General features: G+C 43.7%; 2 protein-coding genes across 2 annotated transcripts; one reads left to right on the plus strand and one right to left on the minus strand.

Annotated features, from left to right (window-relative positions):
* Nucleotides 1-45547: 45547 nt before the first annotated feature.
* PHLPP1 (PH domain and leucine rich repeat protein phosphatase 1) lies at nucleotides 45548-191933 on the plus strand. Its single transcript, XM_086608960.1, has 17 exons — nucleotides 45548-47171; nucleotides 125206-125402; nucleotides 127451-127576; nucleotides 143520-143686; nucleotides 154833-154979; nucleotides 155549-155779; nucleotides 157774-157976; nucleotides 159956-160016; nucleotides 161908-162003; nucleotides 165904-166059; nucleotides 174843-175043; nucleotides 176096-176258; nucleotides 181240-181370; nucleotides 184998-185102; nucleotides 186233-186427; nucleotides 188627-188855; nucleotides 190786-191933. The coding sequence occupies exons 1-17, from the start codon at nucleotides 45548-45550 to the stop codon at nucleotides 191908-191910; spliced, it is 5157 nt and encodes a 1718-aa protein (XP_086465086.1). The 3' UTR covers nucleotides 191911-191933.
* Nucleotides 191934-205254: 13321 nt separating this feature from the next.
* Nucleotides 205255-222767, minus strand: MARVELD3 (MARVEL domain containing 3). The gene is made up of 3 exons (XM_086609227.1): nucleotides 222652-222767; nucleotides 219074-219243; nucleotides 205255-205952 (listed from the first exon to the last, which is right to left on the minus strand). Exons 1-3 carry the CDS (start codon nucleotides 222765-222767, stop codon nucleotides 205255-205257), a joined length of 984 nt encoding a protein of 327 aa, XP_086465353.1.
* Between the last annotated feature and the right edge of the window lie 5853 nt (nucleotides 222768-228620).

The following is a 228620-nucleotide window of genomic DNA, read 5'->3' on the forward strand; positions in this document are numbered from 1 at the left end:
TCTGCTGAAATAGATGGAAAGACAGGAGGAGCTGCTGGGAGTAGAGAAGAAGCTTAGAAATTTGCAGTTTACAGCTGAAGGGTCTGATACGAATTTCGTACTTGAACGTGCTCAGGTAGTGCTGAGAAAGAGAAGGGAATTTTTTACTCTTCCACCTCATTTTTCTGTACAGACAGTGCTTCTGGTTCCTGCTGCCCAGCAGCAGCGTGCCTGCAGGGCTGGGGACCGCAGACTGTCTTAGCTCCTTTTCCCAGCTTGCTCCCCAGAACAACCTGGTTCCTGAGAAACCAGCTAATGTGATGGGAAAAGTTGGCAGTGAACCTCTTCTCATCAGGCAACTGCTGTAATAATGGGGGTTACTGAAACCATGGTGTCCTGCAGACATCACCGTACAGCTTTAATTCCTGCAAATTCCTTAATTCCTGTCCTCCTGGACAAAAGGAAGCGCATACACCTGTCCACGGAATTTGTGAATTAGTGTTACCCCAAAAATGCAATCTGCTGCTCACTGTGCCACCTGAGTCGTTGATACTCTCGTTCACCTTCATGCTGCAAGCAACCCTGACTGGTTGGACCTATCCATTCCAAAATTTTAAAATTCCTACCCTCTGGCAGAGCAAACCGTATAAAACGCCTCGTTCTTCTGATGCTTGTTTTGCTGCAGACCTGACAGTGCTCCTTCCCTAGCTGTCCTCTTCAGCTACACCAACACTGCCTAGGCGATAGGGTCCAGCTACTGCAGCTCCAGAGAGAGATTCTCTCTCCCACCCAGTGGCTTGGAAACAGCCAAATGCCTTAAAGATAAATAGGAAAACGCCACCAGCTGGCTGGCCCGAGCAGCTATCAGGGTTGTCCAGGAGGGACTCCCAAGCACCACGCTGCTCCTGGTTTGCACTGCCTGCTGCTGCGGATGGAAACCTGCTGTTTGTGCAAGCCGTTTGGTTGCTAAAGCTGGAAGAAAAACGAACGATGAGGTGGGCATGGACAGAATTGGAAAGATGAGGGTGTAAGGGAGCACGATGATGCCACGCTGCTTGCTTCTGAGTGAACAGATGGCCTTGTTTTCCCAGCTGGGCAACCTTAGGATGGCAGTGATGGCCTAATGCCTAGATCTTGATTTAGCCGATGCTACTGCAGAAGTGAAGGAACAGAGGGCATGTGTGCTGTGCCAGGGTAGCTGGAAAATAAAAGGTGGAGAAAGGTGCACTAAGAGAGAACTGTGAAACTCAACCAGTGCCAAGCTACTCTAGTTGCACAGTGGTTTGGATTTAGTCTGGGATTTGCCATGAGAAGGATGTTGGTGGCAGGCTGATGTTTACAGTTGTTGCTGAGACATCAAGGGCTTTCCAGCTTGCCATGTTTTGCCAGTGTGCAGGTGCAGGGCAGGCTAGGGGAGCGTGGCCGGGACAAAGGACCCACAACTCCTAGTTTATGATTTCAGCTTAGATTTAGGATTGAGGCCGAAATCAGCCACTGGAATATTCCATTTCATGCAGCGTAATGCCCAGTATACAGATGCAGGTTGGCTGGGATGTTTGGGGTCTCTCTCTCTCTCTCTGGATCTCTTTGGGGCTCTTGCTCTTCCAGGGTTGCGGTTTCAGGATTGCTGGCCAGGCTGGGCGCTGGTCACCAGATGGTGAGGATTTACACTGTACATCACTTGTTTGCATATATTATTATCAATTTTCTATATTATCATATGTTATCATTGGTTTTACTATTATTTCATAATTATTTATTTTAATTTCTTTTAATTTCAATTATTAAATTCTTCTTATATCAACCCACGAGTCTCCTTCCCTTTTCCCCTTTAATCCCCTTCCCCATTCCCTGGGGGCCGGGGAGGGCGAGTGAGCGGCTGTGTGGCATTTCGTGTCTGGCCAGGGCAAACCATGACGGAGAGAGACAGAAGCACCAGTGTGATTTGTCCCAGTTTTGCTGGTGGCTGCCTCTAGAGATGTGCTGGCTTGGGCCTCCGGCAGCTGCTCTCCCAAAATAAGGTTGCCTAAATTCTGCGCACGGAAAAAGGCAGCTGTGGGCACCGGCGCTTCCCGCTCGGGGCAGGTAGCCACGGCTGCTGGAATGAGGCACGTAGCGGGTGTGGGAGCTGCACTTGTCCTTGCGAGGACAAAGAAGAGGTGTCCTGAAGTCCTGAGGTTATTCCAGGGCTCAAGTGCTGTCTCAGTTGCATGGACAGGGTCCAGGTACTGTCGTGCAGACCTGTGCTCCTTCCAAGGGAGGAAGGGAGTGCGCGTCTCGGAGCGTTCCCGCGGGAAGAGCCTCTGCCCCTGCCCGTCCTGCGCCTTGGCTGCCCATGGGGGTAGGAAGCAGGATCTCGTTTGGATCCGGCCTTTGAGCTGATGGCCGAGTCGAGTTCTGTACATCGTCGGAGTAGATTAGAGCTCCAAATGTACAGACAGCTGTGGCTGGACTGTGTCTGCATCCTGTCTCTGCATCCTGTCTCCAGCAAGGATCAGTAGCAGATATTTAGGAAGAAAGTAATGTTAATTAAAAAAAAAAATGGAGAAAGAAAGCGGTAATTCTTGCAAGTGTGTCGCCTAGCAAAGCAGGATGAGTCTCTTAAGTTCATCTTCACAATAGGTGGCAGCAGAACTCTACCAGTGGAAGGTACCGGACCTTCTGAGGCATCTTGAGTTGAATTTGGTTTTAGCATCTTCGTGCCATCCGAGTAAGCTTGCTTGGGGCGTTTCTTTGACTCGTCATTTCGTAACGGTAGCTTCTGTAGAGTTTTCTCATGTTATATATTTTCTCACACGAAGAGCGTACTAATTCTTCTCTCGAAAAAAAATTAACAAGCGTGCTAAATGAATATCTGAAGTATGAACTACCTAGAGCTACAGTAGCCCAGGTCTCATAGGGAAGACTCAGGGAATTGCAGCCAAACGTGGAAGCTGTGTCTTAAGCATCAAGACTGAGCATCAGAAATGGTTCTAGATACTTGTATTCACACAGTGAGGAATGCTTTCTGAAGTCCATGCAGCTTTTTTTTTTGCAAATTAGAATAATTCCTGAGGGAGGCTGGTTATCTTTCAGGATAATTTCTCTTATTTGTCTCTCTGCTTTGTCTAAAGGTCCACAATGTAGTATTTAACATCAGATCAGATATTTATCTGGAATGTCTCATGTTCAGGAAGATGTTTCCCAAGAGACAGAACATAATAAATCCATTATTTTTAGTATTGATACGTGCTCCCCGACTAGCGTAAAGGGTCACTGTTGTCTGAGTGGGTCAATAAAACAATGCACAATAGCACAGGCTGAAAAAAAATTGTTGAACTTGGTAAAAGGATAGAATGGCTATATCTTAACCGTTAGTACATTCATTTTAGACCTCCCCTCTTTGATCTGAAATGACCATTTTTATCAACTTCTGAAGTACGGTTTGTTCCGGAGACAGAGGATGTTGATGGCTGATACAAAGTTAAGAATTAACTCCAACGATGCTGATCGGTGTGACTGATGAAAGATGGGGATTGCTGCTTCAAAAACTTATTTGCCATTTAATTCTGGTTTTTAAAGTACTGGTTAGGGACTCCTTAGAAAAAAAATGTAGTATACATAATAAAATATCATTTACATAATAAAATATTACGCTTACATTATAGTAGTCTTGTTTTACACCATTTGTAGTCTGAAAGTTAAACCATGTTGTTTCCAACAGCTTCAGATTTTTTTTTTGTTTTGATTGAAACTAAGTTTGGATACTGATGATGTGTCTAGGTAGAGTAGTCCATATAACGTATATAGAATCATAGAATCATGGAATGGTTAAGGTTGGAAGGGACCTCAAAGATCATCTAGTTCCAACCCCTCTGCCATGGGCAGGGACACCCTCCACTGCACCAGGTTGCTCAAAGCCTCATCCAACCTGGCCTGGAACACTTAATATTATATATAATATATATATAATATTATATAATTGATTATATATATATTATAATATATATAATCAATTGTGTGGCTATCAAATGGTTCTTTTCCTTTTTTTAAAGTCTTTTTTTACAGGATAGGCACATGCACCAGTAAAAGAGCAGCCAGCTTAGCAGTGGCAAGACTTCTGGATGAAAACATGGGACTGGCTTTAGTTGCTCCTTAAAGACCAGGTCGGCTCCGAGGTCCCTGTCAACAAGGACTTCTAGGTACTGCAAACTGAGTGTGTGATCCAGGAAATCCTGGCCTCTGTCAACGTACAAAATAAGAATCTTGAGTGGAAAGATCAGTAAGTGTAAGGAGGGGAGGGGAGAGCAACAGCCACACCAAAAATAACCAGCAGGCATTTTGGGGTGTGCTCGGGGGGAGAAAATTTTCACACATCGCTCGATTCCGTGTAGCAGCTCAGATCCTTGTTCCAGCAAAGAGCTGCGACTTTGGAGTGGTGTCTCCCTTTGACTTGTTTGCCAGTTTTAATTTATGTGTTTACCTTTTTTTTTCCCCATCTTGCTTTTGCCCTGATTAGCCTTTTAAAGTCTTTTTTACAAGCATGCTGGAGCCGCGCACATGATGCAGCAGGGCCATTGGAAATGCTTTAGTCCGTGGGATGCAGACTCCCAAACAATAATTTTGGAAACTTGCTAATCCAAAATAAAATAACGTGTGCAAGGGGGTAACCATTTCAGTGCCAGCCTGTGCCAGTACCTGCCGTTGCAAAGGCAGCGAAATGGGAGCTGGGGCTTAGCGTTGCACTTCAGAACCACTACATTTTCCTTCCTTTCTGAGGAAGAATCTCTCTTTTCTAGCATGTTCTCAAGCGGAGGAGGCAAAGAATGGGATGTTAATTTAGAGTTGGACAGGAAAACAAATGCACTTGGCTACTCTGCAACAAAGCGTGATGCCCAAGGGCTGTCACATCTCCAGCGCTGCTGGAGAGAGCAGCTACCCTCAGACATGACGTAGCTGTCGCTCCGTCCAAGCCAGACCTGTCTGGCCAAGTTTCTAGAGACTTACGACAGAGCTTTCCTAAATTTTGTTCTTGACCATGGAGGAGAATACTGTAGTGCTTTTGTTGCCATCTGTTGCCAGTGCCTGTATGGGACAAGCGGAGGGACGGTGCCGTCCTTCACCACCTGGTGCAGAGCTGGCAGGTCGGCAGAAGCAGGGCAGTTCTCCCCTGATCAGCACTGTGCCTACCAGCTAAGGACAAGGGGAGCCCACTGCCCCGAGCCTGGCACAGGATTTTAAAGAAAGAGGATGCCCATGTTGGATTTCCAAAGTTTTTTTCGGACACCTGGGTGACCTCTGTTTTCATTTGCACCCACAGCCCCATCCTTTCTGGTAAAGACCACAGAAGCAGGAGGTGTTGAGCGGCTGGAAGACTAGTTGACTTCAGCAGTGACCATCCTGTGGCTTACAGGTTGTACGGCACCCTGGGCTTAGCTGGTGGTCTGCTCTGAACCCCTGCTCTTCCCAAAGCACCTGAGATCCCTCTGGGCAGGGCAGTGTCACCTCTTGGTCAGTGGCAGGTGAATGCACCGCAGCTGGAGAGTTTCAAAGCAGGTTTTGATATCTGCATGGGTGGGAGTGCAGAACGTGCTGCACACGATGGCAGAGGAGCGGGCACTGGGATTGGGAGCCATGGGGCAACCGGCAACGCTCGGTGGTGGGCTGTGTTGCAGAAGCTTCATTTCCAAACTTCAATAGTTTCTGCTTTTTTGTTCAGTTTTAAAAGCAAAAACATTCCTAACCAGTAGTCTTCTGGCAAGCAAGTGCAGCGAGGTTTGGGACAGAGTAGGTCAAGGCAGCCCAACAGTACCGGTGGTGTATATAGCCAGAGCGTGAGCACCTAGAAAGTTTAATCATTATTTGGGATTTTACTTTTTTGGGGTTTTTTTACCAAAAAACCTTATTGACTTATGCGTTACAGTTTCATCTTTCAGCTCTTCAGTGCACATCTTTAGCCAGTTTCAGACAATTTCCATACTCAAAACGCTTCAGGCTTGCTCAGGCAGAGGGAAGGCTGTATGAGCTCTCTCCCATCCCCGCTGTACATCGCCACTCACCCCCAATTTTTCAGCATTTCTTTGTTTGGAAACGTATCTAGTTTCCTTCTGAACTCTTTAAAGCTCCTTACTGCCGTAACAGACGTGGGTAACGTATTCCATATGCTCGCTTCCCTTTGGTCAGTCTTCCCATCTCCTTCTCTGACGGAGGGATGTGCCAAGCTCCTCCTGTTGCCACTTGAAAGCTGGGAAGCGCCCTTGGTTCTTTCATAAAATTAAATAAAATCAATTTTGCTTCGAACGCCCTTTCTCTTGAGCTGCACACAGCGTTGCTTTGCTCTGCTTAGGTGTTTGCATGTTGTGCCGTAACTGTTTCATCCGTGCCAGGATGTTATTTTTACAGCTGGCTGTGCCTTTGATACGAGGAAACGTGAGAGTGTGAAGGCAGGAGAGGGAGGGATGGTGGGGCAGCTGTCTGCGCCGTCCCCAGGTGGGGAGCCGTGCTTCATCGACCTGCCCTGCGGAGCACCAGCGGGGTGTTTTTTCAATAAAGGACGAGGGAAAAAACACACCAAAGCTAATGCAGAAATGAACAGCTGGCACCATCAGGGCCTTGGGAGCACTAATAAGCCCTAATGAGCCTGCCCAGCCTCCCCTGGGGCCTCCACCCTCCCAGCAGCCCCAGTTCAGCTCAGCCAGGAGCTTTGGTGCTTGCTGGAGCCATGCTGCCTGTGTGCCTTGTCCCAGTTAAGTGGTGGATGGGTCTTCCCCAGCGGGGTCTCAGACCCATATTGTAGGTGTCCTCCTCTCCTGCCCAGACCCCTTGGGTGGACCCTGGACCTCTCCTACCACTGGACCTGGTCTAGGGCTATTGATGGACCCGTGCCCAGTTGCCGGCTCTGCTGGGGGGCTGCATGATGGCTGGGGTCACCCTGGGCTGCTGGCTTGCTCTCCTGCAGCTCCCTCCCCGGTGAGCGTGGTCCAGCAAAGCTCATCTCTTCATCTTCTCTGGGTGCCTTCTGCAAAACTCCTTCAAGGTAGGTGATGGCTTTCTTCTTACTGGCTCTGTATCAGCTGTGGGCGAAAGGACAGTGGGTGGCAAATAAGTGAGAAGGAGGTCCACCAGTTTGTAGAAGACACCACTTAAGTGCTTGATAATTGTAGCAAAACCAAAGAGCAAAACGCAGCTGAGGAAAGAGCAGAAATGGAAAGAATCAGGCTAAAATGTAGTTATCAGAGTCACTAACTATTGCTCCTTGAAGGCTGGTTCAGGTTCAAATCCAGTCCCAGGTGCTCTGGAGCTAACTTCTGCCGTGCAACAAACGGAAAGCCAGAACAAGGCGGTGCTGACTGAGCCGCCTGCGTCTCTCCGGTGAAGCAAGCAGGGATTTGCAGTGGTGCTTTTATGCAAGTGTTTTCGCAGCGGCCGTTAAACGGTGTGGTTATGGATTTCGTCACTCATTTGAGACCTATTAAAATAAAGTATTACCCCGTGTGCCCCAGGCAGCAGGGACAGGTGGAAGAGGGCAGGTTTCGCTCCGGACTGCCATTGCCTCATCGGAGAAAGCAAATCGCGTTTCTCTAATGTACAGATGCCATAGGCTCAGCTAGAAACTCGTTGGTCAGCACGCGGGGTCTAAAATGCCCCTTTTCAGTCCCTGAGACAAAGAGCAGCAACAGCCCCGTGGCACTGCCTTACGAATGTGAATGCCAACGTGCTCTGAACGAGGGTTGTTTTAGTGCCAGGGATGTTTCTAGCCTACGGGCTGCTTGTTCCCAGTGTAGTTCCCAAGGACTTTGCCTGCCCTTTGATTTATCCATTAAGAGCAGAAGGGCCCCAGCCGGGCTCTCGCAGGTGGGGTATGTGGGTAGCACCTTGGAGGAGCAGCTTGGGCTCAGCTGGGCACAATTATCCAAATGAAAGATGAGCCCGTTTGTCCCTTCATCTCTCTTTCCATCGCGCTGCTTCTGTTGGGTCTTCCCTCATCTTCTCATTTCTCATCCCAAACCCTACTGTGCTACCACCTCCCGTGTTCTGCCTTGTACCTGTTTGCTTCCAGTGAGGCAATGGGGTCCTGCACAACCCCTGCTTGCAGCTCTGCCACTGGCCGTGTTGGACAGCACTTTCTCTTCTCCAGTTATGCCATTTTCCCGTGGTTTCCCGCTGGTTCATCCCCTTGCGAACGCTGTACTCTGCTGTTTGTCCGCCTCAGTGTGTCCACAAAGACCTTGCTCTATCCTGGTTTTTTTTTGATTTCACTGGCTGTGAGTTATTTGTCAGAGCTATCTTTTCAGTCATTTATGTACTTTTATTCGGTGTTGTTTATTTTAGCATCATGTTACGTTAGGATGATGTCATGTTTTGGCTCAAAGAGCTTTAAAAGTTCAGGAAATGTAATCAGGGATGAGCTCACTCTCCAGATTTGTTTTCTTCTGGACATCAAGCAGATTGGCCTTGGTGAGCATCAGTTACAGTGAGGAGACAAGGCTCGCCTGTATCAAGGGCATGGCATGTTGGACAAGGGCATAGGTGTGGATTCTGTCTCTAGTAGGATTTAAGTGGAAACTCGGGCACAGGTGGGGTCATCACTTCAGCGGTTGATGGAGCTAAGCAATGGGTGACCTCTAGACTGGCACAGCACGAGGTGGAAACGTGTGTGTATTCAGGACACTTCTGCTGCCCCAGAGACCAAACCAGAGCTTAGTCTGAGATGTGGCGTCAGTTGCAGGAGCTTGGCTGGCCAGAAACGGGGCAGAGCCAGCCCTCACTGGGCACAGCCTTTCCAAACCGGGAAACAAATTCAATAGTAATTGGCTTCATGGCTTCATCTCTGTACTGCCCCGTCTGCCTCATGGAGGGGTTTTAATGCTTTTACTTACGTTGGCTGCTCCTGCAAGTCCAGGGTTGGTGATTCCATGAGCAGGAGCCTCGGCTTTCATTTGCTTTTCATCCAGCATCCCTTCGCCAGCGTAACCCCCGGCGCTGCCAGTGCCGCTTCCTTGGCTGCGTGTGGTCCTTTTGCCGAATCCTGACGTTTTTTATTTTTGGTTAACATCAGAACGGAGCTGCGGAATAATTGCTCTTTCACTTTCCCCTTAAATAGGCCACGCTGCTCATCTGCATAAATGTTCTCTTCATGCATCTTGTCACTCTGCCTCGCAGGCTTCCTTGGAGGGGAAAAAATAAAAACAACAACACACTTAATTTTTTTAAAAAGATGCCTTTTCTTCCTTGTGAATCACCCTGACTCTGTGTGATAGCCAGCAATTGGCCCCAAAGGATGAATACTAAGCAGCTCTGCCAAGGTGCAATTCAGCTATAAGATATCCCGTATATCCGGGGCTGTCCTGGAAGACCATGAGGGCAGCGGGATCGCAGCCAGGGAGGAAGGCCCCTTTGGCAGCTCCACCCGGCTCGAGCACTCAACCTAAAGCTGAAGCCAGATTTTAGCCACTGGTGGGCAAATCCTGGTGATGCAGGAGGACGAGCTGTGGATGCAAGTCAGTCTTCTCCAGGATGGAAGCTTTTGCTGTCAAGCTATTCAGAGGGAAACCATCCGGAGGCTGCTCCGGAGGCCAGCGGCGTGCCTCGGCTCGCCTGTGGCTTGCAGGGAGGGAGGGAGGGATGGATGGATGGATGGAGCGAGCTCTGGGGAAAGGGCAGAGAGGAGCAAGGCAGGCTTTGCAAAACTGGCCGCAGCGCCCCCACCCTCCTCCTCCTGCCCAGGGGCAAATGCCACCATCTCAAATGCGCCAGGATTTGGGCAGGGACCGTGCAAAGCTCTGGCTCTACCATGCAGCGCAGCACCGGGGAGTTCTCCCTCCTGGCCAAAGTGCTTGCCTGCAGAGACCACACAACTGATTGTGTCTAATAACGTTTACATGACCTGATTATTTACCAGGATAAAAGCTGGCTCAGCCTGCAGTGCTGCTCAGCTTTTACTGCGACGTTTTCCCAACGCGCAGGGGCCACCCTGAAGGAGATGCATAGGGAAGACCTGACCATGCACCATGCTGGGCTGAAGCCCATGTCATTCTCACAGAGCCAAGGTGGAGTTTGTTACCCCAAAAAAAAAAAAAGGTGTAAGCTGGACCACAGGGGAAAAATAAAGCATGTGGAAGCGGGAGGGTGCATGTAGGAGCAGCGCCCATGGCTGGAGGGGCGAGGGAAGTGGGGTGTGAGAAGGTGCTTGGCTCACCTTGTGTGACTCCGTGCATTCGGAGGGAAAAAGGAGTGGCACAAAATCAGGACCTGAGATCGCTGCCGCAGGCTGTGCCTTTGTCATGGTTTAACCCAGCTGGCAGCTAAGCCACCACGGGGCTGCTGGCTCACTCCTGCCCACTGCCCTGGTGAGGTGGAGAGGAGAAAAATGTGACAAAAGGCCTGAGGGCTGAGAGGAGAACGAGGAGGGATCACCCACTGACCATGGCTCCAGGCAAAACAGACAAATCAATATAATTTGTTAACAGTTCATTCCGAAAGGATAACAAAAAACAAAGCCAGATCTCAAAAACACCTTCCCCCCACTCCTCTTCTTCCTCCTCTGCCTCCTTCCCCCGCAGTGCAGAGGGACAGGGAATGGGGGTTACAGGTCGGTTCATCACACGCTGTCTCTGTTGCTCCTTCCTCCTCAGGGGCAGGACTCCTCACACTCATCCTCTGCTCCAGTGTGGGGTCCCTCCTCACAAGAGAGAGTTCTCCATGAACTTCCCTGATGTGAGTCCTTCCCACAGGATGCAATCCTTGCCCATCAGGCTGCTCCAGTGCAGGGTTTTCCTATGGAGTCACGGCTTCTTAGGGCACAGCCACTCGCTCTGGTGTGGGGTCCTCCACAGGCTGCAGATGCATCTCTGCTTCACTGTTCATCTCCAGCAGCGTGAGGGTTCTTCCCGCAGGAGACAGTCCTCTATGACCTCCTTCAGGCTCAGGCATCTCTCTTCCAGTGTGGGCTTCTCCACGGGCTGTGAGTGGGTATCTGCTCCACTGAGTCTGTCATGGCTGCAGGGGGGCTGCAGGGGGATCCCAGCTCTGGCACATCTCGTCCTGTTCCATCTTCACTGACCTGGTGTCTGTGTAGCCATGTCTCTTAGACCCCAGTCTTCTCTCTGCTGCAGCCTTAAACAGGGCATTGCCAGAAGCACTGACTGGCTCGGCCCTGGCCTGAGGGGAGAGGGGTCCAACCTGGCCCGAGATCAGTCCAACCAGTTTTGGAGCCAGGGAAGCTTCTCACATCTCCTTACACCTCCCCTGCTACTGCAACCCCACCGCACAAACCCAGCACAGCCCTCCTCTGCAGGCATGGAGCTCAGGGCAAGCACAAGCTTTGCATTTTAAACTGGTGGGGAGCAAGGCAGGGCCTTAAGAGACATCCTGAGGCTCCAGTCCAAGACTGCAACCTTTACTGTCACCTGCAGCTCACTGTAGACTTCTGTTCCAGATTGCCCCAGCTCTGTTACAGAGATAATTAGGCTGGATTTTGTCCTGCTTCTCTCGGCAAAAGGTTGTTCCGGAGCCTCCCTGTTCTGATGATTAGAAACCAGATAAGAAGATGGGAGCAGCCACGTGGGGTCAGCTGAAGGATCCTTCTGAGTATCATATGTCTAGCATTAGTCAGTGGCGTATTTAGACATGGAAAGCAAAATCTCTTAAATTAAGGGAAGTTAGAATATAGCCAAACCAAACAAACTATCAGCCTCTCTGGAAGAAAACGCATAGTATTCGTGAGGCCACATCTAAGTGTACCCTGTCCACTTGTAGAGTACTTGGTACAAGAGGAGTACTGACATACTGGAGCAAATCCAATAGAAGGACATGGTGTAGCAGGAGAGGATGAGAGAGCTGGGTTTGTCCAACCTGAAGAAGAGAAGGCTGAAAGGAGACCTTACTGCTGTCCACAACTACCTGGCAGGAATTACAGAGCCAGGGTCATCTTGGAAGTGCACAGTGAAAGGATGAGCAGCATCAACCAGAAGTCGCATACAAGGAAATCCCAGTTAGCCATTAGGAAACAATTTTCACAGGGGTGGTGGTCAAACTCTCTCCCACAGAGATGTGCAAACTTCTCCTGGATAAAGGCTTGCTCTGACTTTGGAGCTGGCTGTGCATTGGGTAGGGACTGGGCCAGACAGCATTTGTGTAGGTTGAAATTGTCAGAGAAGCTCTTTGCACAGCATTCTTTCTCTCAGTATGTCCATCTCTTTCCCTCTGCTGTTCCAGTTTATCTGCTTTAAACAGTTCAAAGAACAAGATTTCTGAAAAAGCATGACCAAGAGCTGGATGGTGGCTTGAAAACCAGGCAGCATCTCCAGCAGACGTGGCTTACAGGGTTATCAAGCGACTGATGCTCCAGCCACAGGGATGACCGAGGCCCACGCTTGAGCTCAGCTGCTTTCTGTACTGGTCCTCTTTTCTGGATGGTGGCACCGACAGCAATGTGCAGGTGTTTCAGAGTACCAGCTGGTGCTAGTGGGAGCCCTGTTCCACCACCTCCAAAACCTGGCCCTAGTCCCCAGAGTTTGGCACCCAGAGGATGCCCATGGCTTGCACGGTGGCTCTGTATCTGCACACCAGGGACAGAGTCCAACCTCTTGATGTCAAGAAGATCAGTCGGGCAATTACAAACTAAGAGGGAACAGCAGGTTCAAAAGGAAGTAGGTCCTTTCCCTCTGCCACCCACGGAAGGCCAAGCGCTCTGAATTCACTGCTCTTTGAACTCGGCTGCACCAGGCTTGGTGAAAACGGCTGCGACCTCCGCGCAGCCCTCTCTGTGTCACTTTAACTACATCAGGTGAAAACCATATTTCAGATGAAGCTGGTGGGACTCCAGGGCATAAGCAAGCCCTCTGGCACAACTGTCCATATTGTTCTTTTTGCAGCCTGTCCTCTAATGCTGCAATGCAGAAGGCAGCACTTAGACAGTCATACCCGAAGGACCATCACTCTCACTAGTGAACCCTTCACGAACTCAGGAGAAAAATCAATAAGGGGTTTAAAAAAAACCCAGCGAAATCATATTTCGTCTCCTCTGTGTCAGCAGATCTGCAGAGCAGGTTTAGGATTGTTTTGCATCTGGGATTTAAAAAAAAAACAACAAAAATTGCAATGTAGGATTCCCTGTAGGGGATTAGGTTTCATTTTAAAACTTTAAACAAACACAGAAATCTTAGCATAAGCTTCTCGAAGATTAAGCATTCTGGTATGAACTTAGGAAGGAAGAGCATAAAGCTGGGATTCGGAAGACTTTAAGATTACTGTCTTCTCTACCACTGTGCAACCTACAGTGTAACCATCTTCTGCTTCATTTAAGCCAGATCTTCCAGGCTAACTTCTGCCTTCTGATTTCAGTGGGAGCTGAGGACTTAAACACCAGTAGAAGACTTGTTTGCTTATTTTTTTCTCTCTTTCATTGCTGCCCGCTTATTTTTGAGGTGTTGCGAGAGCTCCGAGACAAGGACTGGTCCCTACGTGTTTGTAAAACAATGAGCTCTGATCTTTTTGCTCTCTCTGATGGACATTGTAAGGAGTCATGGAACTGCTTGAGAGAGTCCAGCGCAGGGCCACAAAGATGATGAAGGGAGTGGAGCATCTCCCTTGTGAGGAAAGGCTGAGGGAGCTGGGTCTCTTTAGCTTGGAGAGAGGAGACTGAGGGGGGACCTCATTAATGTTTATAAATATGGAAAGGGTGACTGTCATGAGGATGGAGCCAGGCTCTTCTCAGTGGCATCCAATGACAGGACAAGGGGAAATGGATATAAGCTGGAACACAGGAGGTTCTGCTTAAACATGAGGAAGAACTTCTTCCCAGTAAGGGTAACAGAACACTGGAACAGGCTGCCCAGAGAGGTTGTGGAGTCTCCTTCTCTGGAGATGTTCAAAACCTGCCTGGACGCGTTCTTGCGTGATCTGATCTAGGTGGTCCTGCTCCAGCAGGGAGGTTGGACTAGATGATCCTTTGAGGTCCCTTCCAATCCCTGACATTCTGTGATTCTGTGAGTCGAGTTTCCACGTGCTGGTGTCCCTGCTTCGGCTATGTCTGGTATTAGTGACCACAGCTTCAGCTGTGAAGAGTGACATGAGTGTTAATGACCCTGGGTGGGCTACAGGGAGATGCAGCCAAGGGCTGGAGCGAGGCTGAAACACTTTATGTTGTGTGACTGGTGCAGAGCCCTGAGCCTGCTGGGAGCCACCGGCAGCAGCGCCGGATCCCGGCACACACAGCGTCACTCCGTGTATGGCTCTGCATCCTCATGTGCACGTCCACAGCACGCGTGGGAGGACGCACATAAATTAGGTGCCCCTTCTTTTTTTTCCAAAAAAAAAAAAAATAGTATTGAGCTAAGCTTGACTAGAATAAAAAACCCCAACTTACAACATCGGACCACATGTTCCCACTGCCACCGAAGGCCACAGCAAAGTTGCTGCTTGGTCCCACAGCCTGGGGCAGCACTGGTGACCCCCATCTGCTTTTGTGCAGCGGTGCCTGACTCACTCCCTTCTCCAGATGGAGCCAGAGTGGCTCTACCTCTGCTGACCCTGAGTACAAAGGTTGGCCAGCGCACGTGTGTGGGTGGTAGGAGCGGGTTTTCTCCTCCGCTTTGATGTGACATAGATGGGAATGACCCAGGGTTTATGAATCCTGGGTGGGAAAAGTCGGGAGTGGAAAGCAGAGCTGGCCCAGCAGTCGCAGACCCGATGGACGATCCGTATTTGCTTTCGCAAGAGTCGTTCTGGGCACTGGACGCGTGGGGTTTCGGCACTTTGGGGCAAGGGCTGGTCGTCTCTCCTGTCTGTAAAACGGCATCCACCCACGCGGTTTAAACACAAAATCAGCGGTCGCAGACCTACGTCAGCTTCTGACCTCGTTTTCCGCATGTGTTGTGGGAAAAAGAGGCTTGTTCCCTGTTTGCCCAAGCGAGCAAACGGTGTTCGGTGCGTGTGTCTGGACGTGGTGGGGCACGGGGAGGTACGTGTGGCTACAGACGCGCTGCAGCTCCGGGGGCACGGTTGTGTCACGGGCAGAGGTGACACCAAACAACGTTGTGTAACAACAGAAGGTTTTTCCAGAGTTACACAACAGTTGGATCCTGTACAGGAGATCAAGGAACACCAACTAATTGATTTCGGGTAACGAAGCACGCCCTAGACACTGGAAACTTTGTACAGTACATACACCACCACCACCACCCCCCCCACACACCAGCTGCAGAAACTGTCCCAACATAGTCAACACCATTTTAATTTGTTTTGCATCAAGACTAACATGCTTGGCATAATTGAGGGAACAGAGATAACACATCTGAACTAATACTCCGTGTCTATTATCATGGAAAATGCAAGGCATCTGACAGCCTTTCATGCAGTCCCATCTGCGAGCAACAGGGGAAAAAAAGTTGAAGCAGCAACAAATCCTGGCCAAGTGCATCAGCCAATGGTGACATCTCAACAAAGCAAATTTTTATATGTGGTCACAGTGAAGCCTGAATTTTCCACTTGGAATAGCCAGAGGAGAGGAAGCAATCCCTGTCAAACCTGGCTTCCCCAAGATGTATCGGGCACATCCAGGGCTACTCATGCTGCCACAGGAGCACATCTTGGGCAAAAAAGGAGAAAAAAAAAAAAAAAAAGGAGAAAAAACTAAAAAATATTAGCTGCTTCTATTTATTTGGCTTACAGAAAGAGGGACGTTTCAGAAGATGCACCCTGGTGAGCTCTGGCTTTGAATCCTTTTCCCGATGCTTCAAGAAAAGTCCTGCTGTAAATCCCTTGTGGCTGCAGAATCTTGGTTATTTCTGGGAGACAGATGACGTTGTCATCTTCTGACGCGTTCCCAGTAGACTCTCTTCTAGGGCACAACCCTCTCCAGGCAGAGACACCTAGATCCAGCTGGGACCCCCACAAGCCCAGACTGGGAGAACTGAAGACTTTTCTCTGCATAACACCCGTTGCAAGGCTTTTGGCAAACACGCTGGGGCTGCTGTGGGCAGTGTTGGCAGCATCTCCCCTTCCTGCAGGAACGACCCTGCAAGGCAGCACTGGTGATATAGCAAAAAAAAACCCCTCACACACCTGAAAAACAAAGGTAGGGTTATACAGAGACCCAAGTTACTGACTGCTCCAGGAAGATCAGGAAATTATTTCTGCTGTACGTGGGAAGCCAAGGAGAGCTTGGCACTGGAGTCGGGTGGGGAATAATGACCAAGAAAGAGGCCACGCTCCCAACTGAAGCCTTCAGCCACCAAATGCCCTGCTAAGGAGGTGAGGTTCATGAAGATGGGGAAGCCCACTGCTGTGACATGAGGTTTATGTGCCTCTGGAGCTGTAGCGTGAGACCTGTGCAGATATTATTCATTGGAAATGTGTGTCAGGACTTACGTGTTACCGCAGTAAAAAGCGAAGTCAGGAGCTGTCCTCCATCACAACAGAGGGTTCACACAAAGTCGTGAGATTTCACCTCTTGTTTGCAGTCCGTGCACTTTCTATCAGCTCGCTGTGATTAAATCAAGCGTACAGCACGGTTTTATAGGGCAGCCTGAGGTTTTCATAAAATGTCTTGGCAAGAAAGACTTTTTCTCAAGATATACAGTGGAAACAGCAAGGGTTTTTCCACAACCACAAATAATTGTTCTAGATATATTACTGTACCAAACAGAACCTGTTCTCTTTCTGTCTTTTGTTTCTTGGTAAACACAGCGCTCACTGCAACGGGGAACGTTTGAAAGGCAAAATCTTGCGATAGAAGATGTTATCCGAGGTACTTTTGTGTTCACGGGGCACGTTACTGACACTTGCTCTGTGCTCCATGACAAGCTCAGAGAACGACAGATTACCAGGAAAAATGCTCCTATTCCAAAAAACAGTGTTTATGCCCCTCGGTCAGAACCTGGCTGTAATTATTAAAGCTGGTCAAAAGAAAGAGTTTTCTGCATGTTCTGTAAAAGCTTTAAATTGCTTTTACTTCCCTGTGTGGTTTTTTTTTTTTTTTAACTTTTCTTAAAAAGCTTTGCAAAAACCCTTTCCAGATACTGAGATCTCAATTTTATTTTAGAAGAAGCACCAAACGCCAGAGGAGGACATTACCAGGATTTACAAGGTACCAGTCCAAATCTGCGCTCTGCTTCAGGCAGGCCAAACTCCCGTTAGCACTTGAGGTTCAGCCAGCGATACTATTCTTGTTTTCCTTTTTACTCTTTTTTTTTTTTGGAGCTGATTCACCACCTTTGTCATCCCCGGACACCTGGGTCAGCTTAAGGATTGTGGCCAAACAAAAGCAGTAAGTCTCCGAGCTGATACCCAGAGGAACAGATTAGGCTGTTGGGCTGAGAGCAGGAAGCATCACTCCTGCTACAAAAGAAGTTATAGGATTGTGTGTGTCACAACCAGGACAGAGAGGTTAGAAAACCACTTCCAGGCAGTGCCTGTTGAGCGGGTACAGTGTACGTGGAAGAAGGTAAAAAACCCTCGTGTTCTAATATTTTGTCTCCCTCGTTTTCTTCTTCTCAAACCCTAAATGACCGAGATGGAAAGAAAAACGCCCGTGCTTTGCTCACCAGCAATTAGGAAGGAAACAAGTTTAAACTGTGAGTGTTTGTGTGGGGCGAAGGGAGGACTCGTGCTCCCCACTCTGCCCCCGAAATTACTCCTAATGGGTCTAAATAGTGTTTTGCAAGCGATAAGCTGCCGTCAGAAGGCGCGCCGGCATGCTACCACCAAAACACCAGCGCGCTTTCACATGCATCATGCTATTGTTGTTACAATGGAAAATAACTAGCTGTAAACAAATCATATGACTCGATGCAGCCCTTTAATGAGTTTAGCTGCATACCTAGTGGTAGGTAAAAGGTAAAACAACAGCACTAGACAAGTCATTTCTGGACCCATTACAAGTAATTTGCAAGCGCAGGCATCCTGGTTTCGCAACCTCGCTCATCCTCGTTTCCTTCCAACCCTACGTCTTCTTGCCAGCGTCAGTGTGCTCCAGCTTCTTTTTTGAAAAGGTTTGCTCTCTTGCTCTGGCTGTGCTCGTGCAAGTGTTGATAAATGTTTAACTCCATTGGTGCATATAGCCTTGAGTAAAAGAGAAAAGTAAGTCTTCTACAGACAGGGATTAATATTTTCCCCTAAATTTGCCCTTGTAATTATCAAGTGGAGAAATCAGGGTTATGTTTGCCTAAAGGTGCCACTTTTGTTACATGCTTTGCGAATGCCTGAAGTTGATGCTCTAAGTTTCACCAGGCAATTTCAGCAAATCAGAGCACGTTTCTGAGCCTGTGCCCCCCTGCTTGTCCCACTGGCTCATGTTTTCGGTATCTCCCCTACAAGCAACCTGGTGTAGTGGAGGGTGTCTCTGCCCATGGCAGGGGGTCGGAACTAGATGATCTTTGAGGTCCCTTCCAACCTAGACTGTTCTGTGATTCTAAGTAGGGAACTGCCTGGCAGACAGCTGCAGTACACTGGGATCCTGATAAACAGAAGCAAAGGGATGCACTCGGTGGGTACCAGTTGTGCAAAACCCTGTGTGTTTGGGCTGTGGGAGCCAAAAGATGTGCAGGTTCCTGGCAGGCAGCTTGATGAGGGGGATATAGGGGCATGAAGACAAACCATGGGAGCTGCTGGGATCCCCAGCCTTGCTGTAAAGAAAGAGGAATCCATGTTCCAGCAAGCAGTCGTAGAGTAAAGCAGTACACTACACCTAGGATGCTGAGGAAAACGCCTGGCAGTGGACAGGGTACGCTGTGCGGTATAAGGGGTGAGGCAAGACAGTGGGTTTGTCCCAGGTCCTTGTACCTACGGGTTCAGGACAGGCACAGCTCTTCACGTTATAACACAGCCCTGGGTAAGAAGGGACCTGACCCCGTCTGTCATGGGCACGGCGAGGACTCTGGCGCAGAGGCACGGCAAGCCCCGAGCACGCTGCAGCTTGCTGGGGTGGCATGACAAAGGCTGGCGTGGTGCAGCGCTCGCTGGCTTCCCCTCCCTGGGAATCTTAAAGCCTTTTTGAATCCATAGCCAGCTCCCTGGTCTTTACAGGATATTTTGTTTCCTGGTGCTTTGGGGGAAAAAAAAAAACCCAACACAAACCAAACCCTACCAAAGCCAACCCTCCGTCTTAGGAAAATTACGCTGTCTCGGCTGATCTTTCTACCGGGAAACACTGGCTTCTCCCAGAGCGATGTCTGCTACAATAGAGAAAAAATAGAATAAGGAAAGGGTGGAATAAGAAAAGAGGAAGCACACAGACTGTTTTCCAGTAAGAGCTTATGAAGGTTTACCTACAACAGCAGCGCGTGCACCGGCCCACGGCACAGCCAAGGCGAGTGAGGGCTGGCTGACGGGCTTCTGCTTGTGTGCAGCCACGGGCCCTTGGAAATGGGAGTGAAACTCCTTCAGGACCTGGCTGTGCCATCTGGGGATAGATGGGCACCCACGTCGTGCACAGGGTAGGTCAGGGCCACGGGCAGGTCCTGGGGTGCTCTGCAGGGACTCGCGATGGACTAGCCTAGCTGCACAAAGCGCAAATCTATCGAGATCCCGTGCGGCTGGGCTCTGCTCGTATCACTCATTAAATATTTGATGAATGCCAACAGCCTAACCTACTTTACCCCTTTTGCCCGTCGTGGCATTGACTGGCTTCTCCGTTTTTCTCTGTTATTGATGCGTTTCGAGGAAGGCAGTGCCTCATGACAAAACAATGATCTCAGATGTGAGGAATGAAAAAAAAAAAACCAACCACAAAAGGAGATACAGAAAAGGAATGTAAAGCAGAGACGATCCTAACGAGAGGACAGTGATATATGGGCAAAGGAAAACATAAACTGAGTGGCAGGACTCTACCAGCAGCTTACAGTAGAGAGGAAACCAGCAATGTCTGGGGATGAGAGTGTACAGAGAATCACATTAATTTTCTAGCCCTTCCTAAAAAAACTGTAGATTTCACCCTGGGAACTGCACATGCATGGATTTTGTCGATACAAATATATGGAAGCACTGCAGAAAAACTTCGTTTTATATAAAATTGCTCATTGCAAAATTTTATAATTCCATGCTAATTCACAGTATATCTAGTTTTGCCACCATCAATATTCATGAAGCAGAGAGATAAGGGGGTGCAGGCAGGGGTCCTGATGCCAGGAAGGTTTTTATGTGTCAGGCACCTCAGTAAGGTCAGTTGATGCAGTTTGCCTTGTACTGTTGACAGCAGAGATCGCTCAGCCAAGGCACTCTCTGGCCCTGTCAAAATCAGGGAAAATGGATGAGGAGCAATAAGAAATAACCCGCAGTTATATTGGATGAAGCCCCACAACAGCCCTTGCTCCAGTATTTCGGAAGTCAGGGTTCAGTTTAATCAAGCCTACGTCTCCTGAGCGGAGCCGCTCGCGGCACTTCTGGGGACAGGGAGCTGCGGCTCCATCAGCAAAAAGCCATTTCTCTTCGTTATTAGCAAAAAGTGGTTGTTGGGCTTTTTTTTTGTCTGCCAAAGAGAAGAAAGAAATGGTGGGTAGGCAGCAAAGAGCAGCCACCGGCTTTATTTTATTTAAAGCGGCAGGTCCCAGGCCATGATTTGCTCTCTAAAAGATTCACCTTTTATTCTTTGTCGCCTTCCATCCCCAGGACGAGAGGGAAGTGGCCAGGAAGAGGAGACTTGGCAAGTGAACAAAGCACGGCCCCAGCATGCAGGGGCAAGAAAGGGCTGAGGTGTGAGCCAAGATGGGGTTAGCAAAGGACATCAGGAAGGCCAGGTATCGCTCCGTGGGTGCAGAACACACCGCAATAAGAAATCTTTTATGGCTTTCATTTCTGTAGGAGAAGCGTTTAGTGCCTCTTGGTTTCTGCTTCCCCAAAACACCAGTTGCGTGTGGGTGGACAATGCAAATACCAGCAGTGCCAAAGGGTAAGATAAGTGCCTCTAATAAGGAAGGGACAGGGGAAAGAGTTCATGCAGAAGTTAATTATTGGCAAATTGGCAGCTACACTTTGACCTCAGATGCTTGAAGACCTGGCTAATGACACCTCTGGGCCATGAGTAGTTAGTTGTCTGCAAGACTTGATGGAGGATGAGTCAAACTGTGGCAGTTGAGAAGGACAAATAGGGTGGCTGCCTTTAAAACTAGGGGGAAACGAAGACCACTTCATTTCAGTGCCCAGGAAAATATTGGATCAAATAATCAAATAGACTAATTCACACTTGGTATAAAAGGAACGAGCACTAAATGAGCGAAAGCAAATTTATTTCCTTTTCCAGCCAGTCTTACAGAAAGGAGAGAGGCAGTAAATGTCATGTATCTTGTCTTCCGAGTACTTTTGACAGTGTCTCTGATGTCACTTTCATTGTGAGTAAGCTCAAAAGAGAGATTTACGAGAGGGTGACACAAAGCTTGTCGGAAAACCGTAGCAAGAGGGTGAGTGGCAGCGAGTGCGGTGGTGAGATGTACCAGGAACTGTTGCAGCCAAAGTGTTAACAGTAAGGAATGTGTATCAGCGAATATAAAAAGAACACTGTCCTTGAGATAAGAAGGTAGGTTGAAGCTGTGAAAAACACACTGTCCCTGGGAAAAAAACAAGAAGGATGAAACTATGAAAAACAAGATTCTGAGCAAAACATACTAACTGCAAAAATATTAAAATATTGTAACAAATATAGAAATCTGTATCCAATCACCGTGTGTATCATACTCGTGCTTGTCGCGTGAACAGTAGTGTTAGACCAATTAGCTTGCTAAGTACAGCGCATGAAAGCATGCACAGAACCGAGCTATGTTATAAAAAGAGCAGTATCACAGAATAAAGCGGAAGCCTTTTTACTCATCATATTGATGCGTCTTGCTTCCCCGTCTTCGGCCGCAACATCTGGTGACCCCGACGTGATCAAGAGGGTTTTCAGCGACCACAACGCGGACGAGAGAGAGGACGGCCATCCCGGCGCCCAAGAGAGGCGGATAGCCCGAGAGAGGCGGATAGCCCGAGAGAGGCGGATAGCCCGAGAGAGGCGGAATAGCCCGAGAGGCGGACGACCCGAGAGAGGCGGAATCGTAGCGCTACGGACTGACCGGTGAGTCAGGCAGACCGAGGTCTGGATCGGGATGGGGAATGCTGCAATGCAGCCTGGGAATGAGATGATGGAACGGGATGTTGCATTGTCGTTGTTGAAAAGCTTCTTAGAGGAGCGTGGACTAAAACTTAGAAAAAGATATTGGCCCCTGATTGCAGGGGGGTATGCAAAAGAAGTAAGCGACTGAAAAACAAAAAAAAAACCAAAAAAAAAAAAAAAAAAGCAAAAAAAAAAAAAAAAAAAAAAAAAAAAAAAAAAAACCCACAAAAAAACACAAATAAGCAACAACTGCCTCAACAGGAGGAGGTAAGCGACTGGGACAAAGTGCTAGAGAAACCAGCACTACTAACAGTTCTAACTTGATAAAACTCCCGGTACTCCTGGTTTGGGTATCAGCCCATGTACCGGAGGCAAGCTCTTCAAATATATACCTGACAAGGACTTGGGACACTATAGACGTTAAACTTTGCGATGCAGCCACCCGTGGGGATGCTGCCGTGCAGCGACAGCTGACAGCCTGGCGTGCTGTGTTCGAGGCGTTGAAGGGCGCGGAGGGAGAGAGCGAGGGCGAGGGGACATCGGTGTCCATCTCCAGCGGCCCCATCCCCGCCTCCCCCGCGGCCCCACCGGCAGAGGAACTGTGTGGAGCTGCCGGCCTGGAAAAGCCATCATCGAATCTTTTAATCCAGGGCCCCGAACGAAAGACAGACTTATTTCTTTCCCCCTCTTCCAACGAAGTCGGTACACCGGCACCCCCGCGCCGCGCCGCCCACCGCGCCCGGCGGCGCCCCGGGAACGCCGCTGCTGCTGCCGGCCGGGGCCGCGGGCGGCGTTTGCCTCGGCGCTGCCGCTCGTGTGCAGGGACGAACCGCGGCTGGAAAGGACGGAGACGCGCTGCGGGCCCCGCTGCGCCGGTTCGTTCGCGGCTGATGGTCCCCTCGGCGGGAGGGGGCGGCGGCGGTTACGGAGCGCGAGCGGCCGGAGCTGCGGCAACAACAACAAGAGCAACAACAACAAGGGGGGGGGCGGCACAGGGCTGCTGGGTCGTCATCGCCACCCCGCCCGGCTGAGGCGAGGGAGGGCTGACCCCCCTCCCCCCCCCCCCCCCCGCCCGGCCGCTGCCTGTGGCCCAGGTTGTACCGAGAGAGAGCACATCGTAACTTGGATCGTCTCGATCGGCATCGCAGGAAATAACTAATCCTCTTTTGTTCCAGCAATTTCAACAGTTAATATCAGTGTTGCAAAACCGTAAACATGCACATTCCATTGTACATCTGCGAGCGCACACCACGCTTCCAGGGCCTATAGCAGAAGGGAACAGGCGAGCTGAGCCTCTCACGAGTGCAGCTCTAGTACCAAACTCGTTAATACAGGCAAAATCTTGCAGGACTTCTACCATCAGAATGCTAATGCTATTAGGTGACAATTGGTATAACAAGAGAGCAAGCCCGCTCAATTGTACAATTGTGTAGTACCTGTCAAAATACGATCGTGCCACCAGTGAATGGTGTTAATCCTCGTGGTTTACGCTCGCAGGAACTTTGGCATACACTTCTTATCAGACATATGTATTTTTGTCATCATGAGGTATTGAGCATGTTGCTGGTATTTTTTACAATCCTACTGGGCAACCGATCATAGAATACGCACATGGTACTTTGGAGAATATGCTTTTAAAACAAGAATGATGGGGAAATCTCCCAATGAAACAATAGCTAAAGTGTTATAGGTGTTAAATCTCTTAAATCGAGAGCTAAATATTTTGGGATGAATAAAATGTCACTCATGTCAAAATTAGGCACAGGCAGGGTTACAGCAAGTGGCTTTCCAACAGCTGACTGAATTGGCTACGAGAGCATTAAGATGTGTCCCTGATTTTTGGGACAGGGGAGGCTTCCTTTGCTTCCATTCGTCAGGGAGCACAGGAACCTTATAAGCATTTCTTTGATCAGCTACAAATGGCAGTTCAGAGATAAACAGAAAATCCGGCTACTGCAGATGTGTTGGTATTCCAGCTAGCCGTTGAAAATGCTAACACAGACTGCCAACAAGCTCTTGATCTTATCAGAAATCGGGCAAAAATGATTGCAGATTTAGTAAAGGCGTGTCACAATGTGGGCTTGAAACACTATAAAGCAAAATTTTGGGAACCAGCTAAAATCATTGCAGCTTCAATATTTGCACCAGGAGTTGGAGTGGCACAGGTGTTAACTACACTGAATAAGTTGGGTTGTTGGCTTGCAAAACAAATTAATGCTACAGCTTCTGCCTTATCAATGCTCTTAATTGACAGGATGGTTAAAATCTTTAATAAAGCAGACATTATATTGCTAGTAGTTCTTTTATGCATAATAATAATCACCCCCTGCCTATTGTCACGCTCCCAGCAGACGGTACAGAGTACGGTTAATCAAGTAATGATCACAGAAAAACAAAAAAGGGGGGAGTTGTTGTGGCATCATACACACAGCTACAGTTGAGGTTTGACCTTGATGATTTAAGCCTGTGCTCTTTTCTGAAGTTGGGAAACACCGATAAAGAGGATGAGAAAGAAAAGGGAGTGTGAACAGCTGGTGCAGGGAGTGTGAGAAGTTGACATGAGGAGTTTGGGAAGTTGATAAAGAGTGTGTGAGAAAATGATGTTTAGTTTAGCAAGTAAAAAATAGCTCCTTTTTAGGCATAGCCAATAGTAAAATTAAAATAGGTGCGTGCACTATTGTTTGTAATCAATCACAGTTGGGTGAGGGCCGCATAGACACATCGTGGCCAGAGTAATAATCTATAAAAGCTGCGTGTATAACAACAATAAAGGTCACTCTGCTATCACAAAAGAATTTTGGACACAGACAGTCACAGCTGCACAGCCTCCTTTAACAGTAATCATTAATGGGAAAGCTTTTCTAGCCTAGTTGACACAGGGGCTGATGTATCTATAGTGAAAAATCCTGACTGGCCACCCTCTCGGCCTGATACAGGCCCTGGCAGCTGTGATCGGAGTAGGTGGAACACAGATCCCACAGCAGAGTGCACAGACCTTGTTAGTAGTAAGCCCAGGTAACAAACAAGCTGTTTTGAAACCATATGTTTTTGATGTCCCATGTACATTATGAGGTCGGGATTTGTTGAATCACTGGAATGTGAGGCTAACCTCAAATTTTTAGCACGTCACTGATGTCCAGCCCTGACTCAAGCTGGCAAGCCGGTCTGGGTCAATCAGTGGCCACTAAAAGGTGAGCGACTGAACTGAACTCAAAAATTAGTCAATGAACAGCTCAAATTAGGACATATAATTCCCTCCAATATTTGTTACCCCAAAGAAATCAGGAAAATGGAGATTTATGTTAGAAGATTTAAGAGCTATTAATACAATCATTTCACCAATGGGTGCATTACAACCGGGTGTACCAAATCCTACTATGATTCCAGAATGTTAGCATTTGATGGCAATTGATTTAGAAGATTGGGTTATTTCACCTTTTTACTTTTTTATTTATTTGCACCCTAACGATTGTCCTAGATTTGCCTTTTCAGTTCCAGTGCTTAACAATGAACGACCCACGCAACAATATCATTGGATTGTACTGCTTCAAGGAATGATGAATAATCCTACAGTTTGTCAATTGGTAGTTGATGATGCTCTCTGTCAGGTCAGACAGTAAATCAAGCTTAGCAAATTGTACGTGCCTACCCTGACCGTCAATGTATTGTGCCTTCAAATACTCCAGCAGGAGTAAATCCAACAGGTTTATGTGCCGATGAATTATGGCAAACTGATATTACTTATATTCAATTGTCTAATCGATCTAAATATGTGCATGTAACTGTTGATATGTTTTCTGCCTTTGTTATTGTTACTGCTCACACTGAAGAAAACCATGGGAGTACCAAAGAAAATTGGGACAAACAGTGATCCAGTATGGTGCCTTTTTTCAGGATTGGAGAGTGACTCACACTACCAGTATCCCTCATTCACCTATGGGACAAGCTGTTATTGAACAAACTCATTTAACGTTAAAACGAATGTTTGATAAACAAAAAGGGGCAGTCTTCCGTATATTTCCCCGCAAGAATCCTTGGACAAAGCCACATATGTTTTAAATTTTCTTAATTTGTCTGCTTCTAGGCAACATACTATGGCTGTGGATCACAATTTTAAACCCAGTGCCATTTTTGCAGAAAAATCAACAGCATGTTATAAGAAGCTGGACTCAACTCATGGGATGGCCCTGCGCCTCTGCTTACATGGGGAAGAGGGTATGTTTGTATTCTTCTCACAGGTCCATACTGGTTACCAGCAAGAAACGTAAAGCCAACCAGGACTTTTGAAACTACAAATAGAGAAGGGGAGATCCAAGAATTAGCAGAGCAAGCAGAGATCACAGAAACACCGAATGAAGAGAATGGTTCAAATGGACAGACTTGTAAGATTTCATGTTAATATATCAACTGTTCTTATGTTTCTCATTGTTAGGTATATTATGTGTGTGAAAGTTGCTTGTATATATGCTTTGTGTCTTTTCTCCGATCGGAAAGTGTATGGATTCCACCCGTAGCTACTGGAAGGAAAAGAATTAACTGGTACCAAATTAATGACAAAGAATTACTAACTGGACTTAGTTGTAAGCACGTAACTTTGAAAAGAGAAGCTAGGAGGATTGTTATTGAACAACATGTTGCGATTCGCAAAAATCGCTGTTAGCCGGCAGAGCACATACTGGGCAGCCTTGTTGCGCGCACTGGCCACGCGTGCGGCAACGCCGTGTCAGTACCTTTGTCGTAGACTCTGCTAAGGGTGAAAAGAGATGGCTCAGAGCGGAGCGGAGGGAGGCTGCAGAGCACACTGTGTGGATAAACAGGGGACGCCCTGAAGGTGCCGTGCCTGCCTCCCTTCTCCACAACGACCCTGCCGATTGACACCCTCCTGCTCAGCGAAATCTTGGGTATAGTGGAAATAGTAAGGCCCTCGGAAAGGGAAGTAGTATACTAGAAACTGCTTTTGCAAAGCTGTACCAAAACAATATGCTAGTAACTGAAATTGCCAGTCTCCTACACAGAGTTTTATTCGTGCAAGAAAAAAAAAAAAAAGGGGCAACGCTGTCACTGATCGATCACACAAATTTTTTCACCAATCTGCTCGACCTCTTCAGAAAGAGTTTGCACTGTCGCGAGCACAAGCCCGTGCCATCGTCGCTGCAAGGCACCAACCCTCGAGGATTGCAACCAAGAGGAGTGTGGCAAACTGATGTAACTGAGTTTCCCACCTTTGGTCCACTGCGCCATATCCACGTCACCGTGGACACTTGCAGCAGAGCTGTATGGGCGACACCAGCGCCTTCTACCGCCTTCCGATGTGTGAAACAACATTGGCTTTCAGCATTTGCTGCCCTTGGCTTACCACAAGTCATCAAAACAGACAATGCTCCTGCATACGCAGGAACAGCATGTGCTGCATTTTTAGCAGATTGGGGAATTGAACATAGAAAAGGTGTTCCGTACAACAGTACGGGTCAGGCTATTGTTGAACGGTGCCATCAAGATGTAAAGCGACTCGCTGCCATTTTGAAAAAAGAGGGGGAGATGTCCCCCAACGCGCGAACTGAAAGGCGAAGGCAGAGGCAATCCAGGAGTTCCCAAAGACTCGGACCTCTCTGCAGAAGAATAGAAGAAGTGCTAAATCTTCCAAAGAACATATTAGACGACTCTGATCTAGACGAGATAGATTTTGCCTTTATCCGTAGTTTAATACGCACGCGCAAAGTTGCAAAATTATACCCGCTAACGCACTGTAGGTGTAGATGTAGAAGGTTACAGGTTATAACTATAGAGTGTGGAGGTTGTAGTCGCATATGTCATGAATCGCAACGTGACACAGTGCAAGGCTGTGCAGATTGTAGACGCGCTTTAGATATTAACCCATACCAGGCGCTTGCTGCTTGGCTTAGAATAGAGAACGCTTCACGACAAAGGTTAACTGCGTTGTTTGAGAGTGCAGAAGAAGCTATATTAGCACACGCAGCTTTTAGGTTACAAAAACTATTGACTGTTGTAGAAGTAGCACAAAAGACACAAGTGTTGGGTACCAGATATCAGAAGCAGTGTAGACATCATGACAGGGATGGAGGAATTTATTGGTAAGATAATACCTATAGTAACAGGAATCTTAGTGTGGTGCCAAATGGCCTACAGAATCAACTCCATTAGCCCGAGAGACAACATATGGGTAACCATTGCTAACAAAACAAACCAGTCATCAATCTGCCTAGCCCTGGGCGGTATTGGAAACCCATTCCGTACCTGTCTCATAGGAGTACCAACATGGAAAGTGGCAGCCTTTAGAGGGCTAGTAAACACCACTAACCTAACATATAGCAACTTCAATACCACAACGATCTATAGAGCGACCCCTCAACAGTATGACGGAGCAGTACAATGCCGGCTTATTCATGCACTTAATGCTTCCCTCCAGTCTGATCCAGAAGAATTAGACCTGCTTGGTAGCATGCATGCAAACACTACCGCTGGGAAAATAGGAGGATGGTTTTCATTTTTGCCATTAGACCCAAACAACTTGAATAAAAACAGGAAACTATGGGCAACCTTAGATTCTAATCTTGACAGCGTATCGGTAATTCGCTTTCTATACTCGAGCTGCAATGGCAGCAACATTACTGAACCTCGAAGGTTGCCCGAAGGAATTTTCTTAATTTGTAGAGACAGGGCATGGAATGGCATTCCAAAACAACCAGAAGGAAGTCCTTGTTATTTAGGCCAACTAGCCTTATTCCATCCCAATATATCCCTATTAAGAGAATGGAGTGAAAATCACACCAGGAGAAAAAGAAGCCTACATGATCTAGACTGTAGCAGTGTAGGCAATCCCACGTTTTGGAGTGAATTTGGACGAGTAGCTGCCTCCACGCTTTTCCCAGGGTTAGCAGCGGCAAAAGCGCTCACCTTAGCAAAACAACTAGGTTGTTGGGCTCGTGACGAGATAAACTTAACATCCAGCATTCTAGATGAATTAACGAAAGATGTAGAAAGTGTCAATCATGCGGTATTGCAAAACAGAGCAGCGATTGACTATTTGCTTTTAGCCCATGGGCATGGTTATGAAGAGATCGAAGGAATGTGTTGTATGAATTTAACAGGTCCAGGAGAGTCAGTGCATAGAAAACTTAAACAACTAAAGGACAAACTACATGCCTTGAAAGAGGTAGACGGCATCGATGGATGGTTGACTTCCTGGGGAATAGATGGTTGGGTGAGAGATCTCATCAAAACGTGCTTGGGGCCTCTTTTGTTGTTAGGCTTTCTTTTACTTTTTGGACCATGCTTAATGCAATGTGTGACCCAACGCTTGTCAGCTATAGCGCACGCCGTTTTTGAAAAAAGAGGGGGAGATGTTGCAGCCAAAGTGTTAACAGTAAGGAATGTGTATCAGCGAATATAAAAAGAACACTGTCCTTGAGATAAGAAGGTAGGTTGAAGCTGTGAAAAACACACTGTCCCTGGGAAAAAAACAAGAAGGATGAAACTATGAAAAACAAGATTCTGAGCAAAACATACTAACTGCAAAAATATTAAAATATTGTAACAAATATAGAAATCTGTATCCAATCACCGTGTGTATCATACTCGTGCTTGTCGCGTGAACAGTAGTGTTAGACCAATTAGCTTGCTAAGTACAGCGCATGAAAGCATGCACAGAACCGAGCTATGTTATAAAAAGAGCAGTATCACAGAATAAAGCGGAAGCCTTTTTACTCATCATATTGATGCGTCTTGCTTCCCCGTCTTCGGCCGCAACAAGGAACAACAAGGCAGGCTGCTGCCAGGGCTGGCAGCGCTCAGCATCGTCGCCAGTGCCACCGAGGGCAGCAGGGACGCTGTGCTGGTCTGCACCCCCACCCCGTGGGGTGGGATGGGGAGAAACAGAAGGTGCAATTCGGAGCAGGGACAAGTTCATATGGGACGGTGCTATCAGCTGGGAACGGCGGACAAATCCAGCTGGGCAATAGGCTGGCTGGCAGATGGCTGGGCAGGACCCAGCTTGCGAGCTAAAGCCTGGGAGCACCGTGTTTCTGAGACAAAGGCAAACACCATGCTGGGATGTACAAACAAGGATATAGCCTGCAAGTCACGGGCAGAAGCCCTTTTCCTCCACCCTGCCGGAACAGAGCTGGAGGTCAGGCAGTTGGTTTTGGGGTATGGCATCCCAAGAAGGAGCGCACCCTGCTCGGACATGGTGTGGGGGGCAGTCGTAGGGCTGACAGGGGGCCTGGAGTACATCACCGATGAGGAAAGACCCAATGCACTGCAGTTCTTCTGCCTGAAGGAGGAGAGTATTGCAACATGTGGGGCTGCAAAGCGGAAGAGAATGACTCTGCTCTCTGTCTGCGAGGCAGCAAGGAAGTTTCTGATTAGTCACGGGGAAATAATTACAGCTGGTAAGGGCAGCGAGGCAGAGGACAGGCAGCAGTGGAGGTGGCGAAGCCTCCATCGTCGCATGTCTTCAGAGACAATCTGTTGGAAGATGTAGGTGTAGTTTACACGTTATTTACATTATACTATAAGAAATATTTTTGTATGGTGTATATAATACCCTAAGTCAGTAAGAGACAGTAAATGTCCCCGCGGGGTCCTTTCCAGTCTGCGTTCTTTACCGAGCACAGCTCAGGCTGAAATTTCACACGTAACACATAATTTGTAGGAGAAAAAAAAATCACCCACGGAAAGTGCAGCGTGAATGTCAAGTGGGAAGTATCCCCTGCTGCAGCACACTAGCCCGTGCTGTCCAGGCCACGGGACACATCCAGCTTTGGAGTGTCCCTCAGAGGCTCCAGCGAGTCAAGGTCTGTAGAGAGTGAACTGCAACAGGGCGAAATCTGAACCACCCCCAAGTACTAAACCAGCACAGGCCAGAGACCCTGCAGAAAGATTTGCCTACAGATCGGGGAGGTAGCAAAACTGGTATCGTTTTGGGTTCGGAGCGCTTAGGGCAAGCTTTGTACACAATTTCAAACGCATCCCCCTCTCTGAACATGCAAATACGGAGTCTAAGTCTTTACCTAATCACAGGACTCCAGGAGCTGGAGCTTTAAGAGAAGCAAAAAGCAATTTGTGGCTCGTGCCATAGCTGTGGCTGCCAGACGTGTCTCTGCGATTGTCTCTTCTCCTGCCCGCGTGCCCGGGGCAGCCCAAATTTGAAACTTAATTTGGAGGGTGGCCTCAGATGCTCCCGTTCGTTTCTAAGGGGCTGCTGGCGAGAAGAAACAAATTGAAAATCTTTTTAGCTGTGGGTGCATAGCTGGCCTGCGCCGCTCTGATTTGTATGTCACTACAACCACCAAACTTCCTTCGAAGAGTTATGCTTTGGGCCTGAACGTTTCCACCAGCTAATGAAAGGCATTTTGATAATTACGTCAAGCATAAGAGAAACAACTCTATAGTCACTCAGTAACTAAGATACTTTGTCAACACAGAAGTGACAGGGTTCTTATTGCCTAGTTACTCAGAAAAATTGAACTATTTGCAACAGAGGCATTCAATATATTGTATTTGCTTATGCTGCATTTCAGTGGTGCGGCCATGGAGATCGAGGCGCCTTAATAACCTACAATTTGTCGTGTTTGAATCATGGCAGAGCCACTTCAGGAAAAAAAACAACACTTGCAGGCAATGTTTTATCTACGTAAAGTGTGTTTCATTGGATGGAGAATTAAATTGATGCAGTGAATCGGAGGACACCGATATTGTAATGTTACTGATCTTCAGCACCCAATTTATTTCTGAAGACACGCACCGCTGTGCAGGAACCTACACCCCCAGGAGCACTTGAAGGCCCTCGAGTTTATTCAAGGCAGGGTGAAAAAAGACATTTCTCGTAAATAGGGCAGAAGAAAGAGCAAAGGTTGTTCACAGAGGTCACCTTCTGTCTGTGGGTCAGTGAAGTCGCCTCCTCCTAAGCATCAAGAAGAAGAAAGCTGAGCTGTGAGAGAACAGCTATTTAGGGCGATCCTTTTAAACATGGATGCTGGCATACTGCTGGGAGGTTGGCTCTTTTTCACGTTTCCCTACTGCCTTTGGATTTATTGTATGTACCGTTCTCTCTTCCCCCTCTCTTTCAAAATGAAAGAGATTAGCTGTGACGAGCAGTATGGGGGAAGCATGCACGAAAGAGGCGAACCTTTAAAGTCTGAAATAAACCACAGTACTCCATATCCTGCAGTTGGTTTTAATTAGGATAATTAATTGTTGCTCTTTTGCAAGTGGAACGAGGTGTGCGAAGCCACAGGCCAAAGACAAGTGGCTTGATGGGGCTGGAGGGAGGGGGAGGAAGCCACCAGCTCCGCCGCGGGCTGGCCAGGAGAGCTCCCCTCGACGCCGATGGTGGCATAAATCATTGCTGCCTCCCCACAGCTCCCCAAAACCACCTGCTCCGCAGGCCAGCCGGGGCTCAGCACACCTTCCTCCGCCCCAGCGGCCCCCAAATCGTGGGAGCTGCCTCTGGCTGATGGTCCTGGCAGCAGCCGGTCCCTCTTTAGAGGGACGAGGAGGAGCTCCCTTCATTAAAACTCCCTTTAATTGGCAGTAAGCGTGGAGTATTATGCAAACAAGTCTCCCCGAAAAAAGGGGAAAAGAGGAAACCACAGGAAAAGGAATGACAAGATCCCCCACCGCTCTGAAGCAGCTCCCTTGCTCTTTCTAAAGTAGGCTGCATAAATATTGATCTAGCTGGGACATGCCCTACATTCGTTTGCACAGACATTATAAACGTGCTTAAGAACAAGAAATCCATCTCGTTTTCCCGCGTGGTAAACGTGTACGGTCAGGAATGCGGGCGGATAACGCGAATGACGCTCGCCACTTCAACAGCGAGTCGGAAAAGGTGTTCTTGGGCAATGCAGGGGAGAAGGATCTTCTTACCTATTTGTTTATTTTCAGGTATTTCCATTCATCCCTATACAGCCCATTTAAAACACGCTCCCCCTCCAATTCGAGTTGTAATCTATCGTTCCACTAGTTTTCCGTATTTTGCCTGCTGAGTTTGTTTAGGTTATTTTTTCCTAACCTTCTCCAAGTAAGGCAAGGTATAACCTTAGGCATCCCTGTAACGTTATTGCTCCCTCTGCCATTAGCCTTCTGTCTGGTTGGGCGCTGCAACACCGCAGCTGGGAAAATTGCATCATTAGGTTGCAAAAGCAGCAGAGTTCCTGCGCCAGAGAGCCACGGGGTGGCTTCTGAATCAATGGGTGATTAATAATTAATACGTAATTGCTGGATAATCTGTTTAGACAGTCACAGTGCAGGAAATGTATTAGTGTTTTCTCTGGAGAACGCTGCTACTAAAATAATGAAATTTTAACAAGTCCCCTCTCGTTACAATCCTACTGAATTACCTAAATAGTGCAAAGCTGCCTCATCTTTCTATACATTGTGGTGAAATATTCTGCCTTTTTACCAAGCAAAGTGTGTGTGTGTTCATAAAGTAGAAGATGTGGCAGACGTCAGGTGACAGCGATAAGGATTTGTGTGTTTAGCTGGATTTTGAAAGAAAATGATTCAGCTCTTTTTTATGTGTCTGATTTAGCTCTTGTTTGAGCTACCGTTTGGCCAATTCCTCTGCCAGTTTGATTGGCTTGAGTCATTATTTTCAGTTATTTTCAAGTTCATTTACGCATTCTAAATTACACGTCCTCTTCGGCAAGCGTTTAAAATGTTTATGTTGTTGCAAAGAGAAAAAAACTTCAAATTAAAAACGGAGAGTCTCTTTTCATAAACGTAACTCCAGCACAAGGTGATGCAGTAAATGAACAGAGTAGGCTTTAGACGGTGAAAACTGTCTGTTTAATGACTTGGCAAAGGCAGGAAGAAAAAATGAGTCAAATCATCCCAATTTCTTATAATGACTTGCCACGCTGACAGAGCTTATCACTGTTGGCCTTGAAATGAAATAATTGTTATGCTGCATTTCAAAGCTGTGATTCAGGAGCTGTGGGATGGGGATTTCTGTTTCACAACGTTGTTATACGTGGAGATACTCACCTATACTGTGAGGATGCTGAACCTAGCATATTCCTGTGTTACACAAGCGTGGTCTATTTGTACGCTGACCAAAATACGTAGAACTTGATATTTTATCAACTGACTCATGGTGACTAATGATCCTGTGTTAAAACGGGCAGATACCGTTTTGTTCAGCTGTACGTTCAATGTGATTTGTAGCTACGCTGCAGAAGACGTCCAAAAAGATAAATTTTCTTACTGAAGGTAGCTGCCAGGGTCTACTACGTGGAGGAGCAGAAGCACCAGCTTACAGAAAGCAGTGCCTTCCAACAAAACAGTTTCAGCCAAAGAAATGGAGCTTAGAGAATAATGCAATGTTACAGCTGAAGTACCAGGATAATTGAGTCTGTAACATCTGCTCAAATGTAGCGACACCAAATAAGCACTTCTGTCCGTGTTGTTATTCCTTGTTAAAGCAGAGTGTAAACATGTGACACGACCCCAGCACATCAGGGAATTTGGGAACAGAAGCAGCTTGCTATCACAATTACCCTTCCCCTGCCAAAGAAGGAACTTTCCCAGCAAAACTTTAATGAAGACATTGTTTGGGTTGCTTTCCAACAACTTCCAAGAGAAGGAAAAAGGGATTGTGTAATCAATTAGCCCCTTTAATAAGGGATGTTCTTGTGTCTGTTTTACAGCTGAAACAAAGGGTTAGCGTGTTTGCTTGATTTTTGCCTTATAGTAAGAAATTGTATTGAATCCTTTCTGGATGGAAAATAGTGTGTGTGTGTGTGTGTGTGCAAAAATCTTTGGTGTGTTACAAGGACTAACTTTCCTGAGAAATTGTTCAAGGTTTTCCTTCTGTTGCAAATTACTGTTGAGTTTGATTAACCAAACCCCTTAATTTGCTTGTTCTGCTCTGTTGTGATTCCCCCCGGTTTGAAGCAGCGGGAAGCCAGTCCCAGCCCCCGTCCAGTAAATCCCCTCATAAAGACATGCTGCTAGTTTCCCTTCCACAGTATAAACATGAGGGAACATTCAATGAAGTTGAAAAGGGATACATTTAAAACTGATAAAAAGGAAATCAATTTTTTGCACAGCATGCAATTACTCAGCCGAACCCCTTCCTTCCTAGTGTCATCACAACCAAAATCTTAGCCAGAGTCGAAAGAGGACTGATAACACATGCATAAAAAACAACCAAGAGCTTTGGAAGGGATGTACTCTGGTGCTTCTGGGGAGAACCCAGCATCCAACCACCGCAGTTTTGGGGAAAGGCTTCTGAGGTTGGTTGTCCCACACTGTCTACCATCACGCTCCTTGCATCTTTCCAACAAGTGTAGGGTAACAACCACTTTGCAGCAGGACACTATCTAGAAGGACCAGTAGTTTAATCCACTTACATTCCTGCAAAGGTGTAGGTAGGAACTCCTACAAACCATTTCTATATCCCAACCCTCACAAAAACAGAGCCATTGGTTAGGTATCTGACAATCTGTCATTACATTTGTTCGACAGCGACCACGTTGACAACTGTTTTCTTGCCGCCTGACTCAGACTGCTAATTTCAGCCCGTCAAGTCTCACCTCACTCAGGTTTTGTGCATGATGAGGCCCTGGGTGATGTGATCTCACTTTGACGTTCGCCCTGCTCCAAGAAGGATGACCTCCAGAGGAGATGCAGAGGTCATCCACTGTAACACACCTTACCTACCAATACTTCCCCTCTGCAATGAGATATGTTCATTGTAAGTCTTGTATAGAGGCTTCCCCAAATCTTTGGATTCCTCCCATCCATGCATTCCCTCAGGGCTACACATGGGTCATGGAGCAGCATGCCTCGGTACCTGCCTGACCTCTGTCACTCCACGGTGACTCTGGCACAGTGTGACCACTTCCTTCGAGAGCCGGTCCGCACCACCGAGGATGGGAGGAGAGTCAGGAGAGCCTTTCTAGTCACCGCTTTCTACATGCTCCTGCACAGCCTCCCCGAGAGCTCCTGAGCCTGGCTGCTGGTTTTGGAGAGCTACATGGTTCATCTGATTTGGAAGAACGCTCATTCTCAGAGTAAGCGATGAAGAGCAGGCATGCCTGAAGGTCAACGGTCCCTCAAGGCAGCAGAGCTCTGGCTAAAGCACCTGAAAACAAAGCGTCAGGCACTGAGAATGAGGATACTTTTTGCAAGCAATGCCACCATGTGGGGGAACGATGTGGTAAATGGTTTTCCGCCAGTCACCTAAGAAGCCACTGCAGGTTCCTTGTACACCGCGGTATCTGATACGGAGAAAATACAAAAGGGCAACCGAGAGTGGTAGGACACAAAATATTTGGCTATCACACAGAAATTGCATGCAGCCCAGCTGTGCTAAGTCATGATGGCTGTGAGCCCTGCCAGCAGCCCATCTGCAACCGCTGTGGAGAAGAGCTCTACGGCCAGTTCTTATTTGTTATACCACCCGCATGGAGAAAACATCACTGCTGTCGTTTGGTTGTTTTTTTAAATCTGATTGCTCATGGTTACAGGTACCAAGCTAGCTCCCTCCCTCCGCTTCTTCAACTCTGCAAGGAAAACCTTCACCGTGCGCTCTGAGTGACCCCTTTGTCAGAAAACGCGCGCTTGAAACCGTCAAGTCCCGGCAGTACTGGATCCCAAACCCACTACTGGTGCAGGACTGATCTGTTTGGTGTGGCAAAGAAATGTGTCGGGTAAGTGGAAGCTGAAGTTTGTGATACTATGATGAAAACAGCTTGTTGGTATCTGTTGGCAGAAGCAATGTTCCTAAAAATCCAGCTGACTTTCAAAGCACGGCATTTCCCAGCTGCGCGGGGGCCACTGATGGGTTTTCACATGCTCGTCTCCTGTCTTCTCAAGAGGCTGATGAATATTTTAACCACAAGACGTGTCTTGATCTGTGGAATAGGTAGGTCACGAGCTCTAAACATCCTGGAGAGCGTGCTAGCAGTGGCAGTGCCTGGGCATTCACGTGCTTGGGAAAACTAAGACCTTATTCTGCTCTAGCAATGAGAATTCGCATCATTTTGGAGAACCTGGTTTATCCTTGCTCTGACCGGAGAAGGTGGAGTCTTGCAGAGCATTCAGCTCTGTTCTTGGCACTTACAGAACAGCAGAGGACACCTCTGGAAAGCCAAAGCAGGATGATGCTGCCTCTGAATCAGTTTGGATGCCAAACACACACACACGTGACTGTAGTTTGCTGTGTCTCGGCCAACATCTGCAGAGCTAAGGCAGGTTTTCGCCTCAATGACATCTGGATGCTAAAATATTAGCTCTTCCCCTTTTCCCATGGCTTCCCTCCCCCCCACTCCCCGGTCAGCTTCTGCACAACCTGACAGAGAGCATGGAGCAGGGCCCTACAGGGACCTGGGTTGCTGCGTGGGGAGCCACATGATCTACTGGTGAAATGGCAGACTCATTTTCCTAGAAATTTTGTTTAGCCTCACCCATGAATACCGGGCTCATTCCCGTCATTCCAGCCTACTACTAAGAGCTTTCTTAATCTCATGCAAGAGCATGGCACAGCCCTATGGCCATGCAATCATAGCTGAAACGGCCGAGCAAGGGAGGGGTGGAGATGTTAAGCCGAGGGACCTTTGGTTGGCACACTCACGCGCCGCCGGTGGCACGGCACGGCACGGGAGGGCCATTCTGCACACAGGTGTGCAGCTGCCCCCATGGAAGTCAATGGGTGTTTTGTCACCGCAGTAGCTAAAGAAAAAACATCTCTGCTCCCCTAGATTTAACTCCCTCTGGTCCTATTCATCAAACAGAGCTCAGATATGTTCCCTGCTGATTTCCTGAAAGAACTTTTGAGAGGGCTCCTTGGGGAGCTGCAGATGTGACAGTGAGCTGTTTTAGTATTAACTTCTAGGTTGATCTTGCCAATATTTTAATTGTATAAGGCTTTATATCATGAATCTCCTTGGAGGATTTCTATGTTTACTTTTAACACAATACGGCTTCGGTGTTGGAGAAATAAAGTTGAAAAGGTTCCTTCAAAGGGCATAATGTGCATCTTTGTTTATACTTGCAGTAAATTACTGTAGATGCAGCTGTTGATAGCACTCTGTGCTAGGATAAATCACCAGCAATACATATTTTGAGAGTTTAGCTGCCACTACGCTATTCTCACTCCAGTGCTTATGCCATTCACAAATAAATAACATGTATTTACGTGATAGATTCTTATTGTATTAATGCAATACCTGAGATTCTTAAGGACTAATTCATTTTAACATAGAGCATTTCCATTACCCAGCGGGTAGTGCAGCTCCTGTCATACTGGCACACTGGAGCGGGCAATACATCGTGCAGAAGTAGCAAACACAAGTGAGTAGGGGCATGAACTTTCTAAGCCAGCTTTGTTGCCAAACCTGCTACATGGCGGAAAAATATCCTCAGTCTTGCGTGAAAGGCCTTTACGTACAGCCTTTGAACAACAGACAGTACCCTCTAAGATATTTACAAGCGAATTAATGGGAGATGACTAACCTCATGAAAAGCCAATACCAAAACTGTCTGAATCTCCTGGGTCACTTCAAATATGCCACTCATGCTATTTAGGGCTATATATTATGTAAAACCATTGCATTCAAGTCCCTGTGTTGGCTGCAGCTTAATGAACCCACAGTAATCCATCAGTAGTGATGAATACTGTACCTCGAGGAGTGGTGGGGCTCTAAACCAAAAAGGGCTTAAGACACCATGTGAACATGAAAGATAAAAAGAAATAATTACGAGGAAGGATTTATAAAGTTCTGGAAGAGAATCTTTTAGTGTATTAATATCTAACAGGGAATGAAACTCGTTTTTTTTTTTAAAAAAAAAACACAAACAAAACATAGCTTAAAATGGAAGAGCCGGAGATGCAGTAAGAGGATTAGTGTATAGAGGTTGCTGTTGTCTACTGGCAATTACAAGGTCTGGCTTTGCAATTAGTATCAACACAAATTTAAAAAAAAAAAATCTGTAAAATACTGCTTTAATTTTAATACAGTATTTAATATGACACTGGAATATATAACACAGACCTGTAATCAATCCGGGTAACAAAGCTGGTGTTTCTTTTTTATCTAACTTGTCTCCTTGCGTGTGGCTTTCAGCTGTATGGTCAACTCAGTCTCAGCTGCTCATCACCTTGAACAGCATCGGAGAAGGTGTTATTTACTTCTATAAATGTCTGTCTTCGTGCATGACAGGAACAAGAAGTTTGTGCTGGAGAAAAAAATTCCAAAACTTGCTACGGAAGCTGCACCTTTCAGCTGTTCTGCTGCGATGCTAACGTAACAGCCTGCGTGCATCACAACCGAAAATGTTTGTGCCATCGAAGGATCTCCACATCACGCCGCGGGCGATGGCTTAGGAAAACCTCACCTTGCTGAAAGCAGCTCTACAAGAAACTGAAATTCAAGTGGCCACGTCTTGCTAGCGGGTAACACCGCGTGTCAGTCGAACGATGTAACAACAGGATTCTGCACCCAGCTCCAGCCCCTCTGCCCAGAAGAAGCTGGGACAGGACTTTCATGCAGCAAGAAGGGAGCTTCACGGTCCGGTGCTCCACTTTTGGGATGCGGGGACCTCAGCTCTGCCCATTGCCGTGAGTGGGGTTTAATGTGCAGCCAAGAAGGTACTTGCCTCTTTTCTCATCTCTTTGTAATATGGAAATAATTACACTTACCCGCATTCGTAAAGTGCTTTGAGGTGTGCTGCTGAAGAACACATAGTAGTGTCGATGTTACTTGTATGGAAGTGGTTTTGGAATCAGAAATACAGATCAGCCCTTGCTGAAAATTATTCAGGAGGCTGTAGGTACAAATAACCTTCTGGGTAATGCAAGTCCAGTGTTCCTGAATGTATAAACACAAGGGCAACTGTAAGATAATTTACAGCCTAATTCTATTTCAGGCATCAAGTAATGGAAACTTCCCAGTTCAAGAATAGTTCTTAATCATATGCTCAATCTAAGACCACATTTAAACTCAAGGGTTTCCTTGAATAAGGACCATCTTAAATGCTTTACTACACTGAAGGCCTTACACGCCAAGATGAGCACAACTAGAACGGAATATATATTCACTGTTGTGCTTCAGCTCACAGCTGGAGCAGCAATCAACATAAATTTTCAGTTCCGTGTTATCTATATATCCAATTTGCTCCTACAGTTGTGATAATTGCATGTATGGATGAGAGATACAGGTGCATACCTAGCATTTTAAAAAACGAAATTAATCCCTACTGATAAAATTATTATTTTGAGAACAGCTTCCATACGATAACATTCAATTTCTCTTCACAAAAAAAGGGTTTTTTATTATTGTATTGTTTAATTTGAAATGGTCCCTTTGCTCATCTGTCTCCTGGTCTTTGAATTACTTGTACAGTGGCAAATGTTTAGTCTTCTGCTTCAGCATTGTGACATTGAAATAAGCCTCTTGCTTCCTTGTCTGTAGGGATGTTCTCCCTTACTAGAGAAACAGGCTACTAAAGAAGAGAGCTGAGTAAGCTCCCTAGCATTTTACAGAGTTGAAGGACATGAAATTCCTTCTTTCTAAGCTCCCTCCTCTCCTTCACATGTTAACTGGAATCACCGAAGTGATTCATACCTTCTTAAAACACAGATGAACATTTAACAGCACCATCGATGATGACTTACAGCAGGGAAAGCATAAATCTTTCCCACACTAGTATTTCTCAGCACTCCTCAACTTTTGATCCAGAATTGACTTGTCACTTAAGTTTTCGGTAGTCGAGGACTGGAGATTAAGCAATTCCTGTTTAACGAGAGCATTCTATTCTGAAGTGACATCTTTGAAAACAAAACCCAAATTGGGTAATCATTGCATATCTGATATAATTAAAAAATTCTCTTTTGAGCATAGTTCATGGTAAAACTGAGTCTACAAATGCTCTGTGCTGTTTGTACTATCCCATTGTAGCAGACATTTCAGAAAAATTACACAGCACCAGTAAGTCATCACTGAATTGCCCAGCAAAAACCAAGGGACTACATGAAATGAAGTGGTATAATGTTAGAGAACAGGACAGAACTGGCAGAAATATGAACTGAAGCAGGACCCTAGTCCTCGCGTCTACATTCACAACAAAAGAGTGAGGAAAACCACAGACATCAGCTGATGTCCATAATCTGCCCCTTCCCTTGTAGAACCATCTAGTAACTGCACAGTGTATCCCCGAGGGCTTTGCAGGCGTTTGTGTGACTCAGGGGAGGCAGATCTCAGAAGCAGCTGAGCAGAAGTTAACATACTCCAAGCACCACTGCAGTTTATAGTAATTCGCAATAAATTACGTTTTATTCCCTTATGTTTCGTTGACAACTCCTATAATCAGAAAACTCTTCTTCAAGATTGCCAGATTCCGGTCGGAAAACTGCAAATCGCAAACCAACTTGTTTCATTTTACCTGTCTCCCAAACAGCCATCATCAACCAAACTTTAGAAAAAGGGAAATGTGTATTTCACCCTTCCACTTCCTCCTGGCAAACATCAATTTCATAAACTCCGTTCCCATGTCTCACAACAGCAGTTAATCCCTATCAAAATTCTCAATTCCAGGAGAGTTAAGAGTATCTATCAGTTACTGGGAAACGGAGAAGAGTCTAGTTTTCTCATAAGCCTGAGAGTTCAATTTCAATATGCATACACTTACAGATTTCAAGCGTACTTCCCTGCACAAAGCAAAACCAACCAGGCTTGGTACCACTAACATTTGGAGATGCTGGGTCACTACAGAAACTGCCACCTTCATATTCAGGAAACCATGAAGAGCGGTGCCATGGTCCCTTTTCTCCTCATGGCACAACTCAGGGCTCACAGGGTGCTGGGAGCCTCGTTGCAGCCTTCTGCTCCTGAACAAATTTCACAGGGCAGTGATAAATCCAACGATTTTTCCACCCTCAGGACTTCAGTACCGCTACTTTGGTTTTTAATTGCGTAAAGCCCTTCATTAGCAGGGCTGCTGGCAGCAGGGAGTTCGCCTGGCAAGAGGGAGAGCGAGGTCAGCTCGGTCCCTGGCCACTTCTCCGAGTTGTATTGCCGATGGTGGCAGCTGAGAAAGCTGCGGTGTAAATCCAGAGCTGGAGCTATAGCAGTCCACCCCACTGAGGATCTGACCCAAGGCAATTTAAATGACCTTAACTCTGTGTTCCTACACTATATGGACTATCTTACCAGAGGAGACAAGAAGGGCTTGTTTAGTCTAGCAAAGACAGAGAGAACATGAAGTCTGCCAGGGGACACAATCGCTGCCTAGAAGTACCTTGGGGGTAAACACGCAGGACTTAAAAAAAAAAAAAAAAAAGTTATTTGAGTCAAAGGGCAATGCTGCCATCTGAGCAAATGGGTACAGACTGCCTCTGTGTAAACAGAGACGGAAAATTGGAAGGAAGTTCCCAACAGTTGGTTGATGAGAAGCTCCACATGAGCCGGCAATGTGCGCTTCCACCCCAGAAAGCCAACCGTGTCCTGGGCAAAGCAGCGTGGGCAGCAGGTCAAAGGAGGGGATTCTGCCCCTCTGCTCTGCTCTCCTGAGACCCCCCCTGCAGTGCTGCGTTCAGCTCTGGGGTCCCAGCACAAGAAGGACATGGAGCTGCTGGAGCGGGTCCAGAGGAGGGTCACGAACCTTATCAGAGAGCTGGAGCACCTCTCCTCTGAAGACAGACTGAGAGAGTTGGGGTTGTTCAGTCTGGAGAAGAGAAGGCTCTGGGGAGACCTTCTGGCAGCCTTCCAGTACCTAAAGGGGGGCTACAAGAAAGCTGAAGAGGGAATTTTTACAAAGGCGTGTAGTGATAGGACAAGGGGCAATGGATTTAAACTGAAAGAGGGCAGATTTAGATTAGATCTATGGAAGAACTTCTTCACTCTGAGGGTGGTGAGGTACTGGAACAGGTTGCTCAGAGATGCTGTGGCTGCCCCATCCTTGGAAGTGTTCAAGGTTGTGTTGGATGAGGCTTTGAGCAACCTGATCTAGTGGAAGGTGCCCCTGCCCTGGCAGAGGGGTTGGATCTAGACAATCTTTAAGGTCATTTCCAACCCAAACCATTCTATGATTCCATGAACATGAAGGGCAGCGTGGCCCTGGGACAGTCTTCCAGTTATCAGAGTCAAGGACAAATCAGCTCAGCTTTTTTCAAAACAACGCTCAACTTGTCCAACTACTGTGTCAGGAGGGGCCTCACTAACATGCAGCACTGTAGGACGTGGTATCTCCAGCAATAAAGGAGAAAACTGGACGCCTCAGGAGACCTCTCTTTGGTTCCATGTTCCCAAGAAACATTTGAGAATCTCTGTGTTCTGGATTTTTTCTCTTTGTGTGTGCATGAACAGCCAGGTATTTGAACAATCTGAGAAAAGCAGAGCTTCTCTCTCCCTGCTCCTTCCAAAGAAGAGAAGGGCTGGAAAATGTTTTCTAGAAACCCTCTTTTATTTCAAGCATTACTGTTAACAATAATGTCCCTGGAGCTTGCTGTCTCCTTCTTCTGAGTGGTATCCACGTATATGTGTTTGCATGTTGAATATTTCCCTCACACGAGAGACCTCGAGTAACCTTCATGAAGTAGGTGGCTTGAGGGTGGTGCAAAGCAGTAGAAATAAGCCAGAACGTCTGAAGCAGCCAGAACCAGACCTCAGTGTACTCAAGTGCTGCACTTCTGCCGTGCGCTGCAACTGTCAAAGGAGTTTTTGGGCACCAGCTTAAGCCTTTAATGGCCAAGCGCTGCTGTCACCTTCTGTCAATCCGTGCTCTGGACGTGGTCCTGGCTCTCTCACGCAGCAGGAATTCTAAAGACGCTCTTACTGGTGATTGCAACTCCAGATACCGGCCAGCGAACTGCACGGTCAGACCGTAATTAATTTACAGATTGTTCTGTTCGGAAAGCGGGTGGTTTCCATATAAAGGGAAAACACCAGCTTTGTTGTTATAAAGCCTTTTAAAAGGTAGTCACATTTCCACCACGAGTTCCTTGGGGAACATCTTTGTTTTCTGTGATGCGTTTCACCTGCTTGTACAGGGTATGAAGATATTAATGCTGAAGTGTGGAAGAATGTTTTATTAGGAGAAGTAAACTGTAGTTTTATTATGGTTCTGGTTTATTTATGGTTCACATATTATATGTATGCACTAAAAAAGCCCTACCAACTAAAAATACTGTTTCACCGAGAGTTTATCTTGGGGTTCTCAGTGGTGATTTATCTCCCCTAACATTGACGTAACTGGTTAATTGCCCAGAACTCCCACTTTATTGCAGTCTATAGCATTTTTGATGAATATCTGGCAAGATGTTTCGCTGTGCTTTTACAAAATGTATTAAAAAGGAAAGATCTCAGGCAGTTGCAGCCCTATCCAACCGACATTACTCAGCTAACACATCCTCCAGAGCATAAGAGATTTCTCTAAATAAATACCACAGTACAGCATCCTTACAGTATGTAAATTCGCGCTTCCACACCGCTAATTGAATTTATCTGATTGCAATTTTCCTTTTCAGTAATTCATTTCCAATCACATTTGGGGGGAAAGTGTTGCTATTTAATGGCTGCTTCTAGTTCAATTGTTTTCATCCCTGAAATACAGTAGCAGACTAATAGGACTGAAACTTCCTCTGTGAGTCTACTCACAAAGCAGCTTTTTCTTGGTATGTGTGTATGTGTACATATAATTTTCCACGCACGTTTCCATGTCTCTTTCCATCTTGCATCCGAAGAGATCGTCTCCCTCCTTGGATGAGAAGACGGCCCGGGCTCAGCGCTTGGGTTCTGCACTGAGACGCCCAACGGGGCGAACCTCTGACTGCCGCGGCCCGGGTACGGTCACCGAACCTGCGGAATCATTCCAGGGCCGCTGCCAGCCAGTGGATACCGTGAGCACAGCCGTTCCACGCCAGGCACCGAGTAAAGGCGACCGCGGTTTCCCATGTTCCCGTAAAACTTTCTGATAAGGCTTACGGAATACAACCACTGAGGGCAGGACAAAGTCCTGGAATAATGTTACACCGGCTTCAGCCCCGGCGCCGTAAGGAGCGCTGCCTACACCTGCCGGGGCTCAGTGCGGAGAAGCGGCCTGACTTCCACCACATCCCGCGTGGCCGCGGGCAGGCTCTGGCAGCGGCGGCTGCACGGCGGGGGGAAGCGGGGAACGGGAGTTGGCCGCTGGATCACGGGCAGAGCCGTAGCGCACTACGGGCGGCGGAGCACGCACCGCAGGGGCGGGCGACCCCCGCCTGCCTTCTGGCAAGCGGGCTCGGGTAGGGCCGTGCCGCGGCCGGCGGAGGCAACTGAGCCCGGCACCGCCCGCCGCGGCGGGGAGCTAAGCGGCGACACGCAGGCGCTGCCGGGACTTGTAGTCGCCGCCCGGCTCGGGACTACAAATCCCGGCAACCCCCGCGCCGCCCCCAGGCGGGGTCACGTTGTGTTTATCGGCGAGGCCCCGCCCCGCCGCGCGAGCGGTGGCGTCACCCTCGCGAGCCGCCCTCGTCAGCGGCGAGGCGGGGGCTGCTTAATATTCATGAGGCGCGGGGAGCGGGCGGGCGCGCGCGGAGCGGCGGCGGGCTCACTCGCGCGCTGCCTCCCTAATGGCGCTGGCGGCGGGGGAGCGGGGCTGAGCCGGGTGCGCGGCACGAAGGCACCGGCGGAATGCTCGCCGCTGCTACGTAATCCCCTCCGGGACGCGGTGCCGCGCTCCGCTCGGCCCCCCCCGCGCCGGGCCGGGCCGCCGAGCGGCGCTCCCAGCAGGGCGGCGGCGGCGGCGGCATCCCCGGCCCCGCGGGCAATGGAGCCCGCGCAACAGCGAGCGAGAGAAGCCCCGGCGGCGGGCAGCGGGCCGGGGGAGCCGGAGAGCAGCTCCCCGGGCAGGAGGAGCCAGGCAGCGCCCGGCGCGGAGAGCGGCGTGGAGCCGTCGGGCGGCGGTGGGCAGCTGGACGGCAAAGGAGCGAGCGGCCCGCGGCGGAGGCGAGGGGGAGCCGGCGGCTTCGCTCCCTCCGCGGCGCTGGCGGCCAGCGGGACTCCGGCGGCCCCCGGCGGGGCCGGCAACGCCAACTCCCTGCTCCTGCGGCGCGGGAGGCTGAAGAGGAACCTCTCCGCCGCCGCTTCCTCGCTTGCCGCTGCCCCCGCCGCCTCGCTGGGCACCCGCAGCTTGGACAGGAAAGCGCTGCTGCCGAAGCCGCCCCGGCAACTGCAGCCCCTGCAGCCCCCGGAGCGGGACTGGGTGCGGCGGGACCTGCAGCGGGGCTGCGTCCACGTCTACGAGCGCCACATGAATTGCTACCTGCGGCCGGTGCTCTGCACCCTGGAGACGACGGCGGCCGAGGTGGCCACCCGGCTGCAGCAGCTCGGCCACCGGGGCGGCAGCAGCGTGGTGCGGGTGCTGGGCAAGGCGGGCGCGCCGCAGCAGCCCCCGCCGGAGCCGCCGGCGGCCCCCGCCGAGGCGCCGCCAGAGCCCGCGCCGGAGGGGCAGCGGCTGCAGCCGGAGGAGCGGCCGAGGAGCCGCCGAGGGACGCGCAACGGGCTGGCCGGAGAAGACTGCGGGGAAGCGGCGCGGCCCGGCCGCTTGCCGCTGGGCGGCAGCGCCGAGGAGAGTGACTTGGCCGGCGGCCGGCCGAGCCCGGCGCCCTCCGACTTCAGCCCCGGGGCGCCGCCGGCCGAGCTGTACCTGGCGGGGCCGCCGCTCTCCTGCCCCTCCCTCCTGGGGGAGCTGGGGCCGGCCGGCTCCGACACCGAGAGCTTCAGCCCCAGCGCCGAGAGCGTCTCCGACCGGCTGGATCCTTACAGCAGCGGCGGCGGCGGCGGCTCGTCCTCCTCGGAGGAGCTGGAGGTGGAGCCGGTGCCCCCCGACGGGGTGGAAGCAGGTGCGGGGCCGGGCCGGGCCCCCCCCTGCCCAGCAGAGCTGTCCCCGGGGCGGGCGCCGGCGGGCGCGGCCGGCGGGCGGGAGCTGCCGGCGGGGGCCGCGCCGCCGGGGCCGCCCGCCCTGTACGTGCAGCTCCACGGGGAGACCAGCCGGCGGCTGGAGGCCCACGAGAAGCCGCTGCAGATCCAGAACGACTACCTCTCCCAGCTGGGCTTCCGGGACCTGTGGCGGGTGCAGGAGGAGGGCATGGACTCGGAGACCGGCTGCCTCATCCGCTTCTACGCCGGTAAGCGGGGCGCGGGTGTCGGGGGGGCGGCGGGCGCGGCCCCTTTTCCCCTCCACCCGCCCGGCCGTTAGTCGCGGCGGGGTCCGGGGTGAGGGCAGGGCGGCCGGGCGCTGCCCCTCTGCCGGGGCCGGCCCCGGGGCTGTCGGCTCTCCCGGGGAAGGTGGCCCGCGGGTGTCGCCGCGCCGGGGAGATCCCCCGCGGCGGCGGGTAGGGCTGTCCCGAGCCGGCTGCCGGGGGAAGCCGGGGCGTTAGCGGCACCGAGAAGCTCCGGGTTGCCCCGGGACTGACGCCGTGCCGGGGCAGCCTCCCGTCCCTTCCACGCGTGGGTAATGGAGGTCGCTCTTCCCGTTGTTTTCCGTTGCAACTGTGCAGGGCCGATTCCAGAGCTGGGAACGGTGCGTCCCTGCAAACACAGTCTTAGCTTTCCGTGTTGTTAGCGCTGGTGGTCAGTTTTCCCCTTCGTGAAGAGTAGTGGGACTTCAGTAAGCGAGGAAAGTACCCAAGCACAGGACGTAGCCTTCGAAAACAGGGTAGTCAAAACCTTTATAATGAAAAGAGGGAAGCTCTTTAATGCAGCTTGGCTATTGCAACTTACAGTAGAGAATTTGGGGAGTGCTGGGTGGAAAAGTTAGCTCCCACGTTGCAATTATGCAACCTTCTGCAGTTTTAGAAAGGTTTAAAAATACCTTGTGTGTCAGTTGGATTGGTTTGTGTAAAATACTTAGTGTCATCTTGCAGCCCCTTGGGTTTTAACTATCCCATCTGTCTCTCCAAGAAGCAGAAATTGTTTAATGTCCAAGTAAGCGTTCATATAACTAGGAAGTTTTCCTGTGAAACAGGTAAATGTGGTATCCAAAGATAAGGTCATGCTAGCGAAGTAGCAAATGCCATCCATCCCCACGCCGGGTTGGCTGAGCAGAGTGGTCCTTCACTGAACCGTGAGAATTCGGTGCTTTAACTCTGGAAAAATACAGAGATTCTTCTCTCGAGTGAATTCTGCTGAATGTCAGATAGAGGCGGTAATGGCAGGGTGGGAAGGAGAGCAGTACACCAGATAAGTGCCCTGCTTTATTCAGCAGAGGATGTGGGAGTTGTGGCAAGTGGTCAATTCAGCTTTTCTTCAGATTTCTTGGTCGGTTGTATAATGACTCTGGCATAATGAGTGAAAAAGTAGTATTTGTCCAAGGGATTAACAGAGATGGGTGAGAGATGTTGGGGTCGGAAAGGAGCTAAAATACTTTTTTTCAAGTGCTGATGGTGGTCTGCCTGTTTCTCCGCTGCGCTGTTGGGAGTGGAAGTCAGGAGGTGATGCTGGAAGGGATGTTGCTTCTTTTATTTCTAGTCCCACCATTAAATGGGGATGCACAGACTTGTTTGAAAGTGAGACGACCGCGCGGCTCCTTTCCTGACAGAATGTCTTCTAAAGAAAACACCACCAGCAAACGTAGCCAAGTCTGACACACAGTTAAGCCTGTTTGCGTGTAGTTTTTATGCATTAAATGATTAATTCTGTATGTTAAATGCGGATGTTCCAACTCTGTTTTATTTTAGTGTCTCAACTTGATAGCTCACATAGCTTGTGTGTTCTGAACTTCCTTGTACGAAACTACCAAGTAGAAATGTGTTTCTACGAGCACACTTAGGATTAAATTAATGCAGGTTTCTTACACGTTCATATGCTAAGAAGTACACCTCTGTACTTCAAAAGTGCAGTGTTTTTTGAAATCCTTATCTCTTTGAGGGGATCTGTGATCAACATCTAAAACACCTGTGATCAGATACTTGTAGTAGGGTGGTTGCAGCATCTAATGTACCAGACCAGCCAAAAACAGCTAAGAAGACATTACTGACATGTAATCGTACTGATTTTATGTAACCGTCTTGGCAAGCTAACTCTGCTTCCTTATTTTATCCCCTCTGCCCCTGAAGATGAAAGGAAGGGAAGGAGTGACACTTAAAAAGAACACACATAAACCACTCCCTTCCCCAGTTTAATTTTTTGGCCCCAAAGTTAGGGTGTTTTGCTTCAGAGAAGTACCTTTGTTATCAATGATCCTCCAGAATCATACCCCAAGGAATGCTTTAAAACAGTGATTTCCTGTTTGCCTGGGACTTCATTGGTTTAAGCAGCCTGGTTTGTCCCAATGGATAGAGAACCACTAGCATCTCTATCCCTGTAATTTCCTGCGAGCTGTCTCAGTAGGATTTGACGGTCCTGGGCTTGTATTGATGTGAAATGGCATAAACCTAGGCTGGATTTATTGCATTGCTTCTTAAAAGCATTCTTTCACCTAATCCCCTTGGAGTGGGGAGAGAAGAAGAGAGCGCAGTGGTGACTCTTGAGCTTTTTTATTTCTGGGGAGAGACAGTTTTAAGACTGGAAAATTACTACACTGAAACATAACATTACAAATTCCAAATACGATAAGATGATACAGCCGATGATTTTAACGATTACTGTGGGTTGGTAATTCTCTAGTTGTGAAATCTGGAAAATACATATTTAAAAAAAAAATTGCTAGAACTGCAGAGGATCAGGATTTTTCACTCTGACGGAAAAGCTTTCTTAGTAAGTAGCAGTCCACAAACATTCTGTAAATGAAGTACCTGTTCTATAAATGCAGAATTCCAAATTTAAAAGCCCCCAAAACCAAAATGTAGCACTAAGAAGGTGAAAGTGCTTCCTCCACATGGCCTTCGTTCATTTCCAAATGCGGTTAGTGCATCTTTATTTTGGTGTCTCCTCTCCCTTTCATACTCAATGTGAGTGTGGTTGATTTCTTCAGTCTCTTGACTCTGAGCATTAAGCAGATAACGCTGTTCCTAAACAAAATCCCTTACAGCTTTAAGGATCTGATCCTACTCCCGGTAACATCAACTTGAGTAGAATTGGGCATTAGTGACTGGTCATGCATGTCAACTTTTCTCTCTGTTGAAATCTACCTCAACAAAAGTCACTGTCCTCAAAGTTTGAAATACTTAATCTCTACTTAAAAGGACACGGTTAAATAGCTTTCTGCTGAGATATTACATTACTGAGTTATGGAACTGTATAAGAACCCATCGTGCAGTTGCAGTCATGGTATTGTCGCTGGGAGACCGATTAGGTCAGGCTTACTAAACTGTTCCTAAAACCATAAGAGTGGCTGCGATCCAGAAGGCTCCTCGCAAACAAGTTATAGTATTCCTTATTGCCCTGTAAAAATAATTTTTGTAAAACATAAGTTGTCCCAGTGGCCTTGACTTCTCTAGAATTTGCACGTAGAGGGAAAAAGAGACTAATACTCCAATCTCGTCATTTAAAAACTGCGAAACTGCTTATTTATTCTGAGACTAGATGAAAAATAAGCGTGGAATCGAATGCAGTGCTGTGTTCTGGAGCATCTGCATGGCAAGGAGCGTGAGTAACACGATCTTGATCTTGAAGTCTGGTTCAGTACAATGGATGTTTGAGGCTTCTTTGTTTTACTGCTGAAAGGTGATGTTATTTGTGATTCTGGCACTTGGCCACCATTAAAATGGTCTCTGCTCTTTGATGTGACATGAGGCTTCTGCACCTGATGGTATCATCAAATATATATCACTTCAGTAGATGATTGCCTATAGACAAAGTACTAAGAAATGCCAGATGTAATTAGGAGTGTTAATTTTGCAACTGGCTGTCAGATTTTATTTTGCTCGTGTGACCTTTTAGAAAGCTGTGAGGAGGAACGAAGCCAGCTTTGTCTTAAAGTTCATTCATTACAAGAAACGTTGCTCTGTCCAGTATGAAGATAAGGTTGGGAAGATCGAGTGTCAGGATCAATTGCAGGGATCCAAGCAGTTGTTTGTTTGTTTGTTTTTCAAAAGGTACACTTGGTTGTTGGGGTCACACTAAGGCTTCCAGCTGTGAGGATGGAAACATGGTTTTAGGTGCTTACTCTGACACGAAAGCACCGTAGGCCTGGCAGTGCTGAGCTTTGTGGAACGTGACATGTATTGAATCACAAGCTGCTTGTTGTGCTACTTGGTGAATAACTCAGTTCAGCTATTTAACACATTGGGACGCTCAATTTAGGATGACTAAGTGCCATTTAAGGGGGGAAAATGTGCCTGAGACAGACCTGTTTCTTAACTGAGGCTAGGAGAACAGCTGTACCATAAAAGCTTCTGCCTTTGGAGCGCTGACTTAGTTTGAAAATCCAGTATCTTATTTAACATGAAAGAAATTAATTCACGTTGTTGTGAATAGATGTTTTTATACAGATGTGATTGGAAAGGGAGGTCTCTGGACTTGTCTGAAACCAAAAGGAAAAAAACATCCCCTGTCTAGGGCTGCCATGATCTTGATTTTCTTTTTTCTTCTGTCCTGACTCGGATGCACATTCTTTTCCCTTGTAATAATTCGTGTGTTGGCCTCTCCTGCAAAGAGAAGTAATACCTAAAGCTCTACCACCTTGGTTAACTCTCTCATTTCAGTTACCTAGTGTGTTTAAATCCAAGCTTGGTCCTTGGTGGAACCAAAGGTGTGAAATTTCTAGCCCAGTTCCGCAGGAAAGTTTAAAACGGTTGTGGTGCCGTTGGCTTGCTCCACCTGTCCATGTGCATAGCCCTTCCCTCATCTCCTGGCAGTGGGAATAGCCGTGGGTGCGAGGCTGAGGGGGCTCCGAGGGCACCACGGCCTCTCCTCCCGCGCAGGAGGAGCCCTGCAGATAATGCTGGAATGCTGGTGAAACCGCAGCTGAGCTTTGGTATGTGACAGCTGCTGAGTACAATGGGTTTGTGCAACTTTTACATTCTGTTGTGCTCCTGGCCAGCGTCCATAACTTAAGTACGTGTGAAGTACCAACACGGGAGATTTTAGTGTGATGTACATAAGAGTTACTATATATACTAAATATGTAGTACCTAAATTGGTACATCCAGAAGTGAAATTTCCTCACTGCTGCAGCATGGAATGCAGCATTCTCTCTCTTCCCTCTCCCTTTCCCCTTATGTATTTTGATACCATCCCTCTTTCCATATCTCACCAGCTATTTCCTTATTTTTTTTTTTTATGCTGTGCATAAACATCCCCTTGATGATGGAACTGCTGATATACCTAAAAGCCCTCGTGCAATTCAAACATCCATCTGTTCTGTTAGGACCCTGACAGGCTGCGATGCATCTACAGCACCACATGTTCTTGGAAAGATACTACTTAATAGTACAAAAAAAAGAAACGTTCATGCGCAACAATGTTAGCAACTGGTATGTGCTTCCTAACTGCCGAAAACTACTTTGTGGTTTTATAAAACGATATAAAGAGGGATTTCTTTGTTATCCCCGTGGTCCTCTGGAAGAGAAGCAAGTATGAAACACCGTATCCGAGAAGGTCAGTTTGAAAAGTATGTGCATGCAAAATTCCATAGGATAGAAGCTTAGAGATAGAAATCCTGAAAAGTGCTACTTGTTACACTCAGCCTTTTAATTTGGAGAGAACCTGGATGTCCCAGGCTTTCAGCTGTGTTTCCGTCTGCCTTTGAGGGGTGATCCTTTTGAATTAACTGTTCAAGCTATTACTATCTTGATTTAGGGGAGGAAAAAAAAAAAAGAAACCAAAGACTGACTTTCTATTTGCCTTGGACAGTAGAAGCAAAGACGTTTTGACTTAATCTTCAGTGTTTCAGTATTTCACTGCTTGTGGAGTGGGGCACACTGGCATTTTAGGTCAGATGTAGATCTATGCGTGTACTTTTTCAGCTTCCCTTGACTCAGTTTCATTGATCTATTTCAGAACTTTTGCTCAAATGAGAATTTGCACTCTGGGAAGCTGTATGTCTGAAATAACCCTATAATAAATTTATTCTTTGACCCAGCAAACTGAGCGTTGGGTTTACCTTTGAGGGTTTTTTGGTAAGGTCTCTTTTTTTTTTTTTGGTCTGGATTCAAAGGGAATAGACTTTGATGCTTGGAGTCAGTTGCTGTTTGTGTGGGGAAAGTAACTCAAGGAAAAGGAACGGAGTGGGGTGTGCTAAAGTTTTGTTTTGTAAGCTTTGCTGTCTTGGCTGTGTGATTCCAGCTTATTTTCTCCTTCTCCAAGATGTTTAAGAGAAACGCAAAGTTTTAAGACACTTTCATTTTTCAGTGGGTTAAACTTTTTCTAGATTTGTCTCTAAGACGGGAATTCTGAAACACTAAACTCTTCACAAGATATTTCAGAAACTTCATAGGAAGACCATGTCCTCATTTTTAAAATAATCAATAACTTCTTGCTTATGATAAACATCTGTGAGATTGGAAACCTAGGTTAAAATTCCAACTGTGTGGTGATGACAGAGTTGTGTATAGATTTGAGGTAGTTAAGCTCTACAAATTTTATGTCAGAAAGTTTCTGTGAAAATTCTAGTTTTTCAGCTTTGTGCTTTGCTTGAAAGTGCCTCGTTTTATTCGTTGTGTAATTTTTGTCATTCAAATAGCTTTTCTGGACAGTTGAGTTAGCTGCAGCGTTACCTTTTTGGAGAGAATAATTTTTACATTTTTCACTGTAACTTGCATTTGTTGTAGAATAATTTTTTTGTCCAGTTAGGTGGGCATTTGTCCAGTATGCTGTCTTAACACAGATGTTGTTTTCCAAAAATAACTAGTGATAAATTCTAATTGAATGTTTTGCTACTGATTACTGTTAAATACTGAAGCCATCTTAGGTATTGGAGAATTTTAAACGTAAGTCTTTTTATTTATGATATATTTTAATTGACTCTTAATTTACTTTTGTCATATGTGTGCTATATGATAAACTATTACGTGCAAGGAATAGACATCACTTGCCTGTTGGAATGTAGCAGCTGTCCTGATAGCACAGAGAGACGTATGTGGGTTGTAAATGAATAACAATATTGTGTCCTGCTGAAATTCTATTTAGGATTTCAGATAGGCAAAATTAGTAGTAAAACCAGTTTTCTGTAGTGTCCGTGCTGGCACGCCCACTTTGGTGTTTGCTCTTTTTTGGAAAAAAAAAAAAAGCAGCACTGGCAGTAACCATCATTTGAAGTTTTCTTTTTAACATACCACAGGCTGTGGTCACTGCCTCCATACCCTCTGCCACTCTCACATAAAATCTTTTAGTTAGTAAGTTGATAGTCCAAACTCTTTATGCCAGTTGCCACAGTTGGGATTCCTCTTGCTTGCCTGTTTGGCCAGTCTGGACCCTTGGGTTCTGATGGTCGTGACTTTCTGCTCCTGTGGTTGTGGTTAAAACACATGGAAGAATGGGAATTTTGCAGAATCTCATGGTGGGTTTTGTGCCCCCCTTTCTCTCTCTGCTGCCCACCCCCCGAATTATTTAGGGAGCAAAAATTGTTCTTAGAGGAGCATTGCATTTAAAAATGACAACTGTTAAATCAGGAAGAAAGACCTCCTGGAGTGAAGAGTCATTTAATTTCACAACATAGCAAGCTATTCTGTGAAGCTTTTTCTGTCGATGGGGAAGTAAAATTTCTTCCAGCTGGCTTTGACTTATTTGGAGGGATGCTGAAAATACTCATTGCCCAACTAACTGTGTTCCTTGATTTGACAGCTAAGAATAACTATTTACATATTGATGTAAAATACTAAGTTTCATGGGATTTTTCTCTCCGGTTTTATCTAGCTTAGTTCTGATTGTAGAAGGAAAATGAAATTGTGTAAGTGGAGAAGATTTTAAAAGTTTAACTCAACGTTATTCGTGGGCCAGAGGTAAATTTGGCCCTTTGCAGGGTATTAATTGTTCCTGGTCTTGTCCAATGTCAACGGGAATCTTCAGACCAGCTTCACTAAGCTCTGAATTGTATTAATAATTCTCCAAACCCCGTAATAGCGGCGTGAACTGGCTCCTCTCATCTGCAAGCACTCCAAGTGCCATGCCAACTTATTTAAATGGAGACAAAACAGCGGGCCTTGGTCCAAGGGGTAAGGAGGAGCTGGAATGCCTTTGAAGTTCAGGACCCTAGGCTGTAGGTGCGATTTCCATAAACCTCATTATGTAATCTGAATGCAGCTTCTCTTCCTGTTTGTTCGATTTATGAAGCTTTGTGTCCAAGGAGAAAGAGATAGTAAGACCTGTAATTAAGATAAGTAGTAGGCCACTCCTTCCCTGAATTCGTGCTCCGGTGAGGAGAGAATTTTAGGCACAGCATTAAGGGTAGAACAAAACCTGCGATTCAGGCACCTTCACTTGATGAGAATAATACCGACTCCTTTCCTTTGAAAAAGCTGCACGCTTCTTTAAACAATAACTATGCGTAGTTCAACCTATTATTTGCTTTAAAATAAACGGTACAGAAAAGTTTAAAGTTCTTACTAGCAACGATTTTGCTTTTGTATAAGCCATAGATGGTCTTTAACCAGCTCTCATCAGTTTTAAAGCTGCCTTGAGACTAGTGAGTTTCTAAGCGGACAGATGAGTTTTCTGACCAGAACTGCATATAATGACATTTTGTTGTTCTCAGTCACTTTTTCTCCCTGTCTGCTCCTCTCTAACCTTTTTTTAAAGCAGATAATAAGTAGTAGCACTGGGTTTGTGACACGAGTCCTGCAAGCAGCAAAGCTAACTATAGGTGCGATCTACTTGCTCATGAGATGGTTGGTCAGACCTACCAGTGACTTTTTATCACCACTTACTTTAAGATTATTGACTCAAATTGTAAGTGATGGAGGAATGTGTTTTTCCTTCTGCTGTGTGTTGCTCAGTGGGACAGACAAGACCTCTAGGGGACAACAGTCTCCGTTAGCAGTCATTTTGTTTATGAAATTTAATTATGTCTGAGACAACTTCATGTTGTATGTCACTGTTGGCTTTCTGCGTTGACATATATTTGCTTTCATACTATAAATTGCCTGTTGTAAAAAAGTTAATGACAAAATCTGTTATGAATGAAGTGGTGGGACACCTGGAAGAAGGCTAGCGTGTGTAATGTACTGAAGTTAGCAGGGTAGGAGCTCTTGTGTTCTTCTGCAAAGGCTAGGTAGCTCGCAGGTTGCACATGGGATGTTTCTCAAAGTGAAATTAATCATACATGTGTGGGAGATGCAATTTAACATTTCAGAAATACTAACAGGAGCTTGCTGAAAGCTGTGTGATATGTAGTTGTACAAAAGTTGTGTTGTGGTTTTTTTTTTTCCTCATTTCAGTCCTAGAGTTGAGGACTTTCAATGTACTGTCATGGCAAAAGGGTGGAGCTCATAGAGTGGTTGTGTAGACATGAGTTTATATCCTTTCAGAGCAAGCAGTTAACTTGTTTTGTCTTGAGTGTCCAAGCTAATAAAAGAAAGGACTGGCTGAAAATGGGAATCTGAACTCTTTGAAGTGTCCAGGCTATGTGAAGTGGCTGTGGATGTGTCTTATCTTTTTTTTTTTTTGGTGGCATGAAAATCATGTCCCTTGTCTGTATCAACCGAAATAGAATCTGTAGTCTGTATATTCCCGGTGAGTAAACCAAAGATTAATTTGATCCATTTCAGACTATTAAATACAGAAAGTGTTTCCATTTCATAACTTCCAGAAGAATGGTATCATCTGTTTAATTATACTCACTCCCCTTAAGATTAGACTGTAGCACTGAGAACTGCTTGGTTTGTGTCTCTTTAATCTTCTTAATCAAATGACAACTTTAATTCCTGCTAATAAGAGAAGAGTACATTAAATTGTTATACTTCATTTTGCTTTACAGATTCCATCTTGGAAGTGTCTCTTGTAAGAAAAACATTTCTGAATGCTTCTTTTCTGAATCCATGGGATAAAAGATCCTAGTTTATTTGGAACTTCCAGCTTTTTCCTTCATAACTGAAACCTAGAATGAAAATATGTTGATCAGTATCCCTAGATATTGTAGTATAAAGATTAAGAGGCTTTTAGCCTGCAGTGGACTAAGTCATATTCCTTCTGTCAGTGTCAGAACAAGTGTTGCTCTGGAGAAAATGGTCTGCTGGAGCCCGGGGTATACATTATATTTAATTTGCAGCACTGGGTGGGTGTGATGCTTTGTATAGTGCTCCGCTGGAGTGTGAGTAGTTCCAGCTCTTCTCGCTGCTTCAGTTTTGCGTTAGTAGGAGGTGTATTTTGAGTTCCTGGCAAATAACTGATATTACTTCCTTATGCTGCGGAAATGGGGGAATGCAGATTTGTCACCTTAGATGTCAAAAGCACTGTCTTGAGACTGCCAGCAGATCACAAAGCATAGATCAACTGTAGATCCTTTTAGCCTAGAATATGCTTTTTCCGCCCTTGTTGTTTGTTTTCCTTTCCCCCCCTTGTTGGTTTTCTTTTTTCCTTTGCCCCCCCTTGTTGGTTTTTTTTTTTTCCTTCCCCCCCCCTTGTCATTTTTTTTTTTCCTTCCCCCCCTTGTCGTGTTTTTTTTTCCTTCCCCCCCTTGTCGTTTTTTTTTTCCTTTCCCCCCCCTTGTGTTTTTTTTTTTCCTTTCCCCCCCCTTGTGTTTTTTTTTCCTTTCCCCCCCCTTGTGTTTTTTTTTTTCCTTTCCCCCCCCTTGTGTTTTTTTTTTCCTTTCCCCCCCCTTGTGTTTTTTTCCTTTCCCCCCCCTTGTGTTTTTTTCCTTTCCCCCCCCTTGTGTTTTTTTTCCTTTCCCCCCCCTTGTGTTTTTTTTCCTTTCCCCCCCTTGTTTTTTTTTTCCTTTCCCCCCCCTTGTTTTTCTTTCCTTTCCCCCCCCCTTGTTTTTTTTTTCCTTTCCCCCCCCTTGTTTTTTTTTTCCTTTCCCCCCCCTTGTTTTTTTTTTTCCTTTTCCCCCCCTTGTGTGGTTTTTTTTCCTTTTCCCCCCCTTGTGTGTTTTTTTTTCCTTTTCCCTCCCTTGTGTGGTTTTTTTCCTTTTCCCCCCCTTGTGTGGGTTTTTTTCCTTTTCCCCCCCTTGTGTGGTTTTTTTCCTTTTCCCCCCCTTGTGTGGTTTTTTTTCCTTTTCCCCCCCCTTGTGTGGTTATTTTTTTCCTTTTCCCCCTTTGTGTGGTTTTTTTTTCCTTTTCACCCCTGGGGTTTCCTCCACCCTTGTTGTGGTTTTTTTTTCCTTTTTCCCCCCTTGTGGTGTTTTTTTTTCACTTTCCCCCCCCCTTGTGTGGTTTTTTTTCCTTTTCCCCCCCTTGTGTGGTTTTTTTTCCTTTTCCCCCCCTGGGGTGGTTTTTTTTTCCTTTTCCCCCCCTTGTGTGGTTTTTTTTCCTTTCCCCACTTGGGTTTTTTTTTTTTTTTTTTTTTTCTTTTTCCTCCCCCCTTGTGTGGTTTTTTTTTCCTTTTCCCCCCCTTGTGTGGTTTTTTTTTCCTTTCCCCCCCGTGGGGTTTTTTTTTTTCTTTTCCCCCCCTTGTGTGGTTTTTTTTTCCTTTTCCCCCCCCTTGTGTGGTTTTTTTTTCCTTTTCCCCCCCTGTGGTGTTTTTTTCCTTTTCCCCCCCCTTGTGTGGTTTTTTTTTTTCCTTTTCCCCCCCTTGTGTGGTTTTTTTTTTCCTTTTCCCCCCCTTGTGTGTTTTTTTTTTCCTCTTTCACTCCCCCCTGGAGGTTTTTGGGCATTCTTGGCTGCATTTGCCAGCTCACCCCTTTTTTACAGTTTTAGTCTTGTTCTTGAAGATTTTGGGGGTTTTCTCTGGAATGCCTAATGCCCATTTATCAGTATAACTGTGTTTCTTCCACACCCCCATATCTATAAGGCCGTGTATGAAACAGTACCACCATGGTACTTGTGGAGAAGAGCATTCATTCTAGCATGGCTAACACAGGGCTGCAAAAATAAATAAGCAAAATTCTCTCCAGAAAGTCACAGCATATGACTACAACAAACTGCTGTGTATGTTAATGGTGTAGGATCAGGCAACAATGTGGTGAAGAGAGATTAAAAAGAGCAGAGCCTTAAAGGAGTTTAAGGCATATTGTACTTCTATATTACAGAAACAAACATCGTGAAGAGTTTTTGGTTTGCTTTTTGTTTAAATAAAAAAATCCTGTGTCACGTGTATGTTCTTCAGTGCATCTCTTGCAAATCTAGGATTTTAAGAGGCAAAGGTTGTGGCCTGCATAATGATCTTAAAATGCTTGTCTATAAGAAGAATTTGTAAACTGGTTATGAAAGAAAAAAGACTAATCTTGCATAGTAAGAATTATGGCTGACAGTAGAAAAGTTCATGCTGTTGTACCCTTTGAACCTAAAATTGGATGTGCCAAATCTTTAACATTAGACCGACTTGTAAACAGTGGTATTACATGCAGCACATCCGTAAGGCTTATGCTTTTTAGGAATGTGTACAGCAAACGTGGAGGAGATTCAGCTTTTGGCACTGTTCTCTGCTTACTGTCACCAGCTAAGCTGGGCATCAGCTGGGCAAGTTAAAATAAAAATGCAGTTAGTAATCATTGCCCTTTCTGAACTGTGAAGGAAGGTGCTGCTCAGGAGTATGGCACAAGGGCAAGTCTAGTCTCCTCCTGCAGCCCTGAAAAAGGATGGATTCCCAGAAAGCAGGATCTGGGAGCTCAGTGTGCAGACTCCTGTCCAGCACAGGATTGCTGATGTGCACTCGTCGCTGGTAGCTTTGACAGGAGCACATTGTTCTTGTGCTTATACTTGTCCTCCTTCCGTGAGGTTCTTAACCATGTCGCACTTAAAGAATTGGTGAATTGCATTTCCAGATGTCATGTTGTTGTTTTAATTTCAGATGCTGTGCGTATTGGCAAGCCTCCGCCAGAGGTGTTATTTGACACTCTCTTCAGCAGGTCCTTTGGCCATTGTGCCTTGGCACTCTGTGGGTTTTTGGTGGCACTGACTTTCTTCACATTCAGGTTTCACTTTTGCTCAGCTCTCTATTTCTCATATCCACTAATTTTTCTAAACATGTAGGACGTGTACTCATTTGAAAATCCTTTGAGCCTTTCTCTGCAGACATGGCTGTAGTGTTCTGCAGCAAAATGTGTAGCTGTCCAAAGATGATTGGAGACTAATGTCTAACCTTCACACCTGGTATAGATGCTGTCCATATCAACACAAATGCTGTAGCATAAAATTAATACCCACTAACCTTTCATAGCAGAAAGGTCTGAATATAGTGGTGTCTTCATCCATAGTAACAAGAAAATAGTGCAGTATCTTTATTTCTCTGATGGAAGGTTAGGCAACCTTGTCTCACTGTTTATACATAAACATCCCATTTTGCCTTTTTGGATTCTCTTGAGCGTTTGCTTCTCCTCACTGGATTTGCCGTGGCCCTTTTGGCAGCTCGTGCTTGGGAGAGTGTCCCCCCATGGGACTGTCTTCTTTGCTTCGAGTGGGAATTATTTGTTCTCTTCCCGTCTCGTTAGCGAAAAGCGCGGCGGTAGCTGGTCACAGGTCTCGTTAAGCCGTGTTGGCACGGCTGCCAACCTGAGCGTTTCACTGCGGTTTTAGCCGAGGGAGGGCTGGCACCTTTCTGGGGAGGCACAAGGAGGAGGTGCGGGTATGGGTAGAGGTGTTCTGTATTACAGGCTGAGTTTGGGAATCACGAGCAGGGCCAGCTGAACCATAAAAATGCCATAAAAAACCCACACTGTGCTGTGGGTTACTTTAATCTTTGCCACTCTGTGCCATCCTCACCCTATCTGTTTTCTTGCATGGGTGGGAGGCTGTTGAGAGATTTGTCTCAGTAAGAGGAAGCTGCTTTGACTTTTGTTTTCCTAATGGCAAATCGCTGAGCGCGTTCGTTCCTTGCCCGTTGTAGAGAGAGGGAAGACGGCGCGCGATTTGGGAAAAAAGTAGAGGTTTTTGTCATCTCGCTGTTTGCTAGCTGCAGCCACTCTTACTAACGTGTGTGCTTTCATTTCGGCGGAAGGCAGTCGAAGTCAAACGAGGATTTGAACGCTGATGTTGCATCCAGTCAGGGGTTGAAGGTCCGGTGGTAAATACAGTCGTAGCTCGCTTGCACGTGTCACGAGTTTCCTGGTGAACGAAGAGCAAAGGTAAAAAAAAAAACAAACCAGCCTGAGGTGGTGATGAAGCATGGTTTGTCTGCAGACCAGCCAGCAATGACTCTTTCCCGCAGGTAGAGCAGTGCCCTACCTCCACGGCCGGCTGTGCCGGGGGCTGGCAGCAGCGTGGTGGTGACATCAGCCCGGGAGAGGGACAAGGCTGGGTAGAGTCACTGGGGCTGCTTGTTCTGCACAGGCACTCGGGAAAGGGTTTCTTTCGTCTGCCGTCTAATAGATTCAGCCTTTTATTTTATAATATAATTAAATAACCAAGCCTTTGTGAGGCTCCTGAATTCCTTTAATTTAGCGGCAGCACAGAAGCTGAATTCAGAGCATTCATGGGCCTGTACTATCTCCCTGACTACTTGCCAGGTCTATTCATGCTGTTCTGAGTGCAGGAAGTTCTCACATTCATTCAGGGTTGGGGGGGTGGGGGTGGAAGGCGTTGTGTGGTTGGCTTTTTTTTTTCCTCCTCTTTTTTCTTTCTTTTTTCTTTTTTTTTTTTAAGCAAGGGAAATGGTTATAAGAAAATTCTTCAGCGATTCCCTGGGACCAATTTACCAACTGTTAATCTGTGAGTAAATAATGGGAACAGTTTATACACTTGGCAGCTCTTGAGAAAGAGCAAAGAATCATGAGAAGTTCACAGTCCACAGCCCCAAGATAGCTGAATGCTTTGGAATGTTCGGATTTGTCTGAACAGGGATAGACCAGTACTTTTCTGTTAGCACATTTGATCCTATATTCTGAAGCACTGAGTTTGATGAGGAAGACTTTACTCTGGCATGTGGTAGCTGGCTGCTGCATACTCAACTCGCTCAGGTGAAATAATTCTTTCTCTGCTTGAGTTTTAATGCTCTAAGCCAATACATTCGTTGTCTTTTACAGATTGTTACTAATGCTCTCTCGAGGAGGGGATGAAGAAGTGTATTTGCTGCCTGGCGAGGGGGAAGCTGATAACAGTGGCTCTCCTTGGTTCAAGGGAAGGGTAGAGTTGGAGAGGACAAGAAGGTGAAGCAAAACTGAGAAAGCAATGAGTAAATCAAGAGGAGCAGGCAGGAAGTACGAAATGCTTTGCAAACGTAAGCGTTTATTTCGCTTCCCAGGAACTGTCCCACGTCTCTTATCTGTGGTATCTAATCTTTGTAACTAGATACCACAGTGATAGGCTTTATTGTCATGTGTAAAGTGCATAGGAGAAAGGAAAGTGACTTCTCAGTGTGAGTTTTGAGCTTGTATGGCTGAGGTGCTGTGGGAAGTACGCAGCTAGCTAGGGTCAGTATAGCCTGCATCTGGCAAGCTGCATTTTCACCAAAACAAACAGAATTGGGATAGTACAAACTCTCCTGCAGCGTCGGTGTTCACTTGCAAACTTCTGTGCCTGGATCCTCTGTTGCAAAAGGGAAAGAGAAGTGCTTGACAGAACGGTGGGTATGCACCTTTTGGTGACTGTGAATAAGCAGTAAAGTCCACAGCTGAAAACCTTTTCATGTAGACAGGGTGAGCTATGTCTGATGTGTTCCATCTGGAAACTGAATTGAAGGTGGAGAACCCAAAGTTTGTGTCTCTGGCTCACAGGATGCGCTGAAGTACACGTTTTTATGCTGGGGTATAAAACTTGCAAACTGATGTACCTTACAAATAATGTTTTAAACTTAGATTACCTTAAGACTAACTAATTGCCTTTATAAGATTCCACCTTTATTGGGATCCTGGTGTGCATAGGACTTTGTGATTCCCCAGCTATGAGACTTAATTTGCTGCTGCGATGATGTCCTGCAACTTCCTGTTCTCCTGAAAACTGAAATGGGTTTTTGAGTTGTGTTCCTTTCCTTTGTAATTTCCATAAGGAAAAGCATTGCCCTTATACTCTGACAGGGAGTGTTTGGACTCTTTTTGCCCTTCTCTCTTTTCATCCTCTTGCTTGTGAGTTTTAGAGACCAGCCTGACTTCCTTATCATGAGATTAAAAGTATTGTAAATGAAGTCATTGTCTTAAGGTGCCGTAGTTTCTGGAACTGCAGTCTGTTAAGAACATTTACATATGGATTATGGCACATGTTAGCACATGTGCAACTGTGTGAAGGTAATGCCAAATGTCTGGATAGTTCTAGCAAAAACAAGGAATCAAGGAGTGTAAAATTACTGCTATTGGATAGCCTTTTCATATTGCTCGTTTTTTTCATTACTTCAGAACCATGAGTTTTGTATTACCAGTACTGGTGCTGAATATCTGTGGCAGCTTTTTCCTTTTAAAACAGCTTACTATTTTAAGCTGTAAAAGTACTGTGACAGCTTAGCTTTTTACAGATTTATATTAAAAACCTTCTGCTTGCCTATATGTATAAAATCGTGTATTATAGATAAGATTTTACTCTCTTCAGAGTATAGAAGGTCATTACTTAAACTCGTTTTGCGAACCCAGTTTTGTAACAAGACTAAAAAGTGTATGGGAGCACACGTTTTCTTCAAGGTTGGGTTTTCTGGTTTCTTTTCAACAGCTTGTGAAAGTCTTCAGCAAAACAAAGATAAATAGCATCAGCTATTCCACACATTCTTGAGTAGTGGAGGAGGGGAGCATGGGAGGGAAGGTTTACAAGTTAAAACTTCTGTTGCCAGGCAGCCCAAGAAACGAGTTGGCATCACTCGGAAATGAGAGCAAATTATGGGCTGGTGTTGGAGCAGAGCGGACAGTGGAGAAATAAAGAAAGTGAAGAGAAACTTGACTGTTTTTCAATTAGCTTGTTTCTGCTTCCAGAATACAAAATATTAAAGAGAAGGTAACTATCTTTGAAAGTCTGACTGTATTGTAAGTAAGAGGAGAGCTGGGCTATGCTGGAAGTGTATGTAATTCCCTTCCCTTTTTTATAATTGTATCATGTTATGGTGAGTTAATGACTGCTGTTACAAAATGGGGTGTTCAAACATGTGTAATTACACTATTGCTTCTCCTAGCTGGAAGAGTTATGAGTAGATGAATGCTCAAGAGTCACCCTTTCTCTTGTAATGCCAGGTCTTTTTGTTTAGCTTCTGGCTTATATAAGCATTTGCCACAAGATGCTTCACGCAAGATGCTACCACCTGTAAGCACCAGTCTCCATATTGGGTTGTTCCCTCTGCCTTTCTAATCTGATCAAAGGCTGTACAGATGAGTTTTATGCGTAAAAAATGTCTTGGTTTTTAATGAAAGCCACTTCTTACACGTCTCCTTTCCCCACCATCAGTGGTGTAGGATTTGCTCTGTTGAAACATATGCCTCTGTAAGATTAAACCTGTCAGTGTGTGTGTGTTGAGCAGAATGTTTTAAGAGAGTAATTAATGCTGTAGCCATCATGTGAATGGAAAATATTTCTGCAAACATGTCTATATATCTAGATACTTAAGAGGATAAAATTAGGCTTTGGAATTTCCCTCTGGTCCTGTTCAACTTAGTCAGCTCTTAACCATTATCACCGTAATAAAAGTGTGTCTATCTGCTATTGTCTTACTTGTAATGTCAACGTTGCACTGCCCTTTGCAAGAGCTTAATGTGCAAACCAGTAGCAGTTGGTGCAAATCAGGACAGTCGGATGGAGGTTAGGTTGTTATGTTCTGTCGTCTGGCAAGTTTCTGTAATTTCTTCAGTTTTCTTGTGAGTTTAAAAACTGTTGTGGTTGTTGTGTAGCACCTTTCTTGAAAATGTTTCAATATTTCTACTTCAGGCCTTCAAAGTTGGAAAGTACAGTATTGCAGGCGTATATTCATTGACTGGTCTTCAGTGTTTGCGTTTTATAAAAGACACTGGTTCGACTGGGACTCTCACTTCTCTGATTCTTGTATCCATAGAGGATAAAACTTAAGTGTACAATCTTACTGATACAACAATGCTGTGTTCTTGTGATCTATGTGTTTTTGCGGGGACGAAAAACTGCGTAGGCAACTCTAGTGGATGCACCACGTTATCTGCTTTTCTTTATTTTTTTTTTAAATATGTCTGGCTTTTGCTCAAGTATTTTGAGGTGAGAAATTATTTAGGAAAGTTTTGGGCTAGATGGCAAAATTTGTGATGCCTGGTCCTTTCCCCTCCATGTTGCTGAAAATTGTGAGCAACATTGGTTTAGTACTTGCATTTCTTCCATAGTTCTGATCTTAAAACTAGGGAGCAGAAATGGTGAATTTTTTTTTCCTCTTCCCTTTCATTTTGTTGTTGAATCTCTAGCAATAAGCGTTCCTCAAAATAAAAAAAGAGGTATTACTATCTTCTTGAGCAGTTGAGTAGTAGAAAAAAATGAGGTGACAAGGTAGTGTTTTTTGATGGCTGCTTATGAAAGAGGAAACGTGATGGTTTGACAGAGCAGGGGCAGCCACAAGCAAGGTGGATTCTAGACGGCTTTGGTAAAGCACGAGTGCAGCGAGAGAATAGTTTCTCTAGGCTATACACGCTGTTCAACTTTGATTGCTGCAAACAGAAGCACTGAACTCCTTTGTCCCAGGAGCGCTCGAGTGCAAAGTTCATTCTGTACTGAAGCTTTTCACCCAGCGTATCTATGTGTCTTTCTGCATCTGGTACAAGGGTTCCTGCAAGTCAGAGGAATGCTAGCAGAAAGCTAACTTCCTCGCTGCACATAAAAAGGAGGAAAACAGGTAGTAGAAGCAAGTTAGTCCTCAGTTGACTTGCCCTTTGCAAGTGATATTTGCATGGGGTGTGTGTGTCATAGAATCACAGAACGGTTTGGGTTGGAAGGGACCTCAGAGATCATCTAGTTCCAACCCCCCTGCCATGGGCAGGGACACCCTCCACTACACCAGGTTGCTCAATGCCTCATCCAACCTGGCCGGGAACACTTCCAGGGATGGGGCATCCTTTCATCATGTTCAGCGCAGCTCCTGGTGGCATTGCTGCTCCTTGTGCTCTCCCCAACCTTCTCCTGGCTGGAGTGTTCTGTAGCACATTAGAAAACCTCTGAGCTGGAGTCCTTTTGGGACTTCCGTCTTGGAAGTTGGGGGAGCAAACACTTGCCAGGTCGAGATTCTTCTGTTCTTTCCCACCCCTCCTCGCCATGGTGTGACACCAACGTGCTGGGAAGCCACAAGATCAACAGCGTTTTTGTCTCCATGGCGTGCATGTGGGCAGCGCTGCGAGCAACCGCCATCACCTGTCTTCCAACGAGTCCTTCCAACACATTGCCTGGGCACTGTTGCAGTGAAGCGTTCTTCCGTTTTGACTGGCGCTTTGTCCAGAGCCGTGTTCAGGTTGTGAGTATTGACACGGATGTTTGATGCGGCCCTGACGGTGGAAACCATAATAGCTTTGCATTAGCAAGTTACTGGGCTGAATTGTCTCAGACTTCAGTGGCTGCAAATATCTTGTTTTAATAAAACATCCGGTTAGCTTCTAATCTAGCGTGCGGTTAGTTGCAAGAAATTGTTGGAGTGCTTTTCCAGAGGCTTTTAATTTGCTGAGGAGTCAAGTTGTTGCTTGAAAGACTCAGCTGGTCCTTTCCCTTCACTTCTACCTGAAAAAAAAGTTTAGATTTGGGAACTTAGAGTCTAAATGTAAAATTTAGAAGAAACATTGGAGGAGGTGGGAGAGATTTGAGAGGCAGAAATTGCTTCAGGTCTCTAATAAAACATAAAGAAAATAGGTCATTTTTCTTTAACATCTTTAAGCTTTGTTTTTCGCCTAGCTTTCATAACAGGCTAGGTAAACACTGCTGATCAAGTATGTTATTCTAATTTTTGTACACTTTAAACCTTAATCAGACTTCAGAGCGTTGCTTTCAAGCTCAGTGGCAATTATCTAGATTACTGAGATTAAATATTTGTGATTGTTGGAGTTTTACCACAGCTTGTTTTGGCTGTGGGTACTTTTTACTGCAGAAGAAAAAAAATTGCAGTCATAGGCAAGGGCATTGCTGTTGTCGTGGTTTTAGGGGCAGACAAGGGGTGATGCAGAGAGCAAATATGGAACATCCTTGGAGGGGGGGGAGGCGGTGCAGGCTGCTCCACCACCTCCATTGCTCTGTTGCCTGTTAAAAATTAATTTTTTTTTTTTAAATGAAATAAAACAATGGATCATCTTTTTTTTTTTTTAGTAGTGCAGCTTGTTTTACAGCAAGGGAAGGGTTGTTAATCAACTGTTTTTGAGTTTTAATTGTTTCTGAAGAGATCTCGTGTTGCTGTGCTGGACCGCTGCTCCTGGAGGCTCTGAATGAGAATGAAATCTGTTTCCTTTCAAGGGGTTTTCTGTACTGGAGACAGTGCTCTGTTACATTTCTGCTAGCAAACTTCTTGACGCAGCCGCTTTTCCTAAAGGCCTGAGTTTAGGTGGGGCTTTTTTGTGCATCCCTTCGGGATATCTGTTAAAAGGAGAACACGCTCTTGGCAGCTGGGCATGGTTAAGTGAAGCGAATGTGATCTGTGACTTGAAGAATGTTGTTATTGTTTGTTGTTTCAGCCTGTAGAAGTACACAGGAGTGGGATAAGCCTTCCGAAAGAGGGATCTTGCTTTGAGTGGGTGTGCGTGGCGAGGCTGGCTTGCTTTCTGCCGCGGTGGTGGATGTAACAGTTCCATGCTCTGGTAGCACAGTCTTTTTTCCTCCCCGCTGTGGACTAATATGCAGTGTTTTTTTTCTAAGATTGGCCAGTCTTTATAATAGATGATATCAGAATTTCGTATCAAGGAATCTTTTCTGTTTTCTTTTGTCTTTTCTTTATTTCTTATCTCCAGTTGCAGTAACAAGACGTTGCTTTGGAATTATCTAGAAGGGGTGCCTGATGTTGAGCTTGATGTAGTTGATCTTGCGTGGGCCTGATGTTGCTCACTAGGGCATGCCACTTGTAGGGTTGCTTTCCATAGGCAAGTTCTTCCATCCTAACTTCTCTAAGACATTGAGTCTGAAAAGCATGTTTTGGGGATTCAGATATGTAGTGTTCAGCAGGCAGTGCTTCTTACCATCTCCTTTTTGCAGGATTGGTACATAGGGGCTACAGAGAAGTCATAAAGTAAGTTAAATGAGTGTCAGTACCACTGCCTGTGCCTGGGGACATCTTTTGCCTAGCTGAAGGAGGAGTAGTGGTGTCTAACTGTGCCCTCTTGTGTGTATGCATTTTGTTATTAAAAAGGTTTTGTATAACGGAAACTGTAAAATCAGATGGTACTGATGTGACATCATTTTTCAAACATCTTAAAAATCTTGGTGTCGAAGTATTTTAAGTGAGGAGTTTGCCTCTATCTCTAGCAGTCGTTGAATTCTTACAGGCTTCTAACTTAAGCCTTCTTAAGAATAAATATGTAAATATTTACATGATACCTTTTTTCAGTGAGTGTCCTCCCACGTCTCCTGTTGCATACCATCCAAACCACGTATTACAGCCTATAGTTAGTAACATATTGAACCTATGCAGTTATTCTGCATTAAGTATGATAATGTGATTTTAGCACTAATAAATGAAAAACTTTAAACTCCAGGCTCCTTCACCTTTGTTAATTTTGGTGTCTGTATGCTGAAAAAAAGACAAGGTGCATGCAGTTCAGTGACTAGCTCTTGTAGGGATACAAAGGGACAAAGCTAGAACACAAAACTCAGTGTCTTTGCTTCTTGAAGTTTAAGACCCTTCTGTCAGCTAGGCTTTTTTGTATAGGAATCATAAAATGTGTATAAAGGCTGCATGTATAAAACTTCCTTTCTAGAACAAAGGGCATCAGTATGATGGATAAAACAAACTTGTCTTCCTATTTTTAAGAAACTCATCAAGGAGAAAATTGATCTTTTCTTTCCTTCTCCTTCCAGGTGCTGGGTTGTCACCTTGCACCAGAAGGTTTGCTAGTTGTGTAATTAGTGTTTTGAAATATGTGTAATTTTGCAGAAGGCTTTCTTACCGTCAGGTGTTGCGTGATGTCTTACAGCTAAAGCAAACACTTTCAAAATTCTTCAATGACAATTGAAAATGAACTAGCGATGTGGAGGAATTTGAAATAAAGACGACTACACTTCTAAACACAAAAATTGAAGGTTAAGCCTGGATGCCCTAACTTGCATAACTTTTAAAGACTTAAGCTCCAGGCATAAACAAAACAATCCATTCTGTTTTTCTCCAGAGTAGCACTTGGTGCAGATTAGAGAATTGCTCTAGGGTGACTTGCACAGTAGTGGTAGTATCATGTTGACATATCTACTGGCGTCCTCTGGATCCAGAGGTCAGCAGAAAAGACTCAAAGGTAGAAGTTGGTATGATATTAGTAGGCTGATTAAAACTAAGCATTTTGTATTGCTACTGATCCTTGTTCTTTCTTTTTTCTGCTGTGCAGATGGCCAAAATGTTTGGAGGAAGTCCTTTTTCCTTTGTAGCATGTGTTTGTTTTTCCTGGGAGACCTTTTGAGAAAAACGTTTTTCTGGCCTGCCTTGCTGAAAGAGCAAAGCACTAGATAGAAAATTGTTCTGCTGAAGAGAAGTCATCTCTGTTAGATCTTGGGGAGCTCCGTATCTCAGCTGGGTATCTGGGTGGTGTTTGTGGGATAGGGATTTTCTGGTCGTGGATTAAAAGACCCTTATTTTGGTCTGTATTACCTTGCTGAGGCTTACATAAAATTCATCAGCCTGTGTAAATAAACTTGTTACTAAGTGGTGTTGATGTACAAACAATTCTGCAACTCCTTTTGCAGCAGTTTTGTTGACACGCAGATGAGATGCTCGCAGAGTGACTTGACTTCCAGAGTAGCAAGTGTTGGCTGTCAAATGTGACTTTTAAAATACAAATTAAAAGTGAGTTGTTGTTAAGCTAATCAGATGCGCTTGCTCAAATTTAAGGCATATGAGTCCTGAGAGATTTAAGAATGTTTTTCTTCTTTCTCTGTCTGCATTGTAGCAGGAAATACTTCGGGGTGCTTACATGAGCACTGTTGGATTTAGTCTGCTCTGCGTTCTCCCAGAAGCATGGTTAGATAGAGAACAGCCTACTTGGTTAATAGGGCAGCTTGGGCAGGTATTTTAATAGGAGGATTGTGTGTATTCAGATGCAATTTTGAAAGTAGCTGGATTGCTTTGGTTAAAGCTTTGCTCCAGAACTTCATTGCCCTCCCTGAAACTCACCTACAGACTGTGGCCAAAATGAATTGGTGGCTGTTAACTTTCTGTTCTTATGCTAAGAAGGAAAAAATCTTTAAGCATAAAGACTGGGGTGGGGCAGGAGGAGGAAAAAAAAAAAATCAAGTGATGGGTGTGTTAGTTTGTCCCTTTATCCTCTCTCATCTCCATTACAGCTCTATTGCAAAGACTAGAAGGAAACACTGTCCTAAGACAGTATGGGTTAAGGTGTTTATGTATAATAGGGGAAAAGAAATATGCGTTGGACTGGTCCCCTCAAAGTACTGCATATAGTGCTAGTTCTGGGTCCTTCTCCTTGAATGTGAGTGATTATCCTAGAAAAGGAATGCTTCAGGTAATTGAGAAAGGAATTTACAAAGTTGTGGGAGGCAGGTGTACTTTAGATGATAGCAAAACAGAGGTTGGGGAGGATTTCATCTAAACCTAAATTCTTGGGGTTGAATACAGTCCAAAAGTTAGTGCTTTCATCCTGTCTAACACAATGTTGTTTCAGCCATCTGTGAACTGAACTGAAACGTAAGCAAAATAAATGTGATTTGACTCTGATATAAATGAACGTTTGTTAGGAGCATGTCCGTCTCAGATTTTCTCAGCTACTTCTTGTAATGAGATTTTCAAAATTAGCCTGCCTTGGAGGCAAATGAGCTGTGCAGGAGACAAGTGGACGTTAGTTTGAACATGTTACATTCTATGGTAGATGCTAACATCCTGTCTCAGTGCTGTGCTACTTCATAACATTTAAGATCTTTCCCATTGAAAAAGGTGGTTTTCAAGGTTTTTTTGTATTAGAGAGGAAATGAATCTGATGTTACTCTGCTGTCAGTGGGATGAGTTTTACCCCATTAAATGTAGCTTGATGATCAAGTAGGGATTAGCAAACTCTTTATTGGAAAAAAGGCTTTCTTCAGAGGAGGACGTACTTTCTCTGCCAAGCACAGGAGCGAGATACCTCCACACTGAAGACTGAAGTGAAGGTGTTGGGGTATCAGCTACCTCAGCCTTATCTTTGTGCTCCCACTGGATCACCTGCCCTGTTCAGCCGTGGGCCCGTGTTTTCCGTGGTCCGTCTTTTGCGAGTTATGTAGCACTAGAGCTGTACTTGTTGCCTTTGATGTCCCGTGCAACCTCAATTCCAGTTGAGCTTTGGCTTTCCTAAGACCATCCCTACAAGCCTGGGCAGTTCCTGAATTCCTTCTTTGGAGCTTTGTTCAGGATTTCCTTCTTAAACTTTTTTTTTAAGGCCACTTGTTTTCCTGAGTATGGGGATAGACTGCAATGTGCTTGCAGGGTGCTGCTGTTAAAGCCCTGCCAGCTTTCCTGAGCTCCTCAGCCCTTCAGAGCTGCCTGCCACGGGATTGCAGCTACAGCTTCTTGAATAAGCCAAATTCTGCTTTCATGAAGCCCAGGGTCTGTGCTCTGCTGCTCTCCTTCCTCACTCCCTTCAGAATTTTGTTTTATGGTCACTGCAACCACAGTTTCTGTTAATTGCTGTTAAGTCCAGGCAGCTCCTCCTGGGTGAAGAGCAGATCAAGAGGGTAGATGATAGCAATGTGTTTACTGAGCCTCCCCTGAAATGACTGAACCTGGGGAGTCGTATTTTATATCTGAGTTCTTTTGTGGGTGTTTTCTGATGTCCCTGTTTGAAGAAACAGCATTGAACGCGTTTCACGGTTGGATTTCCTTGTAGAATATTTCTCTTCAACTTCTAGCTACTGTCATAGATTTACTCCGTGTGTTTAGTAGTTCACTTCTACTCTGTTTCTTTTTGCCATACCTACAGAAAGTAATTGGTGACTGGTTTCATGTTCTGCTTACTCCTCTCTCCCCTATCCCCCAGTGTAGTTTGCCTCTTGAGTAACTTTTTTTTTGGGGTGTGTGTTGGCGGGGTTATTTTTTTTGTTTTTATTTTCTTTTCAAGCCCATTGATCTCGATTAGCTTGAAGACTTTGTTTTCATTGTGGGTGGTTGGGAGAGGAGGAAGGCCATGTACAAAATGTCTCAACAAGCGAGCATTGTAGGGGCAAGAAGCTCAAGGCCATCTACTGCATTGGTATCAGTAGCAGGGTTTTGGTTTCTTATACAGTGTCTAAGGCCACTGAAGCGTACCAGAACTGTGCTGGGAGGGAGAATTGGATGACTTCTTGAAATTTAGTAATAGGAGGGGAATATATAACACCTTGCCACTGTGTTTAAAAAGAATAGATAATTAAAAATGATGTGTATATATATGTTTATGGAGGAATACGAGTCTAAAACTATGATTCTAAAATCAGGGAATTTGGTTGCTGTACTGATGCTTAGGTCTCTGACCTTTTTGAGGTACCCAGGAATACATAATTCTTCTGTTGCTGCAGAGGCAGCCTTTTATGAGGAGTAAGTTACATAGATAAGGAGGAACTTGGGATACCTTGGACTTTAGACTAGCAGTAAGGGTACCTAGAGCCCTCTTCTTTAGGAAAAGGGAGCCAAGGTTCATTTTCATAAATACTTTTATAGATGTTAATAATACTTTATGTGCTTTCTGTCTTATTTATTCCATGATTTGTCTAGTTTCTTTTATCTAGGTGTCTGCAAACCTATTACCCTCTACGGATAGGGGACATAGACAAATATATTGTCTGCAGATATAGTGTTATTTCTCTTACCAGCAAACGTGAAGGTTCAGCTGTCCCAGGTCCGTGCAGAAGCGAATGGGCTTAATTTAGGGAATGAAGCAGTGCCGGACCAGAATCTTCAGATAATGTGTGGCATCAAACTGATTCAACAAAGCTGGAACTACTTTCTAGACTCAATTTCACTTTCCCTTCTCTCTCCTTTTTCTGTCCTGTGTTTTATGACGAGTCAAGCACTTGACAGCATCAGGGTTTATGTATCCTCATGCAGAATGTTATCTGCCTTTTTCCTTTCAAGCCAGTCAAGGACTGAGTGCTTCTCTCTCCTGGAAGCTTGTTTCTTTTTAACCTGGGTGTTCCAGATACTCGTTGCAGGAATATTCCCTGGCAGAGGCTGTTTGTAAATGTAGAAGACGGTGTGCTGCAAGAAGACAAGACTGGAAATCCAAAAGAAGGCTTTACATAGCAGCACATCTTCCTTGTTCTCATGAGCCAGGTCTGCTTTGTTTTGTGGGCCAACTGTGCCTTTCTGGTCGTTTTTGAACAGAGGTTACATAGGTGCTTTATCATTGTTAGCATTAAAATTGTGTGTTTCATTAGGAGTAAGCAGGCTCTCCTTTTGCTCTTCTGTTTTATTTTAGTTTTGTGTTTTTTTTTTTTTTCCCCTCATCTCAAAGGCTTCATGCAGTGTCAGTCTGGATTTCCATAAGGCTGTGAACATAGTGCCTGAACTTCATGGAACTAAGCTAGGGAAGCCAAACAGGCTTTGAGACTTGGGATTTTCTGGCAAGGATCACCTCTTGCCTTAAAAACCTGCTTGCAGAAAAAATGTTCAGGCCTGTTTCAGTCCTATCGTCCACCCTGAGTCATTGTGGTAGGAGTTTGAATATCTCCTAGAAAGAGAAAATAATCTAAAAGGCTTCTAAGGATCTCTGGATAGTTACAGATATAGTTGCAGCTGGCAGATATATCACACGAAGCTCTTGATTTTTTTGTTCAAAAATGGAATAAAGTGAAATACATTTTACTGTCTTGTTTCTGCAGAATTCATTTGGTGCTTAAAATGTTATCCTTTGTTGCCAGTGTGACAAGGCAGATGCATACTTAAGGTTATCATTTCCGGTGTGGACTCAAAAATGTTTCCAACTGGATTTTAGATTTCTGTTACTTTCATAAAAGACTGTTTTAAGAGGGAGGAAACTAATTGGTGGATGAGTGATGACTTTAGCCAGCTGGAGGGATGTGTTTACTGTGTAGAGGCTGTATGAGAAGCTCAGGAGTTGGAGGGAAGTAAATTGTTTTAATCCAAGGTTATGTAGAAGGGATCCTGCATAGCAAGAGCAAATGGGTATGATATGTGGGTTTTTGACTTACTTCTCAGCTGACTCCTCAACAAGTGAGCTGTGTGTGTATATGGAAGCTGGCTGAATATAGTGCATAAAGAATTGGAGATGGAATTGGGCAGACTGTTTTGAGGCTCTTCCAAGAATAGAAAGCAAGAGGAATACCATTTGTATGTGTTGAGCTGAGGGAAAACAGGATACAGAATTAAATAGATCTAGCTACGAGGTGTCCTACGAGTTCTAAGAAATACTGGCCAGTGGTGGGGCTTCTGTCTTGGTATATACATGTAAGTGCCATCTAATAATAAAAAGAAAACTCTTAACTTAGTTTGTGAAAGCTGTATATTAGAGGGGAAAAATCTCTTTCCAGGTTACTAATGTTTCTGTTGCTGAATTGGAAATTAAGCCTCTTGTGAATTAAATGTTAAGATGCGTTAGCATTTCTGCATAGGAATGTATTTTCTGATCCAAATTAGTATGTATGTGTTTGTGCAAAATTTCTTTCAAGCTGTTTTAAGCAAAACGTTCTGCGTTAGTGGGTTCAATTGATGATTTTAGAATATGGTGTTCTGCCTTTAAAAGAAATTAACCATGTAGGAGTTGAAGAACAAGTATCCCAAAGAGATTTGAAATAACTGTGTGGAACATTGGCAAACCTTGCAAAAGCATTCTGCTGCTTTTGCAGCAGTAATTCTAACTGCAGGGCTCGTTCTCCAGCACACGACTGTTGTGGGTCCTCTCTTACTCTGCAGCTGTTTTATTGAAATAAGGGAGTTGAGAGGTATGCGGTGAGTCATTTGTATATTGAAGTTTACCGTGGCTTTATCCATAGCAGCATCTCCTGTAGAGCTCCGTTTTTGCTACCTAAAAATATACACAGGAGGTAGGTTTTGATAGCAGAAGCTTCAGCTGGAGAATCTAGACAAGTAACTTTGCATTCTCACAGAAAGCACTACATTTGACATGACTGCTCTAGATGACCCTGTTCAGATGCTTTTTAATACACCAGATGAGTAGGGAATTGCCATTTGTTCTGATGACTTTCAATGCTGTGAATAGTGTCCCTGTCAGAAATGGAGGTTAAGTCAGTATGGACTGAAATTATAGTATCTATTTCCTTCTAAGTAGTTAACCTTTGTTTTCACTTGGAAACGTTCTGTCTATTCTTTAAAACAGCTTACACAACTCTTAATAAGGGGTTATTTAATCTTTATAAGGAGCTGTCTAGGATTTATCTTACCTTGGATAGCATGAGTAAGCACTCTCCCCTAAGTGAGCTGTGGTAATTACCGTAGATAAACCTGTTGTGTTTTCATCAGTTTACAAAATTGGATATTCACCGCATTAAAAATGATACTGGCTTTACTTTGATGGTTTTGATAGCAGTGATGTTTAATTTAAATACCAGTGAATTCAGTCTTTATTTAACAAAAAACTAAACCAAACCCAATACTTGAAAATGCATAGCTTGAAGAGCTTGCGTGCCTGATTTCTTTAGCTAAGGAGCTGGCCCAAAAACGCCTGCCTGTGTCTGTTTTCTTGCAGTGCACGACTGACTTCACATCCGTGGGACTGTTAGGAAACACTCCAAGATTGGTGCTCACTGACTTCTGTGACTAAACAAAAATCGATTTTAATTGTGTTCTATGACTAAGTCCAGAAATCTGTCTTTAATTTGGCTTTTAATTTGTCTTCTGAGTAAGGCTAACCTGTATATTCCATTTGAAGAAGTCCAGAAGAGTAACACTGAACAAAAGCCACCTGAATTCCTGCTGCAGTGGTTTGGTTCTATTTGTAGCTATATTCCAAAGTAATGAGACAATATTATAGCAAATGTGGAGCATTAACCTCTAAAATACTGTAAGTCCATTGAATTTACAGTTCTAATGCTCATTTTATACATGTGATTAAAATCTTCCTTTTAAATGGGACTCTAATGTCTGAGATGATCATTGTTTGCTGCTTGAATTTCCTTAATGTCTTAGCAAAGGCTTGGATGTCAGGTTTGTCTGATTCTGCCTTTAACCTAAATTACTCCATCAGAAACTTACTGTAAACTTAAAATAGGGAGTCCCAGCTGCCTGGCCCTAATGGCTTAAAGCTTGAATGCACTTCACTGGTTTGTGAGCTCAGGAATTTCCAGGAAGGGAAGAGATTGAATCGAAGTGGTGTTCTTTACTTAAAAAAGAAGAACAAACAGTATTCTGAAGGTGTCATTGGACAAATTTTAAGCTCTTGAGAGAATACTTGAGCTTGTCTGTTTAGTGGTGAACATAATTGATTCAACTTCTCATTGCGCAGAACATAACTCAATTATGGTAGGAACAGACAGTGTCTCCGGAGACACAAGCTTGAGTGGATGTATGAGATCCTGGCCTCCATCCAGCAAGTGATGCCATGACTTCTTTTACTTCTGTTGCTCAAAATCTTATACTAGAGTCCTTCTCTGGGAATTAATGCCAACAGAGGGGAGGGGGAACCGAAGTGGTATCTGTTCAGTTTTAGCTGCCTCGATAAAATGTTGCTGTCAGTTTAAAATGGAACATGGAGACTTGTTTTTATCTGTGCCCTTTCAGGATGCTTGCTTATCTCTGTTGGGTATGCAGACAGTCAAGGGTGGGGTTTTTCGGTGTTTGTTTTGGTTGTTTTGTTTTGGTTTTATGCATCAACTCTGTTTTGGGACCTTTCCACTGTTGGGTCTTGACTGCAAACCAGACTCAGTCTTTTTTTTTTTTTTTTTTCATTCTTCACAGTCTAAATGTATTTAATATATTTATCAAAACGGGCTTGTTGCAAGAGTCCAATAAAGAGCTTAGTACTATCTCTCAGCACGTCAGCTGCAGGTGTGTGGGGATGAGGTGTTTGGGGGTTTTGTTTGGGATTTTGTTGCTGTTAGTGCCTGCTAGGAACCAAGTTGTGAGATTCTTGAGAACACAATTTTGAGGCTTGTTTCAAAATGATTTGTGAATCTTTTAAGCAGAGCAATTATTGTCCATTTCTACTTCTTTTTCTGTTGTGGCTCTTAGTCCACTTTATCTGCTGAAGCCAGCAAGGTGGCAGAAGTGTGACCTAAAGCAACCTCAGACTGTAACAGACCTTTTGTTTTTATTTATGTATAAAAACAAACAAACAAAGAAGATTATCATGGAAACATGAAGTAATCTAGGTAAGAAGGGACCTCCAGGCATCAACTGGTCCCGCTTCCCACTCAGAGTGAGTCTGGTCCAGTTACATCAGGTTGTTCAAACTTCACTAGCAAAACCTTGGAGTTATTTCCATGGAAATACTACAACCTGCAGTTGAACTTTGCGCCACTGATCACAAGCCTTGAGCCTGGTGGTATTGTCCATTTATTCAATCCATATCTCACCAAACTAACTGAGGATACCATGGGAGACCAAGCAAAAGACTTTGCTAAAAGCATGGTAAACAATATCCATGCTCTCCTTTTGCCTGCACAGACCCTCCTCATGTCCTCAAATACAGTCGTGTTCCTTGGATGCAATCTAGCCTCATGCTGGCTGTTCCCAGTCACATCGTTGTCCTTCACGTGCCCAGAAATGGCTTCCAGTAGAATTGGCTCTGTAGTGACTTGAGTTATGCTGACCAGGAACAGGCTGCCCAGAGAGGTTGTGGAGTCTCCTTCTCTGGAGATGTTCAAAACCCAACTGGACGCGTTCTTGCGTGATCTGATCTAGGTGGTCCTGCTCCGGCAGGGGGATCGGACTAGATGATCCTTTGAGGTCCCTTCCAATCCCTGACATTCTGTGATTCTGTGACCGACCCCAGATCTTGCTTCTTGTAGACGGGCATATTTGAAGTCTCCATCGTCCTCTTCGGACAGCCAGAGCTCTGCCCCAACCAACATGTCTGTGATCTTACATCAGCAGGATGGCCAATGAACGTGGGATTGCCCGTTGTAGTTTATGCCAGAAGAACAACAACTTCTTTCTGAAGAACTGACCTTTCTAGCCTCCAGATCTGAGCATTGTTTCAAATGTGTGATGCCTTGCTCAGACACTTTTTTTTAGGCTTCGTTTTTTTTTTGCTGAGAACTGACTGAAGAGTAAGAGGAATCTTGTCTTGGGCATCTAATTTTAGCAGCATTTTGATTCACTGGGGAGGTAAACTGCGCACAGATTTAGGATGGAGCCATAGTTCTGTTATAAAACTTCTGGGGCTGAATTATTGCTAAGCACTGAAGTAGTTTGTTTTGAATCTGCAATAAAATGTATAGAGAGTGGACTTGATTAAAGATCTTCTATATTTGTATACTGCTGCAAACGCTGGCTTGTCCTAGATACAAGTACAATATGGAAATTGTACCTGTTTTGCAGAAGGTTTTAGTAAGAGCTGTAGCTGCAGGTGGTTTGGCTCTAAGTGTATTTCTTTATAGGAAGAACCAAAATACAGACAATTATCTCCTGAAGCTATGAGTGTTCTCTGGCAGAATGGAGAGAGTAATGAGATCTTGGGATTTTTGCAGGAAGGGAACTCACTGTGGAGGTGTGACTTAAAAACAAAATATATTTTAGTGATGCAGATAAAATGGAATAATTGTCTGATAGTGGTGCAGTTGTTAGTCTGTTGAGAAGTGTGAGCACTGGAAATGAAGGAAGGAAATACAGCTTTTTCTTTTCTGTACCTAAGCTGAAGCTTTTGAGATGGAGAAATTAGCCTTGACTAAAGGTACTTTGATTTTGATTATTCAGGGTTTGTAAACTTGCTTAAACTTGTGTTTATATTTCTGAGTGTTTGGAAAAATTGGTTCTCCGTTGTGAATGTACTTCTGGCTTCAGGGGTCAAAATTTTGAAGTTGAGCGTGAGTAACTCGAACAGTGCTTGTTTAGTCTGTTTGTGCTTTTATGGCTCAGCTTGTAATTACATGTTCAATCCAGTGTGCCCTTCTGGAAAAGTATGTGTTGCTGTTCTGCCAGAGTCCAAACAAGTAATTGTATTCAGCTGATTGCATTCCTTCAGCCAATAGGCAGTCTTTAAAAATAAAAATTAGACACTTAAGTATACTTACTACAGCAGATTAAGTAGAACTGTTAGGCTCCTCATTTGGAGCAGAACATATTTAGAAAAATGCTGTTGGATGTTGCATGTGTTTCTGTAATAGAGGAAAGGGTGAAGTATGTATTGATGCTGTTTGAGTCTCTACCTTTGGGTGGGAGGCTCCCCAGGGATGTGTAGAGTATATATTTCTGAAATCCTGTTGTTTCTGTTGTCCTCTGAAGACGGGACAGAAATCTTTGCAGCATGGGACAGATGCTGGTTTTTAGTATTTCCCATGCAGTATCTCTGTTGTTGAACTGCTGTCCTTCGTGTGTTAGGAGGAGGTTTGTAGAAATGTCATGTATTAGGCATGCAAGTAATGAGGGGACTCACAACAGTTTAACTAGCACTTTTCCATCTTGTTCTTCCCATAAACATTACAGCTTTTAAAATGCTGCATGCTCTTTTAGAAGGTTGAGTCTGATGCTCTCTGAAGTCCTGTCTGGCAATGTTGGATAACAGTTTTCTCAATTTGAACTCTAGTGTAGGTGAATCTGGCGGTGCTTTTAGAATAAAGTGGACATCGGGGCAGGATTTGCGGAAGTGTGTGAAAGTCTGTGATTTAGGAAAGTCTAAATTGGCTCTGCTGTATGATGTGTGGGAGAAAAGGAATCTGAACTTCTCACCTGGGAAGGATGTGGGAAGGTAACACCTTGTGCTTTTTCGAATTTGAGATTAGGCTTCAATTTTGAGGAATTTTTGAGGTACCTGAGCAGAAAAAAGTCATCTTGCGTAAATGCAGACTTTTACATCTTAATTTCTGTTGGTTACGGACTTCCTAGTTCATAATGCTAACTTGTTTCTAACGATAAACAGGTGTGGGCACTCCGCCTCTTCTCCAAGCCTGTGCCTCTGCTGTGTAAGACACAACTTTCCTTACTAGCAGTAGATTTAAATATTTTCTTGCTGCTTATTCCCTGACCAGCTATGCCTAATGCTTCTTAGATGAAACTTGAATAAATGCATGCTCAATAGATAGATTACTGGGTGGTTAAATTGCGAGTTGTGGGCTGAGCCTCAGTCCTGGTGCTTGTGGTTTTTTTTTTCCCCCTGTAATTTCTTGTGGATAGTACTTTGAGTTCTGTCTGGAGCATTTTGGGGCTGTCTGTTCTGCCTGTGATAGGCTTAGATAAATGCTAGATTGTAACACTGATGGTAACAAACAGTTATTGTACTCTGCTCTCCAGAATGAATGTCTGCTGTGTTCTGTAATTACTCTGGGGTAAAAGAGGACACTTCAAGTAAGCCATTTGCTGGTGCTTTCCTAGATAACAGTCATCCAGGCTGTAGAGACCTTGCGTTGTCACTTCGTGCAGAAGAGTATGATACAGGTTTATTCCAGTCTATTCGATTTCTCTAGCAGTGACCTTCACCTAGTTGGACTTCATGCAAATTTGTGTTTAGTTGATTTTGAGGAGTGGAAAGTGCCATGTAACATCCCAGTAAGAAAGCTGTGTTTCAACTCATACCGTGGCCTGGGACTGAGTACATATTCCTGTCTGAGTGGTTCTGTCCCTGTGACTTCCTTATTGATGTGTTGTTTGGTCTGGAAGAGTTCTGCATCGGGACAGTTGAGCATCAAGATTTTGGGCTCCTGATCTTCAAGTGATATTGCGAGTCCCGATTTCTGCAGTAACTGTGCAACAGCATGGTGGATCTGTCTTCCCAGAAGCAGTCAAGCTGTTCAGTACATGCTTTCCTGTGTTACCTTAAATCTTGGGCATTCAGTTGTGCAGTACTGCGAGTTGAAAGATGGCAAGTGTGGTATAGGGGGAGGAGGAGGAGAATGGTTCTCAAGAGCGTTCACAACAGCTACGTAATAGCTGGGAATGTGGGTTTCTCCATTCCAGTGCTATGTTTTTTTCCTTAGCTGTTACTCTGTGTGAGAACTAATGAGCGTCCATATGGCATGACGGATGCCTTACACAGACCAGAAATGAATTTTTCATCACGCCTCCCAAAAGATAATGTGTAGTCTACTAAGCAGCTTTTTACAGCAAGGAGCTCAGCTTCCCAAGAATATCACAGCTTCCAAATGTTTGTCTCTTTGAGAGGAGAGAGGGCTTGGGCTTCAGACTCTGCAGCTGATAACCTGGAGTAATCTAGTTCTTGCTCACCAATCTGGAGGGGTCAAGATAAGCTGTGGATCTGATTCTAAAATGATGCTTGGTTACTGGGGATATGTAACCTTACTGCTTAGGTTTTTGATGGTAGTTTGATGGTAGTTATTCGCAGGCTTTGGCAGTCTAGCAGCTAACTTCGAGGTAAAAGAGATTTGTTGTGATGAGGTGTTGAATGGATTGTTTTGGTGGTTTTTTGTTTGTTTGCTTGCTTTGTTGTTGTTTGGTTTTTGGTGGGTTTTTTGTTTGTTTGTTTTTCTATCCTGAAATGTTCCTGGAAATAAATAATGTCTTCCTTGTCAGACTACTTTGTGTCAGGGTGAAAACACTGAGAGGGCAGTCCCTGATTGTGGTCTCTAATCACAACAGCACTGAAGTCCTGATTAGTTAATCCTGAGAAGTTATTGACCGTAGGGTTGGAAACCCTGTTCCTTGAGGAATGGGTGCAGTTTTATCAAGGAAGACTTAAAAGAATTTCTGGTCTCCACTGGTAGGGAATTTGAAGGCTTATCAAACTAGAATGTTCCGAGGTCATAGACCCTCAAGCCAGTCATCCGCTCCTTCAGAGTATTTTCTTCTGCCTTCCTTCCCAAACAGGGGAAGCACAAGGATTCATAGGGACAGTGGCTCATTTTTCATACAAGGATCCTTGCTTTCTCCAGACATCCAAGTGCAGGGAAGCATCGTTGCTCTCATGAGGGTGCTGGTGGGAACAGGCACTGTAGAGTTCCCTGTCACTGAGCACTGCGAGAGCCACGATGGAGAGTACTGGGGGACGGTGCTGGGACAAGGTCTGTTCCCTTCCCATGGGCTGGCACTGTCGAGGGGTTTGAAGTCCCTTCTGAGAGGAGTCAAAGGTGTCACATTAGGGCAGTTCTGTTCTGATCTGTCTTGTAGAGATCGTGGTACTCGGCTTGTCGTGATCAGGGTTAGAGGCAGCCGAGATGTCTGCAGTGGTACTGGTGTACGAGAGCTGCAACTGCTGTCTCTAAACATGCTTCTGCTTTTATTTTAGGTCGCCAAAGGCTGACCCTCACTTCAGGGTGTATGATTCATAAGTGCTTTTTTTCTGTTTTGATTAATTTCATCCTGTAAGTTAAAAAAAGAAACGGAGAAGGCTTTTTAATAAAACACAGACCATGATGTCTGAGTTTACATCCTCTACAGCAAATAGCTAAGGTGGCAAAGAAAAAATGGGGTCTTTGGAGCAATTAAAGGACTAAAACTTTTCCATTTTGTGGCTTGTACAATATAGTAAAACTGGTAGCAGTCCTGCATTTGTTTGTCAGGCAGCTTTCCACTATAAGAGCGAGGGGTGTGCATTTGCTGGTAAGATGGCCAAACTGTTTGGGCTTATATTTTCCATATGGAGTGTCTGCTTTATTCTAAATTATTTTTGGAAAACTTCAAGAAAAATATTTAAACTACTTTCAGGAAAGATTAAGGAAAGGTTAAGTTTTGTTCCTATGAAAGAGGTAGGGCTGTATGAGTATATGGTGAGGGGAGGAGATTTAACAGCTTTAGCACTTCTATATTCTGAGGAAAGAAAAATTTACCAGACAGTGTGTATTTTACTCTTTCAGTGAAAATCTTCAAACTTCTGTATCGCTTTTCAAGCAACTGAAAATCTTGCTGTACCCGTACTTGGAGGAAGTGTAGTTTGGAAACTGTGTTCTTAGGAGATAGCAGCTGTGTGAAACATTGAGCTTCTGGCCCCCCTGCGATGCTAAGAGGATTTCTTTGACTGCGTATAGGATACAAAAGTGCTGCCTTTGTATAGGATGCAAGTGAAAACAAGGATATCCTCTTCCTTTTTTTTTGTGTGTAAAAAAGGCTTTTCAAAGGCAATATTGGGATTACAAGTTTGACTTGCTTGAAAGGGGAATGAGAAACCATCTCGATATTGCCTCTAAATTAGAGGCTCTTTAGATGTGCATTATATTTCTGTGAGTGGTGTTCCATTGCTGGACTGTTTGGCAGGTTGTAGGTCTTATTTTCCCAAATGTGTATGTCCTACCCCTGTATTTTCATCTTTACTGGAGCGTTCAGCAAAGGTTTTGAGGTTTAACCAGTTCCTTTGGATGAAATGTCTTCAGTGCTGTGTTCTGCCCATATTGGAATCTCATCATTATTTCATGCATATTTTAGGTTTAGGAAATGACTTATGCTTCAGACAGGCTTCAAACAGTATGCCAGTGATAAACTTTCTCGTGCTACAGCTGTTGGACTCCATAGAGTAACGGATATTTCATCCTAAAACAAGAGGAGGAGTTGCTGCATGGTTTCTGGCCAAGTACTTAATGCAGTCTTACAAAATGAGTGAGCTTGACATGTGTTTATTGTGGGAGAGGCTCCCCTGGTATTTATTATTAAAGAGTGGAATTTAAGTCTAGTTTTCTTGACCACAAAAAAAGAAAGTCAGTTGCAGGCTTCAGATGAATGAATTTTTAACAAGATTTTTTCCTAAGTTAAGCTGTTTGAGCAAGACTGTTCTTGGGTTTTTATTGCTGCTGCAGTTTCAGCTCGAGACCTTTCATTTACATCTAAAGAATCTTCTGTAGAGATTTTCTAGACTGTGAAAATATCTTGAGATTTGCAGGGAAGAGCAGGACTTGTCTCGCTGCCTCAAATCTTTCAAACAAATTTACCAATTCAGGCACAGGGTAGTTGATTCCAGCACTCTGTAGTGGCCTGATGAACATATAGTGTGGGTTTTTTTTGTGTTGTTTGTAGTGTAGTACTCAGCAGAAATTCCAGAAGTAATTTTCTTTGTACACAAACTGGAAAAATACTAGTGTCTTAACCACAGAGTGAGTGGATTACACTTCAGAACGTAACTGCACTCTCTGTGACACACAAAACGAAGAGATTATATGATTCTGTTTTTGTTAAATAATTGCGTGGTTCCTCTTCAGATGTAGCTGCTACAATTGAAAAAATGGAATAGGATTACTTCAAGAAATTGAGTCATGAAGTCATGGAAAAGATAGGGAATGCAGGGAAAAATCACTCCTTGCAGCTTCTCTGCAGCTCTTCAGTGAGAAAATAATGGTATTCGATGTGCCTGGGAGTTCTTGCTAATGTGTGTTCTTGCTAAGTTAGTGGTGTACAGAATGATGTGGAATTCTAGTAATTGGTACCTTTCCTATTTAGGCTTGCAAATCCTGATGACAGGTTTTTTAAATTTAATTGCAAACCCACGTCTGAATGTTCTTGAACTTGTTAGTTCCACGAGCTGCTGGGATAGAGGTTTCTCTCGTACAAGATGAAGTTGTGCCAACAATGACGTCTTGACTGCTACGCAGAGTGTCCTCAAGATTGTTTTATGAGGAGGGTGAGAGAAACTTGGATGGGTCTCAGCAAAATCTTTAGCAGGGAGTGGAGAAAATCTGAGAGAACTCCTCCTAATTTGCTCCCTGTTGTTAGATTTAAGATCAATTTTCATTCCATATCAAATAGCTGCTTCAGCTTTTATTATGACATAATCTGAAGACCATATTTTACTGAACTTGCCAACATAACTAAGCTGATATTGGGCAAATTCCTAAGCTGCTGCTTCATTTGTTTTTTGTTACTTGTTGGAGAGACTGCTGATATTGAGAAGACAAAAACTATAGTGAGCTGACCAGAGTTGGAAAGTTGAAAAAAAAAAAAAAACAACCCACCAAACCCAACCTTCTTCAGGCCTGAAAATGTTGTGACTTAAATAGATGCTTATGATTGTAAAGTAGAAGAGGAATATCAAGTATATTTCACTTATAAACAGAAGGGATGATGAAAATATGCCAGGGCTGGTTTGTTCATCTAACCAAACTCCAGTTTTGTCCCCAAAAAAACCATTAAGTTCGCATTTCTAAGACTTTGAATTTCTTCAGTAAGGTGGAGGAACACTATGAAGGTGGAAGATTGTGGTGTTTGCTAGTCCTTTTCCACTTGTACGTGGAGTTTTTCAGATGTGGTGGCTAAAGGCAGCTTCCTGTTGTTCAAGCCATAAAGTTCATACGCCTTGTGCAGTGAAGCTTCTCGCTCCTTTATTTCTTTTTTTAAAAAATTATTATTTATTTTCTATATGCCTCTTCATTCTGTACTCAGCCCAGCCATTATTTGCTGAACTGATGGTTACATCTTGCTGAAGGATTGCTCAAAGCAGGTGACAAGAGGTGAGAGACACCTTTATTTTTGGTCTTGCTTTGAATTATTCAGTAGTGGGTCTCTAGTTGGCATTTCTAATATTAACTTTTAATAGAGGCTTCTGTCATCTGGTAATCCATCTGCATTGCTTGATTGGGCACCAAATTATTACTTTTTTCCACGTAAGTCATGAAATCAGTAGCAAACCTACAGCCTTCTGTAAAAGGCTTCAGTCTGAATGTCACCAACGTGCTCTTAAAGTAATTGCAGCACGTAGATTTTCATAATTATAAAACTGGCCACTAGCCTGTGGCAGGCACACTTGGAATGGTCACCAGCCTTTTACGGGGACAGTATGAAGTAACTACTAGTGATATTTACTAATCTGAGAAGTCTCCTCTTCATCAGCCTGCATTTCTTTTATAACAGTTTTCATGTGGAATCCTGGAGCAGCAAAGCTTCAATTACTTCTACAGAACTCCCTCTTGGTGAGGAGCAGGCTGATTGCCATTACCCCGCTGGCTTTCTGTGCAGGGCTGGCTTGGCTTTTTGGTAAATAGGAGGAAATGTGTTCCTCTGTGTGTTTGTACTCTTGAGTTGAGTGATGTATCATCGTGGAGAAAGCTGAGGGGAAGAAACATCAGACTCCTTAATGATGCCATCAGCCCTCTGGGAAATTGTGGCTGGTAGGCCTACTGTGTCTTGTAGGGCAGTTTTGATGAAGTACAACATTAATAGACTGCCTATAAAGGCACATCAGGATTGGAGCAATGCAGCTGACTTTTTGTGTAGCTTACTTGCTTATAAACATGTATATTTTGACTTCCTCTGTTGCAAATAACAAACTTCTATGTTGGAGAAGTAGCAGAAGTCTCAAGTCAAACTCTGCTATGTAAGACAATTGATGTTCTGTAGTCCACAGGGTGCTGTACTGATAGTAGATGTGGAAAACAAGGGTTGAGAGTGGTAGCTGGAAGACTAGGGTAACTTCTGGTGCTTCTCTCAAAGCTGTTGGGGCTCTAGAAGGCAGGAAAACGGTGATGAAGGGTATGGAAGAGAACACACAGGAAGGATGAAAGGGAAAGCATACGAATTTCTGAGTGTTGCCACCTCTTTTTTTGTTGATTTGATTTTTTTTGTTTTTTTTTCCTTCCTTTTTTCTTTCCCTCTTCTCTAGTTACCCTAAATGTACACAGTTCCCATACGCAGACTGAAAGCAACTGTTACTCTTTCAAGGCAGTATTTATTAATACTGTTTGAATTTAGCTTGTCATTTGTCCCATCTAAGTTGCAAGATTTTGCTTGATGAGGAAGGTAGATAAAGCCTTTCTCTTATTCTGGAGACAATGAAAGCAATTGTTACTTATTTTTGACTCTGGTGCTTCAAGAGAGGAGTAGTCCAGTGTTCACTGCTTTAAATACTGTGTATGATATTCCCTTTAAGCACTTCTTTGGTCGCTGCCAGCAGAACAGTCTGATGCTGATGAGGAAATCCTACCGTGGAGACTGCAGTTTAAAGTGGACCAGCCAAAGTCTGCAGCTGAAGGGACTCTTGCTGTTTCTGTTAGCAGAGACAGAAGTCGTGGTTGCACTGTGTGCTTATAAAGTCTGATGAGCCACATCAAAGCTGTAAATCCGTTGGTAAAAGCTCTAGTGCTACACCAGTACCGCAAGCCTTGTCAGCCCAGTCATATGCAAAGCAATTGCCATCTCAGTGTGTGTTGGAGTTTCATCTTTGAAGAGTTGAAAGCATTTTTTTCAATAATAGCATATTTTACATTTTTAAAAAGAAAACTTCGTTTAAATGTACAATGTTGTCTAGAGCTAGGCTTTGCTGCTTTGTTTTTTAGTCTCCTGTTTCTCTGCTGCAAGTGAATTATAGAGGTGCAAGAACTGCGTAAACAGACTTGCGTGTAAATTGTCACCAGAAAGAAACCTTTGCTGTCACTGAGTCCTGAAATGCCCAAGTTTCATCCAATTATTACGTAAGTTATACTAAAAATAACACCGTTGCAGTCAGCACTTGGAAAACTGAAAAGGAAGTGAATACTAATTTTTTGGGGAGGGTGTGTGCATTGTGATTGTCCACCTTTTGCAGGCGATGTAGAAGACTTTGTGCACAAATCAGGCTTGTAATGTCCAGGGGACAGTTTGTTGAGTTGATGCTTTATTTGTGATAGAAGTTGAGAGATGCAATGACAGCTAAAGCTGGGGCTGCAAGCAAGAGAATGGCTTTTTAGTTAGCTTCATAGGAACAAATTCTTTTATAACCTTATTTTCTATCAAAGCCCTTACTGAGTTACTTAAACCACATTTTTTTTTTTGCAGTTGTTTGTTTCTTTCTTAATTAGATGCACTTTAGCAAGTCAAGATATCAATTCTTAAGACAGTGGGAGTAGTAAAACTTTGCTGTCTGAAGGAAGGAGCTGAGGAATGAGAGATGAGATCCTGCTTCTACCACTGACTCATTGTGGCCTGAGGCAAGGCTGTCTCTCATCTTAACCATCTGCAGAATGATGATGATGATACTTGTCTCATGGTGGTAATTGCTAGCATGTGAGACAGTTAATGTGGTATTGGAGAAATGAAGTGTTCAGGGCATCAGAGGAGTAAATAAGGCAGAGGCTGCTAACTGGGAGAAGATAAAATAATGTTGTCTCATTTCCAGAGCAAGATCCCCTTTTTCTGAGGTTAGTGCTTTACACAAGTAAACTCTCTTTTAGAGATGTGAATGCTCTTTTGCAGAGTGGAGGACTCTTGTGGTGCAGCCTTTCTTTTCTAATCCCTCCCTTGGGTATTTGCATTAAGTTTTAGCTGATAATTTTAAGGACTTTGAAGGCCTGACAAAGCAGCTTCAACATATTAACTACTTCTCTGTATAGCATGTGACTTTTTTAATTTGGGAGTTCATGGCTGTATTTGCAAGTCCGGTGACTTCTGTTGATACCTGGCAAAGCTTGTGAGCAAGCTTGAGCTTGCGAGCTCTCATTGAGCACATGACATAGTAAGATGGGTGAGTAACAGCAGATGATGGCTATAATGCTTGTGAAAGGAAGAAACCGTGTGCTGCATGCGAGGCATGGTGAGAAGGAGCCCTAATCCTAACCTCACTAATAATATTCCTACTTACAATCAACCTACTAGGCCTTCTACCTTACCCATTCATCTATTTCTTCAAGCGTTGAGTCCTTCTGACGTCAGGGTAGTAGGAAACTTTTCCTTGCAGTCTCTTGTAGTATCGTCAGAGTTGATCTAGAACTTTTCTCGAGTGGCTACTGCTTTGGCAATTCTCATTACAATGCTCTGACCAGAAATTACGTCAAATATTTTAAAAACTCTTTCAGGGAAACAAGTAACTGATGACAGACAGTAGTCCACACCAGCTTCACAGTATATTCCTAATATGAGAGGAGACTTTTTACAAGCGTATGTAGTGATAGGACAAGGGGCATTGGCTTTAAACTGAAAGAGGGCAGATTTTGATTGGATGTAAGGAAGAAATTTTTCACTCAGAGGGTGGTGAGGCAGTGGAACAGGTTGCCCAGAGAAGTTGTAGATGCCCCATCCCTGGAAGTGTTCAAGGCCAGGTTGGATGAGGCTTTGGGCAACCTGGTGTAGTGGAGGGTGTCCCTGCCCATGGCAGGGGGTTTGGAACTAGATGATCTTTGAGATCCCCTCCAACCCAAATCATTCTATGATTCTATGAATCTATGAATCCAACTTCCAGATACTAAAAAAGGCAATTCACTTGTTCCAAGACCCTAGCAAATTCAGAAAGTTGTGGTTGTTGGGAAGAAGTCTTGTTTTCTGAGAACACATGAAAAAGCGAACAACGCTTGTGTGTAATGTAGTGAAAAGTGTGAAATGGGATGTGTGTTTCCCTTCTACTCTGGATTTCTCAGAGTCCATTCAGAGTGTGACTGAGATCAGAGAGTATTAGAACAGTAGCTACAAACTAGGTTTGTTTTGTCTGGCAACTAATTTGGTAGTTGTTATATGCAAAGTTACAAGCAGAGTTTCCTACCTTTTCCAGTTTTTAATTCCTACTTCTCTGGGTTCTGCCTGGCCAATTCGTTTTGATGTTTGAAACTCTTCCTCGATGGGCTCATGTGATACTTTCTGTGGTGCTCTCCTTCAACTCTGTTTCTTTCACTGCGTATTTACTGTGCCTTGAATGCTGATTGGAATAGGAAATGTGGTTTCCGGTCATGAGCGAGTGCTCATTTATGGAAGAAGTTTGGGGCAGAAATCATGTAACCTATCGTGGTGAGTTGCTTTCTGAGTTTGTGTGCAGCTGAGAGCTTTTTTTGAGATGCGCAGGTAGCGTAATACAGCTCGGTTGGTTACTGTTTTCAGTGGCGAGGGTGCTAAGGGAGCTGCAGGCAGAGTGCATTGCCTCCAGGAGCTGTGGGGTACTTTTTTTTATGAAACAGGAGACTCTATTTATATTTATATTGTGCTTGGTGACATGATTTAGTGATGGACTTGACAGAGTGAGGTTTATGGTTGGACTCAATGACCTTAAGGGTCTTTTCCAGCCTAAATGATTCTATTATTCTTAGTTTGTCATGTTTTTCACAAGATGATGGAGGCATTTGAGGAAGAGGTGGCCTCAGCAGAAGTAAGTTGTTTGGGACAGGCTTATGTTTTGTGAGTGCATATGTGCCTTGGATTTTTTGGTTTTGTGGGTGTAAGTTTGCTGCCTGTATTTAGATACCACCTAGCATAGTGGGTTCCTGTGCTATGACGCGGATTCCTAGGTGTTACAAAGCTAAAGTAGTGCCTGGAAACAATTGAAGCAGATGGCTTAGATGAGAACTGTTGGGAACAGAGGAGGCATCAGCAATGTGGTGAGAGCACGGTGGATAAGAGGAGTGAAATATCTTTAATCATATCTTGCTAGCGTGTGGCTCTTCCCTTTTTTGCTTCTCTGAAGAGATCAGAAGGGTTCTGACTGGCCTGCAATGACTCAAAGTCACTTAATTCTCTGGGATTCTGCACGTAGAAAGTACATCCTTCTAAACCCTGTGGACTTTCCTTTCACAATTTTCAATTTTCACAATTCACAGTTTTCAAGAATGGCCTGTCCATGTAAAGAAAACAAACAGAGTTTAGTCCCTGTGGTTTCTTAGCTTCACAAAACCCAATGGAAAGCTGTGAGACTTCCCTTGAGATGCTTTGGGTTTCTTTTAGGTTCCTGGCATTCTGGCATGCTCTTAACTTACAACATACTTGATATAAGGAGGGAACACTGAGCATAAGTTCTGTGATAGTAAGGGAAGGCAATACACTAATTTTGAATTAATTGTTACCTGGAATGTTCTGTGATGGCTGATGGCAGCTTCAGAACTCATTGTCTGGCTTACCTGGCTCTTACGCTCTGGTTTTTTGTCTGCTTGCTAAGGCTATTTTTCCTTTTCTAATTCGGATTCTCAAAAAATAAAAGGGAGTCTGTGTGGGACCCTGCTCCCCTACAGTGTCCTTCAGTTGAAAAAAGTGAAGGAAAACACTGCGTTGCTGGTATCTGGAAGGGACTGGGTTTATTCTTGCAGCAGTCCAGTCTGGTATGAAACCAGAGGGGATACTGCTACCTTTTGCTTGCTGGAGCAAGAAACAGAAAGGGCACTGTATGCTGCTTAGATAAGAAGGCTGATAAGGAGATTAAGTCTTTTAAATTCTAACAATGTAACCTCTGTGTATTATCTTATCCATAAAAATTTTCATATGTGTATTTTTTTGAAAACCAAAAGGAGGAAACATTAAAAATTGGTATCAGCTTTTTATTAAAGCAGAGTATTAAGTTCAAATCTGAGTGTAGGGGAAAAATTCTGAAGTGCAAAATTGGAATCAGCCATGCAGGTAGGACAGATACCATAAACTGGTTCCAAATTTCAGAATGACCTCCTAGATTGATGCCTTTCAGTTGCTTTAAGTGATATCTGGCTACTGTTGTCATTACAGTTTCTAATGGTGTAAATTTCCCAAAAAGAAATGTTTACTAGCAAAGCATGTCTGTTTTCTCATACTTCTAAAGTTGTTATAACAACGGGATGCTTTAGTGTTAAGGCGTTACACACCTTGGAGAATGTACACCTCTAGACAGTGAATCTTTTTAGCATCTGTATTAAAAATCATTGTAACAACTTAAACTGTTGCTTTGGTTTATAATGACTTTTAGGTGGTTTGTTGTTTTTTTTTTTTTTGAGACCCCAGCCTTTGAAGATCTGCAGAGCACCCAGACTTGAACACTACGTTCGCTCTAACAAGATTTCACATATTTTTAGCTGCCTGCTGATAAGCAAGGTTCTCTTGCCGTGAGACTGCAACAACAAATGATCAACTGCATGGTAGAAGGAACTTACTATGAGCTAGTGTAGCTTCTTGTTTAAGCTGAACTACTCCTTTACATGAAGTTTTGTTTGGAAAGACTTCTTTTACAAAAGTTTTACCCAATCAAAATTGCAGCATATGTATGTGTGGAAAATGTACTTCTCTCTTCTATAGGATTCTTAGGGGTATTTTGAATAACTTCACCATTAAAAAAGCACATATTTTGCTTTGTCTTGTAGTCTAAATATGCATAGTTTCAACTTCCATCACTGTATATTGTTATATATTTCCCAGACTGGAAGACAGTTCTTGAATTTTTCATCTATGATAAAGGAGACTTGAAGACTGAGTTGCCCCTTTTGCCTTTGAATAGGCTAAATAGATCAAACTGCTCATGAATTTCACTTAAAGGTGCATCTTCTGACTTTTTTATTTTTGCATTTTTTTCTATTCAGACCTCATTTCAGTCTTTGAGCAGTGGATTTCAGACCTGGTCGTAGTATTTCACTAGCAGTTATACCAGTAATACACCACTTTTAATCCTATTTGCTGTTGTCTATTTATATTCTCAAGGATAAAGTCAGCCCCTTTGACCTACAAGTGTGGAGGTTTTCTGATTCAGATGGGAAACCAGACCAGACTCATGTGCCTAAAATTTTTATACAGGGATGTCAAGTCTGACCTGTTGTCAAGACCACCATGTGTGTCTCAGGTTAGCTGCTGAAAGTACATTCTGCATGGGTATTTTTCCCTAGCTGTCTGGAAATAAATCGAGGTCTTTCTGAATTGAATAACTTAAAAATATTTCATGTACTGGCTGATGACTGGCCATCCTGCCTTAGCCAAAAGATATGAATTTCATCTAGGCCTGTTAAGTTTTCTGGAAGTAAGGGTCTGTTACTTTTGCAGAATTATCTTTTTTTCTGCTACTCGTAAACTTACCCTGCTAGAAATAATTATTTTTTTCTTTCCCCTCCATTCATAGCCTCCACCTGATTAGATCTTCCATTGACAGCACATCTGTCTTTGGCTGAACTCTCTTCAGGTCTTTACAGGATCACTTTCCTTATTCCTCTTTGTGGATTTATAGTGATATTTCACTGGAAACACCACCCAGAAGGCTGACAGTCACCAACCGAGGCAGCAGTAGCTGTTGCTGGGGAAGTAATCATGGACAATTTAGCCAGGTGCATTGATTGTCCTTGGTACACCGGGCTCTGATGCCTGTTGAAGGGGTCAGCTGGTTTGTTACTTGAACATGATTGTTTATGGGTTCACGTTTCCCATGTTGGCAGCCATGTGGTTTTGTCCTCTGCAGCTAATCCGTTTGACTCTGTATTGATGACCAGTCCTTTTAGTTTTTTACTACCCTCTCCAACTTCTCCCCTCTTATTCTGGTCACTGAAACAATCCCTCCTTGCCCTCACTGGGCTTGTTCACCATGAGATTTCTGCATCTTTTATGGTCTGCTGACCAGTTGATATGATACTGTCTTATTGCGTGGTTCTTATCAAAAGCCTGCTGGAAGTCCTACTTTAGCCAAGTTGCCATTTTCAACTGTACTTGCAAAAGATGAGTGTTTCTAGAGGGACGAGTTTACCTCTATTTTGGTGCAAAATGTGTTGATTTGGTATGAATGGGCTTGTTTTACTGTCTCTTAAAACGGTATGTTTGGAGACAGTTTCAGCCTAGAGGGCCTTAAATACCTGGTTCGCTTGGGTAAAAGCATGGCTTTCCTCCAGTGCCACAGAGCTTTCCTGATTTTGTTTTTTTTTTCCCTTTCATTTCTATTAATTCAATAGTATTGAAATAAGCAATAGCTGTCAGATGGGAGTGAGGTGGAAGAACCTTCAAAGCGTTAGGCATTGTTCAAAATATTAATTCCTGCCCTTGAGACCTACAGGCAAGAAAAATCCCAAGGTAGTTCAAGCAAGCATGAGCAAGCAGAGCAGTAAATGCAGCGGGGCAGGCGTGTGTGTGAGGCAGCTGCTTTGGTTAAGCGTGGATTAACTTAATGGAGAGAGGTGAAGGCAAGTTGCAGGAGGGCAGGGTGGGCGTAGGGTTGTGGTCTGTTATGGAGGAGCTGGGTTTGGAAAGAGTGGGGGAGCAATGACGTCTGGCACTGAGATCCAAGCCGTAGGCTCTCGGTCCATTGGAGGGACGGGAGCGAGGGTTGGGCTCACTCATGGGGCTGGTGGCTTCCTCGGTCCGAGTTGGCTGCGCTGGAAGATGCACTCCTTCTGTCCTTCGGACTGAGAGCTGTTTCCCCGCTTTGTTCATTCTCCAGTACGAGCTGTGGCAATAAAAATATTTGCAGTAATTAGAAAAACGAATCCTTCATGAGAAGCAGAGGCAGCGATTATACCACTTACAAGTTGTCCTTATGGACTTCCTGGTGTGATGAAACGCAATTGTTTATTCCTGTGGCTCTCCCTCAACCCTTTCTCCATTCCGTCGTTCTTTGACATTTGAAAAATAAATACCTTCTCCCTTGCCTGTTTTATAAATGGCTGCTTAATGGCAAGGATGTTTCTGAAGAACTTGCTTTAACTGAGAGAGGTTGATCAATATGGTGTGTGGAAGGATGAGAAATTGAATTTTCTCTCCCTCCTGGCTCACCACCTAGCTCCCACAGTGAACCTGGAGGTACCAGTGCCAGTGCTCTGTAGGACATGGAGATTCCCCTGGAGCCGCTCTTCTTGTAAGGGGGCCTACATCTGAATCACAGTTGTCCCCGTTGTGGTGGCTGTGAATCATTATTGCCGCCTTAATGGTGGAACACTGGTCTCCTGTGGTTTACTGTAATAAGATGAGTCACTGAAATGTTGTCTGATCACTATTGGAATGTCTTAAGGTAATTTTCTTATTTAACTTATTTATTGTAAAAGTGATGCTAATATTTCTCATCTGTAACGCAATACATCTAGTTCTATAGAATCACTTGCTGTAGGTAAAGGCGGCGTGAACTTGAGAGGAATAGAGCCTGCTTGCTCTGGCTGCATTGGGCTCTAACAACTACAGTCTGTTTTCTTTTGACTAAGAAAGTAACAGTTCAGAATAGTGTCTTTTGCTTCTCTGTAGATTTGTAGGTCAAGCATGATGCTTCTTTCTTTATGTGAGTATGGTAAGCACATGCTTCTGATGGGAGGTGAAATTGGAGTCTTTATAATTCTCAGGGGCAAGATGATGCTTGTAAATTGAGGGTGCCTCAAAGTAAGGAATTCAATATCTTAAAGACAACAGACTTCTTACCACATAGATTCTTGTGACCGTTAATTTCCCCCGAAATGGGAGATTATGGGTGTTACGCTGCTGGTTGCATTTAAAGCAGTATTTGAATTTGGTTCGTACAAGCTACCTTGGATGTGACTGCCGTTCCTTGTTTGGATTTATGCTTGAGAAATGAGGCAAAGAATACATGGGGAGCTTTTTCTAAATTCTGTCAGCCTCTCCTCTTGGTTTGTTGTAATTTTTCTGTGTCCTAGGCTGAGTCCTACTCTCATTCCAAAATTAGTGGGAATGGGGTGAGGTCTGTCCAGGATGGATCTCACTGGTGCTGGAGAGCAAAGGCAATGAATTTGCCTGTAAAGAGGAACTTCCTTCCTAGCTGGTGGAATGATTTTAGTATAGAGGTAGTGATGTAATTAAATATTTCCAGCTGTGAAATGACTGAGAAGTACCTGGTCCATGTTTATTGCTTTTGAGAGAAACGCCGTTTCTCGTTCCACTGCGTAGTGGATCGAGCAGCCACTAGGTGCAACCTTGCAGTCCTGCGTCTCTGTATCTGTATTCTCTGTGTTAGTTGCATCATCTCTCCTTGATCAATGATGGAAGAAGGAAGGCCATTTCAAACACTCTGTGATTGTCCAAAATGTGCTGTAAATGCCGTAGGTAGCAGCTTAGTGCCAAGAAGAAGCAAGGGTCTTAGCTATCAAAGCTGTGAAGCTCAGAGCCTCGGCGGTTTTGTGGTTTTCTTTTATTTCTCGTGCTGGTACCTTAGGGTGGGAGGGCAGGGGGTTTGACCAGTGAACAAATATGTAGTTGCACGAGAGGATTTTTTTTGAGGGATATTGTCTTCAGGGAAAGTACCAAAGTGGGTTCTCCCCCGTCTTGCAGCATAGGAACGTGCTGTGGCTGTGCTAAAGCAGGATTGCTGCAGGGTAGGAAGGGCCTTGGAGCGGATGCTGTAGCCTTCGGCGTGGGAAGGATACCCCAGTCCCTGGCAGGGAAGATGCTAAGCCTGGCGTGGTATTTTTGCTCTTCTTCACTCTGTTTTCTGTAGAAAAGTCTGTGCTCCTTGGGAGGGGCTACAGGAGTATAATTGGCCCAAGACTAACTGCAGCTGCAAAGCCATCTCTGGTGTGTTGTGCTATTGGCACTAGGCTAAATATTCAAAAGCAAGCTTAACCAAGAGTGGGATGTACCACGAGTTCCATCTGACTCTTTGAATTACTTCTAGAGCTCAGAGAAGAAGTGTGAGAGCGAGCAGCCTGGGGGCTCAAACAATACATTGCCAATTGAGAAGTGATATTTTAAGAATTTTGTGAGTGGTGTGGGGTAAGGGAGTCATATGCTTGATGCATGCTAGTATGGATGAAAGCCTAGCTTTTCTGTGGGTAAGTTCTTCTAATGTTTCTTAATTAATTAATTTATTTTTTTAATTAAGATTTTTGGACACCTCGTCATTGAGTCGGGGGACAATTTTAAAATTTTATCTGAATTCAGTGAATTTTTCCCATAATCCTAGCAATTGACAAAGGAGTTAAGTGAAAGAGCAAGACTTCGTTGGATTTTCAAGGACACTTTGTCCGATATCAAGGTTTTGCAGCCTTTATGGAAGAAAGGGAGCACTTGTTCCAGAAATTATAAGATTTAAAAGGGAAAAAAAAAAAAAGCGGTAAACATGATGAATTGGCATAATGCTTGCATTCATCTATTTGTATGTGACATTCAAAGCTCCAAAAACTTTGGAAGCTTACTTGAATCTTTTAAAAGGTTCTGTAAACTGATTGATGCAGAATAGCAGAATATTCTCAATAGGTGGGTATACCAACGGAGGAAGTCCTCAAGGCTTTGTCTGTACTTAATTTCCATGACAACACTTATCACGTAGCCACTCAGATGAGAATAAGGAAACTATTTTGGGGTTACAGGAAAACTAAAGTATTCAGTATTTTTTTCTGTTGTTCTGTTCTTTGTTAGGCTTTCTTTTTCTCTTGTGAGAATCGTGCAGTGTCACACACGCCCAGCATCATGTGTCTCCAGGTTGTGAAAACTGGACTCAAACCCATTCAGCAAACTTGCTACTGTTCCTTCTCTTGAGCCCGGAGCTAAAGCCAATGTTAGTTTGCTAAACAGAATTGCAGACTGTATAGTTTGCCTTTAGATGACTTTAACAAATCAATTCTAAAAACCAAACAAGGCAAAAAAACCCAACCAAACAAAAAAACCCAGTGCCAAACCTACAGTGCAAGGTGTTTGGCATCTTGGGGGCTGCTATGGAAGGAAATTCGACTGCTGCTTTTTTCAGCACTGAGACCAAGAAGCTCTCAACTCTTTGCAAGATATTTGAAATGAAAGCCAACTTGGAGCAAATTTAAAGAGAAACAAATGGACGAGGGAGAGGGAAGGTGCCGCTGCTGACCCCACAGGTGGGATGGAATGTGTCTGTTTACAGGAGCATGAAAATAACCCCACCAGGACGTGCATTGCCTAGGCAGGAATATCCGTGCGACTTTCTCCTCTTACTTCGTATCATTTTTACGCAGACAATACACACCTTATCTGTTAATCCGTGTGCTTATTAATCAATATAAACTGAAGTTTAAATACTGATACTTACGTGAAAGAGCCAAATGGTGTCAGACTGCTGTGAGCTATCTGATGGAGATGCTAAGCTGTTATATTTGACTTCCACGACCTTGCCTTTCAGTGACTTTTGTAGCTGTTGCTGTTTTTTCTCCTAATCAGTTAATACAATAGCACACTTTTTTTGGCACAGCATTTGTCAGGGCACTAAACCTGTGGACAGAGAGCCTGTAAAGCATTCAAAAAAGCAGGGCATGAGCTCCTTTTAGCACGTTCACATAATGCAACTTTCTGCACTGCTGTGCACTTCATCAGAGTGGCCTCTCAGCTCAGCACCCTTTCTACTTCAGAGAATGGTTTGACACGTCCTTAAATCGGAAAACTATGGTGCCGCGTATTAGCTGGGAGGGCTGTTTGTTTGAAAAGAGTAGTATTGAGACTTTTGTTGCTAAGGAATCGAGACCTGCATTGGAATCAAGGTCTGGAATGTGCTAGCTTTAGTTCTGCTACATTCAGTGATGCCTTGTTTAATAGGGAAACATCTTGTTGAACAACTTTTCCCAAATAAATACAACCTATATGATAATTAAGGCTTGTGGTTGCTTTCTTCCTTTTCAAAATACTATCTCATGGAGGTTTCGTGATTGTCTTTTATAGATAAGTCATTTTAATCTGTCTGTTGTGGAAGTGCTTATGAGTTTCTCTAGCTGTAGTTTGGAGGCCAGTGTGTGCCCTCAGTGGTGTTTTAGCATGGGAAAGATTAAGATTTAGCCCATGTGGTTTGAGTACGTTTTATGCAACTGATTGTTACTCTTCACCTGTTTTGAGTTTGTTCCTAGATCTTAGATTACTTCAACTGTAGAGGACTGGGATTTGGATGTTGACATGCAAATGAACATATGAATCATAGAATGGTTTGAGTCGGAAGGGACCTTAAAGATCATCTAGTTCCAAACCCCCTGCCATGGGCAGGGACACCTTCCTCTAGATCAAGTTGCCCAAAGCCTCATCCAACCTGGCCTTGAACACTTCCAGGGATGGGGCATCTACAACTTCTCTGGACAACCTGTTTCACTGCCTCACCACTCTCTGAGTGAAAAATTTCTTCCTTATATCTAATCTAAATCTGCCCTCTTTCAGTTTAAATCCATTGCCCCTTGTCCTGTCACTACACACCCTTGTAAAAAGTCCCTCTCCAGCTTTCCTGTAGGCCCCCTTTAAGTACTGGAAGGCTGCAATAAGATCACCCTGGAGCCTTCTCTTCTTCAGGCTGAACAGCCCCAACTCTCTCAGCCTGTCATCAGCAAACTCGCAGAGGTTGCACTCGATCCCACTGTCCATGTCATTAACAAAGATGTTAAACAGCACCAGCCCCAGTACTGACTCTTGAGGAACACCACTTGTCACTGGTCTCCAGTTGGACATTGAGCCATTGCCTGCAACTCTGAGTGTGACTATCCAGCAGATTCCTTATCCACTGAGTGGTCCATCCATCAAATCCATATCTCTCCAATTTAGAGACAAGGATGTTGTGCAAGACAGTGCCAAATGCTTTGAACAAGTCCAGGTAGATGATGTCAGTTGCTTTTCTCTTATTAATCAATGCTGGAACCCCGTTGTAGGCGGCTACCAAATTTGTCAGGCACATATTTTCCATGTACCTTGGCATAGTTGCCAGAAAGATCTGTTCCATGGTCTTGTTGGGCACAGAGGTGGGACTGACTGACCTGTAGTTCCCTGGGTCTTCCTTTTTTTTTCCTTTTTGAAAATGGGGGCTACGTTGCCCCTTTTACAATAGGTGGGAACTTCACCAGACTTCTCAAATTGATGGACGGTGGCTTAGCAACTTCATCTACTGGTTCCTTCAGGACCTACAGATGCATCTCATCAGGTCCCTTGGGCTTGTGCACCTTCAGATGCCTTAGGTGGTCTTGAACTTGATCTTCTACAGTGGGCAGTTCTTCCTTCTACCAGTCCCTGTCTTTGCCTTCTGCGACCTGTGTGGTGTGGCTGGAGCTCTTGACAGTGAAGACTGATGCAACAAAGTCATGGAGTACCTCAGCCTTCTCCATATCCCAGGTAGCCAGGTCTCCAGTTTACTTCAGAGAGGACCCACATTTTCCCTATTCCTCCTTTTATCACTGACACACCTATAGAAGCTTTTCTTGTTGCCCTTCATGTCCCTGGCCAGATTTAACTCTATCAGGGCTTTAGCTTTCCTTACCTGATCCCTGGTTGCTCAGACAATTTCACTGTATTCCTCTCAGGCTGCCTGTCCTTGCTTCCACCCTCTGTAGACTTCCCTTTTGTATTTGAGTTTATCCAGGAGCTCCTTGTTCATCCATGCAGGCCTCCTGGTGTTCCTGCCTGACTTCCTCTTTGCTGAGATGCACCACTCCTGAACTTGGAGGAGGTGATCCTTGAATATTAACTCGTTTTCTTGGGCCCCTCTTCCCTCCAGAGCTTTTATCCTATGGGACTCTGCCAAGCAGATCCCTGAAGGGCCCAAGTCTGCTCTCCTGAAGGCCAGGTCAGTGAGCTTGCTGTGTGCCCTCCTCGCTGCCCTAAGGATCTTGAACTCCACCATTTCATGGTCACTACAGCCAAAGCTGCCCTTCAGCTTCACATTCCCCACCAGCCCCTTCTTGTTGGTGAGGACAAGGTCCAGCAAAGCACCTCTCCTCATTGGTTGCTCTATCACTTGGAGAAGGAAGTTATCATCCATGCATTCCAGGAACCTCCTGGGTTGCTTCTGCCCTGCTGTGCTGTCCCTCCAACAGATATTGGAGTGATTGAAGTCCTCCATGAGGACCAGGGCTCATGAACATGAGGCAGCTCCTATCTGTCTGTAGAGGGCCTCATCCACTCGGTCTTCCTGGTCAGGTGGCCTGTAGCAGACCCCCACTACTATGTCCACTGTTCCTGCCCTCCCTTTAATCCTGACCCATAAGCCCTCAGTTGGCTCCTCATCCATCCCCAGGCGGAGCTCCATGTACTCTAGCTGGTCATTGACATAAAGGGCAGCACCTCTTCCTTGTGATGACTAATCCCATGTACCTCCAAAACCTCTTGCCTGAGTATTTTCCTGCTACCTGCCTGAATAACGGGAGCTTCTCCCCTGTCTTTTCTTGGTGTTGCAACCTAAACCCACACATTTACCATCGCTTCTGCAGACTGATTGCAGCATTATAATTTTGCGTGGTGGGAGGGATGGAGTAAAAACTTTGTGTACTGATTATGGTTTGTTTGGGGTTTAGATCAAAAGTATTTGGTTCATGAGATTGCCACCTGACCTTTTGTTATGTGTCTGAATTTGTATGCACTGAGGACGTCACCTGCAGACAGTAGGCGTGGAAATTGCAAGGTGAGAAGGAGATGGGCAAGATGTTGGATTGTAAAAGGATTCAATGAACAAAAGAGAAAGCTGTTTCATAGCTGGGTAATTTCATGGTCTGACCAACTGCATGTTCCCACAAACAAGTGTACTGTCATGGCTGTGGGTGGTAGGAAAGGAGCACTGAAAATGAACTGCAGAAACGGGGGTAGAAAGGGTGAGAATGTCTAAAAACGGTCCTGCTGCTGAACTGGACACATGGTGTCATGAAACCATGGTCTGAGGAGGAACCCGAAAAGGAATGCTTGCTCTCTTGTATTCAGAGTGCAGAGGCAGCATGTAAGATGATTGTGTAGGGAGTGAATTGATGGAATGGCTTTTTGTTTGGTTGGGTTTTGTGTGTGCGTGTTTTTTGTTTGTTTGGTTTTTTTTTTTAGTGCTTGTTCTGTTTCAGTATTGCTAACATTAACCTTCCCTTCAGTTTTCTGGTTGTTGGTAAGCAACCTGCAGCTGATGGCTGAGCATTTCATGGAGGGATCAGACATGAGTGAAGAGGAGCAACCACTCAGCAATCCTTTGTGACAGGAGGGAGGGACAGGAGAAGTGTTTTGGAGGTGGGTTTGGGAGATAGCATCCCCGTGGTGAAATGGAAGAGAGCAAGCCAAACCCAAGTCACCTCTCTGCAGAGGCCATGGGACTCTGCTTGCCTGGACATAAGGACAAGTGCCTGCAGCAATTTCCGAAACTCACATCAACATTGTTGATGCTGCTCTGCTGAGACCTAGCTTACGTGCTTTGCTACTGAAATACTATTATAAAATTAATATAAATTCTTCATCGTTGTTGGTAAAACAGCCCCATAGCAGTGACAGAGCAACCTAGACTGCCTAGAGCATGCAACAGCATAAACACGCACTGTTTCTTCCTGGAATATGGGAAGTGTGTTGGACTGAGCAAGTAGCATACTTCGTGCTCTGCCTGCTGTAGCTGATGTTGAACATAGCAAATGCTTATTGCTGCTAGGAGTTTTGAGTGGCTTCTCTGTACATTGCATTAATGTGAAACTACTTAAAATATTAGTTGCCTGCTTCAAAAGTTAAGAGCATGCCAGTTCTTAAAATAACTTCTTCCCTTACATAGGAAGATGGATTAGATTGACAATACTGTAAAAATATCTTAGGATGCTACATTGATAATTCATTATCAGACAGATTTTTTTTTTTTTAATTCTTCCCTGCTCCACCCTCTGCCTTAGTGAAAGTGACTTTCAGTTCAAGTGAGATGGTGTTGTGGTTCGTGCTGCAAGCTGTTGTATGGATGTTGGGAAATGCTGGTATAATCCTAAGCATGTGTGATCTATTGCAGTTTTAATTAGAAAAAATGAGACTCGGGAAAGTTGACAACTCTTGGGAATTAAATGGACAAACTCAATCTACAGAGTACAAAAAGCAGGAAACTTGTTGATTTGGTTTTGTTGGTTTTGTTTGTTTTTTGTTTAGTTGGGTTTTTTTGAGACTTAAAAAGATTAACGATTGCAAGTATCAAAGCAGGACAACTGTTTATTCCAACTTCCAACTAGTGTTAATAAATGTTGAATTTACACCTTATACTTTAGTACTTTATCCTGTAGCTACTTACTGTCTTTTCTGTAAGTTTGCAGTTTATGTGGCAATGCAGAATAATTTTTTTTTGTTTAAACAAGAAATGCAGTATTGCAGTTCTCTTTCTGTTATTCTGAAACCACTGATGAAATAAAATTCAGAATGAGTTTTTTCTCTTCCCATGTAATTTGGCCAACCCTTGCTAAATCTGCTGAAACTCTGATGCTCGTTCATAAAGCATACCTGGCTTTCTCACCTTGTTCACGAAGGGCATCTCACTGGTACTGTTGTTCTGATCTTTGCCTCCACGTAATGTCACTGGTTTGCTGTATGTTGGTGTCACTTCTGTAGAGTTACTTCTGTCTGTGTTCCTCAAGGGGAGTTGCAGAAGAAAAGCAAAGACATCTATGGTCTTCCACGTGGCAGGTGTTTGGTAGGAAGGCTGAGAGGGGAGGAGAGCAGACTTGTGTTTTAAACCCCACTTTAATTTTAGACCAAGCAGTGGACCACATCTGAGATGCGGTTGCAGGGTTTTGTCGTCATGGGTAAATTGGTCCTGCTGTCCTGTACCCCTTTTGTGATGTGACTGTGACCCTCAGTGTCCTTGCATGCAGTAGTCCTTTTGTTGCTTTCATAACAAAGCCTGAGAAAGCTAAGAGATTAAACATCTTCCAGCTGCTCTCTGGTCATGGAGTTTCACTGTTGGATTTAGACTGTGAAAAAGAAACAGTCGATGGGACTTGGGTGGGATTTCATGTCATTTGAAAACAGCATCTAAGTCTTTTCAGTCCATGAAAGCTATATTCTGTTTGTCGTTAAACCCAGTATTAAAGTTAAGCTGAAGTTCGTGTGAAATACCGGAGTCGTTGAGGAAGGATGCCAAAGAAAAACTACATGGGCAGCAGCAACCCAAACCCGACAAAATTTTAGTTGTATTTGCTTCAGAGTAGCCTATTTCCCAGTGTGTAGCATCCAGTTGGGACATAAACAAGGAATGTATGTATTCAAATTTGTGTAATCTCTGGCTGCAGTAGATGTTAATTCCAGAGAGGTTTTTGAGGAGCAGTGTTGTCATGTCTGCTCAGCTGAGAGCTCTGCTGCTGAGTGGGTCAGCTCTTCTGCATGGGCAGTGTTTAGCTGATGCCACGTCTAAGGGTAGCTGTGAAAATGCTGAACATCAGCAGCCTTCAACTTTGTTTTTTTTTTTTTTTAATGCCTTTTAAGGTGGTGAAGTTGATCACCGCTTTGAAGGTGCCAAAATAGTTTTAGAAATTTTAAGTTACAGCTATGACTCATTACGCCTTTTCTGGTTTAAGAATGTGCAGGGATTTGGGGGGCAAAATGATGCTTTATGAATGTTACAGAAGAATGTTGTCTCCAGGAAACCATAGGCAAAGATTTTTATTTGGAACAATTCAAGTTTGCAGGTGGTGCTGTTTTCTTGTGCTTTACTGAATAAGTTTAGTTTTATGTTGGAACTAAAATAACTTTATTTATCTAGTACTTAATAAAATACTGTGCTCCAAACTTTGAGACTGTGCTCTGACATAATCCCTAAACTTGGGGATGGCTGGGCCATCTCCTCCTTTCATCAAAACTGTGAGCATTACGCATAGGCTGTTTTTTGCTAAGGAAACATGATTTAAAAAAAAAAAATAAAATTTTATACAGCTGCTTTGAAGTTCTGTTGCAAGCATACTCCGTGATAAACTTTGAGATAGATTACTTCAGGAAAAGAAACATTTTCTCAGCTGGATTTTCAGTTGCAGAAGTTTTGTCAGCATCAAGGCCCTTCAGAAGACGGGCTTATCTGTCTCTAAGTGACAGATTTGCGTTCTGTTCCTCAAAACCACGAGATGTGCTGTGGAATCTCCTCCATGTTGTCTGAAGCAAAGACATCTTTCATCTGAGCATGGAGCTGTTTAGTGCTTCTGACTTTCACTGGCATTTCCAGAGCAAGTAGAAAAGTAAGTGTGCAAGTAAGAGGCAGGAGCTGTTTCCTCGCGTTTCCTAGTTGGAAAATGAACACGGGCAAACTGACTGTGAGCTTTCTAGCTTCTCATGAATCTGTCTTTTTGTGTAGGCTTTGCAAGAGATGTAGGCAGTCAGCCTCAAGAACTTTTATCTTGAAGCAGGTGACTTATCATTTTCTCACCTACTTGTAAGAGTTTAATACCTCCTTCCATAAGCTTGAAGAACGAAGTAACACATTAGTATGCCACAGAGAGCGGAGCCTGCAAAGAGGTCTTCATCTGGATGCTTTTCTGGTAGCTGAAATCATGGAGGTGTCATTACCTGTTGTTCCTGAGTGCCACTTCTCTCATCACAGCATGCATCTCCCATTGTGCGTGGTGCAGGATTGCTGACTCCTTCACTCCTAAGAAAAAGCTTTGTGCCCTCCTGGTGATCTCTGCAGGACAGCGGCAGCATAATCTTGTACAGCAAAATTTATGCTGAGCAGGAGATGATGGAGTAAGAAGTGGGGAAAAAAAAAAAAAAAGCTCATGTAAACCATATATAAACTTGACAAACACTTTCAAATCTGAAGCAATGTCCTCAAAATAGATCTCCCTTGAGCATCTTAAAGCCCCGCCAGCCATATGGTACTTCACACTGAGGTGACTGACCTTGGAAATTCATGTTAGTGCTAGGAAAATAAAAAAAGGGAAACGGAGGGAGACTATGGTGAGGAAGGGTCTATGGCACTGCAGTTATTTTTTGTGTAATGCTAATTTTTTTTTTTGTCTTGCTATCTTGTGACCTGGCATAGCGTTTGTATTCCAGGTTCTAGGCACTGTCCTGTGGCATGTGGAAAATAGTTTCATGTGGCTGTGAGAATAGAATTTAATAAAAGGAGTGATCCAGAAATAGCTAGGCTCGTCAGAGAATGGTCTGTTGTAGGTCTGTCCCTTTTATTAAAAAAAAAAAAAAAAAAAAAAAAGAAAAGAAAAAGTGTGGGATGTTTTGGTGTTTTGTTTGTTTTGGGTTTTGAAGTGGGTTTTTTGGAGTTTGTTTTTGTTTTGCTTCTTGTGTACAACGACTTGACTGAAGTTACTAAATTGACAGTCTGTGTATGGATGTATTTAAGCTGGGGAATCTTATACTTTAATGGAAGGATGGAAAATTTATGCGAGTTGTGAAACAAAATAGTACTCACCTCTAGTTCCTGAATCACTGTCCAGCAAAATCTGATGCTACCTCTTCTCAGGTCCCTAAGTTCTTAATCCTAAATGAAAAGAACAATCACTGAGTATGGAGTCCTGTTTCTAGTTGTGATACCACAGGCAGGCAATTTCTGAAACTGCATGAGTTGCTTTTTATGGATTTGGTCCTTTTAAGAAAGAATTTCAGGGATGCTAAATGGAGTCATAGAATTGGGGGTAGAACCTTACTTCCAGGTGTTTTTGAGGGCCGGTGACTCCCACCTGTAGGCATCTCTGACCCTGTTGTGTGTATAGGTGATGGTGGAGCAGCACTTGGTGCTTCGAGGGATGGGCACCCCCTAGAAGAGTATTGCTTTGTTCCAAAATTTGATTTACCGTTAGCTATTCACTAGCCTTGTCTCTTGAACAGCATTTTCTTTCTCCCATAAAAACTGAAATGGGGGGAGTTGCTACTGGAACAAGAGTGGAAATAACTCCACCACCACCAGCAGGGATTCTTTGGGGAAAGTACGTCTTTACTGACAGTGCAGAATCCTGTCTGTGTGTTACTGCATCTACCAAAAAAGCATCGTGGTCTCGATATAGGGACTTGGTAGGGATAATTCCTGTGCAACTAAGAGAGTCTGGTTGTGGAAGGGTGTGAGCGAGCCGGTGTGCGGAGCGGGGACGGGCACCGGGGCTCCGCCGTTGTCGTGCAGCTCGTGCTGGTATCACGAATCAGAAATTTCATGACCTCGAAAATACCGTCTGCTTCGCAGATGGGCAAGGATGGGAATGAACTTGTTTATCAGTGTAGTTTGGCCCAGAGCCACACATTTTCTTAACTGGTTGCAGAAACGTATTTTCCTCTTAACTGTATCAGGTAGTGAAACAACTACAAAGCCGGTTTGCCGTTTACTTATTGTGATATATATGTAGTGAGCTATGGGAACCAGCTTTAGGATCCCAGATATGATACTATCACACTATAAACAATAATGGTTTTTTTTTTTTTTCAGTCTTTAAATTCTGTCTGGCCTATGTACTGCACATCCATAACCTGCACAGTTTCTCATGGCAAACAAGTCCGGAGGCTAATTTATTGCTTGTTTTCTGTGGAAAACTTACCATCTTAAATAGGTAAATTGTAAATGATTCTCGACAGAAGAGCTCTGAGAATGTACTCGCCAGCCCAGGGAAGCTGCTTGTTTTCTTCACATCCAAACAAAGAGCAGACAGTGTATGTTTGAAAGCCTTTTTGTCGTGATTCAGATCACTTGTCCTAGTTTCCAAAGGCCGACTCAATAATGTCAGCTCGAGACTTACAATGGGATATGTCAGTATTTATTCTACCTTTTCTCCACTTCATAACATCCTAGTCCCATTATTTCATCCCTGCTCTCTTCCCATTGTTAAATAGCTTGATTCTGTCAGGTTGAATAAATATCTAAGTTCTGTCCACTGGAGAATGGCTGAGTTTCATCAGCAGATATAAATGACCCACAATTTCTAAAAAATGGAGCAGCACATTGTTGCTGCCTTTGTCTGTGGGCTGCCCCCGTGCACAAACCCACTAAAAAAGAGATGAAGTGATGACAACTGCAGCTCTTGGTCTCCATGGGCTCTACTTTTTGTGCTCTAAGTGAGCAGGCAGTTGTGTGAGCCTAGCGCCCGTGGGCTATTCTTTGGCCACCCATGTGTTCATATATCATGGATGATGGCAAACTAAATTGTTTTAACTGCTGATTGCTGCAGACATGCTGAAGTAGCATGTTGCATTTTGTAAATATGATTTGGAGCTAATGAAGCAGATCAGAGAGAAGCAGCCTTTTACATAATGCCATTGCTTCAGCACTAATATGACTAATCTATTTGGACAAGTAACGATGAACTTCTGAATGGCTTATTGCAGGATGCTTGAGTAGCTCAGTTAGAAACAACAACCTTTGTACTGGCATGATAATCTTTTAATATGAACAAGTGGCTAGGTTCTCTTCAGATGCACTATTTTTGTTTCAGAGCAGTGGGATGACTAGTCTTGGGGCAATGCCTTAATAGATTAAAAAAAAGAAGGGAGCAAAAGAAACCCCCAAACTTCATTATAATTGCAGGCTGGAAAACGTTATTTGGATCATCATCTATGGGTACAGAAGAGAGGGAAGAACAGGACTGGGGATGCACAGTGATGCAGGACACATGCTGGGGGTCAGACAAAACTGCTAAGGCCCCCCTGTATGAAGTTTGCACCTTTTGCTTGAAAAAAAAGTTTAGGTATTTCATAATTTCCCATAAACTAAGGAATTAATGAACAAAAAAGGGCCTAAGTTTCAGTGTACTTGGGTTTTCACAGACTCGACATATCTGTGTTAGTTCCAGGTTGAGGGGTCTGGTGCCTGAGTATTTTTTTTGTATTTGGTAGATTCACAGACTCCTTCTACCTCTCTGAGCGTGAACTTTGGGTACTGTTCTTCTAGCACAGCACGTAACGTAGAAGACTGGATCTGTCATTACGCTTAGGCTGGACATACTTTTGTGTCCCTCCACAGATGGAGGTGATGCTGCTGGCTTGGCCGCTTTCACATGTTACTTCTGACGTGCTGTCCTGCAGCGCTGGCTCGCTCTCAAGGAGAGGAGACAATAAATCAAATAGCTTATATGTTATATCAAGTATAAGAGTTGGTCATAATCTGTGTAATTTTAATAACTCAAAGCTGCCTTTTGTCTCTAAGAGTGGTATTGTTGCTTTATGCTTCTATTGGAGCTGGATATGTTTTTTTAAACCTCATAACAAGACAGTATACCAGAGGCAGACATCCTGGTTAGGTGGGAAGCATGCAACAGCGTCGGAGCCTGCAGCATTCCCTGTTTTTCCAGCCTGGTACAGCCTTTGTTTTTTTGTCAGAGACACATCTGCAGCAAGAAGCTATCTATGTCATGCTGGATAAGTCTTGTACTTGATAGCATCTTTTATCTTTCAGTAATAATACCTCAGAGAAACGTGTCTTAAAGGTGTTTTGTTCCTCTTTTGTTTTCATTAAATAATAAGTTTAGTAGTGTCTTGGAGCATTGCTGTCCTTTAGCCTAAGGAGGAAGTTAGAAGAACACACTGAATAATGGCCTTACTCAACAGGTATCTTACTCTTTGCTTAAGAGTTTTGTAGATAAAGCTGAAGGTGACTTGACAAGGAGTCCTGTGCTTTGAAAGGACAGCTTTCCTGAACGGCTTTTTTCATCATTGCAATCTTTTGGCCAAATTTCTCTCTCATACTGCTGCTGTCACATTTTTACCTTTCAGCAGCCTTCCTTTACAGAAGAGTTATAAGCCTGTCTGATGCATCTCTGGGAAGACAATATTTAGTCATGGAGAAACTATCTGTTGCAACTATTTCCAAGAAATATAGGAGTTGTCCTGAGCTACTGTACTAAGGTTATCATTGTGACACCACCTAGTTAGGACTCGGAAGTTTGCAAATAGATTTTGAAGAAAGTCTGACTTCATGTATTGAATTGTATTTGCTTTGCTCCCAAACAGACTTTTCCCCTAATGAGAGTCAGATGAACACAGCTGCTCTGCTTGCAGCTTGCATAGAAAGCTTTAAAAGTAATTTTCTGTGCTTTTTCCTTTTTTTCCTTTTTTTTTTTCCCCCTAAAATGGTAAACAAAGCATAAAATTTAGAGGGCAAGAAAGCTGAGGTTAGAAGTTTGCATTTCAACCCAGTATCCTGAGGCCTAGCATAGTTCTGTCAGATCATTTCCACATTCTCCACAAGCAAACTTTACTGAGGGAACATGAGAATTTCCTTTCCATGTGTTGTTGAATCCTATGTGGTGAAAACTTAATACCACGTGTGGGTTCAGAATGTCTTTTTGCATTAGCTTAAAACATCTTGGAAAAGAGCACCTTCATGTTTGTTACTTAGTAACTGCTTCAAGAAAAAAAAAGAAATTAATCCCTGAACAATTTTTTCAGAAGTGGTCTACATTCTTATTTTAAAATGACTAAGTTATCTAGATTTGACTGTTTCAAATTGAGCTGATGAGACCAATATCTCATTCAGCTAAGACTTTGAAGAAGAAAGTTTTTCAATTAAGAAGCAAAGAAGTTCATCCAAAAAAGTTACGTGTTTCCTCTAATGATCAGGTTCTGGAGGACTGAGTTTATTTTCCAAGGTTGGTCCAAGGATTTTGAAACTACATGAAGTCCTTGGACTCTACTTCATGTTTCAGGAAGACAAAACCTCAGTGACAGCTGCTAACTCATCACCTCCTTGGAGCTCCAAGTCAAAAATTCAGCGAAAGCCCATTTTTTGGAGAAGAGTGGTTGGTTTTGACTCGTAGCAAGTTCTGATTGGCTTACTGTGCGTATTTCAGAGTATTAGCATGTGCTAGCCAGCAAAGGTGTGTTACAAAGTTGAACACCTTTTTTCCAAAGCTTGTGATGACAAGCCTTCCATTGAATATGTCGAATTTGCAAAATCTCTCAAGCCTCCATGACTGGTGATGTGGCACTCTCAGTTCGGTTCCTGGTTGAGCATTGGTCTAATGTGGCTTGTATCATTTTTACCATACATTTAAGGTAGCTTCAGGAAAACAATCCTACCATGTTAAGTAACTGTGATCATGGTTTATGTGATAAGCCTTCCCAACAGGACTTTGGTGTGTTCATGCCATCCTTGGCAAACGCATGAACCACTGCTGAAGTCAGCTTGTGGAGACAGTGGTGAGTTCTGCCCTGGGAGTAACAAAACCTGAGGCAAAGGAATAACGAAAGCTATTCCCAAGAGGGGGGAAAAAAAGGTATTAACTAGCAGTGACTATAGGAAAAAGACTTCATTCTCCTCAAGAACAGAGGCCAAGAAACTCAGAGGAATGATTTTTGTTGAAATGCTAAGTTGTATAAATGTTTGGGTGCAGCTACCATGCTTGCTCAAAGCCTCTCTGTTAATGAACAGTCAAGACAACTGCTCGCTTTTGTGGGAAAAAAGCAAATAGTTAAAGTAAACGCAAACCAAAATGTTTTTAAACTCACCTTGTGGGTTCTTGCGTTATATTAACAATTCTAATGACAAATAGTTCAGTGGAGCAGCAAGAGAAAGTATGTCTAAACAGCTTTTTATAGTATGAGTTAGTATGCAAATTGGATGAGGTAAACTACACAGTTCCTTTCCCTTAATTACATTCCAGGTCACTGGCTTACTTTGCTTCAAAAACCAGCAGGAGGCCACTACAAAAACTCGGATTTATGAGTAGGACTTTGAGCAAGACAAACTGGGGCAATCAGAGGAAGCGTTCCACTTTCCTGCCTTGGAGAGGTGGTTCTCCGTCTCACCCCTACTGCCCCTTAAACCTTTGCAGACGTTCCCCTGGTGTTCATAAACCTTCCTCTCATCAGCTAGGCTCAGTGGTGAAACTGAAATACTGATGGCAGTGTCCCTTGAAGCTGAAAGCAGTTGTTGATGACCATGGTTGCCTCTCTCTGGTGTCACCGAGCAATTGATTCCCCAGGTTCTTAGAGAGGTGCTTCTGCTGGTGTTCTCTACTCAGTGCTCCAGCCAGAGAAAGCCTGCTCTTAGGTCCTTCTCCCCGTACGTGCCCAGCCCTGTATGCCCATGACAATAAGCAGTTCCCAGCTCAGTTCTAGCAGAACGGAGATTTGGTTATTTGGGCAGCGATAGCTGTCTGAGCAGCTGTTCTTGGTTTTCATTGGGGAACTGGCACTGGTACGGGGTGGATTTGGCAAACTTGGCCTATTGCCTGATACCCCGAGATGTGTTCCCTAACACCAATTTAGGTTGTGTGAGCAGAGTAATGGACCCGCTCTGGGGACTTAGGCAAGTCCCCTGTGTCCTGCAGAGTGCTGTGAGTTTCATCAGCTGTCGAACAACAGGCTTAATTTAAATTGCTGCTGATAAAGTAATTGTGCCCGATTCCTGTTCTTGGCAGCATCCTTTCTTGGAGGGCCATCTCCTGCTGCGTGCCTTCACACTTAGCATGCTAGCCAGCGTGTGAGCTTCAGTGTTTTCTTCTCTTCCCGCTTGCTTTTGCTTGAGATTGAAGGGAAGCTGTTTTCAAGCACATATTCTTCGTTTTTAGGTTTGTGCATATGCAGAATATGAATGAAACATAGGAGAAAATAAATCTGATTACTTTCTTCATCTTTTACTATTTTTGGTAAAATCATTCCATTGAATAATTTTATGGTGCTTCATCTTAAGTCTCATGGTCCTTTACATAGCTGAATGTGATCTATCTAGCTATCTAGCAATCTTCTACTGCTTAAAACACCTAGAAATTAGAGTATCTGTTAAATCAGTTAACTTGGCAATACTGTATATGAAACTTCCATAAAAAAAACAAACAAAAACAACAAAACAAACCACAAAAATCTCCATCAGTATGAATACTACTGATCTGAAGTATAATAGAACGACATCAGTTAGGAGATTGGCAATGTTTGGCATTTTGTACCCAACACGCTTCCCTCGTGCGAAGTAAGTAGTTTGGTTTTAATTAAAATTAGTGATTGTTTTGCTCCTAACAATAAATTTCACGGAACAATTTTTTGTTTCTGCAGTTTTTTAAATGAAACTAAAGTGCTGACAATTCACAGAGGATTAAAAAACAGTTTGCAAGTATAATATATTCCATTTCTTGCTGGGGTGGAGATGAAGATACTTGGAACATAAATAGATAGTGTTAAAAAAAAAAAAAAGGAAAAAAGAAATCTTCAGGAGTCTCAGTTCTCCCTCAAAGGAGGCTGAGGGGGTAGAGGAATCAAAAAGATAGTATTTTTGGGAAGGATTCTTTTAAAAATCTATCCAGATGCTTTTAAAACTTAATCCTCCAAATGTTTGTGAATGAGAGAGCATCACAAACTTTTCCTGTGGTTTTTCTGGCGATGGCGCTTCGTGCATGTTTTAGAGAGATCAGCCCTAGCAGTGATATCTAAAGAATGCCTTTCTCTTGTGGACGTATTGCTGTGTCCGGTCATGCAGTAGGTCTCTGGAAAGGGGAGGCAAAGGAGGGGATTCTGACCTACCTTCTCTCATTCCTCCTGCCCTACTCAGTTTAGTAAAGCTCTCGGTGAGATAGCACAGGAGAGGACTTCTTGCAATTAGGCTGTGTGGTCATAAAGTCCAGGCCATTTGCGTTTCTCTGCGTGGAGGTGACTTGTGAAATGGCTTTCAGAAAAACAAGCGTGATGTGATCCCGTTCCTTGGTAAGGACCCAGGCGCTTAGGACAGTTGGTCAGTTAGAGTGGGTGCATCAAAATAGACAGCCTGCTTAAATAAAATGTTGCATATTTTAGGTTTTTCCCTTGATTACAGGGTGGAGGGTTCGATACAGTTTTAATGATATTAAGATGTGCTGAACTTTAAAATGATGTGCGTTGGAGGGGAGTGGGTTTGGCTTTATTGGGATGTCTTTCGCTTGGTTTTAGATGCTAGTGTTGGACATGAATGGAGGGTGGAACCATTTCAGCTGCTCTGCTTTTTTCAAAGTAAACAGTTTAAATGTGATGTCTCTGTAGCCACAGTATTTTTTCTGATGGTAGAGAAAGCGTTCATTTTGATGGCAGGAAAATGAAATACTGTTATGATCTGACCACAATCGATATACTTAGACTTTCTTGTGCTGTGTATTATACTGAACACTGGGCAGCTGGACTGCGCTTCTCTCTTAGTATTGAGAGGTCTTGGATTCAAATGCCAGTAAAGAAGGTGTTTGACTTTCAGGATGGAATCCTCAGATATATGTAGGCACTTCAGACTCTTCTGTCAGTGAAAATACCCTGACGAGTAGCCCCAGCTTCAAGTTGATCCTGCCAGTGTTGTACAAAGTACTCATGGTGAGTATTTACAAATCCCTTTCTAAAATTATCATCAACCAGAGTTAAAGTGGTGCTCCGATGAATTTTCAAGTTCCTGGAGTTGTTTTTAGCACACTTACTTTCCTGTCAAAGCTGAATTTGCAAACTTGTTTTGATTTCTCCTAGATAACTTCCTGACTTAAAAGCGGCTTCAGGAGCTCTAAATCAGACTGTGTACTTGTAAAACTGAACCTTTGTACAGGCTTTTTCTCCTCTTGCTATGGGTGTGGAAATTTTCAACATTTTTCTTATAAGCATGTGTAGCACGAAACAAGAAACCTTAGAGTGCAGTCAGCCTTATGAACTAGCACTTGTGATTGTCCTTTCACAGACCGATGGAGTGCTTTGGACAGAAAACTGATGGCTTTGGGGATGACTCAGATGTGTGAGTTGATTTAATTTAAAAAAGGAATGGAAAAAACCACTCTTCTGTTTTTTTTCCCTCTCCTTTGTAATAAAACTGTATGACGTGCACTCCTAGACAATTCCCATATGCTATCCAGTTACTTTTAGTCTCTGTGGTAGAAAAGAGAAGAAACAGTGTCAAACTCGATATCTGTGGCCACGAGATAAATCTTCTCTGTGTCTGTTTCCAGCGGTAGAAAGGCATTGGGAAAATGTCCTCTTTCATGTTTCTTCATGATACGTATCTCTCACTCGCCACTGCTTCCTTCTTCTCACTTCATAAAACCAGCTTTCCTTCCCTTGTCTGTCTTCTTTCTCAGGAACGTGATCCGAAGTGCAGAGTTCTGATACCAGTTGCCTTTTACTGCCGTGTATTTTCGTGTGCTGGCATACAAGTTTAATGTATGTCAACATCATCCAGCCTTTGCCATGTAAGCTTTAAAAAAAAGGCAACACTTGGATCACAGAAGTCAATCTAGAGCAAATCAAAGGGCGAATGTTCTTCAGCAGCAAAACAAGGTTGTGGGCTGTAAGCAGGCAGAAATCAGGGTAGTGAAGCTTTCCAAGGGGAGCTGCCGATCCCGTCTCTCCTTTCCCATCATCCAGGCTTCTGTGTGATTCTTTTGAATCTGCTCTTGCTGATAAGAGAGGTGAAAAGGAAAGGCTGTTAGGGATGTTGTTAGGAACAGTCTCTAGCTACGGAGTCACGGGAGAGAGGAGGAAAGAGGCAACCAGCGAGTCCTCCTGGCTTGTCGCAGCTCTCGTTTTCAGCTGAAGATGTACCCTGTGCCACTTACTGGAGTCAAAGCTGCAAACCAGAAAGGCTCTTGCTTTGACTAGCTATCTGAAAAAAAGGTTTGTATAAACATACTGCATAAAATCACACGCGTGCACAAATATTAGCTGCTGCTAATGTGAGGAAAGCAGCTAAGGTATAGAGACAAAATACAGGAACTAAGCTTACCTTGCAAGTTATGAGTAGGCTGGCTGATATGATGGAGTAAGATTGGTCTATAGGGACATTGCCCAGGCCAGAACTCCTTCCAGTCATACCATGGGAATCTCATGGTAATGAAGCTGAATTTGAAATGGTTAGCGTTAAAGGCTGACAGATAATTCTCTCTGACTAATGTGCTCATGTTGTTTTTTCTAGGTTTTGTATTTTTCTCTCTTTGTGCAACTTAAAGCAGTCACTCATTTTTTACCTACTAGTTCCTTATTTTTTAATTTTATTTATTAGGTAATGCAGCTTTTGATTGTAGGTGTTGGCAATTCCAAATTCATCATTCTGGCCACCTTCCTACAGTGCTGAACTTCGGAGGGGCTTGACCAGATGACATATACATCTTTAAATATTGTGCTTCATGTCACAATTATTTGGGATTTTTGTAAACTAGACCTAATTGAGATGTGCTAGTAATAGCCTTGCAATACTGTACAGAATTGTTTTGACATAAGCTGCTTACCAGTTGGGTCTGATGATAAAACTTGGGTTTAGATTTTGATCTATGCAATAATGCAGGTACAGTTATCTATTGTAGGAAGTGTCATACTTAAAGTGCTTTACCTTTAAAAGGATTTAGCTTACCACATGCTTTTAGATATGTTGTAGAATACCTGACTTGTTTCTTCTGATGAAAGATCAAGGAGAAAATCATTGTACTTGGAACTCGAATACATTTAATGCATAAAACAGTTTAGTCATCTTGCGATGGGTGGAATTTTAGTCTAGAATACATTGAAAGATGACTTTTTTGTTATACATGAAGTTCATATGAAACAATCCTTGACCTAGTGTGCGTATTGGTTCCTCTGTAGCTTTTTTTAAACGTTTGACTAGCCGCGTCTCCATCCTCAGAACGAGGCAAGTAGATGCAGGGCTGTGTGGGGGTTTGCTCAACTTTTGCTGGTAAGGAGCACAGGTTTCTAACTTTCTGTCATAGTACTAAGACATACAGATGAAGTTCTGCCAGGGGCTGTCATTGTTCCTTCTCAGAGGAGTGTGCGTTCAAGTAGTTATTTCGAGCTTACATTGCTGTTCTTCATGTTGAGCATCTAACGCTGATAAAACCTGAAAGCCGCTGTTAACTTCAGTGGAGTCATCAGTGCAATTTTGCTTTTGAATTCCATCAAGACTCCAGCTTTGCCTAAAACAGTTGGTTAGCTCAGAGCTTTTGCCAATACAGCAATTGCTTTAGACAGGGTAAGTATCCTTTGGGATGCCGAGGATTTTACTGTGCTTGTGGCTTTATTGTGCATGGGGAGTATAACAACTGGAATTCAATTTTGCATGACTTCACAAAAATAAATGTACGTTTCCAGCATTCTGTTGAGCTGTGCTTTAGGAGGCTGAGTTGGGGATAAAGGGCAAAGGTCAGTCCAGCAGTCATTGAGTCCCATCCTATAGAAGCTGTACATGCTCTTATGCAAGTCGTGGTAGTACTGGATTTATAAGTTTGTAAGGCTTAGCTTTTTGTCCTTGTCTGTTCAATTTTCACCTCTTTAATATCAATGCATACAACTGTGAAGCTGTTCAGAATGTTGAGTTTCCTGAGGCCGTCTTAATAAGGGATAATTTGAAATGTGTTGCTAAAATATTTTTTTAAAGAAATACATGTAAGGAGTGTGATCATATACTGGCACGAATCTTCTCAGTATAGGAGTAATTCTGTTTTAAATTTACTTTGAGCAAAAATACTTGGTAGAAGATCTCACTAAAGAACTTCTTCAGTACCTTCCTTAAATGAATCCTAAGTTGAAGATGAGAAAGTTGTTTTAGATAGTACTTCTTGGAAGCTGCTAGACCAACGTGCAGCTTTTTACAACTTTGTTAAAGCACAGGAGGAAGATGACGTTTTTTCTTGATGGTTCCTTCTCAGGATATTTCGGTTATTTTTCCTTGCAGAAGTAGCATGTGGTGCTTTCCTGAAGAAGTTGGTATTGAGTTTTGCTACTGATGAGCAGGTGACTCTCTCCTCTTTATGAGCTTTCTTCAAAATTAAATATATGGATGTAACAACAGAATTCAGCCTGCACCCCATTGTATTTCTAATGCAAACAGAAATGGAGACATCAAGGACGCCTTGAGAGCTTCATTGCTTTGCCAAAATAAAAAGACCTGCTTGCATATAACTTGCTTGAATTTCCTGCAGACAAGCGAGATGGATGGGGATGGGTAGGGCTGAGAGTTTGAATGTGAAGGATCTGTGTTTCGTCTGCAGGGAAGGGTGGGATGAAGCGTTTAAGAACAGGTGGGTTTTCCGTTTCTTTGAGGGAGGTTGGGTTGTGTTTTTGTGGTTTTGCTTATGCATGCTGTGCTTGGCTATAAAACCTGTCAAAATACATTGGAGCAGCTAGATGTGGAATTCTCTCCTTACAGTCGGAACAATTGGATTCCAAGGCTTTGGGTTTGCAGCATCTACACAGTAATCCGGATGAACTTCCACTGTGCTTGCTTGCTTTTGATTGCGAGTAGCATCCTGTTCACCCCTGTATGTCCTGCTTTAGCCTGTTGCCTTTATGAAGTCGTCCTGGTGTAGAAGTTGTGCTGGTTAACAATGACTCTTAAATGAATTCTGCTGGATCACTGTTAGGTTCTTCTTCAGCAGCTTTTGGCTTAGGCAGGTTGGTATTTAGCTTTTGACAGTAAAGCTCTTGCAACCATTTTCCTCTGATAAATATGTAACACTTGACAGAAATGCTTTTCAAAAAAAAGTCACTTTTGTTAGATTTTGCCTATGGTTTTAGGGCTCCTGTGTGGCGAGTCTTGTGAGAACAAGTTACAGGGAATGATCAAGTGAACAAACATTGAACTCTGTGGGGAAAAAGAGAGAGATGTTTTCTACGTTATAAAATTCATACAAACCTTTCCTCCAGTGAGGATTTAATGTAAGTGGAAGGCAGGATTATTGCTATAAAACTAGTAACCATGTTTTATTGTATCATATAGCGATAATGCTTGTGTGTAAGGATCATCTTCCTGTAAAGTAGGAATATGTTTCACAAAGACTAAAGGCCTGTCTGTCTTCTACTCTGCCAGTTTTGTCTCGTAGTGAATGTTCCTTTAAAAAAAAAAGACGAATTAACACAGTTGAGTAAAATCCAGCATTTGTGGTCTGCTTTGGTTTCTCAGGTGAAAAGGCAGCAGCCTTCAAGTAGTAGAGCTTGAACTGCTAATTCCTAAAAGAAACTTAACCACCTCAGAGATTTCCCCAGCCCCCATATTAATACAGAGTGCAGCAAAATGAGGCGTATAATGAGTAAAGTCTATGCTAATAGTTACATGCCCATAAGAACGGCATAATGGTGACTGAGTCCCTCTTCCACAGAGCAGTACGGAATCAATTGCCAGCCTTGTGTTAAATCATAGAGGAATTTTTAAGAGTCTAAGTAGATTTGAGTGAAAAAATTCAACTGCTGGTTTTGGAATGGTTTGCCAGGTCGAATTTTTATAGATATATGAGCATTCTTGGTTGGTTGCTGGTAGAGACTGAGGTGAATCCTTGGTCTTAGCTAAATATAAAACCTGCTAAATCTGTGCCTTTGTTGCGAAATTATGACGGTGTGGACCTTCACAAGGAAAAATACTTCAGTAAGCATGCAACTGTAAGTAGGCTTTCTTCATAAGTTTAAAATAAAAATGAGAGCAGAACAGTAGTTTCAGAGTTTTTACTTGTGCTTTTCTGCTTCCTTTGCTGCCCTCCTTTTTTTTAATCTAACTTGCTGCTTTATTTTTGTACATCTCGTTGCGCTGGGCCTTGCCTGAAGTCATCACCGCTGTCCTTAGTTTGACAAGAACGCAAGGGGAAGCAGCCTTAAATGACTGAGAAGCTTCAAAAACGTTGCAGGCAGTAGCTTGACCTGTATTTAATGAAAAGGTTTGGGCAAAAGTAGAAATCTGCAGAACGATCTGGCAGAAAGGGCTCAGCGACGGCTGTTGTGGCATGATTTCCCAAAGGGTGGGCAAGGACACTCCAGGGCTTTTGGTGTTTTGAGCTAATGGAGGCCTCTTGGTGCTTGAGTTTAGGCAAGGTGGGCATGAAGTGTTCGTGATTTTTGGTTCAGAGGGATGGTGGGGACGGTGCTCCATATGTGAATCAAGAAGCTGCCACCCACGCCGCTGATTTCACCTGGTCAACGAGGAGACAGTCTGGTTTTCCGTAGTGTCTTCAGACCAAAGTCTTCAAAACTGACTGGTGGTTTTCAGATTTTTTTTTCTAATATTTTTTTAAATCTCCAATACGTACAAGACTCTATGTTCACAGAGTGTTAGCATGTGAAATATCTTCCTTCGGAAACGGCTTGCTGGAAGCCGTGGGTGGGTTTAATCACGTCCTCTCCAGCAGCAGCCACCGTGTTATGGCTCTGGCCCCACTGCGTGCCCTTCCTCAGCCTTCCTCCCCGCACTGAGCCCTCTCCACCGAAAAAAGAAACACAAGGAATTGCAGCAGCCCGTTTCGCCTGGAAGGGCTTAGGGACAGCTTGCAGCAGGCAGCTGATGCAGCTGGGTTGATGCAAGGCTGGCCTCGGCAGATGAGGATGACCACCTCTGTGGCTTGCCCAGCTGTAACAGGAAAAGGACATCCCTAAATTAGGCACTTGGAGTCATTCAGTCGCTTCTGAAAAGCCTCAAACTTACGGTGTTATTCCTACTACTGAATAACTAAGCTGCTCTTGCCACTGGCGAGCACCCGGGACGGCTCAGGGCGGACAGTCTTTCCAGCTGGCCGGGCTGGCTGCGCCACGCAAGTCTCGGAGAATTTTCAGTTTTCGTTCCGTCAGACCAATATTAGTCATAAAAATAAGACCCGCTGCACAGAAGTGAACGTGTTTCTTATGTCAACACTTTTCCCCGCTCTTATTTTGGTAGTGTCTTAAATCGTTCTTTAGTGGCAGGCGTTATTGGCTGTACTTTTCAAACAGGGGGGAATAATAAGTACTTGCAACTTAATCAGCCGTATAGCTGCAGAGAGGGTTTTTTTTCCTGAGTACTTTTATGTCCCGTAATGAGCTGGTATTTTATAACTTCTGATGGTAATGTGTTCCATATGCCTTCCATCACTAGGATAAAGAGCTTTACTCCAGAATCCAAAGCGAGTGGCTGTGGGTATTTATTTAATAAGGTTTGAAGTCTTTGCACTGGGCGGGACGTCAGTGTGTTGCATATCCAGAGCTTCCTCAGGCTGCTCATGGTGAGGTCTTAGTTCTTTAACATCATGGAAAGATCACTGGTGTCCCAGCCATGCTTCCCACGAAGCAGGGTAGGGTTCGTGGTTCCAACAACAGTCCTGCTGTTTCAGTCAAATTCCCTGCTTTTTTTCCGTCCTTGTTCTAAATGCCGTTAGTTTTCCTCCAGGACTTGGGACGAGCTAAAACTGAGAGGAAATCAACCATGAATGTCAAGATAGCCAAATGAGTGGTCTGCTCATAATTCCTTGAGGCATCTCCTCTAATGCCTCACATAGAAGAAGAGTCCTGTTGTGGGGATGCTTAGGAGTTGCTGTAGTCTTGGAGTCCTGAGAGGAATGAAAAATAATCTTTTTATGGTTTCTTGCTAAAATACTCAAACTACTCTGGTTGGACTTAGCATTTGAAAAAACATTTTCTGGTATGTGACTCTTCTAGATATTCTGGCATATTCGCCTCCCCTCTGATCGAGGCAACAATAATTATCTTACAAGTTTTTGGCAGGATTCAAATTTGTTTCAAGTCACAGAGGATCATCGTTACCATTTTTATCTGCACGACTGTTGGCTTCAGTATAGTATCGCTCCCTTTGGGTATAGTTAAAACTGAAGAAAAATCTGAATATGAATCTTGTGCTGTCTTCTGAATCTCAAATGGGAGGTCTGCGAGACAGATCGGGGAAGGTAATTTCAGAACTGCTGATGCTTTTACTGAAAACAGTGCTTTCACTGGCACCTCAAAACCAACTGATTTTTGGTGCTGATGCTACTGTTACCCCGTGGTTTGTGGTCTTTGATCCTTAGCTTAAAAGCATCCTGGTGAAGTCTGAATTGCCCCATCCCTCCTGTAAACTTGGAAGAAAAAGGTCGTTTGCCTTCTCATTTGATTATTTTCCAGGCTGTAGAAAAGGCAGGTGTGCTTCCAAGCCCTTCCCTTCTCCTCCGCTCCCCAGCGTGTCAGGGATGAGCCCTCCCGCAGGAGCTGCGCCGTCGGGCGGTGGGAGACGCTGTGCCTGCTGCTTTTCCTCCCTAAATGGAGGAGCAGCCAGCGTTAGGGTCCCTTCACGCTGTTTCCAAGTCCCAGCCTTCCTCTGTTGTGGCGGAGCTCGCTGTCATTTAAACTTTCCCTGCTTTTACGCTCGCCTGGGAGCAAATGTCTGAGCTCTTCAAAGCTGCGGTCTGTCCAAGCTTATCTTTCAGTAGGCGAGACTGCTTCTTGGCACATGGCTTTTGCTCCCAGTTGCCTGTGAAACTTCTGTGGATTTAGGGATCTGCTTCCTCCACGACTGGTTGGCATGTCCTTGAATAGCCTCTGCTTAAAATTGAAATAAGCCAGCGACTTTTGACTCTCTTTTTTCCTTCCCCCGCTTGCATGGTGATGGAACACTGTGATACTATCCAGTCTCAACGATTACAGCCCTTTAGCAGGAAGAAAACTGAATGATATGTGAGCAGATTGCATCTCGGGCAACGACATGTGATCCAATATTAAACACGGGTTTGGCAAGTTATGGAATCATGGAAGAGCCCAGGTTGGAAGGCACCTCGAAAGATCATCTGGTCCAACCAGATGGTTGGTTATGTAGTGAAGGAGACAAGAATAGGAAGAGAGAAACCATTTCCTTTAATGAAACAGTGTTTTATTTCTGTATGTTCTCCTCAGGAACCTTCTAGCTTTCACGTAGCAAAGGGTAGTACTTGCTGGGAAAAAACACCTTAAATCTTTAGAGTTTGAAGGGGCTGGTTTGAATTTTTTTTTTATATTCATAGGAGTAACTGAAGATTCTTACCTTGGTAATTTTCCCATCAAATCTGAAGTTTGAGAGAACATAAAATTCGTACCTAGCATGAATGCCTCTAGTGATAGCTCTGTTCTAGCTTTTCTAGTAAACATTTACTGGTGATCCTAATTGTTACTGTGACTTGCAGCTTACAACCCCTGTGAATTTATATGAAATTTGAAGAACTGCCTTTTAGAGACTTGTGGTTAGTTTTACAGGTCCAGCTGTGCCTAACTTCATGTAGCTAGTCCAAGAGAGTCTGCTCTTAGGAAGCAGGTTTCTCAGGCTTCTGATTTTTTTTTTTTAATTTTTTTTTTCCCCTGTAACCTTTCTGAAGACTTAATTTTTCAGCAGCCTTTGTGAAGTGTGGACACCCAGTGTGGCAGTCGTTTTCCCACTAGCCGAGGTTACTTCTCCATTGCTCCTGAATGCTGTCGTGTTTCCTGCCAAGCCTCTCGGCTGCAGCACGATAGCGGGAGCTCGTCCTCTTTGTTATCCACCGTAATCCCAAAGAACTTGAGGTTTGATGTTTTCCCAGACACAAGTCTGCCCGTATTAAGTGTGGATTATGTCCTTTGTTCCTGGGTGAGTAAATTGCGTTCAGCTGTATTAAAATGCGTGCCATTAATGGCCATTAAAAACCCAGTGAACTTGGCTTCCCGAGGGACTGAGGTGGTGCTTTGCAGTCCTGAGGGGTTCAGTCATTTTTGAGGTGAAACTGCCCTCACCCCAGCAACTATTCCTGATACAACCATACTGTTAACACTTCCCAAGCACTTTTTACTCCGTTACAGAGATGCTACTGTTTCTCTCTGTGGTTAATTCTTTAATCGATGCTTTGTGGCATGGAGTCCATCGCTCTGCATAGGCTAGGTAAATTATCAGTTACTTTAGCAACCACATTTTTCATATTGCAAATGTAAAGTTTGATTCAGCTTTTAAGTTTAATTAAAGTTGAGTTTCTCTATTTTACTCACATGCCCCATCAGTTTTTCTATAGCTTTGCATAGAATGGATGTCCCCTGTTCCCCTCTGTTCTGTTGGACCAAATGTTTATCCACAGCTTCTGTTGTTGGATTTGAATTTGCCTTGGCAGGGAAATTACTGCTTTCTTGGGGCACCTATTTTTGTATTGGATGCCGATACCCTCTGGGCATTAAAGTTTCAGTCTTTTAGCTTCAAGCAACAGTGATGTTCCTGCAGATCCAAACTGGCAGACATGGGTAGCCTAAACACTAGTGTTTATTAGAGCAGAGCAAGGCTTGAGGGTAACTGTGCCAAGTCTTGGCTCATTAAACCGGCAGGAAGATGCAAGAAGGCTGCTTTTAAAAGATAAGGGCAAGAATTGGCACAGAGTAGGCGGGGGTGAGAGAGCAGCAGTGGGTAGGCCATGTGGTAGGTGTCTTCTATCTTTCCATAGATAATTTGAAGGCAAGAGCAAACTCATTGAGACAAATGAGCTGTCATACTAGCAGGAGTAATAGCAAGTTGGAGTAACAGAGTGCTGCACTTGTCACTGCTACCGTTTAATTGGCACTGGTCTGAAATACCAGGGTTGGGAGATAGGATCAACTCTCTGCTTTTCTAGAGTTCTAACTAGGTATTAATTCCTTGATTTTTAAGAATTTTGGCAAAGATTTGTGTAGGAAAAGAAGTAGTTTCCTCATCTTTTATCATGATGGGGAAGCTACTAGGAATTAGTGTAGCCTTTGGCTCTTCTATCCAGGGGAGCTCCCTTCCAAAGTTTCACCAACATTGGTATTCCAAAAATTTCAACTGTTTTAACTTGAACGTGATTACCTTTTGTCTCTGTTTGCAGAAGACTTAGCATATTTGGACGACTCAGATCTGGGCTGGGGTGTTTAAGGTTCATGTGATAACTTGATGTGGAAAAATACTTCAGATGAGAATGAGCAAATTTGCTTCTTCCTGTTTATCACCTAAAAAACGTGATCCTGTAAGAGCAGAGGCAAGAGATGCTTGTCTTGGTGTTGCCATCATTAATGATGGTTTCTATAGAATAGAATTAATAGATTAGATTAGTAGAATCTGAGCCATTTGAAGTCATTTAACAGATTTAGTCTAATTGGTAGTCTTGCTAATAATCTGAATTATTATAAATAGCTAATTCATTGCAGTACAGACAAAAGAACTTCACTCTTTCCAAAGCCCTACTCAGACTGAAGCAGGATCTTTGAGTGGTTTCATCTAGGCTGCATCTGTGCACATTGTGGCTGAGCGTGCTACCTCTGCTGCGGGGTTTGGACTGGAAAGAGTAGGAGCTGTATTCTTTGGGAAGCTATTGAAGTTGTTCAAACCAGGACCTTACGGATGCCGAGAAAAGACATGGCAGTGCAAAGGTGTGGGTCAGCATGCAGTACATCATCCCCTTTTGCAGTTACCAAACAGTCAATGTGTACTTAACAGCAATCGATTACTTACTGTTGAGGAGGAACGTTTGGTTCCCAGGAACCATAGAGAAGACTGGTAGAATCATAGAATGGTTTAGGTTGGAAGAGACCTCAAAGATCATCTAGTTCCAACCCCCCTGCCAAGGGCAGGGACACCCTCCACTACACCAGGTTGCTCAAAGCCTCATCCAACCTGGTCTTGAACACTTCCAGGGATGGGGCAGCCACAGCTTCTCTGGGCAGCCTGTTCCAGTGCCTCACCACCCTCTGAGTGAAAAATTTCTTCCTTATATCCAATCTAAATCTCCCCTCTTTCAGTTTAAATCCATTGCCCCTTGTCCTATCACTACACGCCCTTGTAAAAAGTCCCTCCCCAGCTTTCCTGTAGGCCCCCTTCCAGAGACTGCTATCAGATCACCCCGGAGCCTTCCCTTCTCCAGGCTGAACAGCCCCAACTCTCTCAGCCTGTCTTCATAGCAGAGGTGTTTCAGCCTCGGATCATCTTCCTGGCCCTCCTCTGGACCTGCTCCAACAGCTTCATGTCCTTCTTGTGCTGGGACTCCAGAGGTGAACACAGTATTCCAGGTGGGGTTTCACAAGAGCAGTGGTACCATTGGTGCCATTAATTGGTACTTCTGTGACTATTGCAGGTTACTTAATGTGCTGCAAGACCATGGTCTGCTCTCTGTGATACCAACCTGTCATGTACTTCTGCCTATGAAAGAAGCCTTTACTGAAGCTGATACCAAATTACCTGCCGGCATGGTTTTGAAGCTGTTTGATTTGTCGTGCTGTGGTCTGTAGCTTGAAAACTCGCAGATAAAAATCTCAGGATGGCTTGAATGAAAGAGGCGAAGATTTTCTGTGATTAAGTGGATGCTTTTGTTTCTATTTCAGGAAAGCCCCACAGCATTGGCAGCTCCGAACGGATTCAGCTCTCAGGAATGTACAATGTTCGAAAAGGGAAAATACATTTGCCAGTCAACAGATGGACAAGACGCCAAGCTATCCTTTGTGGAACATGCCTAATTGTCTCATCAGTAAAAGAAAGCCAGACTGGAAAGATGCATGTCCTCCCTTTAATTGGTGGAAAAGTAAGATATTTTATTTTATGTGTTTGCTTGCTTAACCCCTATCTCTTTACGTAGAGAAAATTGCATTTAATTATGATGATTCCTAGCCCCCCAAAAGCTCGTTTCTGTAAATGAGGTTATCAAAGAATATAAATTACTTTTGATTACGGTCAGATCATACTTAACAATTTATGACGTTTGGATTAAAATGCTAAAGAAAAGTGAGGGAAACACGTTCATTTTCCTTTTCCCGTGTGCAGTGTTAAATGTTTTACGGGTGCAATAATATACAGCCAAAGGATACGCGCACCTGTATCATGTATGATCTGTACCATGCTTCTTCATCCAGTTTTATCCATACTGGGTTACGGTAAGATTTGAAAACTAACCAATAAGGGCATGGGCTTATTTTCAACATAGGGGGTTTTTTGAGTGCTCAGCATTGTATGAGTAGTGTTGTAAAGTAAGGTAACAGCAACAAACATTTTTACTTGTGAAAAGCTGAAACTGGACATTTTCCTTGATTTATTACCTCTGAAATGCAAGAGGTCCAGTCTGAACACAAGGAAATGTGGTGGTTTTTTTTTTTTTTTTTATTTCACTGTGAGAGGGAATGACCACGCACTGGCACAGATTGCCCAAACAAGTTGTGGAGTCTTCCTCCTTGGAGATATTCAGAAGCCATTTGGACAGAGTCCTGGTCAAACAGCTGTAGGTGGCCCTGCTTGAGTAGGAGAGTTGGACCAGATGATCTCCAGAGGTCCCTTCCCACCTCAACCATTCTGTGATTTTTGTGAAACTTTAGTGAAGACACTAAGATTACAACATTACTATTTTGGCCTAAACAGTGTTTCAGAACGCTGTTGTTGGCTTGATTAGCCTGGATAATGGGAAGGAGTCATTAGCTTGAGGATGATTTACACCTGAAATAATGCTCTTTTACCTTGCATATTGATAAGTTTCGTTAAGAGTCATCGGGAGAGGAAACAAGCTTCACAATGTTTTACATGCAGCCTAAAGTTGTTTCATTAATATTCTATACTAGCAATGTGGAAAGTAGTCCTGTCTTCTAGGAGCTGTTTTTCCTATCTCCTTTCTTGATTCTTCAACTTTTCCGTGGAGGTGCTGGAGTAGAGACATTTTCCTTTTTCAGCAGCAGTGGGTGAACTCTGACAGTGAATTGTATTCCTGGCTGTATGTAGTACACTCGAGAGGACAGGATTCAGGTCCCATTGGCCTTCTCTTTGAGATTAAAAAGATTATTTTTTTTTTTAAGTTCAAGAAGGAAAGAGATTGTATATCTTTTTTTTTTAAAAATTACTTACATGGAATTTCTAATTTTTTGCACAGAAATGCCTTGTGTAACATCAAACATGCCAACTATGTTAGGCAGAAAGTTGACAACAAATTTCAGAAGAACAGGAGAACCAAGCTGAGAAAAATGTACTGAGGGCTTCTGCTGACAAAGCTTGGGAGGAGGATGCTTGGCACAGAACTAAATGTTTTTTTAAATTATTGCTCAAAAAAATATTCTTCCTCAACCCCATAAATACTGTGCACTTCCTGGTTTGCAAAGGCTTTCCAGAATGCAGTGCTGAGACATTGAGACCAGAAGTTGTGTGGGACTTCTCGTGTATGGTAGCAGAATGATGTATTCTGGGTGTTTTTTAGCAAGTTGAGAAATGCCAAAGAATTTAATTGGGCTGTAAGAGAAGCATTTTGCTAATCCTGTTTTTAATAACCAGGAATTTAAATTGGGCTTCTTTAGGTTGTATAAAGACAGACTTAAACGTATTTCACTGGGAAATCTTTTACGGTGCTCAGTCTCTCTTAAAATGTTGACGTTCTTGGTGTTTTTCTCCTTTGGTTCCTTCGTCCTTCTGTTCTCATTCCTTGCTTGTGTAGATTTCATGAATTTTTGACAGCCAGGATCCAGCTTGAGTGCTTGAGAGGCTTAGTCCAACTCTACTTGAAGAGCTCCTCTTGGGTGCACTTTGACTTTGCCCTGGGGAGTTCTGCAAAGAGACTTTTGATTCTTGTTCACTAACAATTCTGTATCTCTGCTGTAGGTGGAAGAAGTGAAAAAGCACCAGCACTGTTTAGCATTTAGCTCCTCTGGACCTCAAAGCCAGACCTACTACATTTGTTTTGATAACTTCACTGAATATTTGCGATGGCTTCGACAAGCATCAAAGGTGAGAATAGTGCTAGTTTCTGCCTAAATGGGATGTTCGTAGTGTTTCCCCAGTTCTGTCTTCTCCGTGCACCAATATAGTCCCTCTTCTGGGTTCATTGTCATGGACTGCTGCTGCTGATAGCATTACACGAGAAACCTTGGTTTGAGATGTCTTGGTAGCAAGCAATAGGGAAGTGAATTTTTCCGCTGAGGCTTCTTTCTACCACGATCGTGTGAGCAAAGTGCTGTGCTGGACTTTCTCCCTTTTCTCATCTTGATCCATCTGGATGTATGAAGTGAGATCATTAGGACAAACAAGATGACAAAAGTAACCATCAAAATTTCGGTTTAAAAAGCTTCATTTCAGTGTTAATAAGACCTAAAATAGCATCAGATTTTTTTAATTCATTCCTTACACAGAGCCTAAAGATTAAATTGCTAGCATTAAGGATTCTTTTTGCATGTGGAAATGTTGCTGAAACTTTCTTTAGTTTTACACCTTATTTGATTATTTTTTTAATAAGCAATCATTTTATGTCAGTTAAAATGCTAACTAAAGCCTTCGTATACCAGATTTTGTGCTGTGCTTAGAGCACAATTTATTATGGCAATATAGGTCCTGCATGATTTTGTTTGACTCTTCAGTTCCACTTTGTGTTGTTGAAAGGTTGTTTTTACAGTTACCTATTTTACCTCTTAATCCTCACTGCTTTTTTGATAAATCCTCTCTGATTTTTTGTTTTTAACAAGCAATTTTTTTTTCTGTGCTGCTAACGCTCTCTCTTTTTGATTTTCTCGTTGAGCCTAAACCATCCATTTGGTTCATACTTGATAGCGCTGCCTGTTCATGCTCTTTACTATGTTAAAGCAACTTGGTTTTATGTAGTACTACTTAGAGATATTTATGGCACACTAGATCTGTTCTGTCTTTTTAGATTGCAATAATGTATTATCCAGCCTATTGCCAGTGATACAGCCTGGGTTGTGGGGTTTTTTTAAGAGGTTTGATTATTATGTCAAACTTACTTTGAGCAGTAACTATTGCACCTCCCAACACATGCATCATTTAAAATGTCCTTTAGTTTTTTTTTCTAGTAAGTTTTAAAATTCTCTTTAAAGACGCTGTTCTGGCATCCCAGCTCAGGTCTGTTAAGCCTCAAGGTAAAAATCCCCAAGGTGTGTTTTATGAGACGGTGAGGCATGGTCTGTCAGGTTTTTGAGTTCTTGCCGCTTTGTGGCTCTCTCTGGGAGAGTAGTGCCCTTTCATCTCCAGAGGCTTTGACATCAGATAAATGAAAAGCAAATCTAATGAGTGAGAAAAACACTGGAAAACAATGAACTTCAGAAGTAGAGATAAATGGCCAGAAAGCCGCTCTGAATTACTGGCAGTGTAAGCTTGTTCTGTGCCATGCTGTGCTTCTCTCTCTCTCTGGTTCACCCAAATGACTAACAGCGTTGGGACGATAGCCAGCATGAGAACATACCCCCATGCACTCATGATATCCTCCCATTCTCCTTATGTAAGAGTAGAAAGAAAATACATAGTTTGAAGTGTCTTTTCAGGCTGTCAGAACCGAAGAAACTTGCTACGCTCTTCTTTTTGTTGGTAAAACATGCTTTGAAGAAGAAATGATGCTTTGTTTTCCCCAACTCTTCACCCCCCAGCCCCAAAAACTGAGATTTGGTGTTCTGGATTCATGGATTTTGAAACAGTACTTTGCCACTTCGAGTTGCTTTTTTTCATGTTTGGGTTTTCTATCCTTGGACTGAAAAACAGAGGCAAGCATGATTGTGTGCAAGGCAGTTGTGTGGGAAGTACTGTGCAGTAACACAGTTTCTGAAGAACAGAAACAGAGAAACTAGGAATGCTGCAAAAGTACTTCAGACTTCCTCCAGCTGACTTCCTGTCCAAGAGCTTCATTGTAAGGTGCATCGTCCCTGATTTACACGAAAAAATAAATGAGGAAAAGTTTCATCTTCAGCTCTGTAGTTCAGGCCAGCTAGCATTCTCACGCAGAAAAACCCCAGCAGTTATCTAAGGTGCTCTGCCAGACGTGTTTGGAAGCTACTCAAGTTCAGAGAAGCTGAAATATTCGTGCTAACCAGGAAAATACCGTGTAAAGTATTTTATGTCTAAAGGCCAGCAGATTTAGGAAGCGAGATATTATGGCTGTCTGACTTAGAGCTTCTTTCAGCCCAGAAATCCAACAGTACCCTGGGCTGCATCCAAAGCAGCGTGGGCAGCAGGTCGAGGGAGGGGATTCTGCCCCTCTGCTCTGCTCTCCTGAGACCCCACCTGGAACACTGTGTTCAGCTCTGGGGTCCCAGCACAAGAAGGACATGGAGCTGCTGGAGCGGGTCCAGAGGAGGCCACGAAGATGATCGAGGGCTGGAGCACCTCTGCTATGGAGACAGGCTGAGAGAGTTGGCACTGTTCAGCCTGGAGAAGGGAAGGCTCCGGGGTGATCTTATTGCAGCCTTCCAGTACCTAAAGGGGGCCTACAGGAAAGCTGGAGAGGGACTTCTGACAAGGGCGTGTAGTGATAGGACAAGGGACAATGGCTTTAAACTGAAAGAGGGCAGATTTAGATTAGATCTAAGGCAGAAATGTTTCACTCAGAGAGTAGTGAGGCACTGGCACAGTTTGCCCAGAGAAGTTGTAGATGCCCCATCCCTAGAAGTGTTCCAGGCCAGGTTGGATGAGGCTTTGGGCAACCTGGTGTAGTGGAGAGTGTCCCTGCCCATGGCAGGGGGGTTGGAACTAGATGATCTTTGAGGTCCCTTCCAACCCAAACCATTCTATGATTCTAGTTGCTTGTTATGGGTTAGGTTGCGTGATGCTAACAAATTCTTCGTTACTCACAGTGGTGTACATAGTACTTGCACTTATTTGAATTATTATGAATAATATTTCATACTGTATTTTAAATATAGATGTTACTTAATGGCATTTGTTTTGAAACTGACATTCGTGCTAACTTATGTTCAGTGGTAGTTTTTCTGCAGTCCTTCATGCTCGTGATGCATGCCGCTGAAAACTGAGGCTTCTCGTACTTCTAAATGTAATGAAAGCTTTAATTATAAATTTTAGTGCAGAAGGACATCCCTGCTAAAATATTTCATGAAGATTACTCAATTCAGTTTTTAACTATGAAAAAATTTTCATATCTGTCTTCTCTATACTTCAAAAGAGCTAGATGATGATCTTATTTTGACTTCTAAATAACAAGCTTAATCTTGAAAGGAGACTTTGCAAAGAATGCTTGCTCTGCAGTCGTTCTCCCCACAGAATATTGGCAATGTTGGCTTTTTAGTGGTGTTCCGGAATGAGGCAAATCCTAACACATCACTCCTGCAATAAATATTTGTGTGCTAGAGGAGGTTTGAATTCCAGTTTGCAGAGAGTTGGGCTCAATTTAATTAAAAATGAGCATTGCTCCTGCATAATCTGATTCATTTCAAAGGTGAAATCTGTCCGAGCCAAGATAGCTCTCGTGCTCTGCCCCAGTAGATTTTTGGAAGGGGTTTGTGAGTAGGTCTAAGGATTGCTTTTCCTGTATGCTTACGTCCTGAGGTGAACAGAACTCCTGTTTTCAGGACGGACTGGAATTATTGCACAAATACTGACCTAAATATCGAACTTGGTGACATACTTACTCCAAATAGGTCACTTTTAGATATGCTGATTTAGCCTCAAACAGAATATTTTTAAAAGCTGGAAATGTGGTTTGTTCGTTAATATTGATAGTTCTATACCACAGTGCATTTCTTCCCTTTTACTTTCCAAATACTGGAGCCCTAATTAAGGAAGCTCAGAAGGAAAACAGCAACAACAACAAGACTGGTCCTTTGTGATCTAATATGTTCGTTCTCTTGCCAAATGTTGAAAAATAGGCTTATGCAACTGGGAGGGGGAGTGGTGGGGGAAGAAAGGGACATCTTTGTGGCTTTAAAGAATTTTGTCCGCCTAAAGTTGGCATGATGGTTCTGGGACCCGCACAATTACTTGGAGAGAAATTCTGGTGTGCCACTCTTTACTACTTGAATGTCAAATGCAGAAGGACAGGTGAAGAATGTGCAGCTAGCAGTGAAGAGGACATGATGAGGGCTTTCCTCATTTGCCACTTCCAACATGTAAAAAGCTACACCCTTAATGTAGCAGAAGAGAGGGAGGTTTTATGTATAAGGTGTTACTGAGTGGTGGAACTTGCTGTCGTGAAGCTTCTATTTGGGGTGCGGTGAGGAGCTCCTGCTGTTTGGCACTTGTAACAGCTAAACTTAAACGTTTTTCAGCATGCAAAGTGGCTGTGGAAGTGGTGACTGCTGCACAGCTCATGACATGGATGGTTTGGCTGGGGTAAAAAAGGTTATCAGTCCTCTGTGTTCCCAGGCACACAATTAAAACGGGATGTCAACGTCTGCCTCAGAAGCGGAGTATTGCAGAGCTTAAGCAGGGAAGTGTTACAGAATTTTATCTGCTTGGAAAGGGCGTGCATCGCTGGGCATGCCGAGACGGGTTACCTGGCCCCGCAGAACTTCTCCCCTCTTGGCTTTAGAAGAGCAGGAGGTGTGTCGACAGCTTCATGCAACAATCGTTCCCTGCTGTAGTGCTCCGTTCAGCCGGGCAGGTAAAGGAAGAGAGGTGAGAGACAAGGGCTATAAATAATGCACGAGTGCCTGTGCGTGGCCACGCTGTACGTGGAGATCATGGAATAGGTCGACGTGACCACGCTGTATGTGAAGATCATGAAATAGGTTGACGTGGCCATGCTGTACGTGGAGATCGTGGAATAGGTTGACGTGGCCACGCTGTACGTGGAGATCGTGGAATAGGTTGACGTGGCCACGCTGTACGTGGAGATCGTGGAATAGGTTGACGTGGCCACGCTGTACGTGGAGATCGTGGAATAGGTTGACGTGGCCACGCTGTACGTGGAGATCGTGGAATAGGTTGACGTGGCCACGCTGTACGTGGAGATCGTGGAATAGGTTGACGTGGCCACGCTGTACGTGGAGATCGTGGAATAGGTTGACGTGGCCATGCTGTACGTGGGGATCATGGAGTAGGTCGAGATGTACATGGACCATTGACTGCTCCCAGGCTGGGCTGCACAGCTGGGGCTGTTCAGTGGGGAATAAGCTGTTGTGTGGCACTGAGGTGCCAGGATTGGATTCGCACCTATATAAGAGAGATATTGAGCTCCTGGAGCGAGTCCAAAGAAGGGCAACTAAACTGGTCAAGGGGCTGGAAAATAAAACTTATGAGGAGCGGCTGAGGGAGTTGGGGCTGTTTAGCCTGGAGAAGAGGAGGCTGAGGGGAGACCTGATTACGGCCTATAAATACTTGAGAAAAGATGGTTGGGAGTTAGGGGAAGGGCTCTTTACATTAGTGATGGGTGATAGAACAAGAGGAAATGGGCATAAGCTTAGTCAGGGGAGATTCAGGTTGGATGTTAGGAAGTATTTCTTCTCTGAAAGGGTTGTCAGCCACTGGAATAAGCTGCCCAGGGAAGTGGTTGAGTCCCCATCCCTGGATGTGTTTAAGAATAGGGTGGATGAGCTACTTGAGGATATGGTTTAATGGGGATTAGGGATGGTTGGACTCGATGATCTCTAAGGTCTTTTCCAACCTAGAAATCTATGAAATCTATATGCGAAAGAACCCCCCTGTTTAAGATATAAGGAACATCCAAAAACAGATCCTTGATTTAAAAACGATCAAACTTAAGAATTTTCTCCTTCGTGCCTTTGTATTTTGCCTTCCCTGTTTCATTCACCTTTGTCTTCAAGACTGCAGTGGAAACTGGTCGTCTGTGGTGTTCCAGACGATGCTAGCCTGCTGTGAAAATGGAGAGACTAAATTATGATGTCAGTGCACATTATGTTTTAAAAGTGCTAAAAATAGCAAGAATAGCGAATTCAAGGGAGAAGGGCGTGCTGCCAAATTGGTCTTATTCCTTTCATGTCAGTGCAGAATGCTCTCCTCTTCCGTTTATTTGCACCATGAAACTAGCAGGAAATAACAACAGATTTGGATTTAGTTTACACTGTGCAAGTAAGTGATGCAGGAGCCTCTACAGCAGTAGTCTCCATCTTCCCTCAACTTGTGTAGCAACCTACCTGATGCAGCAGTGCAAAATTAATTTTTTTTCTCTAAAGTTACCTAGTTCTGACCAGCTGCCTCAGTCTTCTAGCTATTTTTTTCAGTACAAGTTTGATGACTGTGTTGAGAGACTGTGTTGTGAGGTGTGAGTCTGAACCGTGTGAAAAGGATGAAGCTGATCTGTGACTCCAGTAAGATGAGTTTTATTTCTGCTGAGGAAAAAAGGTCTGAGTTCTGACTGCACACAAGCTTGATGTTACAGACCATGTTTATGTAAATAAATTCTATAGAATTTAAAAATTAATTACTGGACTTGATGACAGTGCTGCAAATATATTTCCACAATAAGAGACCAAGATGATCTCTTGTTGTGGAAATATATTTGATCGTCTTCACCCTGAGGGTGGTGAGGCACTGGCACAGGTTGCCCAGAGAAGCTGGAAGTGTTCAAGGCCAGGTTGGATGAGGCTTTGGGCAACCTGGTGTAGTGGAGGGTGGCCCTGCCCATGGCAGGGGGGTTGGAACTAGATGATCTTTGAGGTCCCTTCCAACCCAAACCATTTTGTTGATTCCATGATCAGCTTGTGCAAGTGTTTCACAGAAACGGTGCTGAGGAAGTGCAGTGAGCAACAATTGAGCATTACTGATTAGAGATGTACCTGCTTTTCAGCTGTGCTTCGTCCGCCTTTGAGCTAGTGAGGGATAATCAACTATGAGACTGCCTTTTCCTTCAGCACAGAAGATTCTGCTTGTTGATGGAAGTGATGGGTAATAAGCCGTGTCCACTTGTGCATATAGCTCCATCTTTATTCCAGATACTGCCAGATGCTAACGTCTCACTTTCTCCTGGTTGACCATGCCTGATATGAGAAAGACTCAAGTGCAGATACCAACTTCAGTGTGGAAAACAGACTTTGCAGAGCTTTTTAATGCAAAATATGTCCTTCAGTCTGTAAAGAAGGTATAAAGACACTAGTCACATGGGTAAATTAACCCTACATTGTACATGCCTTGGCTTGCCCGCTAGCCAATTGACCTGTTTCATATGTGTTTCTAAATACTACGATGAGCTGTAATGCCCTTACAGAGTTCATCTCTGCAGGGATTTTTATTACCAAACCTCAGTTTTCTCTAGAGACATTAACGACAGGCTTTTCTAATGTTTACTGCTCAGAACCAGCTTGGAATACCTTCTTCCAAAGCTTTGACTGCAGAGCAGTGCCAATGATAAGTGTGGGGAAAAATCGTATGCAAGGATAAAATAGTTTATTCTAATTTATTTGGGATGTTGCTTGTTACAGTGCTGCAAATTTATACTTTAGAGTCACACGATACAGAATCTCCTCTCCAGGTGTTTTAGTCTCCTAAGCAATGGATATCCCACTTTTGGAGGAAAACTATAGAGGACTTTACCTTAGTTTTCATAAGATCTGAATTTCTAGATAAGTATTTTTGCTTTTACCTTTGGGTGTTGGTTATTACCTTTGGTAATTCTACAGAGAAGTGTTATGCACAACAAACACACTGTTCGTGTTGCAGTTAGGAGTTTCTGACGTTTTCTTGTAACTTGGTAGGCTTAGTCCGTGTGTTTGAATGTACCATGGTGATTCTGGGCTACCATGTTTATGTGTGTGTTGGGGATAGGTTGGTTGGAGGTTAGGGATGTGCTGGTTGCTGAAAGAGTGACCATGCAGTTGTTGTTTCTTATGCCAGTAGTGCTTGGAAGCTTGAAAATGAGTCTTTATACTGGTATGACTTAAAAATGAGTTTAAAAATGCCAACATCAGTGACATCTTCTGAAAATAGCCTTTAACCAAATCCAAGGCTCTGCAAAAACCGTGTTTTCTTTGAGGATAACTACCCAGGTTTCCTCACATTTGTGAGACTTAAGAAGTGCCATTAGCCTGTTTGCAACTGTTGATCAGCATCTAGTGAAGAAGAACCAACCCTGAAAGATTTTCTCATTTTTCAGTGGGGCTTTTTTTGAGCGGATCCTTGCCTACAGGAAACGTGATGACTCTTAAGTTTAGTATCAGGAAACCATTTTTTCCTCTAATACCATAAAATGACAATATTGAGATAATGCTTTCTCTAAAAATAGATCCCTACAAATAAACCCACAGCTTCCTTTTAGCAGTGATTACAAGTTATTTGAACATAAACCTCTGGTTTCCGTGCGGAACTTGACTTCCTTTTTTGTGTGTATGCGAAACCTTCAATGTTTGGGACCTTGGCTCTGCAGTCATATCTGGTCATTCTTGCAGTGGGTGGCTTCTTGTCATCTCAAGTCTGAGAGCAGAAGATTGGGCAATGCAAACTTGAAGCCAGTTTTGTTTCTCTTTCGATGATAACACTCGAAAGTGTTCTTCCTCCTCTTTCCCCACAAAACCTACTACTTTGCACCTTTTGTTGTTAGAGATTAGTTAATGTTCTGGAAATGAACTTCTGAGTGTGTTTCGTTGTAGTCTCTCTCTTAATGGCTCGAGAGGGAAGCTTGGTGTTTTGGCTCAGCTGGTTAGTTTTCCATGTCAAAATAGTTCGGCTGTTTCCAAAGTGGTGTAATTGGTGACTTCAAGCTTTTCTCTTAATTTCTCTTCAAGCCAAACTGTAACTTCACTGTTTTATTTTTTTCTTTTTCCTTGCTGAAATTTAGGGAGCCTGTGGTCCTTGTTTTGGACTTTCTGCCTTCAGTTAACAATACAGTAGTTATTGAAGTGTTGCAGCCAAGAGTGAGAACGGAAAACCAGGTATCGCCCACACATCTGGAATAGCTTTCAAGTAACGTCTTTTGAAACCTCTAAATCAGGTTCTGATATTATTGAAGCTGAATTTGTGCAGGTCTTGCATAAATACAGGAAAGCATCACTGTGGCTTACAGCTAGAAGCTTGGTAAGATGTCACAGATGTTACCTTCTAAGGTGTGTTCAATCCAGGAGGATCCCAAAGTGGTTTCAGTAATCTCTGGGGTTAGAGGGCTGAGAGTTGAGCAGGGGAATATAACTTTGCTCTTAATGAAGCTCAGGGAAACTAAGTGTTTGTGGTGAGCAGATCCCATGAGGCTGGAGGGGATTGCAGGGACTGACATTGCACAATACTTTGGTGTGTATAAGGTGATAATTGAGCTGGTCTTGAAATGGAATGTCTCTGAACACTGAGACCTTATCCAAGCAAAGTCTAGCAAGGAGGTAAAAAGGAGAGGAATTAATAGCAAAAAACTGATTAGAGGGATTTTTGGTCTCCTTAGGCTGCTTCTGTAGTCAGTGGGGAAGGAGGAAGGTTTCCAGGGAGAAGAGGGAATGAGCGCTGGAGACGAGTTTTAGGCCCTGGGCCAGTAGAGCTGTATTCATGATTGTTTGTATTATAAAACACTTGGGTCAGAAGGCCTTTCTGAGATACTGTGAAATAATGGCATGAAGAGAGAGTTCATCTCACTGTAGAATTAATCCATACGATGCAGCTGTGTGGGAGAACCTAGGGTCAGAAACTGAGGACCTAGCATAAGCTCTTATTTAAAATAAATGAGCAAAACCCCACAACCCTCTCCACGTGGGACCGGGGAGACTCAGAGAGTGAACATCTATTGGAAGTCTTGCTGGCAAGACGCTGAAATGTATAGTAAATGCTGAAAGAAGGTCTTTGCTGGAGGGCTGCTGGTTGGGAAGTCTGCTTGTTGGCAGTACAGCAGCTTGTCTGGATAAAAAACTAAGTCTAACACAAGTTGTAAAAAGAAAAAGGGGTGCTTCTCAATTTTTGTGAGGCTGTCGCCTGCTTTGCAATATTTACAGAGGAACTGTCTTCAGTCAAACTGTTGTAACTGTCCCCGCTCCACCAAATGGAGATTCACATGTTTGAATTATAAGTAACTTAATGCTACAGCTAATTACTGTCCTTTAACTCCAAGTTGCATCTTAAGCTTTGTCCTTGCAGGGATCTTATCAGTGTGAGCATCCCAGCGTGGCCACCACCAAGGTAACAGTGTTGATACCACTCCCTATGTGATATTGATACCAGCACCTGATCTGTAAAAAAAGAGCACTTTTCCTCCTGGAGGAACAAAAATACTCATATTCTGGCAATGACTTCAGATAGTACCAAACATTTCCAAAAGACAGATGATAAGTGTCACTTTTTTTGACAAATTCTCACTTGCAAGATCTCAGTGCTAAACCCGAGACACTGACTTTCACATCTAAGAAATTTCTTCTGGACTCTCATCACGAAGGGTAAAGGAGCACAACAACTGCTTCATTACCACCACGGTGCCCCCTCCCCACGCACGTTTGCTACTCCTGCTTTGCACAAGGGCCAAAAGTAGAAGTGAGCTGTTTCTGCGTGCTACATAAATCTTTGTTCAGAGCTAAGGAAAGGAGAGCAGGGACAAGATAAGTAATCTTGGTGCCCCGAGTCTCCCTGGCATGAGGTGTTTGTACCAGCAGCTGTTGGCTGCATCACCAGCAGAGGAGAGGTGGGACGAGAAGCACGTGCCCTGTGGATGCTCCTGCCCTTCTTCGTCTTAGGAGGCAATTTTGGCTTTTACCTGTGGCATCGCCTCTTGAGTTTGAATCTGAGCAGCGCGCTTTCAAGCCTCTGCTGAGTTTTGTCTTTTCTTTGCAAGGCCCTCACCTTGAATTAGCCTGCACCTAATTCACAGTTTGGAAGGAAACAAAAAGGAGAGGCCAGAAAAGCCGTTCCCTTGTCACCCTTTGGACTGCGCCTGCTTTAGAAGCTGTCATTTAAAAAGGAAAATATATGGCTTTAAAGAAAAACCTTTTTATTTATTTTTTCCACTCTTTCATGAAGGTTTTTGGTGTTAATTTGTTTACCAGTCTGGACATTTCCTCAGCTCTTGACTGTGGCTGAGGGCACTGGTGTTTGCTGGCCGTGGAGTTCAGCTCAGCGGAGGGGGCCTCTCTGCCGAGCGGGGCTTTGATACTCGAGCAGAAAGGAGGATTAGGATTTGGAGCAAGGTTAGTTCCGAGGTGAGGAGAACCTCTTTGCTCTGAGCAGTTAGTTTAGATGTTTCACGCGTGCGTGTCACTGTTTAGTGAAGCCGTATGCAGGTATTGGAGGGATGTGATGGTTATCAAACTGTTTAAAAACAAATCCTAAAGGAGAAAAATTACATGGCCCTTGTGTGAGCATGCCTACAGCAGGTGTAATTAAACATGGTTAACTCAGTGCAAACAGTCTGGGAATTTGGCTGCCTCTACAGTGTGGGCTGTTTAGTTGTTTTCATTGTCTTCTGTAAGTCCTAAATAGTAATTTCTTATCTGAATAGAGCTGTAGGGAATGGGATGAGGGTAAACAGGAAAAAGGCATAATTAGGTTTAAATTTGCACCACAGGTCACACCAAAAGATGTCCTTGTGTAAACAAGGCTCGTGTTTGTCCATCCAGCTGGGTTCAGCTGTGTCCATTGCTGACATCCATTGTCAGCAACAGATCATTTTTGTAGTGTAGCCAAGGCTTTAACACAAAGACCGTAATCAGTCTTGTTGCGTAGCTCGGTGACAGAGGTGGCATTATACTGAGAGACAAAGCAAAGTGGTTTTTTAGCCCTGTGTATCAAGATGAGACAAGAATATTGGTCGATACAAGTATTTTTTCTGTATTTTTGTTGCCAGCTGCTTAAGATTTATAGTGAACCCATACAGTACTTTCACAAGTCTTGAAATGCTGTTTCCTTTTTAAAATGATGATAAAGAAAATTAAAATCGAAATACCTTGGCAAAACCTTTTTTATTTAAGGTACTGCTGGCTTTTGTGGATCGTCGTTTATACATAAAAGTACTATTGTGACACAAGTAACACATGTTTAAAAGTGAGTTTTCATTTTTTTGGAAAACTCCTAGTTCTTTGCCAGATGTGCAGCTCTTAAGTGGGGAGTAGCAGAAGGCGTACTGCCTGAGGTGGGGGGGAGAGCTCTCCAGCAGCGTTATTTGTAGTTCTATTTGCAGAATAAAGCTGCATTTTATTGCTACTGGGGGAAAATTAAAAGCACGATGACAGCTTTTTTGATGTTTCCAGTGGGTAGATCCAGGGCCCTTTGTAGTGCATGTGCTATAGCTGTATACCGCTGTTTTGAAACTGCACTTCAGTATGCCATACTCACATGGAGACTGAAAAAAAAGAACTTAAAGCACTCTAGGCCAGGGCTGCATAACTGAGGTTGCAACAGGAACAGGAAAAAAGTCTTCCGTTGGACTTTGTGGTTTGATGTGCAAAGTGAATTTGGCCTTACCCCATTACTACTCCAGTATTACAATGGGAGATGTTGCAAGACAGTGATTGACCATAAAGTGTTCAAAAATTCTATCCAGGGAATGGAGAAAGCTGCATGTTTCAGCTTGTTTCTTTATATTTTCATTATTCAAAATCCCTACTGAAAAGCGGACTTCAAAAAGTTCAGAATCTTGCTACTCTGCTGTCAAACTGTTGCATGTCTTGCTTGTCTGGCAAAGACAGGCATTGACTCTACAGCTTATGCGTAACTGAGAGGGTGTCATACACCATCTTCCAAGAAGGTCATTGCCCCAGCCATTCCCCCATGTTGTTTGTACTGGAAATGCAACAGGGATTTCATCTGAGAACAAGTGTTAAGGATGTATGCAGTTCAGGATGTGATGAGAAGTCGTATCAGAGGGGTTGGTCTGGACAATGGCTGCTGCTTCTTGTGAACTGTACTGCTCGTGGTTTTATTTGTATGTATGTATGGAAAGCATATAAACCAGTTCTACTTTTTAAGTTTTCCAAAAGAAAACACCAAAGAAGCCCTAATGAGCTTCGGTGCAGGTTCCATATGTATCTAGAAAGCCTTTCCCTCTAGCATTGCTACTACGCTGACTTTCTTCACTATTTTTGTTGCAGCACAGGTCTGTTGAGCCCAGCCCAGGTAACTTGTTGGGGTATTTATTTACAGCAGATATCATGGTTTTATTTCTTTTTTCTTCCAGTGGAAACCCGACTTTCAGCAGATAACGTCCCTTCCTCCAGATGCTTTTTATTCTTTGACTGTAAGAGATATTCTAGTCAGAGTTTTCGTGCCCTTTATCAGCTTCTCTCTGCAGTGATTCCCCACAGTGAGTCGAGGAAACCCAGTGCTTTATTAAAAACTGGATCATCTTTTAGAAAAATGCTTTGCTCTTAATCAACAATAGCACACACACACATGCACGGTCTTACTGCATTTAAGTCAATTGAAGACAGTTGCAAGATTGAAATATCCCTTTATTGTTTGATTTGGGAACAATATTGTTTCAGAATTTCAGTGCTGAACTTCAAAAACAGCTGATGAAAGTTTTCGGTGAACCAAAGAAAGTATTGTTAAGATTATGTTCTCCTTTGTCACTCTTCCTTGTTTTTCATCTAGTTCCTCTATTCTTTGGGAGTTTGTTACAGAACAGTATTGAGCAATGATAAAAGTCTTTATCCCTGGCTATGGGAATAACTGTTTATATGAGTATTCCTTCTAACAACTCAGAAGTTAATTCTTAGAGTACTGTTTTGCTAACAAAAAAGACTTTAATAAAATCAGATGTTACAGAACTAACGCCTTTTAAAATGGGGTTTTAACTTTTACAATTATCCATCTGGTAGAGGCATCGTTCAGTGTATGTCATTTGCATGAAAAGCTTAACTAAATTCTTCGTATCACAAAGTGATTCCTTTTTTAAAAAAAAAAAGCAACCAACAAGCAAACAAAAAATAACCAGAACATATAACTTGTAAAAACAAAGTTATGTTTAACAGGATTTTTTTTTTTTCCCCCCATAGGGCTTGATGATTTTAAGAAAGGATTTGCATCCTTTTTGGAGACGAGAGTAGAATTTGGATTTGACTACTTTATCATAGTTCAGGCTCAGAGTTGCCAGTACTTTAGATATTTTTAGAGTAACATGCCTTGCTAAGCACTGCTGGGTTGCTTATTACTGTTCCTGTCACATTCCAAACAAGTAGTTGGAGCAACAGTGTGTGGAAGCGTTACACCTGAAAATACACATTCTGCTTTTTAATTTAATGGGTGTCAGCACTTCTTCATCTCTCGTGTTTCAGTGTGATGAGAACCATACTGATAAACCACGATAAACAGACTGAATACCTAGCTTTCAGAAATTATTGCTCAGAATAGCCTATGAATAATTTTTGTCTAATAGTACAAAGGGCAGAAAAATAGTAGCTACAGTAACAAAAGGACTGAACTAATTGAGTAACAAAAATTTGAGCTTTTTAATGGATGTGGGAGGACTGGATTATTAATGGTCATATTAGAGAATAACACTGCACCGTCTGTTCCTCTCCAAGCTTATGGCTGTGTGTTTGTAATAGAGACCACTTATCCTGAGGCCTGTGTAGCTTGCATTGGAGAGGAAAAAAAGGAAGAAAAAGCTCCTTGGCCTTCCTTTCAGTGGCAAGCTACTTCATTTATGCCAGCAAAACCTGACATGTCTAAGTTCAGGGCACTTTATGGCAAGGGCTGTATCTCTGCCCAGAGGTTGGGGAACGTCTTCTTCATCAGAGTTAGAAGCCCTTACAGACTGTCACTGGGCATTGATTATGAATTTGTTGGATTTTTTTTTCCGCTTTTTGTTCCTTAGACGTGATGTTTGTACTTCCAGACTCCTAACATGAGGCCAGTAAAAGTGCCAATGATAAAATGAAATGATTGCTTCTCTTGCAGCGAGCAGATGACAGAACACATAACCGTTTGAGCAATGTTTGTGCAGTCCCAGAAGTCTAAAATAGCAGTCAAGTTGTTTGCTTCTCCTCCTTTGATCTAAGCCATGCCTGCTCTAACACCACCTCTCATCCTTCTAGCATTGGACCCCTCCTCCTTGCCCACCATCCTCACTGTCTTGTGCTACTGTGTGGTCGGGCTTTGTCATGTAGCTAGCTCCATGACTCCCCTTTATGAAAGGATATTTTTAATAGTATTGGACAGAAAATATAAGAATTCTACATTGCAGTGGTGTTTTGAGGTTGTTTTTTTTTTTTTTTGTAAATAAAGAATAGTAAATAAGTAAAGCAGCAGGATGTAGTTCACCCAGCTGTATCCTAGAGATTTGGTAAGGGGCAGAGTTGCTTTTACTTGAATTTGTTGCCTCTAGGTCTCTATGGAATGATTGGAATGATGCAAAGGATATGTAGTACTAGATGGTATGATTTCTTCAGCCTCTATGAGACTGTATGTGTTTTACCTTCCCCTTTCTGGAAAACAGTGGTAAATCTCCAAATTTCAGTTTTGTTTTTGTCACATTTTTAACACTCTTTGAGGGTTTTCTAATTAATTGAGAAGAGATGAGTGCTTTGCTGCTGTGATATTTTACTCTGCAGTAAGATATAAGCAGGATCACTCTTTCTTCTGCCATTTAATACCTGCTTTTGACCCTTGAAATCGAGACAGGGTGATATGGGACTGTTGTCCCTTCGCCTCTCCCCACTTGGGTGTACAGACCAGTCATGCAGCAGTGTAGAAGACTTTTCTGCTCTATGTTTTTGCTGCTGCCACTTGCTAACTGAATGACTAAACTGAAGTTTGTGTCAAATCTCTTATCTTTTTCTTCTGGTCGTAGAGTATCACACAACTTCATTGATGAAGATGAGTCATTTTCACTTACTAGTTTGACAAACCTTTGCGCTTTCCCCTTGCTAGCCATGTGTGGACCTGTTTTTTAAGCAGTGAGGCAAAGCAAGAGATCATGGCTTGACTTGCAGCAACGATGCAAACCGTGTTAGATCAGGTGTATGTGCCCACACTGACTTCTGCTGTGCTTAAGAGCAGATTATCTCGAGTTGGAAGGGGGAGAGGATATGTTCTTGTTTTATTGCGATATTAACGTATTGGTGTATCTCTTGACTTCCAGGTTGCATCACAGCGCATAAGCTCAGTGGATCTTTCATGCTGCAGCCTGGAGCACCTGCCTGCCAACCTGTTTTATAGCCAAGACCTCACTCATCTCAATTTAAAGCAGAACTTCCTGAGGCTAAACCCTAGCCCGTCCACAAGTAGAGCGCTTAGTGAATTACAAAGGTAAAGTGATACGGTTCTACTGGTCTTCCTCTGCCCTTGGAGCCAAGCAACCGCTGGTCTGCAGGAACTTTCCTAAAAAATTACTACCTCCTCTTGTGGAGGATTGGCCTGGCTGTAGCGCTTCAGAATTTGGGTAACTCTGTGTGTTAAAAACAGACGAGCTTTCATAAGAAACTTAATGTTTTTGTTGTAAATAGCAGACTCTTTTCAATCCAAAATGCAGTTTTCAGGATGTGTTGTTTTTAACTACATACTGAGGCCAGACTGTAGTTCTTCCATCTTTGACTCACGTGAGTGAGTAGGAGTTGGTGAGCTGCCCATCAAAGGGATGCATTCTAGGTAGGAACACTACTACGTGTGACTTGACTTAGAAGTTTTTTCTTACCCCCAAGCAAAGAAAACCCTTATTTAGTAAATTCAGCCTGATTCTTGTCCTCTTTCTACTCTGCTCAACCGAAATTCTTCTTTTCTAGTATCTGTGACCTTCCAGTTGTTCTTTCCACTGCAGCTCACCCGAGAACGTAACAAATGGGTAGACAGGCGCACGATCGGTGATCTGAATGATTTAGTGTCTGTGCCCTGTGGAATCAGAAGGCTTTCTGTATTCGGACAGATGAACGTTTCCATACCGAATTATATTCAGCTGTGATTTTAATTTCAGTGGTAACTGAATTGCAGAGTACCTCAGGATTATATTTGTGGATGGTCCTGTTCAAACGAAAGGTTTTAAACCACATTTCTAAATCCCTTCCTCTTTGAAAAACAACTGAAAAATACAAGATGGATTATGCGGGCTGTTGTATTTTTATGTAATTCCAATTTTGTTCTGGAAAAACAAAAAATTTGGCATAATGGAAGATGAATGAACCCAGCAGGTCTGCTTCACAAACAAAGCAGGCAGTGATTCCAAGAGCTTGTGAACACAGTCTGGAGAGGAATACTGGATTAAATGTTCTGTGAATGTCAGTATAAGTCTCCAGCTAGCAAGTGGAATTTTAGCCTAAGTTAGGTGATAAACATGGACAAATAATGAAGGTCTTTATTTTAATGATTTTTTTTATCATTTTTTCTTTTTAAATACCAGAAAGTGTAAAGGAGATGCTTGATTATGTTTTGTCCATATGCATACAGCTAATTCTGTTTGGGATTAGAAAGTGTTTATAAATAATGCGATGGTGTGTTCGATGTTGCCTTGGTACTGCAGTTGTAGGAACAGCTGAAGAGTTTTGCTGAAAGTTAATAAACTCTTAAAATACTTCTCGCCAACGTGAGCATGAACGTGCAAGAGTGAAAGAGTTCAGGTGACCAAATAAAACTCTTCTGTTTTCTGGGATTCTGCATCAGGAAAATCCGGAGAAGTGGCATATACCTGAGGTGGCACAAAACTGATTGTCTTGTTCTTCTGAGAGCTGGTCCTGTTCTGTCGGTGACTAGCAGCCTGCTGTGCCTCCGTTGCTTTGAGCGTGTCGAGAAGGCACGGGAACGTCTGTGAACTTCTGGAGAGAAAAAAAAAAAAAATATTAGGAAGGCTACAGGGTAGTGTTTCAGTGGATCAGAGCCAGTGCCTCGCGGACTTGGTGCCGACCTTCCCTTTGCCACTGCTGATGTCCTCCAGCTGTGTCTTCATCCATCACAGGTGGCATCACCCAGGCAGTGAGGAGCAGGAAGCCGCTGTTCCCATTGCTGTGCCAGTGGGAAGGGCTGTGTGAGGTGGTGGCTCCTGCAGAGGGTTGGGAAGAGCAGTGCTACATCCATTCTCTCTTGCCTCCCAACAGCAGCACGAGCCTGGCTCTGGAGTGCTCTCCCAAGCCATGCTTCTTTCAGCCCTAAGAAATGCAGTCCCAGCTTCTCCTCTTTAGGATGGGGAAAACTTGAGTTTTACTTGTGCTGCCAAAAAACTTTGAGCCAGCTCGACTGCTACTGTAAGTCTGCTTTTCTGTAGTGAGTAAATACACAAATGTCTAGCAAGAAGGGAACACTGCATCTTTTTGAAATTATTCGTGAATCTCAGTGTGTGCAAAGGAAGGGAAGCTCAGTCATTCCTGGGAACACAAGTTGTTATTTGTCTGATTTTTTTTTTTTTTTTTTTCTTTTTAATCCAATTTCATAAAACCATTTTCAGATCTTTTGGGGGTTACACGAGGTAAAACTTGACCGGATAAACCGAGAGTCTTTTTTTGTTCCCCTATGTTCTTTCAGACCACTGCAAGGCAAGTACAAAATCTCTGCTGTTTGGATTTGGTGCTGTTGGCTTTTATATGAAATTCTCAGTTGCTAAATTGCAGCCGCACATAGGGCACAGCACCAGTGAGTCAAGCCCAGAAGTATTTAAGGCTCCAAAATAATCCATATGCTTGGATGTTGTGAACAAAACGTGTTGGCATTTATATCTACCCTTCCTGGTACAATTTTTCCATTAAAATCTGGTTAGCATGGCAGTCTTAGGAAGATTTGTCTTGCTATAAGCAGCTCTTGGTGGTAGCTGCTCCTCTTAATGAATCACTTTAGGTAGTAATTTAACAAATGCTCATGAATGCTGGATCTCAGAGCAAGAGGTATGTCAAAGAGAAGAAAATACCAACTTTTCAGCTACCCACTGAGTAGACTTAAAAGCATCTGGGTCATAGTAATGAGATGCTGGCGTATGCACTGACTTGACAGGTACAGTCAGGAACAGACTGGGAAAAAAAAATCAAGAATCCCTACTTTTGTTTTTGCAGTTACTTCTTTCAGTTGTTAAAATAATGTAATTTATTGTATTTCTGAATAAAATATTTAGTCCTGCTCAGTACCTGGCGTAAGTGAAAAATCTTCCATCTCAGGAACTACGTTGCTGGTAGCGTATGAAGGTTTAGAGGTGTAGATGCACTTTTTATCCTGGTAGCTGCACTTTCACTTGCTTTATTGTCCACTCAAAATTTAAGTTCTGTTGCTGTAGATACTCCACAGCTGTGGAGTACAGTACTGTTACTTCTGTAATTGAACTGTCTGAATGTTGAAAGGTGTATACAGCTACCTGTATTTTTTTTTCCTACTTACCAGGAAATACATATTTCATACTACATAGAAAACTAGGCAGTCTGAAAATTCATCTGTGTTGAAAAAAGAGCACAGCAAATTTTGGTACTTGTGATCCCTTACAGTAGCTTTTTTTTTTTTTTTAGATGATAGGAAAGGCTATTTCTCTTTTGGGGGAGAGAGGAAATTCCCCAGTTAAAAGATTGCTCAGCTGTTGCACTATTAGAAGCAGCTGATGTGTCTTGTGATAATATTCCCCTCGAGTCAGAATTTGCCTTAAAGCCCTTGGTGGTTTCGCTCCTGTATACTGCAAATAGAGTGATTGCAGACGTTCTGTTGTCTTAAGTTGTCACGAATTCTATTGCTTACGCTGTTTTAATGTTGGTTGGTGGATTTTATTTTTTTTTCCTAACGATAAAGTGGAGATTCATACGTACACTGTGTTCCCAAACCTCACTATCCTCTTATCTACAATGCAGCTTCACAGCTCTCGTTCTGAAAGGCAAACAAGAGTTGAGGCTTGCTAGTTTTGCAGAGTACTATCGCTCTAGGTTCGAAGCAAATGAATAAACCATAGTCTGTACTGTGGCTCTGCTTCACTGGGCCAAGCACACTTTATGTTTATACCTAATTGTTTCAGTCAGCGCTGGTGGAAAAAACTGTTGGCATCAAGAATACTGTTTGCTTGTTAATATTGAAAAGTAAGTTGTCAGTATGTGGATTTTTAATATAAGCCTGTTGCAGATTAAAAAAAAAAAAACAAAGGAGAAAGAAAGAGGGGATTTAATAAACCACAAAGTTTGTTTTAACGATAAACAAAATTGTGCTTGCCAGTTTTATCTGAAGAACAAGTTGTTATTCTGATTGTGGTTGTTAATTATTAACAGTGATTATATGGATTTTTATCTTAAGATCAGTTGATATCTCTTCTCTCCCAGAGCCTCTTTAGAAATCAACAGTCTCTCTGGCAATTCAGCTGAAACCCTTCTGGACTGGTTCAGCTGAACTCGAAGGTGCATCTATAGGGTATGAGATAGATGAAGTTGCATCTATCTCATACCCTATAGATGAAGGTAGGAGGACTTTGTACCTTCAGTCCTTCATGAGATGAAGGACCCTGAGGTGTTGGTGCAATTGTTTCTGAAATCCCTTGCCAGTTCCAGCTGTTGGACAGCTGTTTCTATCTGAAAGTGCAGAATGTGGGAGGTCCTCAAGCTAAAGCCTCCTTATGAACCCATCATGCAGTAAGTAGGTAATTCGAAATGCTCAGAGAACGCTTAGGTTCCCAGACAGCGAGGGGGGACGGTGCCAGCAACCCGTCTGAACCCAGCAGGCAGGCTTGCTGGAAGTCACAGTGAGGTGTAGTTTGATTCTGGCTTGTTCCTGGAGGTTGAGGAGCAGGGAAGAAAGTCTCCAGCCTGCCACTTGGTTGGTCTCAAAGTGCGGTGAAGTGCTGCTTGACGTTATTGCTTTTAGTGTATGAAACTGAGGTTTGCACAGAAAGTCAGATGGATTAAGGACATGCCAAATATACCTCTACCCCCTTGCCAGGCCCCACAGATCACTTCCGGTAGATGGACTGGAGAAGGACAGCTGAAGTAGCTATTCCCGAGCCTGTACTTCAGGGAAACCAGTGTCTCTGTCTTTGTCCTAATTCCCATGTTACTATGTTTTTTTGATTTCTTCTTTCTTTTTATTTTTTCTTCTTTTTTTTTTTTCCTTTTTCTTTTTTTTTTTTAAGTTGCTCTTCTGGAGAGGAATTTGCTTTTAAATGCACATATTTATTGAAGTTATTTAAATTAATAAAGCTAACATGGGGAGTGCGTTACTGCAAGGAATGGAGTGCCATTGCATGCTCCATGGTTTGGAAAGATACTCAGAGCTTTATTTCACACTCTGATGATCTCAGAGCCAAGGATTCTTCCATTTATGCTTGTTTCTCCTATTTCATTGAAGCTGAAGACCAAAGTGTAGCCATCTAAGCAGTAGGGCAAGAAGGAGAAGCTGGCATGATGTTGACAACCGGAGGTCTACTAGTAACAAACTCCATCCAGTGTTTGTTTTATTCTGGTGCTAAGTTTGTTTTTTCAGCTCTGTAGCCTTGCAATACTTTTTTGCTATTTATAATATGAAAGGAGACACTTGGAATATGTTGTTTATGTAACTTCATTGCTTTTGTTTTATTGAGCTTGTAGACATTGAAGGAAGAGTTTGCTTTTGCTAGACCATCTTTCCAAATGTTCGTGACTGGTTGTGTTCTATACAGCTGCTGTGTACCATTCTGAGCTCAAGAAGGTGCTCCTCCTGAATATTCAGCAAAAATCAGTGACGTTTGATTAAGGAAATAAAAATTGCAAAATTGATTTAACCACTGAAACACATTGAGGTTTTTTGACTGTTTAAATTGGAACAGTGGACTCTCTAATACTGGTTGGAGAAAAATAGATGGCAGGAAGAAATATACTATAAAATAGCATTTTTTAAAATAGTGTAGTCTAAAAGCAGAAATTGCAGTTAATTGGAATCAGTTTAGTGGAACTACTAGGCTAAGTACAACATTAAATCTTCCAAATAATGCTTCAAAAAGTAGTGAACATGTTTATGGAATCCAGTTATTACTTGCTAATTGCTTTCTGATATGGCTTCCAAAGTAAGGTGGGTTTTTTTTGTGTGTGTAAACATATTTCAGTTTGGAAGCCCACCCTTAGCTGATGCTTTTGCATTTCAAATATTAATTTCCAATATAGAGAAGGAGAATATATTTTCTTCTTTTTTCCTAGGAATTTTGTTGTTCCTCTGAGGGTAGTCTTTCCCCCCTAATGAAGCAGTGTGTGCTAGGTATGTGCAGAAGTTGAGAACTGTGAAGTACAGTAATGTAGGTTCAGATTATTTCCACTAACAAAACATATATTTTGTTTGTCTTGTCTTTATGGCCTTCTTACCAACTATGTAGTAGAATAAAAGCTTTATTGTTGTCTTAAGTTTGGAGGTAGTCTGAATTTGGCTTAACACCTGTGATTATTTGTATATTTTGAAAAATAACAGCCTAGATTTAAGGTTATTCCTTTTTGTGCAATGCAGTCTGTTTTCTTCTGGGTTTTTTGGTCTGGGTTTTTTTTTTAGATACCATCTACCAATTAATTTTGGCATATAGATGCAAGTCTGTATGCCAGAATTGTTGTGCCTTTTATAATTTTAAATGTGAGTAGAGGGGAGAAATAATCAGAATAACTGTTCCTGGTGCGTTGGCATAAAGAGCAGTGAAGATACCGAAATTGCAGCTGTTGATCTGCTTTTTTCTTCCTTTCTTTTTCTTTTTCCTGCTATGGGGTTTAAGAAAGGAGGAAGGAGATAAAAACTCAGATAAAACTGTTTTCATTTATTCATTCAGCTAATGGAGAAGTTTGTAATTAATGGGTGAATTTGTTCAAGTTTCTTCTAGCTTGACCAGAATCGATCTTTGCCCTCAAAGTAAGTTACCTTTTTTCCTGAGATGACTTTACTCCATCTGGTTTTGTGTGGTGTGATGTGAACTGCTTGGTGTCTGGATGAACAGGAGTCTTGTCCAGAGAAATGGAGCGGAAAACACCAGCAGAGCTCCTCCTTCCTCCTTTCTATATTATCTCTCAAAAGCTCTTCTGTGCCCAAGCTGGGGAGGGCTGCTATTGACCTCAGTTAGGCACAGCCTTCACCTGCAGCATCCAAGTGGATCTCCTTAGCTGTTGCAGAGAGAGACTGCCTCTATTCAGCTGTCTTGACAAATCTAGCAGGGAAAGAGGGCTGGAATAGTTCATTTTAGTTGTCTGACTATTTTAAGGCTTTTACAACAACACCTTTCTGGGAAGGGAGAAGCTAGGAAAGTATTTCTGGCACTAGGCTAGCTGTTCCCATAGCCAACAAGGCTATGGATGGGTGAATCTGACGCAACTGCAAAAAGGCGGTGAATGGGACCATTCATTTCCAAGGAGGAAATTTGTGCATCAGGTTTATATGGAAATCGGCTTCGTGATTAAGTTAGTGGCCAAAGTGGCAAGTTGTAGCTCAGTTGTGAGACTCGCCACAGTGCTGCTAGGCAGGTGCCATCCATCTGCTCGGAAATGGTGCTGGAGCTGAGGGACAGTTGTGCTGCTGCTTGAAACGGTGATGTTCAGCTGCAGCCGCAGCATAATCACAAGAGCCCAAATACTGGGTATAGTTTTGGGGAAGTTATTGTTTTACTTAAGCTGGGTCCCTTGCTAAGCTACGTATTCTGGTTTGGATGTAGTAAAATACTGCTTTTTGCTTGCTTTTGGTAAGAGTAGGGCAAGACTGGTGTTGTCAGGCGAGGCTTTTGTGGCTGCGTTCCAATGATGGTGTACGGCCACTTCGAATATACTCCCCCCCTCTTCCTCCAGACATAGTGGAACACAAATGCTGTACTGTGTAATGGAAATTCCTTTGCTGTGCACATTGAGTAGATCTGAATTTGAAATTAGCATGTCAGTTCGTTGCTTTGCTGTGATACAAGCTTCTCTTGTTAGCCCCTCTCCTCATTTTGTGTATGTCAAACTAAAGCCACTCCTGAAGTGGCAGCTTCAGGATTAAGTAAGTGGGCATTTTGGGGCTCAATTATGGCAATTAGTGTTCAGTCATATTGCCTGTTTAAACTCAAGGGTTGACATGTTAACATTTTGCTCTAGCTTAAAGCAGGACTGTTTTTGTTCAGAGAAATGAGCGTTCGTATGTTGAGCGTTAGAATAGAAAGCTTAGTAAGCAACTGAACGTAGCGTGTTGAGAGATGCTCTTCTTCAGGTTGACTTTTTTAACCGATAACAAAGTCCTGAACCAGGGAAGGGGGGAGAATAGGAAGGAATGCATATGCATGGACTTGATGCGAGGTTATTAGAGTCATGCTTCAAGCAAGCAGTGTTGTAGCTTGCTTCTTTCCAGCAGTGCCGTGGAGGCAGCATCGCTGTGCACCCCTGCTTCTGGTGGGAGCAAAGATTTGGGTGTGAGAAAACAGCAAAGATGTTCCTCTGTAAAAGCTATTTAAACCCCGACACTGTGCAAACTCAGCAGCAGCAGAAAACTCGAGCCTGTAAAATATTTCTCTCCTACCTTATTGATATTGATGCTACTGAGTGTAAATCTATCTAGATATACGAAGCACTAGAAACAATTCAGCATTTTAAGCGTGCAGCTTGGCAGTGCCCCGTAACAGAAGTGCATGCACCAACCCTTTTGTGATGTGGATAGTGGGAAGTGAGTGGCCAAAGATGAGAGGTAAACTTAGATCTTAACTTTAAACAAATGCCTGCTAGTTTGGCTCAGTAATATTCTGTACTTGACAGTGCTGCGTGAGAAGAGATGTGACTTTAGCCTTTTGTAAATGAACGTGTTTACAAAGGAGGAAGAAAGTATCTCTTTCCTGCCAGTTGTCCTAAATCAATCTCTTAAATTTAGTTAAAGTTACAGCGTCTGTCTTTCAGCTTTTCTTCAAATGTGATTTAACAATGAACTCTCCTTTGTGGATTATTTGACATACACTTACATGTGCATTTTTAGCTTCTGCATGAGATATCCAATACTGGCTGCACTCCTCATCCTCCCTTACATACCATATACACCTGTTAACCAGTTCAGTTCGTGTCCTTAGTAATTAGATTGCTCACAGAGCATCCTTAATAAACACACATTAAAACATACATTAGAGTAGTAGAGATGTAATCCAGATACATGTGGGGGGGGGATTTTTTCCCCCCCCTTCTATGACCTAGGACGATTATACACAAGAATGTGTGCAGAAAACCTTGAAGCTGAACACTGCATTGGAGTTAATGTATATCTTAGCTTCCTTCACAACCACCCCCAGTCCTCTTTCCTCTCTGTATTAACTTGATCTTCTGTAATTTTATCTCAAGATTATATTTAGGGTCTTCTAGTAAGTTGTAGTTTTCACTTGTTTAGTGAGCAGAAGCCCTGAGACTCCTGAGCAGCACAGGTAAAGGCTGGAGCCTCAGTGTTGATTATTAAATGAGTTAATTCTTTTTTTCATGGTTGACTTGAAAATTGGAATGATTGCATTTTGATGTTTCTCCAGCAGCTTAGTTTTTTTGACTTAATCTTCCTGTCTTCACTACTATTTTTGCACTTAACTAAATGCTGAGGAAAAAAAAAAGTAATTCTAAAGGTCCCAGAGTCTGCTACTTTGAGCCCTCTTGTTTGTATTTGCAGTTGACTTTGAGGAAGATGTGGGACAGCTGTTCCACCACAGAATCACCCCAAATTTCAAGGCAGTATATCTGTGGCCTAAATCTACAGTTATCTTCAAGATAAAAAAAAGGATTGTGCATTTCGGTTCTAGGTTCAAGATTTTTAAGTCCTTTCTCTCAAAAGAGAGGAATATGAAGGTATAGTGTTTGAAACATGCATTTTATTTTTTTTTTTTGTCTAGCAGCCCTCATTAACATCAGCTACCTTACCCTAGCATCCTTTTTATTTTACAGTTCTCCCTCTAGAGATACATTAGTCATTGTTTCTGCACAGTAGCATTTTTTCCCTGCAGCAGTAATTTGATTGCAGGATTTCATTTAGTCTCCATCTAACTCTTCCCAACTTCTTCTGCCTCCAGCATGACACACAAGGTGTTCAAAACCTGTGATAAACTCTGGCCATGATTTTTTCCATTTTATTTTCTTCTGCCATCTTTGCTCCAAAGTACCAACAGAGAGCGCAGCATTCCCTCGCTTGCGACACACCTGTGTAAATGTTAAGTGTTTAAAGTTTACATCCTGTTGTTCAGGGTAAAAATCTACATGTCACTGACCACATCCATTGAAATACTACTCAAATTTTGATGTTGAGTTTTAGTCAATGACATGAGTTTGATAAAGGCAATACTAAAGGTCTATGCCAGTTGATTGCAGTAGCTGGTAAGGATTTTTGAGTGTCTTTTGGTGTTAAAACTCTTTAACCTTTTAATGCTTGATTTGTTGTCTGTCTGTCTTTTCTGATCGTGGGAGGACAAAGTGCTTTGAGATAAGAACGCGTTGGCTGATGGCAGAGGCTATGGATATTCTGGCACATGCTGTTGGAGATGACTTTCACTTGGAATAGCACTGTTCATGGGTGAAGTTTTGCTTCCGTCGCCATGTTCTACAAAAGCCTGCTCACACAAATAAAAAACTTGAGCCTTAACGAAGGGAAAGCGAAGTCCAAATAAAACGTCCTGGTGTAAACCGTGCCAGAAAAGAAACTTCCTCCCATCTATCGGAATCTGACACGGATCTTTTCATTCATCCTTTTAACTTGCCTTTAGGCATACCTCCCAGTGGTTGTTAGGCAACCATAATAATGTTGCTGAACACGCAGCCTGGCTAATTGGATTGTCCCCTTCTTGGGTTTTTTGTTCAAACAGTCTTGGTCATCTTTAATAAGGCAAGCACATGCAAGTTGCTTTGTTGGCTGGTGTGATAAACCAAGGGGCTTTCAAGAGTTCCGTGACACATCAAGGACAAAATTTTGAAATCTATGCGAGCTTTGACATTGTGCTTAGTTGAGAGCGTAAGAATTTGCCTCTGTCACTACAGAAGTCTTGCTAAATTCTGCTTTATTTCAGCACATTTCCCAGTTGTATTCAAACCAGCCTATTCTAATGAGAATTTTTGATTGAAAGGCAGTATCTACTCACATGAATGGAGCTGAGCTGCATCACAAAAATTCAAATAGACCGAGAATTTCCTGCACCTTGTAACCAGTGTCACTAGGGTAGTCTTACTAGCAAGAAGTGTGTTCAGAAAAACAGTAATGCTTTAGTACAGGACGAGATGCTGCAGAAGAAAAGACATATAAGGATGGCAAGGGTTTTGTTCTTCATTACACTCATAGGAAAAAAATGTATTTAGCGTGTTTTTCAGGAGGACCTGTTCCTCTATGCCAGCTTAACGTGAGCGATCTCTTGCAAGTGGTGTTGAACTTGAGTGTCCAGTAGTTTCCCTGGTCGTTCTGAGTACATAAACTAAAAATGCACGTCATTTGCATTTATGTAACCAAACTTACCTTGTATTAATTATTGCAAGGCAACTTGGTGTGGTTTGTGCTCCACTTATTTGTCTCATTAATTTTTTTCTTTTTTCTTACCCCATTGTAGATTCACCAAGTTGAAGAGCCTTAACCTTTCCAATAATAACTTAGGAGACTTCCCGCTGGCGGTCTGCAGTATCCCAACGCTGACTGAACTCAACGTGTCTTGCAACGCCCTCAGAAGCGTTCCAGCAGTCGTAGGAGAGATGCACAAGCAAGTACTTTCTTAAAACTTAATGTACACAGCCTGGTAATAAAGGCAACAAGCAGTTTCATGACTCTGCATGTAATCTGGGTGATTACATGTGAGAAACTTACTGAGTTTAAACTTGCTGGGTTTTGTCAGAGCAGACTGGCTTGCAGATCTGTATGGAAGCAGTTGTGAGCTGCAGATGGAGGGGAAGCACACTTTGTGTCTCGAAGCTCTTTCATTCCCCAGCGTTTGACATAAGGGTCACCTTCACGGTGAAGAAAAATCTTTAAACCTCCTTGCTTATGTGCTTCAGCCATCACACAAGTCACAATTCTGGAGATGTTTGAAGATATGATACAACTGTCTAACACAGGCTACATTTCATCGTGGCCAAGGCTTTTAATTATTTAGTCGATGTCTTCTGTAGCAGAAGTTAAAGCATTGTTCCTTAACGTTTTCCCTTCTTCTCCCCTTCTGCATATTTTATGTCACTGTAACTGCTGCAGATTTGTGTGTTTATAGGAAGGAAATGTGATTTAACAGGTCACCCGTTTTCTTCACTCTCCCTTCCCCTTCCCTGCTTTTAATAGCTTGCAGACATTTTTACTGGATGGCAACTTTCTCCAGTCCCTTCCTGCGGAATTGGAGCATATGCATCAGCTCAGCTACGTGAGTCTGTCCTTCAATGAGTTCACCGACATTCCAGGGGTGCTGGAGAAGCTGACTGCCATGGATAAGCTCTGTATGTCAGGAAACTGCATGGATACCCTGAACCTACAGGTGTTAAAAAGGATGCCTCATATTAAACATGTGGATCTAAGGTAGGTATTTGGAAAAGGGGAAGAAGAAAGGGGTCTAAATTATTGATGTTGAAACGGTTTCTCCTTGGCTGTCAGAATATCCCCCAGGTATGAATCTGTTGCATTAGTCCATTGAACCATCTTTCTGGCGATATTATGTAACTCACAGCACTTTTTGTGACCTAGCACTCTTTGAGGAAGAGATATCCATAGATCCGAAAATGAGTTTGAGGGCAAAGGAATATTTACACTGAAAGATCAAACAAAGCAGAGCCTGGGACGCTGGTGATTCCTGCAGTTCTTGTCACTGCAGTGTTAATATGATATAGATGATAGTCCCTGACCCAAAAAGCTTCTGTCTGAAATGTTACAGATTTGTGAAATGAAGAAAAACGCAGTGAAGGCGAAAAGACGAAAATAGATATTTTAATATTTCTTGATATGTTGAAAAGCCTAGTGCACCATGAGTAACGTTTTATGGATGCCCTCAGCAGAGTCTAAACAGATCCTTCTTACAAATGGCTCTGGTATAAGGTGGTTCTTTGTTCTTACAGTCTTTGAGGAAGCCAGCTTCTGCGATCAGCTAGGCAAGGCTCAGTTCAGAGCCTGGACCATGAGGTCGAAATAACGATGGAGTTTGGAACCATTTAGTTAAGCTGTTCAAGCTAAAGCCTCGTGTACCATGTCGCTGTGTAGCTGTCAGACTTTGCAGTCAGGGAAGGGCCACCATAAGTTAAGAAAACAGCTAAAACAGATGAGTGAATTCTGAAACGTTAACGGTGGGGTTAAAATATGGTCACGTGTTTGTATGTATGTTAAAAGCAAATAAATAAATAAATTGGCCTCCCAGTGGGGATGCTGTGGCTGAGCTGACCATGAGTTTCAGCGGTGCAGTTCCAGCCCTGTCTTTGTCTGCTGCATCCTTTCTGCACCGAGCAGTGGTTCTTTGTAGCCGTAGGAATAGCAAACGTCGAACGTGTTTGTAAACTGTACTTGCTGCACAGTGAAGTGCTTTGCTTCAGTGAAACCAGAAGGAAGCACTGCTTTGTAAACTGAAGACAGAAAAAGTAGGCTGTGATGTTGGAGGGGACATATTACCCATTTTTCTTTTAACTGGGAAATGTAGCTACTCTGAAAACACAACTGTTACACAGAGGGCGACTCTTGGAAAGCAAGAGCGATGACAAAACTGTAGGTATTTGCCCTCATCCTTGCTACGGAGACGTAATGAGCCTGCAGAAGTTGCTGTACTATTTTAGTGTTCTGGTCAGCGTTGGGAATTGGTAACTGAACTCTTTGGAGTGCTTTTCAGTCTCAAACATGGCTGGGGTATAGATAATCTCATTTCATCGTAACTCCTGGGGAAGTTGCCGAGTGTTGGCGGCGCCAACGCGCCGCAGTGGAGAAGCGATAAAACCCGTTCTCTGTATCTGACAGACCCGCTTGTCTTGGGTTTTTGCTTTGTTTTCTTCCAACACTCATTTTGAGGTCTCTGAGCTTGCTTGTTGTGGAACGTGGCAACACGATAGGTGAATACATGGGAATTCATAAATCTCAGTTTGGCCTTTCAGTAAGGCAAGAGACTCCAATATCTGCAGGTTACTTGCATCTGCCAGGCTTTTCCAGCGGATGCTCGGGATAGGCCAGCAGGAACTGTAGAGGTTTTGTTCTTTTCCAAACTATCAGGCACAAATAACAGCCAGATCATCTTTCATTTTTATAGAGACAGTAACAGTAATACTTACCTTCTTGCAGAGCTTTTTATCAGTAATTTTCAAAGTAGTTTAGAAAGAAGCTAGGTGTCATCATTCCTTTGTCATGATGGATAAAACAACAGAGCGGATCCATCCTGCTTTTAAAATGCCGTAACAAAGGGGAAAATATTTAAAATCAAGCTTAATCAGAACCTGGAGGCACACTAGTGTGATCCAGTGCAACTGGTGGCAGAGTGAGCCATGCTTTGTTGGCAGGAGCCTACCATGTAACTACACTTAATCTCTCTTTTTGTCTGCAAGATTGAATTCCATTAGGAGATTGGAGGCAAACGAAATAGATTTTCTGCATCATGTGACCCAACTGGATCTCAGAGACAACAAACTTGGGGAGCTGGACGCAACGGTTTTTAACAATGTTGAAGTGTTACACTGTGAAAGGAATCAACTGGTGACCCTCAAAATCAGTGGATATTTTCTCAAAGCGCTGTACGCTTCCTCGAATGGTAAGTGCGTTTTTGGGGCGGCTGTGGTGGTGTCATCTGACTTCTGGTTTCATACCTGCTTCTCTGTGGGATGCTTGTGGACTGCAGTGCACTCCAGGAGGAATCAGGAGGCTCTTGACATGACCCTTGGATAAAAGGGTTTCACATGTGGTGTCATGCTACTGGCAGTTCTGAGCTTCGGAAGTGACTTTCAAATAACAGTCGGCTACTGATTTGGAGGTCTTGAAACTGAAAATCTTGGAATTTGAGCTGAAATTCCTCGCTGTGTCAGCAAGAAGGGATCTTGAAGTTGTCAGTTCTTTGGGTTGTATTAATATGTTGCTTTACTAAAGCAAATAAGGACTTTATTGCTTCTCCCCGGAGCTGAGAAAGTTTGAGCAAGTGGCCATTTGTGAGACAAACTAAACATCTGTACCTCAAGGGGGCCTACAGGAAAGATGGGGAGAGGCTGTTCAGGAGGGCCAGTTATGATAGGACAAGGGGTAACGGTTTTAAAATAGAGGGAGGTAGGTTCAGGTTGGATATTAGGAAAAAATTTTTTACCATGAGAGTGGTAGAACACTGGAACAGGTTGCCCAGAGAGGTGGTGGATGCTCCATCCCTGGAGACGTTCAAGGCCAGGTTGGACAAGGCCCTGAGCAACCTGATCTAGTTGGAGATATCCCTGTTCCTTGCAGGGGGGTTGGACTAGATGACCTTTGAGGGTCCCTTCCAGCCCTGGCCATTCTATGATTCTATGATTCTATAAAACAATATATATTTTTGCTCCTACCTCTAGCTGCTTGCTCTGGCCAGAAAGCTCTGAAATCTATGCTGAGTAACTTCATTTGTATTCGATAATAAAAATAATGTGGCCTTTTCCAGTTGAATAACTCCTGTGTTCCATGAATAGGATTTGTTTGATCTGTCTCTGGAAGCTGCTGTTACTTAAAATATTCAGTTTTCACCACTATTTTTATTGTTTGGAGTAGATTGGTATGAAGTAAACAAAATGCAAGCTCAGAGAACTGGGGATTTGATGAGCCTGAAGTGCCTTTAAAAGGCTGTCATCTTAACGATACCCAAGCCCATGCCTTCATTAAGTATTCATGCCGGGATCTTTGTAGCTGAGAAAAGTTAACATCATCTGAGCGTGTGCTGTGCAACGCGAGCTGCGAACCCAAGTCAACCCGTATCTCCAAATCAGCTGCCTACTTGGTCTTGCTGTTCTTCCTGGCTATCCTCTTTGCACCCTCATCCCTTTTGTTTCGGTCTCCTCTTCCAAAGGAACCGTGATGCTTGTTGCACTTTCACTTGAGTGACTTTTCCGTAGGCTTAAATAAATGTCTGCTGGTTTTGCTTCAACCTTAATGCTAAGCATTAGCTACCTAAAAACCTTAGGGTATGAAATGTTAATTGAAGCACTCAAAATATAACTTTCATAGCATCTCAACTACTGCTAGTAAAGGTCAGAAGGCTGCCTGCAACCAGGAACTCCACAGGGATGCAAAGGCTTAGGTAATGTGTTGAAAAATACTCTTGAGTCTTGCCATGACCTGGAAGACTCTGGGGTATTCTGTAGCTTGCTCTTCCAGAGTGGGGTGTCTCCCTTCCCATATCCATAACATTAGTGACCAGTGGAAAAAAAAAAGTAGAGCAGTTTTGTGACTGACTATTCTGGGCAAAGGATGGCGGAGGTGAACTTACAGCTCTGGGACAAAAATGGAAAAAAGGTGATTTATCATGAAACTTTTAAAATCCTCCAGTTTCTCCTCCCTGATCAGTTACGCAGTATCTGTCGTAGCAAGCACAGCCTAATGCAGCAAATGTACTCAGGCATAATAAAGAAACAAAATTTGCTTCACAAAGGTCCAGATTTTCAGAAGATTTTTAGAGCACTAACTTGTTCTGAAGTCTTGGGGTGTTAGCTGCTCTTATGGAACAGCCATTTAGATGCAAGTCTTTATCGCCACTTTTGTTTTTGTGTTTTTCCCCTCTAGAACTTGTTCACCTTGATGTGTATCCAGTTCCTAATTGCCTGACTTACATGGATATTTCTAGGTAAGAGTGTGTTTTTTCTTGGGCCTGTAAAATATACATCAATGTGTTTTATGGAAAAATGACGTTCACTGGTGGTTTAGTGGGAGGGGGTGGGGGCAGGAATTGGAGCTTGAGATATGAGAAGACTGATTTTCAGAGTTAGAGGATGGGCTTTTTTCTACTGGCCAATTTTCCCTGTTTCCTTTTTACAGATTTACTTTTTTTATTTTTTTTTAGTGCTAAAAGCAAAACGTGCCTGTAGAGTTACAGGGAAAGAGTTTCCCTGATTTAAAGATTTCCTGTCTTATATCGATATAACAGGATGATTCAAACGTGCACCGATATGAGGCACGTGCAGAATTTCCTTTCTGGATATGTCTGTGGCACAAGCCCAACACAGGTGGCAGTTTGACAGTTTGCTCCTCAGTTTGGCAGCTCCTGCAGCTCATTGTTCTCCGCAGCCCTGGCTGCTGCAGGGGTGTCTGCACTTGCCACTTGAATGCATCCCTAAATCTCACCTTAGCAGAGGGAGGTGGGGAACAGAAAGAAATGGAAAAGGGGATGTTTTAGTCTGTTTTACAATTTAAGGACAGAAGCAGGAAAACACTTTATATGTGTGCTTAATGTCTGTCTTGTTTAAGGAATTGCTCATCTGCATGTTGAAGTGATGATCTTATTCATTAAAAAGCCTACTTAAACCACTCTTAAGCTGTTGAGGGTGATGTAACAATTAGAGAGTTAACCTGGGTGAGTGGCCATCAACTTCAGAGCTGGATCAGCCATGAGTTACTGTCTTTGCACACCTAAGTGTAACAGCAGGTGTGACTAAATAAGTGAAAAGCATTCTTTGTAAAGCTGTGTTCTCCGTTTAGCTGTAAATGAATTGGTGCAGAATGCATGATTTTGATCAGAAAACTCTTTTTGTGCCTCAGTTCAGTGATGGCACTGTAATTAAATAGGCAGGGTGTCTTTAGCTTCTTGGCTGGCTTGGAATTTGGGAAATCCATTTGTGATTCTAAGGAGATATCTGAGATATTTAAGGATCAGAGAGGTTGGGTCACGGGCGAGTATTTTGGTTAAAGGCTATTGCATGAATAAACTAGAGGATACAAGTACATGAATGAGCACGAGGATTGATAAGGTGCTATTCCTGAACTTCACGTCTGCGAGTGCCTGGATATTATTGGATGCCCATTTTTGTGTCTGTGTATGCTAACTGAAGTAGTGATTATGTGAATGCACACGCACACAATCTCCCTTGGGTACTTTGTGCTGCTAATTTTTGTCTTTAAGGCAGGATACGTGGGTGCCCCACTGTGCCCAGCTGCATGTTTGCAGTGCAACATTTGGAAAAACTTACCTCTAAGAACTTAATTTTTAGAAGGGTTAGTTTCTGTGAAGATAAATGCAAGAAAAACAAAACGCTTGACGTCAAAGATATGCACGAAAAAGGTTTTGCTCTATTCAGTGAGATCGCTCAAGAGTGGTAGAGTGGGCTTCAGGATTGAATTTAGGGGGGTCAAAGAGGTGTGTTTCATCTGTGTATGATGTGAGTATCTTCTGAGGAGCATCTCACAAATTTTCTTCTCCATGGAGAGACTTCTTCGCCCTCAATATTCTGATACTCTTAATACTTCTTCCTCAATAATTTGGAAGCAGATTTTTCCATTTTCTTAGTGGCTGCACATGTAGGGAGACACTAATGCTGTTAGCTTTCGTGCCCCCTCACTCAGGACCTCGCTGTACTGGTAGTGCCCTTAGAGAAGGAGAGGTGATACGATCTCATAGGAAACACACTATGTAGCAGATTTATTTCCTGCAGGTATCTGTATCTCTCTTGAGGCTGTATTCTTAATAGCTTTTACATCTCGATTATCATTTAGTTATACCTCTTTGTGTTCTGCATTCATAGAAATCACCTGGAAAACCTGCCTGAGTGGGTATGTGACAGCAGGAAGCTGGAGGTGTTGGATGTTGGCCACAATCAGATACGTGAGCTGCCTGCCCGGTGAGTCTTGCAGACCAGTTGCACAATGTGGAACAGGATAAGCAATTCAGAAATAATTGCTGATTCAGTGTTTAGCTTGTTCCAGTGACTGGCAGGCCCGTTTTATCTTTTGTTTGATTTTATTTTTACCTTGTGGGGTGTCATCATGCCTCAAGCTTCCACCCAGCCTTTCTTCTTTTACTTTCATGCAGAGAAAGCAGTGCCTTTGAACTCCAGGTGGAAGTTTTGAAGCTGTTCGTGTGGCTGTTCAGGCAGGAAAGCCCTTCATTTTTAATACTGAATATGAAATATTTACAGCCATAACTTTGCATACCAATTTAGAGATCCAGAACTTGTAACTTAGTTTCAGTGGTGCCTAGAGACTCCAGTTCACAGCCTTGTTTGAGTGAAAAAAGGTTGAGAGGAAAAGGTAAAGCCTCATCAAGCAAGCAAACTCCTGCAAGAGGAGCAATCACCTTCACTGCAAAGATGTTCTCTTTTCCAGGAGTCTAAACTTAAAGTTGATAAATACAAATAATAGGAAAGCAAGTGAACAGGAAGAAAAATAGGAGTTGAGTTCAAATAATGAATGGCTCTTACTAGTTTTTTTTTCTGGAGAGATGTTCCAGGTAAGTGTGCTGGTCAGGTGCTGGTATTGAGAACTTTTAAGAGACAAGAAGAGAGCTGTTATTTTTGGCTACTCTGAGGAAGTACATAAAAAGTAGGGAGAACATATTAGGCACAAAGGGTGAAATTGTGTGGGGACGTGCAGATCCATTGAAGATTGTAGACAGCTAGTGTATGATGAGCTATGAAACATTTTTCTTATGGAGCTGTACAGCACAGAAAAGCATCAGAAACCGAAACGAATAGTTTTGTCTGGGTCAGATGAGTGTGCCATATGGTGCAAACTGGCAGTTTTAGTGTCAGAAAAGGGAAGAGAATAGATTTCAGAAGTGTGGGCAGAAAAGGGCATGAGGAGATTTACCAAGCAAGCTAACGGGCTAACACGCAGACCATTAATCCCTCTGTTTTTTCACACAAAGTGAAACTGCACCTACTCAGAAGGTGGGGGAGCAAAAAGTTCATTTGCCTTTCATTTGCACTTCATAACAGCAAGGACTATCAAGGCATACCGGATATCTTTGGGAGATTAATGATTAGCTGAAATTAGGTACAGTCAACATCTCACTTGTCTCTCCTGCCATCTTATCATTAACTCCAGGAAATAGCTGATCTTTGAAAGCTCTTCTTTGTAGTCTGTGTCTAGATAGCTTAGCTCCTAATAAGTCAGCTCAGTTTTAAGGCTTGGTTCAAAACACAGGCTTTGAACATCTGTTAAACTTTAGGGAAATTTGGGTCTGCATTCAAATCCAAACGACTCGAGCGTGTAGACCTACTGTGCAAGTATCAGGTAAATACTAAAATACTAGTGCCCAGCAAGGGTGTTCATGTGCACTGCTGTGTGCTTTCCCTTCTGCGTACAATAGTGCTCCAAAAACCTGTGAAGCCAGTGAGCAGGACTCTCCTAGGAGGATGCTTGCAACTGTAATCACAAATGTTCAAACCTTGACGGACCAGCAGTTTCTTGGAAGGCTGAAGGTTGCACCTAATCTTAGATAAACGACGGTGTTATGTGCATTTTCGTCTTGAAACAGAAAAACGATCCTTGAAGACAAAGAGTTGAAGCAGCTGAGATAGAAGACTGTGTACTAATATTTGTCTCGATTAAAGAAAATAGGTACAGTGTACACTGGGCTGTAATGCAACCATTTCTGCTTTAAAAGTACTGAAAAATAACAAAAAGGGTGCTTAGTCTTAGCTATGCAGGACAAATTCATTGTCATAAAACTGACGTTGCCAAAGATTCCCTGAAGAAAATGGAAATACTTCAATTAAGAGTTGCCAGAATGACCTTGCTGCCACCAGCAAACAGATGTCTGTATGTATTTTTGTTCCTTTTTGTCCATTTTTGTAAAAGATCTATTGGTATTTAACATTGTGTTCTCTCGAACCGTTGCTTACTAAAGGAATGGGCTGAATGCTTTCACCAAGCATTCTTTCTTCTTCTTTCACCAAGAAGGTGCTGATGCTGAGCAATGTGCTTGTCCTTAGAACTTTTTGATCCCATCAAAATTTCCAGTGGGAGTTGGACAAGCAGGAAAGCAGCCTATAGGGAATAGTAGTCTCAGCATCCTGGTTTCCCACCCAGCTTGAGAACTAGGTGTCTCAGGCTCATCAGGAGCTTGCTTAGTTAAATGCTGGTGGTTCAATATCTCTTCAGGCAGCCCAGTTCCTTTGATGCTTGTGTAACTTGGAAAATAAGAGAAAACAAATGAACAACAAAAAAAAAAAAAACCCAAAGACTCACTCAGTTCTTCTGAATTATTTATAAAATATATTTTCATGGAAAAGCTAATTGCCAAGGTTTTTGCCATGATTTGAACTTTTTTATTTTAAGGTGGCACTGCCCTCACCCATTAAAAACAAACAAACAAAAAACCAAACCTGAAGTGATACATTTATTTTGGAGACATTGTCAACCAATTCTGTTTTTTTCCTGTAATGTTTGGTGTTGATGATACCGGCCAGTCTTGATTAGGAAAGGAAATAGAATAGAAAGGCAAATCCATAACTGCGAGAGATTTTCCCATAAAAGTGGAGTGAAACTGAAATGGTTAAATGACGAAAACATAATAGATATGCTTATCACTGTGTGGTGAGTCTTTTCACTCTCTGAGCCTTCTGGAATGGCACGGTTGGCTGTTGGCTTGTATCCATGGTCAGAATGCCGGCGATCCAGCCCACTGAGATAACCGTTAACGCTGGCGCGCAGATACGGAGCGTGGCTATATCTGTCCAGGGGAAAATGCTCAGCATACTTCCTGGATTATTTTGGCACAATAACCTGATGACCTGACGTGTTGTGAGGAAGGGGCAGGGAGGCTTTTCGTGTGTATTTGGGTCATTGTAACAGAGGGAAGAAGATTTTTGCTTTAATGCTGAGTAATTTGAGAGTCTTTGATTGGAACAGGTCAGCACGAGGCACAGGCTCGCCAGATTAAACAGTGCGGTAGCGGGAATGTAAGACGGGTGGCAGATGAAGAATAATCTTTTTTTTTTTTCTTAATTTGCTGAAAATGATTCCTGTTCGAAATCGAGAGTTGCTCCATTTTTGAGGGCTTTAGGTGCAAATTTTAAACTCCTCACTACATTGTTTATACTGCAAATTTTAGCTTTACCACTTGATCAAAACAGCTCTTCTTGTCTCTTTACATTGCCCTCTTCTCCCTCTTCCCTTCTCCCCCAGCCCCCCAAAAAAATGCAGCAGGAGGATGGGACCCCAGGTCATCTATCGCTTGTAAAAGCTCAAGAAAGTAAAGCCGATTAGATAAATTTCATTCGCTGTAGTACTGGAAAGGAGGCTTTATGGGAGTCTGGTATTAACAGAAAAGGAAAAGCAGGAGGGGGGCTGGAATTGCATTGGATTATGAGTCAGCACATGATGAATAGAGCACTATGAAGCTTATGGGGTGACTGGTGATTTCACCCACACTTCTGAAGTTCTTCCGCTAGCTAAGGGGATCCCACATGTGCAGCCGTGTGCAGCCTTGGTTAGCAATTACCTCCTTCTCTGTCGTGCTTCTATGTTCATGTTTTATACAGTGCAATAAGATAACCCTTTCTCACTGCTTTCACTCCTGAATCATCCTTAAACCTCCTTCCCTGTCTCTGAACAACCTTTTCAAGAAGTTGGTGGAGAGTGGGAAGACATTCTTGGATCTGTGCGTAATTAATACCGTGTCTGCTAATCAGTTGGCTGAATCACTTTCTTGTAATGAACTGTGATGTCGCACCTCAATTCTCAAAGCAACTCTTTAGATTTTTCTCATTTTTGATGTTTTTTTTTGTTTCTCCAAGGTTGTTTTACAATAGTAGCTTGCGTAAGCTGCTGGCAGGACATAACATGTTAGGAAGGCTACCAGATCGGCTCGAGCGGATGCAAGTGGAGGTCCTGGACGTGCAACACAACCAGCTCCTTGAACTGCCATCTAACCTGCTTTTGAAAGCAGACAGGTAAATATAAAGAAATTTGATCTTGGCTGGCGTGTGAGGAACCTTGCTTTGTGTGTTACTTCCTAGCTGAAAGGGTAATCTGAGGTTTCCCTGATTTGAAAATTGCCAAGCCTTGTGTGGTAAGAACAGATGTCTGCCCAACTCACCAAAACACATTCTTTTTATTCTGGTTTTGTTACCTTATATGGTTGCTTCTTTTTCCCCACCAAGCTCCTGCTGAACACCTACTTCTTGAAAAATCTAGCTGTAAAGTGAAGCGTGTGCTATTTTCTACTACATACACTGAGAGGGGTTAGTGGCAGTTTCTTTAAATACACATTTCTTAGGCTTGTTTGATGGAGTGTGAAATCTTTTTTTTTTCCCTTCAGTCAGAGGCTAGAACTTATTTAGACCTGTCAAACAAAACAAAATCTGTGCATAAGGCTGTCAGAATAACTTAGTTATTCCCCTGTCCTTGCTTTGTGAATTTTTTTTTTTATGCTTTTCAAATGTTTGTCACTAATTTAGCTGGTGTCACCACTTGATCTGCTTTCTGGATTCTTGTTTTTATGCTGCTATTTCTTTAGTCTCAGAGTTTTCATAATCTTTTTCCCTGTAAAGTGGCTGTGACTGAAATATGGGAGGTAGGTGTCATAGCCTGGGGATGGTGGGTGGGCTTGCCCCACTTGGTGTCAGCATTCCTTGCCCCTCTGTGCTTCCACATGTAGTCATGGGGTTCCTGAGTGCTCAACCCGTGCATCATTTAATGGACAGCAAGACTGTTTGCCATGGGGTTTCATTTCTGATTCTAGCTGCGACAAAAGGAACGCCTAGCTCCTGGGTTTCTTGAGAGGTGGAGAAGCAAAAGTCGTGGTGATCTCCCTGTCACAGCTCCTCACCTAATTAAGAGCATCACAAAACCCCTACTTTTATACTGCTGTTCATTCTGTCATGAACCTCTGGTTGCGTTTCCTGGGATTCACAGCGTTGGGAGTTGGAGAATTAGGTTGTTGGTTGAGATGGTTTCTAAATAAACTCTCGACTTACTATCATTTAGGTTAAAAATTGTCTTTCAAAAGGTGAACTTTACTAGGACAGGGGTTTGGTTCTGGAAACCAGTATAACATTTCAGCCTTGGTTTGCTTTAAAGAACCTTTAAAATAATTTTTGTACTTTGATTTTTTTTTTAACAATACTATTGCATGTTTGTCCACGTTCAAGCCTGTGTAGGAGACTACCTTTGGAATAAATTGTTTATTAGCAAAGCTGTTCCTGATAGTAATTTACTGTTTCAGCTGAGACTTTACATAAAAGTGCAGTCAAAGCATTGAAACTTAGAAATGTTACTACTGTAATAATTGCGATTATCTGGCACGTTTCTGTTTAAAAATGGTGAAATTCATAGCCTGTCCACGTGGCAAGGATGTTTCTCATAAGCAACTGTTATTGTCTTGTGGAGGACTTATCAAACTGTTGTACATTAGAGATTCTATGAACTTCAGAAATAAAACCTTGTAAAAAGCCTTTTTTACAGGAGGTTGCATAATTAAGTCAAAAAAAAAAAGCGATTTACAGTTCCCCAGTTGAAATTCCTATCTATTCACTTGGAAAGGAAAGAAAGCTTTAAGGAAGTTTCAGAAAGCTACTGGCATCTTTGAAAGCAGAGAGAAATAATTTTGTAAAATTTCTATAAAAACCAGGTTGTAGGTCTAGGCTGTAGATTAGTGCAGTTTTGGCAGTAAGAGAGAACCTGAGGGTTTTTTTACTGCAACTCATCTTTTTATATTGAGCTACAAAACTGTAGACAGCTTTTCTCTTTTTTGTGTGTTTTTTCTTCTTTTTCATGTTTTTTTCTTTTGTTTTGTTTTTTTTTGGGGGATGCCAAAATGAACAAGTACTGGCTAAACCAGGATTGGGGGCAGATTTCCAGAAGTCTGCTAAAAGTGTGCTGAGAAGAGGCAGAATTAAAAATATATAAGGGTTTTCCCCCATGTTCCCTACCCCTGTAGTGGTTTAGATGACTTGGCTTTCAAATGGTGTGTCCATGCTGGTGCTCCTATGACTGCTGCAAAAGTGATAACTGTGAAGGAAAAGAGCAGATTGTGCAATATCTGAATTTTAAGTTTGGAATTTCCTACAGGAAATTTTATTTTTGTTTTCAGATGTTTGCATCTGTCAGCAGCTGTCAACAGAAATGGGTCTGGGCCAGGGAAAGGTGTTCGGGGGTTTTGTTTGTTTTGTTTCAGAAAGGTAAATGCTTCTCTTTTCCAAGCATTCCCTGGGAAGCACAATCTGTGCTGCCAGACGTGCCAAGAGAACTGGGTTCCCTGAGTGCTCTGCCATGGTCTGTACCCAGCGTGTAGTGTTGGACAAATCACTTTACCTTACAGAACCTTCATCTCTCCATAAAATGGCTCACCTTTTGCAGCCTTGAAAAGATGAGCTGATTTTTTTGGAAAGGTACACAGGTCTGTGCAGGTGACATGGTATCTTGTCTGGATATGAAGTCTCGTGCTGTGAATTATAAACGCTTTCTCCTTCTCAATCCTGAATATTTGACAAAGTGGGTGTGAAGTGCCTTGGGCGAACTTCAGCACAAGTACTGGTGGGCTTTGATATCTAGAACATCTGAGGAAGGGGGGGAAATCAGTGCACTGGTGCACAGAGAGAGGATATCACTTTCACAAAAAAAAAGCTGAAAAAACCTCTGTTCTCTTCGCAGAAACATCATCAAGCTTTACTTTTCTGCCTTAATCCTTCAACAACCAATGAAAAGGTGCCATTCTCTGCTGAAGAGTGTAATTTAGGGGTATTTTGTTGGTCTGCTTTTTAAGTAATTTTCTATTTTAAACTGTTACTTGAGGAGAAATTGAGGACTAGCCTAGGAAACGTGTCTCTGACCAAGACAGAACTCGGTTCTGTTTATTGCACTCAAAGTATGCACATCTTGATCGTGTTAGCAAGGATTTCTCTTGCAGGGTGGGGATTTTCTTGGCAAGATGAGCACCACAGAGGCAGCCAGATAATCTCTTCATTTCTCATTACCAGATGCTGCAAAAACAGAGAATTCATGCAAGAGCTGTGGCTGATGGGGAGAACTCCCAAACTGAGTCCTGAACCTTTTTTCGTGCACCTGCTTTCCTCCAGCCTTTCATTTCTATCCACTGCTTCGTCTGCTGTGGTGCCTTTCCCACGCTGTCTGGTTCTCTTACAGACTTTGCCACCTGCCTTGACCAGTTTGCAGCAAACTACTGTTTAATGGCATGAAAACTGTTGTACAAAATGCTCTTTGGATAAGACGAGTGAGCATTCACCATCTTTAGCTGAGTGTGGTAGGAGAGCAGTGGCAGTGGTCGGAGGGGTTTAAAAATGGAGAGACAGGGGTGGAGGGCAAGGGTTTGCCTCTTGCCTAAGCTTCCTTTCTGGTTTTTATGAATTTTTTCAGTCTTAACCCTTAAAACAGCCATTGGACTACTGAAAGCAGCTGTGTGGTGAAGATGTGCAGCTGTGATGTGCACAGCTTAAACCTTGGGCTTTGTGTTGTAGTGTCTGGCAGTGGCCAGCTGTGGTGGCTAAGCCAGTGTCAGCTATTCTGAGCCCATCTAGGCTGTCGTCACCACCGATTCCCTGGCAGTGTTCAAGGCCAGGTTGGATGAGGCTTTGGGCAACCTGGTGTAGTGGAGGGTGTCCCTGCCCATGGCAGGGGGGTTGGAACTAGATGATCTTTGAGGTCCCTTCCAACTCTGACCATTCTATGATTCTTGTTTTCGGCTTTGTTCAGCTGTTCTTCTCTGTTTTGATTTTCTGTTTGATTGGATTTGATTTGATTTAATTCATTTTGGATGTTTTTGCTTGTTTATTTGTTTGTTTTTTTCTGGAGATCAGGAAGGTGACCCAGTTAAACTTGCTCTTGTTTGGTATTTGCCATTTCCACCCACATTCCCCATTTCCGCTTCTTTTTGATGCAAGGATTCAGTCCTGTCGTGGATGCAGGAGAAGCGAGGGAGGAAACAAAGTCAAATGAATGCAAAGAGCTATTTGAGTGTTTGATGCACATGCTCTCGTTGTAAAAATGCTTAGCTGCATTTGTTTCCTTGCTGGTAGGTTAGGGTTTGCAAGCAGGTATATTAGAAACTGGGGTAATCCCAGTTAAAGAAACAGCTAAAGATAGGTTAGAAAGTAAGAGAAGGGGATTCACTTGAATGTTTCTGTCCTTTATTTTTGTTTGTTTGTTTTAAGGAGAAATACCCTCTTTTGCCCAGGCTGGCAAAACTGCCTTGATTTTTTATTTTATGTTTCCTCCTTCTTTTTCCCCCTAGACATGCTTAGCTTACAGGGTTCTTCCTCACACACCTGCTGCTACAATCATAAATTATTTTAGGATTAGGCGATGAGAAATTGAGGGCATGTCTCTGCAGAAGGGACTGGAGAAGAAATTTTGTATTTTGATTGCTCTGTGCTGATGGAGATCTTGGGGCACAGGCCAAACTGGAGATCTTGATTCTCTGCATATTCTCTTTTTGCAGCTGCAGTATTCTGCCCAACTCTTATCGGTACTTTCAAGCTAAGCACAGTGGTTTTGATTTGCTGCAGCTTCACCATTAGATGCAGTTGTTGGAACCATTGGAACACAGCATGTCTGTGTTGCTCCATTTAATGTTGAGTGTTTCTAAGTTTCTTGGAGGACTTACCTTTTTCAGTGGTGGCTGTCTTACCAGCAAGCCAGGTTTGCCAAGCCACCTCAGAAAATGATGAGGAATGGGGAGATGCTGTATTCTCACAATTGGCTATATTCAACTTTCATGTATGCTAGAGGCAGGCATTGGTGTTAAAAAATTTCAAACCTCATGCAGTTTTTTTGGTAGAAGGTTTTCTTCATCTGCAGGACGTCCGAATTGAGGTCAAAACCCTCGGTTTAAATAGGGAATGCACATAACTGCATGTTAGGTCTGTTTTGTTGAATTAGATCCATGTCCTTGATTCTAGCCTATTCTTTGGGACATTCTTTTTTTTCTCTTTTGTCTCTTGGAGAAGTTAAATCCAGCAAGGGATTGTACTTTAATACCCCATAAAACCAAAAGTGACTTATTCCGGCCAGAGATCAATGTTTATATTATTAGCCCAGAGGAGAATTTGCACCTTGTCAAAGCTGAAGAATTCTGGCATCTCCTTGCCAGCACCTTTTGTTTCTTTCTTAATCTGGGACACTCTTCTAGTACTTGTTAATCCGTGTGCTCCTCACTGTGTTACGCTCTGGTATGTGCGCAGGCTGCTGAATTCAGGTTTTTGTAGTGATGCTGTACTTTTTTCACGAGCTTGTGGTATAGTGTGTGGGTGGAATTGGAAAGGGAAACAATTAATTTTGGACTGAGCGTTAATACTTGACATTCTGCTTCCATCTGATAAGCAGTATGAGTGGGATATCTTCAAGGAACATGAATCAGTTTAAGTCCATACACAAGAGAGATGGGAACAGTTGTGCCCAAGTAAATTTCCACTCCTCTGGAGGGCATTTGTAAGATGTGCCTTCTAAGGTAGCAGCTGGCACGTTGCACGAGAATGAAGAAATAGGAGTAGAAATAACCTGGAGGAGGAGTTCTGTGTTAAATCAGCATGAAGGAAAACCTGATGGGCAAGTACAGATATTTTAATTTTTTTTTGGACATAAGATTATAGCGCAGAATTGACAAAACTTTGGCAGTAGCAATCTGCTGGTTCGTTCTGTTCTCTGCCCAGAGAATGGTGTGTCTTTTTTTAAAAAAAAAAAATAAAAAATTAAATCCAGAGACTATCTTGAAAGAGTAATTGTTTGAGAATGTTTTTACCGTTTTTAATGTAACTGCTGGTCAAAAGGAACATGTAAATAAGCAGCGTACTCTTTTCTAAAAAGTTAATTTAATTCTAATGATGTCAGCTACAGACAGAGATCAGCGTGTGACTATCCTGAACCCAACTGCTGAGTGCTGCTCCGTTACTCAGTGAGTTGTTACGTGTGGGGTAGGTGAGATACCCTGCTTGCTACCACAGGGGTCCTGTTTTAGACTGTTGGCAAGATTTTGCTAGCCACCTAAACCTCGTTCACATCAAGGCACTAAACTGTAGGTCAGGGTGCTGGGGATTTAGTTCCAATGTTGTCGAATTGCTCTCTGGAAGATTGGGCAAAAGGGTGAGGGCGGGTGTGCTACAGAGCGACAGGGTGGTTCTCTACTTTCCCCACTGGAAAATATATGCATCAAAACTTGTTTTTGGCAGGAATGTGCAGATTCCAGCCACTTTTAAGACCAGTGAGGTCCAGCCGCTTTTAAGACCAGTGAGGGAACAGCTTGAAATTTCTTGTTGTATGCCACCAACTTTGAAAGCTTATTAAAAACAGAAGAGCTTTTTGTTTGGTTCGTTTTTCTTTTGAATTTAAAATTGCTTCAGTAGAGTAGACTGTATTAATTTCAGCTTTATCAGAGCAAGGTACCTTTTCTTACTTGGAGCTTTCAGCTGTGTTTTGGGCTAGCTGTACTTGAGCAAACTTATGTTCTTCTGAACTTGACAGCCATAGGATGCTCCCTAGGTTATCTGTTTGCCTCTGTTTGGTTATTTAGAGAAGGTACCTCTGAAACACTCCAGTTTATTCTGCTGCAGCTTGCAAGAACATAAGGAAAATAGATTCCTCTTCAGGGCAGCAGAACATGCCCTTTCTTGGGGAATGTTTTGCTGCCACCTCCTCATCTCCATCGTATTGCTTTGAAAATTCACTTTCCCCAGTAGCCTTGAACCTTTTTATTGCTTAAGCCTTTCCAGGCAGAGCTGAAGATGACCGTTCTGTACTATGAGTGGTGCAAAAGATATTGTGGCTTTAATGTTAATCAAAATGCCTTTTTTTGTGGAGAGAGAGAAGGCTCTCACACATATTAGGTTGAAGTTGCCAAAGTAAGAGTTGTCTGTACTGTTGGCAATAGCTGTGCTTGCTGGTGTTTAATCAAGTACAGGAGCTGTTGATGTGGTATGCTTCGGTTTAATAATCCAACTTTGAATGAGCTTATTATATTTTTAGTTTATAGCTAAAGGGTGAAATTGAGCAGCATCTTTTCAGAATAAATAAAGAATTTTAAAATCCCTTTCAGCTGCTTATTCCCTTCTCTGTATTAATCCTCTCTCTCCTCCTTCCTCCTCTGGAGTTTTACCACCCTTGTGAATAATGAATGAGCCTGAGGATTAAACTGTGTTTCTCCAAAGTGGACTCCTCTGTCTGTGTAAAACAGCTAACCTAGTTTCAGTTCTGTGCAGTGCTGAGAGATTTTTGCTTCTAGTGGAAATAGTGGGGTTTTTTTAATCCTTTGGCATTCCACGTGACTCCTGTAGCATGTCTGACCCTTATTTGCTGCTGAGCAAGTTTCAACCAGCTGCAACTCTTGCAAATCCATTTCATTCATTAATAGCCCTTAAAGGTCGGTGTGGATTCCTGCGTGCTTGGGAGAAACGATCAATATTTTATCACTTTTTCTCGAGATCAATGACAGGAGCGCGCCGCCTACCTTTTGTGTCCTGCTCAGTGGCTTTATAGGCTTCAGCCAACTGGTTTCTGAGCCTTGTTTCTTGACCACGACTTTGCCCGTTGCAGCTGCCCGTTCCCGTTGGTAGGAGCAGCCCAGCCTGGTTTGACTGGCAGGCACACGCTCACTTCTGAATTGCAGGTCCTTTTCTGAAAAGGGGAGGAAGGAAAAGAGAGGTCTGGTTTCTATTGAAAAGGCACAGTCATGCCAGAGTTGGTTACTAAAGGACAAATAGCTGTATTTTTCCGTATTTTCTTGGGAATTGCTCGTGTGAATTCTAGCCCTCAAGATGTCTGCAGTGTGTGTTCTTCCAGTACTGCTGCAATCACCAAACTCTCCTAAAGAAAGGTGAATCCTCTGCCTGCAGAACTTGACTGGCAGGAGTAGGCAGCGCCTGGACCTCAGCAGGTCTTGTTCCCATCCTGGAAAAAGTCCTTTGTGGGACAAAGAACAAGTTCATTTCTGTGCTGCTTCAGTCCTTGCTGCTTGTGGTGAGACTGCAGAAAAGATTGTCAAGGGCTTCTGCTGCTTTGGGGAGTAGGGAAAGGGCACTCAGGAACTACATAGAGATCTGGCTCTCTTGCTGCATACATCAGCAAGCAAGTATTTAACTTTTTAAATTTAATTCACTATTAGCACTGTCTCTCTATAAAATCTAAAAGGCAAATTACTGCTTGGTCTCAGGATTATTTTTTGTGATTGGTGCATCTTTAGTTATCCAAATATTCAGAGAGTGCTTTTTCGTGTTTTGTGGTTGCTTTCAGGCGTGCGGGTTTAAACAAAACACTGTCTGCACCCTGGCCAGTATTTAAAACACTGAAAAATTGGCTGGCTTTTTTACCAATGACTTCAGTCACCTGAAGGGCAGCTATGCTCTCATGGCTTGTTGATGATGAATTCAAAATTCATTTTTATGTGGAATGAATATGGAAATGATGTGGTTTGTTACTGCTCTTACTTGCAGGTACATCCATAGTAATGTTGGAGGTGCTGAGGTCTTGATAAGGGGACAGAGGCATTTCGATGTGCTCATTTTCCTGATGTTTTATTCACACGAATGTGTTCATTGCGAAATGTGATCAGAAGTTTTGTTCATATAGTGCTAGACTTTGGACCTTTCCATCCATTGTTGCAAACTTGTTGCTTTGACCTTTGCTTTGTAACTGTCTTAACTCTTAAAAATAGAGATTTTTATTTGTACTCCTAGACAAAACCTGCAGGATGTTTCTCTGAACTCCCTTATGCAACTTCTCCTTGCAGCCTGAGATTTCTTAACGCCTCTGCCAACAAACTGGAAATGCTTCCTCCGGCCACCCTTTCTGAAGAAACCCACAGCATCTTGCAGGAGTTGTATTTGACCAACAACAACCTCACAGATAAATGCGTGCCCTTGTTAACAGGCCATCCACACCTGAAAATCTTGCACATGGCTTACAACCGCCTACAGAGCTTCCCCGCGAGGTGAGTAACTGGTTTCGCTGCCTTTGGCTCACCACTGGGTGGGCATCACGAAACGTTTCCTCAGCGAGAACCAAATTGCACAGAAACGTGGAGGCACAGGCTGTATTTTGAAGGTGGTGGTCCACTCTTCCACCGCGGAGGGTGGATTCACCTGCCGTGCCCTGTTGCGCGTCGCTACCCTCTCTTGCCTTGCACGGACAAGCAAGTGCTACACCTTAGTTGGTGTGGTTTGATTGAGCTTGAAGTTCTTTTCCACTGGGCTGATTCAGCCACAGTGGAAGCTTTTGAAGCTTTACTGACCACAGTAAGCTTTTGAAGTCAAGGAAGGAGGTCGTCTGTTTTCCCTGGCTTGGCCACTTTGTTCACACCTGGTGGTCTTCTGCTTACAGGAGGTTTGCGAGCATAGCAGTCTGGAAATGTCCTCTGGAAGCGGACTAAGCTCCATTAGGGAAAAATCCTCTCGCTCCAGAAGGAGATTCTGACTTGGCAGCCATTTCTGTACTTTCAATTCACTGTGTTGTAATCGGAAATCTTTCAAGTGTAAGATGTGCTGTAAAGCTGATGGGGTACAACCTTGGAAAAGAGATGCCAATAAATAAAGGAAGAGACATCTCTGTCCTTGTGTGATGTTCTGAGCAGCTGGGCTTCACTGGCACGGGGGAGAGGGAGGGAGATGGATTAGGGGGAAGGGCCGAGTGGGATGCCAGAAGGCGAAGGGGAGAATCTGGGACAAAGTGGGAAACTAGGGTTGAAGGAAAGGGGAAGGAAGGAGGAAGAAGAGTGAAAGTGAGCTGGTGAGCAGGGGGAACGTAAGCCAAATAAGCCACTTGAAAAGTAGCATTAAGAGAACATTGACAGAAGAAGCACACGTTCTGTTCCACAACTGTGTTAGCATCTGGTGTGAGGAGAGGTGACGGGCCCTGCTGTGAACAAGAACCAAAGTCCGCAGTTTTATTTTCTTAAAATAATAAAAACCATTGCTCTTATCACCACTTGAAAATAAAATATGCATGTCTATTAAAAGACAAATTCTCAAACTCTTGTTTTCATAGCAAAATGGCCAAGCTGGAAGAGTTGGAGGAAATTGATATTAGTGGGAACAAACTGAAAGCCATTCCAACGACCATCATGAACTGCAGACGTATGCATACTGTAATTGCTCACTCCAACTGCATCGAAGTCTTCCCAGAAGTCATGCAGCTTGCTGAAATAAAGGTAAGGAATGAACAATTCCATTCTCCCCTCAGGTCTGTAATTGCTACAGGATAGAGTTATTCTTAGAAATTACCGAAATCTGACAGCTGCTTTCTCCTCTGAGGTCATATGCAAAATATTTGCCCCTGTGCTGCCTCAGAGCGGAATGGAAGAAGAGCCTCAAAATCTGATTTTCACGCTCACCATCACCAGATCCCATCTTCTCTGCCAAATAAGTGTTAATTGTCTTCCTGTGACAGTCTGTTATGATACAACTTAAACATTTGGCAAGAGCTATGCGTAATTAACTCTTGCTGCCTTGGCAATTGGTTGATGGTGTAGGAATGGACTTTGTTTAGAGCACATGTTAAAAACCGCTGGAGTTGCAAAATAGAATAGGCCTTGGGGACAGAGATAAATTCCAGGAGTGCAGGACTTGAGTATTTAGGCAAGCTACTTTAATTTTCCTAATTGCAGTCATGTTTTGCACAACCGGAGGAATGGTTAATCCGTGTCTTGTATGCGTTTCCAGAAGTAATTCTGGATTTTTCCTAGCACTTCTTTTTGTGGGACACATTCTTTGCCCGAGCACGCTGAAGAGCACCACTGCTTACCTTTTGTGAGTCGAGTTCCTGCTTCTCGCCTGGCACAGTGCAGAATATTTTGCTCTGTGTGCTGTTTCCGCTGGCCGGAGCTGGGAGACGGTTAATTCCCGGCGTACAAATGTTGTGATACAGCAGAAAATCTGTCCTTCTCTGAGGCTGAGAACTGATTACCTATTCCTGGACTCGAAACAACTTCAGCGTCCTTCGGGCGCTCCGTGAAGTCAAAAGGCTGAGTTCCCAGACTGTCGTGTGTGCCTCAGTGTCTGGGGTCAGGCAAAGCAGCAGGAGCAATAATTCTGTTGGACAGCGAGTGCATGTAAAGATGAGCTTTGTGGTTTTAGCCAGGAAATCTCCAACAAACTTGTGGGTTTTTGAATACTCCTCCCTCTTCGGAACAATGGCCAGAGGAAGCAGAGAGCCATTTAGAATCAATCAGATGCAAAGCTTTTTTTTCTTAGAGGAAGAATTGGGGGGGGGGGGCGAGGTGCTGTGCAGTAAACATTTCAAAAATACGAGGGTGGTGTTAACAGAAAAAAAAAAAGAAAAGAGGATAGTGTAAACACGCTGATAGGGAACAACTTTGATCGTGTGTTCTGGGGAAAGCTGAAAGTTTTATCAAAACGTCAGTATTTAAAGTGCTGCTCTGCCACAGTGCTTAGCAGAAAAACGCTCTCGGAAGATCTATCAGTTTCTTCCCACCGGTTCCCTACAGTTATTTAGTTCTCTTTAGCAGAAGAAAGAGGCATGAACGTCACTAACTGTTTTGGGACTGCAGGGATAGCGTGCATGACTTCATCCGAGAGTGCTCTAGGACTCCACCCGTGCAGAAAGAAAATGCCTGGGTTTGACTTCTGTGAGATGGGTTCCTATAGCTGCCGAACGGGAAGGTTGGGCACAGAGGTTCTCCTGGCCTCTTGGTGGTTTCTCTAGGTCAGGGTTGGTGTTTGTCATTTTGGAGGTCAAGCTTGTGCTGCCTGCCTGTCGTCTGTTGCTTAGCTTAAGCCGAGCTGCTCCGTAGGTACGTGAGAGCGTTCAAAATGTGCCAAAGTAGGTCCAGAATTTATTGCTTGAGTATGGATTTGGTCGTTTGGTGAAACAAACTTGCTTGTGACAAAGCACGAAGTTATATAATCTCATGTCACCTCTGTGATTATAGCATATTTGGTGGTTAATTTTAACTGAGGTGGCATGCAAACGCTCTAAGCTTCTTGGGAGCTCTGTTACCTGAGGTGATGGCAGTTTTGCTTTTGTATTTAATTAGCTAGAGAGAGTGACATGTTATGGTTTTGGAGTCAGTGATACTGGAACAGTTAGTAGCAGCAGTTACTATGCTGTCTGAAATAATTTCAGAAGGAAAGGTAGTATAAATGATGATGCTTTTACACTTGCAGTAACTCCAGGATTTCCAAACACAAGGTCATTTTAGTGATAAAATTGTCTCTAAGCCTTTTTTACACACTACAGTCAAGGCTACAGAAGTTATGTGCTGGCCTCTGTGTTAAAGAGCCTGGTGGATGTCTCTGAGATATCTCACGTAATACATTTTTTATGTTTTTTTATTGTATTTTATGACAGTTATTTATACTGTCAGAGTTAGGTTTATCTGTGCACACTGAAATGTCTTCTGTTCTTTCGCAGTTAAACAGTTGAGTGGTCCTTACTGCTTGAGCAGAGCGTAACGGCCCAGGCTTGCTTTTCCCACCCAGGACCTGGCTTGGCTTTATTGTCCAGCTTTTGTTGACTGATGAGTTGCCTCTCTTTCGTGGTCGTCTTGCTGGGCTACTGCAGTGGGGATCATATAGAGGTTTCTTGTCACAGTTTTTGGTCAAGCTTATCTTTCACAGGAGCATTAACTCGGGACCTGAAAGAAGTGAAGATTTAGTAGTAGCATCTTAAAGATGAAACTCTGAATCTTTGGTAGTTTTTCTCCTAGTTAAATAGGTTAGCATCAGTCTGACTGCCTTCAGTCACAACTGGATTTAAGTCCAGTCCCTTTCAGCCTTGAACAGAACAGTCACAAAGCTGTAAATGCAGGGTAAGAAAATGCTGAATATTAAACTCTGTCTTCCAGCTGCAAAATCCTGTGTGCAGTTGCAGGAGTTGTTCTTTCAGTGCCATGTGGACGGGGCTAAACCAGCTTGCGTTAAAAAAAGCGCACGAGGCAGTATGGATCAGTTGGGAAATACGCTTTACTGCCGGCCTGGGGTGTAGAATAAGGACTAAATTTAACATAGATATGCAGAAAGTCTCTCTTAGCTTTTTCTTCTAACAATGAGGAAAGAGGAGGGCCACAAAGATGATCCGAGGGCTGGAGCACCTCTGCTCTGGAGACAGGCTGAGCGAGTTGGGGCTGTTCAGCCTGGAGAAGAGAAGGCTCCAGGGTGATCTTATAGCAGCCTTCCAGTACCTAAAGGGGCTACAGGAAAGCTGGAGAGGGACTTTTTACAAGGGCCTGTAGTGATAGGACAAGGGGCAATGGATTTCAACTGAAAGAGGGCAGATTTCTATCAGATCTAAGGAAGAAATTCTTCACTCTGAGGGTGGTGAGGCACTGTAACAGATTGCCTAGAGAAGCTGTGGCTGCCCCATCCCTGGAAGTGTTCAAGGCCAGGCTGGATGAGGCTTTGGGCAACCTGGTGTAGTGGAGGGTGTCCCTGCCCATGGCAGGGGGGTTGGAACTAGATGATCTTTGAGGTCCCTTCCAACCCAAACCATTCTATGATTCTATAATGCAAATAAAATGTAAGAAATCCTAGTCTGATAAATAAGCTATCTTCACTAGTGCTTAGGGACCAAGGGATCTGCTGTAGAATGTTGCTACCTTTGGCATATTGAACGCTTAAAGAGAACAATGAAATTACTTTACCAATTTTTGTACTTGTTATTCCTGCATGCTCTTCCATCAAATTCGTAATGGCATTGAGGTGTTGAACACAGCAAGACCTGCTGGCAGCTTCTTTAATCTGCAAAGTAATTGCTGGCTCTCTGGAAGCAGCCCCAAGGAGTTGCGCGGAGGAAAAAAGCTCGCTGGAATAACTCTTCTGTTAAGCTGTCTGCTGTTTTGTTTGCGTGACAGATTTCGACTCTGATTTCCTTATCAGGCTTAGATAACGTCAGCAGTTTGCTTTTCATAGATAATAAGGCCTCCATATTAGACAACTTCAGGATTCGAGATTTGGGTCAGAAATTCGTTATTTCCATTACGTGCATCTATTAAAGTGTTAGGAGATTTTTCTTTTCCAGGCTTTACTAGGTTATCTTATGCCTTCTTTCAGCTCAGGACCCAATCTCTTTGAATATACCTACAGAAATGAAAATGTCTCACCTGTATAAAAGCCACATAATGGCCTCCCCTCAATGCTTTCATTTTTCTGTTTTATTCAAGTTTTTAAAGTTTTTCTCTTTTTGCAGGTTGAAAGTAGAAAAAGGTCTTTCTAAAGGATGTGGATAGTTCTTCTATCCTCTGTTAAATACCAGCCTGCTCTGTCCTCTCAGAATTTTTTATTTTTTTCCAATTTTTGGTGCATGCTACACTGGTAGTTCTGTAATAGGGTTTGGAGTGCTGGTTTTTATATAAAACGCCGTATTTTTCCCCATGTATTGACTTTCATGTGGATATGCAGCTTTAAACAATGTTTATTTGGGGATTTTGTCTTTCTAGTGCACTTGTTCTAGCTAATTTGTGCTTAGCTGTTGGATAGCCAGCAAGTGTCTCTGCTGTTTTGTGTCATATTTTTTCTGAAACATTTAAGCTTTAATTTTTTTCACGCATTTTATCGACTTGATATTTAAATACGAATCCATCTAAGGCAACACAAATTAAAACCGTGTTTAAAACTGCTCCAGTATTTTCTTTCCTTTCCCCCTCTCCTCCTCCTGCCCTCCACATGTATTCATAACCCTGCTTATTTTAATATCCCTCAGTAAATATTGAATTCCTGAAAGCCTGCTCATGCTCACGCTGGTTTAAACTGACTTCAGAGGAGGTTTGTTATGCCAGTGGCTGAGAAGCCCCAACTGTATTTATCTCCATTTCCATTATCTGTTAAAAGACCGTTTTCATCAGAAACATTTTTTTTTCTTAAATACTTGAAAATACACTGACCCTTTTTGTCTCTGTGAGGAGCAGACAAAACTTAGTAGTTTTGTATCAAGATGACACCTGACCAGAGATGGAAATGGAGGGGATGTATTTCTAGGTGTCCCAGCCATCTGGTAAGATGGTTAAATGCCAGATGAATTTATTTTCTAAGAACCACGTACTTAAATGAATGGTTGTAGGTTTTGGTTGCAGCCTTCATTGTCCATGGAACATGCGTTGCTACGTTTAATCAAAACTTGTCTGAACTTGATGACAGCTGAATTCTCTTGCTGATTTGGCCACTTCCCTTTTGCAGTGCGTGGACCTGAGCTGCAATGAACTGAGCGAAGTCACGTTGCCTGAAAACCTGCCTCCAAAACTGCAAGAGCTGGACCTGACTGGAAATCCCAGATTAGCCTTGGATCACAAAACCCTGGAGCTGCTGAAGTAAGTTACCTTGCAGCACGGGGAGAGGGCAGAACAACCCCCAGATAGAATGTGACAAAACCACAGGACACTCAAGTGCAAGTCTCTTGAGGAGTGTGGCTCCCTGTTGTCAGTGGATCGGGAAGCAACAGGTTATGTGCATAGGTCAGAAATTGATGCTTCGTTAAAGACGATGACTTTACCCTCCTCAGTGCCATTGCTTTCAGCTGTAACTCCTGAAGGGATCTGCTGGTCTGGTATAACCACTGTTGGGCCAGTTTGGTCTCCTGTTTACTTCTGATGCTAGATTCAACCAAAATACTAATTTTATTCCACTGTTGAGACACCAGTAGCTGCTTACTATGTTTTTTCGCTCACACTCATCTGCTTGGGTCTGTCTTCACCATTGTGCTGCTTGTTACCTCTTCACATACTATTTGTTGCTACCCATCATAGAATCACAGAATGGTTTGGGTTGGAAGGGACCTCAAAGATCATCTAGTTCCAGCCCCCCTGCCATGGGCAGGGAAACTCTCCATATCTCTCCACTCTTGTCCTAGAAAGATACTTTTCTTTTTTTGTATTTAAACCTCTCCTGAAGGCTCGTGTGTCTCTGCTTGCAGCAAAGCTAGTTCCCTTGCTTTGGGACCCTCTGTTTCCTTCCTGTCTACCTGTTTGTTTCCTGCCCTGGGACTTAAGTGTCATCCATAACTGAAATCCACCCAGTGCCTTGTGCCTCCTCCTGTGATGTGTTGGGAAACTGTTGCGCTAAACCAGATCATCTGTGGGCAGCGGTGCTGCCTTGAGCTTTTCTTGTGTCCTGAAGGGAACTGCACCAGCTCCAACTTTCCTTCTAAGTCTCTTTGATCCTTAAATATTGAACGGTTCTAAGAAGAGTTGATGTACCTTTTAAGGGTTGAGCAGTTGCTTTGTGTTGTTGGCTTTTAAACGGTTAAGATCAGACACTGGAGTAGTGACCCTCATCTGTCGTGCAAGTAAAGGAAACCTACAGTGAGAGTTTGCTTTTGGCTTGAATCAGCGGATTTTATCAAATTTAAAGAAAAACTTGAATAATGATGCGATTTCACAGATTAAAAACAAGAGTCCATGTTCTGCAGCAGACAGTGGAGAAAAAAAAAAAGGGGGACATTCCTCCATTTTAAGAGCAACTTTATTGTATACAGGAAACCTTCCTGAAGATGCGGTGTGTAATGTTGCTCTGGTTCATAGGGAAAAAAAAAACATATATTACAAAGCTAATTGAATTGTGTCGCAACTTAAAGATCATTTTTTCTTGTGGGCAAGCCAGTCTCTTGTCACTTCAGTATTCAGGCATCGTGCCCTATAGCAGTATTGTACAAATTTAAGTCCTAAGTAGTAGAAGAGTAACGTGGCCCAGTTACATGGTATATTTTCACTGGCATATGCATTGTCTTTAATTCATAGAAAACTTTTTTCCTTTACTTATTTGTTTTTTTAATAAATTATTCTTGAGACCTTGGGTCTGTTCTCTTCCCTAATATTCCATTAGCTACAGTCAGGTGTTTCGGGCCTCCTGAGGGGCTTCTCAGTGTCTGTACCCATATACTACGCTCACTTCTATGGTATAGTGTTATAATTGACTGTGAGGGAGGAGGTGCTCCTTTCACTTATTTTTTTGTGGCAGGCACAAAAATACTTGTGCACTTGGTACTTTTATATCTTCCTTCTGCGTGTGAAAGGCAGCTCTCCATCTGTGCCCTGGCAGGATTCAAACAAGTAGTAGGTTAATACGTATTCTCAGTGCTGGTGAGAAGAAGAGTCCTGTCATGCATTCTTGCTTTTTTTAATATGTATGGAGATCTTAAAGGAGGCTTGCTTGCATGCTTAGGAGGATGTTGCTGAGTGATTTATTTATTGGATGTAAGAATTTTCAGTAGCAATTAAAAGGAAAAAAAGAAAAAAAAGAAAAAGGTGCTGCTACTCTGATTTTTAGGAAAGAGCATCTGGTTCAATTGTAACAGCCGTTTTAAATTAGGGGGCAAGACAAACTGTGCTGTCCGAAAGCCTTAGCCCGTATTTCCTGCATAGGATGTGCTGCTGGATATCGTTCCTGTCCAGGCACATGGTCTATTTGTAGTGATGCCGCTGAGGAAGCTGAAAGCAATGCGTTGAGGTAGCTTTTTTCACCACTGCTGGGAAGCTTGAGACAACTCTGGGTCCTTGACCTGCCCAGGAACCAGGGGTCAGTCACCCCAGCTGAAAAAGAAACAGAAAAACCTTTTTGATTGAAGTTTCCCTGCCCTGAAGGGTAAGTGCCTTGTAGGAGAAGTCTGCAAAGAAAGCGTGTTTGCTCGTGTGTGCAGCGTTTTGCAGGTGCAGCGAGAATTAAAATCTCTGCTACTTTAGAAGAGATCCAGGTTTGCAGTTTGATTTGAGGTCAGATAATCTTTCCTAGTGCTCGTGGCGAGATGTTTGCCTCTTGTTTGTCACACAGAGGGCTGCGAAACCACGGGCTGAGAACAGCAGTGGTTCTAAGATTATTTCTGTAATTTGTTTGCTTTTAATCTGCCCTCGCTGATGTACGTCCTGACTATTAGCATAGAAAGAAATCGAACTGGATGTGACAGTACTTCAGGTCATTCGAGGAAGGCTGTGCAATGCTGAAAAGACTTTTCTGTGTGTTCAGGTCAGGTGGGGGTTTGGACAGAGGAAAACGAAGGCTCGGAGTGAACGGTTAGACCTTTCTGCTTATGTCCTTTTATGATTCATTTGGTTCATGAAAGGTTCGGGTGCCTTTGAAGTGTCTGCACTTATAGGGAGCTCGCTTTCCCTGCCTTTGGAAGAGAGCCGTAGGGAGCAGGGGGGAGGTCATCTCTCCCCGGCGAAGCAGGGCTGCGAGGAGAAGGGTATAAACAGAGAGGGCTGTGCCCTTTTCAAGTCTTTACTACGCTGCGTGAGATATTTGAAATTCAGGCTAAAGGCCATGTTGGTAGTAAATTGGAGGGTAGAGGATCAAGGGCCTGAGTGAAAATTGGACTGCACAACTGGAGAAGGCAGAAGTCCTGCTGCCTGGTTGGTGCAGGACCAGGTCGGAGCGAATTTCTGTTTTGTGGGCGTTTTCATGGACGGCCGTCAACTGCACGTTGCTGTTTCTAAACAGTTTTTTTTCTAATTTTTTTTTTTTTTTTTTTCATTTAGGGAATGGTGTAGGTCATAACAGGAGGTTTCATTTGAATATAACAAAGGAGCCCAGAGACTTGTTAAAATGGATGGGAGAGATGTAGAAGTTCAAAAAAAAAATGATCACTCCTCTGTATTGGCTTTCATCAAGCTAGTGACAAATTTGCCTTGTATTCCTACTGGGCTAGGTTTGAAACAAATAGCTCAGGGGTGAGGGCAGGGAAAGAAAAGCCAACTAAGCAAAACAGTGCAGCTGACACCCTCAGAGAGGCTCAGTTATTTACTACTTTTTTTTGTTCTTCCTGTACAGACACATAAAAGTAACCAGTTCGGATGTCCCGCTTCATTTTCTTCTATTAAATGTATTACTAAGAACTGAGGGGGGGGGGGGAAGGAAAAAAAAAAAAGGTGGTTTCTTCATGTTTTAAGCTGGTTGTGTCAGCACCTCAATCCATCTCATCTTTCCCCTTCCCTTTCTCCTCGCAGCAATATCCGTTGCTTCAAGATCGACCAGCCCTCGGCCGGTGATGCTTCGGGAGCGCCGGCGGTGTGGAGCCACGGTTTCACGGAAGCGTCGGGCGTTAAGAACAAGTACGACCTGGCGTGGGTTTTATTAGACGAGCGTTCCAGCAGCAGAGTGTGCCTCTATGCTGACACAAAGAAATCCTTTTTCCAGTGGAAGTTTTGGGGACGTTTTGGGCCTCACAAAGGCAGAGGCCATGCCACGGCTCTATATTTGTATACTGGGCCCCTGCCTGGCTCTCCACTTTGGTCTTTGTTAGGGAAGTTGCTAAGATACAAGAGTAACCGACACATTTTGTCTATGCGAGACTCCGGTGCTCGAAAAAGATCTGAGTGTTTAGAAGCATTTTCCTCTTTGCAAAGCTTCTTTATCTTCAACCAAAGGGTGTTTACTAAGCAAATCAGAGATACTAAAGGAAGAGGCAGAATGGCCAAAACTCTGAATATTCATAGTGTGAGGAGCTCCTGTGACTAAGGCAGCACTTGACAAATAACGTACCAAGAGTCTGCTAGTCTCTGTGGTGCTGGCAATGTGATGAATCTTTCTTTGTTCCTTAAATACCTTTTTAGAAACCTTCTGCTACCTAGGTTTCCGTAGCAAGTGCCAGCAAGCCTTTACTTACTGTCAACTGATGTAACGCACAGCTTGGTCATTGGCATATAAAATTGCAAGGATGGCTTTTGGAGGAGCAAGTGCAGTTTAAACCAATGTTGCTTCAGAGATACTTTTCCCCCTATTTCTACAAGTAAGGGACTTGTTCACATGCTGAAAAGGAGGAAGAATCCTTAGGGTTTGGCTTCAACTCTCCACATCTTACCACTATTGACGGGCCTGACTCTTCTCCACAGCTCAGAAAGCAGTCCTGAAATTATAGAATCGTGGAATGTTTTGGGTTGGAAGGGACCTTAAAGATCTATTTCCAGCCCCCCTGCCATGGGCATGGACACCTTCCACTACACCAGGTTGCTCAAAGCCTCATCCAACCTGGCCTTGAACACTTCCAGGGATGGGGCAGCCACAGCTTCTCTGGGCATCCTGTTCCAGTGCCTCACCACCCTCAGGGTGAAGAAAACACTTGTGAACAGAGGTGGTTAAAACTAGCTTTCAGACCAGGCTGCATCTCTCTGGTCAGAATGACAAGATGAGAAACTAGTAGTAGGCAACAACCTTGATGTTCTCCTGCTTTGTTTTTCACTAGGCTGTGTGTGGCAGCACTTTCGGCCAATAACTTCTGCGACAACCGGGAGGCACTTTATGGTGTTTTTGATGGTGACCGCAACGTGGAAGTGCCGTATCTGCTGCAGTGCACAATGAGTGACATCTTGGCAGAAGAGTTGCAGAAAACTAAAAATGAGGAGGAATACATGATCAACACTTTCATCGTTATGCAGAGGTGAGTCTTGGATCTGAAGCCTCTTTTACCTTGTGTATGCTCACTGGACAGTTTGTTCACTTTCTGGTCAGACACCTGCTCATTTCTTCCTTCCAAAAAATGAGAGAAAGGGGGGAAAAAAAGCCTTGGTATCTGGCTACAGTGTTTTCTTTTATGACTTGTTTTGTTAATATTACCCTCTGTTCTTTTCAGATATGGGGAGAAAAACCCCAACACCTCCCCACCCAAACAAAAAAAACCCACCCCGCCTGCAGAGTTACTAAATGCTCATTACTAAGTGGTGGGTGGAGGTTTACCCCTTTTTCTGGTATCTTCTTGAAGTCTTATGATTCACAGTTGACCGTAACCAAATCAGTGGTATGAATCTCTTAATCATCTTATAAACTTCCTTCTTACTACTGGCTGCAAAGCCTGGGCTGATCCTTTCATTTCTGTGTACCAATTCAGGTTATTTAAGGCTACACAAATATTTCAAACATGAAGTCTGAACTCCTTAGAAATGCCCATCTCCTGTCATCTCTTTGGGCAGGACCCGTCCAAAGAGATTGTGACACCATAGCTGTGAGTGCAACAGTAGTGTTGTGTAGTGGTTTGGAAACCTGCGTGCATGCCGTTCTTGATGGAAGAAGAAATTGTGCCTGGGGAGGCACGGAGCAAAGGAGGAGTATGGAGGGAATTGACCAAAGGAGAATGAGGAGGTCAGGGAAAGAAAGGAGAAAGCAAATAAGCAGCTTAGAGGCTGAGGAAATGGATCAAGTTGAAAGTAGCATTGCTTATCGTTCAATTGCTGCACGCTTGGACAGGAAAAATACTCGAGTTCTGATAATTGGGAAAGATGCAGAAGCAGTAGGGTGGTATTGAACCTTACAAACACGAGAGAAAATCCTTCCTTCCCATAATTGCTTAAACAGTGCCTCAGACTGGTAGCTGAGAAGGTGGTTGCCATATACTTAAAATATTCAAAAATAATAACAAATTTGAGTATCGAAAGTACTTATTAAGTGGTTTTGTTTACTAATGCAATTTCACGGGAATGTGGCATTCCTACAAAAAATGCCTTTTTTTTTTTTTTTTGGTCTCAAGTGAAAATAAGCTAACCACTTCTTTAGACAACCAGAAATAGTATTCATTCCAGTCGCGTTTAAGCATTCATTGAGGATTCTTACAGATGATGTGCAACACTCCTGAAGTGTATTTTTAAAACATAAAATAAAAAAGCACATTGAAGCTTGGTTACAAATTTAGTTGTGCCTTCCGTCCCCAGGATTTTGAATCAAAAGTTCTTGCCAGCTATACCTAGCCTTAATATAAATTTTAGTAACCTCCGTATTTAGCTTCCTAATTACTGTAATTCCTAATTACTATGGGAGAAAGCCCTGATAAACAAGATACTGGGAAGGATGGATGGTTTTTCACAGTCTAGTAGCGAAATGAATTTACATTCTAATGACGGGATTCTGAAAACTTCAGTTTTATCGACAGATTTTTACTTTTTTTTTTTTTTTTTTTTTACTATGACTCCTGCTAAAACAGCAGTCTTAAATGTTTCTAAGAACCTAGTGAACAGGTTAGTAACTGACAGGATAAATGAAGTGTGCCTTCTTACAGTGGAGCTAAGAGCCACCGTGCTTTTTTGGTCATCATTTGATACTTTAAGAGCATTATTCTGAAGACATCTCAAAACAGTGAATGTCCGCCTTCTGTTTTTGCTCAAAAATAGAGTTTTTACAGTTAGAATTATTATTTTTGTAATAAAATCTGTAGCTTCAGAAGCCAAAGAACCAGCTGGATAATATGAACTGCCTTTTTAAGCTCTACCTGTACTCATTTAATGGTCCTCAATACTTTTTTAACCCTCTCTGTTACCCTCCATCTGACCTTTAAAACAAATATCTTTAAGATGCAGAGGAAGAGAAACAACCGTGCAGCTCTTAAAAGTGCAAAAAAAATTTTTTTGTTCTAAAATTGAGCAGATTTTAGTATCTTCATATGTGTAAATAACACACTGCCTGAGAGTTGCACATGATTTCTCTGCAGTGCTGTCGCAGTGTCACAGTCTTCAGTGGAGACTTTTGTTTCTGTCCCAGGGATCCAACAGAGCCAATGCCCTGTGCTTGCAGAACAGCGGCTGTTTCTCCGTAGTACTCGTAACACTTGTTTTCCAATTAAAGAACAATCATTGTTTTGTTTAAATTCCAGGAAACTTGGAACAGCTGGGCAAAAACTCGGAGGCTCCGCTGTCCTTTGCCATATAAAACATGATCCCATGGACCCTGGTGGATGCTTCACACTAACCTCAGCAAACGTGGGGAAGTGCCAAACCGTTCTCTGCCGGAATGGGAAACCTCTACCTTTGTCCAGGTGTTACGTGATGAGTTGTGAAGAAGAGCTGAAGAGGATTAAGCAGCATAAGGCCATTATCACAGAGGTTAGAGAACAATTTGGGACTGTTGCAACTTGCAGCTTCCTTTGGAGGGTGTTTGCACAGCAATGCATGAAATTGCATGTCGATGTTGGTAACCTATAAGAGGTGGTGTTAATGGCATGGGTTCCTGAGTTGCACTTTTCCTTTCAAGGTGGTTCATATCATGCAATCAAGCTGCTTTTCCATCCTATTGCTGTGCTGGATTTTGGTTAGCTTCAGAGAGAGAGCAACTGTGAGCATGTTGCATTGAAATAGGAAAGCAGCCAGCCTCCTCCTAATGGGGAGGGGATTTGCTGTGTTGGAGCTGTCATGAAGAGCCTCTGCAATTGAAGAGGATGAGAGGGCAGAGCACTTGGAGCAATGCTGTCCTTCCCTTAGGAGACTCCTTGCTCCTGGCAGGCTGACTTTGCTGCCTGAGCTCCTGCGTTCCAGAGCTGCCCTTTGACAGGTGGCTCTCAGAGTGCTCTTGCCCAAAAGGAAAACCCATCCTGTGCTCAGCTGAACCATGGGAGAGGAGAAAACTATTTGTTCCCTTTGTACAAGCTTGAAGCCACCGCTGTCAGCTTTGCTTTGCCTTCTGTGACACGTGCATAGGAATAGATAGACTGAATCCTCCTGATGGTGGGGGAGAGGGCGGAAAGCCCACTGCTGTTGTACTCCTGTGAGCAGGGGGGTGTCAGAGTGGGGGTGTGTGAATCAGCCACGTGCCTGTCGACCTTGCCAGTGAAAGGTGACGACTGGGATCTCAAACGTGACGAGCTGGGAGTCACTCCAACATAGTGTGCCTCACCAAGGCACGCTCGTTGTGTTGTTCCATAGAGGAAGAGGGAAATTTCTGCACTGAACCTGAAGATGACTCACTGATTTCATGCACGTTGATGGCTTATCACTGCTGTCAGCCTTCTAATGGGGAAGTTAACAAGCCAACAAGGTTTTTTTTTTTCTTCTGAGTGGTTTTAAAGGGGAAGCTTTTTTTAGTCTTGGTTCACTTTTCTGTTGTTATCTACTTTGTGATAACCACTGTAGTCATCAGCTGGACCAAATGAGTGTAAATCCTCACCTTTGTTCTTCTCAAACACGCAATTAGCAGGGTGCAGCTATCCCCAGCAGGCTGACAGATAGCCAGGCTTGCTGTTTCAGACACTTGCTCTGCTTATTCTGGCAGCTTAGATTCTAACCAGAACAGGATCCGGGGATTTGGACACGCATGAGATTTACTTCCCAAATACGTCCATTTTTACCGATGTTTTCCCTTCAGATATTATTCCTCTTCCCCTTGGAAATGTCATGTCTAAGTGGAAACGTAGTAAGTAATTGGGGCATGCAAAACGTTTCACTACAACTCAGCTGACTGAGAAATGCAGACTTGCTCTCCGCTGCATTTGACTCGCACGCTTCATTTAAAGTCTTTTTTTTTTTTTTTAAAAAAGAACTTTTGTTCCGAAGCAATGAGCCAAGATGAAACCTACGATTGCTACAGCTGCAAGAAGAAGAGTCCAACTGAACGACCTGCCCCTATATCAAATGGAGCTGTGTGTGGCTTTGTCCTGTACAGAGCCAGATACCGTGGGTGGAGGAGGGATAAGCCTGACTCACTGGTAGAACATTAGTCCAGTTGGCTCTCGCAGCTGCAGGAGCAGAATAGATGGCTCTTTGTTGCAGACTTCTGCGTTGTTGGTCTGCGCATAGGTGATGCTGATGACAGCTCGGTAGGGTGTAGGGGGCGTAGCGCAGGATTGCAAACCAGCCGTTGCTGTGCTCTGATCCCAGCTCTGTCACCTCCTTGCGTGTCACTGTGCTTTTCCGTCTTCTTGCCTGTAATGGCAGTGTTTGGGGGTGCTGCGAAAACAGCCGTCAGCAAAACGCGAGGAGATGTGGGCGCTGTGTGTCCTTGTCTGCTTACTTTCCAATTTCCTGTCCTTTCTAATTTTAGGATGGCAAAGTGAACGGTGTGACGGATTCGACGAGAATCTTGGGGTACACCTTCCTTCACCCAAGTGTCGTGCCTCGTCCTCACGTCCAGTCCATCACCTTAACTCCACAAGATGAGTTCTTCATTCTGGGGAGCAAGGGGCTGTGGGACAGCCTCTCGATGGATGAAGCAGTGGAGGCAGTCAGAAACGTGCCTGACGCCCTGGCAGCCGCCAAGAAGCTTTGCACTTTGGCCCAGAGTTACGGCTGCAACGACAGTATCAGCGCCGTCGTGGTTCAGCTCAACGTGACGGAGGACAGCTTCTGCTGCTGCGAACTTAATGGGGTCCCACCCCCCAGCCCAGGCATCTTCCCCCAGTCTGTCAACGTGGTCATCAAGGACAGGCCAACAGACGCCCTTGGGATGCCGTCTTCGAGCAGCGGCATGGCTTCGGAGATCAGCAGCGAGATCTCCACCTCCGAAATGAGCAGTGAGGTGGGGTCCACGGCCTCCGACGAGCCTCCCCAGGTAGCCATGAATGAGAACAGCCCAGCCTACCCGGGGGAGCAGCGCTGCATGCTGCACCCCGTCTGCCTGTCCAATTCTTTCCAGCGGCAGCTTTCCAGCGCCACCTTCTCCAGCGCCTTCTCCGACAACGGCCTTGACAGCGACGACGAGGAGCCTATCGAAGGGGTGTTCACCAACGGCAGCCGCGTGGAAGTGGAGGTGGACATCCACTGCAGCCGAGCGAAGGAGAAGCAGCTTCTCCAAGTGCCGGTGGAAGCCAGCGACGAAGGTATCGTCATCAGTGCCAATGAAGACGAGCCCGGCCTTCCCAGGAAAGCTGAATATTCTGCCACGGGCACAATTGGGCGCCGGCGGGGCAACGGTTCCGTGGCTCCGCAAGAGAGGAGCCATAACTTAATTGAAGTTGCGACGGATGCGCCGCTCAGAAAAACGGGGGGCTACTTTGCTGCTCCAGCTCAGCCCGACCCCGACGACCAGTTCATCATCCCACCGGAGCTTGAAGAAGAAGTCAAGGAGATTATGAAGCAGCACCAGGAACAACAGCAGCAGCAGCAACAGCAGCAGCCGCGGCAGTACCCCATGGACCACCTGGCAGACTATTACGACACACCACTATGACCCACTCTACTTACTGCTCAGAAACAAACAAGGAGACTTGAGTGCGGGACCCAGTGGGCCCACATTACAGCAGGGGTTTTCCTTATCCTTTTCCTTTATATACTTCCTTTTCCTTATCCTGCCACTACAGATAACTGCAGCTTTTCAGTTTGTTAGGTTTAATATTCATTGACTTTCTTCTAGAGACGCTTGACTGGTAAAGTTTAAAATAGTTAACCTTCCCTTAACATATCAAGTGTAAAAACAAAACAAAAAAAATAATAAAAAGGTTTAATATATTGCTGAGAAACAGATGATGATGTAATATTTTTTAAAATGGCTTGTTTGTTTTGTTTGAAAAGCAGGGCAGTAGCCAGTGCTAAATGATTTAAGTAATATTGTAATACTGTATTTCTTTGAGAGAAAAGGCTTTTTTTGGTCTTGAAAATGATAGACATTTGTAGAATATGGAGACTAACTCCTAGGAGTTGCTTTACTCTTTCAGGTGACTTAAGTCACTGAGATTCACTAATTTTCTCTGAGAGAACAGTTGATTGGGAAATTCCTGTAAATAGCTCAGTGTTGTATAGTGACGCTTCCATGTTTTGTAGCCTTGGCATTAAGGACACAACCGGAAAAACTGACCTTTTTTTCTGAAGTGACTCTTTGGGCCACGGTCGGTGAGCGTAACGGACTGAGTGGCTGTGTACCAGTTAGCTAGAGCCCAGATGGTGTAGACCATTTAAAGAAACTCACTTTTTTCCTCTGATCTCTTTCTTTCCTTACTTTTACAGACACGTTTTGTTTGTGTTCCTTACTGCTGCCACAACCAGCATGATTGTATAGAGCTCATTTGCTGTAGAACATTTACATACCAAGAGTTATATTAAAGCTGAATGCACAAATGAACATGTCATAATTTTTGTTATAATAAATATGAAATTTACGCCTGATGTCTGCTTTTATGTCGGAGTAGCAGCTTTCAAACATCGCTCGCTGTGGTTCACCAGCGTGCCGCTCGCTTTAAACCGAGAAGTGCTGAAACTTTTGCAGCTCGGTCACGTTTTTCCACTAACTGCAGGAACTCACATGTACTTTTAGAATTTAAAGGCCGTGCAAAACGGCCTTTGAAAGAGATGGAACATCTCTCTCAGGAACTGACGTTTCTTTTTTTCTTTCTCAGTACTAATCCAGCGCTATTGATGTGCCCTTTGCCGCGGTATCGACAATGCCGGAGGACTGAAGAGGAGCGGTGCTCTGGCCCACTGGGACCAAGTAACTGAAGAGAGAAATGATGAGGGGATAACACAGCTGAGAAAAGGGAGAAAGAAAGCATTGGATGTGGAGAGAAGAGGGAAAATACAAGGAGGGAGGTGGAAAAGTGAACTCAAAGCTACCTACATAAACTCAGATTTGCTCGAATAATGAACGTGAGTTCAATGGCAGTTTGACTTTGGCAGCAAAAGGGTGGTTTCTTGTGATTCCTGTGGGAAAGGAGCAACACCCTTTTGCAGTATTGCTTCCAAAGAACTGCTCCATTTTACTTGTCTCTCTTTAAAAAGCTGAATTAGTGTGTGATCATGACAGCACCTTGCTCCTGCTTGACATTTGGTCTGTGTTTTGGGAGAGGACTGTGGTAAGAGGCCGTTGTCTTTATTCTGTTCTAGGGTCGTGGTTTAACCCCACGACCCTAGAACTCAGCCCCACGCAGCCGCCCGCTCGCTCCCGCTGCTGGGATGGGGGAGAGAATCGGAACAGTAAAAGACAAAACTCGTGGGTCAAGATAAAACCAGTTCAGTAGGGAAAGCAAAAGCTGCGTGCACAAGCAAAGCAGAACAAGGAATTCCTTCACCACTTCCCATGGGCAGGCAGGTGTTCAGCCATCTCCAGGACAGCAGGGCTCCATCACATGTAACAGTGACTTGGGAAGACAAATACCATTGCTCCAAATGTCCCCCCCTTCCCTCTTCTTCCCCCAGCTTTATATGCCAAGCATGATGTCACACGGTGTGGAATATCCCTTTGCTCAACTCTTAAGTGGTCTTTGGTAAACAGTTTGTATGCTTCAATTTTTTTGAATGATTCATTTTCCTTGATGTCCTTGGAAAGTGTTGTCTTTTTTTTTTCTTCTCTGCAGATGTTGCTTGAGGCTGAAGGTGGTAGCTAGCAAGGACACTACCATGGCCTAAGCAGCTGATTACGAGTTTAGGGTTTCCTGAGTGAACTGGAAAATTCTCTGTACCTTTTTTTTTATAAAGGCAATTCTTTTCTGCATACGTAGCACCCACTGCTAGTGGAGGAGTATTCTCGTTGCCACCGTCTGTGGTCTCTATTCATGATAAGGTGCCTCTGGTTTGCTGTATGTGTGGTACTCTGGAGAGAGGAGCAGAGGGCAGAGTAGGGGTGGAAGGGGAACCGTTTCACATGAGCTAGACTTTGGCCCAGCACTGAGAACTGACGCTCCTGCTTGCCCTTTTCTCCTGTGAACGGGAGTGTAGGCACGCAGGCTTCATAAAGCCTTTCCCTTCCCTCCATTTGAAGGACAAACTCCAAGAACTTGCCAGCCTTGTGGCATTAGCAGCTTACAGGCAGCAGTGTGGCTTCTCTCCTTATGCCCTTACCTTGAAGCAGAGACGGTCAAAACTGACAGCCCACCAAAGCCTGTCACTTCCAGCATGGTACCTTCTGTAAAGTCAGCGACAGCATTCTGGAGTCAGGGCTTCTGTAGCATCAAAGTGACAGGATTTTGGGTGAGGAGCTGTACCTTTGGATTTCTGGTCTGCCTGAAGACGACGTTTGTAGTAGTAGCCTGTCTTAAGTCATAATGCAAAGAATGGATCCGTTCGTAGGGACAATGGCTTTCCATATCGTGCTGAGCTAGATCAGCAGGATGGATGGTTGGGAGCATCTTCAGAAAGTTTAGCATTTATTTTTAAATAGGGGCAAAGAGTATTTTGTTCTGTCTTTAAACTGGGACTTGGAAAACAAGGTACAGTTTTTACAACTCATGACTTCTCTGGACATTGCTGTCCTCTTTCGCAAAAGGGGATTAGTATGTTCTTGTTTTGTAAGGGCTGAAGTTGAAGTCATTGATTTCATCTAGGTGCATTACTATGATTTTGTGATTATGTATATGGTATATTTTACACAATTTTGACCTGCTGGGACCTGACAGAATCAGAGAAGTGGATTTGTTTGCAGAACTTGACAGCTGTAGCAGGAGCAAAGGTTGGGGGCTAAAAAAAAAGGAAGGCTTTCAACTGGGGAAAATGTAAAACCGTATCACCTATATAATCAAACCTGTGGTGTCCTTTGGAACTTGCTGATAGCTGTGTCTGAGACAGGCAGAAATGCATGAACAGGAGGAGGTAGGGTGGTAGCAGAAAAAAGAACGTATTTACGTTATTTCCTGGAAGATATCTTTAAGTAGGAAGCTATGATGGTATTGAGAAGTACCCGAGTTGCTTATGTCAGCCTTTTTTGTGGCATAAAAGCCTTTTTCTCGCTTTCTGCCACAGTGCTCTAACATAACACATTTTGTTGTGAATGACTGACCTGTGAATGAATGTGTGTGCAGTGCATGGCACCACCATCTTCTTGTTGGTTACCAGTGTCGTGGTGGCATTGCCTCCCTCTGGCTTGCTGCTCTACTGGAGAATGTGCTGCTACTGTGGCACCCCATATGTTACCCTTTAAGTCGTCTCTTCGTAGTGATCTCAGTTTGATCACTAGCCATCGTGCTTATAACTCATGCACATAATTTTCTAGCAAGTTGTATGTATTTTTTTTTTTTAAGTATCACTTTGCTCCTTTGGAAGCCCATCTGCATGGAGGTGAGTGTTAACGAAGTGTCATGCACACCTTTGGAGATAATTTCTGCAGCTCTGCCCTAGTCATGGATGATGTCTTTTGGGTTCAACCTTGCAGGTCTGGGCTTGCAAATGTTCACTCGAGTGGGTTGGTTGGGATAACCTAGCGAACAGTTTACGGATCTGGGGTGCAGAAGGGCTTGGATTGATCCAAGCAGAGCAGTTAGGATTCAGAGGAGTAAACAGAACAGTAACTTCAGCCTGGTCAGCCTCTTTTCCCTGGACACTGCCTGCTGTCGATTAAGAGATGAGCTTTTCTAAGAGGAGAAGGCACTCAAGTCTTAAGCCGAGAGGTTCTCAGCAATGCTATAGGGTCTGGTCCCTCAGAGATTTGGCTGCAGAGGGAGCTGCGTGGCCAGGAGTTGGTAAAAATATCTTTCGGGCTTGGCTGGAACCAGGACATCTTGGTGTCTGTTAAATGACTCTACGTTTACTTTTTTCTGTTAGCCTGCTTTACTGTCCTGCTTTGTTAATTCAATTGACTTGCTTCAGGGCCAACACTATTGTTGGATTAATTGATTTGTTTCTTACAGATTTAATTGTTAGCTGCACGCTTGCACTGCTCGCAGTGAGGATTTCATGGAGTGCTGTGTGAGCCAATCTGTTCCTCTCCATTGCTTGTGTTTTGGTGAGGGGTATGCTGCATCCTTCGCTCATGGTGTAAGTGTTCACGTGCCCTATGTAACAAGACTTCTGCTTCTATCAAAAGACTGAAGTTAAAATTCATCCCCTAACCTGAGAACAAGTAAAACCCTTCACAGCCATTGCAATCAAAAAGTGGGAGTGGGAAAACCCTAAATATTTCATAGATTAACAGCAGTCCCAGGGCAGAATCGGTATACTATTTATCTAGGACATCAGTGGGGGGCAAAAGTTCCTTGTTTGCTCCAAGTCCCTGGTTTAAATGATTGGTCTCTACTTTTCCCCAGACTTTTTTATTTATATTTCCATTCCTGTTGAGTTCAACAGCTCATCCTTTAGATCATCCTTTCTCAGGCTGACAAGTTGGGAATCACCTACAGTTGACTTGGTTACCTTGTCCTACTTTTTGTCTCCTACAATGAGCTAAGCTTGCCCTCTAGGTTATGACTGAGGCAGGATCTGAACAGGGCAGATGCTATCTCATCTTTTTCCGTGTTTTCTTCATGTTGTAAACTGAAGGGAGATGCTTAATCTGCCAGAGCTTGTCAGGAGCATGACGGCACTGCGACGGTGAGGAAGCTGTCGTGTAATAACTGCAATGTGACAGAGACCTTGGACAGGCAGGGCTGCACTGCTCCCTGGCAGGGAGACCCAGGAGTAGATGAGCCCCTGAGGCTTTCTGCTGTAGGAGAACCAGAGAGCCTGGTTTCTGACCAGAGAGCATGGTTTCCTGCACCTTAGGCAGGGGGAAGAGGATGAAGTGGGTAGTGGGAGATAGTGCCTGCAGGTGGATGAGTTTTAGCGGCTGTTGCTGTGCTGTCTCCCATTTGGGTCTTGGTCCCAGTGTCCTGGTGCTTGTCACAGCCCCTGGCGCCTGTTTCGTGTTTTCGTCTGAGCTTGTTCTTCTCTGTTGCTTGTCAAAAACTCAAACAAACAACGGAAAAAGGGAACTTTTAGCAGCAGTTCTGTAGAGGTGCCTTTGGGGACCTGTGTTTAGGGTCCCGGGGGCCAGCAGTGGCCAGGGATGGGGCTGTGGAGGCTCTCAGGAGCCCCCGCTGTCAGCCGGGCTGCAGCCTTGCAGTGGCAGCCTGGGCACTAGACATGGTGCTCTGAGCACAGCAGGTTCTTCTCCCCCTGTCAGATTAAGCACAGCTGCACTGAGAAAAATACGTGTATTTTAACAGTAAAGTTGTCAGTATTGACTCATAGAACAGATGGAATTGATTTGCTAATTAAATGTGTGCTGTTGAATGCTGTAAGGAAAATTGGGACGCAGAACTATGAAGGAAGGCTGGTGTGGCAGAAGTATGCAAGTCAGTGGCTTGTGAGTAAGATGCTTTTTCGTTGTAATCCCTCCTAAGGAGAGAGATGCCAGCATTTTGTAAAAACTAAACTAAAATAAAACATCTTGCAGTAGGTGCATTTTCAGTTACTACTTATCTTGGTCCTGAAAAACAGAATGTATAAGTAGAATTATAGAATATATAGTGACATATTGTGCACAGAATAGTTCATAGAATATATAGTGAAGTATTCCGCTCAAATGTATTTAAAATTGGGTGGTAAGGGAAAGCAAACACTGCTGTGTCTTTTCAAAGTGGCCAGAGCTGTCCTCCTGAAAGCAGGAAAGCTCCCCAAAAGGAGGCTTTTTGAGCCCTCCTGACATGTCACCTGCAGTAGTGTCATTTAACAAGGGGTAAAGAGATTCTCCCATTCTCTCATTTCTGTTGGGCAAAATTTGGCCACAGGGCTATTCAGAGTCAACTCAGGTACCAGCAAAGTCTTTCTCTGGCATTCCTGGAATGCCTTGAAATGACAAATTAGATGAGAACATGGAAAAGTAAGTCTGAGGTCCATCGTGGCCCCTTTTCAGAAATGGGGACGTGTGGGGAGGCGATCCATAGTGAGCGACCTTCCCCTCTCCCAGAGACCTGTGGCTTGCACTCGTTTGAACCAGAACTGATCTCCTTGTGAAAAAGATAAGAAATGGCTTTCAGGCCTCCTGTTTTTTCTCTCTCATTAGGAACTGAGCCTTTTCATTTGGGGTAGAAAAAGGCGTATTGCTGCCGTCTCTGTTAATGGAAAACTGCACGGGCTCCCCCTTGTGTTACCGCAGGACAGGACCAGGATTGCTGCGTCTCCATCCTTGGATGGTGCCAGTGAAATGTGCCCATCTTACACCCTCATGTGAAATCGTGCAGGAGCACCAGTGGCCCGGAGAATCCTGCCTTCCGCTGAACGCACGGCAGCAACACCGACACGGCAGGTAGATGCTTCCTACAGGCCAACCGAAGCCTCCTAAGTCTTAGAGAAGGGATTGCTGCAAGTCTAAACAAGGATGCGGGGGCTGAGGGAGCCGGGGAAGCTCTGTAGGGCATCAGCAATGCTGCCGGGTAAGAAGATGGTCTTAGCGAGCTCCCTAGTAGTCTTGGCGAATGGGCAACGAGATCTTGATCAGAGAGCGCTTGACCTATTTGGACCAGTAAATTGCCTGCTCTTGACCATCACAGCTGATCCACAACAGCATAAAAATCTGAATCTCATTTAAGTTGCCCAAGGACCAGCTGTCTTGTTGGGGAGTTATTTCTGTGATCCGATGGAAGGAAAACACCCTTTGAACTGTTTGTGCCCCCTGTGGTGACTAATCTCCACTTAGAAAGTCTTAAACTCCTTAATTTTCGGTCACAGCTCTTTCAGTGTCCCATAGCTTCCATTGTTCTGTGCTGAGAATCCAGCCTGAAAAATACTGAGTATTTGGAAATCACAGTGTTGGGTCCTTCATACTTGCAGGTGTGGGCTGCTGTGGTGTGGGCAAGAAGTGGTGCGACTGTGCAGGTGACAGTACGGAGCCACGCTTGAATCTGTAAATCCAGTATGGTGGGAAGCCTATGAGTAATGTATATGCAATGCACGTAGTGTCTTCACAGCTGATGAAATTCCAGTTTTCACCTAACAGCTGGGCAAGTTCAAGCTCTTAACTTTTTTCCTCCTGCACTTCAATTATCCATATTTTTCTTGGAAGTCAGTACAGCATGGCAAAAATTCAAAGTTTTCATGTAAATGCCTAAACACCTCCATTATACGGTTTCTCTTGTAGCATGGAAAATACATCCAAGCCATAACCGAGTTTTCTGAAGCCTATTTAAAACGTATGCTCCTTACCTGTGCGCATCTGTCTCACGAACCGTTCCACGTCCTTTTGAAAAGCTAAGTCCCTGTAAAACGCGTGCATGCTCACTTGAGCTCTTCAACATGGCCTGAGAATTTCGGAAAGTCCAGTAGCAGGTGCAGGTCTGTGTGCGAATGGCATCGCTGGAAATCAGTAGACCGTTCGTAGTCAGAAGGGCATCCTGTGACTCGCCTGTTCTCCGCTGTCGCGTGCCAAAACCAATTACATCAAATGCCCTGACAACCGGCGGACCTTGCAAGGAGTCTCATGTTTTATTTATGGTAGGTGATGGCGAGCATCTGTGACACTTTTTGTGCTGTGCTGGCATTAGGCTTCTGCACTACACGGAGAGCCACCTTTTCTTGGAGATGGATGTTGTGAAAGAGATGAGTTAATGGTGAATGTCACAGATGTCATGAACGTGGTCATAGTGCCCTTCAATAACTTACCTGAGTTGAAAAACAAAAGGGGACACACAAGTTCTGCAAATGTGATCGAAAGGTTGGAGTTACTGAACGTCTGTTGTGTATCTATAGCTTTACTTGTCTTACGGTGAATGTAAGTTGTGGTGGAAAACTACCAGAAGAGTAACTAATGAGGATAAATCTGCACTGGGAGTAAAATATCTGGACTAGAAAAGAACAATTTCCAGTCAGACTGTTCTTTGGTACTCTAATCCCTGTAGGTATTCTCATCACTTTAAAGCAGTTTCTCATGTAAACTGAGATCCCAGCTTTTCTTAACACTAAGCCTTGAGTTCAGTTTCTGCTGTTGCTTCTCACATCAGATACACTTGATCCGTGCTGAAGAACTAAGGGAAAAAGCTTGAATCACGATCGATTACATATATTCTGGGAATGGTTACTTAAACTCATCAAGAAAATAAGCAAGCTGCTTGTTTGTGCTTACCTGAAAATTTCTTTTTTACAGATGGATACAAAGGTCCCTCCTCCTTACAGCTGGTCAGCAGCAGGAGAGCAATGCCCTAACACATGCAGGTCTTCCAGCAGTGCCAGATTTACAGTTCCAGATAACTGAATTATTTGGTAAATTTAAAGGTTACGTTAAGCCTGTTTGGAGAAGTAAATATCCTCTCTCCTCTCCAGCACCATCCTCGCCACATTTTGCCTTTTATGTTGAAAAAAAAGGACACCTGTGTCTTTGGGTACTGATTTTCTCTGTTCTGGAATAGATTTCCCCAAACTGAACTACTTTTATGAACTATTATTTGAATAAAGGAGACATTCAGGAAACTGAGTGCTCAAAGATACACTCCACCATGAGGAAAAACTCATGGTAGCTTACTCAGTGGTGGGATGCAGAATTAGGGGGGTGGGGGTGTTTTTTCTTCTCCCTCTCTCCTTTATCTTTTTTTTTTTTTAAATATAGTCATCCTAAATATCTTATGCCCTTTGTTTCCTTCTCAGAATTAGAGCACGAAAAGACATTTTGTCAGAGAGATGATTGTTTTTCTCCGAGGATTTTCTGTGGGGAGAGGGTCCCTTTGTGGATGGTGAATGGCTGGTGAGCTCAGCTGGAGTTTTTGCTCTCCGACTCAAGCTGTTTGCTCCTGTGTGGAAGGAGACAGGTGCAAATTGATGGTTCAGATCCATAGGGAGCTGGCTGGCAGTCCCACAGGTAACTCGGAGATAAATGAGCGACTCAACTCATCCCAGCACCTTGCCCCGGTGACCCCTCATCTGTGGTGGGGCTTTTCTCCTGTCAGGCAGCTCCAGTTCACCCTGCTACCTTCATCCATTCCTTAGCATCTCCAGGGAGCGGGATGGTGGCCATTTTATTCCTCTTTTTGAAGGTTTAGAACAAGCCTGGCATGCCAGAAGGCTGCTTCCCTACCGCACCAGCGATGGGGTCCCCAAGGCTTTTAGGCTGTAAGAGGCCATGCTGTCTGCCCACAAGACAACCTCTCGGGGAAGCATGGATTTGACCTTGGTTATCACAGTTTCCCTCGCAGCAGGCGATAAGCTGACGGTGGTCACAGCAGCCAAGCTGGATATATCCACTCCAAGGATCCCTCACACCGAAGAGGGACTGCGGGCGATGACTGTGCGCGGTCCTTTGGGGTTAAAACCGGGCTGCCAGGGGCTGCTTGGGAGCAGCAAAGAGAAACGAGTGGGTTTATTTTCAGTGCTGACCCTGAAGGTTGCACACAGGTGCACGGGGCAGGCAGCAGGGAAAGGCAAAGAAGAATGATAGGGCTGACAGGAGCCATTTGACCCGCGTTTGTTTACTGGTCTGAAGGCAGATGATTGTCCCGTACTAACTGGTAATGGTGGGACACGGCCATCTGCAGCAGAAGGTGGGAAGGCTCATCTGCCCTGGAGGGTAGGACCGCCTGCAGTGGCAGCTGGGGACGACAGCCTGTTGCAGCCTTAGTCATCTGTGCGTGCCAGAAAATCTCTGCTCTTCCCTTACACCTTCCCAGCTTGCATGGTGAAGATTTTCAAGTCAGCTACAGGCTACCAAGCATGACCTTGTTATGGATGGGGAGGAGGGTTGTTTGGATTGCTCTGATTGTATATGGCTCACCCTTCACCCTGAGGGGAAGGAAAACTTCTTTCCTGCCTCAGCCTTCTGAGGAATATTTCTGGGATTTTCCCTTCTCTTGTCCTACACTTGCATCCATGTAGGTGAGTGAAGGAAACAGCACTGATGTTTATTTTCTCTTTGCAGTTATTTCCCAGTGATCTTCACAGTGGCAAGAAAGGAAACAAATATGAGGCACAAAGCATTCAAGAAGCTGGCAATCACTGGGCTTTGGCTTTCTTTGTGGTCCCTCTTCTTGCAGTGCTTCAGGACCTCAGCAGGTTTGCAGATGACACTCAGCTGAGTGGTGCAGTTGGTATGCTTGAGGGAAGGCATGTCATCCAGACTGTCACCATCTCAAGGCTTGAGAAATGGGCTAATGTGAACCTTATGAAGTTCCATCAAGGCCAAGTGCAAGGTCCTGCACATGGGTTGGGGCAATCACCAGTATCAGTACAGACGAGATGATGTATGAATTGAGAAGCAGCCCTGTGGAGGAGGACTTGGGGGCACTGGTTGATGAGAAGCTCCACATGAGCCAGCAATGTGCGCTGGCAGCCCAAAAATCCAACAGTACCCTGGGCTGTATCCAAAGCAGCGTGGGCAGCAGGTCGAGGGAGGGGATTCTGCCCCTCTGCTCTGCTCTCCTGAGACCCCACCTGGAATATTGCGTTCAGCTCTGGAGTTCCCAACACAAGAAGGACATGGAGCTGCTGGAGCGGGTCCAGAGGAGGGCCACAAAAATTATCCAAGGGCTGGAGCACCTCTCCTATGAAGAAAGGCTGAGAGAGTTGGAGTTGTTCAGCCTGGGGAAGAGAAGGCTCCAGAAAGACCTTATTGTGGCCTTTCAACACTTAAAGGGGGCTTATTAGAAATATGGAGAGAGACTTATTACTGGAGCCTGCAGTGACAGGACAAGGGGTGACAGCTTTAAACTAAAAGAGGGTAGGTCTAGATTAGACATAAGGAATAAACTTGAGGCTGTGGAGGTTAGAAACACAAGAGGATGGCGAGTGCAGAGAGGGAGCCGGGTGAGGAGCCGAGAGAACGTGACGTGTTCCAGGAGTCTCCAACCGAGCACCTGTAACTGGCAGCTGCTTTTTGACTATCCCCATAAAACGTGTAACATGGGTCCTGTTAACAGGAAAGGGACCCAAAATGGATTGACCGTGGGGAACACGAGTGTCCAAGGGAGGAACACTACAGCAGTAGTCCACAGGGAAACTGCACACCTTTTTCTGAAGAAAAAGGTGGTGTTGCCTTGCAACAAATGAGGCTGTTAACCACACACACAAGGGAAAAAGAGACAGAATCGATGCTCACAGAGGACTGTTGCTGCTGCACAGTGACGGCCCGCAAGCATTCCGAACTGAATGGGCAGAGTAAGAAGCCCTGAGATTAAAATTCGTATTTCACACCTATTTAAGGACTGAATTACAAGTTATCTTGCAGCCTCTTCTAGTCTTTTGAATGTGTCACTTCGAGGTGCTGCTTTTCGTTGTTCGTATGAGTTAATAACAGTGTGTCATCACGTAACTAAGCCTGTGTTCAAAATGTGCAAGGTGTAGAGGTAGTGCAGGAACAAGCAGGCAGGCAGCAATGCCTAACAAGTGGTTAGCTGCAGCTTTAGCAGCGTGCCAGACATCCCTGTAAAAGGCTTTCCAGCTGGTCACAGCGTACCAGTGAAGGTCTGGTTTTGGGCAAAGAGCTAGAAACCAAAGTCTTAGTTTCGTGACTAGTGACAGGGTTGGAAAAACTCTTCGCTCGTGTCTCCTCATAATCAGGTAAGAAGATTGTTGATGCTCAAAGCGTTAAAAAGATGGTTAAGGCATTAAATAAATAATAAATACTTATTGTAAAGGCTCATGTAATCACTTCTAATCAGAACCATAACATTTTCTTGTTTGGCTCATATTGCCTCAAACATAATCCTTTGAGATCTATGTGTATATATGAAGTATACAATAAGTAAGCTCTGCTATGATTCCAAAGAGCCTCATGGGCAATGATTCCAAGCCAGACAAAACTGAAAAGAAAGTGCACAGCCAGGATTAAAAATCACTTCTTCCCTCCTCTCAAGCTGACAAATCTTATGTACTTCAAGAAGAGTCTTTTTTTTTTTTCTCACTCCCTCATCTGTGAAGACCAGTGATCTATTTCATCTGCCTCAAACAAAGGACTTTTGCAAGATGTTTCTTCAATTTATTTTCTCAACCCTGGGGGCATACAATTCCTGCTGTTCACTCATGCTTTCGTGCATTTAGATATTGGAAGGACGTATGTACTTTCTGTCATTGTTACAGCATTGCCATGGAAAACTCCAGGGCAGCCAGTGTGTTCCCAACTCAGGCTCTGCCCACCAGCAGCTGTGGAGTCAGCAAGCCAAACCTCCTTTAGGTGGTTACAGAAGCAAGCGGTATCTTTATTATAGCTGATGAACGTGCTGCCTCTCAGGTTCTGATTTGCACCCAGTCAGATGGGGAAAACGTATCAGGGGACTGGAGGAGGACCCAAACGCTGCCTTTGAAATCACAGCTAGTTCCTCCCAGCAGCATTCCTCAGGGAGCACATGATGGGCGTGTGTCAACCCCGTGACTCAAGAGATAAAACGCTTCATTAGCCCAAGTGAAATAGGTCACGAGTGTAGCTTTGCCTGCAGAAAAACACTCGAGTGTCCTTTGCTTTGTGAGCGGTGTGGGGTAGGGCAATAGGATGCACCGACAGGCACCAGGAGCTGCTGAAGGCTGCCCATCCTAGCTGTGCATCCAATTCCTTATGTCATGGGAGAGGAAAGGAAGTGGTTGTTAGCACAAGTTTGGCAGCGCTGCGGTTGCAACCTGTTAACAGCTCGTTGCTGTTTGGATTTGCTTTGTGCAGGATGAAAACATTCCCATCCAATATGTTTTAAATGCAGGAGTGCAGCTTGAGAGAGGGATGCAAAAAGAACCTTGTTAAAACATCTGCTCAACGCCAATTTTATTACATCACGTTATAGCAGTGGTGTTACATTTGGTGATGTGATACACACGTCCGCACCTCGTAGGGCACTACGTTGTGGACGGGTCGCCAGTTTAGCACGTGCTGCCCAGTGTCCGCCCCTCGCTGAAGCTCCGGCTCTCTGGCACAGCCCCAGAGCTGAATTCACACTAAGGTGGCAAGAGCCTGGACATGGCGGGAGGTTTCCGAACTCCTGTGAAGAGCGCGATGGTTTCCGACGCTTCTGTCTCCAACGCTGCTTTCGGAGCTGTGCTGAGCCTTGGCCGCGCGGCTCCGGACGGTTCGGATAGCGAAGACGCAGACCACGAAGCTGGCAAAGTACAGACAGGCGGCAGCGACGCCAAAAAGGCCGACGGCGGCGTCGCCGCCCTGGACGGCGCAGTTCATGGAGGTGTAGCCGCGGCGCGCGTACAGCCTCTCGCGCCTCTTGCACACGTCGGTGGCGTTCACCCGGCTGACGAAGTGCAGGTAGAGGCCGACCGCCGCGACGTACGCCGCGCCGGCCAGCAGGTTGAAGGCACACTCGCCCACCAGCAGTCCCATCCTGAGCTGCTGGATGGGTTTTGCCCCCACCACGAGGAAGACGAGGGTGAGCGCCGCCGCCGTGATGCTGAAGGCCACGCCGCCGTACACGCAAGGGGCTCTCATCTGGGTGAACTGCATGTCTAGCTCCCGCACCTGCTGGAGCTCCGTGCCCTCAAAGGGGATATAGGCTGAATTCAGGCTAAAGGATCCGGTGCCGAAGCCGCCGAGGGAGGTGAAGCCTGCGACGGAGGCTTGGGCAGCGCCCACGCAAATCAGCACCAGGACGTTGACCGTGATTTCCACAAACTTCAAGACGCCTGTAAGGAGCAGGAAGATGGAAACGGGTGTCAAAATCGCGTCTCGTGCAAACTGGGAATGACACAAGTACACCAAAACCTTAGAGAGCACTGTTCCTGAGATAGTCCTCTTGGCTACAGCTACAGGAGAGCACTGCTTTAAAAAAAAAAAAAAAAAAAAAAAAAAGCACGAGCTCTCATGGGTAAGTCTCAGAGGTTGGGCAAATTACTTTTTTTTTTTTAATTTGTCAGAGTGCTTGATAAATGGATCTTTATGCGGGGGAAAAAATCCATAAAACTTTTACTGTGCTTGTGTTATTGCCAAGGCAAGTGCACAGTGATTGTATTTTGGCCTGTAACTACTTGGCATAAACACGTTGAGCAAGAAATATCCAGTATGAACAAAACGCTGAGGTTCAAGCTGACAAAAACCTAGAAGCTTCTAATGGCTTAAAAACTTATAAATTATTTAAGTCCTTTAAAATGTGTTTACTGCTTTAACTTAGACACTTTTTTTGTCTTTCTAAGCGTTTGTTAATTTAAACTTATCATCTAACCAGATGCAACTTCCACTTCATCTCCTTCAGAGGTAAAAATCCCTTCATAAATCTGAAGAAGCAGTTCTTGATTGCACAAAAAAAAAAAAAGGAGGAGAGGAAGGAGGCAAAACCACCTTATAATGCAGAGGTAAGTTAAGTGAACTTGATACTGGGTCGTGTGTTCTCTTCCACACCCCCACCTTTAGAAGAAAGCCTTATGACTTCTGAGCTGACTCCTCTCCTCCTTTTCTTATGTTATGCTACTGAGAAAGGTAACCAAGGTTTTTTTAAGGAAAAAAAAACCAAAACAAACCATGGCTAAATGACTTCTTTTTGTGGTAGTTGCCTGTCAGAAAGGTGGAGCATGTTAGATAAATCTGATTATTCTGTGACAGCTCACTAGGGGTCAGACTAAGATTAGTAAACATGACGGATGTTGAAGCGTAGCTCAGCTGGGGTTGCCTGCTCGGGAAATGAAACCCCTTATTGTATCACCCGTGTCGCTCCTCAAGTTCTGAAGCTAATTACAGAATCGTGAATGTTATTATTCCATTGCAGTCTGACAGCCAAGAATGTAAGATGCTCAACACAGTGGTCCTGTATTTGTCTTTAAAGTGGGGCAGGGTCTGGGGTTTGTATACGGACGTTCATTTGATGCTGTGAACGTTGATCAGGATGGCATGTTCCTCTTGAGCAATGGCTGAGTTGCTGGCAAGGCTGTATGGAGTTGAAAAGAGAGGGCTGAAGCAGCACGCAAGGGAATTAGACAAAATCCTCTCTAACCCAAGAAAGCCAGTGACAGCCACCAGGAAGGATTATCAGATATTCCCGTTCTGCCCTTTGCTATTCCCTCCATAGAGGGCTGACGTAACGAGCACCCTCCTGCTGCCACTTGCTCTTCATGTGAAGGTGCTTGCAATGGTCTGACGAGGGCCTTTGGCCACTTCAGGAGTTCCTGCTTCCCCCTGTACCCAGACTGGTCTCCTCACTTCTCCTAATGCAGCTGGAGGTAGTTATTGAGCCCATTGACAGCGTGGCCTTGCAAACCATCTCAGAAGCACAAAGGGGAGCAGTGATAATGTTGGGAATAGAGTTTCTGAAGCTCTGCATATTTCAGTTTTTGTGTGTGTGTATCTATGTATAGAGATACACACAAGTGCATACATACACAGATTTCATATTCTAAAAAGACTTAGGTAGAGCAGGCAGAGAAGACAAAGTGCTCTTGCTGAGGAGGAACTAAGCCTGCAGTTCTACGTATGTGTTCTTCAGAGGTGGTGCTGATTTCTGCATGACAACATGTCTTTTCCTTGACCCTTCTGCACAACCATTTCTGAGAAGCAGGGCAATAACCATGCTGGTTACCAAACCTGTTCAGGAGGCTTCCAGTATTTCAAAGGAAATAATTGTGAAGCTAAATGTAAAGGCAGATTCAAATCTTGCTCCATGAAACAGAATTTGGAACTTCTTGTACCAAATTCGAACAATGCAGCCAAAAGACTCAACGTTTTTAATGGATACAGAGTCATCACTTTACCAGGACTGTTCAAAATATTTTGAAAGAGTAGCAACTGTACAGGACATTTGTTGGAACTGGATGAGATATTTTTTGTCTGCTCAGTTGAGCTGTACAATATGCCTTCCAAATACAGGGAGTCAACTTAGGTCCTCAGGGCCCTTGAACAGTGTTGGACGCAGAAGGCCACTTCCCTTTTTAAGGGCTGACTACTGATTTCATAGATGCTCCATCAGGAAGCAGTTCTTACAAGTCTACAGGGAGGAAAGACTGTTTGATTAAGGGAAACATAAATTTTAAATATGTTTGGGAACTTTGGAAGTTGGGAATTCATGACCAGTCAGCTTTCTTCTACCGCTGTCTTCAGAATTTCCTTTTCATCTATGACGGGTGAGGCCCTCTGACCTGCTGAGCATCAACTTTTCCTGTACATCGCCTTGCTGAGCTTTAGGAAAGGCAATTTTCTGTTGTCAAAGTAGTCAGCACCTGCTGCTAACCTCCCCACATTTGTAACTGACCCAAATCCTCAGTGACACTGCACCAAAAATTCCTATGTATTCCTCCAAATTCTGTATGCAACCCCTTAACTTCACTGAGCTGATCACTGGTACCACAGTAGGGCCAGCAGAACGTGTCTCTTTGCTCATGGGATGACAGATAGGATCAATGTAGGTCTACTGGATTTTTAACTGCAGCAGCAGATGCTTTAAGAGCACGCTTGAAAAATTTCTTTAGACTGGGCATTCAGGTTGGACAGGTTTTGTATGTACCTGTACTGTTTTCACACACACCTGCTGTAGAATTGGTCAGAGTAACTAAACAGAGGAGGAAGGTTCATTAGCAGTTACTCCATCAGTTATTTGCATCACATGGATTAACTTTAAAAAAAAAAACCAAACAAACAATGTAGTAACAAAGGCTCCTGTGTTAAAGAAAATCCTAAAATGAGAAGCAGTACGTAGAACGAAGCTGTGGATCACAGGCCTATGATTAGAGCCAGCAGGGTTTGTGAAAGTAGCAGACAATTAGTGGAAATCTCGAAGGCCTTGTACAATCATCAGGGCTTTGATGGAAATATTAAGCCCTACAGTATGTCCAGATGTTGGCCTGGGCACCCCAAAAAAGCCTCATGCAGCTTCGATCTGTGACAGTGGCAAGCTGATACCCAATCCTACTACACTAGTATAAACAGGATAGGGGGACTTGAGAAATAAGGAATAAAAGGACAGTTACATTTTGAATCTGAAGTCTGTCAAGGTATGCTAACACATGCATACCAGCAGTGACCTAGGTCAAGAAATGTACTGCTGGCAGAAAGGGCTGAGTTAAGACACGCTTCTGAGTTTGTGCTGCCACTCCTGCTGTCACAGGCCACTTGGCTCTGTCATCTTAGAGTTATAGCTGCAGAAACGAGACTGCCAAAAGGTCTTCCTACGGGGAATTTACTGATCTCTACAACTCTTCCCTAATCCTATGCAACAATGAACTCATTGCAAGACTTGAGTGTAAAATGACAAGAGGTCTGAAAATCTCAGAACTCCACCAGTTCGGTTATTTTTTTCCTTTCTCAAGCTCAAAATCTTGGGATCTACCTAAAACGTTACTGATTTTTATTAAAATTAGCACAGTGAACAGCTGGGTTTGGGAACTAACCCTCTCCATACTGAGCAAATAAGGAGACTCAAGTCTGGGCTCCTGGATTTCCCTTTCCTTTCCCATGCTTCTTTCCCGCACTGCTTTTCAGTGAAGGTGAGGAGAATGGCTGCAGTCTAAAAGACAGTGGGTGTTGCCAGAGCTTTCCAGAGAATTATTTCATTCATTCAATAAAATCTAAATCTGTAATGGATAGTCACTTCAATGTATTGTACTTTTTAACTTTGAATCCAGTCGTTTTTTTGCTGTGAGCAGGCTGCCTGCTATAACAAACAGCAGCCTTCCAATTTATACTCTTAATTTACTATTCCCTTTTTCCTTTCCCTTCTATACCGGACACACGGTGGGCTACTGCCATGGTGGTGACCCACTGATCAATGGTTTTGTCTTCTGTCAAACGGTGGGCACAAACGTCCAGCAAAGCAGCCAGGCAGGCTGTTAGGAGTACAGATCTGCAGGCAGCTGACCTGACTCTAACAGCTCCTACCCTTGGCTGGGTAGTCATCACTTTTCTCCCCTGCCCAGTAATCACTCCGGCCCAGCATTAGGCCCTTCCAAGAGCTGTTTTAATAAATTAAAATAGCAGGAAACAATTCCACCCTTTTCGTGTGTGCTGGGGTTTTTTCCTGCAACTTTAGCGACTCGAAGTGAGTCAGCGTATCTGATGAGCAATCACGCTGGCGTGAGTTTAGCAGGGGAAATAACACAGCCAGGTCCAGAGAAAGACTAGAAACCCTCCTTTTCAGGTGAGGTGAGCTGTTAAACCTGCACGCTCTGCCTCATAGAACTACACGGCAGCTGGCTGCGTGGTACCCAGTAACTCAGCCGTGTGCTCCAGTCTCATGCGCTGGATGCCATGAAGAGGCATTTTCATCCCGGCACTGTGGCCGGATGGCCCCAACGTTCAGGTGTCAGGATCACAGTGTGCGTACGTACGTGTGTGCATGAAGCAAAACGGTCAGTTTGTGTTTGTTCCTGTGTTTCTGCAGCTGGCATAAATGAATCTGCAGGACAATCAGTTCTGGGTGCTTCTCTTGAACCTTATATAGTGACTTACAAAGGCACCAGTCAGTCTTGAAAAGAATCTCCAGTGCTGAACTTCTCTTGCCAGTGCAGGTTTGGTGTTCCCCAGAGGGTAAAGGTACAGCTCAATGCACAGCTTTGGTCCACCTCTCTGCTAAACTGAGATGGTGGCAGGAGGAATACGTGAGCGGGGAGGGGGAGAAAACATCAAATGAAAGAGTTTTGTTCTGCTTTTGGAAGGGGACCAAGATGTGGCGGAAGTGGGGAGGAATCAAAACAGTGGAGGAGAACTGAACAAGGGAAATGAAATGGAGACAACAGTCGCAACGGATTAAAAATATTAAATCTGGATGCAAAATACTAAAATATCTTGCTGACAGTATTATTCCCCTTATGTATACCAGCACAAAGCAAGATCTGACTGAAACCAGTAACAAGAATTCAGCCAACTTCACTGATGCAGGATCAGGGCAAGACACGGCTTTGACATAAACAAACAATTCCCCCCACAAGCCCCCACCCCACCGTTGTTTTTGTAGGTCTCTGTGTTCTTCAGCTAGTGGTGGGATTTGGCTTTCACTGAGTTATGCTAAAATCTCCCTAATGGAGTAATATTCAAAGGCGGAAAAAAACACAACTCAACCCTAAAACACAAGAGTTAAGCAATGTAAGACCAACAGAATCTTGGCTTTTCAAAGGACCCAAGGGAACTACATACTCGGAGCCAACTGAATTTAAATGGCACGTAAGTGCCCACATTTATGCTCATCTGAGGTATCTGTCTTACTGGAAATCAACGGAAAAATAGTTAAAACTCAGAAAATTAAATGATTTATGTGCTCTACAGAGAAGCATTATTATTATTATCTTTTAATAAGTTGTCCCTCTTTAGTCAAGATAATCGTTCCATTAGGAAATCTCAAAGGATGACCAGCCTTGTTTTTAACAATTCAGAGAAGCCTGATGTTCACAATGAGAGTGCTCAGATCCAAATGTATTGTCCTGTTTTTTTCTGTGTATCATCTTCCCTTAAAGAACTACTGCCCCACCTGCTCTATTCCTTCTGCTTAATACCCTCCCATCCTCTCAACAGTGCTGTCCAATTTTCACAGGAAAGGGTGGACCTAATTTGTAGGACTACTCCATCAGCCTCTATCCCCACATGGTTTCCCACTGCTGTATGACACTAGGATTTACTTGCCATCAAGACACAGTTTCAGTACAACCCAGCCCCTGCCTGGGTTTACTTTTTCCCAGTAGTTCCTTAAAGCATCACTTTTAGCATGTTCTTGATTTCTCTCCTGTTAACCAAGCATGAGTCATCTTCCACAGTTTTGGAGAGGGTGGGAAGCAAAAGGTCTTGCACTAAACTGTAGCACTTGGCAATATAAGATTTAAATACAACAGCTGTACATGTATTTGTAGCACTGGTAGGTCTCTGCATGGTCACCTCATGTTCTGCATTTCAGGAAATAGCCTTTTTTCTTCCTAATATACCCATAGTTCTTTCAAGTAGCACACAAATGTCTTGGTACTAAAACAAGCTTGCTGGAGGGTTTTTTTTTTTAGAAAGAGCTCAGAAAACAATGAAATACTCTTGTTGCTCATGCCAACTTTCCATAGCCACTCCCTCCATTTGAACTGAAACTGAGTGGCCTTTAGAAAGCACAAAGGTTGGGGTGTTATTGCTCTTTGTAATCATAGTCTGGCTGAAGGTAGGTCAGGTAGGAAGCACCTGTGAACCTGAGCTTCTCATTCACTTTACCAGTTACAGGTTGTCACACCTGGTGAGCAACATTCCTGACTGGGTGGATTTTCCTCCTTTCAGTGAGCTAAGATCACTCGCTCCAGAAATACAGCTACATTCAATATATAGTCAGTCTGCTGTATCAATTAGCTTTGAGAGCTAATTTTTTAAAGAGAAGAAGTTTTTTTTCTTGGTTCCCAGAATTTAGGTTAGATGTGGGGAAGACAAACCCAGCAGTCTTACAAGAAAGATGGTGCAACTCCTGTTCTGTACTAGTAGAGAGCAGACTTAACTAAGATTTCCTAGTAGGGAAGCACGGACTAGGGTGTAACACATACCTAACAGCTAACGTTAACTTTGCTAGTGTCTTCCTCTGCCAACTTTAGTGAGTCTTCTCAGTTGTAGTTCTTCCCTCTCTAAAAACAACAGTGTACGTGTTAGCACAATGCCAAAAGGTGGATGAAACAAAAAATTCGATACAAAGATGTGGGCAGAGTGAAGTCCCATATGTTGGCAGGGCAACAGTCTGCTAAAGGCAACACTTGGCATCTGCAACTAGTGCAGCTTCCCTGCGTGTCTTCATAGAGGTAACTGCTTGTGGCCATTTGTATTTCACAGCAAACAGGACTTACCTCCAAGTGAAATACTTTTAACTTCAGAACAGGAAGGTTGCCCGCAGCTCTGCCACCGTATCTTGTTACTGTGCAATTTTAATTAAGCATTTTGAATAGCTGGGATTATTTTTAATCCGTACAGCTCTGTCCAATTCCCACTACTAATATCCTATGTCTTCACAATTACAAGATTAAAAAACTTGATGGCAAATTCAGTCTGTTAGTCACAGTGTGTGTAAAACATACTTTTTAACACAGAGGAGGGCAAAGCCATCTAATTACGAACGAGACTACAGGGCACCCTAGTGCTCCCTTCTTACAGCAGAAATATGTTGAAATTAAGTGCCACAGGAACAGTGTATGACAGCTTTGGGCACAGTTTAAAGAAGCTAAAGGGGCAAAATGTGAAGATGGTGACTACAAAATACAGGAGCTTCTAACCTTATTGGGTGCCTCCACAGAAACGCAGGTATCGTCTTGACCACATGGCTGAAAAGATCTAACGTGCTGCAGAACATAGGTGTCAAAAGCTTGTTTTCATCCACAGTTACCTGCATGATGCACATTTAATGACCCTTCTGTGGTTTTGAACGTACGTAACTGAAGTTATCGAAGGGCTTTTACTTTAGTTCAATGCCTCTTGCAGACCGCTGTTCTCCTCCATCATCTCCACGGCATTGGAAGTGATACAAACGCTCTGCAAAACATTTTTCCCCTCCTGCTCCCACGTTTGGCTCCAAGAAGAATGATATCAGGATATAACAGAGCAACATAACAGCAGCAGTATAATGGTTGTGAACAATGGCATAACTCAAACCAAGTGTCTATTAGCGTGAACCCTGTGTTTAGGGTGACTTTTCATCTCAGTATTTTTTCCGGCCTATGAGTATTTGCCAGCATGCATAGCTACAGGAAAAAAATCGGACTGTTTTGTGAAAACAAAAGCTTATAGAAGTTTACATTTGAATTAATGCTGGCTTGTTAATGCATGAATGTATCCTGGAGAAAGTCATTGTTACGCCCTAATTCTATTTCCTCCTCCAAACAAATTCAGTTTGATCCTTCCTCCTGGCTATGCCTGAAATTGGAGGCTTTTCTTGTTGTTACAAACCATAACACTGTCTTTTTCTGAGAGGAAATTGGTCTGAAGGTTTTAGCAACTGTGGATGTTAGAGTGTAGGCTAAAGAGATGATTGTTTGGAAGTGCCTACAATATGCCTAAGAAATCTGACACTATTCCTGGCGCCTCTTTAAGCTGTATTTGTGGCAGCAAAGAACAGGGATTCAATTATACTTGCTCTCCCACAAACTGTTTTCTAACCTTTTTAGTGCCCTCTCCCTTAAATACCAAGTGGATTGAAGAATTTAAAAAAAAAAGTTACTTAGCTCAGAAATTCTAACCAGCACAGTACAATTCTATACAAGGCAAAGTGCAGGCGTTTCCCGAGTCACATACTGACCGAAGATGGAAGAAATTTAGTTTACTTTCACTATTTAAGCAAAACTCAAGGCAGTACTACCCTGCAATTGCATTGCTCCACCTATTTCACACCAATATACATACTAAAAAGAAAATTTTCAACATCAAGGGGCCAAAAATCTGTGACTGATTTAAGATCAGCAATTCACTCCTGGATTTGACTCAGAGTTTGTTGTCTCTAAGGTGAAGGAAGAGGCATGGCAGCCAGCCTTGAACATTTCTGTTATTCCAGGTGGTATCCAAAAGCACCAAATCTGGCTGTATTTTCAAAGGACCTGAAAAGGGTCCTTTGAAAAGCAAATATGATTGCTAATTTAGTTTTTCTACACAGAAGAGAGAACTACAGAAATTTTACCTGCACTGTGAAAAGCAAGGTGAATGTTTTCTTCTGAAAGAGTTTCAGCTCTAAGTATCCCCAGGCCAAAAACTTGTAATTTTCAATGCATGCTGCTTTAAATGGCACACACTATTGAGTATAAATTGTAAGAAATGGTTATTGCAAGCAGTAGTTCCTTAGTTGATGAAAGGTGTTTATCAGGAAGAGTTTATTCCCAATTCTTATATAATTATAGAGAACATCTAGACAGCTTGACTCCAGTCTACAAGCTGTTCCTTAAGTCTCCTTCACTACTACAGAAAATGGCAGACTTCCATGCTTCTGGAATTTTGAATTCATTGCCTTTTGAATGTGTAATCCACAAGTGTGATGTCCCTATGAAAAAAAAAAATATAGAAACTAGACGTAAAGATAGCATAGCAGGGAGGAGGCAAAAGTTTGTTAGAGGGAAGTCATCTGAAAGAAGCAGCAGATGTATGAAGGAAGGCAATCCAAGTGGTAGTGCTCTTAAATGACACAAGCTCCTGTGGGATAGAATGAAAGATCCTCTCGCAGGTTAATAGTGGTTAAAAGAAAATAAAGGCTAAGAGGAAACAACCAGTTTTCAAACAGGTAGAGTGATGGAGAAATCTTTGTTTCGTGCTGGCTGTCTCTAATTACGCCCACGTTAGCAGTGCAATTGGGGTGGATCTGTAGAGTGGAACAGTTGGAGCTGAAGTCCTAGGAGCTACATGGTAGGTGTTTTCTGGGGAGAGAGAAGTACTTCATTCTAGCTCTAGTTTGGTCCAAATAACAGAGTGCCTGCTAGTAGTTACATAGCTCATCCTCTCATTTAGTTCCATCTGAAGGAAATATAGTTTGTGCATCCTGAGACTGCTCTGCGAAATCACCCAAAGAGCTGTAAGTGGGGGCTCCAAAGAGATTCAGCTGAAAAGCACACACCAAAAAACAACAGTAGATGCACAGACGAATGATTTGGAAAAAAAATGAATAGTGAGATTGTGAAGCATGTTTTAATAGTAATCACACAACATTTGTTCTTGATTGCCATCTGTGAAATTGGTAGGCTGCTGGGAGTCCAAGCTCTTGAATGCAAAAGTAAGGAAATCTGTGTTTAATAAGCAACTTCGCACTTCATGCGTGTCGTGAAACACCCCCTCATCTGCAAAACACACTGATGGGCTCTAAACAAATCATTTCAGATACAGGTACGTGGTTGAGTCCCCATCCCTGGATGTGTTTAAGAAAAGGGTGGATGAACTACTTAAGGATATGGTTTAATGGGGATTAGGGACGGTTGGACTGAATGATCTCTAAGGTCTTTTCCAACCTAGAAATCTAAGAAATATAAGGTACAGCCTGTACAGGGCTGACAGGCTAACCAGACGTGAAAGTCACTCTTGGTAAGGACAGAACTGACTATTCTCCTCTCTGTGAAGAAGTGATATGAGCACAGTGATATGGAGAAAGGGAAGACTTCACTCTAAAATCATAGATACCATGGAGAAGGTGAATATAGGAAGCTATCATTAGGTATTCTGCGTACCACCAGAATGAGAGACACCTTCTTTAAAATGTTTTCAGGAACAAAACAGTACTTCTTCAAGTGGCACAAAGAAACTGTGGAACTCCTTGTTGTAAGGTAATATGGAGGTCAAACATACTCAAAAGGGGATTCAGAAAAGGACTAAACAAATTTGATAGGTCTGTGAAGAGGTATTAAGCATAATAGAAGTGAATACATCTTTACAGTTCAGAAAATTCCACCGATCTGAGGTTTGGAGAGTAGTCCAGAGGACAGCTGACTCCCTACCAGTCCAAACTGATGGCCCTCCTAAATTTGCACTCTAGTACGTTGTTTGAGAGGATGGGTAATTAGGTGCCTTGTATGATCCAGTGCTGCTAGCCACATGATCCAACCTGAATGGCTTTAATAGCTATTGCTCATATAACATTTTAACAGACCTTTTTCCTTCTGTTTTGAAGATAAAGGGAATAAAAAGGAGCAGAATGTTTTGAAGAGGTCAGTATCAGTCGTTTCTTCCATTATATTTGAGTCGAGTTTATTGTCTTAATGCCATTGTAGGAAAAAAAAAACAAAACAAAACAGGGTGGGGATTAGGGAGAGAAGGTGGGAATAACAAAGATAGGAGAATGATGTCCTTTTTTCTGCTGCTGCTTGCAGCTAAGATGTTTGAATGATCACTGGAAAAATAACTGCCTATTTCTGAAACTCAACTTTAGCTTTTTGGGATATTGCTGGTGAAAAGCATGGATGAAGATGGCAGTATCTTGTTGAAGGAAATACTTTTGAGAGCTCTGGTTTTTTTAGCATTCCTCTCTAGTTTGCCAAACTGGTCAACTTGCACAAAGAGCTGGGCAAAAGAAAAAAAATTCAAACCATAGTGAAAGTAGTGATGCACTGTCAGAAACTAAGGTTCACATTTCAGTTGTTGCTTTGGAAAATACTGTGGTACATCACTTGATCCCCCGGCCTTGTCCGATACTAATTTATTTTAGAATTAGGGTGATTGGGAAGGGGGAATTTGACCAGAGTGCTGATAAAACATTGCCAAAAGAAAGAGATGGTTAAGAAGTATTTACAGGAACTTTTCATGCTGTAAGAAGTTGTAGCTGACGACTTCATAAACAAATCATGAAGCTTTTCATTTATAACATTTACTATGACTGCAAGGAATACAGAATTCTGCAAAACAATTATAGGAAGCTCAACTAAATCTTGGTACTTTTGAAAGTTAAACAGAGGAGTAACATCCTCACAATCTTATCAACTTCCAATATCTTTTCATTTTTTGAAGTAAAACTGATAATAAAAGGGTTTGTTCTCTACATGATCTCTTTTCCCTGTTCCACTGCAAGCTCAGACATTAAATTTTTGGAAAATACTGAGCAATACCTGGGGGAGGGGTGGGAGTGAAATCATCATCAACTGATGCACCCAAAACTAGGACATTTTGAAAACGTTAATGCTGTTTAATGCAGTGAAATAATAGGAAGCAAATGTGGGTTAAAGAAAGCCCAGCAAGTCACATTAAGCCATCCATAAGTCTAAACAACCAGTGAAACTGAAAACTAAAAATAACTTGGCACTTCATTTTTCTAAAGCTGCGATAAAATAATGCACGGATTTTTCTAGAGCTTCTCAGGCAAGTTGAAATAATTTAGTTTTGTTTAAGAAGAAACTGCTGATAAAATTTTATCAGGGATGAAATATCAGTATGGCTCTGTATGATCCAATATGCTCTACTAACTGTTGGATTTAAATCTCCTTGAGTTCAGCTCTTAAAATTATTCACATACAGAAAAATATTGACAGCAAATTGAGTGTGTTATTTAACTTTCCTTCATGGGTTGAAGAAATAATCCAACATTAATCCAAGCACTTCCAACAACCAAACCCTTTGTCTCTCTACTGGAGGACACTGAAAGGCGATTTATAGACTTTGGCCAAAGACTCTGCACCTAGCTTCAAGTTCCAACTCAGACTGCAGAGGGCCTTTCCTACAAACAAGGTGAGAAAGCTCATTGTCCTGGAAGAGGGAAAACTTTAAAGGGGTAATGGATATTTTAGTGCAAATTTTTTTTTTTTTCAGTTTACAGGAATGAGTTTACTAAGCATTAAGGCTGATTTCCTCCCACATTAATGCTCATCTCTCTGCTTGTTGTAGTCACTTTCTAGCTATGAAAAAAAGCAAGTTATTTCTCAAGAGTTGTTTTATTGGATTGATGTCCATAAAATAGCTTTGTCTCCCACAATGTTGCTTTATAAAAACATACCAGTAATGACTGGATTAAATCCAGAGTTGACAAAAAAGTCTGAGAAGAACATGTCAGAAACCAACTAGCATCAAAGCTTCAACAGTCATCTTTACATCGCCTACAGATGCAAATATCTATTTTATTCCTAAATCTCAGAGGTTAACTCTTGCTGCACAACCTGAGTGATTACACACATGGCCCACTCCGATGCTCTGTATGCATACTCTGGAGATGCATTTTCAAGTATCTAAATATCTCTTGCCTTTAGATGCCTAAAACATGCTAGTAACCCACAGATATGCCGTTCGTTAACTTTAACTCTCCCAGTTTGTTGCATTTTTTTTTAGTGTTCCACCAGCTGTACTTTGTTGTGCTTCTAAACACAGACACTAAACCCAAGACAAGTCCTTGGAAGGAGAGGAGTGGATGGCAGGCAGTAGGAATCTCACATACCTCTTGTTGTGCATACCTTTGAACACTTCATTGAGAAGGTTTCCTTGGGAAGATAATGTTCTGGTGGTGGGCCGAGATATTCCTGTGCTGTTCCTGAGGTTTTAGAGTAAGGGTCTGAGTAAACAGTGGAAGTCCTTGAGTGCCGGCCACCTCGGAGGTCTTCTGTTGATCTACAATGGAGTAAAATATTAATTCATACTCTCTCTGGAACATTAGAACATGAGAAACTGGCAGATGCTCCCGTTAGTGGAATCAGCTAGCCTGCTTCATAGGTATCTGATCTTTTTGCGTGCTTTATCCCAAACACTTGCATAAATCCATGTTCACAAGGATATTTGCACTTGATTGTTGTTATTTCAGAAAACTGCATAGTGACTGAGTAGGCTGGCTGAATTGTTTAGGTTACTTGCAAAAGGTAGCAAAGAGGAGGGAGTGGGGAGAGTTCCTGTTCCCATAAAAATGAGTAACAGCTTTTTCATGGAAAACAAGCATTTTTAGCTAGTCCATAGCAGCCCAGGGAATAAAAATGAGAAATATTTTCACATAATAAATGTGTAAAGTAGCACAACTATTTCATGGGTAAGTGTTTTGTCAAGTTTGTACTTCAAATTACTGTGTCCCACAAAGACGCCTTTTAAAAGAATGAAAGCTATTAAAAGAAGTAGATAAAGATTTTACAGTGGGAAGAAAAATTGCCTATTTAAATTTTTTTTTTTGAGGCCTTTGATATTTGAAGAGGAATCTGAAATCAACCCCAAAAAAATCAATTTCTCATGTCTCTCCGAATAGACTCATTTGTATAGTTCAAAACGGAATTGTCCACTTTGCTGCAGTGCCATACAGTGCCACATCTGAAGCCTGATGATTTTTAAGGTTGGTGAGATTTAGATTATTCTGTGTTTAACTGAGCTAACACTCGGGTCAAAAGAAACATTGGCTGTAAACTGTTTTGTAAGTGTCTAGTCTAATCTATATTTTCTCCCTCATCTGAAGAATTGGAGCTTGCCTTTTTCAAGGTACAGCTGGATGATTTTGTTATCAAATGATATTTTAAGTCTCATTCAGCATTATTATTTTTAAAAGTCTTCTTACTATTCAGTTTTTATCTTGAATTTCTTATCCACAGATCAGCATTTTCAACTGTAGTTTTGTTTCCTAGTATCCCTGTGTTTCCCTAACGCTTATCTTCATCCCATTCCAGATTCAACTTACTAATATTATCTCATTCATCCACATTAAATCATGTTCTTTGTACTTTTTACATTTTAATTAAGACATTAAATAACAAGACCAATGCTAACATCTCCGCGTGTAGTTGCCAACAGCTCTATTTGGCCGAAACATTTCTGATTTTTCTGACCTTTGTCCTGTGTCTTGTGCAACCTCCAAAGCATCCTGCGCAGCTGTGTCACATAAATTAAATAAGCTGTGTGATTTATAAGACTTCCAGTTAACTTGAAAGCAATCCCTTTGGTACTTCTGATGCAGCTGCTTCTCTCTATTGTATCCTGCTACTTGCCAGAAAACAAAACAAAACAAAAAAAAACCCAAAATAAAAACCTCCTAACGTTCAGCAACAGAGTACAATTAGGGGAAAAAAAAAAAAAAATCTTCTTTCAGATGCTTTTTTTCCCTCACAATGGCCTATTCTGGCCACCTTTGCTCCTGTTTTCCTTCAAGACCTTCTAGTTCAGGATAATGCAACTATTTCTTCTCAGCAATGAGAGGAAGGTTGCTGTAAGAGTTTCAGACAGAAATGCATTTGGAAAGAGAAATACTCTGGCTAGAAAGTCTTGCTCGTAAGGATTGAAAGCATTAGGCACCCAAATTAGAGTTTCCATGAACCTCTTCCCATCTTTCATTACAGTATCTGGAGGTCTTTTTGGTCCATCAGCCTAAGTTTTCAACAAAACACTAAAATTTCCTTACTAAAGCAGCTGATTTTTCTGTGAGAGCTAAACAAGGGAAACACTTAGTTTAAACCAAACTCCATCAAAACAACTGATGCAAAAGTTTTTCAGTGAGTTGTAGTGAGGGCTGGTGCCCCACGGATTCTTGGCTTGACTTTAGGAATTATCTCCATGGTTCTGTAGCTGCTGCTTCCCTTCCTCTAATCCCTGGTGGATGTGGAGATGGTCTATTGGCCTTTACAGTCTTGCCACCAATTTTCAATCTACATGTCCAGACATTTAAAATAACAGCAAAACCAGGAACTCCGGAGAAGCACTTTACTAAGAAGTGGTGGTTTAATTTATAGCTATCCTTTCACACATTGCTTTTATTATGCTATATATGAAAAACAAACAAACAAACAAACAAAAAAAAACCCAAACAAAAAACCAAAAACACAACCCCTTTTTTTTTATCTCTCCACAGTGCAATTAATGCATTTCTGGCATCCGCTGCTCTCACTTCTAGTATGTTCAAGATAATTTAACTATATCCTCTCCTGATCTCTGCTTTTGCTAAGGATAGTCATTCAGCCTATGAGGATGATTCTTAGGCTGACTTTTGCTCCCATTTCTCTCCAATTTTTCATGATTTAAGAGAGACAGTAGAAAAATTCATTAGCTATTGTCATAACACAGTAGGATTAGCACCATCCAAATGTTTTATATTTAGCAGTAAGTAGTCCTTCTAATCCACACAGTGCTCTTCACTACAGCTTTTATTTTCACCCTGTTTTTCTTGCTAAAATGCATATTATCATGGAGTACTTCAGCTTTTCAATAATCTTGATTATATTTATTTGCTTTCCCTTTTTGCCTCTATTCTTAAATTGCCCTACAATCATGCCCCTAGAGACTAAACAGGGGTGATGAACACCTTACTGCCATGGCAAATTTGCCAGCGTTGTTTGGAGCTACAGACCTCTCTCTTACAATGCACTCAAAGGAAAACAGCCTAAGCTCATTTCTAATATGCTGTAGGTTAGCCAGGCTGAAGAGAGAAGTGTAATATCCTAAGAGTTTTTTGTCACTCCAAACCTTCTATTAGTTGATTTGCTTATTGTGCTGATAGGGGCTGACCCACTATCAAGTGCACAAACAGCCTTAGACACTTAAACAAGTACTCATTTATTGATTGTGACTACTGAAATTAATTTTGTTTTGGATTAGTATGAATTTGTTCACAGCTGAACTAGGGCAATCTGAGAGTTTAGTAAGTCCTTTTGCTGGTCTCAGTCATGTAACATTCTCATTTATGCAATGCGTGTTTGGCAAGCTTTGGCTTGCTGTTACCTGCTGACCAGCCTCTTCAGGAACTGTACTAAGACACACAGCCACACGTCACCTAGTTGTGACCCAACTTGATCCAGATAACCCCAGGAAATTCTGCCTGTGTCACGCAGCCTATCTTTCTGCCCCTCTCGAGCTCAATTGAAAGAAAAAGTCTAAATTTCTAAGTGTAAAATAGCACCCTGATTCCAAACGTGGCATGCTCATGCTTCCTGGTTTCCAGGCTGAGTAAATGTTTTCTCTACTCTTGCAATGTGAAGGTATTTAAAAGCAAACAAACAAGATGACAGACATTATAGACCTGCTGTTATGTGTTTCTTTAAGGTGATAAAGACGTACCTTGCATTGTACGGGTAGGGCTTTCTTGCTCTTCTGTCTTCCTTGTATTTATCAGATCCATGATTCTCATGGTGCCTGCATTGCTTATCCTGGTATCGTCTCCCGGCGTGGGACATCTTGTTTCTTACATGTATTCCTTCTTTCTAAAATAACTTCCTGAGCCAAAGAAATAAAACCGGTTCAGTTTACAGCTCTACTTAAAGTTACTCATTGACCAGCACTCACGTCTATTTCATGCTGCTTTGAGACTTGACACTGACTTCCTTAAGAAGTGAAGGAAGTAAAACCCTTTAAACTACAAGTAAAGTTACTTCATTAAAGAGGAAGTTTTTCTTTACCTTTTCCTATTCATCAAGTAATTGTAATGTTTCTATAGTCAATATTTTTTGCACTTGGCTTGTTCACCAGGTCTGCTCTTACTCTCCTACCTTTGATGCGAGGGCAAGGCATGGTGTCCACTAAGAGCACGAATCTCGGCTTCTCTAACATTTTTAGGTAAAGCATTAAACCCAGGAAAGATGGGTGCATTGCATGAGCGTGCACACGGCTGCCACCGACGGCAGGGCCAACCCGAAAGCGCAGGCTGCGACCCTGGTCCTGGAAGTTTCTAAGAGGAGGGCAGCTATCCACGTGAACTGAACTTGGATCAACGTTGTGATATGGATAAACGTTAAGGTACAGGCAAAGCTGTGTTGAGCCAAAAATAAGCTGCTGAGAAGACACATCCTTGATAATTTGTTATAAAATATTGTAGGGATGTTATTTCCTGGAAGTGTCGAATCATAGAATCATCTGGTTGGAAGAGACCTTCAAGATGGAATCCAACTGTTCACCCTGCACTGTCAGGGTCCCTAAACCATGTTCCTCAACACCAAATCCACACGGTTTTTAAACACCTCCAGGGATGGGGACTCCACCACCTCCCTGGGCAGCCTGTTCCAATACTTCACAACCCTCTCTCTAAAGAAATTCTTCCTGATATCTAACCCAAATTTCCCCTGGCGCAACTTGAGGCCATGTTACCCTTTCAAGCACAGTACGCTTAAGCCCAAACCTGTAAACCACAGAAACGCAGCACTTGAGCATCTCAGCAATCTTTATTCTCGCTTGCCTTCATCGCAGCCCTGCTGCCAAAGCACCTGCAGTCGATTTAATTTTGACTGATCAAGCTGAGGACTCACTTAACGACTTCCTTTCCGTCTCCTGAGGGTGTCAGTAAAGAAATACATTATTTATTTTTTTTTATCTGTTTATGGCTAACGATGAAAGAGACGGTGCCCTCCTCCGGGGGAGCTCCGCTCCGGGCGGAAGCCATTTAAGCAGGACGCAGCCCCGCACCTTTCCCCACGGGAGGGCGGTTTCTGCTGTCGGCCCCGCCACGAACAGCGAGCCGAGACCCCCCCCTTCTCCCTCCGGGAGCGACCCTGCCGGCGGGGCCGCCTCGGAGCCGGCGCTTCCTGGGGAAGGAGCTGCGCCCTTCGCTCTCCCCGCGCCCCCCCCACCCCGTCCCTCCGCGCCGCCGGGGCGAAGGGAGCGGACCCTCACCTGCGGGCAGCGCCGAGCCGCGGCCCGCCGAGCGGCAGCTCCCGGAGCAGCCGGGCCCGCCCTGCCCTGCGTGCTGCGGCGGGCGGGCCGGCCCCGGGCGCGGGGGTGCGCTGCCCGCCCCAGGGAGCCGGAATGGGAGGGGGAATCTGGTGGCTGGGACGACCTGGGCTTTCGTTTAGTGGAATAATATGAGTTTCCCCGGTGCCGAGGAAGGATCTGGTAAGCGGGGACCCTGAGAGGATATAAAACTTGGAAAGTTAATAAAGTTAAAATTCAGTTCCCCACCGGTTTCCTTTTTGTTTGGAATCCAGCTCCATCCCCTGCAGCGCTTGGGGCGGGAAGCCCCGCAGTGTGGACGTACGGAGGGTACAGGGCAAAGGAAAATGGGGGAAACTCATCCCCAGGAGTGAGCCGTGTTACACTGGGCAGTGGGTCGAAAAGGGAGGAAAGCAGCTTTCCTCTGGTGCAAAGCAAGGCTTTGGATAACTGGCTGCTCGAATGCATGCCATCTCGTTTCCTGGCGCTCTGCTGAAAGCCCTGTCCGTGGTGGATCTCCAGGGGCTTCGTCTCCTTGCTGCCAGCCTGTGATGGTTCCCGTACAGAGGGACGATGCGCTGGTCCCCTCAGGATGCGTTCTGTTGGGATTAGATCTGGTTTTGTGGAGAGCTGGGGCAGACCCACGGACTGGCACTGCGGCGAACCGCTCGTTCGTTGTGCGATCCTGCACACAAAACCAACCCGTGTCTGGGAAGCAGGATGGTGGTGGTAATGTGGCACCATGCCTGGCTAATCGTGAGCCTTGGGAAGCTTCCCTAGGCCGTAGCACTACTCTGCACAAGAGCTGGGACCAGAAAATCCCTGTCCTTCCCAAGGCTTACACAGCAGCTCAGGGGTACCAGTGCCTCCTGAATTTGGGCTTAAGATATTCGACTGTTAACGCAGTCCTACGCTAGGGCTGGATCCGAAATTCCCATCAAGTGACACGTGGGTGTCAGAGGAACTGCCGTCTCTGAAATGAGGAGATGTCTACAAGAGCTCAATACTTTAAGACTTGCGTTTTGTAAAGTGCTGGGGCACGGTAAGACTGTGATTCCCTGCTCCGCTTGAGCTGCGTTAACAGCTTCTTTTGCTGTTTACCATTCCCACCTCGCCAAGACCTCTGCTGCTGTTCCTGCTTTCCGCTGTACGGTTCGTCTTCTCTCTGTCTTGCACCAACCCTAGTGCTCGCTCCATCACATAGTAAGCCAATTCAGCTTGCTTCCCAGCCAAAACCAATTTACTTTCTGCTGTTTTAGTGAGTTGAATTGGCTTTGTGCTGCAATCAAATGTGTGCTGGAGCAAGGACTTGGCAGAAGCACGTGTCCCACAGGGAAGAAACTGGGGGAGGGATGGGGGGAGAGGGCTACCTCTCTTGGCAGCAGCGAGCGGTGAATGTAACTGAAGCCTTAATGTGAAGCTGCAGTTTAAGACACTACTACCCACCAGTTAGTCTCTACGCCTTCTCGGTTTGGGGCTGTCATCCTGCTAGCAAAGGCATTCTAACAGCGGGAGTGTTTTACTGCTTTGTATTTCTGTTTGCTTCTTCTTCTTACTGTTTCTAATTAAAGGTGGTTTAGGCTAGTTTGGCAGATCTCACCCTGAGGAAGCTCAGGGTGCCTGCATGAATTCTGTTTTCCTGCCTAGATGATCAATGTTTGGGAAATACAGTCTTCACTTGCATCCAGCAGAAGATTGTCGTCTCTTGGGGGGGGCATGGGGAATTACAGATCCCTTTAGGAAGGCAGGTTTCACACAAACAGTAGAAAAAATGCAAGGAGACCCGGCTGGAAACAGGCTTTGCAGGGAGGAGCTGAAATATGAAAGTATCTGGGCAGCCACTGTCTACAGTATAACTATTGGTCTTGTTTAAGCATTTCTCTTTTTGGGCTGAAAGGGTCAGGATGTGCCCATTTTGGGTTGATGGAACAGTGATTGGAACTGAAGGGATACGGTTATAGACTGAGTAAAATCCAGTGATGTTGACAGGCCAAGGTAAGTGTTTAAAAAGTGGTTAAAGTAATTTTGGAACCAGGCAGCTGCAATAACAGGGTCATAACTGACCCAGGATTACATGGTGAGATCCACATTAAAAACTTAACTATGCCACCAAAGGGATTTTCCCTGGGAACTCGCAAAGCAAACACAAAACCTTGAGGTAGTGACTGCTGAAGTTACTTTTATACGACATAAGAACCAGTGAAACAACCTACAGAAAACAGTGCTGACTGGGGAGAAATAGCCAGAGGTAGCAGTAGGAATATGTCCTTAAGGAAAATAAAGTAGGAAGAGCTCATGGAGGGATTGGATATGGTACTGGCTGAATTTGGATGAGAACCATCAAGGAAAAACATCTCATCGTCTGCTCTTACCTTGTTGCAGGTAAAAGGATGCTGTGGTATATGCAAACAGAGGGTTTTGTGTCAAAGATACACCTGATTCTCTCATCGTTTTCTCCTTTTTATAGAAATAACTTTTGGGACTGAATTTTGGCTAGCTGCCACAGTCCAGAGGGACTAATTTGCAGAAAATGAAGTGTGAACCATTTTGATTTTTTTTTTTTCTGGTAATTTACTTGAGTAGGTCACGTCTGTGTCTTGTATCGATGCAGTCCTGGATTACTTGCTCCAGTGTAACAAAAGAAAACAAAAAAAAACCTCTAAAAACCAATCTAGGTATAAGGTACAAGGTGCTGTAAATAGACCTCCAGGGACAGATTTCTCCAGCCAGGCAGGCAGGGCACCACTGGAATCTGTTCAGTCTGACAGGAACACTAAGCTCCTGAGATCAGCAGGACTAAAATTAGCTTGGGACCATTTTTTTTTCTACCCTATTGGTGTTGCTTTTACATGAAATCTGTTGTTTATTGTTATAAACAACAAGAAAAGAAAAGAATTTGGGTTGAAGGCGTCCTTTTTTTTTTTTTTTTACTTTTCTTAAAGGAATTTTGAAATTCCTGGTCTTTGGAATGGGAGGTAAATTGGAACAAAGTAATTAGTAATGTGTTGGTCAATTTTTTCTGTCCTAGTGGGGAAAAAAAAAAAATCACAACAACAAACACTGCTTCAGCAAAAGAAATTTAAACAATCGTGACTGATTTAATGTCAATATTGTATCCTCTATGTGTGCTATTGCAAGTACTTGTTTGTAAAAGCAGTGGAAACCATCTTTAGGCTTCTTTTATTGTTGTCTTTAGGGACGTGTGAATTGTTTGCTTGGTAGTTGTTTCTCTTCCAAGGCTGAATCCTTCCCAGCATCTTCTGAGCAATTGCCTAGTTCTGATTTAAAGATCTTACAACACGGTTTTCTGAAAAATGGGATTTTGTCACACTGAATCTAGACTGTGGCTGGGGAAGAGCCGGCTTCTGGGACACATCCAAAACAGGCTGAAGGCAGTAAGGATGTTTCTATCGAAGCCTTGAATCCCAAAAGACCGTTATCTGTGGGCCCCTTTGTATTTATATCAGCTTGAAGGACGGAGCTGTAACACCAGCCTCCGTGATGCTCTGCATCACCACAGCTGTCACGTTCATGCTGGCGGTCCTCAAGTTCTGCTGTTGCTGGCCACCCAAGCTGTATCTAAAACGTTATCATTCATTTTCTTTTTCCCTGCTCTTAAGCAAAGTTGTAGTAGGGTGAAGCCATTCTCCCCCTTCTAAAATGATGAGCAAAACCAAAATGGCTTTTGAAATCTGAGAAACTGTTAGCATTAAAATTTCTCCCTCATTTCTTAAGAATGCTGTCTCACAGATTCCATCTGTGTTGTGCTGAACTTGGGGGGAACCCCTGTCTGAGTAGATCTTGGAGACTATCTGCAATCCCATACTTAGGTGCCTGTAGTAATATACCACTTAGATGTAAAAGTATTTCAGGACTGTAATTTGCTTTCAGAGGACATTTAGACCCTGTGCAGATCTTTGCAGTCTTGACTGCTCTAAAATTCACACTGGTGGACCTTTGTGAGTTGTCTTCGTCTTGACCGACCTGGAGGTCTCAGTAGTCCTGGACTTCTGATTCTGGGTGCCAGCTTGCAAATTGCACAAAATTGCAGCAAGAGGAGCTATCTGGGAGCTCAACACCACTTCCCTCTCTCCTGGCATGAATACATTATGTTCCTTTTTATGTGAGTAAAATATTTATGAAGTTTTATTAACATGGTAGGAGTTCTTGCCTCTTTTTCAAGAGGTAGGAATTACGAGCAGTCTGCCTTCTCTCTCATTTAATCTACTCTTCCATCTAGTGTTTTTCTTTTCTCATCTGAACACAGATAAATTCCAATAACAGGGGATATTTGTTTTGCAGCCGAAAGGTTCAGGGTTGGAGTCAACATTCCCAGCAGTCATTGGAAAGATTTCTCATGCATAGAAAATTTATGAACGCGCGGAGAT

Source organism: Tauraco erythrolophus, chromosome 3, assembly GCF_009769465.1.
Source record: "Tauraco erythrolophus isolate bTauEry1 chromosome 3, bTauEry1.pri, whole genome shotgun sequence".
Lineage (NCBI taxonomy): Eukaryota > Metazoa > Chordata > Aves > Musophagiformes > Musophagidae > Tauraco > Tauraco erythrolophus.

What these genes read in the sequence shown, in the direction of transcription:
- PHLPP1 (XM_086608960.1), top strand. Translation starts at nt 45,548, where the DNA reads ATGAGGCGCGGGGAGCGGGCGGGCGCGCGCGGAGCGGCGGCGGGCTCA. An exon ending in ATTAAACATGTGGATCTAAG is followed by an intron (nt 155,780 to 157,773) that starts GTAGGTATTTGG and finishes TTTGTCTGCAAG; the next exon opens with ATTGAATTCCATTAGGAGAT. An exon ending in CTACAGAGCTTCCCCGCGAG is followed by an intron (nt 175,044 to 176,095) that starts GTGAGTAACTGG and finishes TTGTTTTCATAG; the next exon opens with CAAAATGGCCAAGCTGGAAG.
- MARVELD3 (XM_086609227.1), bottom strand. Translation starts at nt 222,767, where the DNA reads ATGTCCCACGCCGGGAGACGATACCAGGATAAGCAATGCAGGCACCAT. An exon ending in CCCTACCCGTACAATGCAAG is followed by an intron (nt 219,244 to 222,651) that starts GTACGTCTTTAT and finishes ACTCCATTGTAG; the next exon opens with ATCAACAGAAGACCTCCGAG. An exon ending in AAAGGTATGCACAACAAGAG is followed by an intron (nt 205,953 to 219,073) that starts GTATGTGAGATT and finishes TGCTCCTTACAG; the next exon opens with GCGTCTTGAAGTTTGTGGAA.